General features: G+C 46.1%; 3 protein-coding genes across 4 annotated transcripts in view; 1 reads left to right on the top strand and 2 right to left on the bottom strand.

The window, feature by feature from the left end:
- Window positions 1-110,388, bottom strand: part of BDP1 (BDP1 general transcription factor IIIB subunit) — a 235,234-nt gene extending 124,846 nt beyond the window's left edge. Inside the window, 19 exon segments of the mRNA XM_073584044.1 lie at window positions 10,972-11,036; window positions 12,507-12,639; window positions 12,823-12,890; window positions 13,507-13,636; window positions 13,715-13,788; window positions 14,383-14,512; window positions 23,526-23,685; window positions 24,845-24,997; window positions 25,908-25,929; window positions 25,931-26,166; window positions 26,256-26,387; window positions 44,664-44,718; window positions 46,205-46,299; window positions 46,387-46,517; window positions 49,205-49,330; window positions 49,512-49,574; window positions 49,685-49,794; window positions 76,983-77,547; window positions 110,034-110,388. Coding sequence (XP_073440145.1) covers window positions 10,972-11,036; window positions 12,507-12,639; window positions 12,823-12,890; window positions 13,507-13,636; window positions 13,715-13,788; window positions 14,383-14,512; window positions 23,526-23,685; window positions 24,845-24,997; window positions 25,908-25,929; window positions 25,931-26,166; window positions 26,256-26,387; window positions 44,664-44,718; window positions 46,205-46,299; window positions 46,387-46,517; window positions 49,205-49,330; window positions 49,512-49,574; window positions 49,685-49,794; window positions 76,983-77,547; window positions 110,034-110,260 — 2,675 coding nt within the window. The 5' untranslated portion in view covers window positions 110,261-110,388.
- A 31,630-nt stretch (window positions 110,389-142,018) lies between these two features.
- Window positions 142,019-163,434, top strand: SMN1 (survival of motor neuron 1, telomeric). The gene is made up of 9 exons (XM_073584043.1): window positions 142,019-142,175; window positions 152,080-152,151; window positions 154,539-154,667; window positions 155,572-155,772; window positions 156,399-156,554; window positions 157,122-157,193; window positions 158,815-158,925; window positions 161,832-161,904; window positions 162,164-163,434. Exons 1-8 carry the CDS (start codon window positions 142,122-142,124, stop codon window positions 161,886-161,888), a joined length of 852 nt encoding a protein of 283 aa, XP_073440144.1. The 5' UTR covers window positions 142,019-142,121; the 3' UTR covers window positions 161,889-161,904; window positions 162,164-163,434.
- Window positions 163,435-170,804: 7,370 nt separating this feature from the next.
- LOC141097070 (baculoviral IAP repeat-containing protein 1-like) lies at window positions 170,805-272,963 on the bottom strand. 2 transcript variants are annotated; one of them, XM_073584042.1, is made up of 11 exons: window positions 272,491-272,963; window positions 242,983-243,608; window positions 237,242-237,341; window positions 234,569-234,650; window positions 216,253-216,301; window positions 212,532-214,682; window positions 200,441-200,611; window positions 190,981-191,142; window positions 185,474-185,560; window positions 175,425-175,589; window positions 170,805-171,767 (listed from the first exon to the last, which is right to left on the bottom strand). In XM_073584042.1, the coding sequence occupies exons 2-11, from the start codon at window positions 243,530-243,532 to the stop codon at window positions 171,403-171,405; spliced, it is 3,882 nt and encodes a 1,293-aa protein (XP_073440143.1). In that variant the 5' UTR covers window positions 243,533-243,608; window positions 272,491-272,963; the 3' UTR covers window positions 170,805-171,402. The 2 variants fall into 2 exon arrangements, with proteins under 2 accessions (XP_073440143.1, XP_073440142.1); XM_073584041.1 differs by lacking the exon at window positions 272,491-272,963 and adding an exon at window positions 245,044-245,543.
- Between the last annotated feature and the right edge of the window lie 15,395 nt (window positions 272,964-288,358).

The raw sequence follows: 288,358 nt of genomic DNA, 5'->3' as shown, positions 1-288,358 counted from the left end.
CCACGCCGTTAAATTGTGTAACAGAGAATTCTGGTGGTAGATCGGACCTTGGGACAGAAGATCCGGTACGTCTGGGAGTCTCCTGGGGGCATCAGAGAGGAGACTGACGATCTCTGCGAACTAACACCTTCTGGGCCAATCCGATGTGATCAGAATGACCGGCACACCCCTTCCGCCTTGATCTTCTTCGAAAGCCTGGGAAGAAGGGGAAGGGGAGGAAACAGATAGGGAAGGACAAACTGGGACCAGGGAATAGCCAGAGCGGCAGCGCCCACCGCGAGAGGATCGCGGAACCTGGAAACAAACCGTGGAACCTTCCTGCCCGTCGGGACACCATGAGGTCCACGTTCGGAGTTGTCCATCGAAGGCAAATCTGATGGAAGACTTCCTGATGCAGGGACAACTCTCCCGCCGCGAGACTCTCAAGGCTGAAAAAGTCCTGCAACCCAGGTTTCCATGCCGGGGATATGCTCTGTGGATATCGCCGGAACCTTTGTCTCTGCCCAGAGGAGAATCCTGGATACCTCGGCCATCCCCAAGGGGCTCAGAGTCCCTCCCTGTTGACTGAAATATGCTACTGCTGTGGCATTGTCCTTCTGAACTCATACTGGCAGACCCGAGAAGCCTTTCTCAGTGACAGAGGGACAGGAGAATGGCCCCCTTATCTCAAGGATGTTGATCGGCAGAGACGATTCCTCTGCCGACCAACATCCCTGGAAGTCAGATGGCGAAAAACCGCGCCCCAGTCGAGAAGGCTGACGTCCGTCGTCCCTACCTGCCAGTGAATGGGAAGAAAGGACCGGCCCTAGAAGATGAGAGGGGATGACAGCCACCTATTGAGAGTCAAGATGACTCGGAAGAGAGCAGAATCGGATAACCAAGTTAGAGAACAGACCTGTCCACTGCGAAAGAAAGGCTTGTTGAAGAGGTCTTGAATGGAATTGCACAAAGGGGATCGCTTTGGACGCTGCTACCATCCTTCCCAGGACCTTCATGGCTGAGTAGAAGGAGGGAAGAAGAGGGCCTTGTAGAGAGCAAACTCCCTGCTGGAGGATTGCTCTCTTCTCTTCGCGAAGAATAATTCTTGTCACGTGTCGAACAGCATGCCTAGAAAAATGAGGCGCGGTGTCGGAACAAGGCAAGACTTTGCCCTGTTGACTAGCCATCTGAAACGGGACAGGATGTCGAGAACGATGGCCAGACTTTCCTGGGCCTGAGAAAAAGACAGAGCTTTGATGAGGATTGTCGTCGAGGTACAGGATGAGCACTAGGCCTCTGATCCTCAAAAAGGCCATCAACGCTGCCATGATTTTTGTGAAAACCCTGGGAGCGGTTGTGAGCCCGAATGGCAGGGAGACAAATTGAAAATGGTCCTGCTGTACCGCACAATGCAGGAATCTCTCATGCACTGAGAAAATAGGGATGGGACATGGAGATAGGCATCTTGGATGTCTATGGAACACAGGAATTCCTGTGCCTCAATGGAAGCAATTACTGAACAAAGGGACACCATCCTGAAATGTCGCAGGCGGGGACCCCTTTGTTCAGTAACTTTAGATCCAGGATGGGTCAAAATGCCCCATGCTTTTTCGGCACCACAAACAGGTTTGAATAGAAACCTGTGAAACGTTCCCGGTCTGGGACGGGAACGATGACACCTGAACTGAGAAGGGAGGCAATGGATGCAAAGAAACCCAGAACCAGAGAAGCCTCTCATGGAGAATGGGATTCGGAGAATCGATCTCGGGGCCGTGAAACTAAATCTATTTTGTATCCGGAGGAAAAAACCTCCCTGACCCAAGCATCCTCCACCGAGGAGAGCCAAATGTCTCTGAAAAACCGGAGACGACCACCCAGGCTGAGAGATACGCTGGGATCTCGAGAGGAGTCAAGCCGAGGAAGATCAGTTGGGTGGAATCCCCATGGATCTACCTTGGGCGTTACGAGAACGCCAGGAATGGGTGGGTTAAAAGGAAGCCTTTTTCCAATCCTGGCGAGCCTGCAGTCTCTGCAGGTGAGAAAACTTGAAAGCGAAACGGCAAAAGAGACGAAACTGCTGCTTCAGAGGAGGTCGGTGAGGTATGGACTGGGGAAGGAGGAAACTCGTGTCCCCAGTGGCCTCCTTATTAATTTGGTCCAACCTGGAGCCAAACAGAAGAGACCCCTGGAATGGCAGACTGGTAAGGGACTTTGACGATAAGTCCGCCTGCCAGACCTTAAGCCAAATAGTCGGTCAAATAGCCACAATATTGCTGGACACCTGAGCTGCGCAAGACGTGGCATCCAGGGAAGCAGATACCACGTACTTCCATGCATGAGAAATCTGGTCCGCGAGGTCGACCAATTCCTCCGGTCGAGCTGCATCAAGAACGCTAAGGCCGGGCATAATGTAGAAGCGGCCAAATGATGACTTTGCAAAAAATTCTATGATCCTGTCATTGGAACCCTTGAGGGCTGCTCCATTAGTAAGCAGGAGGACAGTGTTGGTGGACAGTCTGGAAACTGGCAGGTCCACGATCGGGGAGGTTGTCCAGTTAGCAGTAAGCTCGGGGAGAAGGGATATAGTATGCTGAGGCGCTTCCCTCATTGAAAGCGTCTGGTCGGATTCTCCCTTTCCCTGGCAAGTACCTCCTTAAATTCTCTATGCGGAGCAAAGGAATTGAGAGGTGGTTTTGATTGTCTAAACGAAACCGCCTGATCTGCGGGTTCCGTAGAGGTATCCTTAATGCTAAAGGTTTGGTTGACAGCCACAATCATGCACTGGACCATGTCTCTCATGTTAGAGGCTTGGTCTGAATCCATATCCGAGTAAGTAATCCTCTGAGAGGGCATTTGAAACCACCTTGCCTGACTCGGGAGAGGAGGATCAGGAAGAAGACCTAGAACAACATGCCTGCCTGGATCTCTTGCGGCCTATAATGGAAGGCCCAGACGGTGAGTCCAGTGACCCACCAGCAACCGTGGAAGACGGAAGGGGCAACATGTCAAGCACGGACACCAGACTATGCGACACCTTGGTGAGATCCGCCACGGACTGTGACAGAGAGGAAGCCCACAATGGCATTTACATGAAGAGCATACAAAGTGTCTGACAAGAGGAGAAGAAGAAGCGGAGGAGGCAGGAGGACGAGAATGCTTTCCTTTGGGATTAATCATAGAATCATAGAAAGGTTAGAGGACAGGTAGAGAGGCAGAAGAAAGTATCAGTCTGCAGAGTAGAGCTACTCACAGTAAGTGCAGTTGTCCTGTAGTCTGGTTCCAGGCTGTAGCGCTGCTGCGCTGAGAAGATGTAGGTCCCGCAGGGAAGGGGTCATCAACCGGATCCACAAGCCGGAAAAAGGCAACCGTAAGGGGATGCCAGGGACCAGGAGGATAAAAGCGCACGCTGCATGGGTGGCGAACACTGAAAAGCCTGCTCCAAAGCCGGAAGAGGGGGCGGAGCCAAACGCCGGGTCCAGGAGGAGAAAGATGGCGCGGGCTCTGAGCTAAGTGATGAAGCCGAGGGGGGCGGGGGCTAGCCACAGGCCGGAAAACGAAATTAACAGGCGATGGGTGGGAGAAAAGCCTGCCCGAAGTGCTGGGAGGAAGGGGGGCGGAGCCAACACCGAGACTAGGCCAGAGAGATGCTGGGACCTAAATGAAAGCTGGTGACCACCAGAGCATGGCGCAGCGAAAGTCCCAAAAACCCCGCAAAAGGTAGCCCCGATGCCCTAGTCCATAGGGACATATAGGGTAAATGCCGCCTATTGATCCTAGAAGGACCATTACACAAAAGCCCTAAAAATAAAAGAGGGTTATTGCTTATCTGAATAAAAAAGGGTTATTGCTCATCTTCTTCCCTTTGATCTTCATATCATCTTCTTTACTTGGATCTTCTCCTCGTCGCCACTGGAAGAAACATGGGAAAGAGAGAGAAGTACCTCCCCATCCAGGAAAGGTCGGACGTCCGAAAATCCTGTGCTGTGGGACGTCCACGCCTCCTCAAACCAACAGGCTCTGGTGGGCGAGTGAGTAGGAGACGGAGGCCAGGACCGCATCCGAATCACCTAAACACTCTTCCATGTTTGAGGTTGGAGTCCTGGCGACTAGACATATGAAGATACGGGGTGGCAGTACAAGCCATACTCAGTCTCTATGTGGGAGTACAGTTGTGACTGTTCACACTGTATCCCTCCAGAGGTAGGAGAAGATCCATCTGAAAGGAAACGACACACACAGAGGTAGATATGGGTCTAAGGAAAGACCCGAGTACACCTTCTACTGACACTAAGCTAAAACTTATTGCCAGTTGGTGGGGTGTATACTGCAGCAGAGGAGCAGAGTGGCAGCAGCATACACAATGGTTCCTGTGACCCCAATGAAGCGATAGAGAAAGACACATTTTTGTCAAACGCCACTATAACAATGTCCGTACCATAAGAATTAATTCCATGATGGATTCTAATAGTAGAGATGTAAAAACAGGATTTTTTGGGTTGCTTACCGTAAAATCTGTTTCTCGGAGCCTTCATTGGGGGACACAGAGACCATGGGGTGTATGCTGCTGCCACTAGGAGGCTGACACTATGCACAAAAAAAGGTTAGCTCCTCCTCCGCAGTGTACACCCCACCGACCGGCAGGAAGTTCCTCAGTTAGTGAGAAAGCAGTAGGAGAAGTAACAGAATAGATTGAAAGCAGAACAAACAACTCAACTGTAACAAACCGACAAACATAAGAACAGGAGTTGTAGAACATGGGAGGGTGCTGTGTCCCCCCAATGAAGGCTCCGAGAAACAGATTTTACGGTAAGCAACCCAAAAAATCCTGTTTTCTCGTTCGCCTTATTGGGGGACACAGAGACCATGGGACGTCCCAAAGCAGTCCCTGGGGTGGGAAACAAACTTCCATCAGGCCAGTGGACTCGCCACCGCAGCCTGCAGAATCCTTCTACCTAGGCTGGCGTCCGCCGAAGCGTAGGTGTGGACCCTGTAGAATTTCACAAAGGTGTGAACCGATAACCACGTTGCAGCATTGCAAAGCTGCAGCGCGGAAGCTCTGTGGCGCACCGCCCAGGAGGCACCCACCGCCCGGGTAGAGTGCGCTCTGATCCCTGGAGGGGCCACTCGATGCTTGACCCGGTATGCCTCCAAAATTACCGATCTGATCCAGCGCGCAATAGTGGCCTTTGAGGCTGGGTGATGAACAGAGAGTCTGACTAGATAGACTCTCAATGCCCTGACTAGGTCCAGCTTGTCCAAAGACCGCTCCCGAGGGTGAGCTGGGCTCGGGCAGAAGGATGGCAGAACAATGTCCTCATTGAGGTGAAACGAAGATACCACCTTCAGAAGAAAAGAGGGCGGAGGCCGCAGAACTACCTTGTCCTGATGAAGGACCAAAAAAGGAGAGCGGCAAGAAAGTACCGCTAATTCCGACACGCGCCGGATGGAGGTAATGGCCACCAGAAAGGCCACTTTCCAAGAAAGGAGGGAAAGGGAAACGTCCCTGAGAGGTTCAAAAGGAGGACCCTGCAGAACCTGAAGAACCAAATTAAGATCCCAAGGATCCACGGGAGCTCGGTACGGAGGAACCGTGTGAGCCACACCCTGGAGGAAGGTTTTGAGCTGGGGCCGGGAGGCCAGCGTTTTCTGAAATAAAATGGACAGTGCCGAAACTTGACCCTTCAAGGAACTGAGAGCAAGCCCCGCATCCAGCCCTGCCTGAAGAAACGCCAGAATAGAAGGGAGCGAAAAAACCAAGGGCGCGATGTCATTGGCCTCACACCAGGAGAAATAGGCTTTCCAAGTACGGTAATAGATCTTCGAAGAAGAAGGCTTTCTGGCGCGGATCATGGTATGAATTACCCGATCAGAGAATCCTGCCCGTCTCAAAACCTCGGTCTCAACAGCCACGCCGTTAAATTGAGCGACCGAGAATTGGGGTGGCAAATCGGGCCTTGAGACAGCAGATCTGCCCGTCGGGAAGCTTCCAGGGGGCGTCCGCGAGAAGGTTGACAATGTCTGCGAATCAAGACCTTCTGGGCCAATTCGGGGCGATGAGGATGACTGGAATCCCCTCTGCTTTGATTTTCTTCAACAACTTGGGAAGAAGAGGCAGAGGAGGGAACAGGTAGGGGAGCACGAACTGTGACCAAGGGACGGCCAGAGCGTCGGCGCCCAGTGCCAGAGGGTCCCGAGACCTGGACACGAATTGTGGGACTTTCCTGTTGAGGCGAGATGCCATGAGGTCTACATCCGGGGTTCCCCACTGATGGCAGAGCAGATGAAACACCTCCGGATGTAGGGACCATTACCCTGCCGCGAGACCCTCGCAGCTGAGGAAATCGGCGGCCCAGTTGTCCACGCCGGGAATGTGAACCGCGGAAATCGTTGGAACAAAGGTCTCTGCCCATTGAAGAATTCTGGACACTTCCGCCAGGGCTGAGACACTCCGTGTCCCCCCTTGGCGGTTGATATACGCCACCGCTGTGGCATTGTCTGTCTGAATCCTGACAGGCAGGCCCTTGAGGCGCCTTTCCCAGTGGACGAGAGCTAGATGGATCGCCCGTATCTCTAGGACATTGATCTGCAGAGCTGATTCCTGAGTCGACCATCGACCCTGAACAGTGTGATTGCGGAACACTGCACCCCAGCCGATGAGGCTGGCGTCTGTAGTGACAATCTGCCAGTGAACGGGAAAAGACCGCCCCAAGAGAATGAGGGGAGATGTCAACCACCAGTTGAGAGACCGCCTGATCCGGCAGGAAAGGCGAACCGGACGATCCAGAGACAGAGCCGACCTGTTCCACCTGGACAAAATGGCCTGCTGGAGTGGCCTGGCGTGAAATTGGGCAAAGGGAACTGCCTCTATCGCCGCCACCATCTTCCCCAGGACCCTCATGGCTGACCTGAGGGATGGAAATCGTGTGATCTGTAATGATCGCACGCCCTGCTGCAGGGAAAGAATCTTGTCTTGTGGGAGAAATACCCTTGACCGACGAGTGTCGAACAGAAGGCCCAGAAACACAAGGCGTTGAGTAGGAACCAGACAGGACTTTTCCCGGTTGACGATCCACCCAAAACTGGACAGGGTGTCTAGAACGATCGCCACACTTAGGCGGGCCTGTTGAAAGGAGGGGGCCTTGATCAGGATATCGTCGAGGTACGGAAAAAGAACGAGACCTCTGATCCTCAACAAGGCCATCAACGCCGCCATAATTTTCGTGAAGACTCTGGGAGCGGTGGCGAGCCCGAAAGGAAGCGCGACGAACTGGTAATGTTCGTGAAGAATCGCAAACCGCAGGAACTTCTGATGTCCGGGAAATATGGGCACATGTAGATAGGCATCTTGGATGTCTATGGAACCCATGAATTCCTGCTCCTCCATGGAAGCAATTACCGAGCGAACTGACTCCATCCGGAGTGGCGAAGGCGAACTCTCTTGTTGAGTAACTTGAGATCCAAGATGGGTCGAACTGTCCCGTCCTTTTTCGGCACCACAAACAGGTTTGAATAAAACCCTGTGAAGCGTTCCGATTCGGGAACGGGCACAATCACCCCGGAACTGAGAAGAGAGGCGATGGCCGAACCGAACCCCGGGACCAAGGCCGGATCCCTCGGCGGACGGGATTGTAAGAAACGATCCCGTGGAAGAGAAATGAACTCTATTTTGTATCCTGTTGATACAACCTCTCTGACCCAAGCGTCCTCTACTGAGGCGAGCCAGACGTCGCTGAAGAAGAGAAGTCGACCTCCCAATTGGAAGGGACCCACGGGAGACCGATGGTAGTCATGCGGACGTAGACCGTCCAGATCTAGATCTGGATGGTCTTTCCTGGGAAGAGTGGGACCGCCAGGACGGAGTGGGCCTGAAGGAAACCTTCTTTCTTTCCTGACGTGCCTGTGGCCTTTGCTGGTTGGAAGGGTTTTCCGCCGTATTGAAACGGCGGAAAGTCCGACAGGGACGAAACTGACGCCTTGGAGGAGGTCTGCGAGGCTTGGAGGGGAGAAGAGAACTCGTACCTCCGGTAGCGTCCTTAATAATCTGATCCAATTGTGATCCGAAGAGACGCACTCCCTGAAAAGGCAGATTGGTCAGAGACTTTTTAGAGGACAAGTCCGCCTGCCAGGCCTTGAGCCAAATTGTACGTCGGATTGCCACGATGTTACTTGACGCCTGAACTGCGCAAGATGCGGCATCCAAGGAGGCAGAAAGCAGATAATCCCCCACATGGGAAATCTGATTGGCGAGATCGGCCAAATGCTCTGGTCGTGCCTTATCCAGAATGCCCTGCCGAAGGTCATCTGCCCAAGTGGATATGGCCTTTGCTGCCCAAGAAGAAACAAAGACTGGACATACCGCTGCTGATGCCGCTTCGAAGGCAGATTTTGCTAGAGATTCTATGATCCTATCATTAGAATCTTTTAGCGACGCCACACCTGACAGCGGAAGGACCGTATTATTAGAAAGTCTGGACACGGGAGGGTCCACTGAGGGAGAAGCGGCCCAGTTGTCCGTGAGCTCTTTAGCAAACGGGTACAGCACGCCGAGACGCTTTCCTCTTTGAAAGCGTCTGGTCGGATCTTCTCTCTCCTTTGTAAAAATCTTTCCAAACTCAGAATAGAAGGGAAACACCCTGGATGGTGTTTCCGCCCGTCTGGACGAAACCTCCTGATCTGAGGATTTCGCAGGGGCGTCAGCGATGTCAAAGGTATGGTGAATCGCGGCAATGAGGTTTTGCACCGTAACCTTCATGTTCGCATCCTGGTCCGAATCCAGCTCTAAGACCCCTTCCGATTCCGAAAGCGCTTCGCCTGACTCGGGGGAGGAGGCCCGAGAGGGAGACTGCTGGGGACTATGGGGTGAGGTAGGACGAGGGGAGGACTCCGCCTGGAGGTCCTGCCTGGGCCTCTTGCGACTGCCGCTGGCTGGCTCAGATGGGACGTCCTGAGATGTGCTGGGTCCCGCCGAAGCTCCCAAGGGCAACTTGTCCAGAACGGCTGCTAGGGACTGAGACACCTTGATGAGGTCTGCCACTGACTGTGATTGAGAGGAGGCCCTACCCGGCATGGGGGGCTCACTCGCCCCTGGGGCTATGGATGGGCTCCTGAGCGGCGTCGGGCTGGACGCAGAGCGGGTACGATCAGACTTAGCGTTGGACATAGTGAAAAGAGAGGCAGTGCCGGACGGTTGGGGGACAGAAGGCAGAGAAGGGCGTCAGTCTGCAGGTGCAGAGCTACTCACGGTCCGGTGTCCCCAAGGGCGACGCTCTCTGATCTGGCTGCAGGATGAGGCCAGGCCAATCCGGCTGAAAAAAAGGCCCAGCGACCGAAATCCGGCAGGGAATGAGGTCCGGCTGGCAGGCAGAGAAGATGGCGACCACCAGGGAAAGGGCGCGCTGCCAGAGGGAGAAGAAGGGCGGAGCTCGCCGCAGAGATCCCCTTAGCACCGCCCGCTGTCCAATAGCAGGCTGGTGTGAGGCAAGGGGGCTGGGAAGGCCTAGGACGGGCGGGAGAGAAGCCCGCTTAGAAGAAAGGGGCAGGGGGCGTGGCCGCGACGCAGCGGTAGGCCCGAGATGAAGCCGGGGCCTAAATTAATAGCGCCGGCCGCCTGTCAGCAGGGGGTCGGCGCGGAAGACGTGCCGCAACACCGGGCCACGTCCCTGCTTCCCACAGCCCGACCCCTGTATACCCCTGCCGGGATGAAGAAGAAACGGGGGGGGGGGGGGGGGGGGCGCAGAACAAGGCCCAAAAGAAAAGGGGCCTTCATGGATGCGGCGACCGTGGGGAGAAGCGGGCGCGCAGGCCCTACCGTGGTCCCCTGGCGACCGCCTTAGGATGAAAACGCCGGGGGACCGCTAGACCGCATACTCACCCAGGCCGGGGGCCACAATAAAGGTACCTGAGAATCCCACGCTGTCTGTCGTCTTTATGAAATCCACGCCTCGTCCAACCGTCAGGCTCTGGTAGGAGAGATGGTGGGAGGCGGGGGGCAAGGACCGTCCGTATAGCTGGCACGCACCTGTGCGAGGCTCCTGGTCCTGCCGCGGAGACCTATGAGGATACGGGGTGGCAGTACACGCCGTACTCATAGTCTCTTTGTGGGAGTACGGATGTGACTGTTCACTCCGTATCCCTCCGAAACCTGTAAAGGAACGATGCACGACGAGGTAGATAGGGGTCTAATAAAAGACCCGTGTCCACCTCCTACTGACACTAAGCTAAACTGAGGAACTTCCTGCCGGTCGGTGGGGTGTACACTGCGGAGGAGGAGCTAACCTTTTTTTGTGCATAGTGTCAGCCTCCTAGTGGCAGCAGCATACACCCCATGGTCTCTGTGTCCCCCAATAAGGCGAACGAGAAAACAGCATTTAAGTGCCAACCACAGAAACCACAAGCACGACCGCGCTACACTGCTTCCCTGACTCCCACACAAAAAAATAATAATATAGGAAACAGCAGAGTACAGCGAGTCATGCAGTTTCTGTAATTACCGCTGTTTTTACAGCCCCACTAACTGTGGCCGGCGCTTGTACATGGTCATTCCTGTCTCAGCCATGAAAGGTGGAGCTGGAAACAACCCTGTAACAGAGTTACATGTAAGGGGGATTGTTGTTAAACACAATTGTTCAGCTGACTTGAGTAACAGTGGGGTTTTCTTTTCAGATGCCAATATTACAAACGACTAGATAATGGTTGACTTGTCCGCTATATTGCTAAAAACGGGTAACTGATTAGTCAAAGGGCTCCCATACACATCACACAGCTACTTCTCCCCACTCCTCCATACACAGGAATGCTCTACTGAGAAGTCACATGCTCATCATGAAGCAGACTTCCCTGGCAGAGGCTTATATGCAAGTCAAATAAGAGGATCCATTGAAGTGTTTATAGTTGGATCCCTATCTCCCTCGACATCATCTATTCGTCACCAAGTTAAGTGTCCACATTGTGTACTGGCTTTAGTATTGAGCACATAATTTTCTCCAATCTTACTTTTCTGCTTCGTCCATTGGCTTCTGTTTATCCACACTGGAGCATTCTTCCAGTACTTTATTATCCTGAAAAACAAAAGCAAATCAATTGCATCAACAGAACAAACTAACATTGCAAGCGGCTTTTCAGGCACTACATAAGGTTCATAGAATCATAGAATCGTAGAGTTGGAAGGGACCTCCTGTGCCATCTGGTTCAACCCCCTGCTCAAAGCAGGATTCACTAAACCATCCCAGACAGATGTCTGTCCAGCCTCTGTTTGAAGACTTCTGTTGAAGGAGAGCTCACCACCTCTCGTGGCAGCCTGATCCCACTCATTGATCACTCTTTCAAAAAGTTTTTTCTAATATCTAATCTGTGTCTCCTCCCATTCAGTTTCATCCCATTGCTTCTAGTCTTTCCTTGTGCAAATGAGAATAAAGTTGATCCTTCTACAATGTGACAGCCCTTGAGATATTTGTAGACAGCTGTTAGGTCTCCTCTCAGTCTTCTCTTTTGCAAACTAAACATTCCTAAATCCTGTAACCTTTCTCATAAGACAGGGTTTGCAGACCGATCACCATTCTGGTTGCTCTTTTCTGAATTTTCTCCAGTTTGTTGATGTCTTTTTTAAAATGTGGCACCCAAAACTGGACACAGTATTCCAGATGAGGTCTGACCAAAGAGAAGTAGAGGGCAATAATGACTTTACGTGATCTAGACTGCAAGCTTCTGTTAATACCTCCTAGAACTGCATTTGCCTTTTTAACTGCTGCATCACACTGTTGACTCATATTCAGTCTGTGAACTATTAGTATACCCAAGTCTTCTTCACATGTGCTGTTGCTTAGCCCTATTCCTCCCATTCTGTACATGCTTTTTTCATTTTTATTGCCCAGATGTAGTACTTTGCATTTTTCCCTGTTAAAAACCATTCTGTTAGTTGCTGCCCACTGCTCCAGTTTATTTCCTTTTGAATCCTCGCTCTTCTCTAGTATTAGCTATACCTCCTAGCTTTGTGTCATCAGCAAATTTAATCAGTTTACCCTCAATTCCGTCATCTAAATCATTGATAAAGATGTTGAACAATACAGGGCCCAACCCAAGACAGAGCATTGTGGTACCCCACTTGAGACATTTTTCCAACTGGATGTGCAGCTATTTACGACCACTCTTTGGGTCTGATCACTAAGCCAGTTATGAATCCACCTGTTGCCTTGTCCATTCCATACTTAGTCATTTTTTCAATAAGGATAGTGTGAGATACTTTGTCAAATGCTTTGCTGAAGTCAAGATATACTATATCTACAGCATTTCCCTGATTCACCCAGTCAGTGATTCTGTCATGAAGGAAATTAAGTTAGTCTAACATGACTTATTAGTTAGAAACCCATGCTGACTCATGTTTAATGACTTAATTCTTATCCAGGTACTTGCATATATGTTGTTAAATAATTTGTTCAAAGATCTTTCCTGTTATAGAAGTCAGACTCACTGGCAGTTAGTGCATCTAGAAATTCATACGTTTCAACAATGTGTAATACAGTGTAAAGTACCTTCTCAACATCTATATCATTGCCATGATCTTCTGGGGGTTCACGTTGCTCCTCAGTGGAAACCTTTGTCTTTAAAGAAGCTTTGGATAAGTTTGGAGTTGGACGTACTCTGCGCACTTGAGGCATTTTTTGTCTTTAAAGTAAGATAAAGTGAAATGTTATACAAACGCTGTATTCACATTAGCACAATACATATAACTACCCCCTGTTGAGATTACATCTAATTTATTGATCACCAAGTTACATCGTGTACTGGCTTGAGCTCTGAACATGTACATTAAATGATACAATAGAATAGATTTCTTTTCGGTCTTACTTTTCTGCTTGATCCATTTGCTTCTCTTCCTCCACACTGAGGCACTCATCCTGTACTTTTTTAGCACCCTGAAAAACCAATTGTCTCAACAGATTAAACTAGTAGTGTGAGAGTATTTTCAGACATTACAAATTGTTAGTGCATCTATAAAACAGTTATATTTTCAACACTATGGCCTGGATTTATCAAGGTGATTTATGACAGAAGATGCCTGCACTAAAGGGCCTGTCGCACTAAGCGATATCGCTAGCAATATCGCTGTAACGTCTCTGGTTTTTGTGACGTAGCAGCGATATTGCTAGCGATATCGCTATGTCTGATACTTACCTCCGACCGGCTCCCCCGCTAATTATCGCTGATCGCGCGAGAACGTCCTGGACCGTTTCTCGTCGTCAGCTTCCTGCGGCACCGACGAGCGACGCGTGGACACGGGCGGGAGGACGTCAGGATCGCCTCGTCTAACAGGTAAGTAACGACCCCCGACTGCTGCTATGTCGTTGGTGAGATCTGCCTGTGTGGCAGCTCACTAGCGACCACTTAGCGATGCACCAGCGATCCTGACAGCGTCATATCGTTGGTCGGGATCGCTGGTGCATCGCTAAGTGTGACAGTACCTTAAGACAGGCGTCTAAATCTGTAGTCTAAATTAATGGAAGTCTATGTGTATAATACAGTGTAAAGTACCTTTCCAACACTGATATCCTCATTATCGGGTGGGTGATCACTTTGTTCGTCAGTGGAAACCACCTTCTTTACAGAAGCTCTGGATAAGTTTGGAGCCGGTCGTGCTTTGCGGCCCTGAGGCATCTCTGGTCTAAAATAATAAATGAAAGTAACCATCTAGAACACTTGTGAAGAACGATAATTTGATAAAATGATAATTTGCACTCACTTTTCATTAGATTTCGCATCCTGTTCACTAGGCTGACCAGTTGCTGCATCTGATGCTTTATTTGAACGGTCAAACTGCCAAAGAATAAAAAAAAAAAAATATCGTCTTCTAGTCAAGAATTGCTAACCGGGCTGTACAACTAGGCACTGGACCAACTTTGCCTCCTCAGCTTGTGGTGCTGATCGTAAGCCTACCAAATACATTCAGGTCCAGGCGGGCATGATTTGCATTTGCAGTTATTATTAGGAACTACTACATGGATAACGACAAGGCTAGGGCTACATGGCGACAACCACACATCAGGCAGACAAAGTTTGCTAGGTGTCACTGCTACATCGCACCTCAATACAAGTGATCGGGGTGACATTTGAACCCTGAGTATACTGTGACTGCAACAAGCTACTCACAACTGCGGGTGATTTTTCACACTTGTATTGTACTGGTATGCATCAGTGACATCTAGCAAGCTTTAATTGCACAAAAGGTGTCATACCCAAAGTCGCCTTGTGTCTCCAGCTTAATGGAAACTTTTGGCTTTCACTAGACCTCAGGCACCAGTATGCCAGCTCATAGGATGTATCTAAACAAATGATTTCCAATCAGTTAAGATAAAGGGAATTGGCTCATGAACAGAAAAGGCCACTTAGTAAGAAATATTAAATTCACACCTTCTCACTAACAGAAGAGCTGGTTTCTTCTTGGACGACATTCACGTGCTCCATTTCACCCAGTGCAAAGTTAGAAGCAACTACCGGGACATCTGAGGCTTGTGGCTCAGCTTTGTTCACCTCACCGAGGCTGCGATATATGATAAAAAGTGAGAAATTAAAGGTTGTGAAAAACAGCTACTGCTTTTTTGTTTTGAAAAACCCATCAACTAGTCTATGAAAGCTATGGAAAACAATTGGTGGGATGAAAGGATCCCGATTTTTCAATTTCCAGGATTCCTAGTGGTGAGCACCATAGCAGTAAAACGATACTGATAGCCCATAACTTACACTTTGCTCTAGTAAATGCTCCAGTTCTACAACATCTGTACTTGTGACTACAGATCGTAATGTTCCGGTGTTATTACTCCTGAACATTTATTGATAAACTGATAACTGGGCGTTAGTGTTCTCCTTTTCAGCAGGATGAGTCCCTACATTGTCTGACAGTGCCAACGTTAATTGGATAGTATCAGGCTGTGTAGCTAACACTGATAAAACACACATCTATTCAGTCAAAAATGTACAGGACGAATAACAGAGGAACAGAAAACAACAAGCTCAATATAAAATATTCCAGAATTTTATCTTCATAATAAATACTAATCACTTACACATGTTCGATAAGAGGATTTGGGGTACACTCAATGTAAATCTCTTTCTCAGATTCTTCATTGGGGAACACAGGAGACCATGGGTGTATGCTACTGACACTAGGCAGAGGGAAAAAAAAAAAAAAAAAGTCCTCCTCAGCACAATACACCCCCCTCTTCCCCGCTGGCACGAGTAACTACGGTAATAAGTTAGTGAAAAAGTAGTAGGAAAAGCTACAACGAAATGAATTTGATCAAGCCCCAACATAAGCAACAAGGGTGGGTGCTGTGCTCTCCAATGAAGGTTCTGAGAAAGAATTTACGGTAATTACCCCAAATCCTCTAATTTATTGCTTCATTGCAGGACACACGAGACCAAGGGACGTCCTTAAGCAGTCCAGAGGGTGCGAAAACAGGGATTTTTGTGTGTACTCACCGTAAAATCCTTTTCTCCGAGCCACTCATTGGGGGACAAAGACCATGGGTGTTATGCTGCTGCCACTAGGAGGCTGACACTAAATTAATACAAAAAAAGTTAGCTCCTCCTCTGCAGTATACACCCTTGTGATGTCTCCAAGAGACCAAGTTCAGGGCAAAAGCAGTAGGAAAACATTAACAACATACAAGACTACAACATGGCAACCCAAAGAACAGGCCAAACTATTAGGCTAACAGGGTGGGTGCTGTGTCCCCCAATGAGTGGCTCGGAAAAAAGGATTTTACGGTTGAGTACACACAAAAATCCCTGTTTCTCCTTCGCTTCATTGGGGGACACAGGAACATGGGATGTCCCAAAGCAGTCCCTGGTGGGGATAACATAAAAGAGTAGGCGTCATGTAACAACTGCCTAGATGTGTGCAACCACGGCCTGCAGAATTCTCCTGCCCAGACAAGCATCCGCGGAAGTCTGAGAGTGAATATTATAATGCTTGAGAACGTATGTAGGCTGGACAAAATCGCAGCCTTAAAGACCTGTTCCGCCGATGCCTGATGTTGAATGGCTCAAGAAGCTCCCACTGCCCGAGTGGAGTGTGCCCTGATCCCCACTGGGATGGGCTGGCCTCTGACACTGTAGGACTCGTGGATGGAGAAAAGAATCCACCTGGCTATCGTGGCCTTGGGCAAAAAAGACGGGCATGGCCTGAGGACCACCTTGTCCTGATGGAAATTAAGGAAAGGCACCAGACAGGACAGGGCAGCTAGCTATGAGACTCGCCGGATTGAAGTGATTGCCACAAGGAAGGCGACCTTCCAGGACAAGAAGGTTAGTGACATGTCCTGGAGCAGTTCTAAGGGCGGTTCCTGTAGGACACTCAGTACCAAGTTGAGGTCCCAAGGCTCTAAAGGCATGTGATAGGAAGTATCAGATGTGAAACCCCCTGCATGAAGGTCTTCACCTGAAGTTTTGTCGCCATCTTCCTTTGGAATAAGACCGGTAGTGCAGAGATCTGACCTTTGAGAGATCTGAGCACCAGTCAGGAGACCAGGCCGGCCTGTAGGAACTGTAAAATGGTGGAACTGGAAAAGACGAGAGGGTGAACACCCCGATCCCTTGCCCAAGCAAAAAATATCTTCCAGGTTCGTTGATAAATGCGCACTGACGCCGGGTTGTGAGCACTGACCATTGTGGAAACATCCTGTTTAGAAAACCGGCCTGGGTCAGAATCCAGGATTCAACGCCCACGCCGTCAAACGCAGAGCCCCTGAGTTCTGGTGGCAAATCGGACCCTGGGAGAGCAGATCTGGACGATCTGGCAGTCACCAGGGCACGTCGGCGACGAGATGCATCAACTCCGCGAACCACACGCGGCGTGGCCAATCTGGAGCAACCAGGATCACAGGTACTCCCACCGCCTTGATCTTCCGGATGACTCTCAGAAGTAATGGTAGCGGGGGGAAAATGTATGGAAGACGGAACTGTCGCCAAGGAAGGACTAGAGCATCCGCTCCGAAAGCTCTTGGGTCTTGAGACTGACCTATGAACTGGGGAACTTTGGCGTTCAGTCTGGATGCCATCAGATCTACATTTGGGGTTCCCCAATGATGAAAGATCTGCAGGAACATATACGGATGAAGTTCCATTCCCCCCGAGGTGAGACCTTGGCGGCTGAGGAAGTCTGCTGTCCAGTTTTCTACGCCTGTAATGTGGACCGCTAAAATTACAGAATGGTTTTTCTCTGCCCATCGGAGAATGTGAGTGACCTCGAACATGGCTGCTCTGCTGTGAGTACCTCCTTGATGGTTGATGTATGCCACGGCCGTGGCATTGTCCGATTGAATTCAGATTGGTTGCCCCGCTAAGATAATGTAAATGGTGCAGGGCTAGCCATATCGCACGGATCTCTAGGACATTGATGGGGAGCTTCAATTCTCAAATCGACCAGCGGCTCTGAGCGGTGTGATGATGAAAGACTGCTCCCCAGCCCAGTAGACTGGCATCGGTAGTCACCACTAGCCATTGAACCGGGAGAAAAGACCCCCCCTGATTGAGAGAGCAACTCAAAGTCCACCATCTGAGGGGCTTTTTGACCCACAGGGATAAACGGCACTGGCGGTCGAGGGAGAACGGGTTCCTGTCCCAAGCCACCAGAAGAGCATGCTGCAGGGGATGAAGGTGCAACTACGCAAAGGGGACCGCTTCCATTGCTGCCACCATTCTTGCCAGAACCCTCATGGCAAACCGGATGGAATGAGGGGATGATTTGTCGCTGGATGCCAAGAACTCTCCTTTTTCCATAGAAGCAATGACTGAGCGTAGAGATTCCATGTGAAAGTGGCGGACCTTGACAAACTTGCTTAGAAGTTTGAGGTCTAGAACGGGTCTCACCTTTCCATCCTTTTTTGGGGCAACGAAAACCCTGAAACCTTTCGTTTTCTGGGCTTTCTGTCCTTGCCTCTGACGATGGAGGGCGGGAAGGACAGAACCGCGTTGGAGGGCGCGTAGAAAAAACAATTGTTTTTATCCGGAGGACACCAGGTCTCAGACACATTCGTTGTGGACAACAGAAAGCCAGGCCTGACAGAAGAGAAATAGGTGGCCGCCTACCCTGCTGGTGTCGACAGGACAAAGCTAGGAGTCATTGGGCGGAAGTTTGAGACCTAGGTCCTTTAGATCTCGACTGGGGCGAGATTTCCATTGCCGGCTAGGTCTGTAGGAGACCCGAGATCCTCTGTCCCTGTGGGAGAGCGCCCTGACCCGGGAGAGGTAGTGGAAGTGGACCAGTCCGGGTTGGAGCGAAAGGATCGGAAAAGGAACTGTTGTCGTCTCCGAAAGGGACGCCCAAGCCTCTGTTGGGGAAGAAATTTTCTCTTTTCTACCGTGACATCAGAAATAAGCTGATCCAGCTTCTCTCCAAATAAGCGACCACTCTGATAGGGAAGAGATGTGAGAGACTTTTTTGACGCAGAGTCCGCTTTCTAAGCCATAGTTCTCTTCTGGTCGTGATGACATTCACTTCCGACAAAGAAGTACAGCCAGCCATATCCAAAGATGCGTGTACTAGGTAATATCCGGCCCAACAAATTTAACTGGCAAGATGTACTGCCTCTGGGGGAATATTACAGTTCTGAATGGTCTTGGCTAGGGTGTCCGCCCAGAAGACTATTGCCTTAGTAACCCATGCTGCAGGGAATGAAGGACAGAAGGCCGAGCCTGGGGCCTCAAATACAGAGCAAGCCAAGTTTTCTGATGGTCTGTGGGATTTTTTAATGTAAGACTCATCCGGCACAGATAGAAGGGTTTTGGATGCCAGGCCAGATACTGGAGGGTCCACGACAGGAGATTCAGCCCAATCCTTCCTGGGCTCAGCCAAAAAAGGATATTTCACTTCAAGAGGTTTTTGTCCTGTGAAGTGTTTATCCGGTCGCTCCCTGTGCCGATTAACTGTGGCCATAAACTCAGGGTGAACGGCAAATGCCTTATGAGGGCGTTTAGTCCTCAAAGGACACGGCTTGATCCGGAATGGAACCGGATTTTTCTTCCATGTTCAGTGTCAGGTTGACAGCTTCAATCAGTGAATCCACCGTTTCCTGGAAGCCTGGCGAATTCAGATCCAAGGAACCGTCCGATTCGCACTCAGAATCGCGTTCGCTACTGACCCCTGGAAAGGGAGAGCGAGAAGATTGCGGACGAGAGGGCACGGGACTGCTCTGGAAGCGTGCTACAGATCCGTTTCCTAGACGCCTGTAAGCTTCTAGAGTGCTTTCGGCCCCTGCTAACCAACTGCTTCCGTATGGGGGAGGATCCGTCTTTATCAGTCCTGCGCAAACTCCGATCCCCGGGGGGGGGGGGGATAAGGGAGGGATTCAATTGCTTTGGCCAGAGAAGCCATGGATTGTGACAGTGACGAAGTCCACTCAGGAGGGCTAGGTACACTGGGCTCGGTGGCGGCGGAGGGTTCCTAAGCGCATTTGGGGGTCACAGGCATTGCAGAGCGGTGAACTCTGAGCCTTAGGAAACACAGAATGGCAGGAGACCGCCATAACCTTGTTAGCCTTATTGGATTCCTTAGGATGGGACCCTTCTATGTGTTCCCTTTAAGAAAAAGTGATTCATGCAGTGAAAGGGTTACTACAGGGCGGAGGGAGGGAGTATAGAGCAGCTCTCCCTTACCCAGGTCCTGTGTTTCTTCTGGCACTTCAGTTCCCGGGGAGTAGCGGTGATGTCCCCTGCAAAATGTGACAGTGACCACTGCCGGATGCCTGCAGTGGGTCCGAGGGGAGATGGACGCAGAGATTAAGAAAGTGCTTCTTGTCCTGTACGAGAAGCGCCAGAAGAGTGGGCGGAGCCGCCAAAACGCCTCATTGTGAGGGCGGAGTTAAGGGATGCAGCCTATAGAAGGCCGAAGCCGGAGGGCTAAATTTATCGGCACCGATGCCAGAAGAAGCAGGGAGCGCCACTGCCAGAAGCCCCCCTTTATCCAGCTCCGCCCCAGACTGCCTGCCCAGAGCCCTCCTGCACCGGAACTTACCCGGAGAAGCTGCCGGGTGGCAGGTAAGCCAGCGATATGCGGTGGGTACATGTCCTTCTGACGCCGCAGCTGGTCTTGTATGGTGCAGGAATTAGGGGGGGGGGGGGGGGATCATCCTCAAGCCACCATCCCTTTAATAGGGAGGTGGAGCGGGACCGTCTGCCTCCTTGCACCATCCGCTTTAACAGTGGTGGTGCAGTGGGGGCTGCACGGACGCCAAAAAAGAAGCCTCTGTACATCCAAGGGGTTAAATCCCCTAGGATGGGACAGGACTAATGTCCGGCATTAGGCCTGGCTGCGGAAGAGGATACATGGAGGCGACACTCCAATGTGCTCGTCTGTAAGGGAGTGGGGAGATCGGTGCTGTTTAAGGGACCCGTTGCCCCTAAAAACCAGCCCAGGCATGGCATCCCACATCGCAGGAGAGGATATGGGGAGGCAACAATCTCCGTGCTTGCCTGTTGATGGTTCAGGGAGATCGGAACCTTGAAAGGATCCACTGCGCCCCATTCGTCCGTGTAAAAAATAAAAATCAAAAAGGTAAAAAGTTAAAACTGAAAAATAAAATAAAGAACTTTTGGTCTGAAAACCAGACCCATGTGCTTCCTACGGACAATAAGCAAGAACTGGGTCTCTTGGAGACAGCACGAGGGTGTATACTACAGAGGTGGAGCTAACTTTTTTGTATTAACTTAGTGTGAGCATCCTAGTGGCAGCAGCATAACACCCATGGTCCTGTGTCCCCCCCAGTGAGGCGTAGGAGAAAAGGAGATAAACACGCCCAGGATCGGTCTAAGCCCGGATGACTGCCGCTAGCAGAACCTTCCTACCTAGGATCGTGTCAGCCGAAATATAGGTGTGTAGAACTTTGAGGAGGTTATAAACAGAGGACCAGGTAGCCTCTCTGCACATGTATGATAACGAGGCTTGATGGCAAATGGCCCAGGAGCCCTCACTGCAAGTGTGGAGTGAGTCCTGACCCTAGGAGGGGGGTGGTTTGCTTTGAGCCAGATAGGCTTCCTAGATGGCAGAGTAGATCCAGCGAGCTATCATGGCTTTGGAAGCCGGGAGACCTCCAAGATGACATTTAGGAATCACAGAGTCAGAGAGTATAAACACTGCTGTTCTAAAAAGCTAGAGACACAGGGCCCTGACGAGATCCACTTTGAGAAGGGAATGCTCCCAGCTGCCAGCTCTGAAACGCATGTGATGGAGGCAATCACCACTAGGAAGGCGATATATTCCAGGAAGGGAAGGATTGAGAAACTTCTTGAAAGGGTTCAAAGGGGGCACCGTGAAGAGCGGTGAGGACCAGGTTGAGGTTCCAGGAGTCCATGGGAGGAACAGAATGAGAGATTCCCTGTATAAAAAAAAAAGCCCTGACTTGCGAGCGTGACGCTAGTTTTCTCTGAAACAGGATCGAAAGAACAGAGACCTGACCCTTAACGGGGTTGAGAGACAGGCCAGACTCAAGGCCTGACTGAAGAAAGGACAAAAAGCCAGTGGGAGAGAGAAGCACATGGGAGCTGCCTGGTTGAATTCACACCAGCGGAAAAAGGTCTTCCATGTGTGATGGTAGATGCAGGAGGTAGAGGGCTTCCTCGCTTTGATCATGGTTTTAATAACTTGGTCTAAGCAGCCTGCATCTTTCAGGACTGCGGCTTAAAATGAGAGAGTGAATTATGGTGGAAGAGAGAACCCTGGGAAAGGAGGTCTGGACGATCTTGAAGTTTCCACTGAAAGTCTGCAATGAGATTGACGACTTCTGCATACCAAGCTCTTCTGGGCCAATCTGGAGCCACGAGGATGACAGGTATTCCTTCTGCTTTGACATTCTTGGTGAGTCTGGGAATCAAGAGGCAGGAGTTGAAAGAGATATGGAAGGTGAAACTGAGACCACAGAAGAACAAAGGCATTGGAGACAATCGCGAGTGGGTTGCAGGATGTGAACACGAAGCGTGGAAGTTTGTTGTTCATACTGGACACCATCAGGTCGACATCGGGCATGCTCCATCTTTGACAGATCTGGTTGAAAACTGACAGATTCAGGGACCACTTGATGGTGGAGAGTCCTTGGTGACTTAGGTAGTTTGCGGCGCAGTTCTCACGGAATGTGAACTGGTGAAATCGCCAGCACCATGTGCTCGACCCAAGCAAGGATCTGAGAGACTTCCACCGTGACAGAACTGCTTTGATGATTGTTGTAGGCGATGGCCGTGGCAGTGTCAAACTGGATGTCCTGCTAGTAGGTCTTGCCAGTGTCAAAGGGCGAGGAAGATGGCCCCGAGTTGTAGAATGTTGATGGTAAATGAAGACTCAAGCTTTCCAGTGGCCCTGGATTGTGAACTGGAAACACCGCTGACCTGCCCAGAATACTGTAGTCCATCGTCACTATCTGCCACTGCAGGGGGAGAAAGCATATCCCGCACGGGACGAGAGGAATGAAGCGCTACTAGTAAACAGTCTGATGTACTCTTTGCGGAGGAAGGAAGATAGGATAATCCAAGGAGGAGCTCTGCTTGTCCCAAATGGATAAAAGCGCAAGCTGAAGAGGGCGAGTGTGAAACTGAGCAAAGGGACAGAGGTTACACTGTCCTGAAAGTGATCCTGCTCCTAGGTCGGCTTACAGAAGAACAGCGCCCTGCAGAAAATGATGCGGAGCAGAGGGGGGTCCAGAGGGCTGTGCGGGGAATGCAAAACGAGCCGGCAACCCCGAGGAAGGAGAGCTCAGATTGGCTGCCGATCCCCTCTAGAATGGAGCCCAAGGGGACTGACTGTGGGGTTCTGTGCAGCTGTGCCCTTGCAGTAAGCCCTGGAGCCACCCATAGATCAGTAGCCCCTTTTTTAATCTCTTGTCTTCTTTGATGCAAACGGGGGGCCTGGAGAAGGAAGACAATAACCTATCCAGATGCAGTCCTGACTTCTCCTTCTCAGAGAGTAGAAAACTGTCTTCAGGGACCACAGGTGGAAGGGGGTTCACTGGATTAGGTCAGTCTTCCTCCCGGCGCAATCTAAATCTGGTGGGTGAGCAGGCTGGGAATAGGTGACAAAGGGCAGTCCTTTGGCCGCCCCAATACACTCTTGATGTGTTGGGGGTATGGTCCTACCGCATACATGCGATAGGACATCATGTGGCTCTCTCCACGTTGTTCTCTCAGTCTCTAAGTGGGAAATCAGTGTGACTGTACACCCTGTTGCCCGTAGTCACAAGCTGAGGCTGAAAAAGAGAAAAGATTAATAAAATAACAAGGCCCTAAGGTAGAAATGGGTCTGGGAGCAAACCAGTGTCTGCCTCCTACTGACACTAAGCTAAAACTGAATAGCACTCATGCCAGCAGAGAAGTGGGGTGGGAGAGGAGAGGGGTACCTTGCTGAGGAGGAGCCAACTTTTTTTGACTAGTGACAGCAGCATACACCCATGGTCTCCTGTGTCTACCAATGAAGCGATAGAGAAAAGCAGATTCTTTTAAATCTATCACATTTGGTTCGGATACAATTTTTATACATTTTGATTGCAGATGGCTATTATTGTTTAATATACCCAGATAGATCAAGTCCTGACTGGTAGTCACTGTCTTCAGTAAAGAGTACCAGTGAGGTTTCCTCTTCACATGTCAGAGCAGGAGACTGAGAAGAGTGGTCAGCTTCCCCATCGTTACAAGACACATCAGCCTCAGAATTCTCTGTTATGGCAAAGTCTCCTACAAGAGTACAAAAGTGAGAAAAAAAAAACGCACATTAGTTATCATCGCTCACAAAGCCTGTACAATCCCCAATCATGGAAATAAACAGGAGTTTTACCATGAAGCACATTAAATAAAACGGCAGTCTTAATAAATGGCCAGCTGGCCAAATTCATTAGGAGGCGCATGCCACGTAATGAATTTGACGCATCTTCTCAGGGGCGTGCGCCTGTGTACCTCACCAGAAATATTACTTCAGCCTGAGACTAGAGTAAAATTTCTAGCACGTCAGTTTTGATGAATTTGATTGATGAGCGGCCATATCCAAGCCCCGTCTCTTCCCAACTCTGCCCATTTTAGTGGACCTACTTCAAACTGGCATGAAAACTGTGATGAGCAAAAATTTTGTGACTTTCCATATTGTTCTATTTCTGTAGAAAACAGTTTGCTGAATCGGCCTCTAAGTTTCTCTCTACTGACAAAGCCACTGAAGGCATGGTCACAAGACATAGTTTTTAAGAGGAAGATGCTTCAGGAAACACCAACATGTATATAACTCCATTCAATGATGAAGAAACCGCTTATGGTAAAGTGCTGGGAAACCGCTCAAAAATACTTCTGGGCGTCTCCTCAGCTCTCCCACTGACTTCTATTATGAAGAATACAGAGTCTTCAGAGTGGAAAACGTCTAAAGATTGGTTTGCTTACTTTTAGCACTAGATATCTTTGTAGAACTGAAATGGCTACCCTCAGAAGACTAAAAAGTATGAACACAGCAAGTGATCTTTACATCGAAATGCATACGTTCATGGCTTTCAGCGTTTAGTTAGTGCATTTCAGGCGGGTTTTGTAGTAGAATCCACCTGAAAAGGATGTTGTGTGCCCTTACTGGAGAACATCCACAAGTTAGTGTAACATGCTATGTAACATGTAGTGTAATATGTTATGGTGTCCAGCTGAAAAAAACATCTGACAATTTTGCTGAAGCCACTCCTAATTTTCCAAGGACAATGAGGATGAATGGTGCTGGATAAGAGAAATAAGCAAAGCCTCATAGAACATACCCCCACCCAGAGCTGGAGAGTCCTCTGCCATGTGCATCTCATTGCCACCCAATACTGCTGGAAAGCTCTGGATTTTACGCTAACACCTATGGTTAGCTGCGATGTATATTTACCATCATTTTCATCTTCCAGTTCAGTTTCATTGTAATTGGGTTTCTCTTTCTGTACCCTTGTTTTCTTTTCAGCCAGGGTCCCTTTAAGATTTCCATCATCGTCCACTGAGTGAAGCTCAGGTTTGTTGCCAGTGTCCAGTGTGAGGTCCTTAGCTATAGAGACATAATAAGCATGTCATTAAATAAGGAAAGGCTGCTTCTCAGTCACTTCATGGGGGTGTTGGGGAGGGGGCATAAGAATCATGGGGGTATGCCGCTGACACTAAGAAATGCACTTAAAAGAAAAGTCAACTCCTCTCCTGCACACACCGGACTATATCAATTTATCATAGTGTCACGTAGGAGGCAGACAGAGGTCTGGAGCTCCTGACCTGTCTCTAGCTACGGTGTTTTCTATTTTGTTCAAAATTTTTTCCCTTTTGTTTTAGGTTGAGAAACAGAGAGGAATGGCCAAAAGCACAGTGTTGAAGGGTCACCTGTACCCTCCTTGGTCTGAATGGCAAGACCTTATTCCCTAATGCAGCTGCGTCCCGGTGACCAGGCAGACGGTTCTTGCCCTTGTCTCATGGCCGCCCACCACAGAGTGACACATTGCTCACATGCTACGTTCTTTCCGCGTTTTTCTAGGGCAAACAGGCTGCAAATTACGATCCCAGCAGAGTAAATGACATTTCTGAAATCTCCGGCTGCTTATTTATTCTTTGCTGATATCAACCATCAATGTGTTTTGTTTTTTATTTTTTTGTAAATCTGCAGCATGTCAATTTTTTCAGGGATTTTTAACCATTTCTCCTCCGTTCAAGTGAATAGGGAAAAAATGAAAAGTAAGAAAACACATCAAAAGTGGCATATTCGTTTTTCTTGCCAACACTGGTTTTAGGTGCAGAAAAATCTGCTGAGAAAACACAACGTGTGGACATAATCAACGGGTTTAATAAATTGGCCCTATTGGCAAACCATAGAAAATAGATACAATAGAGGAAAAATCCTACGGTATAAGCACATGGATGGGTATATTGTATGCAAAAAATTAGTTTTGTAGAGTATGAGAATGACTTCTCACTTTTACTAGACTTCTCTTTTTTTTGGCATCAGTGTTAGATCATCATCCTGCGACTCACGATTGTTTTCCTGTTCCGGCTTCTTTGTGCCATCTTTTTTCCTCTTGGGCTTCTTCTTTTTGACAGGATCAGTCGCCCCTGAGCACTCTTCGACATCTAGAGATCTCTTGTTCTCCTTCTCAGCTGTGCCAGCATCTGCACCTTCCTCCTCGGATATGGCCGATTCCTCGTCATGAAGGCTTTGTTCTGCCGCAGCTTTGTCTGTTGCATAAATCAAATTTATTAATATAGATTAAAAGGGGTATTCTCCCCTTTATTATTATTCATTTAAGAGAGGGATAAGACATTACCTTTTTGTTTCTTGCGTGGCTTATTGTTAGTCTTACGTGGCCGATTACTACTGGCTTTCTTTTTCTTTCCTTCTTCTAGAGCTTTTTCAAGAAGTTGAGCAAAAAACTCAAAATCAAAATCCTTAGTTTCCCCTGATAATCGATTTAAAAAAAATATATATGGTTTAGGTGGCAACATGTTCACGATTTCAGACATATCTATAACATCTGACAATTACTACAATATATATATAAACAATTTGTAGCTACCAGCACCACACTGACTACCTTGGATTTCTGTGGAGACCAACACATCCCCTATTAAAGATGCTGTCCAATTCTTTCGCATCAAGGACCTAACTTTTTTTTTAACCCCTTCACTACCAAGGGTGGTTTGCACGTTAACTCCCGGGCCAATTTTTACAATTCTGACCACTGTCCCTTTATGAGGTAATAACTCTGAAACGCTTCCATTGATCTCGTTGATTCTGACATTGTTTTCTCGTGACATATTGTACTTCATGTTAGTGGTAAAATTGCATTCAAATAACTTGTGTTTATTTGTGAAAAAAGTTCATTTGTGAAATAAACAGAAATTTGGCGAAAATTTCGAAAATTTCGCAATTTTCCAACTTTGAATTTTTATGCTCTTAAATCACAGAGATACGGCACACAAAAAACTTAATAAGTAACATTTCCCACATATTTACTTTACATCAGCACAATTTTGGAACCAAAATTTTTTTTTGTTAGGAAGTTATAAGGGTTAAAAGTTGACCAGCCATTTCTCATTTTTGCAACACCATTTTATTTTTACGGACCACATAACATTTGAAGCCACTTTGAGGGGTCTATATGATAGAAAATACCCAAAAGTGACACCATTCTAAAAACTGCACCCCTTAAGGTGCTCAAAACCACATTCAAGAAGTTTATTAACCCTTCAGGTGCTTCACAGGAATTTTTTGAATATTTAAAAAAAAAAAAAAAAAAAAAAAAAAATTGAACATTTAACTTTTTTTCACAAAAAAAAAATACTTCAGGTTCAATTTTTTGTTATTTTACCAAAGGTAACAGGAGAAGTTGGACTGCAAAAGTTATTGTGCAATTTGTCCTGAGTACGCTGATACCTGATATGTGGGGGGAACCACTGTTTCGGTGCATGGCAGAGCTCAGAAGGGAAGGAGCGCCGTTTGACTTTCAATGCAAAATTGGCTGGAATTCAGATCGGACGCCATGTCACGTTTGGAGAGCCCCTGATGTACCTAAACAGTGGAAACCCCCCACAAATGACACCATTTTGGAAACTAGACCCCCTAAGGAACTTATCTAGATGTGTGGTGAGCACTTTGAACCCTCAAGTGCATCACAGAAGTTTATAACTCCCGGGCGTGAAAATAAAAAAAATCATTTTTTTCCACAAAAATGATATTTTTGCCCCCAATTTTTTATTTTCCTAAGGGCAACAGGAGAAATTGGACCCCAAAAGTTGTTTTGCAATTTGTCCTGAGTAGGCTGATACCCTACATGTGGGGGTAAAACACTGTTTGGGTGCATGGCAGAGCTTGGAAGGGAAGGAGCACCATTTGACTTTTTCAATGCAGAATTGGCTGGAATTGAGATCAGACGCTATGTTGCGTTTGGAGAGCACCTGATGTGCCTAAACAGTGGAAACCCCCCAATTCTAACTCAAACCCTAACCCCAACACACCCCTAACCCTAGCCCTAACCCTATGGGAAAATGGAAATAAATACATTTTTTTAATTTTATTATTTTTTCTTAACTAAGGGGGTGATAACGGGGGGTTTGATTTACTATTTATGGCGGTTTTTATATTTGGCAGCTATCACACGCTAAAAGACGCTTTTTATTGTAAAAATAGTTTTAGCATCACCACATATTGGGAGCTATAATTTTTCCATATTTTGACCCACTGAGTCATGTGAGGTCTTATTTTTTGCGGGACGCGTTGACGTTTTTATTGCTATCATTTTCGAGCACATGACATCTTTTGATCACTTTTTATTCCGATTTTTGGGACGCAGAATGAACAAAAACCAGCGTTTCATGAATTTCTTTTGGGGGGGTGCGTTTACACCGTTCTGCGTGCGGTAAAGTTGATAAAGCTGTCAGTACGGTTACAGCGATACCTCATTTATGTCGCTTTTTTATGTTTTAGCGCTTTTATGCAATGAAAACAATTTTATATAAAAAAATAATTATTTTTGCATCGCTTTATTCTGCGAGCTATAACTTTTATTTTTTCGCTGATGACGCTGTGTGGCGGCTCGTTTTTTGCGGGACAAGATGACGATTTCAGCGGTACCATGGATATTTATATGCGTCTTTTTGATCGTGCGTTGTTGCACTTTTTGTTCGGCGGTATGATAAATCGTTTTCTGCTTAGTTTTTTATTTTTATTTTTTAAGGGGTTTACTAAAGGGGTTAACTAATGGGACAGTTTTATAAGGTGGGTCGTTACAGACGCGGCGATACCAAATATGTGTACATTTTTTATTATTTCCAAAAAATGAATTAGGGAATATATGTATTTTTTTTTTTTTTATTTAGCGATTTTTTTAAAATTAGTTTTACTTTTTTTTTTTTTTTTTTTTTTACTTTATTAGGTTGTCCCAGGGGGGACATCACTGTTCTGTGACAGATCGCAGATCACTGTGACAGATCAGCGCTCTGTCACAGGCATAGACGCAGACTTCCTTATGCCTGCGCTTTGCAGGCACTGAGGAAGCCAGCTCCCTGCAGGCCCCCGAAGGTCCACGTCACCATCTTGGATTCGGGGACCTGCAGGGATGGAGCCCCCAGCAGCAGCGCTGCACATTGCGCTGCTGTGGGGGGCTCAGGGAAGCACGGAGGGAGCCCCCTCCCTGCCGATGCTTCCCTTTAACCCCCGGTCATGTTTGATCGCGGTGTGCAAGGGGTTAACGTGTCGGGGGCGGTCCATGACCGCCTCTGACACATTGTGCCGGGTGTCAGCTGTGATAATCAGCTGACACCCGGCCGGGATCAGCGGCGCTCATCACGTGATGTAATATTCCATCCATGGGACTTAGGTCCCATGGACAGAATATTACGTCCATTGTAGGAAAGGGGTTAAAGTGGGGTGAAATGGTGAAAAATAGGGATTTTTGAGTGTACTTACCGTAAAATCCTTTTCTTCGAGCCAATCATTGGGGGACACACACTGTGGGTGTTATGCTGCTCGCCACTAGGAGGACACTAAGTGAACACAGAAAAAAAGTTAACTCCTCCTCTGCAGTATACACCCTCTCGCTGGCTGAGGTTTCCCCAGTTTGGTGAAAAAGCAGTAGGAGCATTAGTCAAATAACAATAACAATATAAAAACCTAAGAATGCTACAGTAAGCCAATAGGCTAAACAGGGTGGGTGCTGTGTCCCCCAATGATTGGCTCGAAGAAAAGGATTTTACGGGGAGTACACACAAAAATCCCAATTTCTCCTATGCCTCATTGGGGGACAGACCGTGGGACGTCCTAAAGCAGTCCCTAGTTGGGTAGCATACAACTGCTAATACCCCAAGAACCACTGACTTAAGACTGTGGTACTGCCGAGTGCAGGAGGCGTCTGCCAAGAGCTGCATCCGCAAAGGCCTGAGAATGAATTTGGTAATGTTTTGTAAAGGTATGCAGACTGGAACAAGTCGCAGCCTTGCAGACCTGTTCTGCCGTCGCCTGGTGCCAAATGGCCCCAGAGGCGCCCACTGATCGGATAGAATGAGCCTTAATCCCTGCTTGGACAGGTGTGTCCCTGACACGGTAGGATTCCTAAATAGCCAAGCGAATCCGCCTGGCTAGCGTGGCTTTTGAAGCAGCTAGACCCTTCCCATGCTCCTCTGGAAGTACGAACAGGGCATCTGACTTGCGGAAGGGAGCCGTCCACGAGATGTACCGTCTAAGAGCCCTAACCACATCCAGGGTGTAGAGGGCCTTCTCAATGCGATGGACCGGTGCCGGACAGAAGGAAGGCAAAACAATTTCCTCATTGAAATGAAAGGAAGACACGACTTTGGGCAGGAAAGACTGGGACATCCTGAGAACTGCCTTGTCCTGATGAAAATTCAGGAACGGAGGATGGCAGGACTGGGACGCCAATTCCTAAACTCGTCTGATTGACGCAATTGCCACTAGAAAGACCACCTTCCAAGAGAGAACAGTTAGTGATACGTCCTGCAGTGGTTCGAAAGGAGCCTCCTGTAAAGTTAAGGTCCCATGATTACAATGGCCTTTTATAGGGAGGCGCCACATGGGAAACTCCCTGAATGAACGTCTTCACCTGCAGTTTGGTGGCAATTTTGCATTGGAATAGAACTGACAAGGCTGAAATTAGGCCCTTGAGCGAGCTAAGCACGAGGCCTGACTTTAATCCGGATTGTAGGAATTCCAATATGGAAGGAATGGAAAACACCAGAGGGGATCGACCATGGTCTTTACATCACAAGAAGAAGGTTTTCCAGGTGCGGTGATAAATGCGCATGACACGGGCTTCCTAGCACTAATCAAGATGGAGATCACGTCGTGAGAAAACCCAGCCTGTGCTAAAAATCCAGGATTCAACGGCCACGCCGTCAAAGACAGGGCCTCGGAGTTCTGGTGGTAAATCGGGCCCTGTGAGAGCAGATCCATGCGATCTGGAAGTCGCCAGGGAACGTCCGCGACCAGTTGTACTAGTTCTGCGTACCATGCACGGCGCGGCCAATCTGGCGTGACTAGGATCACTGGTACTCCTTCTGCTCTGATATTCTTGATGACCCTTGGGAGCAAGGGAAGAGGGGGAAAAAAATGTACGGGAGCCGGAACTAGTGCCACGGCAGAACTAGGGTGTCTGCTCCGATGGCGCATGGATCGCGCGATCGGGCAATGAATCGAGGAACCTTGCTGTTTAATCTTGAGGCCATGAGATCCACATCCAGAGTCCCCCAACGATGGCAAATCTGCTGAAAGACTTCTGGATGAAGAGACCACTCTCCTGAGGCAAGGCCTTGGCGACTAAGAAAATCCGCCGCCCAACTGACTACCTCCGGGATGTGGATTGCGGAGATGGGCGAATGGTTGGTCTCGGCCCAATGGAGGATGTGACTCACTTCGTGAATGGCCATCCTGATCAGAGTACCCCCCTGACGGTTGATATACGCCACAGCCGTGGCGTTGTCGGATTGGATCCTGATGGGGTGACCTGCGAGGAGATGGTGGAAACTCAGTAGGGCTAATCTGATCGCTCATATCTCCAAGATGTTGATGGGGAGACGTGACTCTCGAATTGACCAACGACCCTGGGCCGTGTGGTGATGAAAAAAACGCACCCTAGCCCAGAAGACTTGCGTCGGTGGTCACCATCGACCATCGTACTGGGAGAAAAGACTTCCCTTGACTCAAGAAGGATTTCAGTGTCCACCACTTGAGGGCTTGTCTGACCCGCAGGGACAGAAGGAACCGACGGTCCAGGGAGATGCAAATGGGACTTTCTATCGCTGCCACCATCTTTCCGAGAACTCCCATGCAGAAACGTATGAAGTGAGAAAACGGTCAGGAAAGAGTCCACGCTCCCTGTTGTAAGGCTTGGGCCTTCTCTGGAGGGAGAATGACCAACCCGCGGGAAGTGGTCAAGTTCATTCCTAAAAAGGAAATCTGCTGGGCCGGTGTTGGAGAAGACCTTTCGAAGTTTATCTTCCAACCCAGTCGAGAAATTGTATTTACTGTGATATCCACGGATTCCTCGCAGGCTGGAAGGGACGGACCTCTGATCAGCAGGCCAGCTAGATACGGCAGTACCACCATTCCCGAGCGTGAAGAATGACCATGTCAGCTGCCATGACCTTGGTAAAGACCCTGGGGGCGGTGATGAGTCCGAAGGGCAAGGCAACGAACTGGAATAGTTCTTCGCGAATTGCAAAGCGGAGGAATGGACAATTTGGGATGTGAAGGTAAGCATCTTTGATATCGATGGATGCTAGGAACTCTCCCTTTTCCATGGAGGCGCCAACTGACCGGAGAAATTCCATCCGGAATCGCCGTACCGATAAACTGACTTAACAGCTTGAGGTCCAGTATAGGCCGCATCGTTCCATCCTTCTTTGGAACCACAAAAATGTCTGAATATAAACCCTTGAACCTTTTGTCTTGAGGGACCACATTCTTTGATGACTCTGTCCCTTTGCAGCGTATGAACAGCACGAAGGATTGGCTGTTGTCTTTCTTTCTAAATTTTATTTTGTATCCGGAGGACACCAGCTTCCTGACCCACTCATCGGCTATTGATTCCGAAACGGCCGGACAGCCCTTTGTTTGGGAAGGATCTCACTCTTCCCCCCCCCCCCCCCCCAGGTAGAGTCCGAAATGAGCTGGTCCAGTTTCTCTCCAAATAGGCGACCAGTTTGATAGGGCAGAGAAGTCAACAATCTTTTGGAGGTGGAATCTGCCCACCAGTCGCGCAGCCATAGGACTTTTCCATGGAGACTGCATTAGCGGCTGCCTGAGCAGCGCAAATAGCGGCATCTAAAGGGGCGTCCACTACAAAGTCACTTGCGTGAATTATCTGCCTGACGACAATGGTTGCCTCCGGAGAAAGATTGCTACCTTGGAAGGCAGTAATTAAGACTTCGGCCCAAGCGGCCATTGCCTTAGCCACCCAAGTCGCCACGAAAGATGGAAAAAATATCGCTCCTGAAGCTTCAAAAACTGAGCGAGCGAGGTAGTCAATTTGACGATCGGAGGGGTTTCTGACTGAAGAGCCCTCAGAAATGGATAGAAGCGTTTTAGAAGCAAGACACGGCACAGGAGGGTTCACCTGAAGGGTACTGTAACCAATCCTTCATTAGATCTGGAGCAAAGGGGTATTTAGCCTCGATAGGCTTTTGCCCTGTAAACCGTTTATGTGGCTGGTCCCTATGTTTCTGGACAATGTCTTTAAACTCCGGATGGCTGGCAAATACCCTGCGTACACATTTAGTCATCTAAAAGGAGATAATGTGTTATGGAGCGGGAATATTTTCCTCGTCCAACGTCAGAATTTTGTTGACTGATTCTCTTTGAGAATCAAGTGACTCTTGGTCATTTGGGGAATTCTGAGGGACTGACGTGTCAGACTCGAATTCAGAGTCATGTTCGCTGCGAACATTAGAAGAGGGAGAGCGAGAGACAGAACTCGCCGATGCTAAAGAGCGAGCATGACTAGGGGACGCGTCATGGGTACACTTTCTAGAGACCTGAGGATCCCCTGAACGAGTATAGCCCCTGCTGGTGGACGGTTCCTGGCCATCGCCAGAGCCCTCCTAGGGCAGTAAATACAAGTTCTGACTTAACGAGGATTCTATAGCCTTGGTCAGTGACTTCACAGACCGTGACAGGGACGCAGCCCACTCAGCGGGACTAAACGCAGGGAGCACCTTTGCAGCGGCGGCGGATGGAGTTTGAGCACAAGCCGGGTCGCAATCCGTGCATAACGGATTAGTCTGTGTACGGCAGACTTACAAGTTGTACAAGCGGTAAAGAACACAGTGTGCTTCTTAGTAGCCCTTTTGGCTTCCTTAGATTGAGACATAGCACCCCTGAAAGGGGTACAAGGAGAGACTGGGCTGCAGCTGCAGGGAATGTGCAGAGGTGTTAAGCTTTGCTCTGAGGGCAGATGCAGCTTACCCACGCTCCTGATGCGGTGTCCCCAGGAGGAATAGCGGTGGCCCTGTAGCGTCACCAGGTGCTGTCCGTCAGTGCGTGCGCGCCGCCGCAGCCGTCACAGAGTCTTAGGTGAAAAGGACATGGCCACCCCGATACTAGCCGGGTGCTTCTCGTACAGAGCGAGAAGCGCCAAAGACGTGGGAAGCGCTATGTAAATTGCGGCCTAGTAGGCCGAAAAGCCGGGGACTAAATTTCTGGGCCTACCCGCGGTGAGCGCCAGGTGAAGGAAAGAACGGGGTGGCCACGGCGGGGCGCCGATGCACCGCCGCTGAGACTAGGTCAGCGCTTCTCCCAGGGACCAGGACCCGACCCCATACTTCCAATCCGGTGCTCAAACAGGCCGCGCTGTCCAGGACCCAGCCTGCAGATCTCATCCTCCTGGGCGATGTAGCAGAGTTGTTAAAGGGGTTTTAACTCACTCGATCCTCCCTATGGGCAGAGGGATGGAGAGGCCATGGGGCTGATTCAGGGCATCCAAAACGCTCCTAAAGTCATCACCATGCACTCCGTGCGCTTGCCCTCGTATCCATGTGGGAAGGTTGGGACCGTAAAGGAACCGTCACACAGAAGAATCAGGTATGCCCCAGTCGTCGCAGGAGAGGGTACGGGGAGGTATACTCCACGTTCTTGCCTGTTGTTGGTTCGGGGGAAAGCGGACCCTTGAAGGGAATCCGTTGCCCCCTTCACTCCTTTAATTAAAAAACACCATGGTTACTTACTGGTAGCTATTTTTTCCGGAACCCATGACAGCACACCTGAGAGAGGGATCCGCCCCGCCAGGACAGGAACCTACTGAAATATAAGGGGCGGCACCTCTCCCCTGCTTCAGTTGGTTACAGAGCATTGAGAGGACTTCCCGGGTAGTCACGTTTATCCAACACCACATCACACAAATACACCCTATTAACGTACACACCCATATGGTGAAAAAAGGGGGGGGAGAATATACGGGTGCTGTCATGGGTTCCGGAAAAACCGGCTACCGGTAAGTAATCAAGGTGGTTTTCCCTTCACCCATGACAGCACACCTGAGAGATTTTTGGAGACTTTGAAATACCTTAGGGAGGGACCACCGTTTGCAGCACCCTTCTACCAAAGGTCAAGTCAGCAGAGGAGGATAGGTTTAATCTATAGTGCTTAAAGAAGGTTGATGGTGCGGCCCAGGTAGCAGCCTTACTGATTTGAGCAATCGATACCTCTGCCTTTTCAGCCCAGGATGTCGCCACAGCTCTGGTGGAATGAGCCTTGATGCCGTCAGGAATCGGAACACCACTAGCTGAGTAGGCTATACTAATGGCCTCCATAATCCATCTGGCAATAGTCCCTTTTGATACTCCATAGCCCTTTCTGGCACCCTGAAAGGCTACAAACAGGGACTGGGACCTCCTCCACTGGCTAGTGACAGATATATATTCTAGCAGGGCTCTCTTAACGTCCAAATTGTGGAATTTTTCCTCCCCTGCATTTTTTGGATTTTCGCAAAAGGAAGGAAGGACAATCTCCTGACTTCGATGAAAATCTGATACTACTTTATGTAGATAAGCAGGGTCTGTTTTTAATACCACCCTGTCCTGAAAATCTTGTGTATAGGGTGGATTCACTGAGAGAGCCTGCAAGTCACTTACTCTACGGGCCGATGTAAGGACCACTAAAATAATCGTTTTTAGGGTAAGATACTTTATGGGTAGTTGTTGAATAGGCTCATATGGTTCTTTTGTAAGAGCCTCTAGTACCAGGTTTAGATCCCAAGGGGCGATTCTAGGTATTGGGATAGGTCTAGACCTATGGCAGGATTTAATAATTCTAGCTACCCATCTGTTTGCTGCCAAATTGCAGTTATAAAGCGCGCCCAGTGCGGAAACTTGAACTTTAAGAGTATTTACCGCTAACCCCAGCTGTAATCCTGATTGTAAAAACTCCAAGATGGCACTAATTGGGGGCTCTTGCTCTAACGGCTTACCTAGGAACTGCGGGAATTTATTCCATGTTCTGCCGTAGATATTAGTCGTTACCGGTTTCCTACTTTTTAGCAGGGTGTCTTCTACTGGGAAACACGGTTTGCCACCCATGTCACTGTCTGAGGAGTAGGGGTAGGATGGGTGTTCGGCCTGGGATAAGGCCGAGGAAGAGTCTGAAGTAGAACTAGAGGGATTCTTCCTACTCTTTTTCCCTTTTTTTAACAATGCTTTAAGTGAGCCTTCCATCTCCGACCTCATGACCGATATAAGGTTGGTTGAGAAACTAGGCGCTTCTTCTGCCATGGTTCGCTGGATGCAGCTGGCGCAAAGGTCCTTTTGCCAGTCTCTTGCTAGGGGACTTTTACATATGGCACAATCCCTATTGTTCTTCTTACTCCCTGCTTTCTTAGGTTTTCCCTAAGGAATTTAAACATACAAAAGAAGGCCCCTATTAACAACTTGCTAACATTCACGAAGATCACTCACCACCCGTAATCAAGGGTACCGGACTCGGAGGCTGTGGAGGAGCACGTGATCTGTGCTCTCTGGATCTTGAGGAGCCCCCCAACCTGCAGCTGGGGCGACTGCTGCTTGAATGGCTGCCATGCTTGTGAGCGGAGGGCTGCGAAGGAGGAAGACACGGTGGAGACGGCGATTGCTCCTGCTCTGACCCCATGGTTACCCGTACGCCATCCTTCTTTAAATATCCTGCCTTGGTCCTGGTGGGCGTCTTCTCCCCTTCCCCCTGCAACCGCTGGCCGACCGACCGCTGCTTCAGAAAAGCCGGCGTCACACCAGGCGCCACGATACCGTCACCTAGCTGACGTCAGCCAGCACACTCCCATGATGCCCTGCGCCGCTGACGTCAGTGGCCGGAAGACGCCCACGGCACTCCCTCGCTAGGGAACGAGATCACGGGCATGCGCGAAGGGAGGGAGGCGCGATGGAGCCTCCAGCTGTCAGGAGTCGCTGCCCGAACGAACCCGGAGCCCGAAGGAACCTCCGGGAACTGCGCTTCCAGAGGCCCGACGGCCGGCGCTACAGGTGAGCCCTGTTCTTCCTGCGCCAGGACGGGTCTAGGACCTTCACATATGACAGGCACCGCCGCTGTCAGAGGGATTCCTTTCCAGGACAGGAACTCAACTGAAGCGGGGGAGAGGTGCCACCCCTTATATTTCAGTAGGTTCCTGTCCTGGCGGATCCCTCTCTCAGGTGTGCTGTTATGGGTGAAGGAAAAATAAAAATTTACAGAAAAAATTTCAAAAATCAAAAATAAAAGCGTTGGGGTCTGAAGCCAGACGCAAGTGCCTCCTACAGACACTAAGCAAGAACTGGGGAAATCTCTGCCAGCGAGAGGGTGTATACTGCAGAGGAAGAGTTAACTTTTTTCTGTGTTCACTTAGTGTCCTCCTAGTGGCGAGCAACATAACACCCATGGTCTGTGTCCCCCAATGAGGCGTAGGAGAAAATAGAAAAGCAAAAACAACGCAGTCAAAAATTTGGTTTGGGTCGCCATTTTCTAAGACGTAACTTTTTTTTCTTTCCCCATTGATAGGGCTGTGCTTTTTTGTGCACCGAGCTGAAGTTCTTAATTTCTGTACATATGACGTTTTGATCACTTTATATTCCATTTATTTTGGAGGGAGGCAATTTGGGCATGTTAATGTATTTTCTTAACACCATTTACATTATGGGCTAAATAATTTTAAATTTTGATAGCTCGGACTTTTCTGGGAGCAGCCATGGTAACACAAGACCCATTTACTTTTTTAATAAATAAAGACAACACAATAATAGCGTGGATAAAATTAGGCTGTGATGTAATTTATTACTAGTTACTAAATATTTAATTATTAATAAATATACCATCTAATATATAAAGCTGAATGTGTGTGTGTGTGCGTGTATGTTTGTAAGTATGTGTGTATGTCCGGGATTGGCATCTGCACAGTCGCAGCTACAGCCATAAAATTTTGCAGTGTCACACGTCTGGACCCCGAGAGCATCATAGGTTATGTTGTAAGGTGAAATTTTAACCCCGCGCATTCCAATTCATCAAACAATTTTGCCCCTAGGTACATAATAATGGGGAAAAAGTGTATGTACAGTGCCTACAAGTAGTATTCAACCCCCTGCAGATTTAGCAGGTTTGATAAGATGCAAATAAGTTAGAGCCTTCAAACTTCACACAAGAGCAGGATTTATTAACAGATGCATAAATCTTACAAACCAAAAAGTTATGTTGCTCAGTTAAATTTTAATACATTTTAAACATACAAGTGTGGGTCAATTATTATTCAACCCCTAGGTTTAATATTTTGTGGAATAACCCTTGTTTGCAATTACAGCTAATAATCGTCTTTTATAAGACCTGATCAGGCCGGCACAGGTCTCTGGAGTTATCTTGGCCCACTCCTCCATGCAGATCTTCTCCAAGTTATCTAGGTTCTTTGGGTGTCTCATGTGGACTTTAATCTTGAGCTCCTTCCACAAGTTTTCAATTGGGTTAAGGTCAGGAGACTGACTAGGCCACTCCAACACCTTGATTTTTTGCCTCTTGAACCAGGCCTTGGTTTTCTTGGCTGCGTGCTTTGGGTCGTTGTCTTGTTGGAAGATGAAATGACGACCCATCTTAAGATCCTTGATGGAGGAGTGGAGGTTCTTGGCCAAAATCTCCAGGTAGGCCGTGCTATCCATCTTCCCATGGATGCGGACCAGATGGCCAGGCCCCTTGGCTGAGAAACAGCCCCACAGCATGATGCTGCCACCACCATGCTTGACTGTAGGGATGGTATTCTTGGGGTCGTATGCAGTGCCATCCAGTCTCCAAACATCACGTGTGTGGTTGGCACCAAAGATCTCGATCTTGGTCTCATCAGACCAGAGAACCTTGAACCAGTCTGTCTCAGAGTCCTCCAAGTGATCATGAGCAAACTGTAGACGAGCCTTGACATGACGCTTTGAAAGTAAAGGTACCTTACGGGCTCGTCTGGAACGGAGACCATTGCGGTGGAATACGTTACTTATGGTATTGACTGAAACCAATGTCCCCACTGCCATGAGATCTTCCCAGAGCTCCTTCCTTGTTGTCCTTGGGTTAGCCTTGACTCTTCGGACAAGCCTGGCCTCGGCACGGGAGGAAACTTTCAAAGGCTGTCCAGGCCGTGGAAGGCTAACAGTAGTTCCATAAGCTTTCCACTTCCGGATGATGCTCCCAACAGTGGAGACAGGTAGGCCCTACTCCTTGGAAAGGGTTTTGTACCCCTTGCCAGCCTTGTGACCCTCCATGATCTTGTCTCTGATGGCCTTGGAATGCTCCTTTGTCTTTCCCATGTTGACCATGTATGAGTGCTGTTCACAAGTTTGGGGAGGGTCTTAAATAGTCAGAAAAGGCTGGAAAAAGAGATAATTAATCCAAACATGTGAAGCTCATTGTTCTTTGTGCCTGAAATACTTCTTAATACTTTAGGTGAACCAAACAGAATTCTGGTGGTTTGAGGGGTTGAATAATAAATGACTCTCTGAATAAACTTTTCACAATTTAAAAAAAAAAATAAACAAAGAAATAACATTCTTTTTTGCTGCAGTGCATTTCACACTTCCAGGCTGATCTACAGTCCAAATGTCACAATGCCAAGTTAATTCCGAATGTGTAAACCTGCTAAATCTGCAAGGGGTTGAATACTACTTGTAGGCACTGTATGTGTGTATGTCTGGGATTGGCATCTGCACCGTCGCAGCTACAGCCACAAAATTTTGCACAGTCACACGTCTGGACCCCAACATAGGCTATGTTGTGAGGTGAAATTTTAACCCCCCGCGTTCCAATTCACCAAACAATTTGGCCTATTATTCTTATTTCTATGGTGTTATCGTTTTTCAGTAAAGCTGGAAATAACACAATTTATTACCGTGCCAACAGAGACCACCCTCTGTCACAGACTGCAGGGGGAGCCCAGTATCACACAGGATAGGATTAGATACATGGCTCAGCAGTCAGTATCACACAGGACAGAATTAGATACACAGCTCAGCAGTCAGTATCACACAGGATAGGGTTAGATACACGGTTCAGCAGTCAGTATCACACAGGATAGGATTAGATACACGGCTCAGCAGTCAGTATCACACAGGATAGGGTTAGATACACTGCTCAGCAGTCAGTAACACATGATAGGATTAGATAAACAGCTCAGCAGAAAGTATCACACAGGAGAGGATTAGGTACACAGCTCAGAAACTGGATGTGCCAAAGGAGAGGACATTTTCATTCCAAGAATTCCACTCATTCCATCTAATTTGTTTTTTGATTTTAAAGGGAATCTGTCACCCTTTTTTTCCCCTATTAGATGCCGGCATAGACATCGGGGGCTTATCTACAGCATTCTGTAATGCTGTAGATAAGCCCCCGATGTAACCTGAAAGAGAAGAAAAACACGTTATAATATACTCACTGAGGTGGGCGGTCCGGTCCGATGGGTGTTGCAGGCCAGTCCGGCGCATCCCTTCTTCATGCGATGACGTCCTCTTCTCCCGTCCAGAAATGGCTCCGGCGCAGGCGTATTGCTCCGCCCTGTTGAGGGCAAAGCAGAATTCTGCAGTGCGCAGGTGCCAGACCTCTCCCGACGCCTGCGCACTGCAGAACTCTGCTCTGCCCTCAACAGGGCAGAGCAGTGCGCCTGTGCCGGAGCCACAACAGGACGGGAGAAGAGGACGTCATTGCATGAAGAAGGGAGGTGCCGGACGGGACAGCGACACCCATCGGACCAGACCGCCCACCTCGGTGAGTATAATATAACGTGCTTTTCTTCTCTTTCAGGTTACATCGGAGGCTTATTTACAGCATTACAAAATGCTGTAGATAAGCCCCCGATGTCTATGCCGGCAGCTGAAAGGCCAAAAAAAGGGTGACAGATTCCCTTTAAACGCCTCCAGTTTCCAGTTCAACTGCTATTTGCAATGTCCATTAATAATGCTCAGGGACAGTCCTTGAAAGTAGTAGGGATAGATTTGCAATCTCCATGCTTCTCTCATGGTCAACTTTACATGGTCTGTTCAAGAGTTAGAACTGCCAAAAATTTGTTCATCTTTGCACCGAAAGGAAAAACCAAAAATCTTGAATGAGTTGAAAATAAAATACTATCAATACTTGGGTAATCGTTTAGTTAATTTGTGTTGCAAATCTGTAGTGTTGAATACATGATGTGAAATGTTTTTATGTGCAATATAATCATTATAATTTGTTATAACTAACCACAGTTGGTTACTATGCCCAGGCAACGCTGGGCTCTTCACCTAGTATTAAATAATAAAATACTATCAATTCTCATATTAACCAATTAATACTAACCAAGGACCAACTCAACTCAGCAAAAGCTGGGTGATTATCCCTCTAATGAACACATCACGACAGTTTCATAGAAAAAGGGGTAGGGTGGGCTTGTGTCTTCTGTCAGAGAATTACAGCTGATGCCCAGTCCTGGCTTTAAATAGTTTGAAAATTTCCCGCTCTTTTGCGGGCCACCAATCACATGCTTTGAATAGACTGCACAGAGCATCTGCTTCAAACCAGTTGTAACCTGCTCTTTCCCTCGCACGGCTGACTCACACCACCTTTTCACTTATTCCATCTGACTAAAAAACATATGTTAATACCACAAAATTGATCAAATAAAATAATTTTTTTCTGTACAGAGTCTGTGTAACCATGTACCCCCCACGATATACATGGGGGGGGGGGCCTCATTCCAAAGACATGCATTTTTTTATTTTTGGAATAGAAAAAAAAAAGGAAGTAGATTCATATTTTAATGGCTTTTAAGTAAATTATATTTTTCTATATGCTTTTCACTTTATTTTTCAGTTCTTGTAGGAAACTTGAACCTGTGATTGTTTGATCACCATTTCCTGCAGTACTTCAGTATTGCAGCTTATAGTAAAATGAAAACTCTTCTATGAAGCCAAGCCTTTGGCTGGGCTTGACAAGAGACCCAAGATGGCAGTGTCGGGTTCCATTAGCAGACACCAGGATGCCATAACAATCCTTTGGCACACAATGACCGTCACGTCCTACCAGGATCACGCCACCTAAATGCCAGCTCTGATTGCTGCTGGTAGGCAGGCACTCCTGGGTCAAGTCCATAATGTAACTGTACGATATGTAGCGATAAGAGGTAAAGAACTAGTAGAAAAACGGTGGAGCGAGGGTCACAGGAGGCAGAGTCGCTGCTGCATGAGGCCAGCGGCAGCAGGAGTGGAGTGATGCTGGGAGATGGGGGTGTCCCAGCTGTGAGGGTGAAGGCCCGGGGCCTTCATAAAATATTGGCAGTAAGTGGTGTTCCCTTTCTTGTTTATTTCCCTGCAGTGGGCTCCAGGAAAACGGACGCTGGAGACTGTGCATGCACAAACTGAGATCTCAGGAGCAGTTATCTCAGGAGAGTAGCCCGGTACCACTGAGACACCCCCTCCTCCTAACACAGGTTCTGCAGCATTGCCACACCAATCCTGTCTTCTGCTCCCCCATTCCACCACAGTCGAGCCCCCATAACCACCACCCCCTCCCCCACCCAGTAAGCTACCATAAAATCATACTATAAGAAGCACCATCATTTTAATTTTAAACATTTTTCTTTCTAATTTTCCCATAGTTCGCAAAATACGTAAATATATTTCTAAAAGATGCTTGTGACATGAAATCTCACCAGATGTCAGTAACAACCAATTCAATCCACACAAACAAATCAAACCATAGATATGCACAGATTAAGTCATTTGTAATAATTAGAAAAGCAACAGGGAAAATGTATTGAACTTCTGAAGCAAGAAAGATGCAAAAAGCCAAGGAAAGTCATGACACCAGGGGAAATCTATCAGTAATAAGAAAGCAATCCTGCCACTTAGTGACAAATAACATCAGGTGGTTCGACTGATGGCCTATAAAAAGGTGTCATTACCAAGGTGCCACACAAGAAACAGTTCATGATGGGTATAAACAGTGAACTGTCTCAAGACCTTCGCAACCTTGTTGCAAAATTGATAGCACTGATCACAAGAGAATTTCTAAACTACTAATGGTACTGTTGAGCCATAATCTGGAAGTAGAAAACAACCAGGTGCTCCCCAAAAGATTTCAGACCATGAAAAGAATTATCAGAAGAGTTGAACAAGGGCCAACAACCCCTGTAGAGAGCTACAGAAAGACCAGGAATCATCAGGCATGATTGTTTCAAAGAAAGCTATAAATAATGTACTCAACATCAACAGCATGCTCAACACACAAGACTCCATTGCTGAGCAAAAAGTATGTTGAAGCGAGTTTTCAGCTTGCGCAACATTTAGACAACCTTGTGAAATACTGGGGGAATATAGTCTGGTCAGACGAGAGCAAAACTGAACTCTTTGGATGCCATAATACACACAATGTTTGGAGGCCAAAAAAGCAATGCATATCTCCCCAAAAACACAATACCAACAGTGAAGTTTGGATGTGGGAACATCATGGTGTGGGGCTGGTTTTCAGTATACAGCACTGGCAATTTCAGGTCATTGAAAGAAGGGATGAATTGACATGAGTACCAAGACATTCTTGATAAAAAACTACTGCCATCTACCAGGAAGATGAAGATGAAATGAGGGTGGACATCTCAGCAAGGCAATGATGCCAAACACAAAGCCAAGGAAGCTCTTACTAAACCTGCCAGAATCGCCCAGCCAATCACCTGACCTGAATCCAATAGAAAACGTATGAAAGGAACTAAAGCTCAGAGTTTATAAGAGCAGCACACATGACCACCCGGCAGCTGCAGGAGCCAGCTGCTGTGGCTGACACTGTGCGCACTATTACAGAGAAATGAATATTCATTGCCAATTCAGTGAATATTCATTTCTCTTTAGCAGCGGGCAACTTTAGGAGTTAGCTGCAGCAGCTGGCTCCTGCCTCCTGTGACCCGCTGCTCCGCCGCCCCTCCCCCGCCATGTTCTGGACACCGCAATCGAATATAGGCCGAGGGGGGCGTTTTCAGCACACAAAAAAAAAAAAAATAAGTGCTGAAAAACTCAGCTTATACTCGAGTATAGTAGTATCAGCCACAGGGGATATATACCGTCCCGCTCTCCCTCCGCAGCCCCGTTCTCCACTCATCGCCCCGATCACTCCCTCCGAAGCCCAGCATTCTCCATCAGCAGCCCCGCTCTCCATCCACCCTCCCGCTCTCTCCCTCCACAACCCCCATCTCCAACTGCCCTCCTGCTCGCTCTCTCAGCAGCCCAGCTATCCATCCACCGTCACGCTCTCTCCTTCTGCAGCTCCACTCTCCAATCGCCGTCCCGCATTCTCCTTCTACAGCTCTGCTCTCTCCCTCAGCAGCCCGTCTCCACTGGCCATCCCGCTCTCTTTCTGCAGCCCCGCTCTCCATGCGCCTTCCCGCTCTATCCGTGTCCTGCTCTCTCCCTCGCAGCTCCACTTTCCACCCGCAATTTCCCTCTCCAGTGGGTGGGGCTATGTGGAGTTGGCGTGGCTTGATACATACACACAGATTTTATAATATATATATATATATATATAATATTATATACACACACAGATGTAGATTTGGATGTGTGCACGCGATTGTGTGTATATATGCATGGGGCTAGATACCTTTCAAGCATTTACAAAACATTGCAATGAGCAAAATTCATTAATGAATGCTATTCTCTGATAGTACGAGCATTTCCCTTCATTTCAAATCAGATACATAATACATTTACAGAAAATCACTTACTAAAAGCCTTGTCTATCCTCCATCCATTCATTTTTTCTTCCTTCTTAAATTTGTTCTAAAAAGTTAAAAAGTAAAAAATATTTAAAAAAAAACATTTTTCTTTAAAAAGTTTATGGCAAATATTAGAAACCTTCGGATAAAAGTTTGATGCACAAAAAAGCCACGTAATCGTTGAAAATGGGGGGTGGGGGAACCATCCTATAGGGAATACTTAGTTGTGAGTGCATGCTATACATATTTTTTTTTGTTTAATTCTACTTTTGTGTCTCCGTATCCCCATAGTCCCACACTGGCAGATATGTGTCTCTTACATAGACTCAAGCTTGTGTGATCCTCAGTGTACATACAGCACATATAACACACCAAGCCTATTGTCCATCTAAAGGGAACAGGTTCAAGTATAACTCAAATGATGTAAAAAATGTTATAAACATATGCTAGAGTTTCTGATCAGTGGGGGTCCGGGAGCGGAGACCCTCATTGACCAGTCAAAACACTGAACTGTGCATGGAGAGGTGTACAAGCCCAACAGTAATCTATGGGTTGTATACCGGTCTGTGAGAGCACGTGCAGCCCGCAGACTATTGAGCTCATATACCGCTTTGTGAGTGTGACTCATGCAGGAGCGTTTTGACCAATCAGTGGATGTCTCATGACCTGGACCCCCGCCAATCAGAAGCACTATGCAGCACCTATAATGTTCAAAAGCTTTTATAAAATGACATCTACACTTTATAATGTCCCTCCATCACTTGAACCAAATGTGACTATTCATGTTGACTCCTTTGATACCATAAGTCGGTCACCAAAAATGGCTGCAGCAGAGGCTTTGGGAACCCTGTGGATTAGTCTGATCCACATCTCCCATCTTTTCATTGGTGACGGATGGATCAGAATCAGCAATGACAGTGATGTATCCATCACAAGGCAGAGAAAGACAGGGAAGGCTGCATTCAGACCCCATTCCACTGCAGCAGTCATTTTATTATTATTATCATTATGCATTTATATAGCGCCATTTATTCCATGGCGCTTTACATGTGAAAAGGGGAAATATAGACAAGTATAATAAACATGTGTAAGACAAGGGACACACAAGTACATAAGGAGAGAGGACCCTGCCCGCGAGGGCTCACAGTCTCTACAGGGACTAAAAAAAAAGAAGAGAAGACTGATCCTCAGAAAGGATAAAAAGCAGCAGCAGGACAGAGGCCAATAGGTGGAGTGACGCTATATTAGAAGGGAAATGTATACTATACTCACGTTACTATAGAGGGGGTCACTTTGGTATAGCTGTATCGGAACTTATTGTGGTCTCTTTTGGGTAAGCAGCAGCCACAGAATCCTTCCAGTGGCCGTTGCTTCTATTTCTACAGCAGTGGCCAATGGCAGGATTTAGTGGCCACTGCTGTAGAAAAAAAAAAAAAAAAAAACAGTGGCCGGTGTGAAAACTGCAAGACTATTTTTTATTGTTTTATTTACAAAAATTAGACGACACATTCCCTTTAACAAAGTAGAAACAGAATAAAATGGCCTCTCACCTTAATCTCTATTCTCTGTCTGTGAGGGAACAGTTGGCTGATCATTGTGAAGTCCGTTCCCACCATACTGATGGCCAAGAAGAACAGATCTGTCTCTAAAACATAAGCAAACATGCAGTGAGACATGTACCTAGAAAGCTCTGACATCGGGCGATGGCTGCAGGAGCAGACGGTATACAGACCTTGATTAGACCAAGGCTTTGAGTAATTAGACCGCCGAAAACTAGTATATGTCGTTGTGGAACCTCGTTCAAAAATGGGATCGTTCCCTTCAACAATCGGTGCTTTAGCTCTAATCACTTCCACGGTTAGACTAAAATAAAATAAAAGTCAGTTAAATGCATGGACCTGTATCTGTAGAAGAGAACTTATTTAAGACTTCACTTCCAGATTTTTCTTGATATCAGAACCAAAGTAGCACAATTTCCACCGTAAACAGCCATAATACTTTGCCAAAAAATCCTAACTACAATTTAATTTCCATGTATTCCTAGCAGAGTGCAGTGCATTCACTTAAAGGGGTTGTCCACTACTCGGACAACCCGTTCTCACTTAGTACATTCTCCCATATAAAATAAGGCTGTACTCACCTCCCATGCCAGGTCTCACAGGGCTCTCGTGACCTTGTTATGCCATGTGAGCCCTGCAGCCACATTACTCTCTAACGAAAGTGACACCTGTAAGACTTGAAAGCTCGCTGATGTCCTCTATCAGACACGTCCAAAAGAAGTGAAAGTGAAGCGACCGTGGATTGGCTTCAGCGCTTATGTGGCATAAACAAATCACATGAGCCATCAGAGACCCAGTGTCGTCATTGCTGAAATGGTGGAGGCACAGGAAGAGAGAATAGGATGTTTTTACTTTATACAAGAGAATATGGCAATTGAAAAGGAGTGTCATGACTCTGTTGTCGGGTGTCCTGGGACCAGGGTCTCCCTAGCTCGCCCTGTTCCCTGGATTACTTCTGAAGAAGCCGGGGCCAGGTACCTTGAATTAGCTCTTGAATCCGCCCTCAGTCTGTACCCTTTCCCCACTCAGGGAATAGGGGAGTAATAGCGTACCGTAATACACCAACCAGACTAACAAGGGTACTGGGATAAAAGGAAAATACCAATCATACAAAATATACACACATAAACAACAGAGGTAAACACCGGAGCGTGGAGGATGGGGTGAAACCAAAGTAGAAGAAAGGGAATTATCACACACTCAAAACCTAGCAACAGTCACAGATCAACAACCGACAACCTCCAGCCATGAAGCAAAAACAAACTGACAATGAGTGCTAGCCAGGACCCAGATTATATAGAAGGAGGTGGCTAGCAGTGCATAGCTGAGAGCCTTAATGTAGGAATGCTTACAGGAGCTCTCAACTTAGCAGATTAACCCCTGCACAGCTAAAAGAAAGTTACACCGTTTAATATGAAACTGAAGTGCTTCTAAAGAGTGCAAGAGTAGGAGAAATCAAAGGCTGCGGTCTTCAGGGTCCTCTCTATTGCAGTAAACCCATGACAAGCAGTTGTTCAAGTATTGCAAAACCCCTTTAACATTTATATTAGATCTGCATTTAAAGACGTTGTCCACTACTAGAACAACCCCTTCTTGAACTAAATGTTTGACCCCAATAAAATAAAAGAAAATCTTATACTCACCTCCGGTCCCCATTCTAGCAGTGTCACGTACCCGCTTAACATGACTTGAGGTTGCGCCTGCAAGGGTAATCCATCTCCTCTCACTCAGTCCAGCATTCGACCTCTGTCACTTGCTGCACTGAGAGCCTAAATCACACCCCGACACAGACCACGCAAGCCGTTTCATACACACTTGCCACCACTCACCGAACACATGGGAAAGGAGTCCCGGAAGTACCACTACTATTGTCTGCCAATCACTAGGATCATACACTCTAAGGCTATGGATTCTTTTAGAGCATACAAGGTTCAAACTTATTAAAGTTTTAAGCTTTAATAGAAAACGTACAGTGCTTACAATAAAAGGACATAAAAATATGGAAATAAAAAGTGACATACAAATATGCAAAACAGTTATAAAAACAAAATGGAGAAACTTACAGAAATATCTAAACCTTGCCGTCTTGTATTCTGCTCCCTGAGGGGGGGATGAATATGTAATGGATCACATCAGCTTGGCTGTCCCTCAGTCTGTGAACCACTTTCTTTGTGTATGGGCCTAATTTATAGGTTTAGCCTGCAGATCAGATTTCTAGACCAGCCTCTCATGCTAACATTCTAATTCCTGGTTTGTGACTGGACCATGGCTACATTATTTTTTCTAAAGGTTCTTGTCTCAGCTTTTCTTTTCCATAGTAAATAGAAATTGTCAGGCTGCAAATAAGTCCCATTTGGCATCTGCCCTCAAGGCATCAGAGGTGTGAAATGTCCCAATTGTGTGTTTGCAGGAAGGCCCCCTGGGGTCGGAGACCAGGAAACTGCCTTTTCTCAGGATAAAATACACTATCACCTCTGAGACCTGCCGCCTAAGAACAGATGCTAGATAACTGCCGGCCATACATCGCCTACAAATACATATTTCTACTACATGCAGCATTGGCACTCAAGTTCCCGGGGCTCTTGTGCGGTTGTTGTGACACGTAAGCCCAGTGCCCAAACAGACCTGGTGTCACTGTCTCCGCCTTCGGACAAATTTTACATGAAGAGGAAGCCAGGGATGCTGCTGATCTTTGACTTCCTCTTCATGCTCAACTCGTACCAAGGTGGGACATTGACGCTAGATTGATTGGGCTATGGGGTGAAGTGTCATAACAGCACAGGAGCCCCGGCAACACGAGTGTTGAAACCACTGTAATAGCGCCGGCATCAGAAGAGAGTACAGGCCTTTATATTTTATCGGGGCCAAACATTTAGATCAAGAAGGGGTTGCCCTAGTAGTGGACAACCCCTTTAAATTAGAGCAATTTAAAAATATGATGCTAGTTATTACCTATAGGTACACTTTCTAATTGACATCATAATGGCTTACCTCTCCTCATCAAGAATAATGGATCCATCCTCTGCCACCTTCACACGAGGAGCCAATAACTGGCTATCGTCTTCTTCATCGTCATCATCAAGAACCTCCTCTTCAGCATTATTTTTCACTGCCAATCTAAAGTTATTAAGTTGAAGATATAATAAAGAAGGAGAAGGAGGAATAAACAGTCTACCCTCACATTTCAAAGGTTTTCTACATGCACAAAAAACCTTTAAACTTTCAGATCGTGCCTGTTCAGTGGCAGTCACAGTAGTGTATGGTGCAATGAACCAGGAAGAGATTTATACCATCTTACCCCGTGACCGGAGGTTCCACAGGAGAAGGCTTTTCACTGTTCCTACTTTCTTCAAGTGAAGAACTTCAAAAAAGATAAGCGAAAAATAATTAGTATCCCTCAATAATATCTCACATCAGTAATCACCAGACCTCTGCGCACATAACGTCAGTCCCAACCCATCGCAGACCTACCTCATTGGGTTAGTCATCGGAATGAAGTGTACGAAGTCTCTCATCTTCATCTTGGATTTTTCCAGCTCTGGGATTTGGTGTATAATCGGATGCTTCGCTCTCCAAGCTTTCTACAGCACAATACCAAGAAGACAACACTATTAGGAGAACCAGGAAGGGCGAGACATTCTGATTTCATTACAATCATACTGAATTCATTGTAGAAAAAAATGCCACTATAAGGAATGTCTGTGCCTGCCCCTATAAATAGTAATTAGACCTACCAGTAATTGTATTTCCAGGAACTCATCCTGACAGCACTATGAAGCACGTCCTTATGCTCTTTTGGACAGGAAACCACGAGCGGTTAAAAGAACCCTCCCATCTCTACCCCCCAGTGTCTTTTTAGAGTACCACATCTGGATGGATGCAACAGAAAATTTATTAGTCATTCTTATACAAACATTACGTCACATAGTAGTGCTGTCAGGATAGGTTCCTGGAAATACAGTTACCTGTACGTCTAATTACTGTTTTCCAGGTCTCCCATCCTGACAGCACCACTGCATGAAGTACCTTTCTACCGAAGGCTAGTTGCCCTGAGACTATGCCTAGCTTATAATGTTTCGAGAAGGTATTTAGACTAGACCAAGTTGCGGCTTTACAAATTTGATCCACTGAAGCCCCCCTTTCTCTGCCCATGAAGTAGCTATGGCCCTAGTTGAATGGGACCTAAAAAGTATCCGGAGATCTTCCCTGAGCCTCATAGGCTAGGCCAATAGTGGATCTGATCCACCTAGCTATTGTGGATTTTGGCCGCCCTTTTGCCCCTATTTGAACCCCCATATTGCACAAACAGATGTGTGTCCTGTCTCCAGCCCTTAGTTGCCTCTAGGTATTTAAGAACTGTCTAACATCTAGGCAAAGAAAGGTTTGCTCCTTCGGGTTTCTAGGGTGCTGGTAGAAGGAGAGGAGAACAACTTCCTGATTCATGTTCGAAATTGATATAACTTTGGGGATGAAAGATGGGTCGAGCCTCAGGACCAGTCGATCCTCAAACACCTGTAAATATGGGTCCTGAATGGATATGCCTTGTAGCTCCCCTATTCTTTTTGGCGATTTGATAGCTAGCAGGGAGGCATTTTTAAAAGAGAGACTACGAATGTCCATATCATCTGCTGGTTCATATAGGTGCTTACAAAATGCGTTTAATACTACATTAAGATCGCAAGGAGGGACAGACTTCTTTAGGCTGTGTGCACACGCTGCGGAAAAGGTGCGGATTCATCCGCGCGGATTTTGTAAAATCCGCAGGTGAAACCGCAGGTCAAAATACCTGCGGTTTCACCTGCGGATTGCTCTGCGGTTTTGCCCTGCGGTTTTTCATCTCCTCAATGGAGGAGATGGCAAACCGCAGGAGAATCCGCAGAAAGAATTGACATGTCAATTCTTTCTGCGGATTGAAAACCGCAGATAATCCGCGCGGAAAATTCCGCACCGTCTGCACTGCGGTTTTTGATTCCCATAGGGAATCATGGTACTGTACACCGCAGCAGAAACTGCTGCGGGTCCGCAGCGGCCAAAACCGCTGCGGAACCGCAGCAAAATCCGCAGCGTGTGCACACAGCCTTAGAGAAGGCTTCAGCCTCTCTTTTTTTTTTTAACCAAAGATTTTTTATTATATTCAAATGTCGTTATAATTACATTTAGGCAAAGCTTTCAAATCATCTCCATTGCATACAGAAAAAAATACACGACATTCAATTTCCTCCCCGTCATGAAAGAGAAAGGGAAAAAAAAAAAAAAAAGGGAAGAAGAAAAACAAACCCAACCTCCTCCTTCCTCCCTCCGCCCCCATCCCAACTGCAATACAGACTTTCTCAATGTGATTGTCTCCACTGTAACCACATGGCCCAGATTTTTTCAAAGTGTGCCTCTGTATGTCGTCTTCTATAAATTCTCTCTTCCAATCGAATTACGTTATTCACACGAGTGACAAACTCCCCAATCATTGGGGGTTCAGCATCGATCCATTTTTGTGCAATCAGCTTACGGGCAATATATAAGAGTTTTGCTATGATGGACTTATAGGCACTCCCCACCGACACCTCCTCCACATATCCCAACACACACGTTATTGGATCCCTTCCTATATCACATCGGTATATCTTCTCAACAAGCCCTATAACCTCCTCCCAGTATGACGAGAGTCTTGGACAAGACCAGAGCATATGAAGCATTCCCGCAGGTTCATACCCACATCTTGGACACTCCGCATTGTCCCTCAAGCCCATTTTCCTCATAAGTTCTGGGGTCTTATATGTTCTATGTACGATATATAGTTGGGATATCCTACCTGGCTCACTCAAAGAGAGTTTAGGTATGTACTCTAAAATAGTCTCCCATGTTTCATCTACTATTTCCCCCACTTCTCTCTCCCATTTAGATTTTACTGTTAGAGGAAACCCAGCCAAGTAAGAGTATAATAAATCTCTATAAATGGTAGAGATAACACCTCTCGTACCCCCGGACGCACACACATAGTCCAACACCACATCCCTCTGTACCGTCATATTCGTTGTCTGTTTCTGCGCTTGAAATGCATGCCTGAGACCGAAATATCGAAATTCCCCACTACGTGAGAGTCCAAACTCTTCTTTTAGGACAGAAAAAGGCTTGATCTCGGACCCCTCTAATAGTTGCCACACATATTGCAAACCTCTCCTCTCCCAATCGATAAAGTCCTTAAGTTTATATAGTTCCGATAGGTTCACATTATCCCAGATTGGTGTGTATATCGTCAGTTCCTCAACTCTTCTAAGAAGTTTGATATGCTGCCATATTTTGTGCATTAGTCCAAATGTGGGTATGTCCTTCCCAAATCTCCCAAAGCTTCCTGCTTCTAGACTCTGCACCAATGTTCTCTTGTTGGTCAGTTGGGCCAAAATTTCCCCCATAACGCTCAAGTTCCCCTCCTCTCGCCAGCCCCTAAAGTGCTGCCCCTGCGTTGCTACAAAGTATATCCATGGATTTGGCGCCGCCAACCCACCCTCTTCCTTCCCCCTTTGCAGTATTTCCAATTTAATTTTTGCTTGTTTTTTCCCCCAGATCAATTCTCTAAAAATGGTATTAATTTTGTAAAATTTTTTCTTTGGGATCCAAACCGGGGCATTATGGAGGACATACATCAACTGAGGCATCATTATCATTTTAATTAGATTCGTCCTCCCCACTATTGATAGTACTAATTTACACCATGCTGTCATCTTAACTTTGAATTTAACTAGTAATGGGTCCAAGTTTAGTTCGAGAAATCTAGATACAGGCATAGATACCCATATTCCGAGGTATTTAAACTCCTTAACTACTTTCAAGTGTCCAACTGTCTCCCCCACATCTTTGCTGATTCTGTTTGACCCTGTATTGGCGCCTTTTTTGTCTATAAGTATGTTTCACTGTCTTCCAATGTAATCTGCCCTGATGAAGTGAGCCAGCAGGCTCAGGAAACGCGTTGGCTGAATAAAGAACCCTTTACTCTACCAGATGCAAGCGCAGTCCTTATTGCACTTCCACGTCATTTCTGCAATTCTGTCCTAGGACCCTGTGCAGACTTGCTGCTGCTTCTTAAGCGTTCATGGGTGTTGTGACTTCCTCACAACCCCAATAGGTGAGCACCTTCCTTACTGTTCCACAATTTTAATTGTTTTATACGGATTTCACACAGTGGATGCGCCCTGTATCTCTCCTTTTATCTCACAGTTCACTCGTGTCCCTTGGCGGGGGCTCAGCGGTCGGTGATCTTTTCAGGAGCTGCTGCACTGTCCAGGATCCGTCATGGATTATTTCAACCATCGTCTTCTCTCCAGAGAGTGCCTCATTTTACAGGTGGTCGGCCAAACCCAGCCGGTTGACCAGGAGGAGACCCCACAAGTGGCCTTTTCGGAGGACGACACCAAGACCATGAGGAACCTTTTCCACACCTTAGAAGATTCCATCAAAGAAGAAATCTCCAACAGCCTACATGCTAGATTTCTAGCTATATATATGGACGAGCACATCTGTCCTAAAGGACTCAGGATTTCATTACAGACACCTTTTTCAGAAGATCATGTCTTCTTAGATGAATGGGAAGATATTCAGCATGATTGCATGCAGAGACTGTTATGTTGCTTGCATAAGAAAAGGACTATTCTTGCTCAGATTGCTGCAGAAAAGGTACTTGAAACTAATGCCATGTTATCTAATTACTCTGATCACCCTCTTTTTAAAAAAATTAATTCTAGCATCTCTATTGCAGCTCTAAATTTGGAGCATGACACAATTATTAGAAAATCAAAAAAATTGAGCAGGGATAGAGAGGACCCTTCCTCTCCTATCCCTGAGGCACCTGGTCCAGAGGAAAGCTCTGCACTTCCAAAAAATTTTTCTCATATCAAAAAACACCCCCCTGCTTCTTCTAACACTCAGACTCATTCCCCTATGAACACTAACTCAGGGAGAGTCTTCATTAACAGTAACAGAGGGAGAAAGCAACATCTGAGAAGCTATCCGAGGGATCCCCCTAGGCCAGCTGGACCTATTACACCTACTCTTTCCACTACTATTGTGCCCACACGCACCCTTTCAGAATTGATGAACTGCAACATCAATTCTTTCAAGTCTAGTGGGGGAATCACTACTACTATACCCACTGATAATGTTACTTCTAATCCTGCCAATGACATGGCATCACTAATCATTGATAGAAGGAGATCCTCTTCCTTCCCCCTACCTTTTTTTGATCCCCCACTCACCCCAGCAAAATCAGACACCACTGAGGTCTCTGATTTTGACCCTCCTGTCACCACTGATCTTATTGTCCTTAATGCTGACAACCCTACCACCTCCTACATGGATAAACTCCCTGCTGTTTCCACAGAAAAGAGGTTGATCATTAATGACCAGGTCATTGTTGACAACTCTGCTGCTGGTTCATCAGCAGCAGTTTCTTTTCTACCAGCTGCATGCAATCCCATTCCCCAAGCAAAAAAAGATATCACTTCTTTTTTTCAGAAGGTCACACTAAAAAGAAAAAACCCTATAGAGGAGCCAGAGGCCAAGGAGCAAAGAAAAAAAGGGAAAAGCGACAACTCATGCCAATAAAATCGAATGTTTTTAATTTATCTTCTCACCCCCTGTCCCCAGAGGAGGAAGGGTTGCTAAGCAAGGGACTTTCTTTTTGCCCAACAAATAAAAGCAGTGGTTTTGAATTATTTCTTGATGCCCAGAAATACATTAGGAAACTTACCCTACTGAGACATTTTGAACTCAAAAAAGTTCACTCTAACCCTGACACTTCAAACACTACAGTTGTCTCTTCCTTCCACCTTGATGTCAGAGGGAAATCCTCATTCTACCCACTAGAAAGCAGAGGACATCATATAGAAACATTCTCTGACCTCCTATTGGATCGTCTAAATGCACTACCCACCCAAAATATACCAGTAAAACAAAATTTGTCCTCAAAAGAACGTGTGGCACTGGAAAAATTAGAGAAAAACACTAATATCGTGATCAAATCTGCAGACAAAGGTGGAGGGATAGTGATTCAAGATAAAACTGACTATGTGAACGAGGCTTTTAGAATTTTATCTGACAAAAAATTTTATTCACCCATCCCCCAGGACCCCATCCCCCAAGCCACTGTTTTTTACAATGATTTTATTAAAAAGGCGCATGATTCTGGGGTTCTTAATGACCATGAAAAAAAGTTTTTAACAGTCAAGAACCCCTCCACTCCCTTCCTGTACCATTTACCCAAAATACACAAGAATACTATTAATCCACCAGGAAGACCCATTATTTCGGGTATTGACTCCCTCACCAGTAATCTATCATTTTACATAGATAGAATCATGCAGCCTCATGTCTCACAGCTCCCTAGTTTTTTAAAGGATTCTACACAACTGATCAATTTAACTAATAACACACCTTGGAAAGATTCTTATGTTTTTATTTCTTTTGACGTATCTGCTTTGTATTCCAACATTGATCACCAACTGGGTTTGAGCTGTTTTAAAAAATTTCTTTTAACTGACAGTCGACTGTCTGACCCTCAAAAGGAATTTATTTTTAATGGGATGGATTTTATTTTACATAATAATTTTTTTACTTTCTTGGGGGATTTTTATCATCAGATCAGAGGCACCGCTATGGGATCACGGGTCGCGCCAACTTATGCTAATCTTTTTACGGGGGTCTTTGAGAATGCTTTTATTACTATTGATTCATTTTTAGAGGGTATTGTTTTATATAGAAGATACATTGATGATTTATTCTTAATCCTGGACACCAGTCACGTTTCAGTTGATGCTTTCATTTCTTCTATACAAAATAACACATGGGGTTTGGAATTTACCCCCCACATTAGTAATACCCAGATGGACTTTCTTGATATCACTTTTTTTTATAAAAAATTCCAAAATTCATACCAAAACCTTTTTTAAGAAAGTTGACTCCAATAGTTATGTCCATTTTAAGAGTAGCCACTATTCCAAATGGCTTTTTAACATCCCTCAATCAATTTCAGAGAATCCGAAAGAATTGCACAGAGGACGAGGATTTTAATAATCAAGCTGAGGTCCTCAAGGGAAGATTCCTTGCTCAAAAATACCCCTCCCAATTGGTTCATTCTACTTTTAATAATGTTTTTAAAAATTTTAATCAGCAAACTCTTTTAAGTGAGAGATCTAAAGAAAAGGATGCACATGATAACTATCAGGCCAACTTCATCACTACTTATAACTCCCAACATAAAGAGATAAAAAATATGTTAGGTGACCTCTGGTATATTATCAAAAAAGATCCAATACTCAATAAAGTTCTGCCTGATAGACCTACTGTCACTTTTAGGAAGGCCAGATCACTAAAAAACCATCTGGCCCCTAGCAGATTGACCCAGTGTACTCCTGATAACTGCACTGGCTTGACACCAGGCATTTTCAGATGCCTGAAACCCAGGTGCAGCCTATGCAGTAATATTGCTCATAATACATTCATCTTTTCACATCCATTCACCTCAGAAAAATTCACCATCACTAACCACCTGTCCTGTGTGTCTTCCTTTGTCATCTATGTCATCCTTTGTCCTTGTCCTAAATTGTATGTTGGCAGAACCACACAACCCCTTCACTGTAGAATGAATTCTCATAGACACAACACTAAAACTGGGTATCAAAAACACGGTTTGTCACCTCACTTTGATTTATTTCACCAAAGAGATTTTTCTAAAGCTATCATTTTTCCTATAGAACACATCCCTGAACACGTTTCCAATAGAACCCAAGCACTGAATAGAAAAGAGGTCTATTGGATTTATAAATTAAAGACAATTGGTCCCTATGGCCTCAATATTATCAATGATGCTTTTATTTGATAGAAGAGGGGGAAAAGATTTATTCTTCACACCACTACAGTCAAGCTTAATGGTCTAGTGGACTAATACCTTACATCTGCACTTTATAGTCTGTACTTGCACTTCATGAGCCAGGTTCTAATACCCCTTGAGGACTCACCTTTTTTAACTATAGCCATGTTTCAACCTCGTGATCCTTAGCACTCTGTTTCATATTTTTTTGTACTTTTACATAATTTTATTTTTTCTTTTCTATATAGACTCTTATTGTTGTGCTTTCTATGTTTGTAATTTCATTGTTTTTATTCTTTACCATTTTTGACCTTTGCTTATATTGGTTTTTTTTTTTTTTTTTTTCTTCTTCTTCTAAATAAAAGTGACAAACAACCCCTCAATTTATTCTTCACACCACCACAGTCAAGCTTTATGGTCTAGTGGACTAATACCTTCCATTTGCATTTTAGGAGCCAGGTTCTAATACCCCTTGAGGACTCACCTTTTTTAACTATAGCCATGTTTTAACCCCGTGATCCATAGCACTCTGTTTTATATTTTAATTTTTTGTACTTTTACATATTTTTCTTTCTTTTCTATATATACTCTTATTGTTGTGTTTTTTATGCTTGTAATAAAGTTTCATTGTTTGGTTTTTTGTTTTTTTTTGTTTTTTTTTTACCTTTGCTGATTCTGTTTGACCCTGTATTGGCGCCTTTTTTGTCTATAAGTATGTTTCACTGTCTTCCAATGTAATCTGCCCTGATGAAGTGAGCCAGCAGGCTCAGGAAACGCGTTGGCTGAATAAAGAACCCTTTACTCTACCAGAAGCAAGCGCAGTCCTTATTGCACTTCCACGTCATTTCTGAAATTCTCCCCCACATCTCGACATCCCAACTCTCTATCAATCCCCATGATACATGACTTGTCCCAATTAATTCTCAATCCGGAAAAGAATCCAAATTTCCCTATAAGGCCCATGACCTCAGTCAGTGCTTCTACGCCGTCTTTTAAGAACAGGAGTATATCATCCGCGTATAGGGCGATCTTTTCCTCCAATTCCCCATATCTAAAGCCTTGTATTTCTTTGGAGTTACGAATTTTAATCGCTAACGGTTCCATCGCCACAGCAAACAATAACGGTGACAATGGACATCCCTGACGAGTTCCTCTGAACAACCCAAATGCCTCCGAGGTCTCCCCATTAATCCTAATATATCCTTTCGGGTCTACATACAGTAACTTAACCCAGGAGATAAATCTGTGCCCAAATCCCATATATTTCAATACTGCCCATAAATAATTCCACTCTACCCTGTCAAATGCTTTCCGTGCGTCCAGTGAGGCCACCACCCTTTCCCCCCTATTATCTGCTGGGATTTGAATATTTAAAAACAGTCTTCGCAGGTTAATGGCGGTAGATCTATTTTGTAAGAACCCTGATTGGTCTGGATGTATCAATTTTGGAACAACTCTAGACATTCTTATCGCCAACATTTTGGCTAGTATTTTAACATCTGATGTCAATAACGAGATTGGTCTATAGGATTCTACGGATGAGGCATCTTTCCCTTCCTTAGGAATCACCACGATTACAGCCTCCCTCATAGATCTTGGCAATACCCCCTTCTCTGCTGCCACCTCAAGTACATGCTTAAATTTAGGCGCTACAATTTCTATTAATTCTTTGTACACTTCTCCCGGGATCCCGTCAGATCCAGGTGACCTGTCATTTGTTAATGATAGGATAGCCTTCTCTACCTCTTCCACAGTAAATAATTCTTCCAAGTTTTGTTTATCAATATCATCTAACTTAGGTAACTCTATCTCTTGTAAGTATCTATCCATCTCCAGATCCGAGGCCCTCAATTCCGAAGTATACAATTCTACATAGTATTCCTTAAAACATTCCAATATCCCGGCGGTGTCCTTGTGAACTGCCCCATCTTTAGTGACAATTTTATATATTTGTGAGGGTTTTTTCTGCGCTGCAGTAATCACTGATAATAAGTGTCCCACCTTTTCCCCCTCTTCATAGAACAATGCTTTTCGGAATGCCCTTTTCTTATCTATCCCTTGTAGATATAACTTATTTACTTCTTCTTGTGCTTCTTTTAATGCGTTTTGGGTGTCGGCATTGGGTCTAACTATCATCTCTTCCTCTGCCCTGCTGAGCCTATCTGCTGCCTCTTGGTTTACCTGCCTCGTTCGAGTCTTCTGCCTCGAGATATCTCGTATGAATAGTCCCCGCAAGTAAGCTTTCATGGCGTCCCATACTATGAATGGATCCGCAGTGCCTTCGTTTAACTGAAAGAACTCAACAATATCATTTTTAATAGTTCCCATGTTTAAACATTTGAGCCATTCCGGATGAATTGTCCCCCCTGCTCTCCTCCCTTTCCCCATTCCCAATCTCAGACTAACCTCAACTGCCCTGTGATCGGAGATAAGTCTCTAAGTATTCCACCGTCCCAACCATTCTGTCCATGCCCCTATTACCTAGTGCTAAATCTATGCGTGATAAAGTGTGATACGAAGTCGAATAACACGAAAAGCATTTCTTCCCCTCATTACGTACTCTCCATAAGTCTATCATATCCATTTCGCTAACATATGTCCCAAATGGAGTCATCCTGTCTTTCCTAGGGCAATTTCCCCCATTACCCGCCCGATCCCAATACTCATTCATAACATTATTAACGTCTCCTAATATTAGCACTGGACAATCCCCTCTCCCCCCAATCCACTCAAAAATCTCCTGCAGTTTCTTTTTCGAATATGGGGGTGGGATATAGAGGGCCACCACAATTATGCATATTCCAGAAATTCGACAACGCAGAGAAACAAACTGTCCGTCCTTATCTATGTAAGAATCAATTTCTTCATAATGAGTATGAGAGTGTATCAGTACAGATACTCCCCTTGCGTAAGCCGAATACATAGAGTGATAGGCCCGAGTGACCCATTTTTTCTCCAACCAATTTTCCTTTCCTTTAATCAAGTGAGTTTCTAATAGACATGCGATAGCTGGGTTATGCTTTCTAATTTCTGCCATAACTGCCGCTCTTTTATTTGGATCTGATACTCCCCGTACGTTCCAACTTAGAATTTTTACATCACCACTCATTATGTCCTAAAAATATAAAATATAACCGGTCTCCTGTGGTCACTATATTATATTGCAGTATGTGAACTCCCCCATAACAAGACCCCCCCTGTCCCCCTCCACTCCCCCCCCTCCCCTCCATCCCAATCTAGCTGATTCTCTCTTTCCAACGAGAGAGGGTACAGCCAGCACCCAATTACTTCAAACCCATGTAAAGCCACTGAGTCTCCTTCGTTTGGCGTCCAACACTCCCTCCATCAAAAACAAAAATACTCATCAATACTCATCAGGCCTCATAACATTTTCTAACAAGGATAGTGCAATAATCATCAAAAAACACCCAGGGATCAACACCCCTAAAAAAGTTTCTGAAACACCAGGTGCCTCGGGGCACAACATCAAAAAGAAAAAAGGATATATGTCCGAGAGTCACTACTTCATCCTTCTCCGTCTCTCTCTGCTCCCAGCTTGGAACGATTGTTCTCCATCCATTTGACGGCTTCTTCTGGGGTCGGGAAGAACTGAACAGACCCCAACGCTGCTACTCTCAGTTTAGCAGGATATATCATAGAATACTTCACTCCCAGCGCTCTCATTCCTCTCTTGACCTCGCCAAATTTCATCCGCATTTTCTGGACCTCTGCTGAATAGTCCAGATATATTTCAATACGGCTTCCATTAAACGTGAGGTCCTGCAGCTTCCTGGCTTCCCGGAGGATAGTCTCTCTGTCTCTACAATTCAGTATCCTGGCCAGCATAGTACGGGGAGCACTACCCGGCGGGAGGGGTCGTAGGGGGACACGGTGTGCTCTCTCCACCGCGAACACCCTGGAAAGCGTGTCTCTGTCGATCTTGGATAGGATCCATTGCTCAATAAAGTCGGTGGGGTCGTTGCCCTCTACTTTTTCCGGAAAGCCCACAAATCTGAGATTGTTCCTCCTTGATCTATTTTCCAAATCGTCCTGCTTTAAGTGCACTTCTGATATCTTTTGTGCATGCTGGGTCTGAGTTTTCTGCATTTTGTTTACAGAGTCCTCAGTGGTGCTCACCCTCTCTTCCACAGCACCCATCCTGGTATCTGCTTTGTTCAGTGCCTCCTTAATGCCAGTGATTTCTTCTTTAATCTTATCAACCCGGCTATTCAACCTAGTCAGTGTCCTTTTGCAGAACGACACCACCATAAAGACATCTTTCAATGTTGGCTCTCTCTCAGGGGTCTCATCATCAGCTCCACTGTCTTCCTCCTCAGACACACACTCAGGGCCAGCGACTTCCCCTCCCCCTCTTCTCCTGCTATCAGCATCTCCTGCGGCTTCATCGCTCACCCCCTCTCCCTCCAGCACTATACCTTCTTCGGTGTCCCCCTCCTCCTCTCTTGCAAAGCAATGCAGCTTCTGAAGGATCTGTGACCTTTTACCAAAGCTCTCAGATTGTCTCCGCGCCTCCTCCACTTTCCCGGCGCCATCTTGTGCAGTCACGCTGCCATCCTCCCCAATATCTTTCTGCCTCCTCCTCCCCATCTCGGCACTCCTCTGCACTCCCGGCGTCTCCTCCCGACTCTTGGGCACTCACTGTGCCAATAGATGTGCCCAGGTCAGTGTTAGAACGGCCTGATTAAGGATATTTCATAAAGCTGACGGCGGAGCTCCTCTGCCTAGCGTCCACTCACATCCGCGCTAGGCCACGCCCCCCAGGCTTCAGCCTCTCTATAAGCTCTAGAGCAGGGGTCCCCAACCACCGGTCCGCGGCCCAGGATCGGGCCGTTGGGATTCTTATGCCGGTCCGTGGCGCTGGTGCAGACCAGCACTAAACAATGACATTGTTCTCTGCGGCAGCACAGAGAAAACTGCAGGTGCCTGCCCTGGTGGTTCATTATCACCAGGGCGGGGCGTGCGTTTGCGCATGCAGCGTTCATCATTTGAACGCTGCAACGAATGTGTGGCTGCAGCCGGGAACCCCATTATGTGTCAGCGCTGTCTGTGGACAGAGAGCGTGCACTCTGTTCTCCCGCCCGTGGCCCTAGTAACACTGCAGCCGCAGCCCGACTGGAGCAGCAGTGAATAAAGAGAGGAAGAGAGGTGAGGGGTGGGTGGATAGGGGAAAGTCAAATACGCTAAGGGCCGAGATCTGCAGCCTTAGAGTACTCGATCGAAGGCCCTTCTTGAAACCTGTCTGCAGGAAATCAAGGATTTTGGGGATGTCCGGGTGAGTTTTATCTAACGATGATTCTCCGCAATACATGCAGAAGCGCTTCTAAATTTTGTTGTATATAGCAGAGGTCACGGGCTTTCTGCTAGCTTGAAGAGTAGAAATTAATTAATCGGACAATCCTTTTGACTTCAGGACCTGCCTCTCGGGATCCATGCTGAGAGTTGAAGACTGTCTGGGTTGTGGTGGAGAACTGGGCCCTGGTGGAGGAGATTTCTTCTTCTTGGAAGGAGGATGGGGTGATCTTCCGTCATTTTCCTCAGCAGAGGAGTACCACCAATTTTCGTCCTTTCCTCCTGTACTTTCCTGATCACCCTCGGAACCAGAGGAAGAGGTGGAAATGCATAAGACAGCCCTTCTCCCCATGGCTCTCTGGTACCGGATAATGAATGGGCATTGGCATCGTTGGATGCCGCCAAGGCCTTTGACTCGCTTGAATGGCCTTTCCTCCGTGCATGTTTGCAGAGGTATGGATTTGGTGATATATTCCAAAAATGGGTCGTTTTATACATGAAGCCCAAGGCCCGGGTCATCGTGAATAACTTCATATCTGAATCATTTTCACTACATAGGGGAACTCGTCAGGGGTGTCCCCTTTCCCCGGCTCTTTTTGCTCTTGCTATTGAGGCGCTGGCAATTCGTATAAGATCTTCTCCTGATATTGCTGGTGTAGAAATAGCAGGTCGGACGGATACCATAGGCCTATATGCTGACGATATGGTGATATTTATGGACAAAGCGGAGAAGACCCTGACAAGAGTGATCACTACCATAAATAAATTCAGTAGATATTCTGGCCTATACATAAACTGGGAGAAGTCTGCTTTGATGCCCCTTTCCCATGCTCCAGTGCCACGACTTCAGACTCTCTCCTTACTGTCCATTGTAACCACTTTTAAATATTTGGGTGTTCATATTTCTCTGGGTAGTAAATTTGATCTGCAACTCAATATACAACCATTGCTGGAGACGGTCAAATGTAAATTCGCGATTTGGGGTAAACTTCCACTGTCTGTAGCCGGACGTATTAATCTAATTAAAATTATATTGCTCCCCAAGCTTAGCTACTTTCTTCAACATAGCGCGGTGGTGGTGCCCAAATCCTTTTTTGCTAATCTGAATTCCCAAACCACATCCTTTATTTGGGGGAAAGCCAGGCCTAAACTTAAACTGAATACCTTACAGAGGCCCAAGGGGGCAGGAGGGGCAGCGTTACCTGATTTCTTTCTATATTATTTATCTGGACAGGCCAAGGCCATAAGTACATGGATGCCTGGAGGTCATCTCCCGAATTCTGAGAGTCATCTACTTCATGCTACAGGGATTAGTTGCCCACTGGGTTTATTGGAAATGAGGAAAATAAATGTCCCGAAATTGCTACCTCTGCTTCACCTGGCACGATCGATATGGAGACAGATTAGGGGGGTGGTTAGATTTGGGGATGTTATAGCTGAAATGCCCCTATGGAATAAGGACTACCTCCCGGTACTACTTGAACATCCATCCGCTGAGTTCTGGGTTCAGTATAGTGTCTCTACGATAGGTGACCTATATGATCATGGAACATTGGTATCCTTTGAGCAATTAAAAGTTAATCGCAGTGTCCCGAGATCCCAGTTTTTCCGTTATTTACAGCTAAGATCAGCTTTTCAATCGCACATGAGGTGTATAGGTATAAATAATGCCATTTCGTCTCTACCCCTGATAGCGATTCTCAAATCACAGGGCCCTCAGGGTCTCATCTCCTCTCTATATACATATATGTTGTCAGTGGGGACAGAATGTGCTTTAGATTCCATTAAGAAGAAATGGGAGAGGCTCATCCCAGATACACAGGGTGAAGAATGGGAAGAAATCCTAGAGTCACCAATCTGGCTATCTCCGTCGGCCAACAACAGGATGATACAATTGTATATTATTAATCAATCATATTTGACTCCAATCCGACTCTTTAAGATGGGCCGATATCCGTCATCGGAATGTTTGAGATGTCACTCAATAGATGCAGACTTTATCCATATGATCTGGTGCTGTCCTGTGGTTGCGCAATACTGGAGAGGGGTGACGTCATTAACATCCTTGGTACAATCCCCTGTTCCCCTTGAACCACTGATCTGTCTATTTGGAGTGTGGGATGAGGAGACATGGGGTCATTATGTTGGGATTTTTCTACGGGAGACACTGTTCATGGCACGGAAGATACTAGCATTACGGTGGATGGGGAATTCACCCCCTTCTCTTGGGTCTTGGATCACTCTGGTAAATTCGATTATCCCATATGAACGTATACTATCAGAATAGAGGGTGCCTGGGAAAATTCAGGAAGATTTGGGAGAGGTAGAACTCCTCTCACCTCACTTTGCAGAGCGGAGATGTCGCACAGTAAACTGCTCATTATATAGACGTAGGCTGCGGAATAGTTTAGTTTGGTAGATGTAGGTAGGGTTTAGAAGCTAGGCAGGTTTTACTACTGGTATAATAACGTAACACAACATTACTGTGATTTCAATTGATATTATGTCTGCTTTATTTACACACAAATGATGTATATATTATGCTTCACGTTTTCATGTTATCTGAGCATGTATATACTGTGTATCAAGCTTAACATCTTGTACTAAATGTGTTTTATATAACTGCTTACGGTTTAATAAAAAAAAAAAAAAATCCGCACGGCCAAATCCACACTACAATCCGCAACGTGTGCACATACCTTAAGTGATGTTTTGCCAGAATAAGGGTCTCTGCCCCTACATCATGCTGCTCTTAGATGGGGTTGCAAAAAGCATGGTGACAGATTCCCTTTAAGATCGTGTTTAAGGGGTCAACAAAAATGTATCAGTTATCCACTGAATAGTTGATAATCATTAGATCGATATAGATGGGACGCATCATCCGGGCTCCAAATATCACCAGATCACTCCGCTATTATATAGTCTCTCTCATATACAATGAATGAGCGGTAGATCTCGTGCACGGCTGTCAGGGTGGATAAAAATCAATGTTTTTTAAAAAAAAAAAAATCAGATTTTTATTTAAATCGGATTTTTTTATTTAAATCGGATTTTTTTCAATAAACTGCTTTTTGAGGAAAATATTTTACCATCCAAAGGTTCTTCCATCATGAGATAAAGCTGAGTTGTTTAACTCAGTAGAATAAAGGCTGTATATGTGTAACATTCACAATGCCATGCTCTTCCAGAGGTTTCTGTAGGATTAGTGGGCAGTTTCTCTCCTATATTATCACAGACGCTCGCTTTACTTACGCAGTTCTCAAAATTGAATTTGACTCCGCAGAGGTCCCAGCCTCTTCTTCACGGCAAAAATGTTACAACATGAACAGAGTTGAGAAAAAGACCTTAATCCTATTGTTCTACAAACCTATGAATACAGAATCAACCCCTTCAGTGCCAAGTCCAAGAAGTTAGACAATATGTTTCTGATTGTTTGGAGTGGAATAGATCTGCACAACACAAGAAGAATGTGAATCTAAGTGTGAGGAGGAGGAAGGGCAAGCAGACAAGAAAATGAAAGTGAAACTTTGAGCACAATACTGCAGCATAGCCACAGACAGACAAGTCTGGATCTGTTTGTGTGTACGATCTGAGGTTTATTACATTCTTTCCTTATAATGGCAGCAGGCCGTAAAAGAGACCCAGTTTGAGAATATTTTAATGAAGCTCCTTCGCCTATCGGTAAGGCAGGCATGCGTGCAAAATGCAAACGATGCAACAAAGAGATGCAAGGCCTGGTGGCGCGAATGAGGCAACATCATGAGAAGTGCGGTGATGAAGATGACCAAAGAAACACTTCTGAACAGGCAGGATCTTCAGGTTGGTAAACATTTTTATTGAATCCTATTTCTAAAGCCTGAACTGTCATGTGTGAGAAAAATTATATTTCTTATTATTACTGCATGTTACTGTCATTTGGTACAGTTATGAAGAAAAACAAATATTCCTTTTGGGGCAGGGGCAGTGATGTGTTGTGTACAATAAGCAGAAATTGTATAAACAATAAAATAACAGCATTGACTTTTTTTGTTTAGGGGAATTCATGGATTCTGGAAACTATCCACCTCCAAGATCACCATCATCCTGTTCTACAGTTTCAGAGTTATCCATCCAGGATAGTGCTTCATTAGCAGCAGCAGCATTATCATCATCAGACACCCACAGCCACATATCACCATCACCCAAAAGGAAGAAAAAACCTTTACCTCCTGGAACCACCATAGATAGGTTTGTGATAAGAACTAGCAGATTAGAAAAAGAGTTGATTGATGAAAAAATTGCCCAGTTTATTTATGCAACGAACTCTTCTTTCCGTCTGACTGAGAACCCACATTTCATTAATATGGTTCAGTCACTGAGACCAGGATACAGTCCACCCAGCAGAGCTGATGTTGCAGGGAAACTGCTGGATCAAGTGTATGACAGAGAAATGGAGCAATGTGCAACAGCTCTGGAGGGTAAACTTGTTAACCTAAGTATTGATGGGTGGAGTAATGTCCACAATGATCCTATTGTATGTGCTTGTATAACAACAGAAGAAGGTAAAGTCTTCCTTGCACAAACAACTGATATGTCAGGAAATGCACACACAGCAGAATACTTACAAGAAGTGGCAGTAAAAGCTATAACGACATGTGAACAAAGATTCAAATGTCTAGTACGCAGTTTGGTCACTGACAATGCTGCAAACGTATCCAAGATGAGAAGAGATTTAGAAGAGCAGGGAGGGAATACAAAGCTGCTAATAACATATGGTTGCAGTGCTCATTTGCTGCACCTCTTAGCCAAAGACTTAAGTGTTCCAGAAATAAAGGCTAATGTTGTTGAAATTGCTAAATACTTCCGTAATAATCATTTTGCTGCAGCAGCTCTGAAAAGGATGGGTGGAACCAAGCTAACGCTCCCACAAGATGTTAGATGGAACTCTGTGGTGGACTGTTTTGAGCAGTATATCAAAAACTGGCCTATTCTGATGACACTTTGTGAAGAAAATCGAGATAAAATAGATGGCACTGTCACAGCCAAAATCCTCAACATTGGGCTTAAGAGAAATGTTGAACAAATGCTGAGCTTCCTGAAACCCATCTCTCAAGCTTTAAACAAAATAGAGAAAAATAGCTGTTTTATTGTGGATGCTGTTGAAATTTGGAAGGAACTGAGTCAACACTTAAAAACATAACTACACATGGACAGAATTAAATTACAAGCAGTAAACAAATGAATGGGACAAGCACTGACTCCAGCTCATTTTTTGGCAAATATTGTCAATATCCAATATCAGGGTCAAAACCTAAGTGCTGAGGAAGAGGAGTTAGCTATGACATGGGTATCCAGCAATCATCCATCTTTAATGCCAACTATAATAAACTTCAGAGCTAAGGGGGAACCATTCAAGAAATATATGTTTGCTGAAGATATTTTAAGGAAGGTCACACCAGTAAACTGGTGGAAGTCACTTAAGCGCTTGGATTTAGAGACTGTTCAAGTAATGATTTCACTTTTAACAGCAGTAGCTTCTTCTGCAGGCGTTGAAAGAATATTCTCTTCCTTTGGACTCATTCATTCTAAATTGAGAAATCGGTTGGGACCCAATAAAGCAGGAAAGCTTGTTTTTCTTTTTCAGATTATGAATAGGAACAAAGAAGAAGATGATGATGATGAAGATGACGACAAGTGAGCTACAGAGGACAGCAGGGACAGTAGTATTTAAGTTTTTCATGTGTCGGCTGGGCTGACAGTCTAAGTTTCTTAAAATATATACACTCACTGGCCACTTTATTAGGTACACCATGCTAGTAAGGGGTTGGACCCCCTTTTGCCTTCAGAACTGCCTCAATTCTTCGTGGCAGAGATTCAACAAGGTGCTGGAAGCATTCCTCAGAGATTTTGGACCATATTGACATGATGGCATCACACAGTTGGCGCAGATTTGTCGGCTGCACATCCCTGATGCGAATCTCCCGTTCCACCACATCCCAAAGATGCTCTATTGGATTGAGATCTGGTGACTGAGGAGGCCATTTGAGTACAGTAAACTCATTGTCATGTTCAAGAAACCAATCTGAGATGATTCGAGCTTTATGACATGGCGCATTATCCTGCTGAAAGTAGCCATCAGATGTTGGGTACATTGTGGTCATAAAGGGATGGACATGGTCAGCAACAATACTCAGGTAGGCTGTGGCGTTGCAACGATGCTCAATTGGTACCAAGGGGCCCAAAGAGTGCCCAGAAAAAATTCCCCACACCATGACACCACCACCACCAGCCTGAACCGTTGATACAAGGCAGGATGGATCCATGCTTTCATGTTGTTTACGCCAAATTCTGACCCTACCATCCGAATGTCGCAGCAGAAATCGAGACTCATCAGACCAGGCAACGTTTTTCCAATCTTCTACTGTCCAATTTCGATGAGCTTGTGCAAATTGTAGCCTCAGTTTCCTGTTCTTAGCTGAGAGGAGTGGTACCCAGTGTGGTCTTCTGCTGCTGTAGCCCATCTGCCTCAAAGTTCGACGCACTGTGCGTTCAGAGATGCTCTTCTGCCTACCTTGGTTGTAACGGGTGGCAATTTGAGTCACTGTTGCCTTTCTATCAGCTCGAACCAGTCTGCCCATTCTCCTCTGACCTCTGGCATCAACATGGCATTTCCGGCCACAGAACTGCCGCTCACTGGATTTTTTTTCTTTTTCGGACCATTCTCTGTAAACCCTAGAGATGGTTGTGCGTGAAAATCCCAGTAGATCAGCAGTTTCTGAAATTCTCAGACCAGCCCTTCTGGCACCAACAATCATGCCACGTTCAAAGGCACTCAAATCACCTTTCTTCCCCATACTGATGCTCGGTTTGAACTGCAGGAGATTGTCTTGACCATGTCTACATGCCTAAATGCACTGAGTTGCCGCCATGTGATTGGCTGATTAGAAATTAAGTCTTAACACACAGTTGGACAGGTGTACCTAATAAAGTGGCCAGTGAGTGTATATATTTTGTTTAGCCAAATTAGTTAACAAACATGGATGTTTGTTTAAGCAAATAACTTATGCTGTAATGTTATTGTTTCAGTTGAATAAATCTATTTAAATTGTTATTAAGGTCAGGATTATTTTTCTCCTTCCTAAGTACAACAGAACAGTGGTGTCCAAATATGAATGATTAACCCATTAAACTGGGGAGAAAAAAGTAATATAAAAAGTGATTCTAAAAATCTTCATCTACTTGCATGTTAAAGTAGCAAGAACTAGTTTAGGTAGAAACTTTGATTTAAATCACTGATTTAAATCAAGCCTTACTGACTAGTGATTTAAATCGTGATTTAAATCAAATCCACCCTGACTGCTGTACTCCTTCTCGCCTCGTTTTGGCAATATGCGGCTGGGAAGGAAATGGACCACCCATATGTCTAATATTTTTGGTTTGTTTACATAGGTCAGAGCTTTATATTACAGCTGGCAGCCAATACCGATAAGGGCACAGCTGCTGATATGCAGGAAGTAGAAAAGGAAATGTAAACTATGCTTTTAAAAACAGATTTAAAAGTATATCAACAACAAATCCTAAAAAAAGATTTCTCCCGAATATCCCCAATCCTCTGGAATGCCATGCCTCAACACGTCCGATTATCCACCACCTTCGGATCCTTCAAACGGAACCTGAAAACCCATCTTTTCAAGAAAGCTTACAGACTGCAATAACCAATCTGCCACCTCACCACCTCCTGAGCTACCGCCTTATCACCACCAGAGCTGCTGCACCCCCGACCTTCTATCTTTTCCCCGCTATCCCGTAGAATGTAAGTACGCAAGGACAGGGTCCTGTCCCCTCTGTACCAGTCTGTCATTGTAAACTTGTTGTGGAAACTTGTTTACTGTTAACAACATTTATAACTTTGTATGTAACCCCCTTTTCATGTACAGCACCATGAAATTAATGGCGCTATATAAATAATAAAAATGGGTTTTGCCATAGGTCCAGCTACTGAAGTCCATGGATAGAGCTAGTGTGTACCATGGCCATAAATAACAGGATTTTTGGTTACTTACTGTAAAATCTGTTTCTCGGAGCCTTTATTAGGGGCTGACACTATGCACATAAAAAAAAAAAGTTAGCTCCTCCTCTGCGGTATACACCCCACAGACTGGCACTAAGTTAGTCAGTTAGTGAGAAAGCAGTAGGAGAAGCAACAAGATAGAAAGAACAAGCCAACAACTCAAACTGTAACAATAGCACACAGAAGGAACAAGAACTGTAAAACATGGGAGGGTGCTGTGTCCCTCAACAAAGGCTCCAAGAAACAGATTTTATGGAAAGCAACCAAAAATCCTGTTTTCTCTGTCGCTTCATTGGGGAAACAAAGGAACCATGGGACGTCCCAAAGCAGTCCCTGGGGAGGGAAATAGCAGAAAACTCCATTCCGGTCGGAGAACTCACCACTGCCGCCTGCAAGATCCTTCTGCCTAGGCTGGCATACGCTGAAGCTTAGGTAAGGACCTTGTAAAATTTGGCGAATGTGTGGATGGAAGACCAGGTTGCCGCTTTGCAAAGTTGTAGGGCGGATGCCCCATGGTGTACTGCCCAGGAGGTGCCCACTGCCCGGGTAGAGTGAGCCTTAATCCCAGGGGGAGGCACTCTGTTCTTAACCTGGTAAGCCTCCAAAATTGCAGTTCTGATCCAACAAGCAATTGTAGACTTGGAGGCTGGCAGGCCTCTTCACGTACCATCTGGAATGACAAATAGGAGGTCCGTCTCTTCCTAAAGGGGGCAGTCCTAACCAGATAGATCCTCACCGCCCTGACCAGGTCTAGCCTGTTCAATGAACGCTCCAGAGAATGAGCCGGAGCAGGACAAAAGGAAGGGAGGACAATATCCTCATTCAAGTGAAAGGTGAAAGAAGGTGGAGGCCGCAACACCACCTTATCCTGGTGAAGAACCAAGAAGGGGGGCGACAGGAAAGAACCACCAACTCTGAGACGCATCTAATGGAGGTGATAGCCACAAGAAACTTCCAGGACAGAATGAACAGGTAGACCTCTCAGAGAGGTTCTAAGGGAGAACCCCTCAGGACCTCCAGAACAAGATTGAGGTCCCAGGAGTCCACAGGAATCCGGTACGGGGAGCCGCATGCGCCGCTCCTTGAAAGGAAATTCTGACTTGAGAACGGGAGGCTAAGGACTTCTGAAAGAGAATGGAGAGAGCTGATACCTGACCCATTAGAGACCTAAGGGCAAGGCCAGCATCAAGTCCTGCTTGGAGAAAACCCAAAATGGAAGGAAGAGACAAGGTCATCGGCGGAATGTTATTGGACTCACACCAGCGGAAATAGGCTTTTCAGGTCCGATAATAGACCCTGGATGACGACGGCTTCCGAGCCTGGATCATGGCGCGTATCACCCGATCAGAAAAACCGGACGCTCTCAGAACCGCAGTTTCTACAACCATGCTGTCAAACTGAGCGACCGAGAACTCTGGTGGAAGATGGGTCCTTGTGACAGAAGATCTGGCCTATCTGGAAGCCTCCAGGGGGTGTCCGCTAGAAGATTGACGATCTCTGCAAACCAAGACCTTCTGGGTCAATCCGATGCGATCAGAATGACAGGCACCCCCTCCGCTTTGATCTTCAAAAGCATGGGAAGAAAGGGAAGGGGAGTTAACAGGTGGGAAGCACGAATTGCAACCAGGGAATGGCCAGAGCATCGGAGTCCACTGCGAGAGGGTCGCGGGACCTGGAGACGAACCGCGAAACCTTCCTGTTCAGCCGGGACGCCATAAGGTCCACATCCGGAGTTCCCCATCGAAGGCAAACCTGATGCAAGACCTCCTGATGCAGGGACCACTCTCCTGCCGCGAGACCCTCGCGGCTGAGAAAATCAGCGGCCCAGTTGTCCACGCCGGGAATATGCACTGTGGATATTGCCGGAACCGTCGCCTCTGCCCAGAGGAGGATCCTGGATACCTCGGCCAATGCCAGGGGACTCCAGGTCCCTCCCTGGTGATTGACGTATGCCACTGCTGTGACATTGTCCGTCCTGACTGGCAGACCCCTGAGAAGCCTTTCCCAGTGACTGAGGGACAGAAGGATGGCGCTCATCTCGAGGATGTTGATCGGTAGAGAGGACTCCTGCGCGGACCAACGCCCTTGGACCGTCAGATGGTGAAAAACCGCCCCACAGCCAAGAAGACTGGCGTCCGCCGTCACCACCTGCCAATGGACAGGAAGGAAGGACCGGCCCTGGAGGATGAGGGGGGATGACAGCCACCAGTTGAGAGACCGCTTGACTCGGGAAGAGAGACGAAGCAGACGATCCAGCAACAGGACAGACCTGTCCCACTGCGAAAGGATGGCCTGCTCAAGTGGTCTCGAGTGGAATTGTGCAAAGGGGGATTGCTTCTGACGCGGCCACCATTCTGCCCAAGACCTTCATTGCTGCACGGAAGGAAGGAAGCAGGCGGCCTTGCAGCGAACTCCCTGCTGGAGGATTGCTCTCTTCTCTTCGGGAAGAAAAACCCTCGCCTGACGGGTGTCAAACAGCATGCCTAAGAAGACAAGGTGCCGAGTCGGAACAAGGCAGGACTTTGTTCTGTTGACTAGCCACCCGAACCAGGCCAGGGAGTCGAGGACGATGGTCAGACTTTCCTAGGCCTGAGAAAGACGGAGCCTTGATGAGGATGTCGTCGAGGTACAGGAAAAGCACTAGGCCCCTGATCCTCAAAATTGCCATCAATGCCGCCATGATCTTTGTCAAGACCCTGGGAGTGGTCGTGAGTCTGAATGGCAGGGCAACAAACTGGAAATGGTTCCGCTGTACAGCAAAATGCAGGAACCTCTGATGATCTGGGAAAATCAGAACGTGGAGGTAGGTGTCTTGGATGTCTATGGAGCACAGGAATTCCTGCGCCTCCATGGAAGCAATTACTGAGCGGAGGGACTCCATCCTGAAATGTCGCAGACAGACCCTTCTGTTCGGTAACCTCAGATCCAGAATGGGCCGAACCGCGCAGCTCTTCTTCGGCACTACAAACAGATTCGAATAGAAACCTGTGAAGCGTTCTCATTCTGGGACGGGAACAATAACCCCCGAACTGAGAAGGGAGGCGATGGATGCAAAAAACCCGGAACCAGAGCAGGATCTGTTGGAGGACAGGATTCTAATAACCGATCTCAGGGCCGCGAAGCAAACTCTATTTTGTAACCTAAGGATACCACCTCCCTGCCCATGTGTCCTCCACGGAGGCAAGCCAAACATCCCTGAAAAACAGGAGACTAGCCTGGCCTGGGAGATACGCTGGGTTTTTGACATGAGTCATGCCTAGGAAGATCTACCAGGTTTGGGCCTGGTGGACCTACCGTGGGAGTTTTTAGGACATCAGGAAGGAGTTGGCTTGAAGGAAGCCCTTTTCCTGACCTGGCGAGTCTGCGGCCTGCAAGAATCCTCCCTCGCCGCGAAAGGGGCAGAATTGCCACTTCCGGGACGGCCGGCGAGGTCTGGACTGGGAAGAAGAGAACTCGTGCCTCCAGTGGCCTCTTTAATAATCTGGTCCAACATGGAGCCAAACAGGCAGGCCCCTTTGGAAGGGGAGACTGGTAAGTGACTTCTTTGATGACAAGTCCGTCTGCCATTCTTTGAGCCAAATATTCCTCTGGATGGCCACCATATTGCTGGACGCCTGAGCTGCACAGAACGCGGCATCCAGGGAGGCAGATACCAAATATTTCCCTGCATAGAAAATCTGGTCCGCAACGTCGGCTAGCTCCCCCGTACGAGCTCCCGCGAGGATGACCTTACAAAGCTGTTTGCCCCATCTAGGTATGGCCTTGAGACCCAGGTAGAGGCAAAGGCCGGGCATAATGTAGAAGCAGCCACTTCAGAGGCTGACTTTGCCAGCGATTCTATAATCCTATTGTTGGAATCCTGGAGGGATGCTGCATTAGAAAGCGGGAGGACCGTGTTGAAGGACAGCCTGAAGACTGGCAGATCCACAGCCGGGGAAGCCGTCCAGTTAGCTGTGAGCACAGTGGAGAAGGGATATAGGATGCCGAGGCACTTCCCTCTTTGAAAGCGTCTAGTAGGGTTCTCCCTTTCCCTTGCGAGTATCTCCACGAATTCATTGTGTGGGGCAAAAACCTTGGAAGGTGGTTTTGACCGTCTAAACGAAACCGCCTGATCTGCAGGTTCCTTAGAGGTATCCTTGTTGCCTAAGGTCTGGTTGACAACAATAAGGCTCTGGACCATATCTCTCATGTTAGAGGCCTGTTCTGAATCCAGGTTCCAATCATCCTCTGAAAACGCATCCGAAGACACCTCGCCTGACTCGGGAGAGGAGGATCTGGAAGAGGAATCTCGCCGTGAAAGACCGGATGATGAGATGGAGCGGGAAGAGGATCTAGAACAGTGCTCCTGTCTGGGTCTCTTGCAGCCTATGTTGGAAGGGCCGGACGGAGAATCCTGTGACCCACTGGCGACTGCGGGGGCCGGAAGGAGCAATCTGTCCAGCACGGACAGCAGGGTCTGAGACACCCTGGTTAGGTCCGCCACAGATTGCGACAGAGAGAAAGCCCACCTTGGGATAGGGGTCTCACTCTCGCCTGGGGTAGAAAGGGACTTCTGGGTAGTGGTTACAGTGGGGTTGCTGCAGCACTGACAGATGAGAGAGGACTGACCTGAACTGAGTTTGCTTTTACACGAAGAGCACGCAAAGTGTTTGACCAGAGTAGAGGAGGAAGAGGAAGCAGGAGGACGAGCAGGCTCTTCTTTGTGCTTAGGCATGATGAGCAGACCCACTACCTGATGCCATAAGGTTAGGGGACAGAAAAGATGCAGCGGAGAATGTCAGTCTGCATAGCAGAGCTACTCACAGAATCCTGTCGTCTGCTCCCGGGCTTTAGCTGTGATGAGTATACCGAGCGCAGGACCAGGCAGGCAAAAAGGCAGGATCTTCTGAGGCAAATGGTGTCCAGGTGCACCAGCCGGAAGATGGAGACCTTAAGGAGGATGCATGGGACCCAGCCGGGGAAAGAGCGCGCTGCAGAGCAAGCTCCCGCTCTCAGAAGCCGGAAGAGGGGCGGGACTAGTCGCAGGGTACGGGGGGAGCAAGACGGAGGCGATTCCAGCAGACTGAGGAGGCTGGGAGTAGTGGGCGGAGCCATACGCCGCTCGCAGGCGGAGAAGAGAGAAAGACAGGCGGGAGAAGAGCCTGCCCAGAAAGCAGGGGGCGGAGTCAGCACTTTAACTAGGCTTGAGAGGAGCCGGGACCTATATTACAGTCAGTGACCGTCGAAGCATGGGGGGCAAGGATGCAGGCTGCAGAGGGGCACATAGACCAAGGAAGCCCCGATGCCCCAATCTACAGATCCTCCCAAAAGGTCCATGTGGAGCGGTGCTGAGACCCCGAAAACGCCGCAAAAAAAAAAAAAAAGGTATGGCTGGAGCCCTCGGAATTAAAGAGGACATACCCCCAAAATGCCCTCAATGAATAAAGGAAAAAAATCTTTTGTTTTTCCTTTCACTTGCTTTTCCTTACGAGGGTCCTTCAGCACCTGGGGGAAAGGGAAGGGAGAAAGAGAGAAAGTACCTCCCCATCCATGAAGATCGGACGTCTGGAATCCGTGTTGCGGGAAGTCTGCGTCTCCTCAAACTGACAGGCTCTGGTGGGCAAGTGGGTAGTGGGAAGGAGGCAGGACTGGGTCCGGATCACCTGAACACGCTTCTGTGTTAGGAGTTGGGGTCCTCCCGAACAGACGTATGAGGATACTGGGTGGCAGTACACGCCGTACTCAGCCTCTGCGTGGGAGTACAGTAGTGACTATTCACACTGTATCCCTCCGGAAACCTGAAAAGAAACGACGCACATTAGGTAGATATGGGTCTCACGAAAGACCCAAGTCCACCTCCTACTGACACTAAGCTAAAACTGATTAATTTAGTGCAAGTCGGTGGGGTGTATACTGCAGAGGAGGAACTAACTTTTTTGTGTGCATAGTGTCAGCCTCCTAGTGGCAGCAGCATACACCAATGGTTCCTGTGTCCCCCAATGAAGCGATAGAGAAATACCATTTTGTGTGTAGGAAGCTTAGACACCTTAAAATGAAAATCCATAAAGGCTTAGACTAGTGCATTCTCAGAAAAGCCAATATGCAGCCCCCTGAACTTGAGATTAGCAAGTGGGGAGGGAGGGAACTGTGTAATTTGCCTGGCATCCAACTAAAAAGGACAAACTGAAGTTTGAGTAGCTCTTGGACAATTGTCATTGTTGTGTTATGTTTGGCTGACAGATTCGACCTGCCTCATACTTTTCAGAGGAACCAGTTATATAAGGGAAAAGGTCATTTTCCCAACTGATGAGGCTACGATTCCCCCAGCACTTGCTGCTTGGCACTGGTCCTATGTGCTTCGTTTTCAGCTGTCTGCTGCCATTACTAATGTGGGTGTGAAGTATACAACTAAAAGCCAACATGCCACATACAGGATGAGCCCCTAGCCACCTATCTCTGCGTATTACAAGTAGGGGAGAACAAAGAACAGCAGTAACTAACGCGTCTCTTATGTTTTCAGAATGAAGACAGTTACACTTCAGGCTGAAGGAAGAAGAACATTTGCAGTCACTCACCTGCTCTCTCCGCAGCTCCTCCTTCAGCAGGTCGCGCAGTTTTTGCGCTCTTTTAATCCTCTCCTTTTCTAGGTTACTGGTGATAACCTTTCTCGCAATTGTTTTTTTAACCACTTCAGAGAAATCGTTACTACAGGATTTCTGGGATGGTCGTTCTTTCAGCGGACTGGGATCCTCCACAGATTTAGCAGTACTAACATCTTCATGTTTAAGGGTAGATTTCTTATATGGAGAAAACTGGGGAACTTGAGGGACAGGCGTCCTTTTTTCAGGTAAAGTTATGAGTTGTCCTTGAGGGGGAGACAGAAGCCCTTGAGACTTTTGAGGGCTCAACACCTTGCCCTTCTCAGCCGAGGACCCTTCATGCTTACATGGGGTAGGAATGACGGGTGGTGTTGAAGGCACCTCCACTAGAGGAAGTTTGGAAGGTGGAACAGCAGAGGCAGAATTTGACACCCTTGGTTTAACAAGGTTAGGCAAAGTAGAAATTCTCTTCCGTCTTTGGAGCAGAGCAGACGAAGTTCTTCCAGGCGTTTCTTGGCTGACTGGGACCACTGTTTCAACGCTATAAACATTAAAAAAAAAAAAAATAAAAATAATATGGAAAAATTCAGTGACATGTATGAGATAACAGACATTATATTATCTACTGGACAAGGAGGCATCATTGTGAAATTGATATCAGAATAGGCCATCAGTCCGTATCATGTGTGTCCTTACGTGTTCTATAAGGGAAGACTTTTGGACTAAGCACGCGCCAGTTCAAAGTTACTGATCATATGAGGGAGCACACCATGGACCCGGATCAGTCATAGGAACATACAAAGTTTTAAAATCTGGATCCATATTATAAATGATTTATAGGATTGCTCCATAAATAGGGACCATGACATTAGGACTGACCTAGTCCACAGTTTACACTGTTACGTAGTTTCACATCTGTTTTGGGGGACTCGCACGCTGCACCATTCTGACAGAATAATAAAACATCCAAAAGACACAATTCTAGTTAATGTGACCCAACAGGTGTGGCTGGTGTCCAACATGAGACAGATTTGGCACTCCTATCCTTTTATGTTCTGCTTCTACGATTGAACAGTAGACAAAGTGAAACACACCGATGGGAAGAAAGCCCAAGAAATGATGGTGCCTTGGAGAAATGAAGAGATGGCGGCTGTGGTGGGAAATATTTGAATTTCACACAAAACAATTTTACAACAGTGTACCGTATATACAGGGTGATTCACACGCCAATTTTGCAAGAAAAATTGCTGTAACTTCTAATAGATGACCGAAATTTGGACTGTACATACTTAGGCTCGTAAAAAGTGAGAGTGCAATGAACCTCACTGGTGAGAAACATCCTTGCGCCGAGAGGTCTTGCCGACTTGTCGCCCCACTGGTCGTCTCAACTATGAGATAGACTTTCTGCACGCCTTCCTGCACGTCGGTAGTTTGTGTGGTGCTTGCATTTCACTCTTGCCAAATTCCTTCTTCATTTGTTAGTGTACAGATACAGTAAGGAGGAGCAGGTTTTCATTGTGAAAACTTATTTGAAAAAGAAGTTTGGAGGCTGAAATCTGCCATTCAAACAGTGTATTTCTGTCATTGGTGAATAAACTGGAACGTACCGGACCATTAATGGATAGGCATGAAGGAGGACGTCCGAAAATATCTGATGAAACAAGATTGGAAACAGCAACTTCTGGTATCTCCATGTATCGTATTTTCCAGATTATAAGACGCTCCATATTATAAAACGCATACCAAATTTTGAGGAGAAAAATAGGATTTTTTATTTTTTTTTAATAAAATGGTGGTGCTTCTCATAATACTGGTGGTGACTGCGGTGAAGCGGGGTCCCATGGGCGCTGCTGGAGGAGGCAGGAGTGGGGTGATGCTCCAAGCTGCAGGCTGGGATGAGGGGGTGTTCCGATGTGCAACGCACCACTGCAGGTGTCTGGTGCTGCGGGGGTGTGCGGTGGAGCTGCCTGGTGCTGCGGGTGTCTCCGGCAGTACAGTGGGTGCCCGGCGGTGCTGCCGGGGAGAGTCTGCCATCATTTTTTGAAAGGCCAGAGCCTCCGGCAGTTCCATGGTTTCCTGTGCGGTAGACTATGAGAAAATGGCCGCCGGGGCACAGATCTCATCTCCCAAGATCTTGGGGCCGAGATCTCCATCTGCACATGCGCCTCCCCCGGTGGCCATTTTCTCGGAGTCCACCGCACAGAAAACCATGGAACTGGCCTTTCAGAAAATGTCGGGGGAAAAAAAGTGAGACTTATAATCCAAAAAACACGGTAAATGATCTCACAGACTTTCCCAGAGGACAGGCACGTGTATTCCATATGTCAACGATCATTCAGGAGTGGACCCGATCAAGAGAAAAGAATTCGTTATTGCCGGATTTTTTCCTTTGAGGCTATTTGAAGGGTCGGGTGTACAATAATAAGGCATAAACTTTTCCAGCACTCCGAGAGAACATACAATGAGAAATCCAGGCTATGACCCCAGACGTCCTGCAGAATACATGCAACAATAAGGAATGGCGCGTGCAGGCGTGCTTGGATGTGACCGGTGGATATTTTCAACACCTGCCTTACAACATTCATTTCTCATGAACCAAGGTATGTACAGTCCAAATTTCAGTACGATAGTCTCTTTTAAAAGTTACAGCAATTTTTTCTGGGTAACCTAGCGAGTGAATCACCCTGTGTATGTATACATACAGTATTTTACAAAAGTGAGTACACCCCTCACATTTTTGTAAATATTTTACTATAGCCTTCCATGGGACAACACTGAAGATAGGCTCTTTCATACAATGTAAAGTAGTCAATGTACACCTTGTATAACAGTGTAAATTTGGTGTGTCCTCTAAATATCACAGCCTTTAACCCCTTTCTGACATTGGACGTAATAATATTTGACCATGGACGGAATATTAAGTCACCGCGATTGACCGCACACACAGGGGGGGGGTGCACGGGCGATCGCCGCCGGGATTCAGCTGATTTTGACAGCTGACATCCGGCACTAGGTGCCAGGAGAAGTCACAGACTGCTCCCGGCACTTTAACTCCGAAATGCTGCGATCAAAAACGATCACATCGTTCCGGAAGCTGGCAGAGGGTTTACAGCCCCCCTCTGCCTTTGGGTCCCGATCGTTGCCATGACAACATCCGGGTCACCAGAGCTAGGAAACTTGCTGATCATGCACAGTGCATATTAGGATGTCTCCTTGTGTCAGTGTGCAGTAAGCGCAGCGCTGACAGCTTCTATAGCATGCAGATACTGCTTCATACAGCTCCGTCAGCGGAAAAATAAAAAAAAAAAAAAGTTATAGCTCTCAGAATTAAGTGATGCAAAAATACATTTTTTCTATAAAATAGTTTATTGTATAAAAGCGCCAAAACATTAAAAAAAATGATATAAATGAGGTATCGCTGTAATCGTACTGACCTGAAGAATAAAGCCGCTTTATCAATTTTACCACACGCGGAACAGTATAAAATCTGGGGCTAAAACAAAATTTTGATGGTAAAAGTGTAGTTCTTTTGTCCTCACTGCCCAGTGGTATAAAATTCTATGACACACCCGTGGTGTCACACTGCACCACTAGATGATTTCATTGAGAGGTGTATTTCGTAAAATGGGGTCACTTGGTTCTGCTGTTCTGGCACCTCACTGAATCTCCCAGTGGGTCATGGCACCTGCAAACCATAATAGTAAAATCTGGCGCTCTTTGCCTTCTGAGCTTTGCAGTGTGCCTGAAAAATATTTCCCAATTACATGTAAGGTATTGGCGCACTGAGGAAAAAATGGACCTCGATTTATTGTAAAACAATTTCCTATTAGCCCTTAGAAAAATTAAAAGCTTGGGGCTAAAACAACATTTTAGTGGTAAAAATGTAATTTACCATATTTTTCGGATAATACAAACTAAAAAATTTTGGGGGGAAAATGGATGGGGGTGCGTCTAATGCGCATATACCTTACTGACCGCGGTGGCCCAGGGTCACGGGAGGCAAGAGTGGAGCGTTGCTGCAGGCCGGGATAAGGGGGGGTGTTCAGATGTGCAACGCTGTGGATGTCTGGTGCTGCTGGGGCTTGGCCGAAGTTTTGTGAAAGCCCAGAACCCCAGCACTTCCATGGTTTACTATGCGGTGGACTCCAGGAAAACGGCTGCCGGGAGCGGCACAAGTGCAGATGGAGATTTCGGCACATCCGAACAGCCCCTCATCCAAGCTTGCAGCCACGCTCCACTCTTGCCTCCTCCAGCAGCGACCCTGCCCCACCGCGGCCTGCACCAAATACCTGCAGCGTCGCACATCCTTACACCCTTTTCCCAGTCTGGGGTCCGCAGCACTGCCCCACTCCTGCCTCCGCCAGCAGCAACCCTGGGACCCCAGCTTCACCGCAGCCACCACCCTGGCTAAGCATTAAGACGCATGGATTGTAAGAAGCACCGTCATTTTTGCAAAAAAAAAAAAAAAAAAGGTTTTTCCTATTTTTCACCTCAAAATCTGGGGTGCGTCTTATAATCCGGTCCATCTTAAAAACCACAAAATACAGCTGGAATTAAGATCGGACGCCATGTCGCGTTTGCAGAGCCCCTGATGTGCCTAAACTGTGGAGTGACCCCATTTTGGAAACTAGACCACCCAAGGAAAAAAAGAAAAAAAAAAAAAAAAAAATAATCATATTTTCACAAAAATGCATTTTTTCAACCCAATTTTTTATTTTACCAAGGGCAACAGGAGAAATAGGACCCCAAAAAGTTGTTGTGCAATTTCTCCTGCGTATGCCGATACTCCATATGTCAGGGAATACTACTTTTGAGGCACAGTGCAAAGCTCAGAAGAGAAGAGGTGCCATACTGGAGTTCAGATTTTGCTGGAATGGTTTGCGGGTGCCATGTCACATTGGCAGAGTCCCTCAGGTGTCAGAACAAACAGAAACCCTCCATATGTGAATTCATTTTACAAACTACACTCCCCAATTAATCTAGGGGTGCAGTGAGCATATTGACACCACATGTGCCTCACAGAGTTTTATACCATTGGGCAGTGAAGAAAGAATAAATTATAATTTTACCACTAAAATGTTGTTTTAGCCCCAAATTTTTAATTTTTCTAAGGGTCAATAGGAAAATTTTCTACAACAAACTGAGGTCCAGTTTTTCCTGAGTGCATCAATACCATACATGTACTCGAGACATATTTCTCAGGCACAGTGCAAAGCTCAGAAGGGACGGAGCGCCAGATTTTACTGTTCTGGTTTGCAAATGCCATGACCCACTGGGAGAGCCCATGAGGTGCCAGGACAGCAGAACCCCCAGAAATGACCCCAATTTACAAATTACACCTCTCAGTGAAATCATCTAGTGGTGCAGTGATCATAATGACACCACATGTGTGTCACAGAATTTTATACCATTGGGCAGTGAAGAAAAAATAACTACATTTTTACCATCAAAATTTTATTTTAGCCCCAGATTTTTACATTTTCACATATGAAGTGGGTAAAAATGGCACCAATGTGTCCGACAATTTCTGCTGAATGTACAAATACCCCACATGTGGCTGTACTGTACTACTTAGCCATACGGAGAGACTCGGGAGGAACGGAGCGCTATTTGCCTAGAATAGTTTGAGGATTCCATATACAGAATCCCTAAGAGCTAGAAAAGCAGAATCCCCCCTCAAGTGACAACATTTTGGAAATTATACTACAGTTAGGTCCATATATATTTGGGCAGAGACAACATTTTTCTAATTTTGGTTCTAGACATTACCACAATGAATTTTAACCCCTTAACGACCGCCGATACGCCTTTTAACGGCGGTAATTAAGGGTACTAAAACCACAGCGCCGTTAATTCACGGCGTTGTGATTTAAGTGAATAGCGCCCCCCAGTGTCGGATTTTCTCCGGGGTCTCGGCTGCCAGGGGTAGCCGAGACCCCAGAGAACATGAATCGGTCGGTTTTTACCGACCCCCGCTTTTGCGATCGCCGTTATTAACCCTATAACGGCGACCGCAAAAAAAAAAAAAAACCCCGCGATTTTACATTTAATTTCTCTCTCCTCTGATGTGATCGCACATCAGAGGAGAGAGAAATAGGGTCCCCGATCCCCCCCGGTACCTCTCCGTGGCCTTCCGTCCCCTCCCGGTGGTCCCACGTCCCGCCGGCATCCTCCGATGGGCGCCGCCATCTTGAAAATGGCGGGCGCATGCGCAGTGCGCCCGCCGAGAATCTGCCGACTCCGGCTGGCAGATTCCATTCATTATTTTGATCACTATGATAAACGATCATAGTTTTCAAAATAAAAAAAATAGTACATAACCCCCCCCGTTTATCACTCCCTTATATAGGCCAATATAATGAAATAAAGAAAATATTTTTTTTTTCAGTTTTCCATTAGGGTTAGGGTTGGGCTAGGGTTAGGGCTAGGGTTAGGGTTGGGCTAGGGTTAGGCTAGGGTTAGGGCTGGGCTAGGGTTAGGCTAGGGTTGGGCTAGGGTTAGGGTTGGGCTAGGGTTAGGGCTCGGGTCACGACTAGGGTTAGAATTAGGGTTAGGGTGAACTAGAATTAGGGTTAGAATTAGGATTAGGGTTGGGGTTGGGATTAGGGTTACGGGTGTGTTGGGGTTAGGGTTGGAGCAAGAATTGAGGGGTTTCCACTATTTGCCAACTTTGGGGGTCTAAAAATTGGGGTCTAAAAAATCACTTTTGTGGAAATAAAAGACTTTCTATTTTCACGGCTCTGCGTTTATAAACTTTTGTGAAGCGCTTGGGGGTTCAAAGTGCTCACCACACATCTAGATAAGTTCATTAGGGGGTCTAATTTCCAAAATGGGGTCACTTGTGGGGGGTTTCCACTGTTTAGGCCCATCAGGGGCTCTGCAAGCACAACATGATGCCCGCAGACCATTCCATCAAAGTCTGCATTCCAAAATGGCACTCCTTCCCTTCCGAGCTCTCCCATGCGCCCAAACAGTGGTTCCCCCCCACATATGGGGTATCGGCGTACTCAGGACAAATCGCATAACAACTGTGCGGGTATGATTTCTCCTGTTACCCTTGTAAAAAATAAAAATTTGGGGGCGAAAAGATCATCTTTGTGGAAAAAAATAGATTTCTTATTTTCACGGCTCTACGTTATAAACTTCTGTGAAGCCCTTGGGGGTTCAAAGTGCTCACCACACATCTAGATAAGTTCCTTAATGGGTCTAGTTTCCAAAATGGGGTCACTTGTTGGAGGTTTCCACTGTTTAGGCACATTAAGGGCTCTCCGAACGCAACATGGCATCCGATCTCAATTCCAGCCAATTCTGCGTTGAAAAAGTCAAACGGCGCTCCATCCCTTGCGAGCTCTGCCGTGTGCTGAAATAGTGGTTTACCCCCACATATAGGGTATCGGCGTATTCAGGAGAAATTGTACAACAAACTTTGTGGTTGATTTTCTCTTTTAACACTTGTGAAAATAAAAAAAATTGGTGCTGAAGTAAATTTTTTGCAAAAAAAAGTTAATTTTTTCCTTCCACATTGCTTTAGTTCCTGTGAAGCACTTAAAGGGTTAATAAACTTCTTGGATGTGGTTTTAAGCACCTTGAGGGGTCTAGTGTTTAGAATGGTGCCACTTTTGGGTATTTTCTGTCATGTACACCCCTCAAAATGACTTTAAATATGATGTGGTCCCTAAAAAAATATGGTTTTGTAAATTTTGTTGTAAAAATGAGAAATCGCTTGTCAACTTTTAACCCTTATAACTTCCTAACAAAAAAAAATTTTGCTTCCAAAATTGTGCTGATGTAAAGTAGACATGTGGGAAATGTTATTTATTAAGAAATTTGTGTGACACATCTCTCTGATTTGAGGGCATAAAAATTTAAAGTTTTAAAATTGCAAAATTTTCAAAATTTTCGCCATATTTCCATTTTTTTCATAAATAAACACAAGACTTATCGAATAAATTTTACCACTAATATGAAGTACAATATGTCACGAAAAAACAATCTTAGAATCAGCGGGATCCATTAAAGCGTTCCAGAGTTATAACCTCATAAAGGGACAGTGGTCAGAATTGTAAAAATTGGCCTGGTCATTAAGCTGCAAACTGGCTCTGTCGCTAAGGGGTTAAACAAAACAATTCAGATGCAGTTGAAGTTCAGACTTTCAGCTTTCATTTGAGGGTATCCACATTAAAATTGGATGAAGGTTTAGGAGTTTCAGCTCCTTAACATGTGCCACCCTGTTTTTAACCCCTTTCCTACATTAGACGTACTATTCTACTATTCCGTCCATGTGACCTAGGACCTAAGTCCCAAGGACGGTATAGTACGTCTAGCGCGATAAGCTGCGCTCACGGGGGGAGCGCAGCTGATCGTGGCCAGGTGCCAGCTGATTATCACAGCTGACACCCGGCACTACGTGTCAGGGGCGGTAACGGACCACCCCTGGCACACTGCGATCAAACACGATCGCAGTGTACCGGGGGTTTAGGGAAGCATCGGGAGGGAGGGGGCTCCCTCCGTGCTTCCCTGAGACCCCCACAGCAGCACGATGAGCAGCACTACTGCGGGGGTCTCCTTCCCTGCAGGTCCCCGAATCCAAAATGTAATAAAGTTTTTAAAAAAATGTAAAAATAAATTAAAAAAAAAAATAAAAAAAAAAAAATCGCTAAATATAAAAAAAAAAAAATATTCCCTAATAAATTCATTTTTAGAAGAAAAACAACAATAAGTACACATATTTGGTTTCGCCGCGTCCGTAACGACCCGCCCTATAAAACTGTCCCACTAGTTAACCCCTTTATTGAACCCCTTAAAAAATAAAAATAAAAAGCGAAGCAAAAAATAAAGCTTTATCATCATACCGCCGATCAAAAAGTGCAATAACAAGCGATCAAAAAGATGGATATAAATAACCATGGTACCGCTGAAAACGTCATCTTGTCCCGCAAAAAATGAGCTGCCACACAGCGTCATCAGCGAAAAAATGAAATTATAGCTCGCAGAATAAAGCGATGGAAAAATATTTATATAAAATTGTTTTCATTGCATAAAAGCGCCAAAATAAAAAAATGACAAATGAGGTATCGCTGTAACCGTACTGACCCGAAGAATAAAACCGCTTTATCAATTTTACCGCACGCGGAACGGTGAAAACGCACCCCCCCAAAAGTAATTCATTCTGCGTCCCAAAAATCGGAATAAAAAGCGATCAAAAAATGTCATGTGCCCGAAAATGGTACCAATAAAAATGTCAACTCGTCCCGCAAGAAATAAGACCTCACATGACTCAGTGGGTCAAAATAAGCCGGATTACTTACCGGTAATGCTCTTTTAATGAGTCCACGACAGCACCCACTTGGAGAGAGGGATCCGCCCATAGGAACAGGAAACCTACAGAGATAAAAGAGGGCGGTCCGCCTCTCCTCCTCAGTTGTATTTCAGAGTACCCGGAGGACCGCCAATTATTAGGCCATTATATTAATCAATATTTAAAATTTATCAATTTTACATCTAAGAAGGTGTATATACATTGTTAACTTCTAGGGAGGGTTAGTGAACGGGTGCTGTCGTGGACTCATTAAAAGAGCATTACCGGTAAGTAATCCGGCTTTTTACTCTTCGCCACGACAGCACCCACTTTCAGAGACCTTCACCTGGGAGGGACCACCGTGCTGAGGACCGCTCTACCAAAGGCTAGGTCAGATGAGCATGATAAGTCAAGCCTATAGTGGTTATAAAAAGTAGAAGGCGTCGACCAAGTTGCGGCCTTACATATAGACTCGATTGCGACGTCTCCCCTCTGCGCCCACGAGGATGCCATAGCTCTGGCAGAATGTGCCCTGATACCCTCCGGAGGATCTTTATTTCTCGCGGAGTTTGCCAGACAGATCGCGTCCCTAATCCACAGAGACAGAGTACCCCTTGTGACTTCATATCCCTTCTTTGGCTCTGGAAAGAAATAAACAGAGCCCTACTCTTCCTCCAGCTGTTAGACTTCTCGATGTATTGTAACACTGCTCTTCTAACGTCTAGTGTATGGAATTTTTCTTCTGGAGTAGAATGGTTACTGTAAAATGAAGGGAGGTGGATCTCTTGCGACCTATAAAATTTCCCCGCTACTTTTGGCAGAACCGAGGGGTCTGGTTTTAATATCAACTGATCCTGGAATGTTTAACAGGAACGGAGGTTCTACTGAAAGTGTCTGTATGTCGATGACCCTTCCGGCTGAAGTTAGTGCCACTAGCAGTACCGTCTTAAGAGATAAGTGTTTAAGGGATATTGAGTATAATGGATCAAAGGGGTAGCGTGTTAGGGCATCTAGTACCAGATTCAAATCCCAGGGAGGCACTCTGGGTATGTGTACTGGTTCGCTCTGTTCACAGCCAGAGATGAGTCTGGCTATCCATCTATTGCCTGCCATGCTATAATTATAGAGGGCCCCTAGAGCAGACACTTGAACTTTTAGTGTGTTGACGGATAGCCCTAGATCTTTCTCCTTTTTGTAGAAATTCTAGAATGGGTGTTATCGGGATTTCTCTAGAGTCGGAAGCTGTGTGGAACTCTAGGAACTTCCTCCATACCCTGTTATAACTCTTTGTAGTAGCCAATTTTCGACTCTGTAGGAGGGTATTGACTAGTCCCCCCGTGAACACTCTTGCTCTCAACATCTCCCTTCCAAGATCCAGCCGTCAAGCGGAGATTGTCCACTTGAGGATGGAAGAATGGCCCCTGAGAGAGGAGCTTGTGGGCTGAGGGAGCACCCAAGGGTTTGTCACTGACATTGCTTGTAGGCACAAAAACCCCTGGCCTCCTGGGCCAAAATGGCGCTATTAAGATTATTCTCGCCTTTTCTGCCTTGATCTTCCTGATAACCTGCGGCAGTAGTATGATTGGGTGAAAGGCATATGCCAATCTGAACTGCCACGGGGCTTGGAGGGCATCCAGAATTTCCAGACAGTCTGCCACGTTCAGGGAGGCGAACCTTCGCCCCTGTCTGTTTTGTTTGGTGGCAAAGAGATCTATCTGGGAAAGACCCCACAGTGACACGACGTGTTTGAATATTTGCCGGCTCAGGCACCATTCTCCTTGCCATAACGTGTGGCGACTTAGGAAGTCTGCTTCTGAATTGTCTCTTCCTCTTATGTGGACAGCCGAGAGAGACAAAAATTGTTTTTCGGCTAAGAATAAAAATTTTCTTGCGGAAGACATTAAGCTGTTCGATCGAGTTCCGCCTTGCCTGTTCAGATATGCTACCACTGTGGTGTTGTCTGAAAGGATTCTCATGTGTTCTCCTTGTAGCTGTGGAAAGAAGTGATATAACGCATGACTAACCGCATTCAGCTCTTTTAAGTTTGAGGAATCTTGTCTCTCGCTTATATCCCATTGGCCTTGGGAGAAGATCCCCCCATATGAGCCCCCCATCCTGTAGGGGTGGCATCAGTAGAAACTATACCGGAAGGTGTTATCACCCATGACACTCCTCTCGATAGATTATTGTCATCTAACCACCATACCAGGGAAGTTAGGACTGTTTGGGATAAGGTGATTTCCTTTGCCAAATTCCCTCGGACACAAGCCTCCTCTAGGAGAATCTGTTGTTGCAGTTCCCTGGTGTTGAACTGGGCCCACTGAACCGCTGGGATGCAGGAGGTAAGAGACCCCAAGAGGGACATTGCTTCCCTCAAGGACAGGCCTGGTTTGTCCATTGCTAATGTTATCTTTGTTTTGATCATTGCAATCTTTACCTGTGGTAGCAGACATTTTTGTAACACATGACCTCGGACCTGTGAGCACGGGTGGTCTCCCATTCGGGCCCAGGCCGCTTAGCGGCCGCCACCCGACGAACGCAATCACGCTCGGTCTAGAATGGCCGGCGGCCTAGTTGGAGACCTAGGAAGGACTGGACGGATTGTGGCTCGACTCTGGACTACTTGAAGTTTATTATCCAACCTAGAGCCTGTAGGGATTAATATTGCGTCAGCAACTCGTCTATTACATTGTCGAGTTGAGTTCCCTATTATTAAGAAGTCGTCCAGATAGGGTATTATCAAGCTGTGTTTCTGGCATAGGAAGGCCTTTACTTCCAGCATCACCTTTGTAAAGACCCGTGGTGCAATGGAGAGGCCGAATGGCATGGCTGTGAACTGGAGATGGTGTATGGTGCCATCGAGGGACACCGCCACTCAGGTATTTCTGATACCTGTAGTGGATGGGAAGAGTATTATAAGCATCCTTTAGATCTAGATCCGCCATCATACAATTGGGGAAGAGAAGTTTAATTGTAGACTTAATATACTCCATCTTAAATCGTTGATTTTTGACAAATGTATTTAGCTTTTTCAGGTTGATGATTGTCCTGAAAGAGCCATCTGGCTTAGGTACCAGAAAAAGAGGGGAGTAAAACCCTCTCTCTTCCTGCCCTTTGGGCACATGGTCCAATACTTCTTTGTCCAACAAGCTTAGAATCTCAACTTCCAGGGCCTGCAGTTGGATTGGTGAGTTGAGAGCTGCTATAATAACCGAGTTATGTGGGGTATGATGGAACTCTATTTTTAGCCCATTTCTAACAATGTCTAGGACCCAAGAACTGGCTGTGATTTTTCTCCATTCTCAGAGGAAAAAAATTTTAGTCTTCCTCCTACTGTAGGGACTAGCCCTTTAGTTTCTGTCTCTACGGGAGGATCTTGTCCTCCTTTATGGCCCAACGATTCTGGTTTTCCGTTGGCCTTCCTCTGCCAAATGGCCATCTGCTAAACGCCCTCCCTCACAAGGAATGGCACAGAGCTTTGCCTTGGATTGGGTATCGCCTCTCCGGTTTTTAAGCCATAGACTATGCCTGGCGTTATTAAGTAAGCCTGCTGTCCTGGATGCCAAACGTAATGAGTCAGCAGAAGCATCCGCTATAAACGCAGCCACGCCACGGATCATGGGAACAGCGGCTCGTAATGTTTCTGGAGGCCTTTTTGGTCTATTTGCTGGTCTAGTTGATCAATCCAGATCAGCATAGAACGGCCCATGCAAGTGCTGGCTATTGACGGCTTAAACGTGCCGGTAGCTGCCTCCCATGCCCTTTTCAGTGCGGCATTGGCCTTATGGTCGAGTGGATCTTTTAGCACGCCCTGATTGTTTTGAGGTAGAGGCGACAACAGCGTCCACTTTCGGGACCTTAGACCCCGTTACCAACTCCTTGTCACTGAAGGGGTACCTTCTCCTTGAAGCCGAGGGGAGGTAACCTCTCCTGGTCCTGTTTCTGCCATTCTTTCTTAACCAGGCTTTTATGACTGGTATAACAGGGAAGGCTCTCCTCTTCCTATCAGTTAGTCCTGCAAACATTATTTGTTTGCAGCTCCCTTGTGTCTGTGCATCCCATGGTGTTTCTCACGGACTTAACTAAGTTGTCCATGTTCTCTAAGGGGAAACGCAAACACCCCTCCATACCTGAGGAGGATGATGATGTGGATATGTTAGAGCTATCAGAGATCACAGCCTCGTCAGAGTCTGAGCTGGCCACAGTCGGTTTCTTAGTCTTAGTATGTGTAGGTGTACTACTAGACTGGGTTAAGGCCCGTAACTTCTGTGGCTGACGCTGAAGCCCGTTTCGCAGTCTCATTAATGCATTTTTTACATAGCCTTTTTTTTTTTTTTTTTTCTGAGGGAGGAGATGTAGCGAAGAGGAGAAGAGGGAGAGAGGAAGGGAGAGGTATTTGTCAGCTTTATAGGCAGAGAGTCGTCCACTCACCCAGAGAAGCTGTAGGTACCGGCTCAGGAGGCTGAGATGGGGGCTTGTTGGCGTGGCTTCTGTCCGAGGAACCTCTGCCAGAGTGGTCCTTGGATGCCACCGTGTCACCTGCAAAACATGCTTCCCTGCTAAACCCTTCGCAGCAGGGTTTTTTTTTTTTTTGCTCCACCATTATTTTGCTGGTACTCCCTCCCCCCCCCCCGGGAGCACCTCCTCAGGGTAGGCGCAGCTAACTTGCGCATGCTCGGCCTGGTATACAGCCGCCGAGCCGCGCCACTGAATATTGTCCCTCTTTTTTTTTTTTTTCCTTTTGCAGCTTCTGTGGGGAGGGGGCGGGGAGCGCTTCGCATGCTTATGCGCGGTCTCGCGATGCTCCTGAGACCGCGCGTGCACCTTGCCGCTGGGGATTCTCCGGTGACCCGGAAGTTCCCCCTTACCATTTCAGGTATCGGCGCTGCATGTGCGTCCTCCCTCTGGGGACTGAAGCCATGGGAAAACGGAGGCTGCATCTGTTCCCTCCTGTTCCGCGCTCCCACACGGACCGGGACGGCCTTCTCCGGACCCCGGTGGCGTGTATATGCAGGAGAACCCCGGGCGGCCTCACCCGGACCCGTTGTTTCTGCTATCGCTGCTGCGGCTGTTCAGTCGAGCCGGATTACAGCACTCCCCCGTCGCTGCTTCTGGACCGGAACCCCTGCCGTTCCCACAGAGACTGCACAGGCGGTTCCTTGGCCCAGGTATGTCTGTAGAGGAATCCTGCTGTCTTCCACCGGAACAGGAAACCAACTGAGGAGGAGAGGCGGACCGCCCTCTTTTATCTCTGTAGGTTTCCTGTTCCTATGGGCGGATCCCTCTCTCCAAGTGGGTGCTGTCGTGGCGAAGAGTAAAATGAAAAAATTATAGCTCTCAAAATGTGGTGATGCATAAACTATTTTTACAATAAAAAGTGTCTTTTAGCGTGCGACAGCTGGCAAAAATAAAAACCCGCCATAAATAGTAAAATCAAACCCCCCGTTATCACCCCCTTAGGGGAAAAATAATAAAATAAAATTAAAAAAATGTATTTATTTCCATTTTCCCATTAGGGCTAGGGTTAGGCTACTTTCACACATCAGTTTTTTGCCGTCAGGCAGGATCCGGCTATTTTTAGAAAAAACGGATCCGGCATAAATTTTGGAGAACTGTAGAAACGGATCCGTTTTTTTGCTGGATCCGTCTAGCAGGTTATATCTGTTCCTGGGGGCTGGCCAATTGGATCTGAGCATGCGCAGACTTAAAAAAAACCGGATCCGGTGGCTGGATCCGTCTATTTCTGGATCCGGCGCATTCCGGCGCCCATAGACTTTCATTGTAGCAAAAAGCTGGAAGCGCCGGATCCGGCGCTTCCGGCTTTTTCGCCGGAGACAAAAAACGTTACAGTAGCCGTTTTTTCCAGACGCCGGAATGAGACAAGTTGCCGGATCTGGCAAAAAACGGATGAAACGCAATGCCATCCGGCACGATCCGGCGCTAATGCAAGTCAATGGAGAAAAACTGGATCCGGCATTGCATTTTGCCGGATCCGGTTTTACAAAAAAAAGCCGGATCGCGCCTGAAGGCAAAAAACTGATGTGTGAAAGAGGCCTTAGGCTAGGGTTGGCGTTAGAATTGGGGGATTTCCACTGTTTTGGCACATCAGGGGCTTTCCAAATGCGACATGGCGTCCGATCTCAATTCCAGCCAAAAAAGTCAAATGGCGCTGCTTCCCTTTCTGAGGTCTGCCATGCGCCCAAATAGTGGTTTACCCCCACACATGGGGTATCAGCGTACTCAGGACAAATTGCACAGTAACTTTTGGGGTCCTGTTACTCTTGGGAAAACAACAATTGGGGGTGAAAAGATCATTTTTGTGGAAAAAATATGATTTCTTAATTGTACGGCTGTACGTTATAAACTTCTGTGAAGCCCTTGGGGGTTCAAAGTTCTCACCACACATCTAGATAAGTTCCTTGGTGGTCTAGTTTCCAAAATGGGGTCACTTGTGGGGGGGTTTCCACTGTTTAGGCACATCAGGAGCTCTCCAAACTTGACATGGCATCCGATCTGAATTCCAGCCAATTTTGCAGTGAAAAAGTCAAACGGCGCTCCTTCCCTTCCGAGCTCTGCCATGCGCCCAAACAGTGGTTCCCCCCACATATCAGGTATCGGCGTACTCAGGACAAATTGCACAATAACTTTTCCAGTCCAATTTCTCCTGTTACCCTTGGTAAAATAAAAAAATTGAACCTGAAGTAATTTTTTTGTGAAAAAGAGTTAAATGTTCATTTTTTTTTTAAACATTCAAAAAAATTCCTGTGAAGCACCTGAAGGGTTAATAAACTTCTGGTTTTGAGCACCTTGAGGGGTGCAGTTTTTCGAATGGTGTCACTTTTGGGTATTTTCTATCATATAGACCCCTCAAAGTGACTTCAAATGTGATGTGGTCCTACAAATAAAATGGTGTTGTAAAAATGAGAAATTGCTGGTCAACTTTTAACCCTTATAACTTCCTAACAAAAAAAAAATTTTGGTTCCCAAATTATGCTGATGTCAAGTAAACATGTGGGAAATGTTACTTATTAAGTTTGAATGCCATATCTCTGTGATTTACAAGCATAAAAATTCAAAGTTGGAAAATTGCGAAATTTTCACCAAATTTCCGTTTTTTTTCACAAATAAACACAAGTTATATGAATGAAATTTTACCACTAAACATGAAGTACAATATATGTCACGAGAAAACAAGGTCAGAATCGCCTAGATCCGTTGAAGCGTTCCTGAGTGGCAGTGGTCAGAATGGTAAAAATTGGCCCGGGAGTTAACGTGCAAACCACCCTTAGTAGTAAAGGGGTTAAAGGGACCAAAAGTAATTGGACAGATTAAATAATGGTAAATAAAATGTTCGTTTCTAGTACTTGGTTGAAAACCCTTTGTTGGCAATGACTGCCTGAAGTCTTGAACTCATGGACATCACCAGACGCTGTGTTTCCTCCTTTTTGATGCTCTGCCAGTCCTTCACTGTGGTGGTTTTCAGTTGCTGTTTGTTTGTGGGCCTTTCTGTCTGAAGTTTAGTCTTTAACAAGTGAAATGCATGCTCCATTGGGTTGAGATCAGGTGACTGACTTGGCCATTCAAGAATATTCCACTTCTTTGCTTTAATAAACTCCTGGCTTGCTTTGGCTTTATGTTTTGGGTCATTGTCCATCTGTAGTATGAAACGACGACCAATCAGTTTGGCTGCATTTGGCTGGATCTGAGTACACAGTATGGCTCTGGATACCTCAGAATTCATTCGGCTGCTTCTGTCCTGTGTCACATCATCAATAAACACTAGTGACCCAGTGCCACTGGCAGCCATGCATGCCCAAGCCATCACACTGCCTCCGCAGTGTTTTACAGATGATGTGGTATGCTTTGGATCATGAGCTGTACCACGCCTTCGCCATACTTTTCTCTTTCCATCATTCTGGTAGAGGTTGATCTTGGTTTCATCGGTCCAAAGAATGTTCTTCCAGAACTGTGCTGGCTTTTTTAGATGTTTTTTTTTAGCAAAGTCCAGTCTAGCCTTTTGATTCTTGATGCTTATGAGTGGCTTGCACCGTGCAGTGAACACTATTTCCTTTCATGCAGTCTTCTCTTTATGGTAGATTTGGATATTGATACGCCTACCTCCTGGAGAGAGTGTTGTTCACTTGGTTGGCTGTTGTGAAGGGGTTTCTCTTCACCATGGAGATTATTCTGCGATCATCCACCACTGTTGTCTTCTGTGGGCGCCCAGGTCTTTTTGCATTGATGAGTTCACCAGTGCTTTCTTTCTTTTTCAGGATGTACCAAACTGTAGATCTTGCCACTCCTAATGTAGCAATTTCTCGGATGGGTTTTTTCTGCTTTTGCAGCTTAAGGATGGCTTGTTTCACCTGCATGGAGAGCTCCTTTGACCGCAAGTTTCCTTCACAGCAAAACCTTCCAAATGCAAGCACCACACCTCAAATCAACTCCAGGCCTTTTATCTGCTTAATTGAGAATGACATAACGAAGGGATTGCCCACACCTGTCCATGAAATAGCCTTGGAGTCAATTGTCCAATTACTTTTAGTCCCTTTAAAAACAGGGTGGCACATGTTAAGGAGCTGAAACTCCTAAACCCTTCATCCAATTTGAATGTGGATACCCTCAAAGGAAAGCTGAAAGTCTGAACTTCAACTGCATCTGAATTGTTTTGTTTAAAATTCATTGTGGTAATGTCTAGAACCAAAAATAGAAAAATGTTGACTCTGTCCAAATATATATGGACCTAACTGTATATCCCTCTAGGAATTTATTTGAAGATTCAGTCTGATCAGCGGCAGCGTGATATAAAGAGTTGTGGGAAACGTCAGTAGAACTTGTGTATTCATTTACATCAATGCTTTGTTAAACCTAGGAGTCCAGGGGGCGGTTCTTCGCTTTTCCTGTATAAATGTGTATATAGAAATGTATAAGACCGCGCCCTGGACTCCTAAGTATAACATGAGCAGGGATGTAAAGGACCTGTATATCAGTGCTCTGCGTCTCCTGCCTATACCTTCTGCTGTTGTGCCCCATATACAGTAAGTGGCGGAGCACTGTGGGTGCGTGGTCAGAGACAGGGCTGTGGAGTTGGTAAGCCAAACCTCCGACTCCTCAATTTCCATGACACAGATTCCAACTCCACAGCCCTGGTCAGAGATGGCGCTGTACCCTGCCACTGCGCTGTGGCCTTGTACAATGTGATGATATTGGATGTTTTGTGACTAGCTTGTGGCGGTACCTTGCATTGTGCTGCGCTGTAGCAGGGGTATACGGCGATCCTAGGCCTCGACGTGTAGGATTAGCCTAAACTGCACAGTGCTGAACACTAGCACTAGGTGGCGGTGGAGGACTTTTGCCTCAGAGCTGGAATCTCCTAACAGCTGAATAAAGCCAGAGTCAGACTTGCGAGAACTCGCACGTCAATACCCGGCACTGCCGCCGACACTCGGGACCGGAGCGTGCAGCGACATGTATTTCTATGCAGCTGAACGCTCCAGTCCTGAGTGCCGGCGGCAGTGCCGGGTATTGACGTGCGAGACTCGTACGAGTTTCTCGCAAGTCTGACCCTGTCATAAGCCAAAGGCTTCACATTGGGACCGTCAGATACAGCATTGTAGAGGAGTGTTCACATGGAGAATCGGCCGTGATCCTGCCGCAGGTCTGCACAGGGTTTAGTCCCGTTCAGTGATTATTATTGCATGTGAAGCTACTCGCCATGGTTTTCGGAGTGATACAGTGGGGGAATTAATTATTTGATCACTTGCTGATTTTGCAAGTTTGCCCACTGAACAGTCTATAATTTTAAGGGTAGGTTATTTTTAACATTGAGAGATAGAATATCAAAAATAAAATGCAGAAAATCACATTATATAAATTCTATAAATTTATTTGCATTTTGCAGTGAGAAATAAGTATTTGATCCCCTGTCAACCATTGAGTTCTGGCTCCTACAGACCAGTTAGACGCTCCTAATCAACTCGTTATCTGCATTATAGACAGCTGTCTTACATAGTCACCTTTATAAAATACTCTGTCCACAGACTCAGTCAGACTCTAACCTCTACAACATGGGCAAGACCAAAGAGCGTTATAAGGATGTCAGGGACAAGATCATAGACCTACACAGAGATGGAATGGGCTAAAAAAAACATAAGAAAGACGCTGGGTGAGAAGTAGACAACTGTTGGTGCAATAGTAAGAAAATCGAAGAAATACAAAATGACTGTCAATCGACATCGATCTGGGGCACCTTCCAAAATCTCACCTCGTGGGATATCCTTGATCATGAGGAAGGTGAGAGATCAGCCTAAAACGACACGGGGGGACCTTATTAATGATCTCATGGCAGCTGGGACTGTCAAGTTCCATGATTTAGAATCATACAGACAGTACTGCATTTAATTATATTGTTGTTTTTCATGGCTGTGTATAGATCTGTCCCTTTTTAGAGGTTGTCTCCTCCCCCCTCGCATGTGACTCATTTCTGTAACCCCTCCCTTCTTCTCCATCTCCATCTTGGAGACACGTTTTATACAGCTCTGTGTATAAGGAAAGTCTCTTTTTACCTACTGTAACTGTGCATTATGCAATGTTTCAGCTGAGAATAAGGCTGCGTTCACACGTCGTGGTTTTTTCACGGAGGTTTTTACCGCGCAATTTTGCCGCGAAAACGAAAAAAAAAAGCAGCATCCCATGCAATCCTATGGGATTCCGCAATGCTGTGCTAATGCTGCGGAATTTCCCGCGGCGGAATCGCCTTGTGAAAAAATCCGCAGCATGCTCATTTTGAGGAATCACAGCGATTCCACCCACATAGGAATGCACTTTCCGCATGTGGCTGAGCCCACCATGCGAAAAGTAAGCAGAACATTTGCGGATGGTACCCACGGTCCGGAGGAGAGGAGACTGTCCTCCAGGCTGTGGGTACCATATCCCTGTAAAAAATAGAATTAAAATTAAAAAAATCGGGTTATATTCACCTTCCGATGTTCTACGCAGCGTCCCCAGGCTTCAGCGATACACGTGGCAGCTCCCGTTCCCAGTGATGCATTGCGATGACCTTTGCTGACGTTGCGTCTCGCGGTACTGTAGCGGTCTCGCGGTCATTGCCGCAAGGCATCAATGGGAACGGGACCTGCCGGAGCATCGCAGAAGCCTGGGGACGCTGCGAGGGACATCGGAAGGTGTCTATAACCCGATTTTTTATTATTTTTAACATTAGATCTTTTTACTACTGATGCTGTATAGGCAGCCTCAATAGTAAAAAGTTGGTCACACTCGTCAAACACTGTGTTTGACGAGTGTGATCAACCTGTCAATCAGTTCTCCAAGCGATGCTACAGATTGCTTGGAAAACGCTAGCATTCTGCTAGCTAATTACGCTTGCAAATCGCTAGTTTTTCCGCAGGAAAATCGCGGGAATTTAAAATACGATTTTCCCGCAGAATGGAATTCTCGCGGTAACTTCCGCGGGAATTCCGCTACGGGTGAACCAAGCCTAAACTTTCTACTGGACCCTTTAATCGTGCTCTTTTCCAGTAGAGTTAAGCCATCTGTGGAAATCACTAAACGTGAGTAATGGTAGACGCCATGGGATAGCAGTCTACGGCCCAACACTTGCAGTTTGGCCATGGAAACAGAATAGTAAAAAGACACTCCTGCAGTTACATCAGTAAAGTCAGGACATCAGAAGATCTGCTTACATCATATAGATACCATCAGCTTGTGTGCAGCATAGCCCCTCCCCCAGCCTTCACCCTAATACTATAGCAGCTCATATTGCACAGATCTCGTCTGCCTGTGAGTAAAGCCCCCCCCCCCTCGTTACATTTAGCGATGCACCAGAGATTCCGACCACGATATGACCCGGTCAGGAACGCTGGTGCATCGCTAAGTGGTCACTAGTGAGCTGTCAAACAGGCAGATTTCACTAGCGATGTAGCGATGCAGCAGCGGTCGTCACTTACCTGTCAGACGCGGCGATGATGACGACTGTCTTCCGCCCGCATCCATGGCTCGCTCGTCGGCAACAGCAGGAAGCCGACGACGAGAAATGGACCAGGCCGATCTCGCGCGATCAGCGATAGCCAGCAGGGGAGCCGGTCGGAGGTGAGTGTCACATGTAGCGAGATTGCTAGCGATATCGCTGCTGCGTCACAAAATCGGTGGCGCGCTAGCGACATCGCTGTGTAAAGCCCCCTTTACAATGGCTGAAGGAAAGTCTGCAATATCTTTACAAGAGTACTCAGCCACCGACAGATCCAAGCGCTCTGCTAAGCCGTCAAGGAAAGCTATAGAGAACCTTGAAATCATTAAACATGAACTTTCTTGTAATATATCCATCTTATGGCAAAGACTGCAGAATCACATTAACAGCATCTCCCAGTATGCCTTTCACGAGTTACCACCAGAGGGAGCCCTTGAACAATTGTACTCTGCATGTCAGTCTTACAAAGACACTTGCAAAAAATACATCTCTACTCTACTGAAATTAAATACGCCAGTCACTAAAGGAATGCCAGGACTTCCAACAGCTCAATGCCGAACGAGATAGCACTGTGCGTGACATTGTGAACAAGTCAGAAGCAAAAATCCCACAAATGTCAGAAGTGACATTGCACAGATCCAGGTCCAGGTCCGCTAGGAGCTCAAAGCACTCAAGTCAAGCTCATCAAGGTACTCAACCCTCAGCGAGCAGTTCATAAGAGCGCATGCCGATGCAGAATCTATGAAAAGGGCAAGCCATTTTCACCCAAAAGAAAGCAGAGATGGAAACGGAACCTGCACGCAAGAAAGCAGAGATGGAAACGGAACCTGCACGCAAGAAAGCAGAGATGGAAACGGAACCTGCACGCAAGAAAGCAGAGATGGAAACGGAACCTGCACGCAAGAAAGCAGAGATGGAAACGGAACCTGCACGCAAGAAAGCAGAGATGGAAACGGAACCTGCACGCAAGAAAGCAGAGATGGAAACGGAACCTGCACGCAAGAAAGCAGAGATGGAAACGGAACCTGCACGCAAGAAAGCAGAGATGGAAACGGAACCTGCACGCAAGAAAGCAGAGATGGAAACGGAACCTGCACGCAAGAAAGCAGAGATGGAAACGGAACCTGCACGCAAGAAAGCAGAGATGGAAACAGAACCTGCACGCAAGAAAGCAGAGATGGAAACGGAACCTGCACGCAAAAAAGCAGAGATGGAAACGGAACCTGCACGCAAGAAAGCAGAGATGGAAACGGAACCTGCACGCAAGAAAGCAGAGATGGAAACGGAACCTGCACGCAAGGAAGCAGAGATGGAAACGGAACCTGCACGCAAGGAAGCAGAGATGGAAACAGAATCTGCACGCAAGGAAGCAGAGATGGAAACAGAATCTGCACGCTAGAAAGCAGAGATTGAAGCTGAATCTGCACGCGAGAAGGCGGAAATAGGAGCTCTGCAGAAGGAATACGAACATGCAGCAGCCGTGGCAAAGCTAAAGGTCTTCGAGCAGGCTCTAGGTGGGAGCCAAGGAGGCAGCCTCAATTTGTACGAACTCGACACGGTAGACCCACTTAAGCGCACAAGAAATTACGTGCCAAGCCAAACCAACGAACCCCTGACCACCAGCAACATTCCAGTCAGCACTGACCTCTCTCTAGAGCATCAGGACGTTGATTTGACTGCAGCTCCCAGCTTTCAAGGTCAGTCCAATGTACCACAAACATTCAAACCCGAACCTCCTTCATGCGTCAATTCACGGCCTGACCCTACACCTCAGCAAATGCTAGACACCAACATCTACATGCAACCTAACATCCCGACAAGGCACTACGCTCCTGACAACTGTGTGGTTCCAGCCCCGCATACAACAGAGATCATATGCAACAAACTGGTTGCTGGTCTAAACGCTTACGCCTCTCCGTATCTTCCCATGTTCTTGAACCAAGATGCTACGACCCATGCTAACAGCTTCACTCAGCCAGCAAATGTTTCTCCAAAGTCAGAACGAACAGACATGTCCGATTTTGCGAGGTACATGATACGCTGAGAACTCACCAACACCGGTCTCACAAGGTTTGACGACCAGCCTGAGAATTACAGAGGTTGGAAACATGCCTTTAAAGCCGGAATTAGTGACCTTGGCATCACTGCTGCTGAAGAGCTGGATCTGCTAATCAGGTGGCTCGGACCTCAGTCCACAAATCGGGTCAAGAGGCTCAGATCCGTCCACATCATCAATCCAGCAGCTGGTCTTATGGCTGCATGGGAAAGACAATAAACATAGCTTTGGCAGTCCTGAAGCCATAGAGAATGCACTGTTTAAGCGTCTACACGATTTCCCCAAAATATCCGGCAAGGACAGTTTAAAATTCCTAGAGCTCAGAGACCTGCTCCTAGAGCTCCAGTTAGCCAAGGCAGACACGCAGCTCCCTGGTTTCAGCTACCTGAATACCGTTCTGGGCGTTAAACCAATAGTTTCTAAGCTGCCATACAATATACAAGAGAAGTGGACCACTACTGGGTCAAAATACAAAAGCGCCAATCAAGCCTCTTTTCCTCCATTTTCCTTCTTCTGTGATTTTACCAAGGATATTGCAGAGCGTAAGACCGACTCAAGCTTTTCCTATGTAGAACCCAGCGGACCCGGTCCAACCCCTCCTGAGTATGAGGGCCCACATACTAACCTGAAAAGCCAAGGAGGCCCAGTGTCAGCGAAAAAGACCGATATCCTTGCCACACCTACATCAGCTCCAGACAAGAGCAACACAGGGGACAAGGTCCTAGATCCTAATCGTATGTGTCCCATTCATAAGAAGCCACGTCCCCTAAAGAAGTGCATTGGCTTCAAAAAGAAGCCGTTCCAGGAGCGCAAGGAACTTCTAAAGACATTTGGTGTATGTTACAGATGTTGTTGCTTCTACTGAACAATTTGCTAAGGACTGTAAAATTCTTATTAAGTGTTTGGATTGTGACAGTGAGGACCACGTGCAAGCACTCCATCCAAACCTAGCTCTGCTCAGCTCACCTTCCGTACCCACCACAAGCTATGGCGGGGAGGAAACAGAACAAGCAAGTCCTACCAAGGTATCATCTTCATGCACAGAAGTTTACGGAGAAGACCTCTGGGACAAGTCATGCGCAAAGATATGCCTGGTCAATGTATATCCTAAGGCTCAGCCCGAAAAGAGCACAAGGGTGTACGTCATCTTGGACGATCAAAGCAACCGATCACTTGCAAGGTCAGAGCTCTTTGATTTGTTTGATTTAAAGGGAAATGCTTACCCCTACACCTTGGGTACTTGCAGTGGTGTTACAGAGGTCTCTGGGAGAAGAGCCAATGGACCTATAGTATCTTCACTTGAGAACAACGTAGAGCTACCTCTGCCCATACTCGTCGAGCGCACCCAGATACCATCCAATAGAGAGGAGATTCCAATGCCAGAGGCTGCTCTTCACCACCCTTATCTAATGACAGTAGCCAACAAGATACCAGCTCTCGACAACAGTGCAGATATCCTGATCCTGCTCGGTAGAGACATTCTCCGACTGCATAAGGTACGTCTGCAACGTCGGTATAGATTAGATGAAGAGGCCTACAAGATTTACTCATGTAAGACATGTCTTGGCAAATGGTCGCAGTACATACTGTCAACCAAGCCCACATCACTACTGGGCAAAAGAAACGCTGACTGACTGTAAGCGGCAGCAAGAAACCCATGACAACATGAACATGTTCTTGTCCCGCAACGACAACCTCAGGTCAACGGTGGTTGAATCTACAAATGAAGATAAGTTGGCTCCAGGAAGACAGGACAAAGAATTCATTAAGGTCATGGGCAAGGAATCCACCCAGGATGACTCATCAACTGGACAGCACCCTTACCCTTTCGTTCTCAAAGGACAAGGTTGCCAAACAATCTGCAGCAAGCAACTGCAAGACTTGCATCTTTTGGAACGCACTTTAAAGAAGAAACCAGAGATAGAAAATAGCTTAGTTACTCACCGATAACGGTGTTTCTCGGAACCCATGACAGCACCACGGAGAGAGGGGATCTGTCCAGGATGGGCGGATCCCCTCTCTCCGTGGTGCTGTCATGGGTGATAGAGAAACATTTCATCGACTTCATGCAGAATATCTTTGATAGAGATCATGCGGAGCCTGCTCCACAACTAAAGGAAGGAGAAAAATGCTGGTATCTTCCATCCTTTGGGGTCTACCATCCTCGCAAACCCAATCAAATCACAGTGGTGGTTGACTGCAGTGCTCAGTATGAAGGTATCTCTCTCAATAACCTGCTCCTCACCAGGCCCAACCTGAACAGTAGTCTCATAGGAGTACTAGTTCGCTTCGGACAAGAACCCGTTGCAGTAATGGCCGATATCCAACAAATGTTTCACCGTTTCATCATGAGGGAAGACAGTAGAAACTACCTCAGGATCCTCCTATGGCACAAGGACAATGACATCCACAATGAGGTGATAGATTATCGGACGAAGGTACATGTCTTCGGCAACAGCCCCTCACCTGCTGTGGAAATCTATGGACTGAGACGGACAATCCAACAAGGTGAGAGAGAGTATGGATCGGATGCCCGTCTATTTGTGGAAAGGAACTTCTACGTTAATGACAGACTTAAGTCTTTGCCTAGAAGTAAAGAAGAAATTGATCTGCTGTACAGAACACAGGAAATGCTGTCTGCAGCAAACCTCAGACTGCACAAGATTATCTCCAACAATCAGGAGGTAATGAAAGCATTCCCATCCGAATACCATGCAACAAGCCTGAATGATCTTGATTTCGATGTTTTTCCCATGCAATGCAGTCTTGTGGGACATTAAACAGGACACATTCACATTCCAGGTATCGGCCTGCGATAAGCCTTTCACCAGAGGAGTTTTATTCGTGGCCTACAGCATTTACTATCCCCTTGGATTTATAGGACCCATCACTATACAGTCATGGCCAAAAGTTTTGAGAATGACACAAATATTAATTTTTACAAAGTCTACTGCTTCATTTTTTTCTAATGGCAATTTGCATATACTCCAGAATGTTATAAAGAGTGATCAGCTTAACAGCAATTACTTGCAAGGTCAATATTTGCCTAGAAAATGAACTTTATCCCCCAAAACACATTTCAACATCATTGCAGCCCTGCCTTAAAAGGACCAGCTAACATCGTTTCAGTGATTGCTCCATTAACACAGGTGTGGGTGTTAATGAGGACAGGGCTGGAGATCAATCTGTCATGATTAAGTAAGAATGACACCACTGGACACTGTGCGCTGTGAGGCGGAGACTCTTGGAGCAAGGCCTGGTCTCAAGGAGGGCAGCAAAGAAGCCACTTCTCTCCAGGAAAAACATCATGGACAGACTGATATTCTGCAAGAGGTACAGGGAGTGGACTGCTGAGGACTGGGGTAAAGTCATTTTCTCTGATGAATCCCCTTTTCGATTGTTTGGGACATCTGGAAAACGGCTTATTCGGAGAAGACCAGGTGAGCGCTACCACCAGTCTTGTCTCATGCCAACTGTCAAGCATCCTGAAACCATTCATGTGTGGTGTTGCTTCTCAGCCAAGGGAATGGGCTCTCTCTCAGTCTTGCCTAAAAACACAGCCATGAATAAAGAATGGTACCAGAATGTCCTCCAAGAGCAACTTCTCCCAACCGTCCAAGAGCAGTTTGGCGATCAACAATGCCTTTTTCAACATGATGGAGCACCTTGCCATAAAGCAAAGGTGATAAATAAATGGCTCAGGGAACAAAACAGAGATTTTGGGACCATGGCCTGGAAACTCCCCAGATCTTAATCCCATTGAGAACTTGTGGTCAATCATCAAGAGACGGGTGGACAAACAAAAACTTTCAAATTCAGACAAAATAAAAGCATTTGATTTTGCAAGAATGGACTGCTATCAGTCAGGATTTGATCCAGAAGTTGATTGAGAGAATGCCAGGGAGAATTGCAGAGGTCCTGAAGAAGAAGGGTCAACACTGCAAATATTGACTTGCTGCATTAACTCATTCTAACTGTCAATATAACCTTTTGCTACTCATAATATGATTGCAATTATATTTCTGTATGTGATATAAACATCTGAAAAACACACATAAAAACCAGAGGCCAGCAGATCATGTGAAAATATAATATTTCTGTCATTCTCAAAACTTTTGGCCATGACTGTACAAGGCAAGTTACTGTTGAGACAGTTAACCGCTGAGAACACAGATTGGGACACTCCGCTACCATCCCAGAAACAACAAGGGTGGGAAACATGGAAGAAATCTTTAAAGGGAATCTGTCACCCCTTTTTGAGATATCATATAATGATATCATTCAATTGTGTGTCACATAAGGATTCCCTTAGTACTTTTGCTTCCCCCTGACCCCGCACCTTTCATGCATAAATACCTTTTTTATATCGGTTCAGATGTATATAAACTGCCGCTGTCCGGTCCGCTGGGCGGGGCTTATTCAACTGCTCCCCCCCTCCCTGTCTTGCTCTACGCATTTCTTCTTGTGAATTGCAAGACGGGGGGGGGGGGGGAGCAGTTGAATAAGCCCCGCCCAGCGGACCGGACCGTGGCAGTTTACATACATCTGAACCGATATAAAAAAGGTATTTATGCATGAAAGGTGCGGGGTCAGGGGGAAGCAAAAGTACTAAGGGAATCCTTATGTGACACACAATTGAATGATATCATTATGTGATATCTCAAAAAAGGGGTGACAGATTCCCTTTAAAGATCTTAGAACATCTTCAAGTCCCACGTTGTTATCCCTTAACGTCCCTTTCAAATGCCGTCCGAAAAGAGGTCTACATATTTTCTGATGCATCTACAGAGGCTAGAGCTGCAGTGGCCTATCTGAAAGCATCAGAATCCAGCAAGAGGGTACATTGTGGGTTCATCCTGGGTAAGGCAAAACTAACTCCGAAACCCGCACATTCCATACCAAGGCTTGAACTTTGCGCTGCCATACTGGCAGTAGAAACTGCAGAAGTTATAACGGATGAATTGGACACTGCTATTGACTCATTTATATTCTACACAGACAGTAGAGTGGTGCTTGGTTACATATACAACCAAACAAAACAACTTTACGTCTATGTCAGCAATAGGGCAGAATGAATCAGAACATTTTCTTCTCAGCTGGTAAAACCAGAATCTGACAAGGAAATCAGACCAACCATCTCTACTCACTACACTTCTGTGATACCAAAACCGAAGCTAAGGTCTAATTGTTTTGAACGCTTTTCAAGCTGGTCATCCGTCATGCGGGCCGTAACTTGTCTTCTTCACATCGCCCATTGTTTTAGCAGCAACAAATCATCAGAGTGCCATGGCTGGCACACGTGTAAAGGTGGTTCAGCACGAGTTTTCCTTCGCCCAGTCACCGAACTTGTACTGCTTCTACCAAAGGAGGACATCACATGATAGATATTTCTACTGGATACAGCTCACGATGGGGAGCGTACCGTTATACACCCTTAGCTGTATAAAAAAAAAAAAAAAAAAGAAACTTGAACTTTCATCTTTGGATTGTTTGGGTTGGTGGAAGTGTTTGGCTTTTGCGGTTTCCCCAATCTGAAGATAGGTTCTCCTATGGACTTGGCCTATCCAACCGTTGAGGACTTCACGTCAGCAACCTAGAATTAGACTTTCAACTGTTACAGTTTATTTTCGCATGTTATGCTTTCTTTCTTGTCTTCCAGGTTTCTATAACGTCGTTGAACATCATCGTGGGCAGCACGGTGGCTCAGTGGTTAGCACTGCAGCCTTGCAGCGCTGGAGTCCTGGGTTCGAATCCCACCAAGGACAACATCTGCAAGGAGATTGTATGTTCTCACTGTGTTTGCGTGGGTTTCCTCCCACATTCCAAAGACATACTGATAGGGAATTTAGATTGTGAGCCCCAGCGGGGGCAGTGATGATAATGTGTGCAAACTGTAAAGCGCTGCGGAATATGTTAGCGCTATATAAAAATAAACATTATTATCGTAAGACTTTGTGTCAAGTTGGATCATCATGAAGATTTCAGACAGAGACTGTCAAGTCCCATGATTTAGAATCATACAGACAGTACTGCATTTAATTATATTGTTTTTCATGGCTGTGTATAGATCTGTCCCTTTTTAGAGGTTGTCTCCTCCCCCCTCGCATGTGACTCATTTCTGTAACCCCTCTCTTCTTCTCCATCTTTGAGTCTATCTCCAGCTTGGAGACACACGTTTTATACAGCTCTGTATAGGGAAAGTAACTGTGCATTATGCAAGGTTTCAGCTGAGAATAAACCTAATGGACCCTTCAAACGTGCTCTTTTCCAGTCAAGTGATCTGCGGACATCACTAAATGTGAGTAATGGTAAACAGACGCCATGGGATGACAGTCTACGTGCCAAACACTTGCAGCTTGGCCATGGAGGCAGAATAGAGACCACAGTCACCAAGAAAAGCATTGGTAACACATTACGCTGTAAGGCTGTGTGCACACGCTGCGGATTTTGCTGCGGTTCCGCAGCGGTTTTGGCCGCTGCGGACCCGCAGCAGTTTTTGCTGCGGTGTACAGTAGCATGATTCCCTATGGGAATCAAAAACCGCAATGCAGACGGTGTGGAATTTTCCGCGCGGATTATCTGCGTTTTTCAATCCGCAGAAAGAATTGACATGTCAATTCTTTCTGCGGATTTCCCTGCGGTTTGCCATCTCCTCCATTGAAGAGATGAAAAACCGCAGGGCAAAACCGCAGACCAATCCGCAGGTAAAACCGCAGGTCTTTTGACCTGCGGTTTCACCTGCGGATTTTACAAAATCTGCGCGGATGAATCCGCACCTAATCCGCAGCGTGTGCACACAGCCTAAAGGTTTGAAATCCTGCAGTGCCCGCAAGGTCCCCCTGCTCAAGAAGACATGTGCAGGCCAGTCTGAAGTTTGCCAATGAACACCTCAATGATTCTGTGAGTGATTGGGAGAAGGTGCTATGGTCAGATGAGACAAAATTGAGGTCTTTGGCATTAACTCAACTCGCCGTGTTTGGAGGAAGAGAAATGCTGCCTATGATCCAAAGAGCACCGTCCCCACTGTCAAGCATGGAGGTGGAAACATTATGTTTTGGGGGTGTTTCTCTGCTAAGGGCACAGGACTAATTCACTGAATCAATGGGAGAATGGATGGAGCCATGTACTGTAAAATCCTGAGTAACAACCTCCTTCCCTCCACAAGGACATTAAAAATGGGTAGTGGCTGGGTCTTCCAGCAAGACAATGACCCAAAACGTACAGCCAAGGCAACGAAGGAGTGGCTCAAAAAGAAGCACATTAAGGTCATGGAGTGGCCTAGTTAGTCTCCAGACCTTAACCCCATTGAAAACTTATGGAGTTGAGCTCCGAGTTGCTAAGCGACAGCCTTAAAATCTTAATGATTTGGAGATGATCTGCAAAGAGGAGTGGACCAAAATTCCACCTGACGTGTGCAAACCTTATCAACTACAAAAAACTTGTGACTGCTGTGCTTGACAACAAGAGTTTTGCCACCAAGTACTAAGTCTAGTTTTCTTAAGGGCATGTCACACTAAGAGATATCGCTAGCAATATCGCTATAACTAGTGACGTTATAGCGATATTGCTAGCGATATCTCTGTGTCTGATACTTACCAGCGACCGGCTCCCCCGCTGCTTATCGCTGATCGCGCGAGAACGTCCAGGACTGTTTCTCGTCGTCAGCTTCCTGTGGCGCTTCCTGCTGTGAGGACGAGCGACGCGTGGAGCCGGGCGGGAGGACGCAGGATCGCCTGGTGTGACAGGTAAGTAGTGATCCCCGTCCCCAGCGATGTCGCTAGTGAGATCTGCCTATGTGGCAGCTCACTAGCGACCACTTAGCGATGTACCAGCGATCCTGACCGCGTCATATCGCTGGTCGGGATCGCTGGTACATCGCTAAGTGTGACAGTACCTTAAGAAACATTGCTAAAGCCAACTGTGTGCATCATATGGCTCTCAATGTGTCACACACACATACAGGCGGACACAGCGCGAGGTCCCCCTCCCGGGCAACGACAGCGCGAGGTCCCCCTCCCGGGCAACGACAGCGCGAGGTCCCCCTCCCGGGCAACGACAGTGCGAGGTCCCCCTCCCGGGCAACGACAGCGCGAGGTCCCCCTCCCGGGCAACGACAGCGCGAGGTCCCCCTCCCGGGCAACGACAGCGCGAGGTCCCCTCGCAGCCCAATAGCGCCTGATGGTGCACAATTCCACCCGCTGTATAGGAGGAAGTGACCCATGACATCAATGGCAGTCCGCCCCCATATAATAAATATATATATATATATGTGTATGTGTGTGTGGCGCCCCTGAGGCTCAGTCGCCACAGAGGTACTGCACCTTCTCCTAAGGTGTGGTGCCCCACCATCCAGGTAAGTTGGGAACTCCTGACCACACTCCAACACTCGCACCCCACACAATAGAGTAGTTCAGCAAAACCACATTGCGGCTCCTTGCTTAGAGAGTAGCAGAGCACCTTTGGTGGTTCCCTGCTTGGAACACTAAACGTGCTGGGAGGTGGGTGGAGTTGAGAACACATATTAGAGAAGGAAGGTTGAGGATAACAGGTCAGTCTGACAGGAGGTCAGTGAGTAAGGAAGCCACTCGGAGAGGAGTGGGGATCCCTGGAAGAGGGATAGAGGAAGGAGTGCTGCAGCTGCCTCAGTGACCTGGGTCTGCTGGCACGGGAAAGGAAAGAAGGAGAAAGACAGACTTGAAACCTAAGCTTCCATAAGAAAGAAAGACAAGTACGGAACGAAGGAGAAAAGAGAACAGAGAGGACGTGGGTTAGGAGAGAACCCTGCCTATAGGTTCTTAGCGCAAGGCCGGGGCCCGGTCCCCGAGGTTGTATGAACACTGATGGTTCTGCAGCAGACACCGGTGGAGTAGTGGGCTGTAAATGCACTACTCCCATCTAAGACTTGGGGGCACAACAGCAACACGGATAGAGAGCCGGGACTCAGGAGTAGGGAGTACCCGAAGCAGGCTACAGTTGTCTGCCGTACAAGTAGAGTTCTTGGGAACATCTGTTAGGAGGAACTCCAGTGTAACTCAGTACTAGGAGATCTTCACACTTAGAGGCGCTATAGAGGAGACATTCCGAAAAGGCACATAAGTTGGCGGAGTGTTGGAAGGGAGCATTCCATCTTGCCTGGAGGTTGACTGAGTCCCTGACCCGGAGGACATGGCACTGAAGCGGGCACAACAGACTGAGTAAAGCTTTGGAACTACATGCCCTGGTATCCTCCAGCCTGGCACTGCTACATCCCCTGCGCCGGGCACTACACCTACGTGTCACGCCATCTACACTGCCCTGGGACTACAGCCCTGCCTGTGGAGGGCTATAACATCCTTGCTGCACCACACCATCTGTCCCAGAGGATCTGTCTGCAGCGTCGTCCTAACACCTCCCTTGCCGAACACCACAGGTGGCGTCACGAACTATTCCATTAACTATATTCCACCATTTCCATTCCGCCATTACTTGGGCGCCCAGGGCCACGGACCGGGTCACCGCTGCTGTGACACATCCCGCTGACACCGGCCCGGTACAGAGTACCCCACGGCCCTGGGAGGGCGACCCATATATATATATATATATACACACACACACACACACACACACACACAGCAGCTGGGACTTGTGCTCAGGATACAGCTCCGGCACACTGTGATCCGACCCCCGCAGGACACAAGTCACACTCACAGTTCCGCCTGCTGCGTCTCCTCCTGCGGTACGCCCGGCTCCCCATGCTCGGCTGCTCCACTCTCTCCGGGGGCCGCTGTCTTGCTCTCCTTCCCTGGATCAGGATCTGAGGCGGGGGCGACTCCTCCATCCCGAGCAGTGGCCGCACTCGCCTGCCCCGCTACACCCGCCGCTCGGCCGCCGGGCCTGACATTGGGCCGGACGCTGAGCCTCGCTCTGCGCATCATGGTGAGGCCGGCTCGCCGCTTCTCCTCTTCCTCATCCCGGGGCCGCACGCACACTGGCAGCCAGGCTCACAGAGCAGCGCGCACACAGTCACAGGCCTGTCACGTGGGCTACAGGAGGCCGTGCGCGCTGCATAGACAGGTTTCATGATGACGTCATCACTACGCGACTTCCCCACCATCCTGTCAGGCAGCTCTCACGTACAGTTCCGTGATGAAGACTGCAACTGCTGATCGGATGCGCTGTAGTCCCAGGATGACAGGGATTCTGCTCCATCGCAGCTATGGAGGATGGGCCAGTGTGATCCCGCATCTCATAGCTACAATATAACCAGGGAACATTGTCTGTTATTCTTTATAGGTCAGAATGTAGCTGTATAGTAAAGCCTGAGTGTGTAGCATCGCACACAGTTTTAATAGTCGTTTACGATAAAAGAACATTTTTTTGCGTTTTAAACACAAAATAAACAGCCCAACGTACAGATTTGCAATCTCAGTATCAGGTCGGGATTACCGGAGCGTACTTCATGGTCCGTCTATGGAGCGCAATGTGGAGTGTGTACTGCACAGAAGGTCTCTCCAGTAAAACTCTTCTTTATTGAGGACAATCGTGGTTTTACGATCATCATGTCTTGGTTATCTAAGGCCGCGTTCACACGATCAGTATTTGGTCAGGATCTTACATCAGTCTTTATAAGCCAAATCGGGCATGGGTGATAAATCCAGAAGTGGTGACGTGCCTCTATTATACTTTTCCTCTGATTGTTCCTCCACTGTTTTGGCTTACAAATACTGCGGTAAAATACTGACCGTGACCTAAAAGTATAGACTATAGGGAATGTCTACACGGGCCATTTCCAAAAGAGTTTTAAAACAGACCTATGTCAAACGACGTGAATACGGGCCAGGCATTAGTAAGGATCTCAGTATAAACTGCTCAGCGCCTCATATCCTTTCCCTGGAGTGCGCAGGATTGTATACATGAGCGAATATACGGGGCCCAAGAGGTCAGGGGGCCACCACCACCTTGAAGACAGGTGAAAATTGTATTCTTATATATTATTGGACTGTAAAGGAACAAATGTATTGTTCTTCCCCATGAGCCCTCTTGTGTGTCTGCTAGTGATCGTTAGGTTCTGTTACTACGGGTCATCTGCTGAGGCGTCACCTGGGATACAAAATGCTCGTAATTCTGAAATTTTGTGAGGAGGGAGATGAGCCGCCCGTCTGTCCTTTGTGGTCATGAAGGTTTTATAAATATATGGAATAAAAGCTTCACCATCAATTATTAAGAGCTGTACTTATTCTAGTTATTCTAGGACTTTTTGTTATATACAGTCGTGGCTACAAAGTTTGAGATGGGCACCAATTTTGGTTTTCACACCATTTGCTGCTTCAGTGTCTTTAACTCTTTTCATCAGATGTTTCCTTTGTTAGGGTAAGTGCACACGTAGTTTTTAGGTTGTGCGGATTTTGATGAGAAATCCACAGGTAAATCCGCAGGAGAAAAGTCCTGCAGTTTATCTGCGGTTTTGCTCTGCGGTTTCACACCTCGTAATGGATAGGTGTGAAACCGCAGCGGAATCCGCACAAAGGATTGACATGCTGCGGATTGTAACCCACAGCAAAACCGCGCGGAAAAATCCGCAGTATGTGCACAGCGTTTTTTTATTTCCATAGGAAATAAAGGTACTGTACAGTGCAGCAGAATCTGCTGCGTTTCTGCAGAGCCAAAACAGCTGCGGATCCGCAGCAGAATCCACAGCGTGTGCACATACCCTTACTGAAGTGCAATTAAAAGTATCAATTTTTAAACCCTTATTAACAAATACACAAAGTTTATGTAAAAGCTCAGTATTTATTATTATTAGTTACTTTTAGAGTAGCAATGATTCCAGGCTGCTGTACATGAGAAGGGATTACATAGAAGACAGAATTATAAAATACGGTGAATAAACTAACAATGACAGACCGGTACAGAGGGGATTGGACCCTGCCACCACAGGCTTATAGTCTACAGAATAATGGGGAAGGAGACAGTAGGTTGGGGTCTTGCCGCAACGTCAGTGGTGGTGGGGTCAGTGCAGGCTGGAAGCTTTCTTGGAGAGATGGATTTTCAAATCCTGTCTGAAGGATCAGAGTGTGGTGGATAGATGTGTTGGGGGAACAGAATTCCAGAGGATGGGGGATATTCAGGAGAAGTCTTGGAGGCGAATGGGTGAGGAGCGAATAAGTGTGGAAGAGAGAAGGAGGTCTTGGGAGGACCAGAGATTACATGAAGGAACATATTGGGAGATTAATTTGGAGATATACAGGGGAGACAGGTTATGGGCGGCTTTGTAGGTCAATGTTAGTAGGTTGAACTGGATATGTTGGGGAATTGGGAGGTGGTGAAGGGATTTGCAGAGGGGAGAGACAGAGAAGAAGGAAGGAGAGAGGTGGATTAGTCAGGCAGCAGAATTATCGACCGTCTGGAGAGGTGCGAGAGTGTTCGTAGCAAGACCACAGAGAACAATAATGCAGTAGTCGAGGCGGGGGATGTTGAGGGCATACACTAACATTTTAGTAGATTTTGGGTAGAGGAAATGAGTAATTCTGGAAATATTTTTGAGCTGGATGGTGGAGAGCTTGGATGTGCAGTAGAGGGACAGGGCAGAGGCGAGGGTACCACTGCAGCAGCGGACTCTTGGTACTACGGAAAGGGTGGTGTCGCTAATTGTGATAGATCACATAGGAAGGATAGGTGAGGTGGAGGAAAGATCCACAATAAGTATTGGCCTTTATTGTTGGTCCCTTCACTTTTTATAGCATTTACGACAAGTTCTCAGTTTATTTCAATTTTGGGGTGGTTCCTGACCATGATCCATAATTTCAATCTTTTGTTCACTGAGCCATTTAGTTATCACTTTTGCCTTGTGACACAGTCGCCATCATGCTGGAAAAAGCATTGTTCATCACGAAATGGTTGCTGGATCATTGGAGCAGTCGCTTTTGGGGGGTATATAGATCCCATTCTTTATTAACCCCTTCATGACCCAGCCTATTTTGACCTTAATGACCTGGCCATTTTTGGCAATTCTGACCAGTGTCCCTTTATGAGGTAATAACTCAGGAACACTTCAATGCATCCTTGCGATTCTGAGATTGTTTTTTCATGACATATTGGGCTTCATGTTAGTGGTAAATTTAGGTCGATAATGTTTGCATTTATTTGTGAAAAAAAAGGAAATTTGGCGAAAATTGTGAAAATTTTGCAATTTTCACATTTTGAATTTTTATTTCGTTAAACCAGAGAGTTATGTGACACAAAATAGTTAATAAATAACATTTCCCACATGTCTACTTTACATCAGCACAATTTTGGGAACAACATTTTTTTTTTGTTAGGAAGTTATAAGAGTTAAAAGTTGACCAGCGATTTCTCATTTTTACAACAAAATTTACAAATCCATTTTTTTAGGAACCACCTCACATTTGAAGTCACTTTGAGGGGTCTATATGGCAGAAAATACCCGAAAGTGACACCATTCTAAAAACTGCACCCCTCCAGCTACTCAAAACTACATTCAAGAAGATTATTAACCCTTCAGGTGCTTCACAGCAACTAAAGCAATGTGGAAGAAAAAATGGACATTTTAATTTTTCCAACAAAAATTTTCTTTTAGCATCAATTTTTTCATTTTCACATGGGCAACAGGATAAAATGGATCCTAAAATTTGTTGGGCAATTTCGCCTGAGTACACTGATACCTCATATGTGGTTATAAACTACTGTTTGGGCACACGGCAGGGCCCGGAAGGGAAGGAGCACCATTTGACTTTTTGAATGGAAAATATGCTGGAATATTTAGCGGTTGCCATGTTGAGTTTGGAGAGTCCCTGTGTGCCTAAACATTGGAGCTCCCCCACAAGTGACCCCATTTTGGAAACTAGACCCCCCAAGGAACTTATCTAGATGCATAGTGAGCACTTTGAACCCCCAGGTGCTTCACAAATTGATCTGTAAAAAAAAAGGACTTTTTTTTCACAAACATTTTTTCTTTTAGCCTCAGTTTTTTCATTTTCACATGGGCAACAGGATAAAATCGATCCTAAAGTTTGTTGGGCAATTTCTCCTGAGTACACCGATACCTCATATGTGGTCATAAACCACTGTTTGGGCGCACGGCAGGGCCCGGAAGGGAAGGAGCACCATTTGACTTTTTGAATGGAAAATTAGCTCCAATCGTTAGCGGACACCATGTCGTGTTTGGAGAGCCCCTGTGTACCTAAACATTGGAGCACCCCAACAAGTGACCCAATTTTGGAAACTAGACCCCACAAGGAACTTATCTAGATGTGTGGTGACCACTTTGAACCCACAAGTGCTTCACAGAAGTTTATAGCGCAGAGCAGTGAAAATAAAAAATCTTTTTTTCCTCAAAAATGATATTTTAGCCCGCTATTTTTTATTTTCACAAGGCTAACAGGAGAAATTGGACCAAAAAAGTTGTTGTGCAATTTGTCCTGAGTATGTTGGTATCCCATATGTGGGGGACCACTGTTTGGGCGCATGGGAGAGCTCAGAAGGGAAGGAGCGCGATTTTGGAATGCAGACTGATGGAATGTTCTGCGGGCATCATGTTGCGTTTGCAGAGTCCCTGATGTGCCTAAACAGTAGAAACCCCCCACAAGTGACCCCATTTTGGAAACTAGACCCCCCAAGGAACTTATCTAGATGTGTGGTGAGCACTTTGAACCCCCAAGTGCCTCACAGAAGTTTATAAACGCAGAGCCATGAAAATAAAAAATCATTTTTTTTCCTCAAAAATGATTTTTTTAGCCCGCAATTTTTTATTTTCACAAGGATAACAGGATAAATTCGACCCCAAAAGCTGTGGGGGGACCACTGTTTGGGCACACGTCGGGGCTCGGAAGGGGAGTAGTGACATTTTGAAATACCGATTTGATGGAATGGTCTGCGGGCGCCATGTTACGTTTGCAGAGCCTCTGATGTGCCTAAACAGTGGAAACCCCGCACAAGTTACCCCATTTTGGAAACTAGACCACCCAAGGAACTTATCTAGATGTGTGGTGTGCACTTTGAACCACCAAGTGCTTCACAGAAGTTTATAACACAGAGCCGTGAAAATAAAAAAAAAATTTTTTCACAAAAATAATTTTTTTAACCCCCAATTTTTTATTTTCCCAAGGGTAACAGGAGAAGTTAAAACCCCCAAAGTTGTTGTGCAATTTTTCCTGAGTACACTGATACCCCATATGTGGGGGTAAACCACTGTTTGGGCACACGTCGGGGCTCGGAATGGAGGGCGTGCTGTTTGACATTTTGAACGCAAAATTGGCTGGAATAAATCGTGGCGCCATGTCGCGTTCGGAGACCCCGTAATGTGCCTAAACAGTCTAAACCCCTCAATTCCAACTCCAACTCTTTTTTTTTTTTTTATAAACTTTTTTTATTTGCTAAAAATTTTTTTTTTTTTAAAACATAAACGTGAAAGGTTACATTTCAAGAAAAAGAAAAGAAAAAAGAAAATTCCTTTTCCATCAGATTTGACAAGACTTTTAGACAGGGGAGACGTAGGGAAGGGAAGGGCATGAAGGGGTGTTTGACACATTTTGCATACAACACATCTAATCAGCATATCAAGGTATGTAAACTGTGCTCACTGGCGGTTAAGTTCAGTTGTTCACAAAAAGGTCCCAAGGTGACCATGTCCGTTGGTATTTTTCCAGCTGGTTATTGATACATGCGGTGAGGTACTCCAGTCGCTTTGTTTCCTGGATTCTCTGCTCCAGATCCTGAATAGTTGGGGGAAAAGTCTTCTTCCAGAACGAGGATATAAGGCACTTCGCCGAAGTCCAGATATGTAGGAGCAGCCTGGCCGAGTCCCTTGAGATACCCATAGGTGGGATATTAAGAAGATAGTTGAATGGATCTAAAGCGACCTCAACCCCCAAAACTCTATGAATCAACCTCCCCACTTCTCTCCAAAACGGAGCCAGGACTTCGCAGTCCCAAAAAATGTGGGTAAGAGACCCCTTGTCCAGCGCACACCTCCAGTATTGGTCCGGTGTGTTGGGGAAGAGTCTATTCAAGACCTCTGGGGTATGGTACCAATGCATCAGTATTTTGTATTGGTTCTCTTTATGTGTGGTGCATATGGAAGTCTTTGCTGTCCTTTCCCAGATGGTCTGCCACATTTGTCTCGGTATCTCTTTTCCCAGATACGTTTCCCATTTCGTCATGTACGAGTGCTGTACTTCCACATGTGAAGAGAACATGTCATATAGTCGTGAGATTAATCCCTTAGTTGATGGGCCCTGCCTACAGAGGCCCTCAAATGGAGTAAGTTTGGGGAACGTAGTAGATTTAATCATTGACATGGCTAAGTGACGTATCTGGGCATATGTGTAGAAAGCTTATTTAGGAAGTCTAAATTTTTCTCGTAGGGCCGCAAAGGGGAGTATTGCGTTGGTGCAGGGATCTATAATATCCACAAAACGAAAGAGTCTTGCCCGGATCCATGGGGTCGTCACACGGCTATCTGAACTGTTTTGTAAGGCTGTTGTGTATAGAAATGGCATCAGTGGAGATTCGGTTGGTGCTAATGAGAAGGCCTTCCTGGCCATTCGCCACACTCATCTCGTGAGTGCCATGGGCCCCAAGAGACTCGCATCTGTGGCATTTGAGAAATCCCCGTACAATAAGGCAGCCGGGTGGATAGGGGCTAGCCATCCCTGCTCCACCTCTCTCCATCTGTCCACTGAGGTCAAATTGGTCCAGGCAGGGACACGTCTCAGGTGTGTAGCTATGTAGTATTTCCATATATCAGGGAAAGCTAAGCCACCCAATTTTCTGGGAGATATTAACACCTTTTGGGCTATTCGGTGGCGTTTGTGAGCCCAGACATAGTTATTTAACAATTTTTGGATTCGCCGGATCACCAGTCTCGGGATCGGTATAGGTAGTGTCTCCAGCAAATATAGTAATCTTGGAAGTATTGTCATTTTAACGGAGGCCATTCTCCCAAAAAAACGATAGATGGAGCTTGGCCAGTGTTTGGCCAGTGTTTTTTTAAGGTCTTCCAAAAAAGAGGGGAAATTATGGGAGTAAAGCGTTTTGTATGTGTCTGTTAAGTGAATCCCTAAATATTTTAAATGGTCTTTTTTCCAGGTGTATGTAAATGCCGATTGCAGTGTTGCGATGGTCGATGGTTTTAGGTTAAGTGGCAGAGCCTCTGTTTTTGTATCATTAATTTTGTAGCCTGACAGGTTGCCATATTCATTTAGAATTGAGTGTAGGTTGGGCAGGGAGATCAGGGGATTCCGTATTGTTAAAAGGACATCGTCTGCAAAGACTGATAACTTATACTCGTGTCCCCCCACCTGAATTCCTTGAATGTCTGGGCTCTCTCTGATCTGTGCGGCTAGGGGTTCTATAAAAAGTACGAATAATAGGGGGGATAGGGGACACCCCTGTCTGGAGCCATTATATATGGGGAAAGCAGATGATGACGCGTGAGGGAGCTTCACTGAGGCCTCAGGATTCGTATATAAGCCCTGGATAGCCTGCAGAAAAGGTCCCTCAATGCGAAATCTTTTAAGCGTGGCAAACAGGAAGGGCCAACCTAGCCTATCGAAGGCCTTTTCTGCATCGAGACTGAGAAGCAAGCCCTCCCCCCTGGCGGTTTAATGCATCTATGAGGTCTATCGTTCGTCTGGTGTTATCCCCCGCTTGCCTATTCAAGACAAATCCCACTTGGTCCCCATGGATCAGCCGCGGGAGGAACACTGATAGTCTGGTGGCTAAGATTTTTGAAAATATTTTTAAGTCTGTGTTTAGCAATGATATTGGGCGGTAGCTTGCACAGTTCGAGGGGTCCTTTCCAGGTTTTGGAATCACTGTTATGTGGGATTTCAGCATCAAGGTAGGGATCGGGTTACCACTGAGGAATGAATTAAATAGAGTCTGCATGTGGGGGATAAGTGTATCTTGGAATACTTTATAATAAAAATATGAGAAACTGTCCGGTCCCGGGGCTCTTCCATTTGGGAGTTCTTTGATTGCGGAACTCAATTCCCCCGTGGTAATTGGGGTGTTAAGTGTGTTAAGAGCTTCCGCGTCTAGTGTTGGGAGTGATCGGACGGTGAGATATTCATTAATTAAATGGGTTCTTGTTTCTGGGTCTGCCGGAAGAGTTGAGGGAAGCGAGTACAACCCGGCGTAGTAGTCCCTAAAGGCATCTGCATGTCCCTGGGGGTCGTATGTCAGATGTCCTCGTGCATCCCTGATAACCAAGGGTGTGGATTGCGCCTTTTGGTCCCTAAGTTGTGCTGCGAGAAGGGAGTGGGCCCTATTACCCCTCTCGTAGTATCACTGTTTAGTAAACGCCATCATTTTCTCCACCTTCCCGATCGCCAGATCCTTCAGCTTACCCCTTACAGTTACGATGGATTTTAATTTAGCAATGGAGGGTTTAGTGAGTATGTCTCGCTCTAGTGTTGCAAGCTGACTGGTGAGCTCCCGGTGTTGTCCCTCCGTGTCTCTTTTCAGATGGGATGCCAATGAAATGCAGTTACCCCTCATGACAGATTTGTGTGCCTCCCATAGGACAGACTGGGAGGAGACAGATCCCTTATTTAGTTGAAAGTAGTCCTCTAGTTGGCCTTGTAGTTTAGTTTGGTACATGGGGACCTTTAGGAGATGATCATTAAGTCTCCAATGGCATACCCTCCTGGTTGGGGTAGAGTCACAAACATCCAACAACACAGGGGCGTGGTCGGGCCAGGTAATCTGGCCAATCTCGGAATTCCCAGTGATGCGCATTGCCGGAAGGTTCCCCAGGAAGGTGTCGATGCGCGTATGTGTGGAATGTGGGTGCGAATAGAATGTATATTGTCAGGAGGTGGGGTTTGTCACTCGCCATAAGTCAAAAAGGGCATGCTTGTGAATCAGAGCACAAAAGGCTTTTGCTTGCCTGGCTATGTGCGCTCCCGTCTGCCGGCCACTCAGCGAGTATCTATCCCTGACCTCTGAGAACCGGACATTAAAATCGCCACCAATAAACAATGTGGAGGGGAGCTCCTGAGTAACCTTATTTAGGACCCGCTCAAGAAAGGGTATTTGACCTACGTTTGGGGCGTATATGTTGCATAGAACATTTGGGGTTCCTCTCAGTTGTCCGGTCAGAATGATGTATCGACCCTTGGGATCTTTAATAGTCTTAGTGATTTGAATTGGGCAACCATTGGCTATGAGGATAGCCACTCCTGCTCTTTTTTTATCACACGGAGCCGTGTATGCTGTTGGAAATTTATCCCGTGCACAGTGAAATGAGCCTGTGTCGTCGTGGTGGGTTTCCTGTATAAACGCCACATCTGCCTTTGAGGTCTTTAACTCCTGTAGGGCTAATCGCCGCTTAACATTGGAGTTAAGCCCTTTAACATTTATAGCTATTATACGAATCATGGTTGTGTTTGTAGGTGTTTAGTTGAGAATGGGCTTTGATCTTACCCCGCTTCTGTAGATGTATTTTTCTTATCCCCGCATGGTGGGTCTCCACCAGACTGCTCCTCGTCGTCGCCGACACATCAGCATGCATCGTGTAAATCAAATAAAGATAAGTCACATTAGGAAAACACATTGGGAAAGGAGGGGAACAACAAATAACATTTAGAACCATCACAGATGAGTATGTCAACAACGGCAATGAGTTATCGGAATCAGTCTTTCCGGTCTTCAAAAAGTTAAGAAGAACTGTGGTCGAGTGTCTATAATTAACGTGTGAATAACAATAGAGTTGCTCCCGCTAGAGCCGTGGGTGCTCTAGGAGTCGGATTCACTCGTAGGGGTCTGCGAATTCGGCTGTATAACAGAGCCTCCGCTTTCAGACTAGGATCTTTGAGCAAAGATGTATATAGAAAAGAAAAAGGAATATACAACTAGCTTTATGCATGTCTGCTCCCCGCAGTCATCTTTAGCAAGTAATGAACAGTATGGCCAACAAGGATTGCTCAATATTTTCAGTGTGGCTGCGCCTTGTGTCTCACTTCTTATGGGCTGCTCAGCCACCCCCAGCTCCACTGGAACCCGGGGATGTAGGGGAGCGCTGCCTTTTTGAGGATACCCGGTGCCAGACCTCCGGAGGGGGCGGCGGTGGGGGAACCAGCCCCCAGTTGGACAACTTCGGCACAGGAATCTCCAGAATTTCGCAGAACTGAGGAAGGTCAGATGCTTCTCTAAGCGTGGCTGTACGACCGTTTTTCCTGGCCGAGAGGCTAAAGGGGAATCCCCATCTATAGAGAATCTGGTGTTCCTAAGAGTGTCCAGGAGAGGTTTGAGCATCTTCCTCTTTTGTAAGGTCACCCAGGAGAGGTCTGCCAATAATTGGAGAGAATGACTTTCATGTTCTATATTACGTAGCTTCCGTGCCTGCTGCATGATCTCCTCCTTAAGCTTATAGTCAGTGACACAGCAGATGACGTCTCTAGGTGTTTGGGAGGAATTTTTTGGCCGGAGGGCTCTGTGAGCTCTATCTAGGTTTATTTTGTTAGATGGCGGAGCCTTCAGAATTTTGTTGAATATATTTTGTAAAATTATGAATAGGTTTTCCTCTCCGTTATGTTCAGGCAGGCCTCTGACTCTTATATTATGACGCCATCCCCTGTTGTCTAAATCCTCAAGATGGCGCTGGTACTCACGGAGGGTGTCGTGTTGTGCTGTCATGGTAGCTTGCAGGTCAGCCACATATTTCCTTGTCTCATCATGGTCATTCTCCAGAGCTTCCACTCTGTGGGCCATATGTTGGATGTCCTGTCTGACAGCCGAGATTTCTGCTCTGCAGACATCTTTGATCTCCTGTACCATGGATTGTAAGTCTTCTTTTGTGGACAAGTGTGCCATATATAGCCTCCAGTCTCTCAGGGATATACTCTGTGAGTCTTCATCTGGTAGGAGAGGGGTATCTGGGGTGCCGGATAGAAAGGCGGCCGGGTGTGCATATCTGGACACAGAGGGGGTGCCAGACAGACAGAAATCTTCTGCAGGTCTCTGTGTTTGTGAGGGGTCACAGTGTCTTCCCCTGGCTGCAGTATTTTGGGGCACTGGGGACTGCATAGCCCCCTGCTGTACTGGTTGCTGTAATGCCTGCATGCCTGCCAAAGTTTCCATGCTTTCTCCCTCCATGTGTTCGGCTCTCCCCCTCTGCTCCTCTGCATGGCACCGGGAACCGCATTCCCCCACGCCCCCCCCTCCCCCCTCTGTTCGGCGTTTTCTGCCCCTTATGTGGAGAAATGGGGCTTTGCTGGGCCCGGTAACCCTCCAGCTGCAGCGGCGCAGTGTCGCCTCCCTGCACTTCCCGCCTTGCCGCAGCCATGTTACCCGAGCGCGCCCTCTCTGTGGAGGAATGGAGGAACGCGTCCAGAGGTCCCAGCTGAGGGGTGTGCTGTGAGGAGGGTATCAATCGGTCCGGCGGCTTCTGCTGGTGCTTTTTAACCATATCTTGGACGCCACCGGTGAGTCTGTGAACTGTTACGGCCGTTTTTGTAGCTGTGGCTGCGGGGAGTTCTCTGCCACACGTCCTACTCCATTAACATCCGGCTCCGCCCCCCCAACTCCAACTCTAACCCCAATACACCCCTAACTCTAACCCAAGCCTAATCATAACCCTAACTACAACCCTAACCCCCAACACACCCCTAAACCTAATCCCAACTCTAACCCTAACCACAAGCCTTACCCTAATCCCAACCCACCCCTAACCCTAATCTTAACCCTAATTCCAGCCCTAACCCTAATTCCAACCCTAACCCTAATTCCAACCCTAACCCTAATTCCACCCCTAGCACTAATTGCAACCCTAATTTTAACCCTAACCCTAATTCCAACCCTAACCCTATTTCTAACCCTAACCCTATTTCTAACCCTAACCCCTTCTCTAACCCTAACCCTATCTATAACCCTAATTCCAACCGTAACCCTAATTTCAACCCTAACCCTAATTTTAACCCTAAATGGAAAAAAAAAAAAAATTTTTATTTTATTATTTGTGCCTGGCTATGGGGGTGATAAACGGGGGGGTGTATTTACTTTTTTTTTAATTTTGATCACTGTGAGAGTGTATCACAGTGATCAAAATGAAAAATGAACGGGCAGCCGGCAAATTCATGGGCGCCGCCATCTTGGACAATGGCAGGCGCACTGCGCATGCGCCCGCCATTTTGCAAGATGGCGGCGCCCATCATCCGGACGTCGGGACACCGGGAGCCACGACCGGACATCAGAGGTCTCGGGGGGGGGAATCGGAAGGTGGGGGGAAGCGATAGGAAGGGGAGGGGGCGCAGATGATAACGGCGGCGACCGATCGCCGCCGTCCATCAGTGGTGGGGGCCGATCGGCCCTGTCAGTCGGTGTGGGGGGGTCGGGTGTCGGTGTCCAGCCATGTCCGATGCTATTGCAGCATCGGCCATGGCTGGATTGTAATATTTCACCAAATTTCATTGGTGAAATATTACAAAGCGCTCTGATTGGCTCTTTCACTTTTAACAGTCAATCAGAGCGATCGTAGGCACGTGGGGGCTAAGCCACACCCCCTGGGATTAACCATAGTGTCCTTTGTGTGCGGGTCGGGTGACCTTTCAGTGAACCCGACCCACAGGAGGGCGATTTCTAGCATGACGCCTACGTAGGCGTCATGGGTTGTGAAGGGGTTAATGGCAATGTTCTTAGCAAAATTGTGAGTTAACGGCCTTCATGTAGGAGAAGCCCCACATGACTGGTATCAGGATGCTTTACTGTTGGCATGACACAGGATTCATGGGAACGTCTTGTGCACACGACTCTTTAATTCAGATGAGGGCTATCTGTAGTTTTGACGGATATCACTTGTACAATTCTTTGGGATGTGCACATGTCCGATTATTTTCCTCGAACTGAGTGATCTGAAGATAAAATCGTTGACATATCTAATTTTGAATGTCAGATCAAAATCTGCAAGTCTGTGGGTCTGGATTTTGTGGACTGACTTAATAGAGAAGGTGGATAAACTTTTTTTGCTCTCTGCTTTGATCTGAGTCTGATCAGAATAATTTTACCGTTTTACCGATGTAGAGACAAATGGTCGGGCGACCCTACCTTAATGCTTAGCTCTTCTTCTTCTTCAGACAATCATTCTTCCATATGTCCCAAATAGTCTGAAGGGGGCTTCATTAGAGAAATTGAGCAGGGGCAGAGAATAGAGCTCAGGAGGCTGAGACTTGGAAAGGGCTTTGTCACACCCAAAACACTTTATTTACAAAATTGATTCCAACAGCCATTTCCCAGTAATGGAGGAACAGAATAGTAAGTTAAAGGAAAGGATGCACATGACTTCACAAGTGCTATAGGAACATATGAACTGTTTGGGATGTCAAATTCCCTTTTAGAGGCACATTGGCAGATCTTAATTCAGCGCACAGTTCATCAAGACTAGTGTGCAAAAAGCCAGTCTTGACAAAATAGGACCTTCCTTTTTTTTTAAAGGGAACCGGTCACATACAAAAAAAAATGCTATTTACCACCTGTAAATATAGTTGTAATAAGAAGAAAAATGGCATTTAAAACATATTATTATTTACTGGAAATGCGGCTACAGGGGGGAAATGAAGTTTTCTTCTCCCTGTAACCACTCACTTCCAGTCATCGGGGTGGTGCAGAGAGCCATTACAGTCTCTGTTCACTACACAGTGAATGGCAGCGATTGTCACTCCCAGAACTTTTCCTGACTGCCTGCCCTACAGTGTATATGTGCAGAAGGTGTGTGCAGAGCGAGCTGTCAAGGTGAAGTGATTATAGCCGTACTAAGAGTGAGCGAGAACTATAGTGAGTGGTGACTTATAGCTCCCTGCTCTGCCTTGATGACTGGAAGTCAATAGCTGCAGGGAGAATGGAACTTCATTTTCTCCTTGCAGCCGTTACTCTACTAAGGCAGCCAGTCAGACATGATTTTAAGGGAACTTGTCAGCAGGATTGTGCACAGTAACCTACAGTGTCAGGTTGGTGCCGTTATACTGATTACTGGACTGATCCTTCACTCTTAATTCATGGTGAAATCTTTATTCAGTGAAGACAGGTGTTCCCATTACTGAGACAGGAGATGACAGATGGTGCTTTTAAAATTCTATGGAGAGATTAGCTGGAAGTAAACAGCTTACAACACAACAAAAAGTTCTCATTGCTAAAAGTTATCAGTCAGGAGAAAGATACAAAAAAAATGTTCAAGGCATAAGATATACCATGGAACACTGTGCAGGTAGTCATCAAGAAGTGACTGACATTTGGCACAATGGTGACATTAACTAGAACTGGACGTCCATCAATAACTAATGAAAAGACAATAAGAAAATTGGCCCAGGGGCTGTTAAAAAACCTATATCAACATTAAAGTAACTGCAGGAATTTCTGCAAGTATTGGTTATGTACTGCATGTGACAACAAACTATATACAGTGGGGAAAAAAAGTATTTAGTCAGTCAGCAATAGTGCAAGTTCCACCACTTAAAAAGATGAGAGGCGTCTGTAATTTACATCATAGGTAGACCTCAACTATGGGAGACAAACTGAGAAAAAAAAATCCAGAAAATCACATTGTCTGGTTTTTTTTCATTTTATTTGCATATTATGGTGGAAAATAAGTATTTGGTCAGAAACAAAATTTCATCTCAATACTTTGTGATATATCCTTTGTTGGCAATGACAGAGGTCAAACGTTTTCTGTAAGTCTTCACAAGGTTGCCACACACTGTTGTTGGTATGTTGGCCCATTCCTCCATGCAGATCTCCTCTAGAGCAGTGATGTTTTTGGCTTTTCGCTTGGCAACACGGACTTTCAACTCCCTCCAAAGGTTTTCTATAGGGTTGAGATCTGGAGACTGGCTAGGCCACTCCAGGACCTTGAAATGCTTCTTACGAAGCCACTCCTTCGTTGCCCTGGCGGTGTGCTTTGGATCATTGTCATGTTGAAAGACCCAGCCATGTTTCATCTTCAATGCCCTTGCTGATGGAAGGAGGTTTGCACTCAAAATCTCACGATACATGGCCCCATTCATTCTTTCATGTACCCGGATCAGTCGTCCTGGCCCCTTTGCAGAGAAACAGCCCCAAAGCATGATGTTTCCACCACCATGCTTTACAGTAGGTATGGTGTTTGATGGATGCAACTCAGTATTCTTTTTCCTCCAAACACGACAAGTTGTGTTTCTACAAAACAGTTCCAGTTTGGTTTCATCAGACCATAGGACATTCTCCCAAAACTCCTCTGGATCATCCAAATGCTCTCTAGCAAACTTCAGACGGGCCCGGACATGTACAGGCTTAAGCAGTGGGACACGTCTGGCACTGCAGGATCTGAGTCCATGGTGGCGTAGTGTGTTACTTATGGTAGGCCTTGTTACATTGGTCCCAGCTCTCTGCAGTTCATTCACTAGGTCCCCCCGCGTGGTTCTGGGATTTTTGCTCACCGTTCTTGTGATCATTCTGACCCCACGGGGTGGGATTTTGCGTGGAGCACCAGATCGAGGGAGATTATCAGTGGTCTTGTATGTCTTCCATTTTCTAATTATTGCTCCCACAGTTGATTTCTTCACTCCAAGCTGGTTGGCTATTGCAGATTCAGTCTTCCCAGCCTGGTGCAGGGCTACAATTTTGTTTCTGGTGTCCTTTGACAGCTCTTTGGTCTTCACCATAGTGCAGTTTGGAGTCAGACTGTTTGAGGGTGTGCACAGGTGTCTTTTTATACTGATAACAAGTTTAAACAGGTGCCATTACTACAGGTAATGAGTGGAGGAAAGAGGAGACTCTTAAAGAAGAAGTTACAGGTCTGTGAGAGCCAGAAATCTTGATTGCTTGTTTCTGACCAAATACTTATTTTCCACCATAATATGCAAATAAAATGAAAAAAAAAACAGACAATGTGATTTTCTGGATTTTTTTTTCTCAGTTTGTCTCCCATAGTTGAGGTCTACCTATGATGTAAATTACAGACGCCTCTCATCTTTTTAAGTGGTAGAACTTGCACTATTGCTGACTGACTAAATACTTTTTTTCCCCACTGTATGCGGTCTGTGGGCTAGGGTGGCAAGACAGAAGTCTTTTCTTACATAGAAAAATCATCCAAGCCCTGCTATGTTTTGACAAAACCTACATGAATTCTGCCAAAAGAATGTAGGAACACGTGTTATGATCTGATCAGACCACAGTTGAACCTTTTGGCCATAATTCCAACAGGTATGTCTGGAGCAAAGCCAACACTGTCATCCTCAAAAGAACACCATACCCACAGAGAAGCATGGTGGAGGCAGCATTATGCTTTGGAGCTGTATTTTGGCAGCTGGAACTGGGGCTTTAGTCATGATGGAAGGAATTCTGAACAGTTCCAAATATTAGTCAATTTTGCACCAAAAACCTTCAGGCCACTGATAAAAAGCTGAAGATGAATTTCACCTTTCAGCATGACAATGACCCTGTCATGGGGTTACCGCAGCAGAGCGGAGCCAGATGACTGCAGCATCTGGTTGTTCCTCCGACGCTGAGAAGAAGCACTTCTCCGGCTTATTAAACGTATTTATTTCTTTTTGCAGAACAGGGATTAATCGGCCATGTTGGAAATACCTGTGCTCAGTTAGCCAATCCTTTTCCCTACATAATCTGGGCTCTATTACTAACCCTAGTCAGAGTTAGCTTTATGCTGCATGTGTTAGGAACGGCGGAACGCACTAAATAAAAATAATAATAAAGTGCGTTCGCCGCTCGGGGTCCACCGTGCAGTAGGTGTTACAACCGCTGCTGAGTGATGGCAGGCGCAATATGGCGGTATAATGTACACGGGTTCAACTTCACCCGTAGTGCGCAGAGCGGGCTCTGTTCACACACAGAGACGCCGCAACACAAAAACACAAAGAACACTGAACCTGTTAGTGTCACAGGGTTCAGTAAAATGCACACACGGTATCTGGTCACAGGAACAGGACCCAAGACAGGGGAGCTGCGTCCCTCTAGACCCACCGTGTGTGCGGCGTCGCTACTGCGAGCGCCAAGAAGGACTGCAACTGCAGCGCGGCGTAGGACACTGCCGCTCGACGACAAGGCAGGAAGGCAAGCGCAATGTCGGACGCTAGCGCAGAGGTGCGGTGTGCACAGTGGCCTAAGGCTTGCCACTGACTGGCGCTGACTGCTGAACTAATTCCTTATCCACATACGTAATATCAGAGGGAAGGGGTTTTATAATAAGTCAGTCACCAGAATCATACATCCATCACCATTCACACATAGCAAGTATAATCTATACTAGCGCATGGCGGAACGGCCATGTGCACTTTTTATAGCCGTGCGGGACCTTCCAGATCTCCGAGATGGACCAATGAGATCTGGAGCATGGCCTGGGCACATGACTCCCGATCTCCAATGGGAGATCGCCTCGTGAGCATGCCCAGTAGGAGCACAGAGGGACTTAGTCTCTGGAGCGGTCTGCTGCAAAGTAATCTCCTCTGCAGTAGAAAGACAGCAGGAGACCGCAGATTGTGAGGCTCTAGATTCCTGCAGAGCAGACGCAGAAACCTGACGCCTAACAGCATGGCTAAAGGAGGAAGAGAAGTTGGTATGTGCTGGAGGAGTTATAAGCGACTGTTGTTTGGTTTGTACGCTTGGTAATTCCTTATCCTTTCCTATTTCTGTTTCTTCCCCTTCCTACACACCCTGGTGGATTCCTCTATATATGTTAGTGAATATTTTGTGTGCGTGGAGTTTTCAGTTACTCCTTGTCTTTGTCGGGTGGGTGTACTGCGGAGCAGAGTAACGCTCCTGCTTCCCTGGGTGGAGGAAGGGAACAGACAGAGGGCTAATATAGGAGATAAGTCAAGGATGGAGGCCCTGGGGTCTTCGCCATCTGACGTATCCCCGGGAACAGAGCGAACTAGGACGCCCTCTAGTGTTAGGGCCAGGAAAGGAGCCCCTGGTCCCAGATCACTTGAGAGTTGTGTCGTGACAGACCCCAAGTATTCCTCCAAATCAACAAAAGAATGGAGTCACCAGAAGAAGATCAAAGTTTTGGAATAGCTCAGTCAGAGCCCAGACATGAATCCAATAGAAAATCTATAGGTGACCTGAAAAAGGCGCTGTACACAGGAGACGCCCTCACAATCTGACAGATTAGTAGCTACTCTAAGGAAGATTGGGCAAAGGTTGCCAATTCTAGATCTGTTGATAGACACAAAACAGCTGAATGCTGTCATAAATTCAAAGGGTTCTTCAACAAGTGTTAAAAGGTGTCATATTTATGCACCCACATTATTTTAGTTATTTTTTTCCACCCAAAATTACTTGTACAGATTACAGGTGACATTAAAAGTAGAAAAAGTTCTGAAATTGTTCTTCTTGATTTGATTTTTTTGCATGATAGAAACCTGGCATCTTAATAGGGGTTTGTAGACGACTTTGTATATCCACTGTACCCTAAGAGAAGCAATCGGAGCTGGCTCCAATCTCTGCTATTTAACCAATATAATCCTGCTGTCAATCATTGATGGTGGCATTTAATTCATATACCATCCTGGTGGTGCGATCACCATCGCCCAGCGTTATGAGAAAAAGTGTCATGTAAAAATAAAAGAAGCTTTAAACATAATTAAGGAATAAGAACGATAAAAATTTTAAGCACCCAACATCACGTAAATTAAAGTCCGATCTCTATCATAGAAAATTAGCCCCTACAGTTAATGTTAAGAAAAAAAGATCAAAATGCCAAAATTGCAGTTGAATCACAATCAGTTACCCCCAAATTGCAATATAGCAATGATAATAATGTATGCTTCATGAAGTTGAACCATTAAACCCGCTCCGTGCACAAATAATCCGCCCTCATGCTGCGCTGGACAGAAAACTAGAAAAGTTTTGAATCTCAGAAAATTGTGACACAAACCAGCATTTTTTTTTTACAAGGTTCTGGATTTTTAAACCCATGAAAATAATAAAATAAACTATACACATTTGGTGATGCAGTAATCACACCAACCTGGAGAAACAGGTTTAAAGTAATTTTTAATGTACAATGAACACCGTAAAAAAAAAACTATAAACACTGGTGGAATTCTGGGTTTTCACAAAAATGTTACCGGTCACTAATCTGCTCTCATTCTATGAGTCGGTCAGACAGGCGGGGGTCCTGATGGGTCAGACAGGCAGAAGTCCTAATAGGGCAGACAGGCAGGGGTCCTGATGGGGCAGACAGGCGAGGTCCTGATGGGAAATACTGACGAGTGTCCTGATGGGGCATACAGGCAGGGGTCTTTATGGGGCATATAGGCAGGAGTCCTCATGGGGTATACAGGTGGGAGTCCTGATAGGGCAGACAGGCAGGGGTCTTGATAGGGCAGACAGGCAGAAGTCCTGATAGGGCAGACTGGCGGGGGTCCTGATGGGGCAGACAGGCAGGGGTCCTGATGGGGGATACAGACGGGGGTCCTAATAGGGCAGACAGGCGGGGGTCCTCATGGGGCAGACAGGCGGGAGTCCTGATAGGGCAGACAGGCAGAAGTCCTGATGAGGCATACAGGCAGGAGTCCTTATGGGGCATATAGACAGGAGTCCTCATGTGGTATACAGGTGGGAGTCCTGATAGGGCAGACAGGCAGGGGTCCTGATGGGGCAGACAGGCAGAAGACCTGATAGGGCAGACAGGCAGAAGTCCTGATGGGGCAGACAGGCAGGGGTCCTGATGGGGCAGACAGGCGAGGTCCTCATGGGAAATACAGACGAGTGTCCTGATGGGGCATACAGGCAGGGGTCTTTATGGGGTATACAGGTGGGAGTCCTGATAGGGCAGACAGGCAGGGGTCCTGATGGGGCATACAGGCGGGGGTCCTGATAGGGCAGACAGGCAGAAGTCCTGATGGGGCATACAGGCAGGGGTCCTTATGGGGCATATAGGCAGGAGTCCTCATGAGGTATACAGGTGGGAGTCCTGATAGGGCAGACAGGCAGGGGTCCTGATGGGGCAGACAGTCAGAAGTCCTGATAGGGCAGACAGGCGAGGGTCCTCATGGGGCAGACAGGCGGGAGTCCTGATAGGGCAGACAGGCAGAAGTCCTGATGGGGCAGACAGGCGGGTTCCTGTTGGGAAATACAGACGAGTGTCCTGATGGGACATACAGGCATGGGTCCTTATGGGGCATATAGGCAGGAGTCCTCATGGGGTATACAGGTGGGAGTCCTAATAGGGCAGACAGGCAGAGGTCCTGATGGGGCATACAGACGGGGATCCTGATGAGATAGACAGGCGGGGGTCCTCATGAGGCATACAGGCAGGAGTCCTGATAGGACAGATAGGTGGGGTCCTCATGGGGCATACAGGTGGGAGTCCTGATGGGGCAGACAGGAGAGAGTCCTGAAGAGGCGGATCTTGTTCTACAGCTGCTATTTTTAAAAAATTAATTAAACAGAAAGTAAATTAGTTATGTGACGGCTCATGAATAAAAAACTAATTTTTAAAAGATCCTTTATTAATCAAATTTTAAAACATTAGAACATACGAAAAAAACAAGCGACTAACTGCTGATCAAACTCTCATTGTCTGAGAGTTTGATCAGCAAATAATCTCAGCTGCTATTTTACCAGTAATCTGTTTACCCAGTAATCCATGGTGGACCCTGTAATCCCCACCACATCCTGTAATCCATGCTGGATCCTGTAATTCCCACTGGAACCTGTAATCCATGCTGGACCCTGTAATCCATACTGGACCATTTAATCCATACTGGACCCTGTAATCCATACTGGACCCTGTAAATCCTGCTGCACCCTGTAATCCATGGTGGACCCTGTAATCCATGGTGAACCCTGTAATCCCCGCTGCTCCCTGTAATCCATGCTGGATCCTGTAATTCCCACTGGAACCTGTAATCCATGCTGGACCCTGTAATCCATACTGGACCATTTAATCCATACTGGACCCTGTAATCCATACTGGACCCTGTAAATCCTGCTGCACCCTGTAATTCATGCTGGACCCAGTAATCCATGGTGGACCCTGTAATCCATACTGGACCATTTAATCCATACTGGACCCTGTAATCCATAGTGAACCCTGTAATCCCAGCTGCACCCTGTAAACCATGGTGGACCCTGTAATCCATGGTGAACCCTGTAATCCCAGCTGCACCCTGTAATCCATGGTGGACACTGTAATCCCTGCTGCACGCTGTAATCCCCGCTGCACGCTGTAATCCATGGTGGACCCTGTAATCCATGGTGAACCCTGTAATCCCAGTTGCACCCTATAATCCCTGCTGGACCCTGTAATCCATGGTGGACCCTGTAATCCCTGCTGCACGCTGTAATCCCCGCTGCACCCTGTAATCCATGGTGAACCCTGTAGTCCAAGCTGACTGGACCCTTTAATCCATGGTGCAACCTGTAAACCATGGTGGACCCTGTAATCCATGGTGAAACCTGTAATCCCAGCTGCACCCTGTAATCCCTGCTGGACCCTGTAATCCATGGTGGACCCTGTAATCCCTGCTGCACCCTGTAATCCATGGTGAACCCTGTAATCCAAGCTGACTGGACCCTTTAATCCATGGTGCCCTCTGTAATCCATGCTGGACCCTGTAATCCCCGCTGCACCAAGTGATCCATGGTGAACCCTGTAATCCATGGTGCACCCTGTAATCCCTGCTGCACCCTGTAAACCATGTTGGACCCTGTAATCTATAGTGCACCCTGTAATCCCAGCTGCACCCTGTAATTCATGCTGGACCCTGTAATCCCCGCTGCACCCTGTAATCCATGGTGAACCCTGTAATCCTCGCTGCACCCTGTAATCCATGGTGAACCCTGTATTTCCTGCTGGACCCTGTAATCCATGCTGACTGGACCCTGTAATCCCCGCTGCACCCTGTAAACCATGGTGAATCCTGTAATCCATGCTGGACCCTGTAATCCCCGCTGCACACTGTAATCCCTGCTGGACCCAGTAATCCATAGTGCACCCTGTAATTCCCGCTGCACCCTGTAATCCATGGTGAACCCTGTAATCCCTGCTGGACATTGTAATCCATGCTGACTAGACCCTATAATCCATGGTGCACCCTGTAATCCCTGGTGCACCCTGTAATCCCTGCTGCACCCTGTAAACTATGGTGGACCCTGTAATTCATGGTGCACCCTGTAATCCCAGCTGCACCCTGTAATTCATGCTGGACCCTGTAATCCCCGCTGCACCCTGTAATCCCTGCTGGACCCTGTAATCCCCGCTGCACCTTGTAATCCATAGTGAACCCTGTAATCCATGCTGGACCCTGTAATCCCTGCTGCACCCTGTAATCCCTGCTGGACCCTGTAATGCCCGCTGCACCCTGTAATCTATGGTGGACCCTGTGGTTCATGCTGGACCCTGTATTCCCTGCTGGACCCTGTAATGCCCGCTGCACCCTGTAATCCCCGCTGCACCCTGTAATCTATGGTGGACCCTGTAATCCTCGCTGCACCCTGTAAACCATGGTGGACCCTGTAATCCATGCTGGACCCTGTAATCCATGCTGGACCCTGTAATCCCCGCTGCACCCTGTAAACCATGGTGGACCCTGTAATCCATGGTGAACCCTGTAATCCCTACTGGACCTTGTAGTCCCTACTGGACCCTGTAATCCCTGCTGAACGCTATAATCCATGGTGAACCCTGTAATCCGTGCTGGACGCTGTAATCCATGGTGGACCCTTTAATCCATGATGGACCCTGTAATCCTCACTGCATCCTGTAATCCATGCTGGACCCAGTAATCCATGATGGACCCTGTAATCCATGATGGACCCTGTAATCCCCGCTGCCCCCTGTAATCCATGCTGGACCCTGTAATGCCCGCTGCACCCTGTAATCCCTGCTGCACCCTGTAATCCCTGCTGGACCCTGTAATCCAAGCTGACTGGACCCTGTAATCCATGGTGCACCCTGTAATTCCCGCTGCACCCTGTAATCCATGGTGAACCCTGTAATCCCTGCTGGACATTGTAATCCATGCTGACTAGACCCTGTAATCCCTGCTGCACCCTGTAAACTATGGTGGACCCTGTAATTCATGGTGCACCCTGTAATCCCAGCTGCACCCTGTAATCCCAGCTGCACCCTGTAATTCATGCTGGACCCTGTAATCCCCGCTGCACCCTGTAATCCCTGCTGGACCCTGTAATCCCCGCTGCACCTTGTAATCCATAGTGAACCCTGTAATCCATGCTGGACTGTTGTGAGTTCATTTTCCCCTTTACCACTGAGGCCCGATGAACTCCCTCTTCTAGTAAAGAAAGATAGTGAGCCTGATTATCAGGCATCTGGGTCTAATGATGATGATTGGCTGAGTGGAGTTTCTGACTGGATATAAGGCTGTCCACGCCCGTCTGCTCTGCGGGTGATTTCTCTGTGGATCCTTGGATACCAGTCTGAATTCCTGCTCTCCAAAAGCTAAGTTTTCTGCTCTTCCGTTTGCATTTGTACGTTGTTTTTGTTTTTGCTGGATTTCTGTCATTCCCTGCTGGGGTGATCTGAATTCCTTTAGCTCTGTCTTCAGAAAATACCTGAGTGCTGATATAGTTTTTGAAGCCTAGCTGCTTCAGGGCCTTTTTTCATATCAGCCTGTTGGCTTATGTCTTTTCAGGGTTTTTGCAGATTGCAGACAGCTCCTATCCTATCCTGTCCTATTTTAGTGAGTTTGGGCCCCATTGTTTGCTCAGCCTATCTTTCTATCTGTGTGTGTGTTTTTTCATCTTGCTTCACCGTCATTATATGTTGGGGGCTGCCTTTTACTTTGGGGTCTGCTCTGGGGCAGTTTAGTTTTCCTTTTCTGTCTTTAGGCTATTTCGTTTCTCCGGCTGTGATCGAGGGGTCTAGGGCACCGTAGGAACCCCCCACGGCTACTGCTAGTTGTGTTGTTAGGTTCAGGGGTCTGCAATCTGATAGTTGCCAACTTCTCTGGTTTTCTGGACTTAGCTGCTATTTTTGTGTCTGCCTCCTACGGTGACTCATTCATAACAGAATCACCCGCCGAACCGCAGATCCTAGGGTACTCAATAGCAGGAAAGAATTGTAAAAAAAAAAAAAAAGTGTGTATATTTTTTCCTCTTTATCTCTGAGGCCGTAGGGGGATTTTTTTTTCTCTCAATGGAGATAAAGCAATTGTCTGATCGTGTGGAGCAGCTCGCTGCGGAAGTGCGGGGAATTTCCGCCTACCTTGCTCATTCTCATACTGCTGAACCAAAGATTCCCACACCTGATGTATTTTTTGGGGATCGGTCTAAATTTTTGAATTTCAAAAATAATTGTAAATTATTTTTTGCCTTGAAGCCTAACTCATCGGGGAGCTCCGCGCAGCAGGTTAAAATTGTCATCTCTTTGCTGTGTGGCGATCCCCAGGATGGGGCGTTTTCTTTGAGACCAGATGATCCTATTCTGACTAGTGTGAACGCATTTTTTCAAGCCTTGGGGTTGTTGTATGACGAACCTAATGCCATTGATCAGGCTGAAAAGACCCTGCTGGCATTGAACCAGGGTCAAGATTCTGCAGAGTCGTACTGTCAAAAATTCCAAAAGTGGGCGGTACTTACTACCTGGAATGATAATGCCTTGGCTGCTCTCTTTCGGAAGGGTTTGTCAGAAGCCGTAAAAGATACTATGGTGGGATTTCCTGTTCCCTCTGGTCTTGACGATTCTATGTCATTAGCCATTCAGATTGATCGGCGTTTGCGCGAACGCAAAACTGCACGAGTGGTGTTGCCACTTGTTGAACGAGTGTCTGAGCCTATGCATTGTGATAGAGTTTTGTCCAGAGAGCAGCGTCAGGAGTTCAGAAGGCGTAATAAGTTGTGTTTTTTCTGTGGAGATGCCTCGCATATTATTTCTGTCTGTCCTAAACGAGAGAAACGCTTTGCACACACGTTTTCTGTTGGTGGTGTTCAACCTAAGTTTCTTCTGTCTATTACTCTGATCTGCTCCCTGTCCACATTTTCCGCCAAGGCTTTTGTGGATTCGGGAGCAGCTCTAAACCTAATGGACTTGGATTTTGCTAAACGTTGTGGATTTCCGATGACACCTCTGCAGATGCCTATTCCTTTGAGGGGGATTGATGCTACTCCTTTGGCAAAAAATAAAACTCAGTTTTGGACCCAGGTGGTAATGCGGGTCGCCCCAGACCATCAAGAAAATTGCAGATTTTTGGTGTTGCATAATCTGCATGATACCATTGTTCTGGGGTTTCCCTGGTTGCAAATTCATAATCCAGTTTTGGATTGGAAATCTGTGTCTGTGGTGAGTTGGGGTTGTCGGTGTGCCTTTAGTGAGGCTCCGGTGTTTTCCACCTCTCCTCAGGCGCATGATGTTCCTGATTATTTGGCGGACTTTTATGATGTATTTAGTGAGAATGAGTCTGCGTCTCTGCCTCCTCATAGAAGTTATGACTGTGCAATTGAACTGAGCCCGGGGTGTAAATTCCCCAAGGGTCGGCTCTTCAATTTATCTGTACCCAAACACGAGGCTATGCGATCCTATATTAAGGAGGCGTTAGAGAAGGGTCATATTAGACCATCCTCGTCACCCTTAGGTGCCGGGTTTTTTTTTGTAGCCAAAAAAGATGGATCATTAAGACCTTGTATTGATTATCGTGCCCTCAACAAAATTACTGTTAAATATCAGTATCCGTTACCCCTGATTTCGGATCTATTCTCTAGAGTTAAAGGTGCTTGTTGGTTTACCAAGCTTGACCTCAGGGGGGCGTATAATCTTATTCGCATTAAGCATGGGGATGAATGGAAGACGGCGTTTAATACTCCGGAGGGACATTTTGAGTACCTGGTGATGCCTTTTGGGCTCACTAATGCCCCTTCTGTCTTCCAGTGCTTCATGAACGATATTTTCCGAGATTTTGTCGATAAATTTTTGATTATCTATCTGGATGATATTTTGATCTTCTCCAAGGATTGGGATTCTCATGTGGAACATATTCGGACTGTGTTCCGGATCTTGAGGGAGAATTCCCTGTATGTCAAAGGATCTAAATGCCTTTTTGGAGTACAGAGGATTTCTTTTTTGGGATTTATTTTGTCTCCGTCAACCAGAGGCGTATCTAGGCTTTCTGGCACCCGGGGCAAGAATTTGGTTCGGCGCCCCCCCCCCCCAAAAAAAAAGTACATATGTGACTTGCACACTTAGCCATGTAGCCACGAGCTGCTTTCCCTAATGCTCTCAATGTTCAGTAAAAAACTGAAAGCAGGAAGAGAAGCTCATTGTCACAAGACCATAACTATGAAAATTGCATATGAGTGAAGTGTCCATGTGATGACACTGGAACCTGCAGAGCTGAATACTGACATTGCAGCTTCTGAATTCTCACAATGAATGCACTGCACACTTTTAGCATTCTCCCTTGCCGATGTACAGTCATGTCAGCACAAGTATGTGATTTGTATACTTCTGGCCACATTCCGACTAGACGTGCCCGGCCTCGCTCTGTTCATTATCATTGAGTGAGGCCACACATATCTAGTCAGCATGTGACCGTATGTATGTAAATTACCGGCATGAGAGAATCCTGACAGTGTTCAGTGAGCACTGTGAGAATTCAGAAGTCTGCAGTCACATAGAATGTCTGCAGACTCCGTACAAACCTGGACAACCCCTTTAATGTTCCTAACAAATAAAAACATGAGAATTAGTCAGTATCACAAATAACATTTACATCCAAGTACCTTATAGATGACGTCTCTAGAGTCTTTCTCCTTTTCTTCTTCTTGTTCAGACCCCATGATGAGTTTTCTCACCCACATTTCGTCTCTGCAGACTTCCATCTTCTCCGGTCTTCTGCAGCAAATCTTCACACGATGCCCTTAAAGATAGAAGTGTCATTATAATGCTCCTAAATAAAAATATCTGCAATATACTGTCGCCTCACACTATTCCCCTCCTTCCTCATACTGTCTCCTCTATCATCCTCCTGTTCACCATACTGTCTCCTCATATATTTACCCCCTCACTCTCTATACTGTCTGCTCACACATACCCCCGACTCCCCATACTGTGTCTGCACACATGCCATCACCCTCACTCCCCATACTGTGCCCACATACATTCATCCGTTCGCACCCCTTACTGTCTGCACCCATCCCCCATACTGCTTCCTCATATATGCCCTCATACATACTCTTCATTTTGTGTCCTCAAATCTCCCCACACACGTTAAATACCATCCCCACTCCAAATCCACCATCCCAAATCCACCACACACATTAAGTACCCCCCATCCCCACTCCAAATCCCCCCACACATTAAGTATCCTCCATCCCCACTCAATAATCCCTTGTCCCTACTCCCAAATCCCCCCACACATTAAGTATCCCCCATCCCCACTCCCAAATCCCCCCACACATTATGTACCCCCACTCATTAACCCCCATCCCCACTAATTAACCCCATCTCCACTCATTAACCCCCACACTCATTAACCCCCCTACACATTAACCCCCCCACTTATTAACCCCCATCCCCACTTATTAACCCCCATCGCCACTCATTAACCCCCACACTCCTTAACGCCCCACTCATTAACCCCCATACTTTAACCCCCACACATTAACCCCCCCACTCATTAACCCCATCTCCACTCATTAACCCCCATCTCCACTCATTAACCCCCATCTCCACTCATTAACCCCCATCTCCACTCATTAACCCCCATCTTCACTCATTAACCCCCATCTCCACATTAACCCCCATCCCCATATTAACCCCCATCTCCACTCAATAACCCCCCACTCATTAACACCCATCCCCACATTAAACCCCATCTCCACTCATTAACCCCCCACTCATTAACCCCCACACTTTAACCCCCACTCATTAACCCCCCGACTCATTAACCCCCCCACTCATTAACACCCCCCCATCTCCCATCTTCGGTGGTTCTTCAGCTCCACAGAGGAGCACACTTACCACCAGCGTTTGCTCTGGGCGCCGGGGAGTGACGTCAGCAGCGTGATCACATGACATGATCACGCTGCTGACGTCTCTCTGACCCGGCGGTCAGAGCTAATTGTACAGGCGTCTGTATAGACGCCAGTACAATTGCTGCCTGGGAGCCGGCGCGGCCTCCTTCTCTGCGCCGGCTGTCAGCTTGACAGCCGTCACAGAGAACAGCCGGCTCACAGGATGGGGGGCGGCAGAGCGCAGCCGCCGGGGGGGAGACACTGCGGACCGCTGCATTAGGCGGCCCGACTGCGCCCCCCTGCTGGCTGCGCCCGGGGCAACTGCCCCGGGTGCCCCCCCCTGGATACGCCACTGCCGTCAACTATTGAAATGGACCCGGCCAAGGTACAGGCCATTCACGATTGGGTTCAGCCCACTTCTTTGAAGGGCCTTCAGAAGTTTTTGGGTTTTGCTAATTTTTATCGGAAATTTATAGCAAAATTTTCTAGTATTGCCAAGCCATTGACTGATTTGACTAAGAAGGGTGCTGATGTGTTGAATTGGTCTCCAGAGGCTGTTTCTTCCTTTCAGGAGCTGAAGCGAAGATTCACCTCCTCCCCGGTTTTGCGGCAACCTGATGTCTCACTTCCATTCCAGGTAGAGGTGGATGCTTCTGAGATTGGTGCAGGAGCTGTTTTGTCCCAAAAGGATCCTGTAACATCTAAAATGAATCCCTGTGCTTTCTTTTCCCGAAAGTTCTCTCCATCTGAACGTAACTATGATGTGGGGAATCGGGAACTGTTGGCCATGAAATGGGCATTTGAGGAGTGGAGATATTGGTTGGAGGGAGCTAAGCATCAAGTTGTGGTCCTCACTGACCACAAGAATTTGATTTACCTAGAGTCGGCTAAGCGCTTGAACCCTAGACAGGCTAGGTGGGCCTTGTTTTTTACACGTTTTGATTTTGTGGTTTCTTTTCTTCCTGGAACTAAGAATGTCAAGGCAGACGCCCTCTCTAGGAGCTTCTTTGCTGATTCTCCTGTGGTGACCAAACTTGCTACCATCTTAGGCAAAGGGGTAGTTCTTTCTGCCATCTCGCCCGATTTGAGACGTGCTCTGGAAGAGTTCCAGGAGGACAAACCTGAGCGTTGTCCCAGTGGAAAGTTGTATGTTCCTGACCAGTGGAAGAGGAGAGTGATGTCTGAAGTTCATTGCTCTGCTTTGGCTGGTCATCCAGGTATTTTTGGTACTAGAGATTTGGTGAGTCGGTCTTTTTGGTGGCCCTCCTTGTCTCGTGATGTCAGGAATTTTGTGCATTCCTGTGGGACTTGTTCCCGGTCTAAATCGTGTTCTCGCTCTAGTGGGTTGTTGATGCCTTTGCCTGTCCCCAAGAGGCCATGGACCCATATTTCAATGGATTTTATCTCTGATATGCCTGTCTCTCAGAGAATGACTGTTATTTGGGTGATTTGTGATAGATTCTCTAAGATGGTCCATCTTGTACCACTCCCTAAGTTGCTGTCTTCCTCTGAGTTGGTACCCCTGTTTTTGCAACAGGTGGTTCGCTTGCATGGGATTCCTGAGAACATTGTATCTGACAGAGGGGTTCAGTTTGTGTCTAGATTTTGGAGAACTTTCTGTTCCAAGCTGGGAATTCAGTTGTCCTTCTCCTCTGCTTTTCACCCTCAAACCAATGGGCAAACACAGAGAACAAACCAGACCTTGGAGTCATATTTGAGATGTTTTATTTCCGCTGATCAGGATGATTGGGTTTCATTTTTGCCCTTGGCTGAATTTGCTTTAAATAATAGAGCTAGTTCTGCCACTTTGATGTCACCTTTTTTTTGTAACTTTGGGTTTCATCCTCGATTTTCTTCAGGGCAGGTGGAGCCCTCTGCCTGCCCAGGTGTTGACACTGTGGTGGAGAGAATGCACCACATCTGGGACCAAGTGGTGGATAAGTTATCTCTTTCCCAGGAAAAGGTCCAGCGGTTTTCCAACCGACATAGGACCATTGGTCCCCAGTTTAAGGTTGGTGATATGGTGTGGTTATCATCAAAAAATATTGCTATGAAGGTGGCTTCTCCTAAGTTTAAGCCTAGATTTATTGGACCTTACAAGATTTTGGAGATTATTAATTCAGTCTCTTTTCGTTTGGCTCTTCCTGTCACATTTAAAATCCATAATGTGTTCCATAAGTCTTTGTTGAAGAGGTTTGTTGAACCTGTTGTTCCTGGGGTGGCACCTCCAGACCCTGTATTGGTTGAAGGTAACATGGAATATGAGGTAGAGAAGGTACTGGATTCCCGTCTGGCTAGACGGAGACTCCAGTATTTGGTTAAATGGAAGGTCAGGAGGATAATTCCTGGGTCTCTGCCTCTGATATTCATGCCAAAAGATTGGTGCGTGCCTTTCATCGGGCTCACCCTGATCGCCCTGGTGGCGTGGTTGAGGGTTCGGTGACCCTCCTCAAGGGGGAGGTACTGTTGTGAGTTCATTTTCCCCTTTACCACTGAGGCCCGATGAACTCCCTCTTCTAGTAAAGAAAGATAGTGAGCCTGATTATCAGGCATCTGGGTCTAATGATGATGATTGGCTGAGTGGAGTTTCTGACTGGATTTAAGGCTGTCCACGCCCGTCTGCTCTGCGGGTGATTTCTCTGTGGATCCTTGGATACCAGTCTGAATTCCTGCTCTCCAAAAGCTAAGTTTTCTGCTCTTCCGTTTGCATTTGTACGTTGTTTTTGTTTTTGCTGGATTTCTGTCATTCCCTGCAGGGGTGATCTGAATTCCTTTAGCTCTGTCTTCAGAAAATACCTGAGTGCTGATATAGTTTTTGAAGCCTAGCTGCTTCAGGGCCTTTTTTCATATCAGCCTGTTGGCTTATGTCTTTTCAGGGTTTTTGCAGATTGCAGACAGCTCCTATCCTATCCTGTCCTATTTTAGTGAGTTTGGGCCCCATTGTTTGCTCAGCCTATCTTTCTATCTGTGTGTGTGTTTTTTCATCTTGCTTCACTGTCATTATATGTTGGGGGCTGCCTTTTACTTTGGGGTCTGCTCTGGGGCAGTTTGGTTTTCCTTTTCTGTCTTTAGGCTATTTAGTTTCTCCGGCTGTGATCGAGGGGTCTAGGGCACCGTAGGAACCCCCCACGGCTACTGCTAGTTGTGTTGTTAGGTTCAGGGGTCTGCAATCTGATAGTTGCCAACTTCTCCGGTTTTCTGGACTTAGCTAGTATTTTTGTGTCTGCCTCCTACGGTGACACAAAAATAACACTGGACCCTGTAATCCCTGCTGCACCCTGTATTCCCTGTTGGACCCTGTAATGCCCGCAGCACCCTGTAATCTATGTTGGACCCTGTAATCCCCACTGCACCCTCAGCACTGAAATACCAGCTACACGTTTCGACCCTACATGGGTCTTTATCACCCAATTATGTGATAAAGACCCATGTAGGGTCGAAACGCGTAGCTGGTATTTCAGTGCCTCATAGCACATCCATCTACTCTTGAGGAGTAAGCCGCTGTATGATTTTAATTTTTTCAATAAAGCAAGAAATTTTATCAGCTGGAACGCCCCTCATGTTTTTGTCTACTATCAACTATCGTTGGGTCCAGACGAGGTTCCGCGCTGTGGTTGGTGAGCTGGCTAGGGCTTTTTTAGCCCTTTTTTTTTTTCTTCTATTTGTGAAAACCATGGTGAACCCTGTAATCCATGCTGCACCCTGTCCATAGCACGTACATAGCATTCAGTACGCCGGAGGGCGATAAGCGCAGTCTCCACCAGGGGGCGCCGACCAGGAATCTTCTTAGCTGTCTCTCCCGCAGCTCGGTGGTGATGACGTAGGACGGAGGCCCTAGTGGGTCAGTACGTGACTGTGTGCTTACAGCGTGCTATGGCCGGACTGGAGGAGAGTGGGGAGATTTTGTTCCGGCGCGGAGCTGGTCAGGTACTGATCATTGGGCGGCTGCGGTGTGGTACTGAGCCGCCAGTTACCCGGTGGTGCCAGTGCCCGGGGGGGTAATCACATGACCGGGGGTTAGTAGGACGAGCTGGGGGCGCAGTCCCATAAGCAGTAATCTCACTATGACTGCCCTCTATGAGAACCTTACCAGGGACTGTACGGGGTTGTCAGGCAGCTGCCTCCACACTGCGGTGGTGCATGGAAGTCCCTGCAACAGGGGAGGCGCCTGTGCTGTAGTCCAGACGTAACTTCTGGATTATTGGACAGTTGTCTGCAGAAGCCCCGGTTCAGTGGATGCAAAGAGCGACCCTTCTGAGGGTTCTGTAACTGAGAGAATGGTGTTATGGTGTTGCTGCCAGCACCCCCCTTCCTTTCTGCCTGCCAGCACCCCCCTTCCTTCCTTTCTGCCTGCCAGCGTCCCTCCCACCCTCTGCCTGCCTGCCAGCGTCCCCCCCACCCTCTGCCTGCCTGCCAGCGTCCCCCCCACCCTCTGCCTGCCTGCCAGCGTCCCCTCCCACTCTCTGCCTGCCTGCCAGTGTCCCCCCACCCTCTGCCTGTCTGCCAGTGCCCCCCGCCCGCCAGGGTCGTCCCCCCCCGCCCTCTGCCCGCCTGCCAGGGTCGTCCCCCCCCGCCCTCTGCCCGCCTGCCAGGGTCGTCCCCCCCCCCGCCCTCTGCCCGCCTGCCAGGGTCGTCCCCCCCCCGCCCTCTGCCCGCCTGCCAGGGTCGTCCCCCCCCCGCCCTCTGCCCGCCTGCCAGGGTCGTCCCCCCCCCGCCCTCTGCCCGCCTGCCAGGGTCGTCCCCCCCCGCCCTCTGCCCGCCTGCCAGGGTCGTCCGCCCTCTGCCCGCCTGCCAGGGTCGTCCGCCCTCTGCCCGCCTGCCAGGGTCGTCCGCCCTCTGCCCGCCTGCCAGGGTCGTCCGCCCTCTGCCCGCCTGCCAGGGTCGTCCCCCCCCGCCCTCTGCCCGCCTGCCAGGGTCGTCCCCCCCCGCCCTCTGCCCGCCTGCCAGGGTCGTCCCCCCCCGCCCTCTGCCCGCCTGCCAGGGTCGTCCCCCCCCGCCCTCTGCCCGCCTGCCAGGGTCGTCCCCCCCCGCCCTCTGCCCGCCTGCCAGGGTCGTCCCCCCCCGCCCTCTGCCCGCCTGCCAGGGTCGTCCCCCCCGCCCTCTGCCCGCCTGCCAGGGTCGTCCCCCCCCGCCCTCTGCCCGCCTGCCAGGGTCGTCCCCCTCTGCCCGCCTGCCAGGGTCGTCCCCCCCCCGCCCTCTGCCCGCCTGCCAGGGTCGTCCCCCCCGCCCTCTGCCCGCCTGCCAGGGTCGTCCCCCCCGCCCTCTGCCCGCCTGCCAGGGTCGTCCCTCTGCCCGCCTGCCAGGGTCGTCCCCCCGCCCTCTGCCCGCCTGCCAGGGTCGTCCCCCCGCCCTCTGCCCGCCTGCCAGGGTCGTCCCCCCGCCGTCGTCCCTCTGCCCGCCTGCCAGGGTCGTCCCCCCGCCCTCTGCCCGCCTGCCAGGGTCGTCCCCCCGCCCTCTGCCCGCCTGCCAGGGTCGTCCCCCCGCCCTCTGCCCGCCTGCCAGGGTCGTCCCCCCGCCCTCTGCCCGCCTGCCAGGGTCGTCCCCCCGCCCTCTGCCCGCCTGCCAGGGTCGTCCCCCCCGCCCTCTGCCCGCCTGCCAGGGTCGTCCCCCCCGCCCTCTGCTCGCCTGCCAGGGTCGTCCCCCCCGCCCTCTGCTCGCCTGCCAGGGTCGTCCCCCCCGCCCTCTGCCCGCCTGCCAGGGTCGTCCCCCCCGCCCTCTGCCCGCCTGCCAGGGTCGTCCCCCCCTGCCCTCTGCCCGCCTGCCAGGGTCGTCCCCCCCCCCTGCCCTCTGCCCGCCTGCCAGGGTCGTCCCCCCCCCCTGCCCTCTGCCCGCCTGCCAGGGTCGTCCCCCCCCCCTGCCCTCTGCCCGCCTGCCAGGGTCGTCCCCCCGCCCTCTGCCCGCCTGCCAGGGTCGTCCCCCCGCCCTCTGCCCGCCTGCCAGGGTCGTCCCCCCGCCCTCTGCCCGCCTGCCAGGGTCGTCCCCCCGCCCTCTGCCCGCCTGCCAGGGTCGTCCCCCCGCCCTCTGCCCGCCTGCCAGGGTCGTCCCCCCGCCCTCTGCCCGCCTGCCAGGGTCGTCCCCCCGCCCTCTGCCCGCCTGCCAGGGTCGTCCCCCCGCCCTCTGCCCGCCTGCCAGGGTCGTCCCCCCCGCCCTCTGCTCGCCTGCCAGGGTCGTCCCCCCCGCCCTCTGCCCGCCTGCCAGGGTCGTCCCCCCCGCCCTCTGCCCGCCTGCCAGGGTCGTCCCCCCCGCCCTCTGCCCGCCTGCCAGGGTCGTCCCCCCCGCCCTCTGCCCGCCTGCCAGGGTCGTCCCCCCCGCCCTCTGCCCGCCTGCCAGGGTCGTCCCCCCCGCCCTCTGCCCGCCTGCCAGGGTCGTCTGCCCTCTGCCCGCCTGCCAGGGTCGTCCCCCCCCCTGCCCTCTGCCCGCCTGCCAGGGTCGTCCCCCCCCCCTGCCCTCTGCCCGCCTGCCAGGGTCGTCCCCCTGCCCTCTGCCCGCCTGCCAGGGTCGTCCCCCCGCCCTCTGCCCGCCTGCCAGGGTCGTCGCCCTCTGCCCGCCTGCCAGGGTCGTCGCCCTCTGCCCGCCTGCCAGGGTCGTCGCCCTCTGCCCGCCTGCCAGGGTCGTCGCCCTCTGCCCGCCTGCCAGGGTCGTCGCCCTCTGCCCGCCTGCCAGGGTCGTCGCCCTCTGCCCGCCTGCCAGGGTCGTCGCCCTCTGCCCGCCTGCCAGGGTCGTCGCCCTCTGCCCGCCTGCCAGGGTCGTCCCCCCCGCCCTCTGGCCGCCTGCCAGGGTCGTCGCCCTCTGCCCGCCTGCCAGGGTCGTCGCCCTCTGCCCGCCTGCCAGGGTCGTCGCCCTCTGCCCGCCCGCCAGGGTCGTCCCCCTCCCCCCGCCCGCCCTCTGCCCGCCTGCCAGGGTCGTCCCCCCCGCCCTCTGCCCACCTGCCAGGGTCGTCCCCCCCCCGCCCTCTGCCCGCCTGCCAGGGTCGTCCCCCCCCCCTCTGCCCGCCTGCCAGGGTCGTCCCCCCCCCTCTGCCCGCCTGCCAGGGTCGTCCCCCCCCTCTGCCCGCCTGCCAGGGTCGTCCCCCCCCTCTGCCCGCCTGCCAGGGTCGTCCACCCCTCTGCCCGCCTGCCAGGGTCGTCCCCCCCCTCTGCCCGCCTGCCAGGGTCGTCCCCCCCCCTCTGCCCGCCTGCCAGGGTCGTCCCCCCCCCCCCGCCTGCCAGGGTCGTCCCTCTGCCCGCCTGCCAGGGTCGTCCCCCCGCCCTCTGCCCGCCTGCCAGGGTCGTCCCCCCCGCCCTCTGCCCGCCTGCCAGGGTCGTCCCCCCCGCCCTCTGCCCGCCTGCCAGGGTCGTCCCCCCCGCCCTCTGCCCGCCTGCCAGGGTCGTCCCCCCCGCCCTCTGCCCGCCTGCCAGGGTCGTCCCCCCCGCCCTCTGCCCGCCTGCCAGGGTCGTCCCCCCCGCCCTCTGCCCGCCTGCCAGGGTCGTCCCCCCGCCCTCTGCCCGCCTGCCAGGGTCGTCCCCCCCGCCCTCTGCCCGCCTGCCAGGGTCGTCCCCCCCCGCCCTCTGCCCGCCTGCCAGGGTCGTCCCCCCCGCCCTCTGCCCGCCTGCCAGGGTCGTCCCCCCCCGCCCTCTGCCCGCCTGCCAGGGTCGTCCCCCCCGCCCTCTGCCCGCCTGCCAGGGTCGTCCCCCCCGCCCTCTGCCCGCCTGCCAGGGTCGTCCCCCCCGCCCTCTGCCCGCCTGCCAGGGTCGTCCCCCCCGCCCTCTGCCCGCCTGCCAGGGTCGTCCCCCCCGCCCTCTGCCCGCCTGCCAGGGTCGTCCCCCCCGCCCTCTGCCCGCCTGCCAGGGTCGTCCCCCCCGCCCTCTGCCCGCCTGCCAGGGTCGTCCCCCCCGCCCTCTGCCCGCCTGCCAGGGTCGTCCCCCCCGCCCTCTGCCCGCCTGCCAGGGTCGTCCCCCCCGCCCTCTGCCCGCCTGCCAGGGTCGTCCCCCCCGCCCTCTGCCCGCCTGCCAGGGTCGTCCCCCCCGCCCTCTGCCCGCCTGCCAGGGTCGTCCCCCCCGCCCTCTGCCCGCCTGCCAGGGTCGTCCCCCCCGCCCTCTGCCCGCCTGCCAGGGTCGTCCCCCCCGCCCTCTGCCCGCCTGCCAGGGTCGTCCCCCCCGCCCTCTGCCCGCCTGCCAGGGTCGTCCCCCCCGCCCTCTGCCCGCCTGCCAGGGTCGTCCCCCCCGCCCTCTGCCCGCCTGCCAGGGTCGTCCCCCCCGCCCTCTGCCCGCCTGCCAGGGTCGTCCCCCCCGCCCTCTGCCCGCCTGCCAGGGTCGTCCCCCCCGCCCTCTGCCCGCCTGCCAGGGTCGTCCCCCCCGCCCTCTGCCCGCCTGCCAGGGTCGTCCCCCCCGCCCTCTGCCCGCCTGCCAGGGTCGTCCCCCCCGCCCTCTGCCCGCCTGCCAGGGTCGTCCCCCCCGCCCTCTGCCCGCCTGCCAGGGTCGTCCCCCCCGCCCTCTGCCCGCCTGCCAGGGTCGTCCCCCCCGCCCTCTGCCCGCCTGCCAGGGTCGTCCCCCCCGCCCTCTGCCCGCCTGCCAGGGTCGTCCCCCCCGCCCTCTGCCCGCCTGCCAGGGTCGTCCCCCCCGCCCTCTGCCCGCCTGCCAGGGTCGTCCCCCCCGCCCTCTGCCCGCCTGCCAGGGTCGTCCCCCCCGCCCTCTGCCCGCCTGCCAGGGTCGTCCCCCCCGCCCTCTGCCCGCCTGCCAGGGTCGTCCCCCCCGCCCTCTGCCCGCCTGCCAGGGTCGTCCCCCCCGCCCTCTGCCCGCCTGCCAGGGTCGTCCCCCCCGCCCTCTGCCCGCCTGCCAGGGTCGTCCCCCCCGCCCTCTGCCCGCCTGCCAGGGTCGTCCCCCCCGCCCTCTGCCCGCCTGCCAGGGTCGTCCCCCCCGCCCTCTGCCCGCCTGCCAGGGTCGTCCCCCCCGCCCTCTGCCCGCCTGCCAGGGTCGTCCCCCCCGCCCTCTGCCCGCCTGCCAGGGTCGTCCCCCCCGCCCTCTGCCCGCCTGCCAGGGTCGTCCCCCCCGCCCTCTGCCCGCCTGCCAGGGTCGTCCCCCCCGCCCTCTGCCCGCCTGCCAGGGTCGTCCCCCCCGCCCTCTGCCCGCCTGCCAGGGTCGTCCCCCCCGCCCTCTGCCCGCCTGCCAGGGTCGTCCCCCCCGCCCTCTGCCCGCCTGCCAGGGTCGTCCCCCCCGCCCTCTGCCCGCCTGCCAGGGTCGTCCCCCCCGCCCTCTGCCCGCCTGCCAGGGTCGTCCCCCCCGCCCTCTGCCCGCCTGCCAGGGTCGTCCCCCCCGCCCTCTGCCCGCCTGCCAGGGTCGTCCCCCCCGCCCTCTGCCCGCCTGCCAGGGTCGTCCCCCCCGCCCTCTGCCCGCCTGCCAGGGTCGTCCCCCCCGCCCTCTGCCCGCCTGCCAGGGTCGTCCCCCCCGCCCTCTGCCCGCCTGCCAGGGTCGTCCCCCCCGCCCTCTGCCCGCCTGCCAGGGTCGTCCCCCCTCTGCCCGCCTGCCAGGGTCGTCCCCCCCGCCCTCTGCCCGCCTGCCAGGGTCGTCCCCCCCGCCCTCTGCCCGCCTGCCAGGGTCGTCCCCCCCGCCCTCTGCCCGCCTGCCAGGGTCGTCCCCCCCGCCCTCTGCCCGCCTGCCAGGGTCGTCCCCCCCGCCCTCTGCCCGCCTGCCAGGGTCGTCCCCCCCGCCCTCTGCCCGCCTGCCAGGGTCGTCCCCCCCGCCCTCTGCCCGCCTGCCAGGGTCGTCCCCCCCGCCCTCTGCCCGCCTGCCAGGGTCGTCCCCCCCGCCCTCTGCCCGCCTGCCAGGGTCGTCCCCCCCGCCCTCTGCCCGCCTGCCAGGGTCGTCCCCCCCCGCCCTCTGCCCGCCTGCCAGGGTCGTCCCCCCCCGCCCTCTGCCCGCCTGCCAGGGTCGTCCCCCCCCGCCCTCTGCCCGCCTGCCAGGGTCGTCCCCCCCCGCCCTCTGCCCGCCTGCCAGGGTCGTCCCCCCCGCCCTCTGCCCGCCTGCCAGGGTCGTCCCCCCCCGCCCTCTGCCCGCCTGCCAGGGTCGTCCCCCCCCGCCCTCTGCCCGCCTGCCAGGGTCGTCCCCCCCCGCCCTCTGCCCGCCTGCCAGGGTCGTCCCCCCCCGCCCTCTGCCCGCCTGCCAGGGTCGTCCCCCCCGCCCTCTGCCCGCCTGCCAGGGTCGTCCCCCCCGCCCTCTGCCAGGGTCGTCCCCCCCGCCCGCCTGCCAGGGTCGTCCCCCCCGCCCTCTGCCAGGGTCGTCCCCCCCGCCCGCCTGCCAGGGTCGTCCCCTCCGCCCGCCTGCCAGGGTCGTCCCCTCCGCCCGCCTGCCAGGGTCGTCCCCTCCGCCCGCCTGCCAGGGTCGTCCCCTCCGCCCGCCTGCCAGGGTCGTCCCCTCCGCCCGCCTGCCAGGGTCGTCCCCTCCGCCCGCCTGCCAGGGTCGTCCCCTCCGCCCGCCTGCCAGGGTCGTCCCCTCCGCCCGCCTGCCAGGGTCGTCCCCTCCGCCCGCCTGCCAGGGTCGTCCCCTCCGCCCGCCTGCCAGGGTCGTCCCCTCCGCCCGCCTGCCAGGGTCGTCCCCTCCGCCCGCCTGCCAGGGTCGTCCCCTCCGCCCGCCTGCCAGGGTCGTCCCCTCCGCCCGCCTGCCAGGGTCGTCCCCTCCGCCCGCCTGCCAGGGTCGTCCCCCCCGCCCGCCTGCCAGGGTCGTCCCCCCCGCCCGCCTGCCAGGGTCGTCCCCCCCGCCCGCCTGCCAGGGTCGTCCCCCCCCCCCGCCCTCTGCCCGCCTGCCAGGGTCGTCCCCCCCCCCCGCCCTCTGCCCGCCTGCCAGGGTCGTCCCCCCCCCTCTGGCAATGTTCTCCTGGGGAAAAATTGGGTCCTCACACTTACGTGGATGCGATTTTGATATGAACCACCAACCTACAGTCATGGCCAAAAGTTTTGAGAATGACACAAATATTAATTTTTACAAAGTCTACTGCTTCATTTTTTTCTAATGGCAATTTGCATATACTCCAGAATGTTATAGTGATCAGCTTAACAGCAATTGCTTGCAAAGTCAATATTTGCCTAGAAAATGAACTTTATCCCCCAAAACACATTTCAACATCATTGCAGCCCTGCCTTAAAAGGACCAGCTAACATCGTTTCAGTGATTGCTCCATTAACACAGGTGTGGGTGTTGATGAGGACAGGGCTGGAGATCAATCTGTCATGATTAAGTAAGAATGACACCACTGGATACTTTAAAAGGAGACTGGTGCTTGGCATCATTGTTTCTCTTCTGTTAACCATGGTTATCTCTAAAGAAACACGTGCAGTCATCATTGCACTGCACAAAAATGGCCTAACAGGGAAGAGTATCACAGCTAGAAAGATTGCACCTCAGTCAACAATCTATCGCATCATCAAGAACTTCAAGGAGAGAGGTTCCCTTGTTGCCAAAAAGGCTCCAGGGCGCCCAAGAAAGACCAGCAAGCGCCAGGACCGTCTCTTAAAAGTGTTTCAGCTGCGGGATCGGGCTACCAGCAGTGCAGCGCTTGCTCAGGAATGGCAGCAGGCAGGTGTGAGTGCATCTGCACGCACTGTGAGGTGGAGACTCTTGGAGCAAGGCCTGGTCTCAAGGAGGGCAGCAAAGAAGCCACTTCTCTCCAGGAAAAACATCATGGACAGACTGATATTCTGCAAGAGGTACAGGGAGTGGACTGCTGAGGACTGGGGTAAAGTCATTTTCTCTGATGAATCCCCTTTTCAATTGTTTGGGACATCTGGAAAACGGCTTATTCGGAGAAGACCAGGTGAGCGCTACCACCAGTCTTGTCTCATGCCAACTGTCAAGCATCCTGAAATCATTCATATGTGGGGTGGCTTCTCAGCCAAGGGAATGGGCTCTCTCTCTGTCTTGCCTAAAAACACAGCCATGAATAAAGAATGGTACCAGAATGTCCTCCAAGAGCAACTTCTCCCAACCGTCCAAGAGCAGTTTGGCGATCAACAATGCCTTTTTCAACATGATGGAGCACCTTGCCATAAAGCAAAGGTGATCACTAAATGGCTCAGGGAACAAAACATAGAGATTTTGGGACCATGGCCTGGAAACTCCCCAGATCTTAATCCCATTGAGAACTTGTGGTCAATCATCAAGAGACGGGTGGACAAACAAAAACCTTCAAATTCAGACAAAATAAAAGCATTGATTTTGCAAGAATGGACTGCTATCAGTCAGGATTTGATCCAGAAGTTGATGGAGAGCATGCCAGGGAGAATTGCTGAGGTACTGAAGAAGAAGGGTCAACACTGCAAATATTGACTTGCTGCATTAACTCATTCTAACTGTCAATATAACCTTTTGCTACTCATAATATGATTGCAATTATATTTCTGTATGTGATAAAAACATCTGACAAACACACATAAAAACCAGAGGCCAGCAGATCATGTGAAAATATAATATTTGTGTCATTCTCAAAACTTTTGGCCATGACTGTAAACATTGTACATAGAAAGTACACCCCTTCACACCAGTGGCATTTCTTAGTTTGTCCACTGCTGAACATCACTTTATGAATGGCTCGACTGTGCAGCCTAAAATAATTAAAAAAAAAATGTATTCTTCCCTCCCAGACGGGCGCCGTTCCTCTGGTGGCGCTGTGCACTCCAATAGTCACATGGGGTGTTATGTCACGTGACCCCTACAGCTTTAACTATTCTGCCAGAGTGGACTAGCATCATATTAAAGGGGTTGTCCAGGCTTCTCTCAAAAGTCTGCAGTCACTCTGAGGATTCTCCAGATGCAGATCGCATTCCAACTAGACGTGTGGCCTCGTTCAATTCACTGGGCCATGTATGTCTAGTCGGAATGTAGCTGTAAGTTTACATATCACATACTTGTGGTCACACGACTGCTCCGTCTCTGCTGGCATTGGGGGGGAATCCTTACAGCTCACACTGTGCATAATGTGAGGATTTACAAGCCAGCAGTAACAGTGACTGCAGACTTTTGTGATAAGCCTGGACAACCCCGTTAATGATCTTTATATAGCCTCATCATAATCCTCAGGGTCCATATACAACCAATATCACACATCACAGAATAAACAATTCATCGTTTCAGGTTGAAAATAAACATAAATCCAACTGAGTTTAACCTATAATCCTAACTTTGATCCAAGGAGACAAACCCCCCATGATGCAGATGCTAATTGCTCCATATTAAATGAAAAATTCCTTCCAGACTCCACATACGGCAATCAGACTAGTTCCCTGGATCAACGTCCTGTCATAGAATCTAGTGCCCATAACCTGAAGTATTAGATTTTACAAGAAGGGCATCGAGGCCTCCTCGTACCTTTTTGTATGGAATCAACTATTACAGCATAATGTTGCAGAGAGGTCCATAGTCTCACTGCTCTAACTGTAAAGAATCTGTGTCTGTAATTACAATTAACCTACTTTCCTCTACAGTATAGACGTAGAGGATGTCCCTTGTCACCTTTGCAGGCTTAGGTGTAAAAATATCTCTGTGCTGTCCCCTCATATATTTATACTTCCATCATAAACCTGTATTGGTTTGAGGTTTTTTTTTTATAAGAGTCTCAGGGTAACTTCTCTTTGAAAACCCTCACTTACTTTGCCCAAGGTAGAAGTTTAACTTACTGAACTATAATTGAATATTGGCACCACATTTGCAATATAACAAACAAACCAGAGGAGTGAGTGCCCTCCTCACAAGAGCTTACAATGTAGGAGGAAACATAGGGGTCAGCTAATGTCTGCTACATCACGAGGCGGTCTTCATTTTCACCAATAGTATATTAACAGCTCTTACTTTCCCATTTGTATTAGAGTGATGATTCGGACATCTGGGATGATACTGCATTGATCAAGGCTTACGATAAAGCCGTGTCCTCATTCAAGGTTTGTTTTGTGCATCTGATGTGTCATTTTTTTCTAATCTGAAGAGCAGACTGATTTATTGCTTTCAATGCATATGTGAACAAACGGGACCCCATACATTGTATATGCACACCCCTGTCATGTACTGAACTAAGAATACAGTAGTGACGCCAAGAAGTATTGCTAATTATCTGAACACAACCGAAGGCCTCATTCAGATGTACGTGCTCGGTCCGACTTTTTCACAGATTCAACACTTATCCATTACAGTCTCTGGGGCTGTTCACATTGTCATTTTTTTCCCCAATATCACAAACTAATAGTGCTAATATAAGTCTATGGGTCCGTGACAAATATGCACAGCAGATGGATCGCATACATGTGGCATCCGTGTGCTGTCCGTAAAGGATAGGAGAAACGTTATAATTTATCCATTCATGAGAAACACTGATGGTAAAAATGGACGCGCAGACTGTAGACTGATGGTAAAAATGGACGCGCAGACTGTAGACTGATGGTAAAAATGGACACGCAGACTATAGACTGATGGTAAAAATGGACACGCAGACTATAGACTGATGGTAAAAGTGGACGCGCAGACTGTAGACTGATGGTAAAAATGGACACGCAGACTATAGACTGATGGTAAAAATGGACACGCAGACTATAGACTGATGGTAAAAATGGACGCGCAGACTATAGACTGATGGTAAAAATGGACGCGCAGACTATAGACTGATGGTAAAAATGGACGCGCAGACTATAGACTGATGGTAAAAGTGGACGCGCAGACTATAGACTGATGGTAAAAGTGGACGCGCAGACTATAGACTGATGGTAAAAGTGGACGCGCAGACTATAGACTGATGGTAAAAGTGGACGCGCAGACTATAGACTGATGGTAAAAGTGGACGCGCAGACTATAGACTGATGGTAAAAGTGGACGCGCAGACTATAGACTGATGGTAAAAGTGGACGCGCAGACTATAGACTGATGGTAAAAGTGGACGCGCAGACTATAGACTGATGGTAAAAGTGGACGCGCAGACTATAGACTGATGGTAAAAGTGGACGCGCAGACTATAGACTGATGGTAAAAGTGGACGCGCAGACTATAGACTGATGGTAAAAGTGGACGCGCAGACTATAGACTGATGGTAAAAGTGGACGCGCAGACTATAGACTGATGGTAAAAGTGGACGCGCAGACTATAGACTGATGGTAAAAGTGGACGCGCAGACTATAGACTGATGGTAAAAGTGGACGCGCAGACTATAGACTGATGGTAAAAGTGGACGCGCAGACTATAGACTGATGGTAAAAGTGGACGCGCAGACTATAGACTGATGGTAAAAGTGGACGCGCAGACTATAGACTGATGGTAAAAGTGGACGCGCAGACTATAGACTGATGGTAAAAGTGGACGCGCAGACTATAGACTGATGGTAAAAGTGGACGCGCAGACTATAGACTGATGGTAAAAGTGGACGCGCAGACTATAGACTGATGGTAAAAGTGGACGCGCAGACTATAGACTGATGGTAAAAGTGGACGCGCAGACTATAGACTGATGGTAAAAGTGGACGCGCAGACTATAGACTGATGGTAAAAGTGGACGCGCAGACTATAGACTGATGGTAAAAGTGGACGCGCAGACTATAGACCGATGGTAAAAGTGGACGTGCAGACTATAGACCGATGGTAAAAGTGGACGTGCAGACTATAGACCGATGGTGAAAATGGGACACGCAGACTATAGACCGATGGTGAAAATGGGACACGCAGACTATAGACCGATGGTGAAAATGGGACACGCAGACTATAGACCGATGGTGAAAATGGGACACGCAGACTATAGACCGATGGTGAAAATGGGACACGCAGACTATAGACCGATGGTGAAAATGGGACACGCAGACTATAGACCGATGGTGAAAATGGGACACGCAGACTATAGACCGATGGTGAAAATGGGACACGCAGACTATAGACCGATGGTGAAAATGGGACACGCAGACTATAGACCGATGGTGAAAATGGGACACGCAGACTATAGACCGATGGTGAAAATGGGACACGCAGACTATAGACCGATGGTGAAAATGGGACACGCAGACTATAGACCGATGGTGAAAATGGGACACGCAGACTATAGACCGATGGTGAAAATGGGACACGCAGACTATAGACCGATGGTGAAAATGGGACACGCAGTCTATAGACCGATGGTGAAAATGGGACACGCAGACTATAGACTGATGGTAAAAATGGGACACACAGTCTATAGACTGATTCAAAACCTTGATGACAGTGTCATTCTTTAATGGATGTCTGAATGAAGCCTAATAATGTAGATATAAGATTCCTCTCTTGATATGGACGTATGGTAATGTATTCCCTACTTTCAGAAAGCCCTGAAGAATGGAGGAGATTTTAATATGGAACCTGAGTCGCCAGAGAAAAATACCAAAGCCAAAAGGAAAAATAACAAGAAAAACAGGAGCCGGAAGAAGATGAATGCTGCTCCTTTAAAAAAGGTGGTGTATTCATGTACACATCTATGTGAATTGACGATAACCCCACACAAACTTGGACTGATTCCTGGGAGGAAGGGGAACTCATTGCAACCTTTAAGAAATGTACCTTTTGTCTTATACAGTGAAAATATATAGTTTGAAACAATTTAAAGAGCGAAGCTGTCAGTGGGCAGGCTGTGATCTGCAGCGTGTCCGACATGTCTACTGCATAGTAAAATGGTGCTGGATATGTTTTATTAAGGAACACAAGAAACCGTGTTATATGCTCTGTCCTGGAGGCTGACACTAAGAATACATCTTAAGAGAAAAGCCGCCTCATCCCTCAACAGACTACACCTGGCCCGCTGACACCTAGCTATTTAGTTTAGCTTAGTGTCACACTTGACAGACACAGGCCTGAGATTTAGACATGTTTTAACCTACAGACTGCCTCTAAGGCTGCCATTGCTTGCTGATGTCGATCTGTCATTGCCGAAGATTAGGCTTAGCCAGGGATTTGCCAGCAGAGCACAGCTCACTGTGCCAAAGCAGTAAAAGCCTCCTGGGTCATACGTCTACAGTCACTTGTTCTTCAACGTCATATTGAGCATGCGTGCATTGTCTTCACTGCCAGAGAATACGCAATGAAGTCGGGTGTATGTACTGCGCTTCATTGGCGCACTGGCCATGCCCAGGGAGGTAGCGGTAACGTAGATTTCCGCCAACCGTGAGATTTGCAAAGAGCTGGCGGTGACGTCGCTCTTGCAAATTATCTCACCCACATACACAGGGGCATGTTTATATGATAGCAGTCATCCACTAATTTGCACAGCTTCTGAGTTAATTTTATGTTAATGCAGCAAAAAGGGTCTTGTTGAATTGCAAGAAATCCATAACAACGTGTCATTTACCTGCTTTGTTCTAGTGGAGAGTTGGGGACTCTTGTAATGCAGTCTGGTCAGAGGATGGCAACTTGTACCCCGCCACCATTACTTCTATTGATGCCAAGCGAGGGACTTGTATAGTCACATATACCGGCTACGGGAATAATGAAGAACAGAGTCTGGCTGATTTGCGTTTCCCAGACAGTTCCGAAGGAGAAAGTGACCCAAGAGATGTAGTGCAGGTAAGAATCTGCAGCATTGGTGAGCATTATCAAAATTTGCTTTATTTCCTAAAATTTGATAAAACTACTGTCTGTTACAGTCACAGTGAGGAAATTTTATTTGTTAAAAAATGTAGTGGATGCTTTCAGAAAAAAACAAGAAAATGTTTTCCATCTATGAGGTTCCCTTTTGACAGTGGAAAGCATACACTGACACGTAAGTGGAGGCCTGTATGACCGCTCCTTGAAGTCCTTGTTGTGGACGGTCTGTAGCATTTGGTGCATCTGGGCAGCACCGTTTTCTACATTTGAATGACTGCTTTGTGGGGAAAATGCCTCATTGTTTCTTCATGCCATGAAGCTTTTTGTTTGATTCTGTATAAATTTATGAGAAAAAAACCTTCTGTACATCTCTCTGAACTCTGACGCTCATGGCAGTACAGTGTGAGCCCATGGATTTCCATGGGTGCAAGATTGTGGATTAGGTTTATGGCCCTGTACTTGAGCCTTCAAGCAGATCTTTGCAATTACGATTTGCAAACAAAGTGAGCAGCTTACAAGTCCCTCTGATCTCTCATCAAAACAGAAAGGTCAGCAGTGCAGTCTGATTTTGTGGATAGCCTTTCAATCATGTGTTTCTCTTTAAGGATATAAATGGGGATGAACACTCAACAGATGAAAGTGACAAGTCTTCCAGAGCGTCTGATAGCAGAGATGAGAACAGAGCAGCCGCGCCAAAGTTCTCGCACTGGAATCTTCCCTTCCCTCCTGGGGCACCCCCATTTATGCCTGGGTTTGGACAGGTAACGATTAAATCATGTATGATTGGAATTAGTTGTAAATGGTTTGCAGCAGGGGAGAAGTTCCCAACTCAAATTTATTTTTTATTTTTTTTTTGCCATAAACAGCCTTCTGCATGTGCTTTGTGCTGTGCATTAATGGAGAATTAATATTTTGCAATCAGTTTTCCTATGATGTATGTTGCAGAAGTAATAAAGTTGGCCATAGACCGATTACTAAAGTGTCTGTTCTAGAGATCTAATCCAGTGGCTGCACCTGCACGCCGTGCACTGTGGCCAGGATCGCAGGATGTGCGCTCTACCTCGTGTTGTAGCTCTCGTCCCCGACCACCTCTTTGCTCATCTGCTTAAGTCTATAGGACAGGTCTCAGGATTGCACTGTAGCCCTGCTGAACAGTGGTGCAGTGCTGTAACCAAAGTGCTGCAGGCCTAGACCGTCAATCAGGCAGGAGAGCACACCTACAACAAAACCAGAACGGTGGCAGCTTAGACAGTGATGCCAATAACCCTGTATAATGGGAATCACACGTCAAAATCCTCCTATAGAAATGATATTTTATCTATTTACAGCCTGGGGAGAAATCGAGTCAAGCACACCCCTTTCTTCCTGGATGGCCACCTTCATTCCCTCACGGTCCTCCTGTAAGTTATTTTCTTGCTACATTATTCAGGAGATTTATATTTCAGGATAAATTCATATTTATATATAGTTTGGTGCTAAAGTTTTAGGCAGGTATGAAAAAAATGCTGCAAAAGAACAATTCTTTCAAAAATAGAAATGCTTTTAGATGAATGAATAAAAGAGAAATCAAAATCCAATCTCAGACCCTGTTCACACATACACATGCTTTATGTAAAGGTTTCCAGTATTTGATACCAGGAATAGAACATTATGTTGCAGTCTTCTCTCAGCATCAAACACGCTTGAAGCCTAGTGGACCCCATTATGCCACAAGTCTGTCAGGTTTTATTTGGATGCAGAAGATGCTGGGGAATAAAAAGCACAATAGGGTCTTATACGAGGGTCAATAATTACAGGGTGGTGCTCTTCTGATTGGTATCACACAGCTGTGAAAGGATAGGAGTTATCGGCTGCCGCTGTTCCACAGGTTAATATCCCGGTAATCTGCCAGGAAGGATTACGTGGGTTCTCTGCACTGCTGGTGAAAACCCCCAAAGAAAAGTACGCTCTAGGATGTGGGTTTTGCTGATGAAGAAGTCGGATGACTTTGAAATGTGTTGATGATAATCTCGTCTCCTGAGATTTTTTATTGGATCTTCATCAGCTACGCGAAGAATCCTCTTATTCCCTGGCAGGTTTTCTCTGAATCTGCTCTGACATAGCAGTGATGGTAGAAGTTCACTGTCTCAGTCCATTAGTTGTGAAAATGGGGCATTTGCTAGAGACATGGTGCAGAGCAAATGAGTGACGATGTACAGGAGTTTGCTTTTTATAGAGTCCGCTCCAGCAATTATCTTTCCTGATGTTTATCCTGAAAGTAAGCTTGGATGACTAGCTGCATTGATATATGGTTTAGTTGAGGTTTGTATTATGAATGGTGCTGTAGTTGTGTAATGTAATCCTAGCACATAATATGGAGGTATCATTAAAGAGAGATTTTCCTAAACTCATTCATGCCTCATTGTACTTATTAGCTAAAATAATTACTATTTGCAATTAAAACCAAGTGGAAAAAAAATAAAAGATTCCTTAGTAGTGATGAGCGGACATGCTCGGCTAAGGTGTTATCAGAGCATGCTCGAGTGCTAACTGAGTGACTTGGGCGAGCTTGAAAAATATGTTGAGTCCCCGCGGCTGCATGTCTCATAGCTGCTCGACAGCCACAAGACATGCAGGGATTACCTAACAAACACGAGGGCTCATTTTTCCCTGCAGGCCAGTAGATCAGATTGGTGGGGGTCTGACACCTGGCACCCCCACTGATCAGCTGTTGACAGCTCCCATGATGGTGGCCTGAAGTACACAGTGAGTGTGCTGAGGAAGTAATGCACATCTCCATGTACGGTGTAGTGGTGGTTCGTTGGTACTGCAGTTAAGCTCATAATGAAGCGACTAGAAGCTGAGCTACAGTATCCACGAACGGTTGCTACACAGTGTATGGAGCCTTGTGTACATTCAGCAACCGCGGGGAGGGGCAGCTGTCGGACCACCACCGATCTGATATTGATGAGTTGGTCACGTGAAATAAAAGGATGGGAAGCCGACGTATAACAATCACTAACCTTTCTGTTTTGTGTGTAGTTGATCCCCCCTCCGCCTCCCATGGGTCCTGATATTGCTGAAGACGATGAAGCTTTGGGAAGCATGTTAATTGCCTGGTACATGAGTGGCTATCATACTGGTTACTACCTGGTAAGTGGAGCCATCACAGCTTTCCTGCCAACATAGGATACTGTTAAGACCATTTCCTGTGTTTTGCTATATTTAACTTTTTTTTATTTTAACACCTTCCTGAAATTAATGTTATGTTTTTGAGCTACCTTTTTTTTTTTGTACTTCTTCCAAGAGCCATAACTTTATTTATTCATCAACATAGCCATGTGAGGTCTTGTCTTTTGTGTTACACTTTTGAATGACTTCATTCCCGTTTACTAAAAAATGGGGAAATAATTACAAATGTGGTAAAATGGCAGCCAAAAAAGGCACCATCTTTTTTTTTTTTTTTTTTTTTTTTTTTTTTTTATGGCTCTCATCATTTCATAAAAATGTTCTGGAAAAATTATTCTTCATATCAGTATGATTATGATGATGCCAAACTTTTTATTTGGCTTTTTTTTTTACTGTTTCAGTGGTCAAAAAAAAAAATGTGGGCTTTTGTCTATATTTTGTGAAACCTGAGAAAACAGAAAGCAAAAAAACACAAATATCCTGAACTAAAAAGTAAAAAATAAACTGCAAATAATGCATAAAGGTAATAACAATAATAAGGGTATTTAGTAAACATAATTTTGATCAAAATAATGTACAAGCCATCCCGCCACGTCACGGCAACCCTTGTGGGACAGTCCCTACTCTAGTATTTAAAACCTTTTCACTTGCCAAGTGACGTGAATGTGAACAAGGATCGAGCGGCTGAACCACTAGTAAAAGCTTAGGCCAGACAGGATGGTTTTCCCAGCTCAGAAAGAGGGCGGTCACACCCATATATGCACTGAATGCACAATGAAATGAATAAAAAAAAAAATCCATGGGATCTCAATCTTGTCCTTGGTGCCCTTCAGCGTGCGCCTTTTGAGCCAATTCAGGCTCTCTCCTCTCTCCTTTCATGGAAAGTGGCCTTCATAGTCGCCATCATGTCTATTAGAAGGATCTCCAAACTAGCAGCATTGTCCTGCCGTTCTCCTTTTCCTGATCCTGCACCAGGATAAAGTAGTCCTCCGATCTGTTCTTTTTTTTCTGCCCAAGGTAGTTACTGCATTCCACATCAACGAGGACATCGTCCTTCCTTCTCTGTGTCCTTTTCCAGTTCATCCTTTGGAGAGGTCCCTCCACAAGTTGGACTTGGTCAGGGCTATTCGAGTCTACCTTTCTAGGACTGCTTCTTTTCATCAGTCCGATTCCCTGTTTGTCGTCTCTAAAGGTCGTCGAAAGGGTCTCTCAGCTTCTGAATCCACTATTACTTGTTGGATTCGTTCAGCGATTTTGGAAGCATACCGCATTCAGGACAAAGAGCATCCTCCGGGGGTGAGGGCTCACTCTACCTGGGCCGTGGGAGCTTCCTGGGCTGTTTGTTCATCACCAGGCTTCGGCTTTGCAGATTTGCAAACCTGCAACCTTGTCGTCCTTACACACCTTCGTGAGGTTTTACAAGGTTAATACCCACGCCTCTGCTCATGCAGTCCTGGGTAGGAAGATACTGCAGGAGGCGGTTTCCCACCAGCCGACCTAAGGTCTTTTCTCTCTACATATCCTTTCATTTTCCCACCCTTGGGACTACTTTTGGACTTGCCATGGTTACCTGTGTCCCCCAATGAAGCGAGAAAGAAAGAGGGATTTTTGGTACTTACTGTAAAATCTCCTTCATGGAGCCTTCATTGGGGGACACAGCACCCTTACTTTATGTTGTACCGTGTTGGCTGATGTGCCGTTGTTTTGGGTTGGTACATAGCTTCTCCTACTGCTTTAACACCAACTGAGTTGCCTTGTGCCTGTCTGTGGGTGTACACTGTGTAGGCTGAGGAGGAGCTAGTTTTTTCCTTTTTTTTTGCATAGTGTCAGCCTCCTAGCAACAGCAGCATATACACGTGGTTACCTGTGTCCCCCAATGAAGGCTCCAAGAAAGAGATTTTATGGAAAGTACCAATAATCCCTCTTTATTTTTGTTAGGAAGTTACAAGGGTTAAATTTACCAGCAATTTTCTTAATTTCCCCAAAAATTTTTACGAAAGCATTTTTTTTAGGGACCACATTACATTTAAAGTGACTTTGAAGGGCCTAAATGACAGAAAATACCTAAAAGTGACACTTTTATAAACTACACCCCTCATAGTGCTGAAAACCACATGTTTATGCCATTCTGCCTGTAGTAAAATTGATCAGGCTTCTTTCACACTGCGTTCATGCACCCATTTGGTGGCACCGTTGAGGCTTGCGTCCAAACCCCCTGCATAATGGGATTCGGAATTATGTGCCGACGGGGCCATAGGCTATAATGGTGCTGACGGAGCAAGCATGCGCTCTGCTGTGCATTGTTTTTGGGTGTGTATGCTTACTGGAGGCAAACACTCAGACGTTGTAGACGGCATCTGAGTATCCACGTACCAATAGGTGTACACGCCCAAAAATTATGCTGTAGCACTTCTGTATTGCAGCATACAGTAAAGTGACTTTCTCCATAAAATGCTTGGCATTGCAAGAAAACAACCCATCGGTTCTCATAATCGTATTTCGGGGAGCTGATGGAAGGCATGAATGTCACTGTCGGAGATTGACAGTGGAATTTAAACATGTTGCAGCCGCTGCTGTTGCACAGTGGGTGTCATGCTTGGGATTGTGCAGGCTCGGCCCCTGAGCCTGCTGCATACACCCACATGCTGTAAATTTGTCGTGCTATTATCGGGTTAATCTAAAAAGACAATAGCACACAAAACCAGGTATGTTTAGCTATTTCTCAGAGAAACATTGAGCCTGCAATTTGAAAGTAATGATTGTGGTTTATTACCCAATAGCCAACATGATTCTGTTTCTTCATAAAGATGGGAAAGGATATCTAACATTTACGTGGCACCTCTCATATATCAAATCTTGTTTCCTTTCAGGGTTTAAAGCAGAGTCGAATGGAAGCTTCATATGGGAGGTATTCACATCCCAAATAATACCAACCAGCGACATGTGAGTATTATGGCACTGAGAATGTCTGTCGCTCTAACCTCTGTACCAACAGCATACCTGGATATGTAAGAGCTGTTAGTTTATACTCCGCACCCAACAAGGGGACAACCTTTAGTCAGCTTGTCAGTGGACCTTTCTGAAGCAAAATTGGGGACTTAAAGCAAACACCTCTTTAAATAAAAGCCTAAGAAATTTTACTGACTTCTAATATTCCTGTGCAATTCTAACTTTTTATTTTTTTCCCCATATATCCTTACAGCTGGCATCTCTCCCAGGGAGAGGATAGGACTATCGGTGACAAGAAAGACAGACTTTTTTTTTTTCTCCTCCCTTTTTTTTTTTTTTTTGTATTATTCCTTTCATCTGATATAGTTGTCCTCGCATGTCTGTTTATTTAAAGTGAACCTCCATTTACAAAAGAACAGTGATCATAGTGCTGGACTTCGCGGTCTAATCGTTTTTGAAAATCACTCCAAGAGTTTTTCTCTGTTAACTTGCAGCGGAGACGATCTAAGGTCCTGCTGCAGGCGACACAAAACTAGACAGCGTCCTGCTGGTGGCCACACTTCAGTGTGGGAGCGAGTGTCTGAGGATCTTGCAGCACTGAAGACTGAAGCTAAGGTCACGGTCAGTATTTGGTCAGTATTTTACATCAGTATTTGTAAGCCAAAACCAGGAGTGGAACAATCTGAGGAAAAGTATAATAGAAACACGTCACCACTTCTGGATTTATCACTCACTCCTGGTTTTGGCTTACACATACTGATGTAAAATACTGAACATGTGAACAAGGCCTAAGAGTGACAAGCAGCACAGACTTCAGACGGTCCGTTTTGCAGGTTAGTAGCAAAAACTTTTAATAAAGTGTTTTAGAAAAATGAGAAAATTGCAAAGTCCTGCACTGAAATAATTTGTATTTTGAAAGGAGAGGTACACTTCAATCATCTTGTGTGATTGAGCGTTTTACTGTCCACTGTATAATGAATGTACACTTTTAAAATGCTGAAAATAAAATGGGTTAATGCATTTAATAATCACACACTTGTATAATAGTAATAATTGGAAACCATGTGGATTTGGTTGATCCAAGAGAGACAGTGGGCAAGGCAACTAAAGTGGTAAGAGCGTCATATGAAGACACATTTAATGATGCCCCCCTCTGACACTCGGGTGGGTGCGCAGTCATAGCTTGCCCTCATAGGGTATCACGTAAAGCTATTGCAGATGTCAGGTGAGTGTAGTCCTAGCCTCAGGATGTGCTCTGTGATAACTACTGCCTTGGTATGGGTCCCATTATGTATTAAGTTCTCTTTGGTAACGGATTAGATCACATTCTCATGTTTCTCCCTTCTGTTGTGTACAGTATTTAGCGGACAGGTTTTGTTCTGCGAGGGGGCTTCTTTCGGACCTTTTGCTTCGTTGAATGTTTTTGATTTATCTCTGTAAAGCTCTCAGTATTCGTTTAAAATATTTACAGTTTACTGATTTAATTTTTTTTGTAATAAAATAAAGAACAACTCTTGTCCTCTTTTTTTTGTGTTTTGTTTTTTTTTCCTCATTTCTAATACTGAACATTTTATAGCTACTTGCTAAGAACTGATTCAGCAGAGTCTGGGCATATTATTTAATATAGAATGATTTTTTAAATCGCTCCATGATCTTTTCTTAGAGGGGTGCTCTCATGGGGTACGGAATACCTTCCCAATCACTGGACGTCTGTCTGCTGGTACATCTACCGATCCGGAGAGTCGGGCTCTTAAGAGCTTGTGTGAATGGATCATGTCCGATGATGCACACTGTTGCTCCATTCATTCTTATGGGAGTGCAGAAGATCGGCCGACGACTGTACTTGGTTATCTCGGGCGGTCCTATAAAGAATGAATGCAGTGCAAGTGTGCATGATGGACCTCTGCTCCTGTTTCTCAAGATTAGTGGACCTAGCGAAAAAAAAGTGATCTGGGAAATTATCTCATGGATACCCCTGATGATATCCCTTTTAACGCACTATACAAAAGTATTAAAAAAAATAATAATTCAGCAGCAGATAACATTGCTGAACATGGTGCACAAAGATCACCATCATATCACCCCAAGACAGCAAGCTTGGGAGTTATGGTGTAACAACCCAAGGGTATAGGTAGGTAAGTAGAGGGAGGAAACGCAAGAAGTTCTGTTTCGGAGAGATTCAATTTCAGATAGCGCGAGGTCATATTAGTGACTGCAGACAGACAATCCCTTGTAATTTGTTCTAATGAAAGGTTGATGTGAGATGATGTTTATAATTGGGTGTCATCAGCATTGATTTGATATACTGAAAGCCAAATCTGCTGATGGTTTGTCCAATAGTGGCAGTATATAAGGAGAGTAGGAGGGGGCCTAGGACTGAGCCCTGACTGTACAGGGAAGAGGAGCCAGCAAAAGATAGACTGGAGAAGAACCAAGAGAGATCAGTTTCTTTGAGGCCGATAGAGTAGAGCATAGTGGGGAAGAGCTAGTGATCCAGTGTCAAATGCTGCAGCGAGATCCAGGAAAATCGGCAGGGAGCAGGGACCGTTAGATTAAGCTGTTAATAAGTCATTAGAGACTTTAGTGATAGCAGTTTCAGTAGAGTGTAAAGAGCGGAAACCGAATTATATAGAGTCAAAAACAGAGTGATCTGAGATGTAGATGAACCAGGAGTGGACCAAGTGTTCCAGGATTTTAGATATGAAGGTGAGATTGGAGACAGGTCTGTAGTTGGCAGAACAATTATGATCCAAGGATGTTTTTCTTTTTTAGTAGAGAGGCTATGACTGCATGTTTAACCCCATTCTGACATCAGGCATAATAGTATGCTGATGTCTGACTCCCTTCCTTTGATGTGGGCTCTGGCGGTGAGCCCACATCTTTCCTGGGACGTGTCAGCTGTTTTGAACAGCTGACATGTGCCCGGAACAGCCGCATGTTGAATCGTGAAACACCCATGGCTATTAACCCGTTAAATGCTGCTGTCAAACGCTGACAGCGCCATTTAACTCGTGCTTCTGGCCATCAGGCCGCAAATCCTCCCACTGGTGACCAGCATCGTGATCACAGGTCACTGGTTTGGAGCCATGACAATCAGATGTCTCCTGGAGACCTCGGGTTGTCAGTTCTGGCTTGCTATGAGTGCCGCCCAGTGGTCGGCGCTTATAGTAAGTATTTCTACATAGAGGCGATGTGGAAGTCAAGATAAGGTCTGGAAGACCAAGCAAAATTTCAGTGAGAGCTGCTTGTAGGATTGCTAGAGAGGCAAATCAGGACCCCCGCTTAACTGCAAAAGACCGTGAGAAAGATTTAGCCTACTCTGTTGTTGTGGTACATTGCTCTACTGTTCAGAGACACCTGCACAAATATGGCCTTAATGGAAGAGTCATCAGAAGAAAACCTCCTGTGTCCTCACTATAAAATTCAGTGTCAGTCCTGTGGACTGATGAGGTTAAAATAGAACTCATTGGCCGCCACAATGATCAAAGGTATGTGTAGAGAAAAAAGGGCACATAATTTCAGGAAAAGAACATCTCACCCTATTAAAACTAGAAGGAAGTGGGAGGCAGATTTGAGAGAGATAAACGACCATAGGTGGGAGTCTATTCTAGAATATGTACCCAAGATATCCAGGAGTAAGCCCGGGAGAATTTCACAGTTGTATGTGATCCACAGGGTGTATAGATGTTATTTAAAGCAGGGTTGACGTCTATCCGACTTCTCAAGGTGCTCACAATCTCAGGCAGACATACTGCATATGCTTTGGCATCATCCCAGATTGTCCTTTTGGATCGGAGTGTTGAGCCGTATTGGAATGGTGTATAGGTGCATTGACCCACTGACATGTATATTGGGGTACGTTGAGGAAATAAAAACAGACCACACAACCAAAATGGCAAGTGCGAGATTATTGTTTATTGACAGAAAATTGATTGAAAAATATTGGAATAGGGAGGAGCCCCTTCCAGACACGAATTTATTTCTCAAACCAACTATATAATTCAACTTGAAAGAAGTATTTACATCAAGAGGAATAAACAGGAATACTTCCATGGTTGGATAGTATTAATTAGAGTAACACTCATACTATTGTAGCGTAAAACTCACAGTAAACTGTAATATTGTTGGATTTTGTTAATGATGGACATAGTGTTGTTTGCCCTGTGAAAGGTTTCCGGGGGGGGGGGGGATTTACTGTAATATTGTAAAATGAGTATCGCCATGTAATATCTGTTCTAAGTTTTGTTATGTTTAATAAAAATTTATCTGATTTAAAAAAAAGCATGGGGGTGGCCCAATCAAGTTTTATGGTTGCGTTTCCGTCAACAGCACGAGAAGCATTTCACGGGTAGAGTGAAGAATGGATTCAATGAAAATTCAACAAATTCTTGATGCAAACATAACACCATCTGTAAAAAAAGGTGAAGTTGAAAAGAGGGCAACTTCTACAAATGGATAATGAACGTAAACACATGTCAAAAGCCACACTAGACTACCATATATACTCGCTTATAAGCCAAGATTTTCATCCCATTTTATTGGGCTGAAAGTCCCCCTATCGGCTTATACGCGAGTCAAATACTGGGGGTCGGCGGGGGGTGTCAGAGACCATACGTACCCCCCCGACGCAGTCTATGCAGCCCCCCCTGCTTCTCCCGGTCTCAGGCTCCTTCCTAACCTTTATGGAGCATCTTAAGGGGCCATTATTAACCTTTATGGAGCATTATACGGGGTGTATTTTGTATGGAGCATCTTATGGGGCCATCATGAACTGTATGGAGCATTATATGAGGCTCCTGATTCAATATGGATATTCAAAAACATTTAACCTACTGATGTCTCAATTAATTTTACTTTTTTTGGTATCTTTTTATTTTTTTGAAATTTACCAGTAGCTGCTGCATTTTCCACCCTAGCGTTATACGCGAGTCAATAAGTTTTCCCAGTTTTTTGTGGCAAAATTAGGGGGGTCTGCTTATACACAGGTCGGCTTATACACGAGAATATACGGTACCTCAAAAGGCGCAAGCTCAAGGTTTTACAATGGCCCTCACAGTCCCCTGATCTGAACATCATTAAAATTCTGTGGCTAGACCTCAAAATAGCAGTGCATGCAAGACAACCCAGGAATCTCACAGAACTGGAAGAATGGATGAAAATCCCTCAAACTAGAATTGAAAGACTTGGCTGGCTACAAAAAGCGGTTGTAGAAACTTTTCATGCAATGATAATTTCAATATACAACGCTGGCAAAAATTAAGAGACCACTTTCAAATGTTCAGTTTGTCTGTTTTTCCTCTTTATAGGTATATTTTTGACTAAAATGTAAATTGTTCTTTTAGTCTATAAACTTCTGACAACGTGTCTCCGAATTTCCAAGCAAAAAATGTTGTTTTTTTCTGACTAAGAAAAATAGTCAAAAAAAACAGTGCTTTCAGACCTCAAATAAAGCTAAATAAACAAGTTCATAATCATTTGGAAACCACAATACTAATGTTTTAACTCAGGAAGAGTTCTGAAATCAATATTTTGTGGAATAACTGTGATCTTTAATCACACCTTTCATGTGTCTTGGCATGCTTGCCACCAGTCTTTCACACTGGTTCTGGCACAAAAATTTAAGCAGTTCTTTGTTTGATGTGACTATCCCTCATCCTCTTGATTACATTCCAAAGGTTTTCAATGGGGTTCAGGTCTGGAGAATGGGCTGCCCATGACAGGGTTTTGATGTGGTGGTCTCTTAATTTTTGCCTGCGCTGTAGAATCTAACAAAGTTTTAACCAGTTTAAAACATAAAGGCTATTCAGATTGGACCTTAAAGTGAGTTAATTCGATCGTGGAGGGTATTGATAGGGAGAGAAAACCTTAAAATTATCATTTTTTATTAAATCTTTTAAATAAAAAATAAATATCAGACATACCGATAATTGGAAATGGCTAAAGCCTAATTAAACACTCTAAAGTGGCCCCTACGCTCTTACTCTGCCTGACAGCGGAGGTGGCACCCTAGATAATACGAGATGGAGTCACCGCTCCACGATGGCTGTCCCTTTTTCACCCTAGAAGCCCCTTTGATAGAATTACCAAAACATTTTTAAGGAGATTAACATTCATATGAAAAATATAGCCTAATAGCTAGACAGAAAAGGCAAGAGGAAATAGAGGCAGATAGCAAACTGTGTCTGTGTGTGTCTGCACTTGATGCTGTGCCTGAATCCTGGGCCACTGCTCCCTAATGAGAGAGTTTATACGTAGAAAAAAGAGATGTCTTACTGCTAGGAATAAATATCTGGTCAATTTAATAAGTCTTGCTATGATCACTAAACATCATCATTATGTATAGAACAACACAGAGGGAGCCAGACCCCTATTAGAATACATTCTCTTTGGTAGAGGACTGTCTCTTTACATTTCACTTAGAAGTTTTAATACGTAATAGAAGACCAGATACAGACAACCACCCAATAAATTACAAAGGGGCATTACAAATGACCTTGTCTATATTATTTCCACATAGCCCCTTCCAAAGATGCACAACTCTTCATCAGTGCATAGATATGTGTGCACTGTGACCCTGTTAATGGTCCAAAGCCTTCTCGGTGTAATGCCTTTCATAGAGATTCAATCAAATCATCACAAGGAAGTAAATGTATTAAAGTGCCAGTGCTTTGTGCTAAAAGTGTGTGATTTCTTATGATGATTTTATAAATGAGGATATTTTATACTTTACATATCCCCAACTTAAAAGCTTATAGAACCAAAAACACCGCTGGTTAGGCCAAAGACACAGTATACTTTCAATGCTATAGACCAGTGTGTAATGATGTAGGATGATAACAAGCGGGTCTACTTATACCCTGTTGAACGCCCCAATGCGTTTCTCCACGCGTGGTTCGTCAGGAGGTCTAGATTAAGGATCGTATGTGGTCATGGCTGAGCCAGCAACGTCGTGCACCTTATTGAATGCATGGAGTGCAAGATTCCATACGTTGGATACACAATAGGTCACCTAAAGAAACGCATTAGAAGGCACCTATCCGATGCGATTAGTCCCAAAGCAGTCAATATCTCAGCGTCTTCCAGACACTTCGCATAAGTACACAAAGGGAATAGAAAATTCATGAGATTCATGGGTATTGAAAAAGTATAGAAACCGATAAGAGATGGAGATTTAACCCCTTCATGACAGAGCCAATTTTGACCTTAGTGACCAAGCTAATTTTTACAATTCTGACCAATGTCACTTTATTTGGTTATAACTCTGTGACGCTACAACAGATCTCACGGATTCTGAGAATGTTTGTTCCTGACATATTGTACTTCATGTTAGTGGTCACAATTTTTCGATATGACTTGCGTTTATTTATGAAAAAAATGAAAATTTGGGAAAAAATTTGAAAATTTTGCAATTTTCAAACTTTTTAATTTTTGTGCCCTTAAATCAGAGAGTCGCGTCAGACAAAATAGTTAATAAATATCATTTCCCACATGTCAACTTTACATCTGCACACTTTTGGGAACAATATTTTTTTTTTTGTTAGGAAGTTATAAGGGTTAAAAGCTGACCAGTGATTTCTAATTTTTCCAACAAAATTTACAAAATCAGTTTTTTTAGGGACCACCTCTTATTTGAAGTGGGTTTGGGGGGTTCATATAACAGAAAATACCCAAAAGTTACACCATTCTAAAAACTGGACCACCTCAAGGTGCTCAAAACCACATTTAAGAAGTTTATTAACCCTTCAGATGCTTCACGAGAATTAAAGAAATATGGAATTAAAAAATGAACAATTTACTTTTTTCTTAAAAAATTTACTTTAGACCCAAACGGTTTTAATTTCACAAGGGTATCAGGAGAAAATGGACCACAGAATTTGTTGTTCAATTTCTCCTGATTATGCCGATTCCACGTATGGCATACTCAGAAGGGAGGGAGCACCGTTTGACTTTTTGAACGCAAAATTGGCTGGAATCAATAGCGGGTGCCATGTCATGTTTGGAGATCTCCCGATGTACCTAAACAGTGGAAACTCACCAATTCTAACTCCAACCCTAACACAGCCTATCCCTAACTACCACCTTAACCCCAACGCAGCCTTAACCCCAACACAACTCTAACCCCAACATAACCCTAGCCCCAACTCTAACCTTAGCCCTAACCCTCACTGCAAAGAATGGAAAAAATACATTTTTTTTATTTTATGATTTTTACCTAACTAAAGGGGTGATAAAGGGGCGTTTGATTTACTATTTTTTTATTTTGATCACTGTGATAGACCCTATCACAGTGATCAAAATGAACCAATAGGAAAAATCTATTGTTGCCGGGTACTGGCCGGAAGATTTCGGCGGGTGCACTGCGCATGTGCCCGCCATCTTCCAGGACGAAGATGTGGAGGGCCAGGGGATTGAAGCAGAAGTGTCCGGGGATGGCGGAGGTACTGGGGGTCTCGAGGGACCCCATTTCTCTTCTGGTATGCTAGATCATATCAGAGGGGAGAGAAATGAATGGGAAATTGGACTTTTTTTGTGATCGCCGTTATTCGGTCATAAGACTGGGAACAGTAAAAACCAACCAGAATGATGTTCTCTGGGGTGTCAGCTATTCCCGGTAGCCGAGACCCCGAAGATTTTTTGATGCTGGGGGGGCGCTATACCCTTGTTTCTCTGCACCATTAAAAAGCAGCGCTGAGGAATGAGGCCCCTTAACGGCCGCCGTTAAAAGGCGTATCAGCGGTCATTAAGGGGTTAAGAACAAAAATTTTGAACGGAGAATCATATTGGATATTTAAGTTACAAACTAGAGTCCCACTAGGAATGAATATTAGACAAGATCTATAATTAATAATCAATTAATAATTGCAATATAATTAGTAGTGTTCATTAATGAAGAATACCATAAAAAGTTAATTTATTTCAGTTCAATACAAAAAGTGAATCAAATATATTATATAGTCATTACAAACTGAGTGATCTGTTTCAAGTGTTGATTTCTGTTAATGTTGATGATTATGGCTTACAGCCAATGAAAACCCAAAAGTCATTATCTCAGTAAATTAGAATACTTTATAACATCAGCTTGAAAAATGATTTTAAAATCCAAAATGTTGGCCTACGGAAATTTATGTTCAGTAAGGCCGGGTTCACATTAGCGTTTGAGTCCGCAGCTGCGGACGTCTTTCCTTAAGCTCTGCCTACTTCCACATGCGTCCTGCATACCTAACTTTAACATTGTGTACACAGAGACATGCGTTGTATGTGGATGCGTCCGCGTGTGTCGTTTTGATGTGCCCACCGAACAAGAAAATGCAACATGTTGCGATCGGAGGGCGGAAGTAGGCGGGACTTAGGGAAAGAAGTCCGCAGCACCACGCTGCAGACTCAAACGCTAATGTGAACCTAGCCTAAATGCACTCAATATTTGGTCGGGGAGTGACTAATGAAATCTACTTTATTTCTGATTGTATAGTAATAAATCATAGCCTTATACTTTTAATTCTCTATATTTGGTGTAAAGGGAAATGGTATTTGCCAAATAATTTCTAAACTTGTGGATTGAGGGTGTTTCTCCTTCATGTTGTTGAACAGGCTGAAGTCATCTTTATCTAGCTGCCATCCCATCATCCATATTGTGATGAGACTTGGCATGCGAGACACAAATCGGACAAAGGAAGTGACAGTAGTGGCTTGACTTTTTATTGGGAGAGCCTCCAGTCTCATCAAGTTCAGTAAGGTTAACTCCGGCATGTCTGCAGCTGTTTCAAAAAAAGTTGTCCATCCAGATTCAGAGATCATGTAGTTGGATTGTAATTCAAGACTGTGTAGCCTTTTCAGAAAGCCATCTCTTGCCACTTTCCCTGTGAAAATTACATACAGTTATATAAACTTGTAAATAATGCATTCGTGCTGTAGACAAAGTATATTGCTAATGGTATTATATACTGTAACAAAGTCACAAAAATATGTCCATGTTATGGATGATAGCCCTTAAAGGAGTGTTCTCAAGTTTAACAGATATCCTTTATCAACGGGATAAATTTGTGATCTCTGGGGTCTGATTGATATGGCACCGACCGAATCAGGATTCTGAAGAGCCTTGGCTGAATGGAGTGGAGGTCAATCATGCGCACCAACAGTCCATTCATTCTATTAGGAGCTTTGTGCTCATCAATCTCCAGTGCTCCCATTAAGAAGGAATGGAGCATTAGTGCACAGGATCGACCTCCACTCCATTCTGCCGGGGCTCTTCAGAGTCCCCTAGTGATTAGAAAGTTATCTCGTGGATAAGGTATATCTTTAAAACTTGAGAACACCTCTTTAGGAGTTTTGTCTGGGCTAAATGTAATATTGCACTGTGGCTCGGATTCACTAATAATAACAAAATGAATGATACCTGCTGTGACCCATCAGGCTGCTCTGTGGTGTGCCCTGGCTCCAGGAGTGATGACGTCACTGTGCTCTCTAGTCAAGGACCACTGCTTCCTGTAATGAGCTACATTTCCCGGTTTCATAACTGACTGTGAATAAACAAAAACAAAACAAAATGCTATTATTCCCCCTGAGCCTGCTGATGGCTGGCCATCAGTGGTGGATACCGCGATAGACCGGGTCAGCAGCTCTCACTCCTCAACGGAGACATACTTGCCTCACAGTACGCTACTTGCTAAGAAGGTGTCTTCTCTGAGTGACACTACGTACAGGAGGAAATTCAACAGGATCAGGGGGAATAATAGCATTTAAAACCCATCCCTAGGACCTATTCACTATAGCAGTCGGTATACTGATGAAGGTCAAGTTAGACCGAAACGTCTGTTATTTGTACTACTGACTACTCAATAAAATCTTTTCAGCAAACAAAGTTGAGTGCCAGGTTTTGTTTATTCACTCTATTGGCTTGGGACCCTACCTGTGCACCACACCAGTTGTGCCACGTCTCTTATCTTACATCATAACTGACTGTGGCCCAGGGAAGCTGAGTAACTGCTCAGCTGCTCTATGGAATCTGAAGGCTGCTGGACTGTTGGTTTTGTGAGTGACAGACCAGTCATCCAATCTGATCATGGGGCGTGCTGGGCTGTCAGCTTTTTGATTGACAGCTCTGCTGCTCAATCTGGTCTACTCAGTGTGCGTTTCCCCAAGTGCCTCCCTTCCTCTAATGATTTGCTAGGTATTTAGATGACTTGTTGTGAGCAGCAGATTGGCAGTTGTAGTTTTGCTTTAGTTAGGTGTGGGTGCTTGCTCTGTGTCTGACTTCTGATCTTGTTGATGACCTAATGTTATGAACGAGTCACCGTAGGAGGCAGACACAAAAATAGAAGCTAAGTCCAGAAAACCGGAGAAGTTGGCAACTATCAGATTGCAGACCCCTGAACCTATCAACACAACTAGCAGTAGCCGTGGGGGGTTCCTACGGTGCCCTAGACCCCTCGATCACAGCCGGAGAACTAAATAACCTAAAGACAGAAAAGGAAATCTAAACTGCCCCAGAGCAGACCCCAAAGTAAAAGGCAGCCCCCAACATATAATGACTGTGAAGCAAGATGAAAAAACACTCACACAGATAGAAAGATAGGCTGAGCAAACAATGGGGCCCAAGCTAACTATACAGGACAGGAAAGGACGGTTGCTGTCTGCAATCTGCCAAAACCCTATCAAAGACATAAGCCAACAGGCTGATATGAAAAAAGGCCCTGAAGCAGCTAGGCTTCAAAAACTAAATCAGCACTCAGGTATTTTCTGAAGACAGAGCTAAAGGAATTCAGCTCACCCCAGCAGGGAATGGCAGAAATCCAGAAAAACAAAGTCAAAGCACAAATGCAAAAGGCAGAGCAGAAAACTTAGCTTTAGAAGAGCAGGAATTCAGACTGGTCTCCAAGGATCCCACAGAGAAATCACCCGCAGGGCAGAAGGGCATCGGCAGTCTTATATCCAGTCAGTAACTCCACTCAGCCAGTCATCATCATTAGGCCCAGATGCTTGATAATCAGGCTCACTACCTTTCTTTACCAGAAGAGGGAGTTCATCGGGCCTCAGTGGTGAAGGGGAAAATGAACTCACAACACCTAAGATCTGTTGTGACAATTCTCGTGGATTATCCCTTTTGCTTTTGACACTCTCTGACTTCAGTTATCTAACCCTGGACCTCTAACTATCTGCTCGGTGTACTCCATGGTTTTGACGTACCCTCCTTGCATTTGACCCCGGTCTCTCTCCTGACAACGCCTTTGATTTACCCCTCTGTAGCCCCCCTAGTATCTTACCTTGGACTTCCTGACTATCCTGTCTCACAGCTTGCCTGTGAATAGTGACTCAGCGTCACGCTACAGCAGTCAGTTGTCTTGAGTAGAGTGCCATCAGAAAAGCATATAATTATGCATGGTTCAAGTCACCTGACTACTGCAGCCTATTACAGAACGCAATGGTCCTGTGGCTGCAGAGAACATTGATGTTATCACTCCTGGTGCAGCGCACACCGCCTGTGCAGGATCCTGATGGGTGACAGCAGGTATCATTCATTTTTTGTTTATATTGCTTTGAACTTGTGCATACAACTGTAGTTTTGGTGTGAGTGTGATCTGTCTACACATCAGATTGCACTCAGACAAATGTTGTTCTTTGGGGCGGTGCACGTCTGAATTTTTCCTCAGATAAGGTCGATCCAAGGAAAAAAAAAATCGCAGCATACACAATTTGTCTCCGATATGATGGCACTTGCCCACTTATGTCTATGGAAAACATTGGACTGCACTCGAATAACATCTGATTTTTACGGACAGACTGAATTAAGAGGACGGAGATTTTTTTTTAATTCTCCACTTCTGAGAAAAATAGACCCCACTTTAATTACACTGTGACCACACTGTGGATGTCGGGCACTCAGATAAACCTCATGTGGCCTGCTGGAGGTCATTTTGCAGGGCTCTGGCAGTGCTCCTCCTGTTCCTCCTTGCACAAAGGTGGAGGTAGCGGTCCTGCTACTGGGTTGTTGCCCTTCTACGGCCCCCTCCACGTCTACTGGTGTACTGGTCTGTCTCCTGGTAGTGCCTCCAGCCTCTGGACACTACGCTGACAGACACAGCAAACCTTGCCATAGCTCGCATTGATGTGCCATCCTGGATGAGCTGCACTACCTGAGCCACTTGTGTTGGTTGTAGAGTCCGTCTCATGCTACCACGAGTGTGAAAGCACAACCAACATTCAAAAGTGGCCAAAACATCAGCAAGAAAGCATTGGTACTGAGATGTGGTCTGTGGTCCCCACCTGCAGAACCACTCCTTTATTGAGGGTGTCTTGATAATTGCCAATAAATTCCAGTTTGATTTACTTGTATTCTGTTGTTTAAGTGTTCCCTTTATTTTTTTGAGCAGTGTGTGCATATATATATATACACACACACACACACAATTTTTGTGAAGTTCTACTGGTTCTTGCACATCTTTGATACAAGGTCAGAACATTTTCAGAATTGGAAAGTAATAAATTTTCTCTAAATTTTCTGCAACTCAGTGACTCACCTAACAAGGCAATACTTGCATCGTCTAATATCTCCTTCATGACTAGGAACTGGAGGTTGGGAAGAGCCCAAAATTGTTTGATAATCAGTTTAGCAGCGAGAGCCATTCCTGGCCCTAGAGGCAACCACAATTTCTCCAGATAAATGAGGGATCCCAGTGATGCAGCTGAAGACAAAAGATATACAGTATATATGTATACTTTTTGTTATGAAATTAATGGAAGGAGATATGAAAGTATTAAAATGTTCATTACAACAATAATAAGCCAAACTAATGCAAAGCTGATGGTTTTGAGCTTTAAAACTATTGGAAGTTCTAAAACTTTATGTGACTGCAGACTTGTAAAGCCTCACGTCACGCATACTGCGAGGACTCTACAGTGCCGGCGCTGGGAACAGCGGTCATGTGGCCGCAAGTATGTGATATGCCTACTCCCGGCCACAATCGGACTAGACTGTTTCTAGCCTCACTCTTTACACTTGCATTAAGCTAGGCTGCACCCATCAGGTATGCAAATCACATACTTACAGTCAGATGACCGCTGTTCCCAACACCAACAACATGGAATCCTCACAGCGCACAGTGCACATGATGTGAGGATTCACTTGTAGTTTTAGACAGGCCAACTCCTTTAATGTTTTAAAGGGATTGTCTCTTAAAAATGTCAGGTTACATTTAATTAGCATTTTATGCTCTTTTTAGGTGTAAACTGCACAAAATTGTGATGCTAGTCACTACTTACGGACAAGCCGTGAGGCTAGGTAGTCAAGAGTTCCTGGGTCAAATACCAAGAGGGCTTATCATAAACAAAGGGGTAAAGCAAAGGCATAGCCAGGTCCCAGTCCGAGGTCACAATTCCAGGAAGATCGAGGATCAAGACAAAGGGACAGGGCAAAACGGATGGTCAAAGGCAAGGTCCAAGGTTGAAGGTTGGGCACCAAAGAACAAAATACAGGGACACAGAGCATCTGTTAGGGACGGCGGAACGCATTAAATATAAATAATAGGAAGTGCGTTCGCCACCCGGGGTCCACCGTGCAGTAGGTGTAACAACCGCTGCTGAGTAATGGCAGACTCGCTATATGGCGGTATACTGCGCTCGGGTAAAACGTCACCCGAGGTGCGCAGAGCGGACTCTGTTAAACTCACAGAGGCGCTTTAGTAAAAATAAAGCATAAACGCCGAGCCTGTTAGCTTCACAGGTCTCAGCTGGCGTGCACACACGGTATATGGTTACAGGACACGGCCCAAGGCAGAGGTCGGTGTCCGTCTTGACCTACCGTGCGTGCGGCGTCGCTACCGCGGATGCCAGTAAGTGCTGCTAACTGCAGCGCGGCGGTAACTACTGCCGCTGTGCGACAGTGCCGTGAGGCATCACACTATCGGACGCTAGTGTAGCGGTGCGGTATGCCCTGTGGCGTATAGCTTGCCACTGACTGGCGCTGACTATAACTCTAATTCCCTATCCACATGCGTAATATCAGAGGGAAGGGGTTTTATAATGAGTCAGTCACCAGAATCATACATCCGTCACCATTCACACATAGCAAGTATAGTCTATACCAGCGCATGGCCGAGCGGCCATGCGGGCCTTTTATAGCCATGCGCTTCCGGGACCTTCCAGACCTCTGAGATGGGCCAATCAGATCAGGACAAGGACCTGCGCACGTGACCCCCGATCTCCACTGGGAGATCGTCTCGTGGGCATGCCCAGTACCGCGGCGAGAGGACTTAGCCTCTGGAGTGGTTTCCTGCAAAGCAGGTTGCGCTACCATTGCTGGTCCAGAGGTGGCAGCAACATCCAGACCCAGAGAGCTGGTCTGAGCAGGGTGCCTGGATCGCTGAGATTGCTGTGCAGGTCCCTGAGCGGTCAGAAAGGAATGGGACTGCTGGATGTATGGCTCTGGATTCCTGCTGTGCAGCTGCAGGAATCTGACGCCTAACATTACCCCCCCTCCTAGGGCCCCCCCTCTGAGCCTCGCTACGCTCAATCAGGAGCGGAGCGTGGATGTTCTCCACTGGCTCCCAGGTCCGGGCCTCTGAACCATGACCCTTCCAGTCCACCAAATAAAACTTTTTGCCACGCACAATCCTGCATCCCACAATGGCGTTAACCTCAAACTCGTCCGAAGACAAGTCTGATGACCCGGCAGATGACTCAGAGAACCGGGCCATGTGAACAGGTTTGAGAAGGGACACGTGGAAAACGTCAGAAATGGCTAAATGTGGAGGAAGAGGCAGGCGGTAGACCACCGAGCTGATTCGCTCGAGAACCTTAAAAGGTCCGATGTATCGCGGCGCAAACTTGGTGGACTCGGCCCGCAGCTTGATGTTTCAAGCAGAGAGCCACACCGAGTCGCCGGGGGAAAAGGTGGGAGCGGGTCGCCGATGTGCCTTCATTCTTTCTTTAGAGGCACGAATAGCATCCTGAGTGCGATGCCAAATGTCGCGAGCCTCCACTGCCAAGTCTGCCACCCTGGAGTCAACGGACGACACTGGCATAGGGACAGGGACGCGCGGATGTTGACCGTAATTTAGAAGGAACGGCGTCTGACCAGTGGAATCAGCCACTGCATTATTCAGGGCAAATTCAGCCCATGGTAGCAAAGATGCCCAGTCATCCTGCCTGGCAGAGACGAAGTGCTGCAGGTACGTGACCAAGGTTTGGTTGGCTCTGTCAACCAAGCCGTTCGTCTCGGGGTGGTAAGCGGAGGACAAGTTTAGCTCAATGGTGAGTAGGCTGCAGAGCTCCCTCCAAAACCAGGACGCGAACTGGGGACCTCGATCACTAACAATTTTGTCCGGCATGCCATGCAGACGGAATACGTGTTTTATGAACAGTGTGGCAAGACCACGAGCGGAAGGCAACCGTGTGAGTGGCACCAGATGCACCATTTTAGAAAAATGGTCGGTGACCACCCAAATGACCGTACTGCAACCAGACTTGGGCAGGCCATCCACAAAATCCATGCCAACCATCTCCCAAGGTCTATCCGCCACCGGCAGAGGATACAATAACCCAGCCGGTCTCTGTCTAGAGGACCTGTTCCGTTCACACGAGACGCATGCTTGTATGTATTCCTTAGTGTCTCGAGCCATGTGCGGCCACCAATACGACCTTGCCAGGAGTTCTGTGGTCCGCTTATTGCCAAAGTGACCACCCACCCTGGACGCGTGTGCCCAGGGGAGAACCTCCGGCCGTAGCTGAGGAGGCACAAAGGTCTTGCCCGGTGGCACTGACTCGAGAGCAACTGGAGCCACGGTCGTAAAGCTCTCCAAAGGGAGAATAAGCCGGTGGCTCAGCCTCCCCTTCCTCCGCTGAGTCCACCGAGCGCGAGAGCATCCGCACGGACGTTTTTCTCTCCAGAGAGATAGTGCAAGATGAAGCGGGAGAAGAAGAGCGACCACCTAGCTTGACGAGAGTTCAGGCGCTGGGCCGTTTGTAAATAGACCAGATTTTTATGGTCCATATACACCTGGAAGGGAAACCGAGCTCCCTCCAGGAGATGTCTCCACTCGGAAAAGGCCAACTTCATTGCTAGCAGCTCCCTGTCCCCGATGGAGTAATTCTCCGCCGGTGAGAAGGTCTTAGAGAAGAAGAAGCAGGGATGCTTCCGACCTTGAGCATCCTTCTGGAAAAGGACTGCTCCTGCACCGACGGAAGAGGCGTCTACCTCCAGGATAAGCAGTTTATCCACATCGGAACGGTGTAAGATGGGAGCACCAGCAAAATGGGATTTTAGAGATGAGAAGGCCTTGGAGACCTGTTCAGACCAAGCGTTAGGATTAGCTCCTTTCTTTGTGAGAGCAACCAAAGGAGCTACCAGTGTGGAGAAGTGAGGTATGAACTGGCAGTAATAGTTGACGAACCCTAGGAAGCGCTGCACCGCTTTGAGTGAGTGTGGTTCCTGCCAGTCCATTACCGCTTGCAGTTTGGCCGGATCCATAGCCAACGCCTGGGCCGAGATGATGTAGCCCAGGAACGGCAAGGACTACTGCTCAAACTGGCACTTCTCCAGCATGGCGAAAAGAGAGTTCGTCCGCAGACGGTCGAAGACCCTGCAGACGTCTCTCCGGTGGGAGGTCAAATCTGGCAAGAAAAGGAGGAAGTCATCCAGATAGACCACCACCGAGGTGGAGAGCATATCGCGGAAGACGTCGTTGATGAAATCCTGGAAGACAGCAGGCGCATTACAAAGGCTGAAGGGCATGACCAGATATTCGTAGTGGGCATCCCTGGTATTAAAGGCTGTCTTCCACTCGTCTCCTTTGCGAATGCGGATCAGGTTGTACGCCCCCCGTAGATCTAATTTCGTAAAGATCCGGGCCCCTCGCAACCTGTCAAATAGCTCAGAGATCAACGGGAGAGGATATTTGTTTTTAACTGTTATGACGTTGAGACCTCTGTAGTCAATGCAGGGACGTAACTCTCCGCTCTTCTTCTGCACGAAGAAGAACCCTGCACCAGCCGGTGACACCGACTTTCTGATAAAACCTCTAGCCAGGTTCTAGCCGGATATATTGTGACATAGCTTTTGTCTCAGGGAGTGATAGCGGATACGCACAGCCTCTAGGAGGTTCCACGGGCACCTCAGTGGAAGCTACCTGAACACTGCCCCTCAGGCACCTTCCCTCACAGTCCTTGCTCCAACCCAGTATATTCCCCGAAGCCCAATCAATATGAGGGGAGTGACAACGGAGCCAGGGAACTCCGAGAAGCACATGGTCGATGCCATCTGGCAAAATGAACAGGGACAGAATCTCACGAAGCGAGGGTGAGATTTAGAGCCCGAGTGGGACTGTCTGCTGGGTCACCTGAGATGGTAAAGGTGCACCATTGACCACCCTGATGGTCAGAAGTTGGGGCAGTAACACCAGTGGAATAGCGTGTTTCTGGGCGAAGGTCGAGGACATAAAGTTCTCCTCAGCCCCGGAATCCAAGGTAACCTCTACCTCCCAGGTGGAGGCCCCGCTATCTAAGGTCCCTCGGAATACCAGTTTGGGAGAAAAGGGTTTCATATTTGTCTGAGCACCACATACGACCACTGGACGTGATCGTTTTTCCGACCGCAGAGGACACGTGCTAGCCAAGTGACCAATCTGCCGGCACTGGTAACAACGTGCGGAGCTTCGCACCGGACGTGGCTTGGGGCCGGCGCGAGACACCTCCATAAGTTCGGAGGATGTAAGCTCCTGAGCGGGAGATCTTAGCGGCTCGGTGAAGGTGGGAGCCAAGTTAACCCTTCGTCTGAATTGCGCACGTTCCAGCCCGCGCTCCGTAAACCGGAGATCAATGCGGGTGGAGATGGCAATCACTTCCTCCAGACTTGTGGGGACCTCTCTGGTTGCTAGAGCATCTTTGACATGCTCTGCTAACCCTCTCCAAAACACAGGGATGAGTGCTTTACCAGGCCACTCTAGTTCGGAAGCCAATGTCCGGAATTGGACGGCATAATGGCTGACCGAGAGAGACCCCTGTGTTAGGGCCAATAATTGGAGAAAGGTGTCGTGCGTGATCCGTGGTCCCAAAAATACCTGCTTCAGAGCCGCGAGGAACTGAGCAGCGCCCCGAACCACGGGATCATCACGCTCCCACAATGGCGTAGCCCACTCTAATGCCCTGCCAGATAAAAGAGAAACAATAAACCCTATCTTAGCCCGCTCTGTAGGAAACCGTGCAGCCAGTAACTCAAGCTGGATAGAGCACTGACTCACGAATCCCCTACAGGTGGCGCTGTCACCCGAAAACTTGTCGGGGAGCGGGAGGCGAGATATTGTTGGCATAGGCGTGAGTGTGGGCACGCGTGAGACAGCCTCTGCAACTGGCTGAGTAGCGGCTACCATAGCATTCACAGCTGAGGTGGAGCTCTCGATAGCCGCCAACCTGCTCTCCAGCTTCCGAATGTACCGCTGCAGCTGCTGCAGGTCCGCCATTACTAGCCAGACCCTGGCGCTAGTGTAATGTTAGGGACGGTGGAACACACTAAATATAAATAATAGGAAGTGCGTTCGCCTCCCTGGGTCCACCATGCAGTAGGTGTAACAACCGCTGCTGAGTAATGGCAGACTCGCTATATGGCGGTATACTGCGCTCAGGTAAAATGTCACCCGAGGTGTGCAGAGCTGACTCTGTTAAACTCACAGAGGCGCTTTAGTAAAAATAAAGCATAAACGCCAAGCCTGTTAGCTTCACAGGTCTCAGCTGGCGTGCACACACGGTATATGGACACGGCCCAAGGCAGAGGTCGGTGTCCGTCTTGACCTCCTTACCGCAGACGCCAGTAAGTGCTGCTAACTGCAGCGCAGCGGTAACTACTGCCGCTGTACGACAGTGCCGTGAGGCATCACACTATCGGACAATAGTGTAGCGGTGCGTTATGCCCTGTGGCGTATGGCTTGCCACTGACTGGCGCTGACTATAACTCTAATTCCCTATCCACATGCGTAATATCAGAGGGAAGGGGTTTTATAATGAGTCAGTCACCAGAATCATACATCCGTCACCATTCACACATAGCAAGTATAGTCTATACTAGCACGCGGCCATGCGGGCCTTTTATAGCCATGCGCTTCCGGCTACCTTCCAGACCTCTGAGATGGGCCAATCAGATCAGGACAAGGACCTGAGCATGTGACCCCCGATCTCCACTGGGAGATTGTCTCGTGGGCACGCCCAGTAGCGCGACGAGAGGACTTAGCCTCTGGAGTGGTTTCCTGCAAAGCAGGTTGCGCTACCATTGCTGGTCCAGAGGTGGCAGCAACATCCAGACTCAGAGAGCTGGTCTGAGCAGGGTGCCTGGATCGCTGCGATTGCTGTGCAGGTCCCTGAGTGGTTGGAAAGGAATGGGAGACCGCTGGTTGTATGGCTCTGGACTTCTGCTGTGCAGCTGTGGGAATCTGACGCCTAACAGTATTGAGCAAGCACACACCACTTCAGCTAAGCTACAACTGGCAGTATTTGGATGCAGAGAGCCAGGTAATTACTCCAAACACATGGAGGAATCCCTGGCCATGATTGTTTTTTTTTTTGGGGGGGGGGGGTAACTCCCCCAGTGAATATTTTACCACCTGTTTATGAAAAAGTGAGAAACATTAAATTATTTTATCCTAGCAGAAGCTTATGGGGAGGGAAAAGTTATTCCAGCAAAACACCTTTAAACTGACACTAAAATGAAGTAAGACTAATGGACAAAAGATGCGCTGTAATGTACTTACTACATTTTTCAATTCTTTTGTAAAGTAACAAGACTAATAGAACTTAATATTATTGGGCGTCTCACCTAAAAAGGATTCCTTTGTGGGATTCGTTATGGGCTTAAAATAACTGGACCAAAATAGAAAAGTTATGGCTGGCTCCTAGTCACTCAAACTTCATTTTGTGGACAACTAAGTCTGTTACGATACATTTACCCTATTGGGCCCTATGCAGTTTACAAGAGAAGTTTGTCTCTCATGTATGAAGTGCTATGGTCTGGTCTCTCCTAGTTCTCCATTGTACAATACAAAATATTACTGTGGTACCGTGTTAGCCAGAAAAATCGATGTAAATACTTATTTTCCAAAAAAATGAGAAAGGTATTCAAAGAGTGATACCAAATAGGTACCTTCTACATGTTACCTAAAATACACAAAGAAGGTAATCCAGGGAGACCCATCATCTCTGGTATTGGGACATTAACTGAGAATATCTCTGGCTGAGTGGAGAACATTTTAAAACCCTTGGTGAAGCAAACACCCAGCTACATCCAGGACACCCCAGTCAATCTCTGCAAATTGTCAGCCCTGGGTCCACTTTCAGAGGATACAATGTTGGCCACCATGGATGTAGAGTCCCTATACGCCAACATTCCTCACAAAGATGGGATTGCTGTATGCAAATATTTCCTCCAAAAAAACAATCTGGCCACGGAACCAGCCTTGCAACTCATCAGGTTTGTGCTCCAACATAACTATTTTTCCTTTGGAAACAATATATACCAACAGTGTATGGGCAGCGTCATGGGAAGCAAAATGTCACCACAATATGCTAACCTGTTTATGACTAAACTAGAACAAAACTTTTTGGCATCCTGCACTATCAAACCTCTAGCATACTTCCGCTACATTGATGACCTACTTATAATCTGGAAAGGCTCAGAGGAGGACCTGCTTACCTTCCACAAAAACTTCAACAAATTCCACCAAACCATCAAGCTCACCCTCAACTTTTCCAAGTCCCAAATCCATTTTCTAGACACGACCATATACATCAAAGACAATACCATACAAACGACTATTTACCATAAACCCACAGGACGTCCGGCATACCTGAGATGAAACAGCTTTCATCCAAGACACACAAAAAAATCAATAATCTACAGTCAAGCTCTAAGGTACATTCGGATCTGTTCACACAATGATTATAGAAAACAACACCTACTATCACTTAGGAAAACATTCCAACACCAAGGGTATCATCCACTTGCAATTGATGAACAGATCCACAGAGCTACAAGGATACCAAGAAGCAGCCTTCATTGGACATTAAGGGGTTAATTAGATTTCCTTGGCCTGTCTCTAGCTAGCATCACCTCATGTCCTGTTGTAATTCCTATTTAAATGTTGCTGTCTCTTCTCAGTAATTAACTTGTAATGTACACCGATGAAGGATGAAGGGGCTTTCTGAGCCCTGAAAGCTTGCAAATATAATTTCTCTGGTTAGCCAATAAAGGTATCACTCTTTGAATACCTTTCTCATTTTTTTGGGACCTGAGTATTTACATCTAAATTAAAATTCTTTATTTATCAAAACCTGATTCCAAATAGCTTAGAACCAATATTTGTCCATCCGTGGGACTTTTCAGATATGTCAGATATGTGGACTTGGCTGACAGGGACACATTGGTAATTATCTTGTTTGAACTTATTAAATCTAAATTCTCTGTAACCAATTGAGAATTCTTCCAATTTATGCAGATTAAGCACCTAGCGTTTTCACTAGTTGGCTCAATGAATGTCTTCCAACCAACTGAGTTTGAGAAGTTATGTAGAAGGAGACCCGTCAACTAAGGGATTGATATCTGATATTTATAAGATTATAAACTCTACTCAAGAGAATCTTCTGAAGAAACACCCCTATGTGATTAAATGGGAGTCTCTCCTTGGGAAGGAGCTGTCCTCACAATGTTAGCGGTGTATTTGGGACAAAGATGCCATATCCTCCATTTTCATGTTATATAAAGAGAATCAATATGAGATTTTGATCTTTTGGTACCACCACCCCAGTGCTCCTACATAAACTGAACTCCCAGTATCCGAATATTTGCTGGCGATGTGGCTCAACAACTGCTTCTCAATATTACATCTTTCAGATTTGCCCTGGGGTGGTTAGATTTTGAGAATTAGTGAAAGTTGTAATACAAAAGGTACTTTTCATGGAAGCTGAGCTGGACCCTGCAATCTATTTGCTAAATGTTTCTCCTAGAGGGATGGGGAAGAACTCCTCTAAATTATTATTGCATATGTTAACCGCAGCTAGGTGTTTGATCGCTTTCCAATGGAAACAGACCACTCCTTTCTTACCAAAACTTATGAAATAGAATGGCTGATATTCGGAGAATGGAATACATAACAGCATTAATGAATGCGAAGGGGGCAGATTTGATGCTATTTGGGCTCCCTAGGATTATTTCTGGGCTCAAAACAATAGCTAGGACCTTTTTGGACTCCTGTACCATTTTTTCCCACCCCTTAATATGTGTGTGTGTCCTGTCTTCTGTTTATCGATTGTTAAATAAGAAATTTGAATTTAATAAGTGGATGGGGTTTGGTTTATTATGGCATCAGGTATAACGATTATACAATTTTTTTTATTTGGAACATGAGTCTTTTATTCCATCAGTTAAACTTTAATGTACCCTATCCTCATTGATTCTTTTCTTTGCCTATTTTGCTTGTTAAAATCTGAATATTTTGTGCTTATGTTGATTCTTAAAAATTTATAAAACTTAATAAATTTACAGTTTAAAAAAAAAACAGACTACTATAACTTTTAAAACCAATGTGTATACCGAACATTTCAGCAGTCTCTGCTCCAACAATTATATGTCGATCCAAATTTAGAATTTTCAGAGATGTAAAATTCTTCATTGTAGCAGCTGTTGGAGAAAATAAAAAAAATAATAAATAATTTATAAATTTAAACAGTATCGATAAGGTAAATATTAATAGTTTTTTCCTGAATTTTTTACTAACTTTATAATCTTGTGACAGCAAATCGCAGACAATTTGCCCAGATATTGTTGGCTGAAAACTTATCTCACAGCTTATGTCTCCATGTATCCCGAGTCTAAAACTGAACCCAGCAGTATTGTCAGTATTAAGCCTTATTCAGACGTCAGTGTTTTTCACATACACAAAAAATTGGTACCAGTGTTATCTGTGATGCCAGAAACAAATGGACATGTCTCTGTGACTTTTGCACTGACAAACGGTCTGCGAAAAAAACATGGCGATGTTTCAAGCACCATAGACTATAATGAATACTTGTATTCATGAAAAACATGGATAGAATATGTACATGTAACATGGACGTCTGAATGAGGCCTAAGAGCTAGATTCGATCGTGGAAATGTAATCCTCCTGACACAGATCTAGGTCAGGGATACAAAACTTTTTTTGGTATGAGGGCCATATTGTCAGTCAACTAATCCCAGTTGTTTCCTTAAACTTAAATGGAAATAGTGTATAGCAGTACAGGTGCTTCACCCCTATAAAAATTATACTTATTTGTAATTTTTTTTTATTAATAAAAGGTATAAAAACCTCTGTTTTGGGGTGCTTGCCCCTCATAAAGGGTTATACATTGACTTGTAGGTAGCTATCTCACCTATGTGGTACCTCCAAGCTAGTTTGCCTGCAGTGATAATTGAGATTCATTTTTACTGCTGTTCTAACATAATTTTGTGTGATTTATTACTATGTAGGATATATAATTATTATTGTTGCTATTATTATTGTTGGTATGTCAGATAGGTGTCAAATAAATTGAAAATGGTTTTCTGGTATGGATTCTGCTAGTCTTTGTTAGTATACATTCATACAGTGTGTCTATTTTTATATCTGTGTAAAACAAACTATTTTCTTTTTTATAACACCTAAATGAAATGGGTTTTTTTTTTAAATTTTTATGCTTCTATTTTTCTTATCACCATGCACCACACGTGTTTGTTCATTATATGTGGGCACTTTCCCCTTTTCATCATGACGTCGCCTGGGTGCACTTTCATGCCCAGGTGTCTTCGAGTGCCATGTGCTATCACTTGATCGCACTTATGTCAATGTGCTCTCAAGCACAACTTTCAGTTCCTGGCCACATGACTTAGAATCATGAACAAACAGGCCTCTTAGGTAATTACCACCACCAGATTACAATGATACTTTTGTAATCAATTCCTTCAAGGAGACCCTATAAACCTCCTACTGCCTCTCTACCATTTGCCACAAATAAAGTTAGGTTGAATCACATGTTTGGCTCTGAATTTACTCCTCAATTATCATAAGTGGTGTTGAAATATGTTTAGTGCAACAACTCCATTCCTGTCTATGAGTGTTTAGTTGCTAGATTTGCATGTTGTTTATAAAGTTAGAACAAAAAAAACTCCCAGAAGCTCACACAGGGAGAGCATGTGACAGTTTTTCCTGTTTTCCTGTGTCTGTGTATGAGAGAAGCAGCCTGCTGTAGATGCTGCACAGATAGAGACACACAAATGATTTATTCCAGATCTATTAAGCTTTTCATATATTGTTCCTGAATAAAGAAGCTCTGTTGTCACATGCTTGAGAGTATCCTGAATAATTCGCTGCCAACAAGTGGTTAGTACTGCACCTTTTCTATCATGCATATGATGATATCATCAATAACATCTAAGACTGTGTATCATGTATCAATTTTATACCTCTTTTTCTATGCATTGAATACGATGAAATGGTAAGACGATGAAATGGTAAGACAGGATGTTGAGAAGGCTGAACTTTTAAATTCCTATTTTGCATCTGTTTTCTCTCGGAAAGGAAATGCAACATCAACTGTTATTCACTGTCCTATTAAGGGAATAGAAGAATCCAGGATATCTATAAACAGAAAGATAGTGAGGAAACACTTAGCTAACCTAAATGAATTCAAGTCTCCAGGTCCAGATGAATTACACCCCAGAGTACTAAAGGAGATAGCAGAAGAAATTTTTGAACCCCCCCCTCTCCATAATCTTTGAAAATTCTTGGAGAACAGGAGAAGTGCCAGAAGACTGGAGAAGAGCAAATGTTGTTCCTATCTTCAAAAAGGGGAAGAAGGTGGACCCAGGCAACTATAGGCCGGTGAGTCTGACTTCTATACCAGGAAAGATCTTTGAACAAATTATTAAACAACATGTATGTCAATACCTGGATAAGAATGAAGTGATTAAACAGAGTCAGCATGGGTTTGTAACTGATAAGTCATGTCAGACTAACTTAATTTCCTTCTATGACGGTATCACTGATTGGGTGGATCAAGGAAATGCTGTAGATATAGTATATCTTGACTTCAGCAAAGCATTTGACAAAGTCTCTCATACAATCCTTATTGAAAAAATGACTAAGTATGGAATGGACAAGGCAACTGTTAGGTGGATTCATAACTGGCTTAGTGATCGGACCCAAAGAGTGGTCGTAAATGGCTGCACATCCAGTTGGAAGAATGTCTCAAGTGGGGTACCACAGGGCTCTGTCCTGGGCCCTGTATTGTTCAACATCTTTATCAACGATTTAGATGAAGGAATTGAGGGTAAACTGATTAAATTTGCTGATGACACAAAGCTAGGAGGGATAGCTAATACTAGAGAGGAGAGAGAGATGATTCAAAAAGATTTAAATAAACTGGAGAAGTGGGCAGCAACTAACAGAATGGTTTTTAACAGGGAGAAATGCAAAGTACTACATCTGGGCAATAAAAATGAAAAAAGCATATATAGAATGGGAGGAATAGGGCTAAGTGACAGCACATGTGAAAAAGACTTGGGTATACTAATAGATCACAGACTGAATATGAGTCAACAGTGTGATGCAGCAGCAAAAAAGGCAAATGCAATTCTAGGATGTATTAACAGAAGCATACAGTCTAGATCACGTGAAGTCATTATTTCCCTCTACTCCTCTTTGGTCAGACCTCATCTGGAATACTGTGTCCAGTTTTGGGCGCCACATTTTAAAAAAGACATCAACAAACTAGAGCAAGTTCAGAAAAGAGCGACCAGAATGGTGACCGGTCTGCAAACCCTGTCTTATGAGGAAAGGTTGCAGGATTTGGGAATGTTTAGTTTGCAAAAGAGAAGACTGAGAGGAGACTTAATAGCTGTCTACAAATATCTAAAGGGCTGTCACATTGTAGAAGGATCAACTTTATTCTCATTTGCACAAGGAAAGACTAGAAGCAATGGGATGAAACTGAATGGGAAGAGACACAGATTAGATATTAGAAAAAACTTTTTGACAGTTAGAGTGATCAATGAGTGGAACAGGCTGCCACGAGAAGTGGTGAGTTCTCCTTCAATGGAAGTCTTCAAACAGAGGCTGGACAGACATCTGACTGGGATGATTTAGCGAATCCTGCTTTGAGCAGGGGGTTGGACCAGATGGCCCAGGAGGTCCCTTCCAACTCTACGATTCTATGATTCTATGATTCTATGATTCTATGATAATATATTATTATACTGTGGTCATTATGGCATCTAGTGACTATTTTTTAATTATTTGTATTCCTTTCATTATGTCTTAATTTGAATCGATATAAATTGTCTTTTCTAGGAGGAAGGGGACTTGAACTCTAATGTCACCTATTGCATGTAGCAGCGGAGTATTGCCCCTCATCAGAGCAAAGTATGAGATCTGATTTGACTCGGTGAGAGGCCATGACCGGGATCTATTAATTTCCTTGGAATAATTTTTTATAGGATATTCATTTACCTCTGATTATTTCCTCCCTTATTTAAGGACTTCTTTTTGGAACATAGGTTTGACTGTACTGTTCACTCATGTGTTATCCTTAGTGCCTGTGTTTTGCATCTGTGCTCCATTAGTTTTTTCTCATCTGTTTTTCCTATCTGAACGTATATTTTAGCCATTGACACTTACATTTGAATCAGTAAAAAATCAAAAGAAACACAGAAGGAACTGTGAAATACGCAGTATGACACTGATCCGTTTTTTTAAAACAGAGGTCTTTATTGGTCAATGAAGGTATGTGTGGTGTGGTTTGTGTGGTGCGTGTGTTTCCTTGCAGAAAAGGATCCCTTGCATTTCTCACTAGTGAGGGGTTAAGTACTAATATGCTTTCCAAACCGTAAATCTTTCCTGTTTGAACTTTTGCTGTTTGGCTCAATCATTGGTCAGTAAAGGATTAAAGGAGTTTTGCCATAAGATACAATAATCCACAGGATATGTAATAATTTCATGGTTGTTGGGCGTGTGACAAGTGAGACCCATATCAGTCCCAATAACGAGGTTCTCTAAATTCTCTGTTTGAATGGTCTGTGTGACCACCACTACTGCTTCATTCACTTTGGCTGTCACCCTCAGGATTAGTGGGGGGCCCCATCACTCAGAACCCTACCTTTTATACATTTATCATACATTTTGAGGATATACAGTATAATAAATATATTTAGTGGGAAAACCCCTTTAAGCCCTTTATAATCATGCAATGCAAATTTACTTCTAATGGTCACAGAATGTGTATTGTACCGTACCCAGCATGTGCTTGTAACAGCAGTGATCAGAGCTAGCTCCAATCGCTGGTGTTTAACAAATTAGATGTCACTGTCAGTACATAGTGACACATAGAATAAAAGTAAAATATTTATACTGGGTGGTAAATGCTGTAAAAGGAAATCCCAAGAAATTGATGTACAGTATTTTGTCATTATCTAAAATGAAAAATAATAGTAAAGCTAATAAATGACAAATGTGCCCAAAAATGGCACCACCACTGAAAAAAATACTTGTTCCTGAAAAAAGCTATGAAGCTATGACAAAAGTAATAAAAAAAGAACATTCCTTGAAAAATGGGGTAACGTTTTTCCTTGTGGAGAGTGATAAACCAAGCCTGGAATGTCAGAGTGCAAAGACTTATAAGCCCTGCATGCTCCTCTGGGAAATTAATATTCAAATTATCAAATTGTCTCTTCAGAGAGGAAGAGGCCTATCGCCACCTATTGGAAGCAGCTAAAAGCCAAATCAGATCTTCTACTTTGCACTGATAAGGGGCAACAACTCAAAACACTGTCTTGACTTATAAGATTCCAGTAGGTGGCGCTAGAGTTATAGTCCTCTTCAACTCTGAAGAGACAATTTGCATATTTATTCTTACCCTAAAATGGTACAGCAAAGTTTGTTGTTATTAAAGACCACAATAGGCCAGGCCTCAAGGGGATAAAACCCAGCAGACCTTTACATTAATAATAAATACTAATATAAAAAAGTTTTATTTATTGCAGGAATTCCATACTAAATTATTGTTGTCATTTTGGTTTAAAAGTATTACCGAGAGCAGCCATATTATCTTCCTGAAGTAAAGATCCAAAGAAGCTCAGTTCTTTCAGCTTCTTACATCCAGAGAGGGAGCTCATCAGACCATCAAAATCTGCATAGTATTTTAATGCTAAGTGCAGGATCTCCAAATCTGCAAAGTGTTTAATGAATGGAACTGGAAATAAAAGATATATATTAATACACGTCTTAAATAATGATTCAATAATATAGCTTTTTAGCCAAGGGAAATTTCATTATTAACGCCCACAACACAGCGCCAATAGTTGAGTGTTCTCACTAATTGTATGTATGCGGAAATCAACATTAGGCTGTAGTAGTTAAAGGGAATCTCATCCACAATAATTACTTAAACTTAGCCTATAGTTATATGGGTGACTTAGCCCCTGTATGGTGCAACCAAAGTTTTGTTGCAGTATACGTTTCCATTGTTGTGCCTAAAAGGCATTTAGGTTGGCAAGGCCAAGAGATGAGGAGCACCGTTCCACCCCTCAAACAGCAAGGAACACTGCTACCTCCTGTATTTATTGACAAAAAAAGTACCTGACAAATTCCTCCGACATGCATGCACATAGCGATGGGTCGTTTGCAAATTATCTGGTACAAAAAGCTATGAAAGATGGGAACTGACACCCAAGGGAGAACCACAAAGGCTACATTGCTACGATGAGTTTTTTGAGGAGTTTTTGATGCTATATAAAATAGGTTACTTTCATTTTTTCTAAAAAACTCAAGATAAACTCATCTTGGGAATCTAACCTTAAAGTCTCTGAATGACTCTCACTGGTTGTAAAATGACAGTCCTCGTTGGTCGAAACCCTGAGTGGGGTTTCGGCTGCATTAATTTCATCTTAAATGTGTGTTCCTCTGGGTTTAACACATATTTATTTAACAGGCACCTAAAAGATCCAGCTCTTTTTGGTGAGTGAAGTCAAGTGATCCAGATTACCAAAAAGAGCCGGACTGTCCATCACTAATAACAGCAGGACACAACATCAGTGCTCATAAAGCTCTCTTATCTGCTGCATCAACCCAATCGTCCACTTTCTCCTCATCTCTCTGAAGCCTGTATTAGAGGACAGAGGCGCTGCAGCAGAGTGGTCTGAGAGCTCCAAGTGTTACACTATATACGTCTATACCAGTGCTCACAGCAGTTCATGTTAATTGAGGATAGTAATAGTGCACCATATCTCTTGGACATGGCAAGGCTGCATGGAGAGACCTAATTTGCATATCAACATAATTTTTTTTTGGCATATAAAGGCAGTATTTACTTCAACATAAGTACATTTTTCCTAGGAGCTAATTCCCCCAAATGACAATGTGCTTAACTTAAATAAGAGAGGATTCAAAAAGTTCTAAACAAACTGGAACTGTGGGCAACAACTACAACAACTAATAGAATGGTTATTAACAGGGAGAAATGTAAAGACCTACATCTGGGCAAGAAAAATGAAGAAAAAAAGAAAAAAAACATACACAATGAGAGGAGGAGGTCTAAGCAACAGCACATGTGAAAAACACTTGGGTACACTAATAGATCACAGCCTGCACATGAGTCAACATTGTGATGCAGCAGCAAAAATGACACAGTTCTGGGTTGCATTAACAGAAGCATACTGTCTAGATCACGTGAAGTAATTATCCCCCTTTACTCCTCTTTAGTCAGACCTCATCTGGAATGCCGTGTCCAGTTCTTGGCACTAAATTTGAAAAAAATCATGAACAAACTGGAGCAAGTTCAGAGAAGAGCTACCAGAATGGTGACTGGTCTGCAAACAATGTGCTATGAGGAACAGTGAGAGGTTAGGGGAATGTTCAGCTAGCAAAAGAGAAGACTGAGAGGAGACTTAGTAGCTGTCTACAAATACCTCAAGCGCTGTCACAATGTAGAGCAATCAGCTTTATTCTCATTTGCACAAAGAAAGACTAGAAGCAATGAGATGAAACAGACACAGATTAGATATTAGAAAAAAACTTTTTGACAGTGAGGTTGATAAATGAGTGAAACAGGCTGCCACGAGAGGTAGTGAGTGCTTCTTAAACTGAAGTCTTCAGAGGCTGGACAGATATCTGTCTTGGATGATTTACTGAATCCTGCATTGAGCAGGGGGCTGGACCAGATGACCCAGGGGGTCCCTTCCAACTCTAATATTCTATGATTGTTATATTGATTTTGGGGTCATATACTCCCTTTACAGGGAATCTGTCAACATATTTGACCTATCTAAACTATTCATAAGTGCATACAGGTTATAGACTGCTGAAAAAGTCTTCCCTATGTGTCTCTTATCAGATGCCTTGGTGTTGAGAAATCATCTTTTATCACTTTATGTAAATTACCTCTTTAAGGCTCTGGGGAGGACGCTGCTTGGAAGATAACTCTGCTTCCAGAGCTTATTTTGCATGAAGGGGCAGTTACCAGTGTGATGTGTAATGGTTACCAGTGTTACTGCTGTGATGTATAATGGTTACCAGTGTGATGTGTAATTGTTACTTACCAGTATGATGTGTAATAATTAACTGTCATGGGCGGACATACCACCGGTTCAACCGGTGCATTGCACCAGGGCCCAGAGGCTCCAGGGGGCCCCTGCAGGGCGGCTAATGATGAGGGCAATCTCCGGGCCCAAGGCTCCAGGGGGTCCCTGGCCAGATTGCCCTCGTGTAGCGGCGGGCAGGGAGAGATCCCAACAGCTCCGCTGCCTGCTAGAGAAAACAGCAGGAGAGGAGCTGAAACAGACACAGATTAGATATTAGAAATAAACCTTTTGACAGTGAGGTTGATCAATGAGTGAAACAGGCTACCACGAGAGGTAGTGAGTTCTTCTTAAACTGAAGTCTTCAGAGGCTGGACAGAGATCTGTCTTGGATGATTTACTGAATCCTGCATTGAGCAGGGGGCTGGACCAGATGACCCAGGGGGTCCCTTCCAACTCTAATATTCTATGATTGTTATATTGATTTTGGGGTCATATACTCCCTTTACAGGGAATCTGTCAACACATTTGACCTATCTAAACTATTCATAAGTGCATACAGGTTATAGACTGCTGAAAAAGTCCTCCCTGTGTGTCTCATATCAGATGCCTTGTTGTTGAGAAATCATCTTTTATCACTTTATGTAAATTACCTCTTTCAGGCTCTGAGGAGGATGCTGCTTGGAAGATAACACTGCTTCCAGAGCTTATTTTGCATGAAGGGGCAGTTACCAGTGTGATGTGTAATGGTTACCAGTGTTACTGCTGTGATGTATAATGGTTACCAGTGTGATGTGTAATTGTTACTTACCAGTATGATGTGTAATAATTACCTGTCATAGGCGGACATACCACCGGTTCAACCGGTGCATTGCACCAGGGCCCAGAGGCTCCAGGGGGCCCCTGCAGGGCGGCTAATGATGAGGGCAATCTCCGGGCCCAAGGCTCCAGGGGGTCCCTGGCTAGATTGCCCTCGTGTAGCGGCGGGCAGGGAGAGATCCCAACAGCTCCGCTGCCTGCTAGAGAAAACAGCAGGAGAGGAGCTGCAAGGATCCTTCCTGCCCGGCGCCAGCGCTTCCTGTGTCTCTCTGACACAGAGAGCAGCGCTGCTGAATGACGTCATCATTCAGCGGTGCGGCCGCCATGCCAGAGACACAGGAAGCAGCCGGAGGGCGGAGGCGGTGATGCTGCGGAGCGGACATGTGTGGTACTGTGCTGCCTATCACTGCTGATGTGTGCGTGTGACTGTGTATGTGTGTGTGTGTATGTAGTATGATGATGGGAGTGATGGGTAGTGATGGAGAGAAGGCAGTGATGTAGTATGTGTGTGAAGTGGATGTGGATGTATGTATGTGTCGTGTGTATGTGTGTGTGGATCGATGTGTATGTGTGTGTGTGTATGTGGAGAAGGCCATGATGGGGTGATGGGGAGAAGGCCATGATGGGGAGAAGGCCATGATGGAGGTGATGGGGAGAAGGCCGTGATGGAGGTGATGGGGAAAAGGCCATGATGGAAGTGATGGTGAAAAGGCCATGATGGAGGTGATGGGGAAAAGACCATGATGGAGGTGATGGAGAAAAGACCATGAGGGAGGTGATGGGGAGAAGGCCATGATGGAGGTGATGGGGAGAAGGCCATGATGGAGGTGATGGGGAGAAGGCCATGATGGAGGTGATGGAGAGAAGGCCATGATGGAGGTGATGGGGAGAAGGCCATGATGGAGGTGATGGGGAGAAGGCCATGATGGAGGTGATGGGGAAAAGGCTATGATGGAGGTGATGGGGAAAAGGCCATGATGGAGGTGATGGGGAAAAGGCCATGATGGAGGTGATGGAGAAAAGGCCATGATGGAGGTGATGGGGAGAAGGCCATGATGGAGGTGATGGTGAGAAGGCCAAGATGGGGGTGAGGCAGAGGGCAATGATGGGGATGGTGGGGGAAGAGAAAATGATGGAAGTGGTGGAAAGGGCAATGATGGGGTGGGGGAGAAGGCAATGATTGTGGTAGTGGAAAAGACAATGATGGGAGTGATGGAAAAGGAGGCAATGATGGGGGTGGTGGAGAAGACAATGATGGAGGTGGTAGAAAGGGCAATGATGGGGTGGCAGGGGAGAAAGTAATGATAGTGGTGGGGGAGAAGGCAATGATGGAAGTGGTAAAGAGGGCAATGATGGGGTGGGTTGGAGGACAATAATGGGATGTGGGAAGAGGAGGACAATGAAGGGTGTAGGGGATTGGGATGGGGGGAAGGGGGACTTACAATGGACTAAGAAACAGGGGTAGGTGGAGGAAGACATTATCGCTTATTATGTCTAACACAGTCCCTTAGTATATAGTGTACTCGTTTATTATGTCTAACACAGTCCCTTAGCATATAGTATATGTACTTATATGTATAACAGTCCCTTAGCATATAGTGTACTCACTAATTCTGTATAACACCATCCTTAGTTACATAGTTTCCTCTTATTATTATTACGTACCATCCTCTCTAGTTATATATGGTGCCGTCCCTTATTATATAGCTTCCTCTGCTGTTATGTACAGTGCTTTCTCTTACATAGTGTATTCTTGTTAATTTTGTTATTAACAGTGCCCTCTTTTATTACATAGTCCCCTCTCTTTTTAGATATAAAATGACTGCTGATGGAGGAGCCGGTGACCAGACGACCAGTCCATCATCTCCTCCATTAGAAAGGAAGCTTTCCTAGCCATCATTGCATTATACAGCTAACAAGACAGGACGGTATGTAATAAAAAACAGGGCTCTATATAATCCAATATGTAGGGAACGGTGCTGTACATAGCAAGAGAGCGCACTGCATAATAAGGGACGGCAATATACATAATAAAGGAGACTATGTAATATATACATGTATGTTTGTGGCGCAATATATATATATAGCTTTGTCGCCATAAAAGGAAGGGGGCCCAGACACATTTCTTGCACAGGGGCCCCAAGCTGTCAGTATCGGCCCCTGTTACCTGTGATGTGCAATAGCCGCTCTCTGCTCTCCTGATATCACTGCAGAGCTGTGTGTGGTTATAACTGACACATCTGCATTTTCCTCTCAGCATCAGCTTCGAGCTCACAGGCAGACAGATTTGTGATATTGTTGCAATATAACAGAGCTCAGAGAGTTGCAAAATGTGTTTGCAAGAAGACAAATTACATTTCTCCTGTTCTGTGTTAGTTACATGTCTTACACTGGTAACTGTGCCTTCATGTAAAATAATCCCTGGAGGCAGAGTTATCTTCCAGGCAGTGTCCTCCCCAGAACCTGGAAGAGGGCATTTAGGCTAGTTTCACACTAGCATTCGTGGGCGCAGTGCAGGGCCGCCGCTAAGCCCCGCCCCTGGCAGCGCCCCCTCCGGTCAGTTCCTCCTCGGATCACATGATGCTGCATGCGATCAGCATATCCTATATTTAGCGTTGGATACGCTGGTCGTGCGCGGACCATGCGCTGGTCTGATTTTGCTGGCACTGCGCCCTTTTGGCGCTACGCCCAGCGCACAAAAACGCACCGTGTTGCATTTTTGTGCGCTGGGCGCAGAGCCAGCAAAATCAGACCAGCGCATGATCAGCGTATCCAATGCAAAATATAGGATACGCTGATCGCATGCAGCCTCATGCGATCAGAGGAGGAACTGACCTGAGGGGGCGGGGCTTAGCGGCGGCCCTGCGCTGCGCCCTCGAACGCTAATGTGAAACTAGCCTTACTTATTAAAAAAACAAGGACTTCTCTGGAATAAGACATCAGACTGCAGATATGAAGAGAACCTATATAGAATAACGGAGTCAAAATACCCAAACAAAAACTAGACTATGGAAATCACACTGATCAAATATTATAATAGTGTTACATTTTATTAGACATTGTTTTAAACAAAGACATAGTACAGAAAAAACTTGACAGAATGAGTCTATATCCAAGGTGGAGACATATCAGGAAGGCAAATCTGGTATAAATATATAGCCCATATAAGTAATATTACCCTAAAATGTGGTATGTCATGAAAAATTACCAAGAGGAGGGAGGGATTGAAACAGACACTTGTCAAAAATGTGTCAACAAAACACACCTTCCTTCATGTTCATCCTGGGGACTGCCCCTAAGCTCAAAAACGATAAATTCCCAAGTGGGGGTCTACATGAGCCCAGGAAAAATCCCCACAGCAATCAAAACGAAGGTGGAAACATTAAATAGTCGATCTGTGCCTGCAAGCCCATTACAAAAAATCACCCCTCCTACCAACCATGAAAAAATGGCCCACTAAAATACCATTGATAGTGCCATATAATGCGTCACCTTACCCATGTGGGGTCCTGAAAAGCCTCCCTGCTGCCCGACGCATTTTGCCCTGCTGGGCTTCTTCGGGGGGCTGTGTGGGTGCTAAACAGAGCCAGCTGCATCCTTTATATAGGGGGATGAGAAAGAAAGTGGCGCGCTCCATTAAAGAAGTCGCGCATGTGCAGAAGGTCTCCTGTTTCCCGTCACGTCACTACCGGTCCTCCCGGCACCCGGCGTGCGCCCACGCAGTGGCCGTTGCCATGACTGCATGTACACACAACGGACCCGTGAGGAGGACTGCAGCGGCGCGACAGGTCACTACTGCGCATGTGTGAAGCCAATAATTTAGCCCCTGTGAGTATCACTACATAAAATATATGGCACCATAATGGTTGATCAAGCAAAGTTTATATTGATCAAGTCAAGGAGAATTTAACCTCATAGTGTTGCCGATTTGAAAAAAAAGGGGGGGTCACAGCATAATTGCATGCAACCACCAACTAAGTTTTAACCACTACTTATCCATTGTACTAAATCGTGATCTATCAATGGTATTTTAGTGGGCCATTTTTTCATGGTTGGTAGGAGGGGTGATTTTTTGTAATGGGCTTGCAGGCACAGATCGACTATTTAATGTTTCCACCTTCGTTTTGATTGCTGTGGGGATTTTTCCTGGGCTCATGTAGACCCCCACTTGGGAATTTATAGTTTTTGAGCTTAGGGGCAGTCCCCAGGATGAACATGAAGGAAGGTGTGTTTTGTTGACACATTTTTGACAAGTGTCTGTTTCAATCCCTCCCTCCTCTGGGCAATTTATCACGACATACCACATTTTAGGGTAATATTACTTATATGTGCTATATATTTATACCAGATTTGCCTTCCTGATGTGTCTCCACCTTGGATATAGACTCATTCTGTCAAGTTTTTTCTGTACTATGTCTTTGTAAAAAAAATGTCTAATAAAATGTAACACTTTTATAATATTTGATCGGTGTGATTTCCATAGTCTAGTTTTTGTTTGGGTATTTTGACTCCGTTATTCTATATAGGTTCTTATGATATGGGGAATTGCCCATTAATTTTGATGTTTTGAGAAAATTATTTATAGCAGGTATGATATTATCTGTTCTGCAGATATGAAGGTATCATTTTATTCCGCTTCCTATGACCTACATGTCCATATAGATGGCTCAGGAGGGACGATCCTACGGTCAGATTCCTTTTAATACCATACATTGTGTGGTGAGTGGTAACCGATGGAAGGCAATATGACTACTAATTCTACACAGGATTTGTTTATTTTCGCTTACTATGGAAAAGTATTGGTCAATTCAGGTATGATAGGAAAAAACAATAGGGAATCTTTTATTCCAAATTGTTACATTTTCATTATTAATCCACTGGAGCAATAAAAAAATGGTTTCAAAGGTGGCATAGCATTTTTTTTTTCTAAAAGAGTTCTCTGCAAGTTTTGACCACAGCTTGCTTAGCAATGCCCTTTTTGGTTCAGCCTAGAGAGAGAACTGTGTGGACATACAGTATGTGAATGTGATTAATATGTCCATCAAAACTATGTAGTCTGTGGAATAAACTTGTACATAAGCTTTAATTTATGCAGCTTATCTATTGAAGCAAAACATTTAGCGTGATTTCTAATATTTTTTCTTAGAGAATTTATTCTCTCTGTGCACAAGACTTAATGGCTATGTAGACCGTTGCAGATTTTTTTATTGGTGCTCTACAGCATAAGCCCTATATCTAGTTGAGTATTTTGCAGAAATCTTACAAACTTGTTAGAGCATCTGGTCCTGATAATTCTCTGTCCTCTCTTTCTCAGTGTTGCTGACAGTAGGTAATCGGGTTGTACACTGATTTTCACAGCATGAAACTGGGGTAAAGAATCTCAAGAAAGACCAGAAAATAGCATATACAGGGTGGGCCATTTAATGGATACACCTAAATAAAATAGGAATGGTTGGTGATATCAACTTCCTGTTTGTGGCACATTAGTATATGGGAGGGGGAAACTTTTCAAGATGGGTGGGGACCATGGTGGCCATTTTGAAGTCAGCCATTTTGGATCCAACTTTATTTTTTCCAATGGGAAGAGGGTCATGTGACACATCAAACTTATTGAGAAATTCACAAGAAAAACAATTGTGGGCTTGGTTTTAACATAGATTTATTGTTTCATGAGTTATTTACAAGTTGAAAAGTTTCCCCTCTCCTATATACTAATGTGCCACAAAGAGGAAGTTGATATCACCAACCATTCCCATTTTATTTAGGTGTATCCATATAAATGGCCCACCCTGTAGAGTAGTATGAAAGCACATGTAAAAGAAACTGCAGCACTGAAGCAAGATAGAAGATGTGATGATAAATGATCTACTGAAAATCTCAGCAGCCTGGAGACATGCATACCTCACACTCAGCCTATATTACTGAAAGGGACACTACCACGAGAGAAAAATGTGAAAAGTTGGTCAAGCTGCAAGGTGAATATTATGAGATTTGAATATGAATAAAAGAATGAATATTGCAGAACTTAGCAGCACAATTTTCTAAGCAAAGGTAACCATTAATATATTTTTAGGTACCAAAGAGGCCCCACTTCTTTTGTAATTATGATGAGCAAAGTTGGACTGCATGGCTCATTTTCCAACCATAAATACTTACCAAATTTTATTGATCCAGTGCTAACACTAGTGCAACCAAAAGCAAGTTTTTTCATTTGACCCAGTTTTTCAAATTCTGTTGGTAGATGGTCAAGCACCTCAGGGTTTTGCAGCAGATAGATAGATACTTCTGATAAGTTAGAAAAGTTGTGAAAACCACTAATCAAATGCTCTAGAACCAAAAAAAATCAAGATTAAGGAAAGAACTTTAAATAGACACTATCAAGTGGAATGGTCTCTTGTTTACTTGTTTTTAATTAATCGAGAGACTTAACAAAAAAAATAAATAATAGTTAATAAGTAACACCCACAAGCTTAAATGTTTTTTTTCCCAGATTTTATGTGATTATATCATCACTATGTAGCAATTATTTGTGAAGTGTAAAGGAAATAATACATGGTTTTCTAAATATTTGAAAAAATATAAATCTGAAAATTGTGATGTGTATTTGAATGCAGCCCCCTCAGTCCATACTTTGTAGGATCACCTTTTGCTGGAATTACTGCTGCAAGTCTTTTGGGGTAGGTCTCTACCAACTTTGCACATCTAAAAGCTGACATTTGTGCCCATTCTACTTTGCAAGCTAGCTCTGTCTTAGTGAGATTGTATGGAGAATATCTCTGAACACCAATTTTCAAGTTTTGTTACAGATTCTTAATGGGATTTTCGTCTGAACTGTGACTGGGTCATTCACACACAGGAATATCCTTTCATGTAAAGCATCCATTATAGCTCTGGTAGTTTAGGGTCGGTGACCTGCTAGAAGGTGAACCTACATCCCAATTTCAAGTCGTTTTCAGCTTTTTCCCTTAGGATTACCCTGTCACTGCTGAAGAAAAACATCCCCACAGCAAGACGCTGCCACCACCATGTTTGACAGTGGTGATAGTGTTTTGAGGGTGACGTGCAGTGTTATATTTCCACAACATAGAGTTTTGTATTTAGCCCAAAAAGTTTTACTTTGGTCTCATCTGACCAAAGAATATTATTCCACGTGTCATGAAGGGGACACAGGTAGGATGTGGAAGATGGAGGAAGCACGTGGAAGAATATTTTTCAAGGCACTGTATAATTAATTTAAAAAAATGAAAAAATATCTCTTTCGTTAGTATGACATGTTTTTCCACTTTTGCAAGTCCCACCTCTGAAGTGACACACACATGTTCTGACAGTTCTCATCATGCTGACTTTATATTCCCACTATTTCAACCAATGCCCTAAGGCAGAAACTTAAGCCATGAGATCTCACTAGTTGTCTTGAGATCTTGCAGTTATAAATAAAACAGCATATTAGAAATGATTTAATTTGATATTTCTCCTTAATTCACAGTCCTAATCTCTCTGGAGGAGAGCGTTGGACTAATTTATTTGCTTATAATATTGAACACCTGATACTTTTATCGAATTGCAAAAATAATTATACCTATTATTATTGTAAATTTTTATGCAGATTTGTGATTATAATATTATGTGGAGGAAGTACAGGTTCTCTTTAAATAAGACCATCGAGTCTTATAGTATTGCTCGGTGAAAGAAAAATATTCAAATTAGCACTGTTTTCTTTAATTTCCCCTTGTCTCTAACACAATGGCAACCATTTGCTGAGCTTCACAAAGGATTAATGCTGAACTGTAGTGATGAGCGAACATGCTCGATGATGCTCGGATATCATTCGAGTATCTGGGTGCTCGGTTGACTCGGCACTTGTTGACTTTTGGCTGGTGCTCGGATTGAATGCTCGAATCCCCGCCCCGCATGTTTGGCGCCTTTTACACATCCAATAAACAGCCTGCCAGACACTATAATGCCGTAGCCATCTTGGTAGTGGCATTACTGTGACTGGCTGGCCAAATGACCTCATCAAAAGTTATAAAAGGACAGGTGCCGCCATGCTCGGCACACTGACCCCATTGCACAGCTCAGGGACAGTTGTGATTGGAGGGAGAGAGTAGCTGTCCATGACTGTGTGTGCACAATTTCATTAATCAGAGTCCTCTAGTGGTGCTACTGGGGCTGATGCTGAACCATCACACTAAAAGTGCCTCTAATGGCTAATCTTGTTCTTTTTCTGTTGCTGTGTGATACATTCTTACATTTTGCATTTAGCCTAGGGACTACAGCTGGAGCAGGGATTGCCTGAATACAGCCTCAAGGCCGGGCTTAGGGCTTTGCAGTCTATTGCTAAATATCTAGCTTCTGCAGGGGACCATATTTATTTATTTTTTTGGTGAAAAAATTGATTGTATTGTCATTCATACAGTTCAACGTGCTATGTGTAAAATTACGGTGATTTAAATTTTTTAAAAACCGCCTGGCCTGCTACAGTTCACAGCATTTTTTTTGTTCCAAAAATTGACTATTGTCATCCATACAGTTTAACGTGCTTTGTGTAAAAGTACAGTGGTTTAAAAAAAATTTAAAACCGCTTAGTTTCAATTAACCAAGGAAACTTGGTTTCCAAAGACCTAGCAATTACAAAATGTGTGTGTAATTCGTGCGGTATGGATAGGGAAGAGGAAGTGCTGATGATGGTGCAGCCGACGAGGACGTGAGGCATGTGCGACTGCGCCTGTTGCTGGAGCATATACAACACGCCCATCCACGACACATAGCTTCCTGTCCTACTTTGCAGGGAGGCACAGGTCACCACTTCTGAAGCCACACCGGCGTGAACAGGATTTAGGTTAGATAGCAGATAATGCTTCCAGCATGCTTGGTAGCACCACTCAGTCTTGCACATGATCCATTCTCACCATCCTAGAGTCTAGATCACTTAATTCTCACCCTGATCCTCCTTCCTCCCACCACGTCGAGTCTCAGGAGACCAGTGATCCCACTGTAGGACACTTTTTACATCATCATTTCTGGATTGTGCCCTGCATGTTCCAGGGCTGAATGCCTGGGTCCACAAATGTGGATACTACTCCCTATTCCCCTGTGCCAGGTGCTTGCCAATCCCATGACCATGTCACTGGCACAGATGCCTCCCTCCCTGTACCTGTCATTGCACATTCTGAGGCACGATGATCAGACATTTCCAAATCCTTGTCCCAGCACAGCATTGAGCTGTTCCTAGCCCAGGCCTTGGAATGAAAAAGAAAGTTCCCAACCACCCACCCACAGGTTAAAATACTAAATGGGCACATTTTCTGGCTGCTTGTAGTGGAGATATTGCAGTTTAGACTTGTAGACACAGAGGGTGTCTTCCGACTCATGAAGGCAGCCGTCCATTGGTACTCAGTCCCCAGCCACCATTATATCTCCCGGTATGCCATCCCTGCCTTGCACCAGGACTAGTCCAGGAACATCACCTGGGCTCTTACTAATGTGGTTACTGGGATGATCCACTTAACGAGTGACACGTGGACAAGCGCTTGTGACCATGGACGCAACATTTCCCTGTTGGCATGTGGGGTAAATATTGGGGAGGCCGTTGCCAAGTACCACCCTGGCACGGCACATCTATTACTGATGCTGAGGATTGCTGGACCTACTTCTATCAGGGTTTCCTCCACCTCTTACACCAGTTCCCGAACCCCCTGCTGCTCCTCCTCATGCTCTATCTCTGATCTGTTTTCTCAGCGGCAACAGGCTCTGCTGAAGCTAATTTGTCTAGGAGACAAACCACACACAGCAGCAGAGTTATTGATAGGAATAACAGACCAGACATCTGTGGCTCTCGCCGCTGAACCTACAACCAGGCATGGTCGTTTGTGATAATGGCCATAACCTGGTGGCGACTGTGAAGCTTGCCAAACTCATACACATAACATGCTTGTCCCACATCTTCAATTTGGCATTTCAGCGGTTTCTGAAAACCTACCCGGATTTGTTAGAGCTTCTGGTCAAGATACGCCACGTCGGCACCTATTTTTGCAAGTCAGCTCCAGCTGCTGACACACTGGCAGTGCTGTAGCTGTGCATGCAAGTGCCAGCTCACTGACTGGTGTGCGACATCACCATGTGCTGGAATGCCACACTGCGCGTGCTGGCAATGCTTTTTGAGCAGCAAAGGCCAGTTGTGGAATAACAGCTCCAACATGCCTGTCAGTATTCTGATCCTCCATACATAACAACTGAAGATTGGGCATGGATGTATAACATTTGTGCAGTTCTTTAATACTTTGAGAACTCTAAAAGGATGGTGAGCAGCGATGACTGATGCTGCTGACAATTAAACATGAAGATTTGCATGCAGACCAGGTAGCGATGGAGGAATACATGAGACAGGAAGATACTACCCAGACCAACCTCATCACATTTGCTCAGCTTGGATTGGGTAACAATGAGGAGGTGGAGGCTGAGGAGGAGGAGGAGAAAGAGGAACTGGAGCTGGTTGCTGGCGCAACAGGCTAGAACCCACACAAGCTTTGTCCCGTCTCTCCTACATGGATGGGCTGAGGATGGGAATGAGAAGGAAAAGAGGGAGGAGGAGATGGGGAGTCATAATCATGGTGCAGACAGGGAAGGGTTGGCGTTAGGGACCATGGCACATATGGCCGACTTGATGTACCGCTAACTTTCCTGTGACCCTCGCATTATGTCCATCTTGGCCAAAAAAGAGTACTAGTTGTTCACCCTGCTAGACCCCACACTACAAGGTGAACCTTGCATCTCTCCTTCCTGAAATGTAGAGGTCTACTAAAATAGTGTTATACCAGAAGGCCATTGTGGAAAATATGTTGGAAAAATTCCCATCAGACATTGCCAGCGGTAGTGGGCAAGCTTCCTTGCCCAACCAAAGTGGAGAAGCAAGGGAGACACACACCAGGTACAGCAGAGGCAGGGCTACACTGTCAAAGGCATGGGTCTATTTCATGACACCCTCCCAGCATTCAGGCCCTGATCACTGGGTATTTTTGACAAGGAGAAGAATGTTTTTAAAGAAGATCAAGCAATACCTGACCAACAAAACCAGCATACTCCCTAATTACTCTGCGACTTTCAACTATTGGGTCTCAAAGCAGGACACCTGGTATGAGCTGTTCCTCTAGGTTTTGGAGGTGTTGTGCTGCTCTGCTACTAGCGTCTTGTTTGAGCAGTCCTTTAGTGCCTTCGGGTGGGGGGGGGGTCATAACAGGCAGGCACTTTCAACTGACAGCAGAAAATGCTGACAGGCTCACCCTGATAAAAATGAACAAGCAGCAGCACATAAATAGTTGTTAATCTTCAATATTTGAATGAGGCCCTCTAGTTGTTTTCTTCAAGGGTATATGGATGACTCTCCTTAGAATTTGTTTCTTGATTTTCACTGTGTGCAGAGCCTTTATGAGTGTAGAAGTAACACAAATACACTTTCTTAATTTTTTTTTATGAGGCACTACAGTTGGTGCCATCAGGGGTGTACGCATGACGAGGAAGCCTGCAGCACTGCCTGTGACAGATCGCTGATCTGTCACAGCGATCTGTGATGTGACAGATCAGCGATCTGTCACATGACAGTGATGTCCCCCCTGGGACATTGCAATAAAGTTAAAAAAAAAGTGTAAAAATAATTTATAAAAAATTGCTAAATAAATTAAAAAAAAAAAATTCCCTTATAAATTAATTTTATGGAAATAAAAAAAAACAAAACAAAAGTACACATATTTGGTATCGCCGCGTCCGTAATGACCCTCCCTATAAAACTCTCTCACTAGTTAACCCCTTTAGCGAACCCCTTAAAAAATAAAAATAAAAAACAAAGCAAAAAATAATGATTTATTATCATACCACCGAACAAAAAGTGCAATAACGCGCAATCAAAAAGACGGATATAAATAACCATGGTACCGCTCAAAACGTCATCTTGTCCCGCAAAAAACGAGCTGCCACACAGCGTCATCAGCGAAAAAATAAAAAAGTTATAGCTCGCAGAATAAAGCGATGCAAAAATAATTATTTTTTACATAAAATTGTTTTCGTTGCATAAAAGCGCCAAACATAAAAAAAGAGATAAATGAGGTGCAGCTGTAATCGTACTGACCCGAAGAATAAAGCCGCCTTATCAATTTTACCACAAGCGGAACGGAACGCACCCCCCAAAAGAAATTCTTGAAATGCTGGTTTTTGTTCATTCTGCTTCCCAAAAATCGGAATAAAAAGCGATCAAAAAATGTCATGCACCCGAAAATGGTACCAATAAAAACGTCAACTCGTCCCACAAAAAATAAGACCTCACATGACTTTGTGGGTCAAAATACGGAAAAATTATAGCTCTCAAAATGTGGTGATGAAAAAACTATTTTTACAATAAAAAGCGTCTTTTTGCGTATGACAGCTGCCAAACATAAAAACCCGCTATAAATAGTAAATCAAACCCTCCCTTATCACCCCCTTAGTTAGAGAAAAATAATAAAATTAAAAAAAATGTAATTATTTCCATTTTCCCATTAGTGTTAGGGCTAGGGTTAGGGTTAGGGCTAGGGTTAGGGCTAGGGTTAGGGCTGAGATTAGTGTTAAGGGTGTGTTGGGGCTAGGGTTGGAGTTAGAATTGGGGGGTTTTCACTGTTTGGGCACATCAGGTTCTCTCCAAACGCAACATGGTGTCTGATCTCAATTCCAGCCAATTCTGCGTTGAAAAAGTCAAATGGTGCTCCTTCACTTCCAAGCTCTGCCATGCGCCCAAACAGTGGTTTACCCCCACATATGGGGTATCGGCCTGTTAGGCGTCAGGTTTCTGTGTCTGCTCTGCAGGAATCCAGAGACCGCTCCAGAGACTAAGCCCCTCTGTGCTCCTACTGGGCATGCTCTCGAGATGATCTCCCATTGGAGATCGGGAGTCATGTGCCCAGGTCCTGTCCCAGATCTCATTGGTCCATCTCGGAGATCTGGAAGGTCCCGCATGGCTATAAAAAGCGCGCATGACCGTTCGGCCATGCGCTAGTATAGACCATACTTGCTAGATGTGTGAATGGTGACGGATGTATGATTCTGGTGACTGACTAATTATCAAACCCCTTCCCTCTGATATTATGCATGTGGATAGGGAGTTAGTTCAGCAGTCAGCGCCAGTCAGTGGCAAGCCTTAGGCCACTGTGCACTGCACCTCTACACTAGCGTCCGACATTGCGCTTGATTTCTAGCTTTGTCGTCGAGCGGCAGTGTCCTACGCCGCGCTGCAGTTGCAGTCCTTCTTGGCGCTTGCAGTAGCAACGCCGCACACACGGTAGGTCTAGACGGACGCAGCTCCTCTGTCTTAGGTCCTGCTCCTGTGACCTGATACCGTGTGTGCATTTACCTGAGGCCTGTGACACTAACAGGCTCAGTGTTTTTGTATGTTTATGTTGCGGCGCCTCTGTGTGTGAACAGAGCCCGCTCTGCGCACTTCGGGTGAAGTTGAACCCGTGCGCATTATATCGCCATATTGCACCTCTGTCATTACCTAGAAGCGGTGTAACACCTACTGCACGGTGGAGCCCGAGCGGCGAACGCACTTTATTAATTATTTTTATTTAGTGCATTCCGCCATTCCTAACATCGGCCTTCTCAGGACAAATTGCAAAACAACTTTTGAGGTCCAATTTCTCCTGTTACCCTTAGGAAAATAAAAAATTGGGGGCAAAAATATCATTTTTGTGGAAAAAAATATGATTTTTATATTTTCACACCCAGATGTTCTAAACTTCTGTGAAGCACTTGGGGGTTCAAAGTGCTCACCACACATCTAGATAAGTTCCGTGGGGGGGTCTAGCTTCCAAAATGGGGTCACTTGTGGGGAGTTTCAACAGTTTAAGCACATCAGAGGCTCTCCAAATGCGACATGACACCCGCAAACCATTCCATCAAAGTCTGCATTCCAAGACGTCACTACTTCCCTTCCCAGCCCCGACGTGTGCCCATACAGCAGTTTTCTCCCACATATTGGGTGTCAGGGTACTCAGGACAAATTGGACAACAACCCTTGGGGACCAATTTCTCCTGTTACCCTTGGGAAAATAAAAAAATTGGGGACTAAAAGATCATGTTTTTGGAAAAAAGATGATTTTTTTTCTTTTCACGCCCGGGCGTTATAAGCTTCTATGAAGCACTGGGTGGTTCAAAGTGCTCACCACACATCTAGATAAGTTCCTTAGGGGGTCTAGTTTCCAAAATGGTGTCATTTGTGGGGGGTTTCCACTGTTTAGGCACATCAGGGGCTTTCCAAACGCGGCATGGCGTCCAATCCCAATTCCAGCCAAAAAAGTCAAATGGCGCTGCTTCCCTTCTGAGCTCCCCCACATATGGGGTATCAGCGTACTCATCACAAATTGCATAATAACTTCTGGGGTCCTGTTACCCTTGGAAAAATAAAAATTGAGGGTGAAAAGATCATTTTTGTGGAAAAAATATGATTTTTTAATTGTACGGCTGTACGTTATAAACTTCTGTGAAGCCCTTGGGGGTTTAAAGTTCTCACCACACATCTAGATAAGTTCCTTGGGGGGTCTAGTTTCCAAAATGGTGTCATTTGTGGGGGGTTTCCACTGTTTTGGTACATCAGGGGCTTTCCAAACTCGACATGGTGTCCGATCTCAATTCCAGCCAAAAAAGTCAAATGGCGCTGCTTCCCTTCCGAGCTCTGCCATGTGCCCAAATAGTGGTTTACCCCCACATATGGGGTATCAGCGTACTCAGGACAAATTGCACAATAATTTTTGGGGTCCTGTTACCCTTGGAAAAATAAAAATTGAGGGTGAAAAGATCATTTTTGTGGAAAAAATATGATTTTTTTTATTGTACGGCTGTACGTTATAAACTTCTGTGAAGCCCTTGGGGGTTCAAAGTTCTCACCACATATCTAGATAAGTTACTTGGGGGGTCTAGTTTCCAAAATGGGGTCACTTGTGGAGAGTTTCCACTGTTTAGGCACATCAGGGGCTCTCCAAACGTGACATGGCGTCTGATCTGAATTCCAGCCAATTTTGCATTGAAAAAGTCAAACGGCGCTCCTACCCTTCTGAGCCCTGCCATGCACCGAAACAGTGGTTTCTCCCCACTTATCAGGTATCAGCGTACTCAGGACAAATTGCACAATAACTTTTGCAGTCTAATTTCTCCTGTTACTCTTGGTAAAATAAAAAAAATTGGACCTGAAGTAATTTTTTTGTGAAAAAAAGTTAAATGTTCATTTTTTTTTAAACATTAAAAAAATTCCTGTGAAGCACCTGAAGGGTTAATAAACTTCTTGAATGTGGTTTTGAGCACCTTGAGGGGTGCAGTTTTTAGAATGGTGTCACTTTTGGGGATTTTCTATCATATAGACCCCTCAAAGTGACTTCAAATGTGATGTGGTCCGTAAAAATAAAATGGTGTTGCAAAAATGAGAAATCGCTGGTCAACTTTTAACCCTTATAACTTCCTAACAAAAAAAATTTTGGTTCCAAAATTGTTCTGATGTAAAGTAAACTTGTGGGAAATGTTACTTATTAAGTTGTTTGGGTGCCATATCTCTGTGATTTAAGGGCATAATAATTCAAAGTTGGAAAATTGCGACATTTTCAAAATTTTCTCCAAATTTCCGCTTTTTTTTCACAAATAAACACAAGTTATTTGAATGAAATTTTACCACTAACATGAAGTACAATATGTCACGAGAAAACAAAGTCAGAATCACCCGGATCCATGGAAGCGTTTCAGAGTTATTACCTCATAAAGGGACAGTGGTCAGAATTGTAAAAATTGGCCCGGTCATGAACGTGCAAACCACCCTTGGAAGTAAAGGGATTAATTAGGCCCTCCAGTTGGCTCCTTCAAGGGTCTATGGATGACCATCCTTATAATTTTTTTCTTGCTTTGCACTGTGTACAGAGCCTTTGTGAGTGTAGAAGTACCACAACTACAGTCTCTTAATATTTGACTGAGGCACTCCAGTTGTTGCCTTCAAGTGTGTATGGATGGCCCTGCTTGTAATTTTTTGGCAGGCTTTGCAGTGTGCAGAGCTTTTCTGAGTGTAGGAGTACCACAACTACTATTTGTTCACAATATTTGAATAAGATACTACAGTTGGGGTCTTGAAGGGAGTATGGATGACCCTGCTTGTAATTTTTGGCAAGCTTTGCAGTTCATAAATTACACTGAAATTTAATTTTTTTAAATAAAAATTTCAATTTTGGTTTACTTAAATTATTATTATCATTTAAATCCTTTTTAAAAATTACCTTATTTACAAGTGATTATACAGAGAAGAATGTTTCTTAACATTTTTTTTCCTGTAAACTCAAATTCTAATTCTCTTTCTCTTAAAGTGGAGTAAAAGTGTGACACCATTGTTCTGAGCAGCGATTTTGGAGTCAGAGATTCTACGAGGGGTCTTCCCCATGCTGTTCTCCTTCCATTAAGCACTTTTTTCCATCCATTTCAACATTTCCACTGCCCCCAGACCTCCTTGTAGAGTTTTCCGGGAAAATGCTCACATTATACTCGCACTTAAAATGAGCATCCAAGCATTAGGAATTGCTCGGTTCAAGTAACGAGCATTCGAGCACTTTACTTTTCGTTCCTCCCTACTCATCTGTACTTATGTTGCGTCGTGCATTAGAGTGAGATATCGGCTTATAGAAAACTACCTCTCCTACTTGTCACTTGCAAGATTATTATATTATCATGATTTTTTTCTTTACATTTGGGTCTTGCAACTCAAGCTGTGTGAGCTTCGCTGATAAGTGTCATTCTTGTTAAAAACATATTAAAAATACTAATTTTCCTTGCAGAAAAGCATACCTAAGATGTCTCTCGAATCAGTAATCAGAAAAAAAAAACATAAACCGTAGCTGTTCAAATTTTACTATTTGGCTCTACTAGTAAACAATAAAGAAAAAAAATGGTTTCCATAGGATAGGTGGTAATTACGTAATTGCTGTGGGTATGAGAACTGGGACCCCATATCAATCCAAAGAATGAGGTTTATGTGTGAGTTGAACATTATTGTACATGCATGATCTCTGCTCCATTCACTTTTAAAACAACAGAAATATAGGCTGTTATTACTCTTTGAGGGTTACCATTTTCCAATATGGCATTTTTTATACTTTGGTCCTGTATACGTGCACATTGATTTTATGTATATATATTTTATGTAATCTCTCTTGCCACCATTAATTAATTAATTAATAAAAATAAATAATTATCACCTAATTTCCTGTTTGAAATTTTCTGTTAATCCAGTGTTTCTTGGTTGTTTGGTTAGTCCATCCATTCACTTTTGTAAGACTTTTGGAATGGTTATCTTTCTCGGACCTTTAAAAGGATTGGAGTAGTGGTCATTCTTAAGATTGGTGATGGTCCTAGCATTCACAGCCCAAGCATTAAATGTACAATTTAAAGGGAATCTGTCACCTATTTTTTCGACCTCAAGCTGCAGCCACCATCATCAGGGGCTTATCTACAGCATTCTTTAATGCTGTAGATAAGCCTCCGATGTAACCTGAAAGAGAAGAAAAACGAGTTTTATTATACTCACCCGGGGGCGGTCCAGGTCCAGTTTTGGTCAGATGGGTGTCGCGGTCCGGTCCCTCCCATTTTCTAGCAGTGACACCCTCTTCTTTGCCTCCCGTCGCGGCTCCGGCGCACTGCTCTGCCCTGTTGAGGGCAGGGCAGAGTACTGCAGTGTGCAGGCGCCGGACCTCTCTAAGCTTTCCCGGCGCCACGCCGGGAAGCAAAGAAGAGGACGTCACCGCTAGAAGATGGGAGGTGCCGGACCGGACCGCGACACCCATCTGACCAAAATCGGACCCGGACCCCCCCTAGGTGAGTATAATATAACTCGTTTTTCTTCTCTCAGGTTACATCGGCCGGCTTATCTACAGCATTACAGAATGCTGTAGATAAGCCCCTGATGGTGGTGGCCGCAGCTTGAGGTCGAAAAAATAGGTGACCGATTCCCTTTAATAGGAACCCTTTTCAAACAATTGAAACATTCACAGGGTAAACTAAACCATACATATGAAGTCTACTAAGCCTAAGAATTTGAAATGGAAAATTAGGAACTAATATTTCTATAGCTTTCTTTTTTTTTTTACTCTAAAAGTTTATGTAAAGTTAGCATGAACAGAGCCCAATCCCATAGTTACAGCTAAATTACTCAAATACGATTAAAATGAAAAAAAGAAAAGATCTTGCCATTGGAATGTACCTGGGTAGTTTTCAGCATAGTTACATCCAATATCCAGGCATTCTAGAGAAGACATCTTGAGAATCAAATTTTGTTCCTCTTCTGTCAAATAAGAATCGCAAATGCATAATTTCCTGAAAGAACTTAAGTGCTGCTCAATTGCAGGGGCAAGGTGCTTGACAAAATCTGTACAATCTTTCAATTCTAGCTCAATTCTATCTGATATTGAAAAAAGGACCTTGAAGTTGTCACAATTTACTCGAGAAAAATTATCATGATTCACATCATTTACTTGAATTTTAAAAACTGGCACCTTATACCCCCCAATAGATGTAAATGGGTGAATAATTGAGTCTATTATTACAATTTGGCTGGGGAAAATTGAGTAGAATTCAGAGGTGTCGTTTTTTGACTTTTCATTCTCTTTTTTTATATCACTGAGTGGAAGATATGCCTCTGCATAATCCCTTTCTACTGTAGGGACACCATAACTTTCCAAACATCTCTCCAACCTTGAATGATCTGGTGGGGTTTGCTGCTTCTCTGCATTAATGTTAAACTTGATGCTGCTCAACAGACTAATACTTTCTGGATATTTTTCAATAAAACTGAGAATTTTTTCAGCAGAATTGTTGTTGATCAGACTAACAGCAAACTCAAATGATTTCCCTGAAAGAAACTGTTTTATGATGGGAGCACAGTCTGGTAGACACTGACTCTCCATGGCTGAGTCAATGGAAAATGTTGCAAGTGCAATCATTAGAACCAAATTTATATCCACGGGTTTGTGTTTACGAAGTATCAAAAAAAATAATTCTTCTTCTAGCTTAAGTTCTGGGTGGCGCTGCAAGTGTTCTGTACTGTCTAGATGACAAGCCAAAGCTTCTGGGTCCTCATAAAGACTGAAGAGATATGAAAGTATCTTGAGAGTTGCTTTCGTAGAAATCCTGGTTGCGTATTTTAATAAATAGCAGTAGCGTCCAATCATTTTAAGGAAAGTATTTATCTGATGAAGGTAATGGTAACCTTTTTCCAGATCTTCTCTTTTCTCAGACTCTAGCAATTCGCTGAGTCTCTTTCCAGCAAGAAACTCCTGGAATGAAGGATCATAGAACTCATACGTTGAATGGAGCCTTTGTGCTGTAAATTTACTCAATAGTCCATATTTGATGACTTTGTCCTCATCCACACCAGCTGTTCTTAAGTCATTCTCTACAAACTGAAATTGGGAATTGAACAGTCCCTTGAGAGAAAGTTCTCCGCAAGAAGACACCTGGGACGTCACTGCTTCCGTCTCATTAGCAAACTTTGTAATGTTATATTTTATGTATTCCTTAAACACTTGGATGTCACCTGTGGTATTGTTGTTAGGATGCTGAATCCAAGAGGAACACTGGGCAAGAATCATTAAAGGGGTTTTTAATATGGCTGGAAAATTTTTAGATGTTAGCAATTCCAGTATAAATGCGTCTAAATTTTTACTATCACGTGGACAGAGGTTTTTGGCTAGGTAAATCGCACTATATAGAGGGAACTTATGGATGCTCATTATGGTCCTTGCATATTGCCGCAGTTTCATCCCCTTGTCGGTGCTCACGGTGACTGCCAGATTCAATCTGTTCCAAGGGTTCTTCAGTATTAATTCCTCTATGGCTTCGGGAGCTGAGTTCACCATACCATAGTCATCCAGGAGGAAGAGTACCTTATCCTTTAGTTTCGCCATGATTTCCCCCAGGCTTTCTTCTGTCAAGTATGTTGAGTATCCGATCAGTTGTTGGCAGATGAGGTCACTGAGATTTTGATGGCTTTTTGCAGAAGTAAGAGAAATAAAAAACACGAGACTAAATCTACTGATTATAGGACAGGATCCTGAGGCCCAGAGAATGGCTATCTTTCTGAGAAGAGCGGATTTCCCACTGCCGGCTTCCCCTTCAATCATGATGACATCTCTTAGCTCAGAGAGGATATCTGGTAATGTCAGCTGCCGAACTGGTTTATTTTTTATGTCTTTTAACATAACACAGATGTCAGCAAAATGCGAGTCCAAATCTATAGTAACGGAATCCCCAAAAGGAGATGAACAAAAGAATGAAGGCTCATGATACATTTCAGTAAGATGTTTTTTTAAGATATCCACTTTTTCGTCGATCTGTGTTTGTCCACTTGTAAACTCTTGAAAAGAATAAAAGAAAAAAGAAAATCAGAACAGAAACATAGAAAAGTTCAGATAAGAAAAGCATTACGGACATGGTACGGGATTTACCAAATATCTTTTGTGATGTCAGTAAACAGAGCGTTAATTCATTATGGAAAATTTATGGCTGTGGCCCTTAAAATTACAGAGAAATTTGAAATGAATCCGCATCATTAATAGTAAATACCATAATCCCATGTAATGATTTACTTTCCTTGCAGTTCATCTACGGACAGGATCATGCATATTCAGCTGTTCATGTTGAGCACACCAGATTTCAAGGCGTTAACCTATTATTTGAGCAACATCTATAATTTATTGATATACTAGCTGAAGAGCCCGGCGCTGCCCGGGCATAGTAACTAACTGTGGTAAGTTATAGAAAATTATAATTATCCTCCATCCCATAGTCCCGTGCCCATATACCCATCATACATATCCACGATCCCATAGGCCCGTGCCCATATACCCATCATACATATCCTCCATCCCATAGTCGAGTGCCCATATACCCATCACACATCCTCCATCCCATAGTCCCATGCCCATATACCCATCATACATATTCTCCATCCCATAGTCCCATGCCCATATACCGATCATACATATTCTCCATCCCATAGTCCCATGCCCATATACCCATCATAAATATTCGCCATCCCATAGTCGAGTGCCCATATACCCATCACACATCCTTCATCTCATAGTCCCATGCCCATATACCCATCATACATATCCTCCATCCCATAGTCCCGTGCCCATATACCCATCATACATATCCGCTATCTCATAGTCCCGTGCCCATATACCTTCATACATATCCTCCATCCTATAGTCCAGTGCCCATATACCCATCACACATCCTCCATCCCATAGTCCTGTGTCCATATACATATCCGCCATCCCATAGTCCCGTGCCCATATAGCCGTCAAACATATCCTCCATCCCATAGTCCAGTGCCCATATACCCATCACACATCCCCCATCCCATAGTCCCGTTCCCATATACCAGTCATACATATCCTCCATCCCATAGTCCGGTGCCCATATACTCATCACACATCCTCCATCTCATAGTCAACCATTATGACATGATAATGAGCGGCGGCAGGGCTTGCAACCTATGATGACATCAGCGTCGCCATGGCAACCATTGTGACATCATAATGAGGGGCGGGGCTTGAAACGCACAAACTGTTTCCCCAGTATGCAAATAGGGTCATTATGACATCATAATGAGGGGCGGGGCTTGACGCGTACACACTTTTTCCCCCAGTATGTAGATAGGGGCAAAATTGTTTGGTAAATTGGAACGCGCGGGGTTAAAATTTCGCCTCACAACATAGCTTAGGACGCTCTCGGGGTCCAGATGTGTGACTGTGCCAAATTTTGTGGCTGTAGCTGCGACGGTGCGGATGCCTATCCCGGACATACAAACATACACACACACACACACACACATGCACACATACATACACACATACATACACACTTTGAGCTTTATATATTAGATAGATTGATTGATAGATAAATAGATAGATTCTTACCTGTTATTGGATAAACTTTTTTTTCAGATGCATATGTGAAAGATGTTCCCTGAAAAAAATGTGATAGATTCCAATAACATTATTCATGAGTAAACCATTATTTCACTGTTCTTTTATTTCATAGCACCATGTGTAATTGTGCTCATGACGCGCCCCGGGGGCCGTGGGGTACTCGGTACCGGGCCCGTCGACTTCAATGGGGGACGGTGTCACAGTGGCCGTGACCCGGTCCGTGGCCCCAGTCGGTCAAATGCAAAAGAAATGTTGTTGAAGAGTAATAAAATGGGAATAAAGGTTTATAGATGAGTATGTGACGCCACCTGTGGTATTCTGGTCAGAGGCGACCAGCGCTGCTATGTTGTTCCCCTGAGACTGTTGGTGTGTCGCAGCTGAGGTGAAAATAGCTCTCCACAGGTAGAGCAATAGTCCCAAGGCTGTTGAGAGTTGTTTTCAGGGGTGATGTTGTCAAGCGGAGTGGAGGATGTAGCAGTGCTGAGTGTTGGATGTAGAAAGGAAACAAGGACTCAGTTGAATGCAGTTCAAAAGGGCTTTACTCACTGTCTGGTGCATACAGACGCCCACTTCGGTGCTGAGTCCTCCAGGTCAGGGGTCCAGTAAACTCCTGGGTAGATGAGTACACCCCTCCAACACTCCCTGTCAGTATATTCCTTCCTAGGCCGTCTCACTGGGCTAGTTTCCACTCTCCTACCCAGCACCTTCACAGTCAGTGTCCCAGGCTAGCTGCCGCGGATCCTGTCAGAATTCGTCACTCAGGCGGCTTCTTGATCCTATGTGACTGCCTTTCTGGGAAGGTAACTGTGGGATTCGCTGTGGCCCATACAGCAACGACAACTGTCAGCTTGCTAGTTAAGTTCTTTGTTCACTTCACTAGGCTAGGTGCTGAGACCCTTCTGCGACCTAATTTCTTCCCCCACCTGATGGCTATCAGCATGGGACTCTAGAAATCTCACTTCTTCCTTCAGGGAGCTTCCCTTCAAAGCCAATCTATCTAGCAGCCCCTTCTGACAGGAGCTTCTCCAAGCGCATCCTTCCACCTGCTCTCCCCCTGAGGGAACTTCTCCAACTGCCTTCAAATCTCCTACGCTTTCTCTAAGCTCCACCCACTCGCTGTCACTCATTGGCTGTTCTAAATCACTCCACTTTCTAAGCTCCTCCCCTTCTACCTACCTTCCCCACTCACTCCCCAAAACCCTTTCCTAGCCAGTCTGGGATGAGGCCATCCTCCCGTAGGGTACACCCAGATGCCCTGACTAGCTAGTGTGTGTGTGTTGGGTGCAGTGTTAGGAGTGTGGTAAAGTGCCCCCATCTTACGCGGTCGTGAGATACCACACCTCTGGATGAGGTGCAGTATCTCTGTGGCCACTGGACCCGCAGGGGCGCCACACTCACATTTTACTCCTGCCTTATCATTCAGTGGTATCTGTTCAGGAAGTACCATTGTTGTTTATTTTTAGTTTACTTTTGTAATTGACTTTTAAACTTCATAACTTGTTAATGTTAATCTCCTAGTGTTATACCTTTAAAATTGTGGATGTTGCTTAACGAACAGGACCAGCCTTGGAAGAGCTTTGTAAAATGCACAAACATGGGCAAATAGAAAACATACATCCAGGGAACCACTTGAAAACTTCTGAAGATTTTATCAGCAATGTAAATTCAAGTTTCTAATCTAGAATTAGTGTTCTAATGGCACCACATGAAAGAGAAATGACATAAGACGTGAGAAGGAAAATAATGTCTTTACATAAGAAAGGTGAAGGCTACAGAAGATCAGCAAAGCTTTACTCATCAGCAAAAGTGATACAAAAATTTAACAGTGAACTGTAAACATTTCACTGGACGTCCAGGACGACCACGGAAGTTAACACCTAAACAAAACATTTTCTGATGAAATGGGTTCAAGAAAATCGACATGCAGGTTTACTAAAAAATTACAGGTGACTCATGGAAAAATAGTAAACTGAGAGGGCTTCAATCCCACTGGTAAAATCGAAGACATATGGGTAGCATGACAACATTTTAAAGGGAACCTGTCACCTATTTTTTCGACTATAAGCTGTGGCCACCACCATCAAGGGCTTATCTACAGCACTCTGTAATGCTGTAGATAAGCTCCCGATGTAACCTGAAAGAGAAGAAAAACGAGTTATATTATACTCACCCAGGGGCGGTCCGGGTCCGATCCGTGTCCGATCCATCTTCTATCGATGACGACCTCTTTGCTTCCCGTCGTGGCTCCTGTGCAGGCGTACTGCTCTGCCCTGTTGAGGGCAGAGCAGAGTCCTGCAGTGCGCAGGCGCCGGGAAAGGTCAGAAAGGCCCAGCGCCTGCGCATTGCAGTACTGCCCTCAACAGATACCTATGATTGTGCTCTACTTTTCAATGTTGCCTTTAGGCCACGTGCACACGGTGAGTATTTGGTGAGGTTTTTTTGAGTATATGTTCTTCCTTTATTCATTTCCCTTTTATTCTCCTTTCTATTGGGTTATTATTTAAGACATTGTGTGCTTGGCTATTTCATCTTTATCTTTTCCCTTGGTTTCTCCCACCTCAACCCCCCCCCCACCCTCCTTCCCTGTCCTATCACTTTAGATTATTTGATTCATGTGAATTTTTTGTGACTTATTTTGTAATTTAAACTCATTATTTATTTGTTACTGCATTCACATTATTATTATGCTTATACATTTCTCATCATTATGATTATAATCCATTTTATGTTCCACATGATTATGGGAGTCTTTGACATGCATGTTTTTCCACTTCATAGCCAGCTCAGGATAGATGATTGATGATTATTGCACTATTTTGCACATGATTATTTACTTCCTCATGCCACCTGTGCAGTTTTTTCTGTGGATTTCATATGCATATATAATTGGTTATTAAACATTTATATTCATATTTTATACAGCCGCACACCCTGTTGTTTTTATCTTGTTGAATGTTTTTCCTTATACTTGTTAGGTCAATTTTTTATGATTTGATTAATACACTTTAAATGTATACATTCATAGTCGTGTATCATATTTATAGGTTTAATATTCCAGGTGGATTCTCAAAAAATGATTACCTCCCCACTTTTTTTTAATTTAACTCACATTATTTTACTTGGTGTAAATGTTGCTGTTCTCCTAAATTCGGGCATGTGAATATTTTGTTCATGTTCCTCTCTGTTCCTGAGATATGGCCCCCTATTCTCTGTATGTCTTGTTGGCTATGTAGGTGTGGTTATCAACTTTTTTCCACGTGAGTCTTCTTGACCACACCCAGTTGGCTAGAAAACTACATCTCACTAATCGAGAGGAACAGGAACAAAAAATAAATAATGTCAGATGCAAGTGAACAGAGGCCTTATATATTGGAACATTTAACAATGGGGAACCACTTTACATCACCATTACAATCCAAGATCATACAAAGCACATGAAGGGAATGATTGTATATTTGATAAGAATGGAACATTGGCCATTGCATGATTCTCCTAGAACAGTCGCCTGCAAATGAAGTCAGATCACCAACAATTCATGACTGTGAATGCGATATTTAGAGAATTCAAAATTCACCGCACACTCTTAGTGGAATATCTTTCAAAGAATGTCAAAATTTTATTGTGCATATACAATATATTGTACTCACAATACACTGGAAAAGTAGGGGGGAAGGGAGCGATTACTCCCCCCTACTTTTCCAGTGTATTGTGAACACTGTATATTATATATGCACAATAAAATTTTGACATTCTTTGAAAGATATTCCACTAAGAGTGTGCGGTGAATTTTGAATTCTTTTGATTATTGGACCTTTACCGCCCATTACATCTGCACCTCGTATTTTGCCAATTATCTCTAGTAATGCGATATTAAGGGCAGAGACACACTAGCGATTAAAAAAAGGTCCGATTTTGATGCAGGAGAGTAGGAGGAGTGTAATGCAATTGTCATGCGAGTGTCATGCATTTTTTGTGCAAGTACAATCAGATTTTTCACACATAGCATCCGATTTACATCTGAATGCAGTGCGATTGCTATCAGACTGCAATGCAATTTTAACATGAGCTTTTACATAGAGCACTTCTCTGCACTTTACACATCGTTTTACAACGAAATATTCTTCAAAACACACACACACACATATATATAATATATCTATAATATATATAATATGTATACTGTATATATAATATATATAGCTATAATATATATATATACTAGCTGAAGAGGCCGGAGTTGCCCGGGCATAGTAACTAACTACAGTTAGTTATAATAAATTATAATGATTATATCAATATATAGCTGAGTGTATAGCGCCGCTAACTCCACATAACCACATTCACTATAACATACCACATCATCCCGTCAGCCAGAGCTACCGGGCTACTACCTCTAATATCCCACATCGTCCCGTCAGCCAGAGCCACTAGACTACTACCCCTAATATCCCACATCATCCCGTCAGCCAGAGCCACCAGACTACTACCCCTAATATCCCACATGATCCCGTCAGCCAGAGCCACCGGACTACTACCCCTAATATCCCTCATCATCCCATCAGCCAGAGCCACCGGACTACTAACCCTAATATCCCACATCATCCCATCAGCCAGAGCCACCGGACTACTACCCCTAATATCCCTCATCATCCCATCAGCCAGAGCCACCGGACTACTACCCCTAATATCCCTCATCATCCCATCAGCCAGAGCCACCGGACTACTACCCCTAATATCCCTCATCATCCCATCAGCCAGAGCCACCGGACTACAACCCCTAATATCCCACATCATCCTGTCAGCCAAAGCCACCAGACTACTACCCCTTATATCCCACATCATCCCTTCAGAGCCACCAGACTACTACCCGTAATATCCCACATCATCCCGTCAGAGCCACCAGACTACTAACCCTAATATCCCACATCATCCCATCAGAGCCACCGGACTACTACTCCTAGTATCCCACATCATCCCGTCAGCCAGAGCCACCAGACAACTACCCTAATATCCCACATCATCCCATCAGCCAGAGCCACCGGACTACAACCCCTAATATCCCACATCATCCCGTCAGCCAGAGCCACCAGACTACTACCCCTAATATCCCACATCATCCCGTCAGCCAGAGCCACCGGACTACTACCCCTAATATCCCACATCATCCCATCAGCCAGAGCCTCTGGACTACTACCCCTGGGGTCAGAGCCAGAGCGCTGAGTGGATTTGCCCTGACTTCCATACCAATGATCTCTTTAAAAGAAGCCTGGGGTCAGAATCAGAGCACTGAGGGATTTTCCCTAACTTCCATACCAGGGATCCCTTTAAGAGCGGTCTGGTGTCAGAACCAGAGCGCAGAGTGGATTTGCCCTGACTTCCATACCAATGATCTCTTTAATAGAAGCCTGGGGACAGAATCAGAGCGCTGAGGGATTTGCCCTAACTTCCATACCGGAGATCCCTTTAAGAGAGACCTGGGATCAGTACCAAAGCACAGAGTGGATTTGCCCTGACTTCCATACCGGGGATCCCTTTAAGAGGGGCCTGGGGTCAAAATCAGAGCGCAGAGTTGATTTGCCCTCACTTCCATGCCGGGGATCCCTTTAAGAGGGGCCTGGGGTCAGAACCAGAGTGCTGAGTAGAATTGCCCTAACTTCCATATTGGGGATCCATTTAAGAGAGGCCTGGGGTCAGAACCAGAGCGCTGAGTGGATTTTCCCTGACTTCCATACCAATGATCCCTATCTTCTATAACGGAGATCACTTTAAGAGAGCGTGGGGTCAGTACCAGAGCATTTGAAGGCAATTGCCCTGACTTCCATTCTGGGGATCCCTTTAAGAGAGACCTAGGGTCAGAACCAAAGCGCTGGATGGATTTGCCTTGACTTCCATACCGGGGATCCCTTTAATAGAAGCCTGGGATCAGAACCAAAGTGCTGAGGGATTTGCCTTAACTTCCATACTGGAGATCCCTTTAAGAGAGGCCTGGGGTCAGAACCAGAGCGCAGAGTGGATTTGTCCTCACTTCCGAACCGGGGATCCCTTTAGGAGGGGCCTGGGGTTAGAACCCAGAACCAGAGCGCTGGATGGATTTGCCCTAACTTCCACACCGGGGATCCCTTTAATAGAAGCCTGGGGTCAGAATCAGCGTGCTGAGGGATTTGCCCTGACTTCCATACTGGAGATCCCTTTAAGAGAGGCCTGGGGGCAGAACCAAAGCGCAGAGTGGATTTGCCCTCACTTCCATACCACTGATCCCTTTAAGAGAGGCCTGGGGTCAGAACCACAGCGCTGAGTGGAACGGTCCTAACTTCTATACAGGGGATCCCTTTAAGAGAGGCCTGGAGTCAGAACCAGAGTGCTGAGTGGATTTGCCCTGACTTCCATACTGGGGATCCCTTTAAGAGGGGCCTGGGGTCAGAACCAGAGCGCAGAGTGGATTTGCCCTCACTTCCATACCAATGATCCCTAACTTCTATAACGGAGATCGCTTTAAGAGAGCGTGGGGTCAGTACCAGAGCATTTGAAGGCAATTGCCCTGACTTCCATTCTGGGGATCCCTTTAAGAGAGACCTAGGGTCAGAACCATAGCGCTGGATGATTTTGCCTTGACTTCCGTACCGGGGATCCCTTTAATAGAAGCCTGGGATCAGAACCAAAGTGCTGAGGGATTTGCCTTAACTTCCATACTGGAGATCCCTTTAAGAGAGGCCTGGGGTCAGAACCAGAGCGCAGAGTGGATTTGCCCTCACTTCCGAACCGGGGATCCCTTTAGGAGGGGCCTGGGGTCAGAACCCAGAACCAGAGCGCTGGATGGATTTGCCCTAACTTCCACACCGGGGATCCCTTTAATGGAAGCCTGGGGTCAGAATCAGAGTGCTGAGGGATTTGCCCTGACTTCCATACTGGAGATCCCTTTAAGAGAGGCCTGGGGGCAGAACCAAAGCGCAGAGTGGATTTGCCCTCACTTCCATACCACTGATCCCTTTAAGAGAGGCCTGGGGACAGAACCACAACGCTGAGTGGAACGGTCCTAACTTCTATACAGGGGATCCCTTTAAGAGAGGCCTGGAGTCAGAACCAGAGTGCTGAGTGGATTTGCCCTGACTTCCATACTGGGGATCCCTTTAAGAGGGGCCTGGGGTCAGAACCAGAGCGCAGAGTGGATTTGCCCTCACTTCCATACTGGGGATCCCTTTAAGAGAGGTCTGGGGTCAGAACCAGAGCTCTGAGTGGATTGGTCCTAGCTTCCATACCGGGGATCCCTTTAAGAGAGGCCTGGGGTCAGAATCAGAGCACTGAATGGATTTGCTTGACTTCCATACCGGGGATCCCTTTAATAGAAGTCTGGGGTCAGAATAAAAGTGCTGAGGGATTTGCCCTAACTTCCTTACCGGAGATCCCTTTAAGAGGGAAGATGTGCCTATGGGACTAGGTGATGGAGGATGTGTGATGGGTATATGGCAGGGAGGGGGTGATTCATTTCTGTCATGTGCTCTCTGCTCCTTTCTGGGGGGGCAGGCAATGGCTGGGAGCTTATGTTCCCGGGGATGCTAGATTTCTCCCACCCAGTCAGTGTCTGCTGAGGTGTTGTGGAGTGGGAAAACTGCTGCTCATAGCAACCAATCACAGCTCAGCTTCTTTTAAACAGCTCTGGTGAAATGAAAGATGCTTAGTGATTGGGTGGGGCTATGTGGATTGGGCATGGCCGATACACACATACATTCATTTTTATATATATAGATATATATTATAGATATATATATGTTATTGACATACATATATTATATATCTTTATATTGTATATAGATAGAAGATATAGATAGAAGATTTTATTGTATATAGATAGAAGATTAGCCGTTAATTCATTTGTTGGCTTCTGTAAACTATCCTGACATTGGTTGGGAATCTCTCTCAGTCAAAACTAACAGGTCAAGGAAATTCTTATCCTCTCTTGCTGACAACTTTATCTTCCAAAAGGTAGGGGAGAAAACAAGGTGAACTGCTACTTTGGATCTAATCCTTATAAATAGGGAGGAAATGGTTGAGGAGGTAAAAGTGGCTGGGACCCTAGGAGTTAACGACCATGTTATTTTAGAATTTTGGATAACTAGAGGAGGAAGACCTGTGAAGACTCAGACGTCAAGGCTAGATTTCAGAAAGGCAGATTTTAAGGGATTCAGAAAAAGAATTGGAGGGATCCAATGGCTGGATAGCCTTAAGGACAAAATTGTCCAGGAAGGATGGGAAATCTTGAAAAATGAAATTCTCAAAGCACAATTCTTAACAATTCCGAAAAGAGGGAAGAATAGGAAGCATTTAAGGAAACCAGGATGGATGAACAAAGAACTTAAGCACATGCTAAAAAGGAAGAAAGAAATGTTTATAAAATGGAAAGAGGGAGGCATATCTTAAGAAGAATATAATGCTGTCTGCAGAACCTGCAGGGCACGAATCAGATTATCTAAAGCTGACAATGAATTGAGGCTTGCAAGAGACATCAAAAGCAATAATAAAGGATTTTGGGCATATGTCAAAAGTAAAAGAAAAGTCAAAGATGCTATAGGATTTTTACAGGATGAAAATGATGAAATGGTAAGACAGGATGTTGAGAAGGCCGAACTTTTAAATTCCTATTTTGCATCTGTTTTCTGTCAGAAAGGAAATGTAACATCAACTATTCTTCACTGTCATATTAAGGGAATAGAAGAATCCAGGATAGCTATAAACAGAAAGCTAGTGAGGGAACACTTAGCTAACCTAAATGTATTCAAGTCTCCAGGTCCAGATGAATTACACCCCAGAGTACTGAAGGAGATAGCAGAAGAAATTTTTGAACCTCTCTCCATAATCTTTGAAAATTTGTGGAGAACAGGAGAAGTCCCAGAAGACTGGAGAAGAGCAAATGTTGTTCCTATCTTCAAAAAGGGGAAGAAGGTGGACCCAGGCAACTATAGGCTGGTGAGTCTGACTTCTATACCAGGAAAGATCTTTGAACAAATTATTAAACAACATGTATGTCAGTACCTGGATAAGAATGAAGTGATTAAACAGAGTCAGCATGGGTTTGTAACTAATAAGTCATGTCAGACTAACTTAATTTTCTTCTATGACAGAGTCACTGATTGGGTGGATCAGGGAAATGCTGTTGATATAGTATATCTTGACTTCAGCAAAGCATTTGACAAAGTATCTCACACAATCCTTATTGAAAAAATGACTAAGTATGGAATGGACAAGGCAACAGTTAGGTGGATTCATAACTGGCTTAGGCTAGTTTCACATTTGCGTTTCAGGGCGCAGCGATGGTCTGCGCACAGCCGCCACTAAACCCCGCCCCCTCTGATAGCTCCGCCTCCGGGCGCATGACGCTGCGCACGGCCTGCGTCCTCAGTGATAAAGATAGGGGAGGAGCTATCGGAGGGGGCACGGCAGGGGGCGGGGCTTAACGGCAGCTGTGCGCAGGCCGTCGCTGCGCCCTGAAACGCAAATGTGAAACTAGCCTTAGTGATCGGACCCAAAGAGTGGTCGTAAATGGCTGCACATCCAGTTGGAAGAATGTTATGATTGAGTCACCGTAGGAGGCAAAAACAGAAATGCTAGCTAAGTCCAGAAAACCAGAGAAGTTGGCAGCTATCGGATTGCAGACCCCTGAACCTATCAACACAACTAGCAGTAGCCGTGGGGGGTTCCTACGATGCCCTAGACCCCTCGATCGCAGCCGGAGAAATAGCTAGGCCTAAAGAAAGAAAGGGGAAAACTAAACTGCCCCAGAGCAGACCCCAAAGCAATAGGCAGCCCCCAACATATAATGACGGTGAAGCAAGATGAAAACACTAACACAGGCAGAAAGATAGACTGAGCAAAGACGGGGCCCAATCTAGCTAGATAGAAAAGGACAGGAAGGCTGCTGTCTGCAATCCGTGAAAAACCCTATGAAAATAAGAGCCAACAGACTGACAGTGAAAAAGGCCCTGAAGACGCTAGGCTTCAAAAAAGCTATGTCAGTACTCAGGAATATTCTGAAGACAGAGCTACAGGCAAAAGGAGATTCAGCTCACCCCAGCAGGGAATGGCAGAATCCAGAAAAGCAAGGAAAACAAAAACAAAACACTAATGCAAACAGGCAAAGCAGAAAAACTTAGCTTAGAGGAGCAGGAATCAGACTGGTGTCCTAGAAGTCCACAGAGAAATCACCCGCAGGGCAGAAGGGCGTCGGCAGCCTTATATCCAGTCCGTGACTCCACTCAGCCAGTCATCCTCATCAGGTTCAGGTGCCTGATAATCAGGCTCATTACCTTCCTTCACCAGAATAGGGAGTTCACCAGACCTCAGTGACGAAGGGGAAAATGAACTCACAACAGTACCTCCCCCTTGAGGAGGGGTCACCGAACCCTCAACCACTCCACCAGGGCGATCAGGGTGAGCCCGATGAAAGGCACGCACCAATCTTTTGGCATGAATATCAGAGGCAGAGACCCAGGAATTATCCTCCTGACCATAACCCTTCCACTTAACCAAATACTGGAGTCTCCGTCTAGCCAGAAGGGAATCCAGTATTTTCTCTACCTCATATTCCATGTTACCTTCAACCAATACAGGGTCCGGAGGTGCCACCCCAGGAAAAACTGGTTCAACAAACCTTTTCAACAAGGACTTATGGAACACATTATGGATTTTAAATGTGACAGGAAGAGCCAAACGGAAAGAGACTGGATTAATAATCTCCAAAATCTTGTAGGGACCAATAAATCTAGGCTTAAACTTAGGAGAAGCCACCTTCATAGCAATATTTTTTGATGATAACCACACCATATCACCAATTTTAAACTGGGGACCAATGGTCCTATGTCGATTGGAAAACCGCTGGGCCTTTTCCTGGGAGAGAGATAACTTATCCACCACTTGGTCCCAGATCTGGTGCATTCTCTCCACCACAGTGTCAACACCTGGGCAGGCAGAAGGCTCCACCTGCCCTGAAGAAAATCGAGGATGAAACCCAAAGTTACAAAAAAAAAGGTGACATCAAAGTGGCAGAACTAGCTCTATTATTTAAAGCAAATTCGGCCAAGGGCAAAAATGAAACCCAATCATCCTGATCAGCGGAAATAAAACATCTCAAATACGACTCCAAGGTCTGGTTTGTTCTCTCTGTCTGCCCATTGGTCTGAGGGTGAAAAGCAGAGGAGAAGGACAACTGAATTCCCAGCTTGGAACAGAAAGTCCTCCAAAATCTAGACACAAACTGAACTCCTCTGTCAGATACAATGTTCTCAGGAATCCCGTGTAAGCGAACCATCTGTTGCAAAAACAGGGGCACCAACTCAGAGGAAGATGGCAACTTAGGGAGTGGTACAAGATGAACCATCTTAGAGAACCTATCACAAATCACCCAAATAACAGTCATTCTTTGAGAGACCGGCATATCAGAGATTAAATCCATTGAAATATGGGTCCATGGCCTCCTGGGGACAGGCAAAGGCATCAACAACCCACTAGAGCGAGAACAAGATTTAGACCGGGAGCAAGTCTCACAGGACTGCACAAAATTCCTGACATCATGAGACAAGGTGGGCCACCAAAAAGAGCGACTCACCAGATCTCTAGTACCAAAAATACCTGGATGACCAGCCAATGCAGAGCAATGAACTTCAGACATCACTCTCTTCTTCCACTGGTCAGGAACATACAACTTTCCACTGGGACAACGCTCAGGTTTGTCCTCCTGGAACTCTTGCAGAGCAAGTCTCAAATCAGGCGAGATGGCAGAAAGAACTACCCCTTCGCCTAAGATGGTAGCAGGCTTGGTCACCACAGGAGAATCAGCAAAGAAACTCCTAGAGAGGGCGTCTGCCTTGACATTCTTAGTTCCAGGAAGAAAAGAGACCACAAAATCAAAACGTGTAAAAAACAAGGCCCACCTAGCCTGTCTAGGGTTCAAGCGTTTAGCCGACTCTAGGTAAATCAAATTCTTGTGGTCAATGAGGACCACAACTTGATGTTTAGTTCCCTCCAACCAATGTCTCCACTCCTCAAATGCCCATTTCATGGCCAACAGTTCCCGATTCCCCACATCATCGATATGTTCAGATGGAGAGAACTTTCGGGAAAAGAAAGCACAGGGATTCATTTTAGCTGTTACAGGATCCTTTTGGGACAAAACAGCTCCTGCACCAATCTCAGAAGCATCCACATCTACCTGGAACGGGAGTGAGACATCAGGTTGCCGCAAAACCGGGGCGGAGGTAAATCTTCTCTTCAGCTCCTGAAAGGAAGCAACAGCCTCCGGAGACCAATTCAACACATCAGTACCCTTCTTAGTCAGATCAGTCAATGGCTTGGCAATACTAGAAAATTTTGCTATAAATTTCCGATAAAAATTAGCAAAACCCAAAAACTTCTGGAGGACCTTCAAAGAAGTGGGCTGAACCCAATCATAAATGGCCTGTACCTTGGCCGGGTCCATTTCAATAGTTGACGGAGACAAAATAAATCCCAAAAATGAAATCCTCTGTACTCCAAAAAGGCATTTTGATCCTTTGACATACAGGGACTTCTCCCTCAAGATCCGGAATACAGTCCGAATATGTTCCACATGAGAATCCCAATCCTTGGAGAAGATCAAAATATCATCCAGATAGATAATCAAAAATTTATCGACAAAGTCTCGGAAAATATCGTTCATGAAGCACTGGAAGACAGAAGGGGCATTAGTGAGCCCAAAAGGCATCACCAGGTACTCAAAATGTCCCTCCGGAGTATTAAACGCCGTCTTCCATTCATCCCCCTGCTTAATGCGGATAAGATTATACGCCCCCCTGAGGTCAAGCTTGGTAAACCAGCAAGCACCTCTAACTCTAGAGAATAGATCCGAAATCAGGGGTAACGGACACTGATATTTAATAGTAATTTTATTGAGGGCACGATAATCAATACAAGGCCTTAAAGAACCATCCTTTTTGGCCACAAAAAAAAAACCCGGCACCTAAGGGTGAAGAGGATGGTCTAATATGACCCTTCTCCAACGCCTCCTTAATATAGGACCGCATAGCCTCGTGCTCGGGTACAGATAAATTGAAGAGCCGACCCTTGGGAAATTTACACCCCGGGCTTAGTTCAATTGCACAGTCATAATTCCTATGAGGAGGCAAGGACGCAGACTCATTCTCACTAAATACATCATAAAAGTCCGCCAAATAGTCAGGAACATCATGCGACTGAGGAGAGGTGGAAAAAACCGGAGCCTCACTAAAGGTACACCGACAACCCCAACTCACCACAGACACAGATTTCCAATCCAAAACTGGATTATGAATTTGCAACCAGGGAAACCCCAGAACAACGGCATCATGCAGACCATGCAACACCAAAAATCTGCAATTTTCTTGATGGTCTGGGGCGACCCGCATGACCACCTGGGTCCAAAACTGAGGTTTATTTTTAGGCAAAGGAGTAGCATCAATCCCCCTCAAAGGGATAGGCGTCTGCAGAGGTGTCATCGGAAATCCACAACGTTTAGCAAAATCCAAGTCCATTAGGTTTAGCGCTGCTCCCGAATCCACAAAAGCCTTGGCGGAAAATGTGGACAGGGAGCAGATCAGAGTAATTGCCAGAAGAAACTTAGGTTGAACACCACCAACAGAAAACGTGTGTGCAAAGCGTTTCTCTCGTTTAGGACAAACAGAAATAATATGCGAGGCATCTCCACAGAAAAAACACAGCATATTACGCCTTCTGAACTCCTGAGGTTGCGCCTTAGACAAATCTCTATCACATTGCATAGGTTCAGACGTCTGTTCAACCGGTGGCAACACCTCTCGTGCAATCCTGCGTTCACGTAAACGCCGATCAACCTGAATGGCTAATGACATAGAATCGTCCAGACCAGAGGGAACAGGACATCCCACCATAGTATCTTTTATGGCTTCTGACAAACCCTTCCGAAAGAGAGCAGCCAAGGCATTATCATTCCAGGTAGTAAGGACCGCCCACTTTCGGAACTTTTGACAGTACAACTCTGCAGAATCTCGACCCTGGTTCAATGCCAACAGGGTCTTTTCAGCCTGATCAATAGCATTAGGTTCGTCATACAACAACCCCAAAGCTTGAAAGAATGCGTTCACATTAGTCAGAATAGGATCATCTGGTTTCAAAGAAAACGCCCAATCCTGGGGATCGCCACGCAGCAAAGAGATGACAATTTTAACCTGCTGCGCGGAGCTCCCTGACGAGTTAGGCTTCAAGGCAAAAAATAATTTACAATTATTTTTGAAACTCAAAAATTTAGATTGATCCCCAAAAAATACATCAGGTGTAGGGATCTTTGGTTCAACAGCATGCGAACGAGCAAGGTAGGCGGAAATTCCCCGCACTTCCGCAGCGAGCTGCTCCACACGATCAGACAATTGCTTTATCTCCATTGAGAGAAAAAAAAAATTCCCCCTACGGCCTCAGAGATATAGAGGAAAGAATATACACACACCTTTTTTTTTTTTTTTTTTTTAAACACAATTCTTTCCTGCTATTGACTACCCTAGGATCTGCAGTATGGTGGGTGATTCTGTTATGATTGAGTCACTGTAGGAGGCAAAAACAGAAATGCTAGCTAAGTCCAGAAAACCTGAGAAGGTGGCAGCTATCAGATTGCAGACCCCTGAACCTATCAACACAACTAGCAGTAGCCGTGGGGGGTTCCTACGATGCCCTAGACCCCTCGATCACAGCCGGAGAAATAGCTAGGCCTAAAGAAAGAAAGGGGAAAACTAAACTGCCCCAGAGCAGACCCCAAAGCAATAGGCAGCCCCCAACATATAATGACGGTGAAGCAAGATGAAAACACTAACACAGGCAGAAAGATAGACTGAGCAAAGACGGGGCCCAATCTAGCTAGATAGAAAAGGACAGGAAGGCTGCTGTCTGCAATCCGTGAAAAACCCTATGAAAATAAGAGCCAACAGACTGACAGTGAAAAAGGCCCTGAAGACACTAGGCTTCAAAAAAGCTATGTCAGTACTCAGGAATATTCTGAAGACAGAGCTACAGGCAAAAGGAGATTCAGCTCACCCCAGCAGGGAATGGCAGAATCCAGAAAAGCAAGGAAAACAAAAACAAAACACTAATGCAAACAGGCAAAGCAGAAAAACTTAGCTTAGAGGAGCAGGAATCAGACTGGTGTCCTAGAAGTCCACAGAGAAATCACCCGCAGGGCAGAAGGGCGTCGGCAGCCTTATATCCAGTCCGTGACTCCACTCAGCCAGTCATCCTCATCAGGTTCAGGTGCCTGATAATCAGGCTCATTACCTTCCTTCACCAGAATAGGGAGTTCACCAGACCTCAGTGACGAAGGGGAAAATGAACTCACAACAGAAGAATGTCTCAAGTGGGGTACCACAGGGCTCTGTCCTGGGCCCTGTATTGTTCAACATCTTTATCAACGATTTAGATGAAGGAATTGAGGGTAAACTGATTAAATTTGCTGATGACACAAAGCTAGGAGGGATAGCTGATAATAGAGAAGAGAGAGAGAGGATTCAAAAAGATATAAATAAACTGGAGAAGTGGGCAGCAACTAACAGAATGGTTTTTAACAGGGAAAAATGCAAAGTACTACATCTGGGCAATTTAAATGAAAAAAGCATATATAGAATGGGAGGAATAGGGCTAAGTGACAGCACATGTGAAAAAGACTTGGGTATACTAATAGATCACAGACTGAATATGAGTCAATAGTGTGATGCAACAGCAAAAAAGGCAAATGCAATTCTAGGATGTATTAACAGAAACATACAGTCTAGATCACGTGAAGTCATTATTGCCCTCTACTCCTCTTTGGTCAGACCTCATCTGGAATACTGTGTCCAGTTTTGGGCACCACATTTTAAAAAAGACCAACAAACTAGAGCAAGTTCAGAAAAGAGCGACCAGAATGGTGACCGGCCTGCAAACCTTGTCTTATGAGGAAAATTGCATGATTTGGGAATGCTTAGTTTGCAGAAAAGAAGACTGAGAGGAGACCTAATAGCTGTCTACAAATATCTCAAGGGCTGTCACATTGTAGAAGGATCATCTTTATTCTCATTTGCACAAGGATAGATTAGAAGCAATGGGATGAAACTGAATGGGAGGAGACGCAGACTAGACATTAGAGAAAACTTTTTGACAGTTAGAGTGATCAATGAGTGGAACAGGCTACCACGGGAGGTGGTGAGTTCTCCTTCAATAGAAGTCTACAAACAGAGGCTGGACAGACATCTGTCAGGGATGATTTAGCGAATCCTGCTTTGAGCAGGGGGTTGGACCAGATGGCCCAGGAGGTCCCTTCCAACTCTACGATTCTATGAAGCCGACAGGATATGACACATGGTTTACATACAGTAAACCATTGCATATCATTTCGATTTATATAGCGTGGGACTTGACTGTACGGTGGACAGGTATGGGATATTGTTGTTTTTTTATTTTGGATTTTTTTATAGGAGAACAAGGGCTTCGATTGGATTGGGAGTGTAATAAAGATGGCAAAAATGTGTGTTTAATTATTTAATTAAAAGTCTTTACTCAATGTCTGTGTGTATTTTTAACCCTTTCAGACTAGTGGATTAATAATGGAGAGGTGTCTTATTGACACCTCTCCATTATTAACCAGGCTTAATGTCACCTTACAATAGCAAGGTGACATTAACCGTTTATTACCCCATATGCCACTACTACACAGCAGTGGGATGAGAGAGGCTAAGTGCCAGAATTGGCATCTTACAGATGCGCCTTTTCTGGGGTGGCTGGGGGCAGATGTTTTTAGCTGGGGGGGGCAATAACCATGGTCCCTCTCTAGGCTATTAATATCTGCCCTCAGTCCCTGGCTTTCCCTCTCTGGCGAACAAAATTGCGCGGGAGCCCACGCAATTTTTTTCCGTGATTTAATTCTTTAATTTAACACCTACAGCTCCAAAATTTTACACACACACACACACACACACACACACACACACACACACACACACACTACTAACATTATTAGTTAGGGACATATATAAATCGAAATGATATGCAATGGTTTACTGTATGTAAACCATGTGTCATATCCTGTCGGCTTTGCAATTATTTTACAGAAGCCGACAATTGAATTATCGGCTATTCTGCTATCAATATCTCTATCAAATATAAAGATACAGTATATATATATATATATATATACTGTATATATGTCACTGATATATATATACCTGCGCATCGGATTGTGATTGCAAATAACGTTCAGTATATGTCGATGTACAGCGCATGCGCAATATGTCGGCTTTCTCAATTTATTATGTAAATTCCATTAGTTTTGCTATGGCATTTTTTGGACATATATCAGGTGGATGTCTCTCAAAAAAAAAAACAAGCGCCGACTTTGTCACATAAAATCTGGCGCCTGTGCAGTTGAATGTGACTGCATGTTATGTGGATTTGTGCTCGCTGTGTCTCTGACATTCTTGCATATGCACAGTACACTTACCTTTTTTTTTTATCTAACTTTATTTGTCCCTGTTCTGTGTGAGCATCACAAGATGGCCGCATCCATACATCTCCATGTGGTTTTCAAATTGCACAGGTGAATAACATATTCTGATTATATGGGTATATATAACTTGCAAATGCAAAGTAGCACATGCTATTCCTTCCCTGAGGAAGCCACAATCTGTGGCGATACGCGTGGGAATTTATCCCCCACCTCTCTTTCTCCCCCTTGCCAGGGCCCTGGCTCGCATCTTTGGCTCCACATGTAACTGATGTGTGAATTTTTTTTTTTTTGCCTTGGGAATAGGTTTGTTTATCTATCTCTTGTATTGCAGTTTGCCAGTCTTATTATTTCCTGGCGATTGTTTAAAAAGTCTGGATTGAGTGTGGCTATTATTGCCTTCTCTCTGGCATACCTTTTCTCCTTGATATTTGGATGCTTGCTTTATTGGACCCATATGGCACTAGTTATAGGCTTCAGTTACATGCACTTTAAAATGATTGTGTATACTATCTGGTTCTTCTGGGGTATTTTTTGGTATCCATTCTAAGTCCCTTGCTGGGACTTTTATATATTTAATCTACTTTTCATATCTGGGTCTGTATGACAGCAATTATTTGTAACTGTATTAGCTATATTACGTGGTGCCCTCCATCCCTTTTGTTTATTACTAAGACTGTGATTGGGCAGTGTATGGATTATGGTAACTGCAAACACCGTCCTCCCGTATTTAATTCACATATAGTGTAGGCTCAGTAGGTTAATTCCTGCAATGATTTATGTTAAAATGAATTTCATGTTTACCGTCATTTCCATGAAGCCACAGTAACTTCTGATGTATTGCTGAAGCTCATCACTAGTTTTGCTGCTCTGGAGAAACCTACATCTTGAGAAAAATATATTTGTTATAATTTTTCAATATTTATTCAACAATTGAGAAACATGCAAGACTAAATATTCATTGTGTTGAAAGCAATCTGTCACCAGGTTTAGGTTTATTCTATTTAATCATCAAAGAATATCTCAACACAATATCACTAATTGGATACACCGAGTAAAAACCATAATATAATATTTTTTTATTAGAATGTATTAAAATTACATAATAAAATACGGTACTTCAGATAAGAGTGACACAGGGCAAGATCTCTTTATCATCCATATGCACATTAACACATTAGAAATAGTAGCACTAGAAAAAGTGTATCTTTTAACCGTTCAATTGCTATCACAGATATGCATTTGCAAGGATTAACTTCAGCCCATTTTATATATATTTACCAGAATGTGAGTCGTAGGGAGCTTGTACCATCCTGTCCTGTGTCCCTCACCCCAACGCGCGTTCATGCCACTTCCTCAAGGGGAATCTGAGAGCAGCTTAAAATAGGGCAAGTGACCCTGATTCTAAGGCCGGAGTCACACTGGCGAGGAATACGGGAGAGTGAGAGGCGCAAAAAGCACGCATTAGACACGGACAAATGATTTTCTATGGGGTCACTCGCACCAGGCGTATATTTCTCCTCAGTATCCTACGCTCCGTGCCACTCGCAGCATGCTGCGATTGTCAGCGTACTACGCCCGTAGTACGCCAATGCAAGTCTATGGGTGCGCAAAAAATACGGATTACACATGGACCACACATGTGACTTGCGAGAAATACGCACCCGGTGTCTTTTAGGCTGGAGTCACACTAACCTGCGCAAAATACGGTCAGTATTTTACATGCGTAATACGGATGACAGACCCCTAAACAGTGCTCCGTATGTCATCTGTAATCAAGGTGTGGTCGCGTATTTTGCGCATGTCAGCATCCGTATGTAATCCGTATGGCATCCGTATGGTGAGATTTTCTCGCAGGCTTGCAAAATGGACATATAATGGAGCCCTATGACAGTTTTAATAAAGAAATGAAAGAATAGATATAGACACATAGAATGCATATATATATATATTATAATATTTATATATATATATATATATATATGTATTCTATGTGTCTATATCTATTCTTTCGTTTCTTTATTAAACCTGTCAGTGTGAGTTTACTGTATAGCGCACTGAATTGCCGGCTTTGCTAAAAGACACCGGGTGCGTATTTCTCGCAAGTCACACGTGTGGTCCGTGTGTAATCCGTATTTTTTGCGCACCCATAGACTTGCATTGGCGTACTACGGCCGTACTACGCTGACAATCGCAGCATGCTGCGAGTGGCACGGAGCGTAGAATACGGATGAGAAATATACGGCTGGTGCGAGGGACCCCATAGAGAATCATTGGTCCGTGTGTGATGCGTGCTTTTAGCGCCTCTCACTCTCCCGTATTCCTCGCCAGTGTGACCCCGGCCTTAGAAACCCTGTCATAGGGCTCCATTATATGTCCATTTTGCAAGCCTGCGAGAAAATCTCGCCATACGGATGCCATACGGATTGCATACGGATGCTGACGTGCAAAATACGCGACCACACCTTGATTACGGATGACATACGGAGCACTATTTAGGGCTCTGTCATCCGTATTACGCATGTAAAATACTGACCGTATTTTGCGCAGGTTAGTGTGACTCCAGCCTAACACTGTATCACTTAGTTTACTGGCTGCAGCAGTTGTGACACAGAGTGTTTGGCTGGAGTCACACTAACCAGCGCAAAATACGGTCAGTATTTTACATGCGTAATACGGATGACAGACCCCTAAATAGTGCTCCGTATGTCATCCGTAATCAAGGTGTGGTCGCGTATTTTGCGCATGTCAGCATCCATATGCAATCCGTATGGCATCCGTATGGCGAGATTTTCTCGCAGGCTTGCAAAGTGGACATATAATGGAACCCTATGACAGGGTTTCTAAAAGACACCTGGTGCGTATTTCTCGCAAGGCACATGTGTGGTCCGTGTGTAATCCGTATTTTTTGCGCACCCATAGACTTGCATTGGCATACTACGGGAGTAGTACGCTGACAATCGCAGCATGCTGCGAGTGGCACGGAGCGTAGGATACTGAGGAGAAATATACGCCTGGTGCGAGGGACCCCATAGAAAATCATTTGTCCGTGTCTAATGCGTGCTTTTTGCGCCTCTCACTCTCCCGTATTCCTCGCCAGTGTGACTCCGGCCTTAAGATGTATAATGCAGCACAGCTGAGAAAGCAGACCCCCATCCCCACCAGGCTCCTGTAGCTATTTTAATACAGCATTAATTATCTCCTAGTGATGAAACTTTCATTGTAAGTAAACAGTAAAAAGCCCAAAAAGTTACACATAACTGAATTCAGTATCTTAGCTGCTATCTCATTCTGTCTTCAGTTTAGATAGCAAAAACCTGCTGACAGATTCCTTTTAACATATTTCATACATAGAAACATTTAGAATCATTCTATAATGTATAGTCTATAGCAGGTATGGAAAAAAGAGTCATATAACACTTGAAGAAAAAAATATAGTGCTACTGAATCAGTATAATATGTGATATGAAAGCATACTCAGGAAACCATTTTGCATGTTCTTTCCAAGGATCATCATTTTCTTCCCAGTTTCCTAAACATCCACCACAGGAGAAGCACTGCACATTGTCTCTTGTTCCTGTGTTAAATAATATAGCATAGGTAAGTACATTCCCCAAGTAAGTTTGCATTACATGTACGTTAACCGCAGAAAGATAGATAGATAGTTATATCCAAAAAACGTCCACATGAATCAACTATGGCACTTGAAAATGACATATAACCAAATATGGACTTATGTTAATAACAGCTGAAGAAGAGAACCATAAAGTGTTTAAAAGCAATGTTCCAAATTGTATTATATTTTTTTAAAAATACAAGAGAAGGCACAAAAGACAAAGTAGCAACGTGTCCAGCAGGGGAGACCCTAGCCTCATCCCAAATAAGTATGCCTCCTTATGTTGCTAAAATCAAGTAATGTATATACCTAGAGTTTGTATAAATAATCATTACAACAGTGAGGGTAGAGAGAGTAACTAATCTTAACAGGGTTAATGTATTATTTTCCCTTAAAATGACATGAAAACCACGCAATAGGGAGTTTGGGACAGGCAAGGAATCTCCCCTTCACCCTGATGCGCGTTTCGCCCAGAGCTTCTTTTAGCATTCTTCTCAAGCTGCATTCAGGCTAAAGTTGTTAAACAACTATATAGCTTATTTGCACTATATACCCCTTATTGCCTGTTTATAAAGACTGCCAATTGTCAAGTAAAAGTTTGATTGTTTTTATGTATTCCGTGTCTCGTGGATTGCTTGCTGTTGAGCTTCCAGAAGAGGAAAGCCTGGAGCCAATGAAGGCCTGTAGACCAGACATTAGTGTGATGCACCCCACATACAGCAGCACACCAGGAAACGTTTTGTCTGTAGGGTGCCAGAGCGAGCAAGAGCCTCAGCTCTCCAACAACTATCTCACTTGGGCACCTTACAACTACACAGGGCTACAGGGACAAGACAGGATAGGAAAATAACTATAATACACTTAGGATGGGGGACCTGGCAACATACCATTGCAATCATAAACTACCACTAAGTAACTATAGAGGTTGGTCATTCACCTCCCAATTGGGTAGGGTGCCTTTTATGCAAGATGCCTCCCAGCTATTTGCAGGTGCGTGCGCTTTCCATTTAAGAGCAGGGAAGCGCACACTTGCCAAAAGTAAGTGTGGTGGGCACAAGAGAAAGGGGGGAGATGAGCATGAGAATGCTGCAGAGGTGGGGGCGGTGAGTATGTCAGTGTCCCTGCATGGAGAGCGCAGGGGAACCAATGGCTGTTACATGTGTTCAGTCTGTCCCTCCATGGCAGCTGGACCAGTCTTCACATCTGCAGGTGACATCTTCAGCGCAGCATCCAGGGTGCTTCTGGCATAATGTCATTGTAGACCGATCAAACACTTGAGGTACCCAAGATGACAGGTGCTACTCTGGTCTAGAACCTAGTAAAGACTGGAGGCACCTAGGATGCCAACTAAGGATGCCATTTGCAGAAAGAAGACTGCTGCGAAGGTCCAGATTGGATGAAAGATTAGGACAGCTGGAATCTTTTTGCTCATCTCAATATGCAATGACTATTCTTTATCTATAGAAACAGCATGTCAGTGTAGGGGGTGGACTGACCTATGGACCTTTCTGATGAAGAAGGAAATGTAACCTGTGATGCGTATAATGCTTTATTCTGACTTGAATGCATATATGTGGGACAACAGCTAGAATTGGGGAAAGACGGTGTAGTACTGTGTTCTGGCCACTAGATGGAGACATAGGGTAGTGAGAAAAGGGCTTAACAGTAGCTTTAGGCTAGGGAAACGCAGAGTCATGGTGGGCGGAGTTACGGGACTGGGAAGGGGATTTCCAGGTTAAGGAGAAAAAGGAAAGAGAGTCCCAGGGTTAGGGAGATCTCTCTCAGGGGGACGACGGAGACAAAGAAGAGCTCAGGAGAAGAAAGAAGATAGCAGAGCTCAGGAACAGACAGGAGAGAGAGACGGATAGTTGGGGGGTGGCCCTGACAGGACAGCTTCAGAACGTAGGATGCAGGACAAAGGAGGCCTGCGGTATCGGACGGCTGGACACTGAAGGAGCAGTAAGTGTCACAGCGGGCGGACTCGGCAGGGGAAAATGCTGTGGCTGTGGGCCTAATGGAAGCCATGGTGAAAGAAGCCTGGGGTCTTCGCCAAACAGGAGCAGGAGGGAGGTGACAGGTACCCGGACCTAGGAGCAGAAGCTGTCATGTTTGCTGTGGATGTCAAGAGGACACCAAATAAAGTTGGACCTGATTGAACAAGTTTCTGTGTCTGTCATCAGTCCGTCTCGCGGCCGAAAGGGACCACCCCCCAGTCGGCACACGTTACTACATCAGCATCAGAGATGAGAGGATCTTTTGAAATTTGAATTTGCCAACTTTGACAAATTTTCCCAACAAATTCAATTTACAGTGACTAAATTTGGCAAATCTCTATACTGGAAAGCTTGTAAGTGCCCGGAAAAAATGTGTGGTAGAGAGAGAACCCACTGACCATAGGAGCTTATACACTACAGGTGAGAAAGAAAAAGAGAGAATCCGCTGACCATAAATGTCTACACTCTCTTATGACAAGAGAGAGATCCCACTGACCATGAGAGCTTACACACTACAGGTGAGATAGTGAGAGGACACTGCTGACCATAGGATCTTATACTATACAGGTTAGAGAGTGAAAACCCTACTCACCATAAATAGTTTATATTCTACAGAAGAAACAGAGAGAGGACCCCACTGCCTCTATGAGCTTACACTCTACATAAGGGAGATTTACTCTAAAGATGGAAAATGAATGCCACACAAAAGCTCTGTTGGGAGCTGCTGATCTGTGATGTATCAGGTACTGACCACCACTGTACAAGGTGTGATAATAATCCATAATATGTCATAGCTACTGGGCATTATGGGGAAGCCTGCACGGCAATGCAAAATTGTGTTGGCCCACTCTCTGATGCTTCAGCATAGTGGGAAATGGTACCAGACAAGTTTTTTTTTGAGAACCATGAATTAAATCTGAAAATGTTTGAATTTGGTTGAAACTGCGAATTTCATAGAACTGGACTTGAACTCGATCATTGGATCTATCTGCTCATCTCTAGTCAATATGGCGTTCTACATACTTTTTACCATGACTGATAGGTACAGCGCTGTAGGTATCTACTTACAAAGTTATGTATATACATATATTTCTTTATTTTACTCACTTACATAGCGCCATAAATTCCACAGCACGTTACAGATATTATAATCACTGTCTCCATTGGGGCTCACAATCTAGATTCACTATTAGTATGTCTTTGGAGTGTGGGAGGAAACCGGAGTATCTGGAGGAAGCACACACAGACATGGAAAGAACAAAGATGTTGTTCTTGGTGGGATTTGAACCCCGGATTCCAGCGCTGCGAGGCAGCAGTGATAACCACTAAACCAGTATATGGTGCCATATGTGATGGGAGATATGTGTCACAAAGGTTGTTATTCTGCGTGATGCGAAACCCATAAGTAAGGGATGGGTGGGACACCTACTCACCATATCGCCACCTTCAGGAGCGTAACTACCACGGTCACAGCAGTCGCCACTGCGACCGGGCCCGGGGGGGGGGGGGGAGTCAGGGGCCCGGCAGGTCAGACCATATCTCCCGACCATTCCGATTCTCGTGGGACAGTCACGTTTTTGATCCCCCCACCCGCATCCCGCCTGGGAGTCTATTTTTCCCACACTGCACTGTGCTGCCACAGCCCCCATGCACCCCATCCTCGACCTCCCAGAGACCCACCGCAGGCCCCCACAGCCTGCAATGACATCGTTGGGCTGTTCTATAATTCTCTAATATGCGCACAGGACCTGTGATGAGATCACAGTAGGGGAGGAGTCAGGGGTCACATGATCAGGGCCCTCAGTGTATGCAGGACTCTGCTGTGCTGGTTGTCATGATGCTGGATGAGGGTAAGTTTATGTGTGGGGGTTTACAGTGTGGATGTACGTATCAAAAATTGCACCGGAATAGAGGGGTACATTTTTGGCACAATGTAGGCAACCTAATAGTGTAAACTTAGACTAGACAATGTAAAAATATGCAAGCTTTATCAAACACTTTGTACCACTTTGATACTGTATATCTGGTGCATTTTAAGACTGTTTTATCTTATTTCTGTCTTTCTTCATGTGATAAGTCTATCTCCTCTTATTTAGAGTTTCTGAGTGTTGGGTGATGGTTTATCTGGTTTTTAATGTAAAAATCTCCTTCTGGTCAAATAGTTGTCAGATTTGGAAACTCCTCACATCTCAATGCTGCTGTTAAAGAGCAATACACTTTTTCATGGATTCTCTTCCTATTAATTAGAGAATAGAAAACGTGTAACACCTTACAGTAGCAGCAAAGTGGATGGGATTTTGACAAGGTCTTCTCTCAGGCAGCAATTGCATTCTGAAATGCACTATCTCACTAACAATCAATATTAGGTTTGCATGGAAAACTCACCTCTTCTCCTATACTTACTGTCATGATTCCTCCACTCAGTGACTGATTGCTATGCTGTTCTATGGAAACTGTCTTGCTAAGTTGTCTGTGTCTTGATTGACAGCTTGGCTGTCTGATACTGTGATGGGCTTGCTGTGCTGTCGGTGCCTTGATTGACAGCTCTGCTGTACAATCTGTGACTGGGGCGTGCGGGACTTTCTGCAGGTGTTCAGTGTTCTGGTGATTGCCCAGCTACTTAACTGAGCTGTCTGCCCCTGATCCCTGCCATACCTAGTTTGCACTTCTTGGTGAGTGTTAGCCTTTTCCCTTGATTATCTACGTACTCTCTTGGTATTTGTCATGGCTCTGGACGGGAATTCCTTTCCCCATCCTGGGCTCTTTGGAGTTACCTTTGTTGCCCTCCCTTTTGTCTGGTGGGAGTCTATATTAACCCGCCCTTCTGTTGGGTTTTTGTCAGTGATAGTACTGTCCTCGGCTGAGCAGCTGACCTTGCTATACTTGTGTATATCGTTCGTTCCCGTGTGCTTGTCGTGTGTATGATCCGGCTTGTCCCTCGTTTTGTGCCTGTGCTCTGATTCTGTACCTATGCTATTCTCTGGTTCTGATCTCTGGTTTGCCCTCTTACTACCCTCCTTGTATTGCGTTCCTGTCCGGTTTTCGACTTTGACTTTTGTTTGACCATTCTTCAGTCTGTGCCCTTGGATACTGCGTTACCTTCTGACTTTTGAACTCGGCTTGTCTGACCTCTCTCTCTCTCCCGGCTCCGCCGGCTCCCGGTCTTACTCTTTTTCTCCCTTGCACGGAGGATAGCTCCTCCTCCAACCACTCTCACGGTGGTCACGTGTCTCAGGTCCTGTTAGTGCAGCGTGCTCTCAGCAGCGGCCACACGCTTCTATTTGTTACTGCTTTCTCCCCACTCACTTCCCCTAGTGTTCATTCCCTTGGCACAAGCAGTGTGTCCGTCACAGTATTGACCTCGGAACGTCTAACTCTTCTGCCTCACAGCCTGTCCGTGAGTAGTGACTAGCGTTACATTAGTGACTAGCGTCACACTTACACTTAATGCACTCGTCCATGTTTGCAGCCCTCATTAATTTTACCACCACCCATCTGCACAGATGATGGCCCACTGATTGACTAAGACAAATTTATTGAAAAATTCCCTCAACTACATGTGACTTGTAAACTATGCCAGCATCTTACAACTAATATAATTGCATTACCCGTGAAGAAAAATCCAGTCTCTGCTAGTTCACACTGTTTTACTGAAGCATACACAGGCCAACAGGTAAAGGATTGTAGTCTTGTCTGTTCATTTTCCATGGACACCTTGACATCGATTGGATCAATCTCCTTTGGCTGCACCCGAATTTCATAAATTGGTATATTACCAACATCTTTGCCCTGAATGAATGCACAGGAAGGATTAAACTTCTTATGTTTTTCCAACGGAGTAGGGGATATGGACAGCCTGCACAGGACCAAGCCACAGCAGAAGCACTGGCAGCTGTTCTCCAAACCAGTTCTATAGAATCCGGCTGAAGCCAACTCTTTTGGGGAAGAGCCTGAAAGAGGATCTTGAGCCCAGTGGGTCTTCAGTCGCTTTAACTCACTTCTCATTGAGTAGTTGGGTTGTCTAGGCAGCTGCTCTCTTATTGTTCTGTGTCTTTCTTCATACCTATGAACAGATTTGTCTACATCAATATGACTCATAAATGGAGGTAAGAGCAAGTCGTGAGATGAATCAAACTCTGATATATTTATTAAGTCCATTTTCTCTAAGTCTTCTAATGTAAAACCGCACCAGAATATTTCTGTTTCAAGTTGCTGTAGAATTTTTTTTGACAATCTGAAAAATAGGAAAACAATCATTTAGTAACGTTTTCAAGATCAAGAGTCTACTGGTGACTTTTTTGAACATAGAATTAGGCCATGTGCACACGCTGCGGTTTTGCTGCGGTTTTGGCCCTGCAAAACTGCAGCAGTTCCGCAGACATGGTACTTTACCATGTTAGCCTATGGGTTTTCAAAACCGCAGTGCTCACGCTGCGGTTTTTTACCTGCGGAAAAGCTGCGTTTTTTTTCCACAGCATGTCAATTGTTTCTGCGGATTCTGCTGCGGTTTCACACCTTTAACATAGTAGAGGTGTGAAACCGCAGGGCAAAACCGCAGGCCAAACCGCAGGTCACTTTACCTGCGGTTCCGCGGGAAAAAACCCGCAGGTGAATCTGCAGTGTGTGCACATACCCTTAAAGCTGCACAAAGACCATGATGTGAATTGGAAGCTCATGTAACCAAAATGTTAAGGATTGGATCCGCACTGGTCTAATATACAGAGTTATTAGTTAAGTACGCAAACTTACTTGAGTGTTGATGATTCACTAGACTTTGGCTTTCAAAAGATGTATCCTTTGGTTACATCTGTAGCATAAATCAATAATTTTTTTAGGAAGCATGTGAATGAGATTTTGTGTATTGGAAACTTGGAAGTAATAAGCCATGCTATTGTATTTGCCTTTAACACCTTGCCGCCTTGTCGGATGTGGGTGTATAAAGTGTGCCCAGGTGTTAAGCCCAGTTCCTACATGGCAGATGCCAACTGCGTTACACAGCCTGTACATGCCACTAACAACTTCCATCAGATTGCCATGGATCGAGATCTAGCTGAGGGCTGACAAATATCTTTCACAGCTGTATTTTAGTTCGCATTCACTGAGAGCCAATGGGTTGCCTTGGTCTAGTGAACGCTTCCGTCTCCACCATTTTTATGCTCTTATAAAGTACAGATGCAGGATATCAGTTATTTGACTATATAAATAAATACTATATATTAAAATGAAAAAGGAGAAAAGAAACACAGGATAACATGCACACAACAGCAGAATATCCATGTGAAGAAAGGCTTTTATTTGACATACAATAGCCAGGAAGGTCCAAGTGTACAATGAAAACAATTAAAAACCACAAATAGAACAAAAGTGGGCAGGTGAAGAAGTCATGCAGTATACAGAAAGAGAAATAATTTTATCATTACATATTTCAAGTATGCATTCACAACAATGCCCTCTATCACCATATAATATGCATAGTATGTTTAGTATAAAGATATGGACAAATTGCAACAGTAAAATCTGATCAACCTACTAGTCACTTGAATAATGAGGAAAATACACAAATAGTGACAAATGGTAGGTATATGAACAATCCAAATGATTACCATGCAAGTCCATAGATGAGGGAAGGCAATTGCTGGATCACATGAAAATCACCCATGTATACTCACACTGCCCACAATGCCCAACGCGTGTCGCTGCTTGCCTGCAGCTTCGTCAGGGGAAGTAGCCAGGAATGATATCAGGTCCCCTTTATAGTACAATTGCAATTGTAATCACTACAGCGCACCCCGACACCTGAGTGCGGCATTAGCTGTATGATAAAGATAACCTGAGTCCAAAATGAGTCATGACACCTGCGCAGTAGATAGCAATGTGTTCCTGGGAGATTGTAACCAAGACGCTAGAGATTCAGAAGCAGGAGACAGGGAGGGGGAGGGCGATTGTTAACCCTTCCTCCTCACACAGCCCAGCATCCAAGAATAACATCAGTGCTCCTTATACTGTCAGCCTGAAAAAATAAGATAACAAAAGCGCCAGTATCCTGCAGCAGTGTCACCTATAATACCAAAATACATGCAAATACTAAATACAGAAGAGAAAAAATAATAATAATGCACTTATAACATGGGATCTGCACCTCAAAAAACCGCAGCATGTGAACAATGTGTCCTAAAAATAAGGAAAGCACAGACGATCAGCAAGAAATATACAGTGGGGAAAAAAAGTATTTAGTCAGTCAGCAATAGTGCAAGTTCCACCACTTAAAAAGATGAGAGGCGTCTGTAATTTACATCATAGGTAGACCTCAACTATGGGAGACAAACTGAGAAAAAAAAATCCAGAAAATCACATTGTCTGGTTTTTTTTTCATTTTATTTGCATATTATGGTGGAAAATAAGTATTTGGTCAGAAACAAAATTTCATCTCAATACTTTGTGATATATCCTTTGTTGGCAATGACAGAGGTCAAACGTTTTCTGTAAGTCTTCACAAGGTTGCCACACACTGTTGTTGGTATGTTGGCCCATTCCTCCATGCAGATCTCCTCTAGAGCAGTGATGTTTTTGGCTTTTCGCTTGGCAACACGGACTTTCAACTCCCTCCAAAGGTTTTCTATAGGGTTGAGATCTGGAGACTGGCTAGGCCACTCCAGGACCTTGAAATGCTTCTTACGAAGCCACTCCTTCGTTGCCCTGGCGGTGTGCTTTGGATCATTGTCATGTTGAAAGACCCAGCCACGTTTCATCTTCAATGCCCTTGCTGATGGAAGGAGGTTTGCACTCAAAATCTCACGATACATGGCCCCATTCATTCTTTCATGTACCCGGATCAGTCGTCCTGGCCCCTTTGCAGAGAAACAGCCCCAAAGCATGATGTTTCCACCACCATGCTTTACAGTAGGTATGGTGTTTGATGGATGCAACTCAGTATTCTTTTTCCTCCAAACACGACAAGTTGTGTTTCTACCAAACAGTTCCAGTTTGGTTTCATCAGACCATAGGACATTCTCCCAAAACTCCTCTGGATCATCCAAATGCTCTCTAGCAAACTTCAGACGGGCCCGGACATGTACAGGCTTAAGCAGTGGGACACGTCTGGCACTGCAGGATCTGAGTCCATGGTGGCGTAGTGTGTTACTTATGGTAGGCCTTGTTACATTGGTCCCAGCTCTCTGCAGTTTATTCACTAGGTCCCCCCGCGTGGTTCTGGGATTTTTGCTCACCGTTCTTGTGATCATTCTGACCCCATGAGGTGGGATTTTGCGTGGAGCACCAGATCGAGGGAGATTATCAGTGGTCTTGTATGTCTTCCATTTTCTAATTATTGCTCCCACAGTTGATTTCTTCACTCCAAGCTGGTTGGCTATTGCAGATTCAGTCTTCCCAGCCTGGTGCAGGGCTACAATTTTGTTTCTGGTGTCCTTTGACAGCTCTTTGGTCTTCACCATAGTGGAGTTTGGAGTCAGACTGTTTGAGGGTGTGCACAGGTGTCTTTTTATACTGATAACAAGTTTAAACAGGTGCCATTACTACAGGTAATGAGTGGAGGAAAGAGGAGACTCTTAAAGAAGAAGTTACAGGTCTGTGAGAGCCAGAAATCTTGATTGCTTGTTTCTGACCAAATACTTATTTTCCACCATAATATGCAAATAAAATGAAAAAAAAACAGACAATGTGATTTTCTGGATTTTTTTTTCTCAGTTTGTCTCCCATAGTTGAGGTCTACCTATGATGTAAATTACAGACGCCTCTCATCTTTTTAAGTGGTGGAACTTGCACTATTGCTGACTGACTAAATACTTTTTTTTCCCCACTGTATATACCTTTAAATATGTTGAAAGGGTAATACTTATTCATGGATTACATCAATCAGGTACCAACAGTAAGGTAAATATCATCAAAGCTGAAAAAATCTTCCTTAAAAATAGAAGATAATGGATAATGTCTCTGACGCAGTCTATTGGTAAGATCCCTAGATTGTGTCCTGAAATCAACAAAGTCTGTACAATTTCGGCGCAATCTCACAAATTGCGTAAACGTGTGCAGCAGCACACTTCCAACATTAATTTGGCTGGGTCAGACCTGGCCAAGGGCAAAAGCTTGAGCTCAGTGGCTTCACATTTTTTGGAATTTCATAATGGTCAAACCAGGGGCCTTACTGTGGTAGGCTTGCAGAGGATCAAACCCAATATTCACAAAACTGATACACAGAGCGAATTATTGCGGTTGGAGTCGAGATGGATCTTTCAATTGAATACAGTCAGACCTGGAGGCAGTAATGAAGATCTGTCCTTCACTGGCTTCCTTATGGCCTGATTGGTGTTGATATCATTAGGGCTTTTCTTGTGTCGATTGGGTGTTTTTTGTGTATCTCTATGCATCCTTTTTTTTTTTTTCTGCTGTTTTCTATCATGATTTTTATTAGAGCTATTTTGGCTCTGTTTTGATAGTTTGGGTATGGTAGGCCCTTCAGTGCCATCTAAAAAGGAGAAAAAAAAAGAAATGAATTTTTCCTCATGATAGGATTTATTTATACCATCAATCATATTGGGTGTTGCGCTAAATAATCTGAGCTTTTTAAAAAAAAAAAGAAATAGTCTGACCAGTAATTTAGTAACAGTAATTGAATTGACTATTCAGTTTGGTACTATGAATTATGGTATCTTCTATTTTTAAGGAAGATTTTTTCAGCTTTGATGATATTTACCTTACTGTTGGTACCTGATTGATGTAATCCATGAATAAGTATTACCCTTTCAACATATTTAAAGGTATATATATTTCTTGCTGATCGTCTGTGCTCTCACTATTTTTATGACACATTGTTCACATGCTGCGGCTTTTTGAGGTGCAGTTCCCATGTTATAAGTGCATTATTATTATTATTTTTTCTCTTCTATATTTAGTATTTGCATGTATTTTGGTATTATAGGTGACTCTGAGGATGGACACTGCTGCAGGATACTGGCTCTTTTGTTATCATCTTATTTTTTCAGGCTGACAGTATAAGGAGCACTGATGTTATTCTTGGATGCTGGGCTGTGTGAGGAGGAAGGGTTAACAATCGCCCTCCCCCTCCCTGTCTCCTGCTTCTGAATCTCTAGCGTCTTGGTTACAATCTCCCAGGAACACATTGCTATCTACTGCGCAGGTGTCATGACTCATTCTGGACTCAGGTTATCTTTATCACACAGCTAAGGCCGGTTTCACATTTGCGCTTTATGGCACTGCGATGGCCTGCGCACGGCCGCCGCTAAGCCCCGCCCCCTGCCGGCTCCCTGCCCGCCCCATCCGGTCATCGCCGCCTACTAGCGCACATGGACGCTTGCGATCTGCGCACCCTATCTTTAGCATAGGGTGCGCAGATCGTACGCTGGCCGTGCGCTAGCAGGATTTTGCCATGCGCTGTGCACTTTTGAAGGTGCGCCATGCGCGCCGAAATGCAACATGCTGCGTTCGGCGCACACGGGCGCACCTTCAAAAGTGTGCAGCGCACGGCAAAATCCTGCTAAAGATAGGGTGCGCAGATCGCAAGCGTCCATGTGCGCTAGTAGGCGGCGATGACCGGATGGGGCGGGCTGGGAGCCCGGCAGGGGGCGGAGCTTAGCGACGGCCGTCCACAGGCGGTCGCAGCGCCATAAAACGCAAATGTGAAACCGGCCTAACGCAGCACTCAGGTGTCGGGGTGCGCTGTAGTGATTACAATTGCAATTGTACTATAAAGGGGACCTGATATCATTCCTGGCTACCTCCCCTGACGAAGCTGCAGGCAAGCAACGACACGCGTTGGGTATTGTGGGCAGTGTGAGTATACTTGGGTGATTTTCATGTGATCCAGCAATTGCCTTCCCTCATCTATGGACTTGCATGGTAATCATTTGGATTGTTCATATACCTACCATTTGTCACTATTTGTGTATTTTCCTCATTATTCAAGTGACTAGTAGGTTGATCAGATTTTACTGTTGCAATTTGTCCATATCTTTATACTAAACATACTATGCATATTATATGGTGATAGAGGGCATTGTTGTGAATGCATACTTGAAATATGTAATGATAAAATTATTTCTCTTTCTATATACTGCATGACTTCTTCACCTGCCCACTTTTGTTCTATTTGTGGTTTTTAATTGTTTTTAGTACACTTGGACCTTCCTGGCTATTGTATATCAAATAAAAGCCTTTTTTCACATGGATATTCTGCTGTTGTGTGCATGTTATCCTGTGTTTCTTTTCTCCGTTTTTTTCATTTAATCTCCCTGGCACAGTGTTGCACCCAGCTCCTGCACTTATGTTATATTGTTCGTGGTGCCCACCTACACATAGACATATTATATATTAAAATGCACATGAACTCTAGGGGGACTAAAAATGAAAAAAGAATGGCAAAAATATATAAAATGCTAAAACTAATTTTTGCCCATTCAAAAATAAAGCAATAAAAAAATTAAACATATTGTTTAACAACATTTTTGTTAATAATGTCTATAAAAGTCTGATCTACCAAAATCTAAAATGAACTGATATGATAAACCCCATAAAGAAAAAAAAAATGGAAATATCAAATTTTACATTTTTTCGGTCACTGGCTGCACCTCCCCCAAAAAATGCAATCAAGAAGGGCTAAAACATCATATATACACAAAAATCATATTAATTAAAATGACAGTTCACCAAACAAAACAAAAGCCCCCACACAGGTCCATCCACAGAAAACAAAAAATATTACAGGTGTATGAAAATAGCAACACAAACCAATTTTGGTTTACAAAGTTCTGCATTTTTTAACCATGAAAATAGAAAAAAATTATGGTATGTTAGGAATCGCTGTAATTATACTGACATCAATAATTATATTGTTTGGTCATTTTTTTTTTTTTGAAACATCATTTTTATTGATTTTGTAATTAAGTTGCATATTACAAGTTATAAACGTTGCATTGAATTGTTACAAAGAACATATTTAAACATGCTTATCACCTAAGCCTGAATAGAAGAAAAAATAAACTTAACAAACATAAAATTATCGAACCCCCTTACATCCACATTTTCATAGATTACATTGACTGAAATCAGACATCTAATCTCCAGCTCCACCTTATCCTCCATATAGCTCATATAACACATTTCAGTTTACCCAAATTACCACTCAAATCCTATAATATATACCAATCTGAATCCACAAAGGCGCTCACTAAGGGTACCGTTACACCTAGTGATGCACCAGCGATCCCGACCAGCGATATGACGCGGTCAGGATCGCTGGTGCATCGCTAGGTGGTCGCTAGTGAGCTGCCACACAGGCAGATCTCACCAGCGACATCGCTGGGGACGGGGGTCGCTACTTACCTGTCAGACGAGGCGATCCTGCGTCCTCCCGCCCGGCTCCACGCGTCGCTCGTCGGCGCCGCAGGAAGTGACCGACGAGGAATGGTCCAGGAGCTTCTCGCGCGATCAGCGATAACCAGCGGGGGAGCCGGTCGGAGGTAAGTATCACATGCAGCGATATCGCTAGCAATATCGCTGCACCGTCACAAAATCAGTGACTTTACAGCGATATTGCTAGCGATATCGCAGTGTGTAACGGGGGCTTAAGTCTTGAATTTCTCTGGTGGTCAGTGATGTTTCTATAAACACTCCCCATTTTTAAAAAATTTTTTTGTCATTTTATCTTTATTTCTTTCTGTTTCTCTTTTTTCCAAAAATAAAACTGATGTTAAACCTTCCTTGATCTCTTTTATCCCTGGGAGTGTTTTAGCTAGCCGTGTTGCAGAATTAGACGTTTTGTCACCATTGCAATGGTGTGAAGCAAGTCATGTAGCCGTCCCCCTCTTGTTTTACCCGTCGTAAAGTGAAGCAACCAACACAATGGATCCACTTCTACCCATATCCCACATATCTTCAGATACATATCCTGGACTTTTAACCAGAGTTCTTGAGTCCTGGGACATGACCACAATCCATGTTCTGTGTCTCTTTTGGGCATTGTACACTTTGGGCAACCTGTCTGCCTATCAGGATTCTGCCGAGTCGGAGGTATATTGAAGCCACATATTGTTTTATGCAATATTCTGAGCTGACTAGCTCTCCATTGTTCATTGATGATATGCTTTCTTACCAATTCCCAGCCCCGCAGAATCTTATGCTCAAGTTCTTCATCATGTATATGTTTTTCCCATTTGTGAAATATTTTGCCCTTCCCTGAAGGGCATAATATGTCCCTCAGCATCCCATATATTGAGGTGATAGATATTTCTCCAATGTCTTGGTAACCAAGTCCTTCCATATCTCTGAATCGATTTCCTTCCTCACATCCTGAAGGAGGTCTAATACATAATGCTTTAATTGACTATATAGCATCAAATGAAATCTCGGCAGCTCAAATTTGTCTATCACTTCCAATCCCGTCAACCAGCAGCCTTCTTGTAGATGTAGTAAGTCCCCTAACGTCTGTGTACCTTTCCCCAACCACTCTGTGTATAATTTATTTTCTCTTCCTAATCTAAAGGCAGGAAATGCACAAGGATTCAGGTGTTTCGACACTCTCCATGACATTTTTAGTTTTTTTCTTACTGCCTTCCATGTGGCAATGGTATCTGTACATATTACCGAATATTTAATGTTTGGCGGTATATGTAGCAGCGCCGTCAGGTCCCACAAACAACAAAATTCTGTTCCCAATTTGTAGTCAGTATATCGCCCCATTTTTTTAATCTAGTCTATTACATTCCTCATTAAACACGATAACTTATATCCCCTAATATTTGGCAATCCCACTCCCCCTCCCTCCTTTGTGTGCATTAGAGTTCTTATAGCCAATCTCGCTCTTTTAGGCCGGTTTCACATTAGCGCTTTTTAAGCGCACGCACGGCCGGGGGTAGCTCCGCCCCCGAGCCGGCTCTCTGCCCGGCGTGCCCGCCCCTTGCTTGTAGCGCCGCCTACTAGCGGACAGCGGCGCCTGCGATCGGCGCACCCTATCTTTAGCATAGGGTGCGCAGATCGTGCGCAGGCCGTGCGCTAGTTGCGCTTTGACCTGCGCTGCGCACTTTTGACGGTGCGCCGTGCGCGCCAAAATCCGAAAAGTTTGATTTTGGCGCGCACGGCGCACCGTCAAAAGTGCGCAGCGCAGGTCAAAGCGCAACTAGCGCACGGCCTGCGCACGATCTGCGCACCCTATGCTAAAGATAGGGTGCGCCGATCGCAGGCGCCGCTGTCCGCTAGTAGGCGGCGCTACAAGCAAGGGGCGGGCACGCCGGGCAGAGAGCCGGCTCGGGGGCGGAGCTACCCCCGGCCGTGCGTGCGCTTAAAAAGCGCTAATGTGAAACCGGCCTTACCCCTCCAGATGAATTTAGAAAAGGCCCTGTTTAATCTTAGAACATCTGCGTGACGAATTAACATTGGGATAGTTTGCATTGGGTACAGTAATCTCGCAAAGCTTGTCATCTTGATTAGGTGGCAGCGACCCAGCAGCGAGAGGGGTAGATTTCCCCACCTCTCCAACTCCTTCTCTATTTTGTCTATGATAGGCTTATAATTGAGATCATAAATTTGTTTCGGCGTTCTCTCCAAATAAATTCACAAGTACTTTATAGATGTTGTCGCTTTCGGGATACCCATTATATTACTCTCCTGGCCACGTTTTACCTCACTCCTCATGAACAGAATCTCACATTTAGACTTATTTAAACGAAAGCCCGAGAATTTTCCAAACTTTTCAATTTCAAGCAGCAACATAGGGAGATCTTCCTCTGGGTTGTTCATGAACAGAATTATGTCATCTGCGAATAGGGCATTTTTGACTGTCTCATTTCCCACCTTTATCCCTTTGTAGGAACTGCAATCACTTAGATATCTCGACATAGGTTCTATCGCCAAATTGAACAATAAGGGGGACAGCGGGCACCCCTGCCTCGTTCCCTTTTTCAGCTCGAAGGCATCTGAGAGAAACCCCGGCATGTATACCCTTGCTTTGGGATTCTGATATAGTACCACCAAAAATTGTCTAAATGGACCTACCAGATTTATTTTATCCAACACTTGACCCAACCATGGCCACCTCACATTATCGAACGCTTTTTCTGCATCCAGTGTGACCATAGCTGGAACTTCTCCCTTATCCATATGATTCCCTCTAATCTTGTCTAGCAATAACATGGCTTTCCTTATATTAGTAACGGCTGATCTTCCCTTCACAAAACCTGTTTGTTGCTTTGATATCAATCTAGGCAGTATCCTTGCCAGCCTGTCTGCCATTATTTTTGAGAGAAGCTTAACATCTTGATTTATTAATGATATAGGTCTATATCCCGAAGGGTCTTCCAAATCCTTCCCTCCCTTCGGGAGAAGCTTTATGTAGGCCGTATTCATTCCTTCTGACTAGAGTTGAGCGAAACGGGTCGGTCATATTCAAAAGTCGCCGACTTTCGCTGAAGTCGGATTTCATGAAACTAAACCCGACCATAGCGTGAGGTCGACCACGAGGTCGGCGACCAGTGCGCCAAAGTCGCGTTTCAAAAGATGCTTCTAGTGCCCTTTTTCAGCCAATGATGGAGGACGCACACTGTGGGCAACGCGATGACATAGGCATCGGTCACCACCATCTTTGAGAAGGGCATGCAAGTGATTGGCTGGCTTTGTGTGGTGTCACAGGGGCTATAAAAGGGCGTGAACGCCGACCGCCATCTTACTTATGCTGATCTTAGCATAGGGAGAGCTGCTGCTGCTGCTTATTCTGTAGGGAGAGTGTTAGGCAGGGAAGACAAACCAAAAAACTGCTTCTGCTGGTAGCGATTTCCACTTACAACACAACACTTTGTGTGCAGTGACAGGGGAGGCTCTATTTTTGTGCATCAGCTCTGTTGGTTATTAGGCTGCCTTATAAGGCTCCCTGATAGCTGCATTGCTGTTTGCACACTGCTGTGCAAACTGCTTTTTTAAAAGCAAAAATACTTTTCTTCCCCTTTTCTATAGAGTTACCAATGGTTCATTTTTCCACCCTTTTGTGTGTGTGCACTGTGCAGCAGTCCTGCTTATTAGGCTGCCTGCGTCCATACTTGGACTGGGAGCATCATTGTCAGCGTCCTCAAATCTCTAGTGAGATCCAAAATCTCACCAATCCTATAGACACCCTACACCTTGTCATACACCATCCAATTTCAGCCCGCTACATTGAGGTGTAATCTCTACTGGGCCAGAGACAATAGTTCTGCGTCCTCAAATCTATAGTGAGATTCAAAATCTCACCAATCCTATAGACACCCTACACCTTGTCATACACCATCCAATTTCAGCCTGTTACATTGAGGTGTAATCTCTACTGGGCCAGAGACAATAGTTCAGCATCCTCAAATCTATAGTGAGATTCAAATTCTCACCAATCTTATATACACCCTACACCTTGTCATACACCATCCAATTTCAGTCTGTTACATTGAGGTGTAATCTCTACTGGGCCAGAGACAATAGTTCTGCGTCTTCAAATCTATAGTGAGATTCAAAATCTCACCAATCCTATAGACACCCTACACCTTGTCATACACCATCCAATTTCAGTCTGTTACATTGAGGTATAATCTCTACTGGGCCAGAGACAATAGTTCAGCGTACTCAAATCTCTAGTGAGATTCAAATTCTCACCAATAGTAGATACACCTTCTACCTTGTTTTACAGTACCATATAGCTGGTGGTATTTTGGGTACATTTTCACAAAAATGAGCAAGTATGGTGGAAGACGCCATGGAAGTGGGCGGGGGTTGCCAGCTGGTCCCGATGGTGGTGGTGTTACATCTGTTGGTAGTGGCAAAAGCACAATAGCACCTAAGGCAGGAGGTGTTGAGCCTGCGTCATCGTCTGGCTCCACAAGGCCTCGAAGGCTCTCTTTTTTGGGAGTAGGTAAACCACTTTTAAAGCCGGAGCTTCAGGAACAAGTTTTGGCTTACATTGCTGACACAGCCTCCAGCTCTCTCGCCTCCTCTTCTGAAGTTTCAAAAAATAAAAGCACTGAGTCGTCATTGGAAGCTCCTGGTCAGGAACAACGCATTTCCTTGTGTCCTTCACCCCTACCAAAAGTGAAGGATGTGGCAGGCCACACTACCGATTACTCCATGGAGCTCTTTTCACATATCATGCCTTGGTTAGCAAGTCAAATCATGAATTCCTCAGTCTAAGATGAATCTGACATGGAGTGCACTGATGCACAGCCACTGCTAGATTTTTCTGCTGGTACATTCACTCAGAGCACTACATTGTCCTCGCAGTGTACTGAGCCAGAATCTGACCCTGATGAAACTCAGGTGCCCCTTCCCGCATACTATATCACCTTACACGGTGACACAGAGGAAGGTGCACATGAAATTGAAGAGGAGGTGATGAATGACCCAGTTGTTGTACCAGATTGGCATCCATTGGGGGAAGAGGGTGCCGCTGCCAATAGCTCAGAAGAGGAGGAAGAGGATCCGCAGCAGGCAACGACATCGCAACAGCTGTTATCTGGCAGGAGCGTAGCAGTGCAAAAACGTGTTACAAAAACAAAAAGAGTTGCAGGACAGCTTGGCCAGACGGTCAAATTAGCACAGCGTGCAAGGTCTCAAAATGTCTTCCATAGTAGGAAGAGTGCAGTGTGGCACTTTTTTTAACAAAATCCCTAATGATCAGGCAAAAGTTATCTGTAAGAAGTGCGCAAAGACCTTTAGCCAGGGAAAAAGCTGAGAAATTTGAATACCAGTTGCATGCTTAGACATTTAACCACCATGCACTTGCAAGCATCGACGGACTACCAAACCTCACATACCACATGTGCACCTCCGAATGAAGGTAGTCAGCAACGCTACATCGCTTCCCCCACTGTAAGCCCACCGGTTAGCACACCACCAGCAGCAAATGTCGAGGCGTCGTCGCATGGGCAAAGCAGTCATGGAATCACAATGTTATTGCTACGAAAGACTGAATCTAGGTCATCAGCAACACCACCAACACCATCACCATCACCAACCCTCTCTCAGTCCGCCATGTCCACCGCTAGTTCCACCATATGCAGCTCTCGAGTCCTGCTCACCCTACCAGAGACTCTGAGTAGGACAAGAAAATACTCATCCTCTCATACGCATACACTGGCTTTGAACGCCCACATTGCCAAACTAATCTCGTTAGAGATGATTCCCTACCAGTTGGTTGAAAGCAAAGCTTTCCGCGAGCCTACGCAGTACCACGCTATGACCTACCCAGTCAGCACTTCTTTTCGCGAAAAGCCATCCCAGCCCTCCACGTGCATGTGAAAGACCGCATTGTCCATGCACTCAAGCAATCAGTGAGTGGAAAGGTGCACCTCACAACAGATGCATGGTCCAGTAGGCATGGCCAGGGCCATTACGTGTCCATCACTGCACACTGGGTTAATGTGGTGGATGCAGGGTCCACAGAGGACAGCGGCGGTAGGACAGTGCTGCCTAGCCCACGGTATAGGAAACAGTTGGCTGTAGGCGTTTGACCCTCCTCCTCCTCCTCCAGAAGCGAAAGCTTGTCCACAGAGCGCAGTCGCACGAGCACTCCATCCGCAGCTGCCAGTGTTGCACACGAGGTGTCCCACTATCGAACAGCTAATGGTAAGCGTCAGCAGGCTTTGTTGAAGATGATGTGTTTAGGAGACAACAGACACACCGCGGAGGTACTGGCTGACTACTTGCAGCGACTAACTGAGTCATGGCTGGGCAGTCTACATCTTGAGGCAGGCAAGGTAGTTAGTGATAACGGCCGAAATTTTGTGGCAGCCATAGCCCTTTCAAAACTCAGACACATACCTTGCCTGGCTCACAACTTGAACCTGGTGGTGCAGTGCTTCCTCAATAATTATCCGGAGTTAACACCCCTGCTCCATAAGGTGCGAAGACTGTGCTCGCACATCCGCTGGTCGCCCGTACACTCCAGTTGTATGCAGAAGCTGCAGCGATTGCTCCACCTTCCCAAGCACCGCCTAATTATCGACGTTGCAACAAGGTGGAACTCCACCCTGCACATGGTTCAGAGGCTGTGCGAACAGAGGCAGGCTGTAATTCATTTGTGGGAGGATACACGGGCAGGCAGTTTGCAGGCAGACATGGAGTTGTCTGGTGTGCAGTGGTCGAAGCTGAAAGACCTCTGTAAAGTCCTTCAGTGTTTTGAGGAATGCACACGGCTGGTAATCGCAGACGAGGCCATCATAAGCATGAGCATCCCACTTATGCGTCTGCTCATGCAAACTTTGATGCACATTAAGGAGCAGGCGTCTGCAGCCGAGGAGGGAAGCCTTGATGACAGTCAGTCATTGTCTGCTCAGGGAAGTCTCGTGGACGAGGTGGAGGAAGAAGAGGAGGAGGAGGATGATGGGGATGATTATTTTGGGGAAGAGGATGCTTCTCAGGGGGCAAGAAAAATGTTGGCGTGGCAAGGTCAGGAACAGGGTTTGTGCGTGACTGTAGGGATGTGGATTTGCCAGAAAGTGCTCTTCCACCCAGCACTCGCAGTGCATCATTGACACCTGGAACATTGTCCCACATGTCTGATTATGCCTTGCAGATCCTAAAAAGGGACCCCCGCATTGCCAAAATGATGAACGATGACGACTACTGGTTGGCCAGCATCCTGAATTCACGCTATAAAGGCAAATTCCAAAACATCATGCCACAGGAGAACCTAGAGCTAATATTGGCTAACAAACAAGCAACTCTGGTAAACCGTTTGTTTGAGGCATTCCCAGCACACAGCGGTGGTGATGTTTTTTCCAATAAGCCGTTGGGGGCAACATGAAAGAGGTGTTCGTGGTGCACACAGCCGAAGTGGCGTTGGACACAGGGGTTTCATGACCATGTTGTGGACTGATTCTTCAAGTACCGCTTACACGACTGGTAATACTGCATTGATCGAAAGTGACAGGAGACAGCAGTTGTCAACTATGGTAACAAACTACTTCTCCTCCCACATCGATGTTCTCCCTCACCGGTCATTCCCCTTTGACTATTGGGCCAGTAAACTTGACACCTGGCCTGAATTGGTACAATATGCCTTACAGGAGCTCGCTTGCCCTGCTGCTAGTGTGTTATCTGAACGAGTCTTCAGTGCTGCTGGATCAATCCTGACAGAAAAAAGGACCCGTCTGTCGACCCAAAATGTTGATGAGCTAACCTTCATTAAAATGAACCATGCATGGGTTTCAAAGGATTTTGTCCCACCCTCCCCTGCTTACACGTAATTGCCAGAAAAATGGCTTGCTTTTGTCCTCCTCTTCCGCGGACTTCTCCAATTACTCCATTTGCAGCTGCTGAATGTCCATCATCAACATATGCCAATTTTTCCACCTCTCTAACTAGGCTGCCTCCCCCCACAGGGCCGGGGTCACCACCTGGCGCATGCACCCGTGTGAGTACCGTTGCCCTGGACAGGTGGGTGGGCACACTGTTTGGCAACGGCACTGGCACAAGGTCCCTCATAGTACAATCAAGTGCACACCCGCTGTCAGACACACCGGTGTACTATGAGGGGCCCTTTGCCAGTGCTGTTGCCAACGAGTGGGCCCCCCCTGCTTGCTCAGGATCACAGCACTTGCAAAGTTGAAATATTTACCTCTCCCTGCTCCACCACTGTGACGTCTTCCGCGTTTCCTGACAGTGACATTCTGGTCAGAGAGCGCGATGACATCACGTCTGTATGCCCTCTGCCTAAACAGTCCAAGTGCAGTGAGATGGAAGATGGGGACGACGAGGAGTCCAGACTAGTACAGGGATTCCCTAGCGAGGAGACTTATTTAATTGTTTTCAATGTTGGGACAGCTATTTTTGGGGAGCACTATACTCTGGAGAATGATATATGAGGCCCACCATACACTGGAGCATTCCAAAGGTGGACAGCAGACCCTGGAGCATCATTTACAGGGCCCATTATGCACTGGAGCATTAGAAATGGGGCCCATTATATATGGAGCATTATTTGGGCCCATAACACAGTGGAGCTTCATCCTTGGGGGCCAACATATACTGTAGCATTATGTGGAGCTCATCATATACTGTTTCAAACATTATATGGGACCAATGATTCTGTATGGAGAAATATATGGGCCTCATTACTCTGTATAGTGCACTATGTGGTGGCCATAATACTGTATGGAGTAATATACTGTCCGTTTTTGGAGCTATTGGAGAATTTAAAATGGATATCAGTCATGAGATGTAAGTGAAGTATTTTTCATTGTACTATACCGCTATTCCTCTGCCATATCAGAGGATCATGAATTGTGGCATGTGTTAAAGGAGCCCATTGACACTCTTTGGCCCTGGGCCCACGAAAATCTGTAGCCAGCCCTACCCCCCCCTCAGCTTTAGCCAAATAACCCCCAGTTTTCAATGCCTAACTATTATTATAAAGTAAATTAAGGTTGACAAGCTTAAGTAATAAGAATTGATGTTTTTGGCATTAAAATGGGCACTGTAGGTGTGTTTCCTGTCCTCCACTCACTGCCGACTTTGCTTCCCCATTGACTTGCATTGGGTTTCGTGTTTCAGTTGGCCTTCGACTTTTCACGATAATCGTCCGATTTCGTTTGAGAAAGTCGGGTTTCATGAAACCCGACTCGACCCGAAAAAAGGCAAAGTCGCTCATCTCTACTTCTGATATAGCTTCCCCTTGCAAAATGTCATTATAAAAATCTTTAAGCGAGGGAACTATTTTCTCACTCAGCGCCTTATAAAATGAACCATTAAATCCATCGGACCCTGGAGCTTTATTGGCCCCCAGTCCTTTTATTGCCATACTGATTTCTTCCTCCGTGATGCACCCATTTAAATCCTGTAATTCCTCCTCCGTCAGTTTAGGAATATCAACTCTAGCCATGTCTACCCCGCTACTTCTTGATGATCCTCATCCTTGTATAATCTAGCATAGAATTTGCCCAGCACTCTGTTTATATCTTTGGGATTAGTCAGTCGTTGTCCTTTTTTTAATCTCTAATTGACATTATAGATGAACAAACATATCTTCCCCAGCCAAATTAGCCAGTATTCTCCCTGCTTTGTCACCATACTTATTTAATTCTACCTCCCAGTGATTTCTATATAATTGCTCTCTTTTTTCCGCCCATTCTTCAAAATTTTTTTGGGCCCGCATCCAATTATCTTTATCCTCATCCAGTAGTGAGTTCTTATATTTTGTATAGGTGCTCCTAACTTCGCTGCCTGCTGCTAAGTACTGCTCTTTTATTTGCTTTTTTATTCTCTGCATGTAAGCCATGATGTTTCCCCTTATCACCACCTTCGCTGTTTCCCAGTATAATCTAGGGTTAGGTTTGTGCGCCTCATTATACATTGAAAACTCTGTCTTCCATTCCCCCATCCGTTTCACAAAATCCTGCTCTTTTGTCATGTTTCCTGGGAATTGCCATAGATAGTCCGTCCCTTTCTGATGTGCGTCAGCTATCTAGAGTTATAGGACTATGATCAGATATCACCATGTCCTCAATATTGACATCACACATTTTGTGTAGTATCTTATCTGACACAAAGAACATGCCTATTCTCGACCATGTCTTGTGTGCATGAGAGTAATGTGAAAATTCCCGATCCATAGGGTGTGACATTCTCCATGCATCTTTCAGCTGCCAATTCGATACCATATCTTCCAAATAACCTTTTTTTCCCCTATATCTCTTCCCTTCTGCTGGATTTAATCTTATTAATCTCCCTTTTCTGTCCTCTTCCTCCTTAAGCACCTCATTACAATCTCCTCCTATGATTATGTTGTTACCACTCTCAGCCAGTATTTTGTTCTGTAGGGACATAAAAAATTTCTTTTGATTTACGTTCGGGGCATATATATTGTACAGGGTAATGCTTTCATTATTTATCTCTAACTTCAAATGGATTAACCTACCCTCCTGGTCAATTTCTACGGATGAAACTTTGTGTGCCAATGCTTTATGTATAAGTATTAGGAATCCTGCTTTTCTGTCTACCGAGCTAGAACCATAAACTTCTCCCACCCATAATTTCTTCATTCTAAAAAAGTCTTCTTTACCCAAGTGTGTCTCTTGAAGCAAGGCTATATCTGCTTTCAATCTTTTCATGTGACGAAGTATCATCATCCTTTTATGTGGTGAGCGCAACCCTTTTATATGCCATGTTATTAATCTAACCATTTTTAATAGCAAAATGGTTTCTTCTGCGAGGACGTGTGAAGCTTCTCCCCCTCAGGTATGGACTACCTGTCAATGTCATCTCAGTCAGCAATAAATTAATTAGTACAATAGCAGTGGGCTCATGAACTTTAACTTCCCTCCCTTTCCCCCTCTTCTCATCTCACCCTCTCTCCATATATCAACCTCTTTGTTGACTCCTCTTTTTTCCGCCATTATCCAAACCAAAAGAGAAACAATTTCCCGCCCGCCTATTATCCCATATTTATCATGTTGTACCTATTTTATATCCATTTTCTATCTGAGCCCTGACCCTCATGTAACCTTGAAACTCCGAAATCTTAGATCAACATTTATTTCCCTTAATTTATCTATCATGATCCAGGGCGGGATTTAGTCCTGGTTAGACTATGGGTTAATTGTGCTGCCTCTCTCTGGCAGAAGGAGGCTATTTAGTGCTCACTGGACCTGGGTCCGGTGTCAGTTATACTCCTGCCCTCGGCTGAGTTAGTTGACCTTGTGCGTACGTGTGCCTTGTGCCTGATAACTTGTTGCTTGTTTGGTTTTGATCTGGTTTTGTCCCTGTTACAAGTTCTGCCTGACCCTCTTGTACTGCGCTACCTCTCGTGTATGACTCTCTGCTTGTGACCCGACTTCTCTCTGCTTGTCCCCTTGGTACCACGTCGCCCTCTTGTGTATGATCTTTTGCTTTGTCTGACTACCCGTCTGTTTGTCCCTCCTGTACCTCGTTTGCCCGTACTGTTGTGACCTCCATTTTACCTGACTCTGAGTTGTTGTATGGTGTCCTGTCATATCTGAAAGCAGGACGCTAAGCCCCGCCCCCATAGGTCCTGTGCCAGCTTGCTCATTTTCAGTGTCCGCAAGTCCTATGCCTCTTTACTTTCCGGCGCTGACTGGACCCTGACACTATTAGCTTGAAGCACGCCTGGTCACCTCTGCTGCCCTGCTCCCCAGGTATCTTTTAGCACTGCTTCTGTACTCAGGACACGCGCACTGCCTCTATGAGCAAGTGTAGTGCGGTGTCTCTGATATTATCATATCAATTTCCTAACATCTTAATACTCACAACCATATTATCTTAAAGTCCTTCTCCATCTCTCCTTTTTGATGTCAGAGAGGTATAAAAATACTTTACTCTCACCCCCTTCATCCTCCCAAGCAATATCTCCCAATGTGAACCTAGCATTTGTATGATACTTTCCCCCTGGAAGATATCTTAATTTAACACAAAATACTCCCATCAACATTCAATGAAGATCTTGTCTTCTACCTAGTATATACATCACATCTGGTCATCATTATCCCAACTTTATATACTGAATGTCTTTTTGTTGTGAAAACCTCACAATGTCCATAAACCTGGAAGTCACAAATTCACCGTCAGCCAGTATGATCAGCTTGCAGACCAATTAAATCAGCACCCCAAATTCTCCGTTAGGTCCAACAGAACCTGTGAAAATAAATAAGATGGGAAAAAAAGAAAAAAAAAAGAAATAGGAGAAGGGGGGATCTCTCCACCAGCTGTCCTGTAGTCATCATTGAACATACATAGTTCCGTCTGATATTGACCCGGTCGGGTGAATATACCTATAAATTTGTAAGTTTTGTACACCACCAAGTGGTTCACAGATGATATCCCTTTTTACTGTATGTCTTCCTATTTTAGGTGATTGGGAGTGTAAGTAGTCTTTCTGTAGCTCAACCTGGACCACAAAAATTTCTCCCTTCCATCTTTATATTAACATGTGAGGTATTCCAGTCATACTTTTCACTTATGCTGACCCCAGGATAAATCTTGACACAATCTCATAAGTATTAGGTCACTTAATAATAATAATAATAATCTTTATTTATATAGCGCTAACATATTCCGCAGCGCTTTACAGTTTAACAGTTTGAAAACACAAGTCATAAGTAACAACGTTAACAATACAATAATTAAAGTAAAATAAGACGAAATAAGACGACCCTGCTCGTGAGAGCTTACAATCTACAATGAGGTGGGGGAGATACAAAGTACAGGTGTGTATTTACAATTGTATATTTACAATGAAGGTCCAGCCATCTTGAGGGAGTGAAGGATGGATGGAGATAGTGAATGGGCTACACACGCACACTTACACAGAGAATGACTTTGATTAGTGAACATGATAAGCCGCTCTGAACAAATGTGTTTTGAGGGAGCGCCTAAAACTATGCAAATTGTGGTTAGTCCTAATTTCTTGGGGTAGAGCATTCCAGAGTATTAGCATTCTGTCTTGTTTTGTTCTTTCTGAACGCCCTTGTCATTGGGGTTCTTTGCTCCTTAGCCATTGTCTCTCTTTCATTATCTCCTTCCAAATGCAAATCTGACCTCAGGCTATACGGATAGGGTCTCCCCCTCTCGTCCTCAGCATCTCCACCTGTCTCCTCTCTCGGCGGGCTGGTATTATCAGGTGATTGTTGGCCAGATGATGAAGGTTGCTGCCCGGACATAATTTTCATGGCCTCCTTGGGATCTGGAAATGACCTCATCACACCATCTCTTGTCCTAAAACGCAGCGTTGCTGGGTAGTTTAGCTGGAATCTGATGTTACATTTAAACAATAGAGTGCATGCTTCGCTGAATGCCCTTCTTCTCCGTGTCACCTCTGCTGAATAGTCTCCAAATAAAAGGACTTTATGTCCCTGAATTATCAGTGGTCGTCTTCTTCCTTTATAAGCCCTGAGTATTTCTTCCTTATATTTAAAGTTCAAGTACTTTGCCACTGCCTGGCTGGTCTCTGAGCTTCCTTGTTATTCAGTTTATTCCTGCCCCTCTCAGTCTCAGAGGCCTCTCTGGGGGAGCCTATCCTGTGTGCACGCTCCACTCTGCAGTTATGTGACAGTCCCAGTGCTTTTGGCAATTCCACCTCATAGATATCATTTAGCTGCTGTGTGTTTATTGTCTCTGGGAGGCCTATCATTTTTAGATTACTTCTGCGGGACCTGGTCTCCAGATTCTCTAGTTTATCCGCAGTGTAGAAGGCTTGTTTCTTAAGTCACTGACTTGTTTTTCTAGCTAAATAACTTTGTCCTCCTCCTCAGAGATTCTCTGCTCGTCTTCCTGCAGTTTCTGCTCCTGATGAGTCATCTTGCTTTGCAGCTCTTTAGTGGTAGATTGGATCATGTCAGCCACTGCCCAAGTCTTCAGCAAGGTATGAAGCCATTTCTTTTGCTAGCTGTTTAAAGTTTTATGAGCGATGAGCATGTAGCTGCGTTTCCAATGTGCCTCTTGCCTCCACTGTCTCCCCCTGGCTGAAATTTCCTTCTTTCTCTGGGGCTTCCTCCTCCCGTTCTATCTCCTCATGTGCTTGCCCTATTTGTGCCTGTGTCTCCGTCGCCATTACTGTGCTCCCACTCTGCAGGCCTCCTCCTCCCTCTGCTCTTTCCCTGCGCCTCTTGTGATAAACCGATCCATGTTGTGGACAGTGCCGGATGGTCTCACGATTATTCCAGTACCTTTTGTGAGTCAGGGCTCTGTGTAAATGCAGAGTAGTTGCGGCGGTCAGTGGAAGCTCCCTCACATGTGTCTGCACATGGCGGCGCCAGAACAGGAAGTGTTTGGTCATTTTTACCATGCAAGGAACATTGTAAAAGCAAAACCCAAAAAACAATGGAAGAAAAGAAGAGATTTCACTATTTCATCCTATTTGCATTTTTTAAACCGTTTTTAGTACATTATGGTAAAAAGAATATTGAGAAAGTGAAAACATGAAAAAGTTATGGCTGTTTGGAAGAAGAGAAGGAGAAAAAACACAGAAACTAAAAATGACCCACAGTGGAAGTAGTTTAGCTACAGCCTAATGCTACCAGTACTTCGGATCAGCACAATAACTTATCTCCCTATAACTCAAGGGGTCTCAGGTTCACCTGGGTAAATGGGCCGGACCTAGAAAAAATACAAGTTTGATGGGCCATATTCCTTGCAGAATGAGATAACGTTTTCAGTGATAAAATATTTTTTTCTGTACAACTTTTTGATCACTTTTCATTCCATTTTTTGTGTGTCAGTATAATGAAAAGATATGTTTCTTGCATGTTTTTTATTTATTTATTTTTTATTACGATGTTTATCATATGGAGATGCCAAATGTGTACTTTTTTTCTACGTAAAACATTGGTTTTAGTAGAAAAATGTTTTTCCGTTAGTTTTTCATACTTTATGTTTTTTGTTTTCAGTTTGACATGTTTCCCCTTTTTAGACTACTGCATATATGGAAAGTTTTACTTTAGAAGTTTAAAAGTTTTATTTAACTTTTACCTGCCTGATCTATTATCCACCCATACTTCTCAACTACAAGATATTAGATATGGCAGTTTTACACTGATACTTCACCTGGGTATTGCAGGGCCTTAGAGCCCACCATGGCTGGTCGAACTGAAGGTCATTACTAGGCTTCAGGCAGTCATGGCAACTGCTGGCACCAGCCGGTTTGCCGATAGGCTTAAAGAGAGAGCCCCTCTCTTAGATAACCTAATAAATACCACTCTCGCTATTGACATTGTTATCTAAGGGGTTAAATGCCCACAGTCTGTGCTAATATCATTTGTGGCCATTGCATCATGATGTCAGTTATGATATACAGCTGAATCTCAGTGATGATGGTGACGTTTTTGCTAGGGAGCAGAATGTGACATACTACCACCAGTGCTCCAGAATTGCGGGAAAGTGACGCCTCCATTCTGATGCATTCGCTTTGTGCTTCGGTGTGATGTCATTAAGAGGTGCCAACACACTCCTCCTTCAGCCTGCTCTCTGTTGTCCCAAGGAAGTTTTGGGAGCTCCAGTGTCCCCCCGGCTGAACATGACTGCCTTGGGGGATGTATGTGACCCCCTAGTCGCTTGTCTGAGATACCTGCCATAACCCATAGTGATGTATACATATCAGAATTATGAGCTGTAGACAAATATCATGTAAAATATTTAAGATTTATTATGGTTTTCAAATGAATAGGCTCACCTTTAGAGCAAATAGCATTAGCGTAGGGGACTCATGGATTTGTGGTGTCCTTCATCCCATTCATCCTGGCGCCCTACACCGCAGTCATCATTTTCTTTATTGATTTTACATGATTTGAGGTTCTTTGGTTAATTTATATTATCCTTTATACTCCTCTCTCCTATTTTTACCTTAGGACTAGCTATGGTTTGGTCTTATTCACTCCTCCCATTGGGGGGATTAGTGGTTCTCATCTTCTACTTTATTCTTGTAGTCGATCAGTTGACGGACACATTTTGGTGACAGTTTCCTGATTTCTGATTTTAATACTATACCGAAGAAGGGAGATGCTACTGACTGTAGAATCTCTGGAGCTATTCCACTCATACTTTATGGCAGCAAAATTCTACCGAAGATCCTACAAAGATGGTTACAGCATTACTTTGACAAAGAACTACCAGAGGAACAAGCAGGATGTGATTATTGACATTAGATGGATAATAGAAAAGGTCAAAGAATACAAGGAGATCTATTATTGCTTGATCGATTACAGCAAAGCCTTCAACTATGTTGATTGGAAAGCCATGAAGGATATGGGTGTGAGAACCATCTGATCAGCATCATTAGAAACTTTTACATTGACTACGAAGCAACAGTCCAAATTGAACACAGTGACTTGGCTTGGTTCAAAGTTGTCACGCCCACAAGTGGTACATATAGTTTGTGGACCCACTGTACCACAGGGCCAGAAATGCCTAGGAAGGGGCGTAGCTAAGCGGCTACCTGGTTTTTGCTGGAGTTCCTGATGGTGGAAACAGAATGGGCTGCAGGTAGCTGTCATGTACCACTACTAGGCAGGTGCCAGTACTGCAGCTGCAGATCCCAGGGGTCGGGTTCATTAACACAGGGAGATGTGACCATGGTCCCTGACAAGTAGGCAACAGAGACTTACGAACTGCATGGACTACTTGGACACTGAAGACAGGCTATTGTTCACACACGTAGATATCAGGAAATAATTCTTGAGCTGGCTACCCCAGGACCAGGAGACCGGGTATAGGTACCTCAGATGCGGTTTCAGGATTAGAATACCACCAAAGTGGTCACAGGAACATGGATAAACTAAACTAGGCTAACGGAAAAACAGGATACAGTAATAACTTTAACAGACTAAGGATGGGGGACTTGGCAACATACAGTGGCACACACCAACACTACTTAGACTAAACTATTGTGTTTGCTCAGGCACCTCCCTATTAGCTGGGAGACACCTTGTAGGCAATCACTTTTACTAAATGCACCCCAGCTGCTATCTGGGGACATTTTATCATGTGCGTTCGCTGCCCCTTTAAGAGCAGGGAAGCACACACACTAGGCATGCCGCTGGAAAACAGTGCAGTGTGCACAAGGGAGGAGGGAAACCATGAGGACACTGTCGTGGTGAGTAAGACAGCGTCCCCATATGGTGGGAGAAGGGGAACCAGGTGGAGACACTGGCAGATGTTACAAAAGCAGAGCGAGGCGTCTGACAAGGTTGCATACTGTCACCATTTCTCCTTAACCCCTTTAATCCCCAAGGTGGTTTGCACGTTAATGACCGGGCCAATTTTTACAATTCTGACTAGTGTCTCTTTATTATGTCATAACTCTGGAACGCTTCAACGGATCCCACTGATTCTCAGACTGTTTTTTTTTTACAACATGTTGTACTTTGTGATAGGGTAACATTTCTTCGATATAGCTTGCATTTATTTGTTAAAAAAAAATGGAAATTTTGGCAAAAATTTTGCAATTTTCAAACTTTGAATTCTTATGCCCTTAAATTAGAGAGGTGTCACCCAAAATAGTTAATTGCTAACATTTCCCACATATCTATTTTACATCAGGAGCACCATTTGACTTTATGAATGCACAATTTGCTGGAACAATTTGCGGACGCCATGTCACATTTGGAGAGCCCCTGATGTGCCTAAACAGTGAAAATCCCCCTCAAATGACACCATTTTGGAAACTAGACCCCTAAGGTAATGTATTTAGATGTGTGGTGAGCACCTTGAACCCAAAGGTGCTTTACAGAAGTATATAACGTTGAGCCCTGAAAATAAAAAAATCACATTTTCCCCACAAAAATGTTATTTTTGCCCCAAATTTTGCATTTTCATAACGATAACAGGAGAAATTGCTCCATTCAATTTATTGTGCAATTTCTCCTGAGAATGCTGATACCTCATATGTGGGAGAAAACTATTGTTTGGGTGCATGGCAGGGCTCGGAAGGGAAGGAGCATCATTTGATTTTTTTAATGTAAAATTTTCTGGAATCATTAGTTGACGCCATGTCCCATTTGGAGAGCACCTGATGTTCCTAAACAATGGAAACCCCCCCACAAGTAACCCCATTTTGGAAACTACACCCCTCAAGTAATGTATTTAGATGTGTGGTGGGCACCTTGAACCCCAAGGTGCTTCACAGAAGTTTATACTGTTGAGCTGTGAAAATAAAAAAAATCACATTTTTGCCCACAAAAACGTTATTTTAGCCCCATATTTTGCATTTTCATAAGGGCAACAGGAATTGCACCATACATCTTGTTGTACAATTTCTCCTAAGTACGCTGATACCCCGTATGTGGAGGGAATACTACTTTTTAGGCACACTGCAAAACTCAGAAGGCACACATTGGAGTTCAGATTTTGCTGGACTGGTTTGAGGGTGCCATATCACATTGGCAGAGCCCCTGAGGTGCCAGAACAACAGAAACTCTCATATGTGACCTCATTTTAAAAACTGCACTCCCCAGTGATTTCATCTAGGGGTGCAGTGATCATTTTGACACCTCATGTGCCTTAAAGGGACGGCATCGTATGAAGATGGGAGGCACTGAACCAGACTGCAACACCAACCGCCCCCCGGGTGAGTGTAATCTAACTTGTTTTTCTTATCTTTCAGGTTTCATCGGAGGCTTATCTACAGCATAAAGGGCCTGTCACACTAAGCAATATCGCTAGCAATATTGCTATAACGTCGCTGGTTTTGTGATGTTATAGCGATATTGCTAGCGATATCGCTATGTCTGATACTTACCTCCGACCTGCTGCCCCGCTGGTTATCGCTGATTGCGCGAGAACGTCCTGGACCGTTTCTCGTCGTCAGCTTCCTGCTGGGCTTCCTGTGGCGCCGACGAGCGACGCGTGGACGCGGGCGGGAGGACGTCCGGATCGGCTCGTCTGACAGGTAAGTAGCGACCGCCGACTGTTGCTATGTCGCTGGTGAGATCTGCCTGTGTGGCAGCTAGCGACCATTTAGCGATGCACCAGCGATCCTGACCGCGTCATATCTTTTGTCGGGATCGCTGGTGCATCGCTAAGTGTGACAGTACCCTTACAGAATGCTGTAGATAAGTCCCTGATGGCGGTGCCGGCATCTGATAGGGCTAAAATGGGGTGACAGATTCCCTTTAAAGAATTTTTTACCACTGAGCAGTGAAAAAAGAATAAATTACATTTTTACCACTAAAATGTTGTTTTAGCCCCAAGTTTTTAATTTTTCTAAGGGCTAATAGGAAATTTTTTTTTACAACAAACTGAGTTTCATTTTTTCCTGAGTGAACCAGTACCATTCATGTAATAAGGAAATGTTTTTCAGGCACGGTGCAAAGATCAGAAGGGACGGAGCACCATACAATAGTGCAAATTTTACTGTTATGGTTTGCTGATGCCATTCATACACTGGGAGAGCCCCTGACTTGCAGAACGGCAGGACCCCCATAAGTGACCACATTTTACAAACTACACCTCTCAACAAATTCTAGGGGTGCAGTGATCATATTGACACCACAGGTGTGTAACAGAATTTTATAACTTTGGGCTGTGAAGAAAAAAATAACTGCATTTTTACCACCAGATTTTACATTTTCACACAAGTGGGTAAAAATGGCACCATAATTTGTCCTAAAATTTCTACTGAACGCGGCAAAACCCCATATGTAACTGTACAGTACCACTTAGCCAGAAGGTGAGACACAGGAGGGATGGAGTGCTATTTGCCTCCTGGAGTGCAGATTTTCTTAAGATAGTTTGGGACTCCATATAGAGAGGCCCTAATTGCTAGAAGATCAGAATCCCCCTCAAGTGACCTCATTTTGGAAATTATATCCCAATTTATCTACAGGTGTAGTGGCAATTTTGACTCCATGGGTGTTTTCCAGAAACAAGCAGCAGTGTATGTTGCCAAGTGAAAACTGCAAACTGCTGTTGTAGTGACCAGTATGCTGTAGTTGTCAGTACATTTTAATGACCAGAATGTTATGCCTAGCTCATTCTTCTGGAGACACGCACCCATATATTATGCGGGCTCTCATCACTACAGAAGTGCCAAACGTGGACGCTATATGTGGTTTAGGCACACTGTGAGGCACAGGGGGGAGGGGGGCATTTGGAAGCACAGAATTTGCTGAATTTCTTTTGAGGAGCGAGGAGCCATATTGCCTTTCCAGAGCCTTTGTGCTACCAGTAACGTGGAAGCCCCCTATATTTCCATTGACAGGTGATTGATCTGTGTCGGGAATTGCTTTTTTGTGGATTGAGTTGAAGCTTTTGTTTACATAACATTTAGGATCACATTTAGCTGGCGCTCTGCACTAAGTACTTACTTTGGGGTTTCCATATAAATCTCAGAGTGACGTGATTCAAATAAAACCCCACAAGGGATCCATTCACTATAGTGAGGCAGCAAAGTTAATCTGGACTCCATTTTTAGGGGGTTAAAGGGCCAGGAGCAGTGCAGGATCGCTCCTGTCATTGAGTCCTGGGTGTCAGCTGTCAGAATCAGCTGACACTTAGCATGTGTGCTCGCAAAATCTCCGGGACGTATCCATACGTCCCAGGTCAATAAGACCCAGGTCACAGGGATGGATTGATACGTCTGAGGTGGGAAAGGGGTTAATTTACATTCAGAAGCTATTTTCAGGAAGGTTGGACTTGTCGAAAAAGAATCAAGGATCACCAAACTACGACTTGCCTACTTTGGACACATAATAGAGAGAGCAATCACTGGAGAAGAACATTATGGTTGGAAGAATTGAAGGAACAAGGAGAAGAGGAAGACCAACAACCCAATGGCTTGGTATTATCATGATAACGGTGGAGAAGACAGTGGTGTACATAGTTGGGCTTGTACAAGATCGATATTCCTACAGATTGTTCATCTATCAAGTCGCCATAGCTTGAGATCGAGTGGAAGGGCTGTTAAAAAATAAATTTCTGAATGGCAGATCATCAATTTGCAGGAAACAGAAATCTTCAGTCTCAGTAACAGTTGGTGAGTCTGATGGAGGCAGCTCTCCACCCTTAGCTGGTCATTGTTACAATTCGCTTTTTATATTAGTTGGGTGGTCGCTCAGCTAAGGCTGGGTGGACAGCGTTTTATTCTGAGTTATTGGTAATTTTAATGAATAATTTAATATGTGATTTTATTGGTTTTTAAATATTTAATGGTTCATTATTATGTAACTTATTATTAATAAATAGCATGGCCTTTATTCACCATAAATATGGTCATCTGTAGTTAGTGGTATTTCTTGGAATTACTTTGGTTTATTGGGGAGTTTTGTGACCCCTATGATCCCATATGTCTGTAAAACATTTTAGGTTTCTGAGATTGTTTGGTCAGCTGTCCAGAAAAATATAATAAAATTTGCACTATTGCTCACTTTCTTCCACATTAGATTTATATGCAAAATTACTAGATAAAACCATCCATTTAGTCTTTGTATAGCTTTTAAATATGGTACATCTTATCCAGAATAAACAATGCACTATCAAATAAAGCAAGAAAAAGCCAACCAATCCCAATCTTCCAATTAATCAATCCGAGTAAAACTGTAATCGTCCAGCTATTCACTAAACTATTTATTGATTATGATCAGGGAACATCTAATGAAAACAAATAGACAATATTCACACATTGTACTTACCAAAAGGAGAATTTCTACCAAGAGCAAAGTAATAGCAGTGTGCTCATCCTTCCAAGAAACTTTAGAGATGTATAATGCTCAGCAGTTCTTCCTCGCAATCACATGACAGTTGTGATGAGGAAGGAAAATTTACTGGTATGGTTTGGTTTCAGCAAAAGAGGAGAGAAGTGTGATATGATTCACAACACCTATAAAAGTTCAATATATCATTAACAGGATTACATCATCCACAGAGCGACTTTTGGACTATGGAGAGTGGAGGAGGAATAATCTTGTTTGTATATAGGAAAATATGTCATATGGGTCTGTGAATTCTTTGTCATCACCTGTAATCTTCTACCTGGTCTTGTGTAAGCAGGTTCAGAAATGCAGTAACACAGGGCTTGTAGAACAATGCTGTATAACAATATTACTTAATATTTAACAAACGGATGAAAATGATCTCCTCGCAGGGAGTTAATAAACGATAAACAAGAATCAATGGAGGTAAAGAGTTAATGCGACAGTCTGATATTTAATCGACACTTATCGTAGTCTTCTCTGATCCTCAGCCACATACAGTCTGATGGGAGATGGTGTACCGCATGGTGTCCTCAGGTGGATCCCAACAAATCACGGTCCAGCTTCTGGCGGCAACGGGCGGTCACCGGTTTTGCCTGCTGAGCCCCTAGTCCATAAATCTGTGCAGCCGAATTGGGGATCGCTGCAGGAGTCTCCGTCCAACACGGGTGCTACTGCGCGTCTATCAGAAATGGGGAACGCACCTCAGAGTCCTGCACCTGGCCCCCACTCTGCACTCTGCTTAGCCGGACACACGGCGCTCTGCATACACATTATCTCACCGGAGCATTCACGCAAGTTCTGCCGGGGCACAGCTCCGCGCTCACTCTCTCACTGCGGAGCAAGCTGCACACCTGCCTCCGCTCTCACTGCCGGTGGGAAACTCCGAACTCTTTCCCATGCTTCCTGCTCACTGCCTGGCTTAGCCACACCCCTTCTCACCGGGTCATGGGACCTGTTCGGCACTCCATTCTTTCCCCCTGTCAACACTGGACGCAGCTTCGACAGTTCCAGGTCCAGCATAATGCAGGTACCCGCAGCCCGGTCTTCCTCTTTACACTTGCGTTTGAGAAATGCTGGTAAAACTCTTAAAGGGGTTGTCTACATGTGGGTAAGTATAATGTCAAGGTGAATAGGTATAAGATGTAACCATAATACCCAAAGGAAGAATGTCGGTCAGTCACATCAAGACAGGTAGGCTTATTATATAATTGGTATACCAAAAGACCAAATGGGTCAGCCAGAGAAAATAAAAAATAAAAAAAATCTGCATTAAAAAAGAAAATTTATGTGCATAAGAAAGATGTGCAGAAAATGTGTTCCACAGGAACATCAATAAAAAATCTTCAAATAAAAATAGCAATCATGATCAAATAGATCAAAGACATACAAACAATGCGAGACAAAAAAAGACAATTACACAAACAAAAATATTGTGATGAGCAAAAAGTGCTTAAAAAAGTGCTGGTGCCAACAAAATAAAGGAGACAACACAAATGACAAAAAAGAAAATGTACAAAAATACAAAAACATGTCCAAGGGAAATCACTGGAAACTTTACTGAGGCTGAATAAAATAATATAGGATATAGACATGAGAGAAGCCTATTTGACAATGAAGTCAGTGAAGGATAGGTCTTCAGTAATTCCCTTAGGGGCTACTTAATCCAAGTTAAAAATCCACCTTGACTTTAACTTTAAAACTTCACTAGTATAATCAGTGCATCAAAAATTGGGTTGCACTTTTTGTTAGCCCACTACCCTAAGTCCTTTGGGTTTGCCCCCAAGTATATCCTAAAAATGAGAGGCCACTTGTGGAAATGTTTTTCCCTCTAATTAAATCCTGTTTAGCGAGATGAATGTTGGAAATATGCTGCTGAATCCTCCTGCGTAATTCCTGAGACATTTGGCCCACATACACTTTGGTGCAAGGACAGATTAGAGCATAATTGAGGTTGCGAGTTTGCAATTTATATAATCGCCCCCAGGAAGAAGCACAAGTGAAAGGTATGTCGGAATGTAGAAGAGAGTACCGGGTTGCAAGGATTGCTGAAGCGCCGGGTCAGGAACTGCTGGGGCCGAACCTCCTGTTGCTGGAGGGAATGAGATTGCAGACGGAGCGAGCCGGCAACCTGTGTGAGGGGGGCGTGGCCAGCAAAAGTAAGTTAAAAGGGAACACGAGGGGGCTTCCTGCCAAAACGCTGAACAGGTGTAGACCACGGCTGCAGTGAGGAGAGCGATAGGCCGCAGCGTGCAGAGACAGGGCAGCAGTGTGAGACACTCCCCCCTATCGGGTGTGCAGTGGAATGCATGACAGACAGAGCATCGCAGCATAGGCGCCCAGGTGTCGGCTGACGCACAGAGACGCACGCCGGGCAGAGCATTGCAGCACAGCCATTCAGGTGACGGCGGCTGTCCAGAGAGATACGTGCCGAGTGGAACCTTGTGGAGAGCTCTATCCCTTTGCTCCACAGTTACATGGACTAGGGACTCAGTGGGCTAAACCGCAGGACCGTGTGTTGGGCGGGGACATCTGAAGATGCTATACCAACCTCTGCCGGCATTCTACAATCCACTGGACCTTCAGAGTGTGAAGAGCTGCAGAGCAACGATAAGTGAATCTGTTAACAAAAGACTGTCTAGTTAAGCAACCGTTACAGTGACTTGCGAAAGTATTCAGCTCTCTGGAACTTTTCAACCTTTTCCCACATATCATGCTTCAAACATAAAGATACCAAATGTAAATTTTTGATGAAGAATGAACAACAAGTGGGACACTATTGTGAAGTTGAACGAAATTTATTGGTTATTTTAAATTTTTGTGGAAATACAAAAACTGAAAAGTGGGGCGTGCAATATTATTCGGCCTCTTTACTTTCAGTGCAGCAAACTCACTCCAGAAGTTCATTGTGGATCTCTGAATGATCTAATGTTGTCCTAAATGACTAATGATGATAAATATAATCCACCTGTGTGTAATCAAGTCTCCGTATAAATGCACCTGCTCTGTGATAGTCTCAGGGTTCTGTTTGAAGCACAGAGAGCATCTTGAAGACCAAGGAGCACAAAAGGCAGGTCCGTGATACTGTTGTGGAGAAGTTTAAAGCCGTATTTGGATACAAAATGATTTCCAAAACTTTAAATATCCCAAGGAGCACTGTGCAAGCGATCATATTGAAATGGAAGGAGTATCATACCACTGCAAATCTACCAAGATCGGGCCGTCCCTCTAAACTGTCATCTCAAACAAGGAGAAGACTGATCAGAGATGCAGCCAAGAGGCCCATGATCACTCTGGATGAACTGCAGAGATCTACAGCTGAGGTGGGACAGTTTGTCCATAGGACAACAATCAGTCGTACACTGCACAAATCTGGCCTTTATGGAAGAGTGGCAAGAAGAAAGCCATTTCTCAAAGATATCCATAAAAAGTGTCCTTTAAAGTTTGCAACAAGCCACCTGTGAGACACACCAAACATGTGGAAGAAGGTGCTCTGGTCAGATGAAACCAAAATCAAACTTTTTGGCAACAATGCCAAACGATATGTTTGGAGTAAAAGCAACACAGCTCATCACCCTGAACCCACCATCCCCACTGTCAAACATGGTGGTGGCAGCATCATGGTTTGGGCCTGCTTTTCTTTAGCAGGGACAGGGAAGATGGTTAAAATTGATGGGAATGTGAGACTTTAGAAGTACTCCTGGAGTGGACCCGCTGGACCGTGGCAACGAACCTCCCACGGGCGAGCTGACAAGGTGGACCACCCCCTATACAGGGAGTGTTAGGGGCAGACCCGCGGGTAACTATCACCACGGCAGCTGGTACCCAGGGAAAGGACACAGGAGACACGACAGGAGGCCGGAGAGGATGGCGGAGGGTCTCCCTAGGACAGGAACACGGATGGCGGACAGGACAGGAACACAGGCAAGACAGCAGGGACCAGGCACGGACTGGAGGACACAGCTGGGAGGCCAGAACAGGACGGAACGGAACCCCGGACATCCAGATCCTAGGAGAGAGAACAGCGGAGATGGCAGATAAGATATAGGCTGGCTGAAAGCAGGGGTACGCACAGCGGGAAGTGGGGCCAGAATCACTAGCAGGGCACAAGTGATAATCAGGCACCGCCAGGAGGAAGAGGCGGCCTGATATAGGGAACGTGTCAGGGACTTCCGGGTCACGACCCCTCCCAGAGCAGAGTGAGGAGAGAACGTGCCTTCAGGGGGAATGGAGGGTGCGCGCGCTTCTGAACACAGTGTGAGCGCGCGCCTAACAAAGAGCAGGAAGCCGGGCAGGGGCGCGCGCCCGTCGGAGCGCAGGAGACAGGGCAGGAGCGTGTGCTGGGTAAGTGTGCCGGGGAGCGGAGAGCCGCGGTGAGGACCGAGGCGGCCGGGACCGCGGCGTGGAAGCAGACAGTGACCGGGACGGCTGCAGCAGCGGTGTGGGAGCCGGCAGGGACCACGGCAGCAAGCAGGAGGAACGCGGAAGCGGCGTGACAGTACCCCCCTCCCTACGCGTCCCCCTTCGCAGACTGGAAAGAAACTTAGCCAAAATTCAAGGAGCCTGAATATTCTCCCAAGGCTCCCAGGATCTCTCCTCGGGACCAAAGTCCATCCAATCAACCAAGAAAAATGTCCTCCCTCTTTGCTTTTTCATAGCCAAAATGTCTTTAACCTCAAAGACATCGTCAGCGGAGACAGATGGAGGTGACTGGGTAGCAGAGGCATGGAACCGATTGAGGATGACAGGTTTTAGAAGGGACACATGAAAGGAATTAGGGATGCGGAGTGATGCGGGAAGCCGTAGTTTGTAGGAGACATCGTTGATACGAGCCAAGACCTCAAAGGGTCCAATGTACCGTGGTCCCAGTTTATGCGAAGGGATCTTTAGACGAATGAACTTGGAGGATAGCCAAACCTTATCACCCGAATGATATAGTGGGGAATCCAAGCGCCCCTTGTCTGCGTGTCTTTTCACCCAGTAATGTGCTAACTCAAGAGCGGCCTTGGTCTCCTGCCAGATCCTGGAGAAATCACCGGACAGAAGATCAGCCGCTGGTACACCAGAGACAGGAGGAACCGGTAGAGGTACACCCGGATGTTGCCCGTAGACGACATAAAAAGGTGACTTGGCAGAAGATTCGCTGATGTGATTGTTAAAGGTGAATTCAGCCCACGGGAGTAAGTCAGACCAGTCATTCTGGTGGGCATTAGAAAAGTGCCGGAGATAGTTCACCAAATTCTGGTTAGTCCACTCTGCTTGACCATTGGACTGTAGGTGGTATGATGAGGAGAAGTCAAGTGTGACGTCCATAGACCGGCATAGGGCTCTCCAAAATCTAGAGGTGAATTGGACTCCTCTGTCCGAAACAATATGCTGGGGCAGTCCATGGAGACGGAAGATGTGATGAATGAAAACTTTCGCCAAGTCAGGCGCTGAAGGTAACCCAGGGAGAGAGATGAAGTGTGCCATCTTGGATAATCTGTCTACCACCACAAGGATGACGGTGCAGTCTGCAGACTTGGGTAGATCGGGAATAAAATCCATGGCAACGTGTTGCCAAGGAGCCGAAGGAACTGGAAGCGGGTGTAGAAGACCGGAGGGCAGCTGCCTGGGCACCTTGCTTTTGGCACAGGACGGACAGGAGGTAACAAAACTTCGGACATCCTGGAGAAGAGTAGACCACCAGTAGTAGCGGGACACAAGGACAAGCGTCTTCTTAAGGCCGACATGACCTGCAAGTTTGGAAGCATGCCCCCAGCGTAAGACCCGTCTCCGAGCCTTCTCTGGCACAAAAGTTTTACCAGGAGGTGGCGAAACTAGCGAGACAGGTGCCACCGTGATGAGCCTGGATGGGTCCAAGCTGTGCGTGGGTTCTTCCTCAATATCTCTGGATGAGAAAGACCTGGACAAAGCGTCAGCCTTGAGGTTCTTGTTGCCGGGACGGAAGTGCAAGTCAAAATCGAATCAGCCGAAGAACAGGGACCACCTGGCCTGCCGAGGGTTGAGTGTCTGTGCCGAGCGAATGTAAGCTAGGTTCTTATGGTTCGTGTAGATTGTAAACGGATGTACGGCTCCCTCCAATAAATACCTCCACTCCTCCAGGGCTAACTTAATGGCAAGCAGCTCCCTGTCTCCAATGGAATAGTTCCGTTCCGATGTGGAGAAAGTCTTGGAAAAGAAACCGAACGTAACAAGCCGACCAGAGGGGGATTTCTGAGAAAGGACTGCTCCGGCCCCGGTAGCATCAACCTCGAGGATGAAAGGTTTGTTAGCCTCTGGGCGATGGAGCACGGGTGCCGTGGCAAAGGCTTGTTTCAGAGACAAGAAGGCATTCTCGGCTTCGGATGACCAGACGTGAGGATTAGCTCCCTTGCGGATCAAAGAGGAGATGGGACCAGTCAGAGAGGAAAAATGAGGAATGAACTGTCGGTAGTAATTTGCAAAACCAAGAAATCGCTGAATTGCCTTCACGCCGTGGGGCGCGGCCAGTTGAGCACGGCAGATACTTTCTCTGGGTCCATGTGTAAGCCTGAGTCGGAGATGATGTAGCCTAAGAACGGAAGGGAGGACTGTTCAAAGGCGCATTTCTCCTGCTTAGCATACAGGCGATTCTCCCTCAGGCGCAACAATACTTGACGGACATTTCTCCTGTGGGTGGACAGGTCAGGAGAGAAGACGAGGATATCGTCCAGATATACTACCACACAGGAGTACAGAAGGTCTCGGAAAATGTAATTTACAAATTCCTGGAATACTGCGGGAGCGTTGTACAAACCGAAGGGCATGACCAGATATTCGTAGTGCCCATCTCTGGTGTTGAAAGCGGTCTTCCATTCATCTCCGGAGCGAATACGGATGAGATTGTAGGCTCCACGGAGATCTAGTTTGGTAAAGATTCGTGCCCCTCGCAGCCGATCAAATAACTCAGGGATGAGAGGAAGTGGGTACTTGTTCTTGACAAAGAAGAAACCTGCTCCAGCGGGTGAAGACGACTTCCGGAAAAAGCCTCTGGACAAATTTTCCTGAACATACTCGGTCATGGCTTGGGACTCAAGAGGATTCAAAGGATAAATTCGCCCCCGGGGTGGAGTAGAGCCTGAAACAAGATCGATCGGGCAATCATATGGCCGGTGCGGGGGAAGAGTCTCTGCCTCCTTCTTGTTGAAGACATCGGCGAAGGCCCAGAAGGCCGAAGGCAGACTCACTGGTCCTGAGGCAGGTGGCGAAGTTTTGAGAGGCTGCACAGGAAGGAGGCACTTAGTCTGGCAGGACTGACCCCAGCGAAGAATGTCTCCAGATCGCCAATCCAGGACAGGTTCGTGTATCCTTAACCAAGGAAGACCTAAAAGCAAGGTGTGGGATAATGAAGGCAGTACGAAGAAGGCTATCTTCTCTCGGTGCAAGGCTCCAATCTGTAACTCCACCTCTTCGGTGACCAAGGTAACGGTCTCACGCAGGGGAGCACCGTCGAATGAAGCTAACTGCTGGGGAATCTCCAAGGACCTGACAGGTATCCGCAATCTTTTTACCGCCTCAAATTGGATGAAGTTCCCTGCTGCCCCTGAATCAATATAGGCCACCTCAGAAAAACGTTTGGTACCCAGGATTAACAAAACAGAGAGGGCCAAGGGTAGAGAGGTATCACTGACACCTAGGGAGGCCTCTCTTACCTGTCCTAGGCGGAGGCGTTTCCCGGCCTCACTGGACAGGAACGCAGGAGATGGGTGGCGCTGCCACAATAGAGGCAAAGACCGTGTGTAAGTATTTCCTGACGACGCTGCTCCACTGGTTTGAGTCGGTCCACCTGCATGGGCTCCGGTGCTGAAGCCGTGGAGGAAAATCGCGGTCGAGGAGGGCTGCCTGTAGAGGGAGAAAAACGAGGAGGTCTTCTCTCCCTGGCGGCTTCGCGGGAGCGTTCCTGGAAACCGATACGCGTTGCCAGAGAAATAAGGTCATCCAAAGACGTAGGTGTGTCTCTCCCAGCCAACTCGTCTTTAATTCGAGCGGACAAACCGCGCCAAAAAGCCCCTACCAGGGCCTCGTTGTTCCATCCAAGCTCGGAGGACAGCGTACGGAACTGGATGGCGTACTGCCCCACAGAGAGAGTACCCTGGCGGAGATTGAATAAGGACTCGGTGGTTGAGACCAGGCGACCGGGCTCATCGAAGACTTTACGAAAAGTCTCCAGGAAGGTTGCAAGCTGGGAGACTAACGGATCGTCACGTTCCCACAAGGGATTTACCCAGGCCAGCGCCTCACCCTCCAAGTGGGATACCACAAAGGCTACTTTGGCTCAGTCGGTGGGGTACTGCTGAGGCGACAATTCAAAATGCAGCTGGCATTGGTTATGAAACCCCCGACACAGCTTGGGATCTCCGCTATAACGCGGAGATTTAGCCAAACAGGGTGACGGATGCGGAACAGCCGCCTGAACTGGAGCAGCAGCTGTGGTCTGGAGAGCTAGCAGGCGGTTGTCCACCGAGGCCATATAATTCAAAATGTGGGCCTGAGTGTCGCGCTGCAGGGCAAGCTCCTGCTGGAAGCCGGCGATCTGAGAGGCAGTCCCCGGATCAGAGGCCTGCAAAGACGATAGACGGGACTCCATGGACTTGAGGAACAACATTATCCTTGCCTGATTTTCTCGGAGGAACATAAGTTCCTTTTGGGTCGGGGTTGGGGTACCAGCGGGATCCATGGCCTGATTATTCTGTGAGACTTTAGAAGTACTCCTGGAGTGGACCCGCTGGACCGTGGCAACGAACCTCCCACGGGTGAGCTGACCAGGTGGACCACCCCCTATACAGGGAGTGTTAGGGGCAGACCCGCGGGTAACTATCACCACGGCAGCTGGTACCCAGGGAAAGGACACAGGAGACACGACAGGAGGCCGGAGAGGCTGGCGGAGGGTCTGCCTAGGACAGGAACACAGATGACGGACAGGACAGGAACACGGGCAAGACAGCAGGGACCAGGCACGGACTGGAGGACACAGCTGGGAGGCCAGAACAGGACGGAACGGAACCCTGGACTTCCAGATCCTAGGAGAGAGAACAGCGGAGATGGCGGATAAGATATAGGCAGGCTGAAAGCAGGGGGCGCGCGCCTGACGAAGAGCAGGAAGCCGGGCAGGGGCGCGCGCCCGTCGGAGCGCAGGAAACAGGGCAGGAGCGTGTGCTGGGTAAGTGTGCCGGGGGGCGGAGAGCCGTGGTGAGGACCGAGGCGGCCAGGACCGCGGCGTGGAAGCAGACAGTGACCGGGACGGCTGCAGCAGCGGTGTGGAAGCCGGCGAGGACCGCGGCAGCAAGCAGGAGGGACGCGGCAGCGGCGTGACAGGGAAGATGGATGGAGCCAAATACAGGACCATTCTTGAAGAAAACCTGTTGGAGTCTGCAAAAGACCTGAGACTGGGACGGAGATTTGTCTTCCAACAAGACAATGATCCCAAACATAAAGCAAAATCTACAATGGAATGGTTCACAAATAAACGTATCCAGTTGTTAGAATGGCCAAGTCAAAGTCCAGACCTTAATCCAACCGAGAATCTGTGGAAAGAGCTGAAAACTGCTGTTCACAGCGATCTCAATCCAACCTCACTGAGCTAGAGCTGTTTGCAAAGGAAGATTGGGCAAGTATTTCTCTCGATGTACAAAACTGATAGAGACATACCCCAAGCGATTTGCAGCTGTAATCGTAGCAAAAGGTGGTGCAACAAATTATTATGTTAAAGGGGCCGAATAATATTGCATGCCCCACTTTTCAGTTTTTGTATTTCCACGAAAATTTAAAATCTAATATATAAAGCTCAAAGTGTGTATGTATGTGTGTATGTACTGTATGTGTGTATGTGTGTGTGTATGTGTGTGTGTGTGTGTATGTCCGGGATAGGCATCCGCACCGTCGCAGCTACAGCCACAAAATTTGACACACGTCTGGACCCCGAGAGCGTCCTAAGCTATGTTGTGAGGCGAAATTTTAACCCCGCGCGTTCCAATTCACCAAACAATTTTGCCCCTATCTACATACTGGGGGAAAAAGTGTGTGCGTGTCAAGCCCCGCCCCTCATTGTGATGTCATAATGCCCCTATTTGCATACTGGGGAAGCAGTGTGTGCGTATCAAGCCCCGCCCCTCATTATGATGTCACAACGGTTGCCATGGCGACGCTGATGTCATCATAGGTCGCAAGCCCCGCCGCCGCTCATTATGATGTCATAATGGTTGACTATGGGATGGAGGATGTGTGATGGGTATATGGGCACTGGACTATGGGATGGAGGATATGTATGACGGGTATATGGGCACGGGACTATGGGATGGAGGATATGTATATGGGCACGGGACTATGGGATGGAGGATGTGTGATGGGTATATGGGCACTTGACTATGGGATGGAGGATATATTTGACGGGTATATGGGCACGGGACTATGGGGTGGCAGATATGTATATGGACACGGGACTATGGGATGGAGGATGTGTGATGGGTATATGGGCATTGGACTATGGGATGGAGGATATGTATGACGGGTATATGGGCACGGGACTATGAGATGGCGGATATGTATGATGGGTATATGGACACGGGACTATGGGATGGAGGCTATGTATGATGGGTATATGGGCATGGGACTATGAGATGAAGGATGTGTGATGGGTATATGGGCACTCGACTATGGGATGGTGAATATGTATGATGGGTATACGGGCATGGGACTATGGGATGGAGAATATGTACGATGAATATATGGGCATGGGACTATGGGATGGGGAATATGTATGATGGGTATATGGGCATGGGACTATGAGATGAAGGATGTGTGATGGGTATATGGGCACTGGACTATGGGATGGAGGATATGTATGATGGGTATATGGGCACAGGCCTATGGGATGGAGGATATGTATGATGGGTATATGGGCACTCGACTATGGGATGGCGAATATGTATGTTGGGTGTATGGGCATGGGACTATGGGATGGAGGATGTGTGATGGGTATATGGGCATGGGACTATGGGATGGAGGATGTGTGATGGGTTTATGGGCATGGGACTATGGGATGGAGGATAATTATAATTTGCTACAACTAACCACAGTTAGTTACTATGCCCGGGCAGCGCCGGGCTCTTCAGCTAGTAACCAATAAATTTCATTCAACTTCACAATTGTGTCCCACTTGTTGATTCTTCACCAAAAATTAACATTTGGTATCTTTATGTTTGAAGCATGATATGTGGGAAAAGGTTGAAAAGTTCCAGAGAGCCGAATACTTTCGCAAGGCACTGTATACAGTTTAGTTTTGCATCCCTCTTTCCCTGTTATCTCCCTGCGAGGAGTCAATTGCTGTTGAACAATTAAATATATTCTCCGCTCTTCAGCATTTGTGTTACTGCATCCCAGCACCTGCATATTACAGGGGTTAGGAGAGACGGCATTTACTTTTGGAGCAGCAGACCCAGATAATATGTGAAAACAAAAAGCAAAAAACACAAATATCCTGAACTAATAGTAAAAAATATACTGCAAATAATGCATAAAGGTAATAATAATAATAATAATAATAATAATAATAATAATAATAATAATAAGGGTATTTAGTAAACATACTTTTAGTTCAGGATATTTGTGTTTTTTGCTTTTTGTTTTCTCTGGTTAATGGTCATGTGTTAATATGCACTTACATTGTGCATACACATTAACTTACTTTTCTCAGTTCAGATTTGTTTTTTATTCATTTCATTGTGCATTCAGTGCATATATGGGTGTGACCGCCCTCTTTCTGAGCTGGGAAAGCCATCCAGTCTGGCCTAAGCTGTTACAAGTGGTTCAGCCGCTCGACCCTTATTCACATTCACGCCACTTGGCAAGTGAAAAGGTTTTAAATACTAGAGTAGGGACTGTCCCACAAGGGGTGCCGTGACGTGGCGGGATGGCTTGTACATTATTTTGATCAAAATTATGTTTACTAAATACCATTATTATTATTATTATTATTATTATTATTACCTTTATGCATTATTTGCAGTATATTTTTTACTTTTATTTCAGGATATTTGTGTTTTTTGCTTTTTGTTTTCTCTGGTTAATGGTCATGTGTTAATATGCACTTACATTGTGCATACACATTAACTTACTTTTCTCAGTTCAGATTTGTTTTTTATCCAGATAATATGTGCATGGCATAGTTTGTAGTGACCTTACTGTGAACATCATAATACGGAGTCTCATTTTTAAAAGCTGCCATCACTGTTTTTTATTTTGATATGTTGTCCTGCCAGCAGAACTAAAGGCCCCGTCACACTAAGCGAGATCGCTAGCAATATCGCTTAAGCGTCATCGATTTTGTGACGCAGCAGCGATATTGCTAGCGATATCACTATGTGTGATACTTACCTCCGACCGGCTCCCCCGCTGGCTATCGCTGATCACGTGAGAACTTTCTGGGCCATTTCGGCCACTTCCTGCTGGGCTTCCTGCTGTGGTGACGAGCGACGCATGGACGCGGGCGGGAGGACGTCTTCATCGCCGCGTCTGACAGGTAAGTAGCGACCGCCGACCGCTGCTGCAACGCTGGTGAGATCTGCCTGTTTGGCAGCTCACTAGCGACCATTTAGCGATGCGCCAGCGATCCTGACCGGGTCGTATCATTGTCGGGATCGCTGGTGCATCGCTAAATGTGACGGTACCCTAATGTATTTTTGCACATGCACTTTAGTATTTTGTGTTACCATTCATTTGTCTGGTTACAGGTGCACGTTATCTTTGTGAGTGGTACAAATGAGTACCCTCATTTGTATGTGCTGAGTTTCATATGTGTGTGGTTATTAGGTTGACACTGGGGGATTATCTCTGTATAGCACATTTTTTTCCGATTGTGTTCCTAATGTGTGAACTGTTCTGTGTGTTATGACCACATATCAGCCTAACAAGAAAACCAGTCCAAATTGTGAGCAGGACACTTATAGCTATGCATATATATGTACCTGTGTATTGATTTATGCTGCTTCAGCTGTCCTCCTCTTTGTGTTCTGTGGTTTGAGGCACCTCTTTTAGCATTATTGTCTATGTCGGTGTGATATATTTTTCTGTCATTAGTTGAAATAAAGTGTTTTAAAGTTACTCCATATTTGCAAGCACTCTTGATCTTGATGCTGTGTATTCACCACAAGATCAGTATGCTTCTCTAATTTATCAAATCTGTAAGACAGTGTTGCTGTTGGTCTATTGGATTGGTGAAAATTCTAATTGCTTGTACATGGGGGCAAACATTGGACTCACTGCTCTGAAAAAAACCTCTGAAATTAGAACTCGTGTGGGTCCTGAACGTCGTCCACTTGTAATGACTCCTGACTATTGGATTGGTGAAAATTCTAATTGCTTGTACATGGGGGCAAACATTGGACTCACTGCTCTGAAAAAAACCTCTGAAATTAGAACTCGTGTGGGTCCTGAACGTCGTCCACTTGTAATGACTCCTGACTATCTTGTCACGTAAGTTGAGGGCACGTTGAACAGTTAGTAGAGGTCACTCTGACAGAAAAGAAGAAATACGATTATCTTTTTTAAGAATACTCCAATGTTTATGAAAGATCCTACTTATCAGGATCAATTGATTATTAAAGGTAGTTATAAACCTAATTTTGTTATCTTTTAGTCAATTAGATGGTGTGACAAAATCACTGGTAAAGTACTGCAGGGGAGATATGTTTCACTGAGGCTATTAGCTTCAGTGATTTGAAACCTAGAAGTTTCCTCCAGCATGTTATGTGCTGAGAGGGAAAAATGTCCATGTTAAGGGCTAGGTTTTTGTGGACAACTGAAGAGTGGGTAAGATGTTGTACACCATATATCCACCTCAGGGTGGTGTCTAGAGGATATATACACAGCCCTCGGGCTGATACGGTGTTCAGTATGTCTGGAGAGGCTAACTCAAGAGCAGTGCTTGTGTTGATAGTAATCTGAACCGTATGTTTTTGGTAGTCCTGAAAGGGCGGATCCCTGCATCTACACAGACTGTATACCATTTTGTTTTGTTTTACTGTTGTGCCTGAATGGCTTTATTTTTACTTTGTACATGGGGCATAAACCAATGCAATCAACTACAATAGACCAGTGAAAGATTTAAAGAGACAGTGTACACCTCCGTATGCTGTCGAGTGAGTCAATGTACCACAGTTGGTGCTAGAAGTGCAGGCAATTTCCCCTGGAAGCATGTGTGACAACAGTGCACAAACCACATATCCTGGGTGAAGGCGGCCATAAGCCAGGAAGTGAAGTCAGACAGCATGGAGGAGCTTATCAAACACCTGGTCCAAGTCCAGCAACATCAGCATCAACAGCAGCAGGTACAACAGCAGTAGCAGCTGGCACAACAGGAAACAGATAAACTGTTGGTGCAGCAGCTCTAACAGTGACAGCAACAAGATGTGATTGGTGATGATATTGAGGCATTTTTTACTGTGTTTGAAAGGGTAGCAGAATGGGAGAGGCTGCCATTGGAGCAGTAGAGGCAGAGGTGCTTGCCCCCTACCTAATTGACGAGTCCCAAAAAGCTTATTATGACCTGGCCTTACAAGATGCCCATGAGTATGCCAAGTTAAAAAAGGAAATATCGGCATGCTCAGGAATGACTATTCTGTCCGGGCTCAAAGGGTCCACCACTGGGCATATTGCGTTGATAAACCCCACTGCTCCCAAATGTTTGACCTGCTGTACCTGGTACAGAAGTGATTGCATCCAGAGTTCTCCCCAGCCCAGATGGTGCAGCAGATTGTATTGAACAGATTTATCCACCTCCTTTCTAGGCCAGTGCAGACCCGGGTTGCCCAAGACGCCCCCCAAAATGCGACCACCTGTGTGGCCTATTTGAAAGGTACCATGTGGTCGAGAGGTCCTGAAGGAAGCTGGGCGTTATTGCATCCCCATCCTGGGGTACCCACATGGAGCCTGAATCTCAAAACAGGAGTAGAAGAGCCACAACTAGCAGAAGTCTGAGGTCCCAGGGGATTGCGGAGGGGTTACCTAAGGCAAGTTGTCCTATGTCTTCTGAACAGATGGACTGCAGCATAGAGAGGCACTGTTCATGCTATGCCTATCCAGCCTGCAGTGTGGACTATCAGCCCGGTGAGGGGCCACAGGTATGTCTCATGACAATAAATAGGGTACTGGTGCTGGGACTCTTGGATTCAGGGGGTTTGGTGACCTTGATGAGGGCCACACTCCAACATCAGTTGATAGTAGTGCGGGAGTTTGTCTTGTTCTGAGACTTATGGCAAAGGGCGGTGGTGCCAAGTTACTCAGACAGGAGGCGGCTCAATCATGTAGAATCTCCATCACAGTTGGAGGATGAGTTCCCTGAATAGAATGAGACAGTGACCCATCATGCTAAGATTTCTGAGTTGGTGTTTTCTTGGTGGAATTTTGGGATCGTTCAAATGCAGGATTTTACATTAAAAGGGGCCTTTGGCAATGGGACTTTGGTAAATGCGGTTGCTCAAAAGCCGGTGCCTGACATCAGGTTCCCATATTTTGCAGTAAATGAGGAGCTGCTATATCGGGTCACTAAACTGAGGGGGGAAGTGATAGAGCAGTTGTTAATTCTAGGTCCCTATAAACATAGAGTACTAGACCTGGCCCATTCTCATGTCTTGGGTGGGCATCTGGGAGCAGACAAAACTTAATAGTGGGTCCTTTAGAGGTTCTTCTGGTCTGGATGTCACCAATAAATTATTAATTACTGCTGGTCCTGTCCTACCTGTCAGCTAACTGCTCCCGTATCCCACTTCTGCAGTCTCCTAGTGCTGTTGAC

This window comes from Dendrobates tinctorius, unplaced genomic scaffold (assembly GCF_039654945.1).
Source record: "Dendrobates tinctorius isolate UK_male_01 unplaced genomic scaffold, ASM3965494v1 ptg000083l, whole genome shotgun sequence".
Classification (NCBI taxonomy): domain Eukaryota; kingdom Metazoa; phylum Chordata; class Amphibia; order Anura; family Dendrobatidae; genus Dendrobates; species Dendrobates tinctorius.
The sequence above is the reverse complement of the archived record's forward strand: the minus strand, read 5'-3'. Positions and strand labels throughout refer to the sequence as shown.

What these genes read in the sequence shown, in the direction of transcription:
- LOC141097070 (XM_073584042.1), bottom strand. Translation starts at nt 243,532, where the DNA reads ATGGACTTAATAAATATATCAGAGTTTGATTCATCTCACGACTTGCTC. An exon ending in CACTGGATCAATAAAATTTG is followed by an intron (nt 191,143 to 200,440) that starts GTAAGTATTTAT and finishes TTTTATTTCCAG; the next exon opens with TTCCATTCATTAAACACTTT. An exon ending in TGCAAGTATTGCCTTGTTAG is followed by an intron (nt 171,768 to 175,424) that starts GTGAGTCACTGA and finishes TAATTTTCACAG; the next exon opens with GGAAAGTGGCAAGAGATGGC.
- SMN1 (XM_073584043.1), top strand. Translation starts at nt 142,122, where the DNA reads ATGGCCGGACTGGAGGAGAGTGGGGAGATTTTGTTCCGGCGCGGAGCT. An exon ending in TCCGGCGCGGAGCTGGTCAG is followed by an intron (nt 142,176 to 152,079) that starts GTACTGATCATT and finishes CATTTGTATTAG; the next exon opens with AGTGATGATTCGGACATCTG. An exon ending in ACCCAAGAGATGTAGTGCAG is followed by an intron (nt 155,773 to 156,398) that starts GTAAGAATCTGC and finishes TTTCTCTTTAAG; the next exon opens with GATATAAATGGGGATGAACA.